The sequence below is a fragment of the Ambystoma mexicanum genome, chromosome 4p (genome assembly GCF_040938575.1).
Source record: "Ambystoma mexicanum isolate Mex_15411 chromosome 4p, UKY_AmexF1_1, whole genome shotgun sequence".
In the NCBI taxonomy this organism is placed as follows: Eukaryota; Metazoa; Chordata; class Amphibia; order Caudata; family Ambystomatidae; genus Ambystoma; species Ambystoma mexicanum.
Window position 1 is genome coordinate 68695254 of NC_090927.1, and position 276512 is coordinate 68971765.

Sequence of the window (276512 nt, forward strand, 5' to 3'; positions counted from 1 at the left end):
GAGAATCATTACTGGGCTCATTATACTCGTACCTGTAAGCGAGCAAGCGACAAAGAGAGAGAGAATCATTACTGGGCTCATCATACTCGTCCCTGTAAGAGAGAAAGTGACCAAGAGAGTGAAAATCATTAGGCTCACCACACTCGTCCCTGTAAAACAGCATGTGACCAAGAGAGTGAGAATCATTACTGGGCTCATCATACTCGTCCCTGTCAAGAGAGTGAGAATCATTACTGGGCTCACCATACTCGTCCCTGTAAGACAGCAAGTGACCAAGAGAGTGAGAATCATTACTGGGATCATCATAATTGTCCCTGTAAGACAGCAAGTGACCAAGAGAGTGAGAATTATTATTGGGCTCACCATACTCATCCCTGTAAGAGAGCAAGTGACCAAGAGAGTGAAAATCATTACTGGGCTCATACTCGACCCTGTAAGAGAGCAAGTGACCAAGAGAGTGAGAATCATTATTGGGCTCATCGTACTCGTCCCTGTTATAGAGCAAGTGACCAAGAGAGTGAGAATCATTACTGGGCTCAACATACTCGTCCCTGTAAGAGAGCAAGTGACCAAGAGAGTGAGAATCATTACTGGGCTCATCGTACTCGTCCCTGTTATGGAGCAAGTGACCAAGAGAGTGAGAATCATTACTGGGCTCACCATACTCGTCCCTGTAAGAGAGTAAGTGACCAAGAGAGTGAGAATCATTACTGGGCTCACCACACTCGTCCCTGTAAGAGAGAAAGTGACCAAGAGAGTGAGAATCATTACTGGGCTCATCATACTTGTCCCTGTTAGAGAGCAAGTGACCAAGAGAGTGAGAATCATTACTGGGCTCATCGTACTCGTCCCTGTTATAGAGCAAGTAACCAAGAGAGTGAGAATCATTACTGGGCTCACAATACTCGTCCCTGAAATAGAACAAGTGACCAAGAGAGTGAGAATCATTACTGGGCTCACCACACTCATCCCTGTAGGAGAGAAAGCGACCAAGAGAATGAGAATCATTACTTAACTCACCATACTCGTTCCTGTAAGAGAGCAAGTGACCAAGAGAGTGAAAATCATTACTGGGCCCATACTCGACCCTGTAAGAGAGCAAGTGACCAAGAGAGTGAGAATCATTACTGGGCTCATCGTACTCATCCCTGTAAGAGAGCAAGTGACCAAGAGAGTGAGAATCATTACTGGTCTCATCATACTCGTCCCTGACAAGAGAGTGAGAATCATTACTGGGCTCACCATACTCGTCCCTGTAAGAGAGAAAGTGACCAAGAGAGTGAGAATCATTACTGGGCTCACCATACTTGTCCCTGTAAGAGAGAAAGTGACCAAGAGAGTGAGAATCATTACTAGGCTCAACATACTCATCCCTGTAAGAGAGAAAGTGACCAAGAGAATGATAATCATTACTGGGCTCATCATACTCGTCCCTGACAAGAGAGTGAGAATCATTACTGGGCTCACCATACTCGTCCCTGTAAGTGGGCAAGTGACCAAGAGAGTGAGAATCATTACTGGGCTCATCATACTCGTTCCTGACAAGAGAGTGAGAATCATTACTGGGCTCACCATACTCGTCCCTGTAAGAGAGAAAGTGACCAAGAGAGTGAGAATCATTACTGGGCTCACCATACTTGTCCCTGTAAGAGAGAAAGTGACCAAGAGAGTGAGAATCATTACTGGGCTCATCATGCTCGTCCCTGTTAGAGAGCAAGTGACCAACAGAGTGAGAAACATTACTGGGCTCATCATACTCGTCCCTGACCAAGAAAGTGAGAATCATTACTGGGATCATCATACTCGTCCCTGACAAGAGAGTGAGAATCATTACTGGGATCATCTTACTCGTCCCTGTAAGAGAGAAAGTGACCAAGAGAGTGAGAATCATTACTGGGCTCATCATACTCATCCCTGTAAGAGCGCAAGTGACCAGGAGAGTGAGAATCATTGCTTATACTTGCCCCAGTGAAAGACCAAACAACCAGAAGAGTGGAAGGCATCTCTGTAACCTTCATAATCTTCCCAGTGGAAAGCAAAGTAACAAGAGAATTGAGGACTTTGATAATAAGAAGATTGGTTATAATTCTCGAGAGATAAATTGGGCATCAGAGAAACAAAGACTTTAAAGGCAAAGTGAAAGAAAGTGAAAGGCAAGAAACGTCAGGAAAGAGGATTTTGCAAACTTAGGAGAAGGAGAAGCCAGAGGGAAAGTCCCCTAAGTGAACTGAACGAACTAATGCAATGGATAGCCAAGAGCTGTCTGACTATTCTATACTAAATTATAGTGCTACGGAAGCCGCCCCGGGAGAAGGGAGTCATTCTCCTGGAATTTAGTTGTTTGTATTAGTGGTATGGCTGGCGTAGCTCAGTTTTGGAGAGAGGACACACTTTACTTTGGACTTCACAAACTGACGACCAGCACCCCAGTTAGTTGTGTTTTAGGGAAACCAAAAGCTTAAGGAAAGTCAGGTCTGTCACCTCCTTCTGACCCTCCACAATGCATCATGAACAAATAGATCAGGCTATCAGCTGAAAGTTAGGAAGTGGCCGGGCAAAGGACCACCCAAGGGCAAACTAGATGGGAAGTAGTTCAGCGGGGCATAGAGTGTACCCAGAAGTGATGAAGGGCGGGGCTCCAGATAACTGGGAGCATTCTTGAGTGTCACATTAAATGCGGATGCATCCGCCTTCATTTGCCAAAACACTGCATCAACTCAAACTGTATTCAATATATGTATTACTGTGTCTCCTTAAGGGTCACGCTCCATGTAACCTAGCACTGCCTTCTGTTTCGCGTAACTAAGACACTTTCTTGAAATAGCGCCTCGATGCCTCCGGGCTGCAGGCGCTTTACAAATGCAAAAATAAATAAAAATAAATAAACTGTGGATGGAAAGGAGTTTACCTGACGTCCAAGCATGCATTTGAGTGAAGCTCTGTTCAGGGCAAAGGGGGACAGGCCAGCGGGCAGCTCACCCCCGAGCAGTTGAACCCCCAATTGGGACGTGGCCTCGGGACCCGGGGGCCTGTGCAGAAATAGCTGGGCCTGACTCCCAGCATGCATATATGTCACAGTAGCTGGGCCTGACTCCCAGCATGCATATATGTCACCATAGCTGGGCCTGACTCCCAGCATGCATATATGTCACCGTAGCTGGGCCTGACTCCCAGCATGCATATATGTCACCGTAGCTGGGCCTGACTCCCAGCATGCATATATGTCACCGTAGCTGGGCCTGACTCCCAGCATGCATATATGTCACCGTAACTGGGCCTGACTCCCAGCATGCATATATGTCACCGTAGCTGGGCCTGACTCCCAGCATGCATATATGTCACCGTAGCTGGGCCTGACTCCCAGCATGCATATATGTCACAGTAGCTGGGCCTGACTCCCAGCATGCATATATGTCACCGTAGCTGGGCCTGACTCCCAGCATGCATATATGTCACCGTAGCTGGGCCTGACTCCCAGCATGCATATATGTCACCGTAGCTGGGCCTGACTCCCAGCATGCATATATGTCACCGTAGCTGGGCCTGACTCCCAGCATGCATATATGTCACCGTAGCTGGGCCTGACTCCCAGCATGCATATATGTCACAGTAGCTGGGCCTGACTCCCAGCATGCATATATGTCACAGTAGCTGGGCCTGACTCCCAGCATGCATATATGTCACAGTAGCTGGGTCTGACTCCCAGCATGCATATATGTCACCGTAGCTGGGCCTGACTCCCAGCATGCATATATGTCACCGTAGCTGGGCCTGACTCCCAGCATGCATATATGTCACCGTAGCTGGGCCTGACTCCCAGCATGCATATATGTCACCGTAGCTGGGCCTGACTCCCAGCATGCATATATGTCATCGTAGCTGGGCCTGACTCCCAGCATGCATATATGTCACCGTAGCTGGGCCTGACTCCCAGCATGCATATATGTCACCGTAGCTGGGCCTGACTCCCAGCATGCATATATGTCACCGTAACTGGGCCTGACTCCCAGCATGCATATATGTCACCGTAGCTGGGCCTGACTCCCAGCATGTATATATGTCACCGTAGCTGGGCCTGACTCCCAGCATGCATATATGTCACAGTAGCTGGGCCTGACTCCCAGCATGCATATATGTCACCATAGCTGGGCCTGACTCCAAGCATGCATATATGTCACCATAGCTGGGCCTGACTCCCAGCATGCATATATGTCACCGTAGCTGGGCCTGACTCCCAGCATGCATATATGTCACCGTAGCTGGGCCTGACTCCCAGCATGCATATATGTCACCGTAGCTGGGCCTGACTCCCAGCATGCATATATGTCACCGTAGCTGGGCCTGACTCCCAGCATGCATATATGTCACAGTAGCTGGGCCTGACTCCCAGCATGCATATATGTCACAGTAGCTGGGCCTGACTCCCAGCATGCATATATGTCACAGTAGCTGGGTCTGACTCCCAGCATGCATATATGTCACCATAGCTGGGCCTGACTCCCAGCATGCATATATGTCACCATAGCTGGGCCTGACTCCCAGCATGCATATATGTCACCGTAGCTGGGCCTGACTCCCAGCATGCATATATGTCACCATAGCTGGGCCTGACTCCCAGCATGCATATATGTCACCGTAGCTGGGCCTGACTCCCAGCATGCATATATGTCACAGTAGCTGGGCCTGACTCCCAGCATGCATATATGTCACAGTAGCTGGGTCTGACTCCCAGCATGCATATATGTCACAGTAGCTGGGTCTGACTCCCAGCATGCATATATGTCACAGTAGCTGGGTCTGACTCCCAGCATGCATATATGTCACCATAGCTGGGCCTGACTCCCAGCATGCATATATGTCACCATAGCTGGGCCTGACTCCCAGCATGCATATATGTCACCATAGCTGGGCCTGACTCCCAGCATGCATATATGTCACCGTAGCTGGGCCTGACTCCCAGCATGCATATATGTCACAGTAGCTGGGCCTGACTCCCAGCATGCATATATGTCACAGTAGCTGGGCCTGACTCCCAGCATGCATATATGTCACCGTAGCTGGGCCTGACTCCCAGCATGCATATATGTCACCGTAGCTGGGCCTGACTCCCAGCATGCATATATGTCACCGTAGCTGGGCCTGACTCCCAGCATGCATATATGTCACAGTAGCTGGGCCTGACTCCCAGCATGCATATATGTCACCATAGCTGGGCCTGACTCCCAGCATGCATATATGTCACCATAGCTGGGCCTGACTCCCAGCATGCATATATGTCACCATAGCTGGGCCTGACTCCCAGCATGCCTATATGTCACAGTAGCTGGGCCTGACTCCCAGCATGCCTATATGTCACAGTAGCTGGGCCTGACTCCCAGCATGCCTATATGTCACCATAGCTGGGCCTGACTCCCAGCATGCATATATGTCACCATAGCTGGGCCTGACTCCCAGCATGCATATATGTCACCGTAGCTGGGCCTGACTCCCAGCATGCATATATGTCACAGTAGCTGGGCCTGACTCCCAGCATGCATATATGTCACCATAGCTGGACCTGACTCCCAGCATGCATATATGTCACCATAGCTGGGCCTGACTCCCAGCATGCATATATGTCACCATAGCTGGGCCTGACTCCCAGCATGCATATATGTCACCGTAGCTGGGCCTGACTCCCAGCATGCATATATGTCACAGTAGCTGGGTCTGACTCCGAGCATGCATATATGTCACCATAGCTGGGCCTGACTCCCAGCATGCATATATGTCACCATAGCTGGGCCTGACTCCCAGCATGCATATATGTCACCATAGCTGGGCCTGACTCCCAGCATGCATATATGTCACCATAGCTGGGCCTGACTCCCAGCATGCATATATGTCACAGTAGCTGGGTCTGACTCCCAGCATGCATATATGTCACAGTAGCTGGGTCTGACTCCCAGCATGCATATATGTCACCATAGCTGGGCCTGACACCCAGCTACTGTGACATGACTCCCAGCATGCATATATGTCACCATAGCTGGGCCTGACTCCCAGCATGCATATATGTCACCATAGCTGGGCCTGACTCCCAGCATGCATATATGTCACCATAGCTGGGCCTGACTCCCAGCATGCATATATGTCACAATAGCTGGGCCTGACTCCCAGCATGCATATATGTCACAGTAGCTGGGCCTGACTCCCAGCATGCATATATGTCACCATAGCTGGGCCTGACTCCCAGCATGCATATATGTCACCGTAGCTGGGCCTGACTCCCAGCATGCATATATGTCACCGTAGCTGGGCCTGACTCCCAGCATGCATATATGTCACAGTAGCTGGGCCTGACTCCCAGCATGCATATATGTCACAGTAGCTGGGTCTGACTCCCAGCATGCATATATGTCACAGTAGCTGGGTCTGACTCCCAGCATGCATATATGTCACCATAGCTGGGCCTGACTCCCAGCATGCATATATGTCACCATAGCTGGGCCTGACTCCCAGCATGCATATATGTCACCATAGCTGGGCCTGACTCCCAGCATGCATATATGTCACCATAGCTGGGTCTGACTCCCAGCATGCATATATGTCACAGTAGCTGGGCCTGACTCCCAGCATGCATATATGTCACCATAGCTGGGCCTGACTCCCAGCATGCATATATGTCACCATAGCTGGGCCTGACTCCCAGCATGCACATATGTCACCATAGCTGGGCCTGACTCCCAGCATGCATATATGTCACAGTAGCTGGGTCTGACTCCCAGCATGCACATATGTCACAGTAGCTGGGTCTGACTCCCAGCATGCATATATGTCACCATAGCTGGGCCTGACTCCCAGCATGCACATATGTCACCATAGCTGGGCCTGACTCCCAGCATGCATATATGTCACCATAGCTGGGCCTGACTCCCAGCATGCATATATGTCACAGTAGCTGGGTCTGACTCCCAACATGCATATATGTCACAGTAGCTGGGCGTGACTCCCAGCATGCATATATGTCACCATAGCTGGGCCTGACTCCCAGCATGCATATATGTCACCATAGCTGGGCCTGACTCCCAGCATGCATATATGTCACCATAGCTGGGCCTGACTCCCAGCATGCATATATGTCACAGTAGCTGGGCCTGACTCCCAGCATGCATATATGTCACAGTAGCTGGGTCTGACTCCCAGCATGCATATATGTCACCATAGCTGGGCCTGACTCCCAGCATGCATATATGTCACAGTAACTGGGTCTGACTCCCAGCATGCATATATGTCACCATAGCTAGGCCTGACTCCCAGCATGCATATATGTCACCATAGCTGGGCCTGACTCCCAGCATGCATATATGTCACAGTAGCTGGGCCTGACTCCCAGCATGCATATATGCCACAGTAGCTGGGTCTGACTCCCAGCATGCATATATGTCACCATAGCTGGGCCTGACTCCCAGCATGCATATATGTCACAGTAGCTGGGTCTGACTCCCAGCATGCATATATGTCACCATAGCTGGGCCTGACTCCCAGCATGCATATATGTCACCGTAGCTGGGCCTGACTCCCAGCATGCATATATGTCACCGTAGCTGGGCCTGACTCCCAGCATGCATATATGTCACCGTAGCTGGGCCTGACTCCCAGCATGCATATATGTCACAGTAGCTGGGCCTGACTCCCAGCATGCATATATGTCACCGTAGCTGGGCCTGACTCCCAGCATGCATATATGTCACAGTAGCTGGGCCTGACTCCCAGCATGCCTATATGTCACAGTAGCTGGGCCTGACTCCCAGCATGCATATATGTCACAGTAGCTGGGTCTGACTCCCAGCATGCATATATGTCACAGTAGCTGGGCCTGACTCCCAGCATGCATATATGTCACAATAGCTGGGCCTGACTCCCAGCATGCATATATGTCACAGTAGCTGGGTCTGACTCCCAGCATGCATATATGTCACAGTAGCTGGGCCTGACTCCCAGCATGCATATATGTCACCATAGCTGGGCCTGACTCCCAGCATGCATATATGTCACCGTAGCTGGGCCTGACTCCCAGCATGCATATATGTCACAGTAGCTGGGCCTGACTCCCAGCATGCATATATGTCACAGTAGCTGGGCCTGACTCCCAGCATGCATATATGTCACAGTAGCTGGGTCTGACTCCCAGCATGCATATATGTCACAGTAGCTGGGCCTGACTCCCAGCATGCATATATGTCACAATAGCTGGGCCTGACTCCCAGCATGCATATATGTCACAGTAGCTGGGTCTGACTCCCAGCATGCATATATGTCACAGTAGCTGGGTCTGTCTTGCAAAACATGTCTAAGACAGCCAGGATGCATGAGAGGATGAAGGTTACCTCAGTCCAGCAGCAATGAGTAGTACAAATACGTGTTGATCCACACCCAGTAGTCAATTAATATAAAAGCAACTTTTTAGGGTATTTGAGGTGTCCAGACACTCTCACGCTGGCATGTTAGATGGGAACAGTTGTCGCAGAATCCAAAGCCCTCGCCTCGCCCCGAGGATAGCTTTGGTGTCGCTCCTAACGTTCATAGTCATAGACAAGAATATCAACATCAGATGAGGCCCTTTGGACTCCACATTTCATCACATTGACACGACATATTCTGTTTACATCCTAGCATGTATCATCAAATAATTAAGATAATAGAGCGCTTTTTCCAGTAACCGAATGTGGGACATTTTCACTTTTCATTCCAATCACATGGTCTGAGCGCGTGCCATTTCCGGTTGGGTTTCCTTTGCACGCACATGTTGCCCGGACCGGGCCTTCACATTCAAAGAAAGGACGCGGAAAACACAACCTTCTTTAGTAAACCTACAACAGGAACTGGCGTGTGTACGCCAACACTCCTCCCTCTCAGGCCTCCTCATAGAACAGGCCCCCTTGCCTAGCAGCCGCGTGTCCTAAAGGCACAGGCTCGGTAGCAGCAGACAGCTTTAGAATACACTGCACGGTCTAGGCATATTTCGATAATGTTATTTGTCACTTGTAAGGCGCTCATCTGGCCCGTGTGTGGCCTCTTAGCGCTGTGGGACAGTTTACAGCAGTGTGTAGTTCAGCTTTTATGGCAGACTATATGATCTGTTCACTGCATAGCAAATAACAGGGAGTTTGGGGTTTAGGTCTTGTTGTGGGACAATAACCCCTGTCAACACACATAGCGGCCATGGCCAAGATAGCCTCCAAGAGGGGACATAGAGGGGGGATATAGAGATGTACTGGTAGACCTCGGGAATCCCACTGGAACATAAGGAGCTGTATCCCGGCAAAATGGTACCTGGTAGCAGGTCCGCCAGAGGAAGACTGGGAGAAGGCATATCGGGGCGACCGTGACAAATTCAATCACTGCGGCGGATGGAGTAACGTATATTGCGAGGCTCGTTGTTTTTATGTAGGATGCTTATTGTTTAAAATAATACAAACATTTATTTAAAAAAATATATATATATACCATTTGAAACAGACATTCTGACAGACACATGCCTTTGTGAAACACGAACATTGCATGTAAAGTGACCAGGTACCGAGACGGCACCATGTTTATTTATTTATTTATTTATTTATTTTTGCATTTATTTCGGCACGCAAAGCCCTCAGTCATCTAGGCGCTAGTTACAGAAAGTGCACGGTACATTGGTGTAGTGCAAGCAAAAGCATATGGTTAGAGGCATAAAAAGGTGTGTGTTGTCACAGGGGGCTACATCAGGCGACATATGAGTCAAACTGGCAAATCCTCGCCTCATGCAGGCGTCATACAGACTGGCCAAGCCGTGCCTTGTGTCACAGGGGGTTACATCAGGCAGCATATGAGTCAAATAGGTACAATTGCACAGACTGGCAGAGCCTCGCCTCATGTTACAGGGGGCTACATCAGGCAGCATATGTGAGTCAAATAGGTACGATTGCACAGACTGGCCAAGCCGCGCCTCATGTCACGGGGGCTACATCAGGCAGCATATGAGTCAAATAGGTACGATTGCACAGACTGGCAGAGCCTCGCCTCATGTTACAGGGGGCTACATCAGGCAGCATATGTGAGTCAAATAGGTACGATTGCACAGACTGGCCAAGCCGCGCCTCATGTCACGGGGGCTACATCAGGCAGCATATGAGTCAAATAGGTACGATTGCACAGACTGGCAGAGCCTCGCCTCATGTTACAGGGGGCTACATCAGGTGGCATATGAGTCAAATAGGTACGATTGCACAGACTGGCAGAGCCACGCCTCATGTCACAGGGGGCTACATCAGGTGGCATATGAGTCAAATAGGTACGATTGCATAGACTGGCAGAGCCTTGCCTCATGTTACAGGGGGCTACATCACTCGGCACATGAGTCAAACATGTACGATTGCACAGACTGGCGAAGTCTCGCCTCATGTTACAGGGGGTTACATCAGGTGGCATATGAGTCAAATAGGTACGATTGCACAGACTGGCAGAGCCTCGCCTCATGTTACTGGGGGATATATCGGGCAGCATATGAGTCAAATAGGTACGATTGCACAGACTGGCAGAGCCTCGCCTCATGTCACAGGGGGCTACATCAGGCAGCATCTGAGTCAAATAGGTACGATTGCAGAGACTGGCAAGGTCTTGCCTCGTGTCACAGGGGGCTACATCAGGTGGCGTATGAGTCAAATAGGTACGATTGCACAGACTGGCAAAGCCTCGCCTCGTGTCACAGGGGGCTACATCAGGCAGCTTATGAGTCAAATTGGTACGATTGAACAGACTGGCAGAGCCTCGCCTCATGTTACAGGGGGCTACATCACTCGGCACATGAGTCAAATAGGTACGATTGCACAGACTGGCAAAGCCGCGCCACATGTTACTGGGGGATATATCGGGCAGCATATGAGTCAAATAGGTGTGATTGCACAGACTGGCAGAGCCTTTCTTCATGTTATAGGGGGCTACATCAGGTAGCATATGAATCAAATAGGTAAGATTGCACAGACTGGCAAGGCCTTGCCTCGTGTCACAGGGGGCTACATCAGGCAGCATATGAGTCAAATAGGTACGATTGCACAGACTGGCAAGGCCTTGCCTCGTGTCACAGGGGGCTACATAAGGCAGCATATGAGTCAAATAGGTACGATTGAACAGACTGGCAAAGTCTCGCCTCATGGTACAGGGGGTTACATCACTCGGCATATGAGTCAAATTGGTATGATCGCACCGACGGGCAAAGCCGCGCCACATGTTACAGGGGGCTACATCAGGCGGCATACGAGTCAAATAGACTTGCAAGGCCTCACCTCATGGAGTTAGGGACAACATCAATCAGGCTGCACACAGTAAGTAAAGGATAAACTGTGAGCATAGAAGGGAGGTCTCACACGTATGTGGGGCACTCCAAGGCACTCCAAGCACACAAATGAAAATGGTTGCACAGATGTAAGAACGTTCGAGTTTTTTCAAAGGCACTTTAAGGTATTCATAGCACGGTAGCGAAGCTGTTAGCGGTGGATAGGAGATTCACGGGGAAACTAATATAATGAACTGTTCATTGAAATGAACACACAAAACAGGGGTGACATTATTTTACACTGTACATGATGAAACATGACATTGTCTGAAGCCTTTACAAGCTCACACCTGGATTGAAGACATTAATCTGGCCAGGAAAGGCCAGGCACTGGTTAGCTGAACTGCCTCCAGGCACAGTGTGGTGTTTCCATCCTGGGGGACTGGAGCCATTTCTCAAGCTGATGATATTCCAGAGATGTATAGGTGGGTAATACCTAAGGTTCCTTACCATCAGTGGGGCATGGAACCGTATGGGGAGAAGGCGAATTATTTGTAAACATGTGTCCATGCAAATGTAAAAAGTAACCACACGGTTCACATTGTACGGTGGTTATCGGTGCAGATCTGAATGTTACAATGGGAGAAAATGCAAGATCATTTAGTGACGCCTCTCCATATTCCAGTAAAAAAAAGCAGCACCTCGTGCAGTAACCAGGCACTTGATTTTTGTTTATTTATTTATTGTATTTGTTGGTAGCGGCTAGACCCGGAGGTATCACGTTGCTAAGATGACAGTATATCATGGATTACAAGAACGTTAGGAACAGTAAGGTTTCCTTCCATCAAAGATAGTCAAATTCAAGCATAGAAAGTAGGCTGCAAGACAGGGGCCTGCAACCTTTGGCTCGCCAGATCAGCCCTAGCCAACATAGCGAATGGTGAGGGATCACGGGAGCAGGGCCATCTTAAGCACTTTGGGGGCCAAGATACGGACACCCCTGGGGGCCCCCCTCCAACAGATCAAAGGAATTAAGGGATATAGGGCCTCATTACGGGTCTGGCGGTAGCCGTGCCTGTAACAAAGACACGGCGGCCGCCGGACCTGTGATTTTACCAGCACCCGCGAATGGGCAATTACCGGGTCATGCCGAGGTCAGTGGACCCGGTAATTGCCCATTCGCGGGTGCTTGCAATAAGGGACTCCCCATCCCCATTCGGCCCCATAGGGCTGAATGGGAATGGGGAAGGTGGTAGCACCGGTACCGTTAATAACGGTACTGGTGCTACAGTCCTGTTCTGCTCGCGGGTGCCCGTGAGCAGAACTCGTAGTATGGCGGTACGGTAGCAATGGAGCCGGTAGCGCTACCGGCACCATTGTTGCCTTACCGCCATACTTGTAATGAGGCCCATAGAATATCTAGTGCGCCGCACCCCGGCCGCACCCCATATCACGATAACAACCCATAGCTTGATATGCTGCCTCACAGAGATCAAAATAAAAAATGGTAAACTCCCTTTCAGATACCCTACACTGTTCATTCATGTTGCAATCAGAGTGATTAACAAGTAGCATTTCAAGGGCAACATTAGCAGTCTACGTGAGGGTACTTGTGTTCAAGCATAGGTACAGCAAACATTTCATCAATAGCAGCCACGTGGAAGGTATACTGGACATAGTATACCTGCAGGGCACAGATTTTATGACAAAGGTACACATAATCCAGAATAGTCTGAGATTAGCTGACTCAGAGACAGCAAAAGTGCTCAAGCATGGATACAGATGACCAATGGGAAGCAAGGATAAAACTCCACATACCATACCATAGCATAGAGAGTGGATGACGATGTGAAGATACCAGGAAGGTGTCTGTATCCAGATAGACTGAGATTAGAAGTGGGAATGGTTTTCAAGCAGTGTTGCCATTCGAGAGCAAAGAAACAGGTGGCTGTGGTGTGTAATATATCAATGCTCACTATCATTATAGTGGAAGCAACACTATATACAGCCAGTGAAACCATGGGTGAGTCTTTTTTAAAGATCATACCCTGAGAACGAAATCACTCTGAAGGGCTGACAATTTTGAAAGGTTTAGCGACTTGCAATTTTCACAGGTGAGAAAATACAAGATTAAATGAGATACCCAGGATCACACATTGATTAAGAGGTGAAGCTGGGATTCGTACCCACAATTTCTGCTCTTTACCAATTTATTTTCTAGTTTTTACCTTGAACTAAAATAATCCCATTTTACAGAACTGACTTGGAAAACATAACTGTTATCACTCAGAAGAAGAAATACGGGGGCACGTAGTTAATAGTGGAAAAACATCAATGCAAAATCACTCTGGTTCAATTTATGTCTGCTTTTTTTTCCAAAATGAAACTTTTCTAATATGAAAATTGCTTATATGCGTATATGCCTTCTTCTTTTGTTTTTAAATTTTGTAACGGAAATTCTATCGATAAATTGGATGATGAAAATTTGTTTGTATTCATTTTGCATGAAATATTTGAAAGGTTGAATTTCAGCCAAACAAATAAAAAAAAAATTAAAAAATCACATAACCCAATATAAACATTTTAAAAAACAAAACGTTATAGAAACATATTGTGCAGAATGGGAATGATTCTAGCTTAATTGGGCCTCATTATAAGTTTGCCGGTCCGGGAACTACGGTACCAGTAAGCTTGCCGATACCGTAGATCCCGGACCGGCAAACAACGAGTTGTGTTCGTGGGGGCCTTTCTGCCCGCCAGGTCTAACCTGGCGGGCAGAAAGGCACCCGCGAGCACAGCATCTTATAAACGGTGCCGGTGCATCCGACCTCCCCATTCCCATTCGACCCTATGGGGCCAAATGGGAATGGGGAGCATCTTTTTCCTGGCACCCGCAAATGGGCAATTACCAGGTCCGGCCGCTGGTGTTACAATGAGGCCCATTGTCTCCATCATCAAGGAAAGTATATAAACACCAGCATACTAATGGATGTGATCTTAAAATATTTCAGATAGGTTTCTCTTTTTGTATTGTAAAGCTTTAAATACACCCCAAACCTGCAGAAAAACCTTTGAATTGTATGAAAAAGCAAACTGTTTTGTTGTCACATAAGCAGACATTAAAATATGCTGGTAAGAAGCCTGCATAATCTGGTCTGCTCTCTTCTGTCTAGAACTCCTTCCACTCAAATGGCCTACATGATAGGAAAGATCAGGTAATTTACCAAACAATGCCACCAGTATGTGAGAAGAAAACCTTTTCATAGAAGGCAGTACAGTACTCTCAGTGATATAAGATTTGTCCTGGATCACTGTATCGTCTGCTGGCAAAGCCAGGATCCAAGCATGAACGCTTTGGTTCCACAGTCTGGAATTCGGATACTTAAACACCTCTAACACTTTATTGTCATCATTGGAGGTGCCTGCCTAGGTTTTACAACTCCCCATCTAAACAAACCAATTTCTAAACCATCACCATACTGACGCTATGTTAGTTTCTATAGCAACCGCTATCTAATGCAGGTACATTGGTGATGATAACACCTGGAGTGCTATAGAACAAAGTACATGTACATGCAGGCTTAACAACTTCATACATTTGAAATGCTGAGTCGGCCTTGCTGGAATTTGGTATTATAATCTTGCATGTGAACGCATATCTCTGCAATGAGTGCTTAACACACTGAGCTATCCTCTGAACAATCGGGACACTCAAATGTATCAATATGTATTTCAACTTTGGCTATTGCACATGATCAATATAATCCCCACAGAAAGGTGAGAATGCGACAGGTGTTGTGCCACGCAAACTATGCATACCACAGTGAACATAGCATTACAGAATGAAAAGATCAGAAGAAAATGTACTTGTCAACAACAGACGGGAAATAGGTTTAGCCATAGCAGCACACCATAGAAAATCCTGAAGTGTGATACTTAATTTTGTTGACTTTGGGAAATGGACTTTATTTTTTATAATAAGGCTCTTTCTTGGGGCCTAAAGACTATTTGTCAGCCTTTTAGCGGCTACTGTTGCCCAATGTTGTGAGAGTTGTTAGTAATTAGCTAAAAATGGCAGCTTTAAATCAAAATACAGATGCCCTCAGGCTGACCAGGGTATGAAATTGATTAAAACTTAACAAATTCTGTATTCTTTGAAATGGCGCCTTTATTTATGTATTTGCGCTATTTTATTCCTTGCAGTAATAGTCTTGCATGGATTGGTGGTATCGTGGATCGAATCCAGTGGTGTCTAGTTCCACATTTTCCATGTATTGAGTTCCTTGGTTCCTCGACACGTGTTTCCCCATCTATAGATCTGAGGGTTCTTCAGGAGGTTCCTTTTTTGCCTGGGATTCTGTTGCAGGTCATAGAATTCACTTTATTCTGGATTCTGTTGTTGGTCACAGTTCCAATTAAAGCTTTCTTGTTTTTTTTCTGGATTCTGTTAATAATCACAGTTCCAAATACACAGTTCCTCTTTGAGAGTTCTTTTTACTTATTTGTGAATGATCTCCTTTGTTAGGTTCTGTTATTAAGCACAGTTCCTCTTAAAAGGTTTATATTTGATTCCTATATTTTCTTGATGCTCACAGTTCCACGTTTTCTTTTTCTTATTTGGTGTAGTTAGCAAATCGCAAAAGTGTCTTTTTTTATCCCCAAAGATTTTTTGTTCTGTTATAGTCACAGAGATATTGTTTCTGGAAAGGAAACCCACATTATACATCTTACAATTGTTGTTCACAGAAACTCTTACACGTTTTTGACAGTTACCTTGTTGATTTTTACGATTGAATTGAAAATGGTTGAACATAGCTTTTTCCATAAAAGTACGAGAGAAAACCTCTATTGACTGTTTGGCTCAATATTATAATTGTACAGCTCAGCTGCTTGTTAACCGTTAGATCATCATTATTGCAATAATTTCTTCATTATGTTAAGGTTGAAAAGTACCTTTTTATCCTTTGCTTTGTGTGTGTAACAGGAAATTTGAATTATTCAGCTATGCCATGAGAGAATGCTTCCCAGATGAAAGCCCCTGTGTGTTATTCAGGGCACCCGTGTGTCGTGAGGTGTAGTGTTTAGGGAGCCGAGTGCCTCTTTGGCTACTAGTAGAAACGCTTTCCTTTCAGTTTAATAAATACCATTTATTTTGTAAATGAAGGTTGAATGGTTGTCATTTTTTCACTCCAATGTATTTGTGCAAGGGACACACTTTAGCTTTTCTTGTGAATTTGAATATCAGTGTGCACATTCTGGTGCACTGAGGGAAAGCACTAGGAGAAGAGACCTGGTGTGAGTAGCAAACACATCTGCAGGAGAAGAAGAAAGAGAATTGGTATGTGTTTTTAAAAACAGTTACACATATGCACGCACGGATACATGCATGGATGCATGCATGAAATTAGAACTATGCTGTTACCCTGGTCTGGCAGGACGTGCCTGAGACTACACCCCGTGCCCTGGGCCCCCTAAACCCTCGGCAGTGCCCAGTCTCCAGTCACTGGCTGCCAGTGTTAGTCTCTCAGCTCTGGTCTCCAGTTCTCCTGAGGGCAGCTACTGGCAGGTGTGTTCATGAGCCACAGGGAGATTATCAATAACGCCTTCCATTAATCCATTGTACAAGAGCGCCTCCTGGCGGCCATTCCTTTTCCTTTCCACGTATTTGCTGGCCATGTGGCCTTTTTACTCCTCTTTAAGGCGCCCACCTTGCAAAATGCATATGTTGGTTTAATTGAAAAAAAGCATGTGGCTTTATGCTTCATACTGCAAAATCTGAAAACGTATGTAGGGGGACATGACGTCAATTTCAATAGTGGCCCCGCCTTCTTCTCCTGCAGCTGGAATGTGGAAATGCAGTTTTCTCATAGGTTACCTGAAGGGCGTTTAGTAATCGTGCATGTTTCCGCGCAGGGCCACCTTAAGCACTTTTGGGGCCCTGGGCACGGACACCTTTGGGGGTCCCTCTCCATCAAACCAAAGAATTAAGGGATCAAGAATGCTGCTCGTGCCCCTCGCCCACACCCATCGCGCTCACAACCTATAGGTTGATATGCTGTCTCGCAGCATAATAAACACGTTTAATCCCTTGAAGTCTACTTGCCCTCTTCATTCTTGCTCTAATCAGAATGATAAACAAGTAGCATTTGAAGACCAACACATTACCAAACATGACCATTTTTAAACAAAATATTATAGAAGGGTGTTATGCAAAATGGGAATGATTCTTGCTTCATTCTCTCCATCATCAAGGGAGGCATGTAAGTATCAGCATACCAAGCGATGTGATTTAACACATTTCATCTGGGTTTGCCTTTTGTATTTTAAAGCTTTAAATACTTCCAAAAACAATGGCTTGTGAAATTTTCATCTTTAAACGTGCATAAAACCTTTGACTTTTACAAAAAAGCAAACCTTTCCTTGTGTCAAACAAGCAGACCTTACGATATGCTTGCCTGAGGCCTGCAGCATCTGGTCTGCTCTCTTCTGTCTACCAACCATTCCACCCAAATGGCCTACCTAAGAAGAAAGATCAAGTAACGGGCTAAACGATACCAGCAGCATGCAAGACAGCAAACCTCACAGAAGACCGCACAGAAATGTAAGATATATTCGGTCATTTGACCAGGATCACTGTATCGTCTGCTGGCAAATCCAGGATAGAAGCATGAACGCTTTTGTTCCATAGTCTTGAATTTGGTTAACAGTTAATGCCATCGCTGGAGGCGATTGCCTGGGTTTTACAACACCCCATCTGAACAAACCAATTTCTAGACCTTCACCATACGGATGATATGTTAGTTTTTCTAGCAACCCCTATCTGGTGCAGGTACATTGCTGATAATAGCAGAAGTTGTTTTGCAAAACCAAGTACATATGCAGGCATGTTTATAAACCTCAGACATAGGAAAGGCTCAGCCAGCCTTGCTGGAATTTGATATTCTAATTTTGCATATGAACACATATCTCTGCAATGGGTGATTCACAAACTGAGCTAACTTCTGAACCATTGTGGCACTCAATTTATCAATATGCATTTAACCGTTGCATATTGCACATGGTCAACATAATTCCCACAGGAAGGAAAGAATGCTACAGAGTTGTGCCGTAAGGAAACACACAAACTATGTATACCACAGTGAACACAGAGAGCAATACATGATGAATTGATGAAGGCAGAATGTACTTGCCAAAACAGAAAGGCAATGGGTTTAGAGCCTCAGCAGCACCCCCATAAAATATCCTGACGTGTGCTATTTAAGACTGGTGAACAATGTGGCAATAAGACCCGAGGCGGCGGGCCAATACCGCCCCAGGTAATGCCCCTGGGGCCGTAGTTACAGGCCCGAGCGTAGCGAGGGCCTTAAGGAAGCCCCGCGCCGAGTCTCCACACGGCTGGAGGTTTCCATCGTCCCCCGCAGGAGACCGTGGGACAGAAGGTAAGTGGGGTGGGGTGGGAGGAGGGAGGAAAGGGAAAGAAAAAAAAATGTCTTACCTGAGTCCCCACGGGGGACGAAGGGAGCCTCCAACCATGGGAGGTTCGAGCGTGGATTGCCCGTTTCGAGCCTCCTCATTAGCTGAGGGGCTGCCACGCCGCTCGCCGGGAACAGAGTACCCGGCATGCACGGTGTACAAGGGAATACTGTGTGGCATGGCTCGCAAATGAGCCAATCACCACGCTGAATTCCCGTTGCGCCACGCGTGCCGGGTACTAATGGAATCTAACTTCTTCAGATCAGCTAGCCTTGTGGGGCCTCCTCCAAGGTGGCAGCCCTGAGCCAGTGCACCTTTTGCCCTCCCATAAAAACGTCTCTGTTTCCACGCCCATGTGAAGGATTCTGGAATTCTATTGTTCTATTGGTTTGTAGAGTGCATTTTGGTGCACAGCAGCCGGATCTCCCAGGCATTGAGCTTCCCCTTCTGTGGGACTGTGCTGGGAGTTGAGAGCAGGTGTCGCGCCTCCATCAGCCTCGTCCCTTTCAGTCACCCTATGGTTCATCCCGAGTGTGGGGTTTCTGAAGGTGCATTGGCGCTGTCACTGTAGTGGAAGACTTGTGCCGTTCACATACATTCACATGTGTAGCTTCTTTCAAGATATAATTTCTGATGTATCCATGCTTTAGGTATTTCTTGATGGTGCAATTCCTGGCCCACAGAAGAAACCCCCCCCGGACCTCCCGCCCCCGTCTTCGTATTCCTTTATAGGTTTGCGTTTTTGATATTGTTTTCATGAGCTGTTAGGAATGTAGCATCAGCAGACATTTCTCCATCATGTGGAACTATTGTACCCTTCTTAATAATGACACCCTGCACACATTCAGTACAATGTGAGCTCCCTGAGGCCTTAGGGCGAGTTGGCGCTATATAACATTTCTTTTAGATAAATAGATAATCCCCAGCATGGATTTGGGATCTGCTGGAGTTGGCACTATTTGCTGAAATCCACATTTCATTTAGAAGACTAGAGCATTTTTTGCACTGCCGCATTCATTGGACGCAATGCGTTCCTTGCGACTGTGGGTTATCAAGAGGCAAAACCAACAGCTGCTTTTGCTGAAAGCCTGTGCATTTGCACGACTGCATGGAGTCTCTGGCGTGTGCTTAGAGTACAGTGAGCAGTGAGCGCTTTGTCACATGCCGCACGTCTATAGGGCTTTCCCCTGGTGTGGGTTCTTCGATGGACGCAGAGATTTGACTTCATAATGAAAGCCTTGTCACATTCAGTGCAGGCACATGGCATGGCTGTCCCCAGTGTGGGTTCTCTGATGGGGTGGATTCTTCGATGGGCGCAGACTTGGTAACGAAAGCCTTGTTGCATTCAGTGCATGCATATGGCTTTTTCCCGGTGTGGGTTCTCTGATGCTATAGGTTCTTCAATGGGCGCAGACATTTGACTTGGTAACGAAAGTCTTGCCACATCCAGTGCCGTCACATGGCTTTCCCCTGGTGTGGTTCTTCGATGGGCGCAGCGATTTGCCGTGGTAACCAAAGCCTTGTCACATTCAGTGCAGGCACATGGCATGGCTTTACCCCAGTGTGGGTTCTCTGATGGTGTGGGTTCTTCGATGGGTGCAGACATTTGACTTGGTAAAGAAAGCCTTGTCACATTTAGTGCATGCACATGGCATAGCTTTTCCCCAGTGTGGGTTCTCTGACGGTGTGGGTTCTTCGATGGGCACAGACAGTAACATTTGGTAACTCTATCTTGACTTTGCCGCAGCAGATAACCACTTCAGAACCAGTCCCGTCTGATTCGCCTAAACTGTAATCAGACCTCCTCCATTTGTGGAGCCCTCACACCAAGTAGCACCCCAAAGAAGTGAGAGCCATGGCCCGGCCCGGGCTATTTTAAAATCGATAGACAAGCACAGACTTTCACAGACTTGCGACCAGAAACCCAGTGCCCACTAGCGAGCATCAGTGGGGCTGCCTGCAACAAACCAACTGAGCTGCACCATAAACGCCTTATGCACAGATGAGCAACAGTGACAGCCAGGTCCCTAACACCCCCTGGGCCCAGATCATGAGAATTGGATACAATTGAATACGTGGGGCCAGGCTTGACAGAATATGGAGGGTCAGGAAGGGTCAGGAAGATAAAGGTAAAAGGGGAATGGGAACTTGGAGCAGGTCGACGCTTCAATTAGTAGAATGAAAGACTGCACAATGATACTATTTCCGAAAACTTCACAGCAACAAGGATACCTAGGCCCTGCATGTGACACCAGGACAGGACCTTTCACCTTTCCATGCACCCGGTCTGTCCAAGGAAGCTCTTCCATGTGGGCCGAGTCCACACTACTTTAAGCGTGTTGTTCTGGCATTCATTCAAATTGGCAATCCTGTATGCACACATTTATGTGCACACAAATGGGTTGTTTTAGGATTCAGTGTTACCCTCTCCCATGGTGCACTTTTGTAAGGACTAGGACTACTACAAAGGCGGGCCCTCATGGCTGTCTAGCCCACACTGAGCCAGGTGTTGCAAGCAAGGACCCACGCACACCACGACACGGCTCCCTTCCGCACCAGCTCCGGATACAGCATCGAGTTTAAGTCATCTCATGCTCCCACCACCATATGCCATGGATGGGAGGGATGCTGCTGCCTGCAACAGGTGTAGGAGAAACCTGATCTTCATTCAAAAGACACTCATTTAGTCTGATTGGAAATGTGATTTTTTTCTCCATATTTGTTTTTGTCTGTGCTCAAACATCCCCTTGTGGTTTGAGTTGCATGTGTTGTTAGTCATGCTGACACGATAATTGCACGGCCGTGACACACATTGGCTGTGTAGCATTGTTCTGGCCCTTTCTCAGCTAACAGAGATAGCAACAATTCATTACAAACACTTCACTTGACTGTTCTCGCTCAGAGTGACTGCCTCTTCTCCGACTCCCGACTCCCGACCCCTGACCCCCGATGGCCCATGCAATTTTATGTTTTTATTACTTATTGTGTGTTACCCACATGCACAAATTGCAATTTACGGCTGCGCCAGGCAGCTCGAATAGGCCTCTCGTCGTTGTCGGGTGTGATTTGCATGAGGCCTGCTCCCTCCTCTGTCATCAACACTTCCTTTCGAATATCTGCGCATTGTGCTTGGTGCGGCACCCAGCAACACACCAATGCACATTACGCCCATGCGTCTTGAGCCTGATTGGCTAATACTGCCAGCGTGCTACATTTCAACAGGCCCCCTGAACCTGCCATGAGATGGTGAGGCTCAAGGGTTATCCCCGGGTCACCCCACCCTGCCCCCCACTCAAAGCAAGCAAAAGCAAACTTGATGTAGAGCCCACCCCCCACGCCAGGAATTGTGGGTGTTCTCGAAGAGAACATGAAGCTGCCTGCCTGGCGCCACGCCAGTGGATGGCTGGGGCACTGACAGCCCTACAAACTACTAAGTGGCATCTTTTCTTTGATGATGTTCTCCGGCTGACACTGTGTGCATTCTAACCACAAATACATCCGTTTGCCGCTGTGCAGCCAGCTGGCGGCAGGCTGTGCGGGGCAACTTAACAAGTACAACTTCAGTTACAAATATCCAGCCTAGCTCCATAGATCTTAATGTGGCTCATAAAATTGGCCCCATAGTAGCCTATAAAATCGGCCCCAGTGCCATCCAAGTCCATTTTGAGTCGGCCAGTGGGTGAATGGCAGATAGGCCAGTCCGCCCATGCTTCAAAGCTGCCTTGTACGCGCAGGACGGCAAATCCACGAGATGAAGTGCTCTCCCTGACACAAGCCCCTGGCATCCACGGCTCCCCTCCTCAAAAACCCTCTGGTGTCCCCCTCCCCGATGAACTGATACATGGAGCTAGTACCTAGAAGAGATCCTCCATCCTGAGAGAGTCAAATGCCCAAGTGACAACCGCAAAAGATCAAGATAAATATCTTGAGGCGTCCCGCGACTGTCCTGGAATGTCTAACGAGGCACGTAATGAGGCTGACCTGACACCCGTTGGATCTACCAACTGGCCTCAATCTCCCTGTTCCTCTTCCAAATTCCTCGAGACCAATCATCAAAAACTGCGAGAAGAGCCTTCCAAAGGGGGGAAAAGTCCATATGGAGTTGGAAAAGGTTACATGTGGAGGGGCTACAAGCCGGCATAGCTTCCGGGTGGCAGTAGAAACACCTAGAGATCCAGTAAATATCCCCCGACCTCCCATGTCCAACTCCAACCCAGACTGAACTGGGAAAGGTAGGGACCCAGAGTTCCTAGACCATGCTGTAACCAGATGAAAAACCCTACAGTGGCGTGACATGTCCGAATATGACCTGGACCCGGCATATTTGGAAGAGGTATACATGTCCCAAGTCCCCGGATTACACAACATCAAAGCCCCATGATGAAAGCATCCCTCAACGGGATCTGCCACCAAAGGGTGCTGAGATGAATGGTCTGGAGCTCCAATATTCAGCTATAGCCGCAAAACATGCGTGTGACGGGTCAGCTATAGAAAGTACAATGGATGGCCAGAGAAGGCTTAGTGATATTCTCAATCAACTGCCCTTGAAACCAGCCCCAACCAAAACCAGCTTGGATGGGGAATGCGTGGTTGGAAATGGGAGTGAAATGTGGTGGTACAAAAACAAATCACTCTAGATACGGGTAGAACCAACTGTAACCCCAGTAAGGAGTACTGAGGTGGGTGATTGAATACTGGAGATACCCACCGATGTTCTGAATCCTATGACGACCCTTACTGGGAAAGTACTAAGCCTGTTCAGACCTACCTCGTCATCTTCTTCTGACTGGGGATGACTGGATAGCTCTTTCCACAGCCAAAATATGACTTTCCGGAGCCATCACTTCGTGACTCCCTCCTTGAAAAATATTCAGTCCATAATAACGTCATGTCTGACGGTGTCTCTAAACCCCTTTGTCGAGCTCTACGAGACTCTCAGTGACACTATGAAAGATCAAGCCTCCCTATTGGCAACAGCTAATAAAAAGACAACTACTCCTCGAATCATTCTTCGAAGCGGTAAAAAGTCGTTTGGACAGGGAGGCCGAAACCTCATCACAATGGCAGGAGAGATTGTTCGATCTTGCAAAGGGGGACGCAAATTAAAAAAAACCTCCTAATGTCTGGGATCCTGGAAACCCTGAAATGGGCTAGAAAACCCCAAGATTTGTCCGATAGCTCTAAAGTTCTCCATCCCACCTATCCAACACCAGCTAATTCAGTGGATTCACCCACCACCCAATCCAAGAGCAACGTGGTAAATTTCCTCTCAGAGAAATGTACGTCACACCACTTGAAATAAATGAAGCGTCAGAGGAACGGATAGGGTGTGATTCAGATACAGGGCTAAAATCTAAGGGTCAAGGCTCTAAACCCTATGTAATCTTTGAGAAATCTAAAAACAAAGAAAGGGCGAAAAAAGGCTAAGATGCTGCATCGAATGAAGTCTAAAAACCTACCTAATGCGAGCAAACTCAAATCAAATGGATCCTTCATGAGCAAATTGACAACACCCCTGCCGACAAAAATCAGGCAAGTAAGGTCCTTCAAAGTAAATAATCCATCGAAAACTGAAAAAGGAATGGCAATAAAGGGCTCCAACTACTGAGCTTGTCAAAGATGATGTTCTTATGGATGAAGAGATGCTTCGCTGCCTAGACCTTTCCACCTACTCCGATGATCCACTCAATGTGGAAGCCACGCCGGAGGAAAAAAATACAAGGCGATGAATGTTCAAATCAATCTCTGTCACCCAATGGAGATGATGCTTCTCCCCGTCACTATAACGTTAAATGACTCTCCTGAATCAAAACCGGAGGGCAATCAGTTTTCCCCTGGCTCTGTGACCTTGGAGGAAAGAAGAAAGAGAGTGACAACCCGTTCCAAAGTAGCTGCGACATAAGCGGTAGGAAAACACCCTCCTCATAATCCGAGAGAGGAACCGACGGAGAAAGTAACCAAGTTAATGGCCCCAGATAACACCCTCAAGCTGACGGTGACAAATGAAAGACTTATTCCTGCCAAGGATGGCTTGCTCCTAAATCGTGAAAACGCATTGAGACTCTTGCATCATGTCCTGAAATTGAGGAACATTAAATCAGAAGACCTCAAAATAGTGCAATGTGCAAACGAGCCCCGTATGCACTGGATCATACTGCACTTACACTCCAGATTGGTGCGAAGCATCCTGCTGGAATCCACCAGAGACCGGGGTCAGCTCCTTCTGGATCATGGGGACGCAGCACATCTGGGTCTCCTCAGCATGGAAGGCCCAAAAGGAGTGTGGAAAAGGAAAAAACTAGGCAAAGAATTAGCTACAGGACTTCAGAGCTTATCCCGAGAGGTATCCTCAGAGACGTACCTATCCCTCGGCAAGCCAGAGAGTTTCCATCACTACAGATCACTACTGACTGTTCTGCGTGGGGAAAAAGACAGATAAAGATGGTTCAGGAGCTCAAGTGGCAAGGGAAAAATGGCCAGGAGTGGTCTTGGTTGGCAGGCACTCGATCTCGAAAGAAAGAAGGGCCACCCATATGCTGGTGTTCCTGGAATACTAGGGGCCACAAACATCTATTTCAAAAGGATGGATTGACACTTGGAAAGTATCATGTCATCTGCCTACAAGAGACCTGGATTTTTGTTCCACCAATCTGTGATGGGTTTGAGGTCAAGTGCAACCCGGCCAAAAAAACAAAAACAATGGGCCGTCCATCGTCTGGTCTGCTTACTATAATAAAGCTGGGTAGAGGCACGACTGTAATAGGAACTATAAATCCAAACCCATATGTATAAGTGACCACCCTAACCTGGGAGGAAATGGGGGGCTCAACGAACATCACTCTAGTAATCTTCAATGTACACTGGAACCCTATGTGACCACCCTAACCTGGGAGGAAATGGGGGGTTCAACGAACCTCACTCTAGTAATCTTCAATGTATACTGGAACCCTATGTTCATGGCCAAGTGACCACTCTAACCTGGGAGGAAATGGGGGGCTAAATGAACCTCACTCTAGTAATCTTCAATGTACACTTGAACCCTATGTTCATGGCAGACAGTTCATTTGTAAACATGATTATGATTTTGATTGATAATATTTATATGAATGATAATAATGCCCCTATCATTGTTTGCGGGGATCTTAACATAAGATGCTTTGATGACACGGGCAAATTGCTTTCTTCGCCCTGGCTTGAGCAAAAGGCTCTGCTGTGGGTAACTGAACTCAAAGAGCGTGACATCCTTATGTTGAACGGCCAAACCCGTGAAGATATACTGGCAAACTATACATGGGCCCGGGATTGCCAGCACTCTTGTCTAGACTACTTTGTGTCCAACAATATTCATGACTGCGTATATGAATTAGTGGTTGTGCCAATGGAGCAGAGTGATCATAACCTTTTGGAGTTGAAATGGACTTGGATGGGTACCCTTAAGCCCACTAGGGTCATTGCCGCTCTTCAGGTAAATCAGGCCAGCTCTAGACTGAGAATGCGGCACAAGGAAGCCCCCTCGTTAGTAGCCTGAGACATGGGGTAACTCAACCCTATTTCTATACTATGGAAGTTGTACCGTGTTGACCTGAGAAAGCTTTGCCGGTTGCAGACGGAGGAGAGATGAGAAGCGACAAAAAAAGAGAAACAATATGGCAACTGGTTACCCTTCACAAGGTCCTTGCACCTCCAGCAAGATGTGGAAGAAATGCTTAAAGCAATTGCCAAAAGAAATACTAGAGCTCTTTTTGTCCTCTTAAACAATAATAAGGTCTTCCAATTGGCCAGCATGTTCCCTCAGTGTCGTAAACCGACTGGTCTGAGCATTTTTCCCAGCTCTTTGCCGGAAGGCTTTCAAGGGCCGTTGACTCTATCTGGTATTGTCCCTCTGTTTAAGTGGAGGTAAAAGAGGAGGATAAATATTCTGAGAAAAACACGGAGAGTCCTTCCAAATGGGCCATTGACTTTGATAAACACCTCATTGTGACCCTAAAAAAAATTGAACAGTTCTAGGGCAGCTGTACTCGATGCTCTAAATAATTAAATATTAAAACAAAACCCGTTGCTGTGGGCTGACTTCTGCCTTTTATTGTTCAACCAAGTCCTAGAATATAGGGAGGTCGCTGAATCCTGGAAATCTGCCCTGATAGTCCCAGTATACAAGGAGGGCAGTAGGGATGACCCAAAAAACTCCAGGCCGATTGCCCTCTTAGACACGTTGGGAAAACTATTCTCTTCCATCTTGCTTCAGCACCTACTTAAATGGGCAAAAGAGGCCAGGCACCTCCATCCGAGGCAGACGGGATTTCTCAAGGGAGTGGGGACCACCCTTAACTTGTTCCTGCTTAACATCCTAAATGCTAAAACATTTGGGACAAACTCTCGGCTGTGTGTGGCCTTTAGTGACCTCGAGCGGGCCTTTGATAGTATCTGCAGAGAAAGGTTATGGGAGAAGCTCATGGCCTGGGGTTGCCCGCGAGACTTGGTTGAAGCAATTATGGCTCTATACTCTAATACGAACGTACGAGTTAGACTTTCTACCCAAGGCCGAAATTCTGAGGGAATCTATACTTCTAGAGGATTGAAGCAGGGTTGCTCCCCCTGCCTTATTCAATCTCTACTTGGCTGAAATTGCGGAGGGGCAGGGCATGAGTAAGACCTTCCCCCAATATAAACAATGAATCTGTTCCACTGATGGTTTATCTAGATGACATTGTCATTTTAGACCAGACCCAAATTGGACTCCAGCGTCAACTCTATGAATTGGTCAAATACCTGGAGCTGAATGGTCTAAAGATGAATGCCAAAAAAACGAAATGATGATTCTGGAGCATGAAAGGAGGAAAGAGCAACGAGATTTAGATGGTGTGTGGGCAAGGATATCTTAAAGCAGGTTGACTCACTGCCCTACCTGGGGGTTTTGGTAAACCATAGCACCTATGAGAAGCAATGGATGCAGAATGTTAAACTTAAATGTAAGCTTCTCAATACCTGAGAGGTTCAGACAGCCAGCCTAGTTTCCTGGAACAGGGTAATCTTCTGGACAAGCCAGACCAATCAAAGTAGCATTGGCGGCGGTCAAGACTAGGTCTCAGGAGGGGTGAGGGTGACTGAAAGCCCACAATGAGCACACACACAGTAAAGGACACTACAAATCAATCCTAGGCAGGTGTATATATATATATATATTAAAAATACAAAAGCATTTATTCAAGGCCTTTGAGTTTCAACAAACCATAAGCAAATCACAGTAATACTTCTTAGCCAACACAATCCTATCTAAATACATATATACAATACCAAGTGGCCTAAAGGGTTAATGCACAAAATGGGTCTACAACCTAAAAGAGAAGGAAACAGGCAGTGCAAATAGTCTTTAAGCAATTCTTCTGAAATCACAGTCCTAACGGAAAAACGGAAAGGCAGTCCAATCCCTACGATGAGAGGAGCCTATTGCTCAAATGTACTTGCAATGCTGGTGCACGCAGTAGTGCAGATTGGCGAAAACGGGGTCTCTTGTAGGGTCTGAAGCAGCTCAGGAAGGTAGGTGAGGTGATGCAGAATAAGTTCTCACTATTCGTGCAGGGTCTCGCCAAAAGGGCAGAACAGGTTCCAGGAGTTGGGAATGGTTCGATAGCACAGACTATCTGGGAAAAGGAGAGTGGCTCTCAGGGGACACTCGTGCGTAAAAATGGATGGATGTGCTACGGGCCACTGGTAAGGGTTGCTAGTACTGACCGACCGCCCGGCGCACTCCGGACCAAACCTCAGCAATCGAGTCCACTTCAGTTGCAGGTTCAAATGCGGCAATTGTGCAGCTCTGCGTCTTTCAGCAGCGAAGTTACAGCATTGATTCCCAAAAAGGACAGTGGCGATTTCTCTGCTCCTGGTGGATGGATCAGGCCAGTTTCACTGTAGCAGGCTTCAGGGCACAGGAGGGCACGGCAGCAAGGCACCTGCGAAGTTCGTCACCACGACTGGGCGCCACAGTAACCATGTGTACTCCAGTTCGGGCGCTCTCTCTTTACGCCGGACCTGGGAATGCCAAGTGTATAAAATCTTGTGTCAGAGTGCCATGAACAAAGAGCTTGTGATGTACCAAGTTTCAAGAGTCTCCTCGAAATGATGGCCGTGTCAGAGCAAAGGTCCAGCGCAAGCTGGCCAGCCCACTGGTTGGCCCAGAGACACTTCCGAGAAGGCTTACTTGCAGGGTTTGATGAAGGTTCTGAGAATAGTTGGTCCCACTATTCCAATGGGTCGAAGCATCTTCGCAGACCTTCTAATTTGATCAGATGCAGAGGGGTCCAGGGGGACGACAATGGGCGCAGGGTGCCAAACTTTCCAGCGGGTCACCAGTGCTTCCTCGACTCAGCTTCTTAGTTTTAGGATACTTGGATCCTATCCTTTATTTAGTGAGAACTCAATAGATCGACCTGGTATGGGTGTTTGGAGCCTTCTCTTATCCAGAAACTATTTGCGCCAAAATGAAGAGGACCCAATGGGAGATTTGCTCACATACAGGCATACCAGACGTGGATCAATTACGGACCACTGTGGTCACAGGCATTCACATCACACCAGAGTCTCTGGCACCCAGGATGTGGATTGCAACTAGACAGTCCAGCCCACATCCTCGGGGCACACACACAAGGCATGCAGAAGCTTGCGATTGCTTGGTGCTTCGCTGGAAAATGCATGCCCAAATAAGGACTGAGGGTTGGGTCGGCCCAACCTAGGAAAGGTGAAGGGGCAAGATGGCCACAGGACAGGACAAAGAACCTTGTGACATTGCCATTTTGGAACCAGGCCACCTTTCTGTGCCAACCACGGTAAACGTGGTTTGCATGGAAAGAAAGGGTTAAAAATGCATGAAAACCAGCCTCATCCAAAGCACATCTGCACTTATCCTAAAAAATCCTTTGAGGGTTTCTAGGGCCTTTAGAAATGACAGGAAAACCCAAGCACACTGTACTGTAAGGTACATTGTGCACTTGTAAAATGTTGCATAAAGGTTGCAATAGTGACTAGGACTAAGGGAAACAAATTCTCCCAGCACTGACTGTCTTAAGGGCATTTAAGTATCCCCATAACAAAGTGAGCAAAAAGCCCATTGGAGTGCAGCAAAGGGCTGTGCTCCACTGGCAAAGTCAGACTATGGTGTTTAACAGCAGCAATAAGTAGGGGGGGTACACAACTGGAGGGTAAACTTCCAGCCTTTCTTTTAGCAAAAGATGGTCCCTATTCTGATCTATGGTGCCGAAATCATACAAATCTGGCCAATATACCTCTGGGAGTATATAGAGGGCTACTTCTGGAAAAAAGTGCTGCGACTCCCTAACTCGCTACCGAATGGAAGGATCAGGTTTGAATTGGGGCTCCAATCTACGCATTCAGTAATCAAGGGGAGGCCCTTGGCATTGTATGCTAAATGCATAGATAGGGGCGCTCCCTTACCTTTTCATATTCTGAAACTCGAGGCTAACGGGAAGGGGGATGCTTGTCTAGCGGTTTGGGCTCTTGGATGGGAGATACAGATCGCTCCAATGAGACCTTGCTGAGAAATCCCGGGAAAATCAAATACCACATTTCGTGCCAAGACTGGATTGACATGGTGACCCAGAGATTGACTTATAAGTTACTGTTAAATATGGAACTTGAAGGTAGAGGTTTCAATCATCGGCCGAGGTACTTGATAAAATGTCCCTGTCCACAGTATCGCAACCTCTTATTAAGCTTTAGATTGAATACTCTACCTACAAGAGAGGTACTGGGACACAGAAGGATGTTGACAGCAGATTCTGTGCCCAGACATCAAGGATGGAGTCACTTGAACACCTGATCATAGACTGTAAAACCCTAACAGGGCTGAGGTCAAAGCACATGGAGGAGATAGTCAAAGATTGCAAGTCCTTATCCCCAAAGGAATGGTGGTCTACGTGTCTGATAGGTGATAATCAACAGGGGGGGCAGCTGCAAGCTAATTGGAGAGCATGAATTTTAAACTATCATGTTATGGATGTGTTCTTAATGCTTGTTTTGTGAATTGAGAATGGAAACTGTTGGATGACATTGTAATTACCTCTGTTTTTGTATTGTGGATGGAAATGTTCTGAAAGGTTTGAAATAAACAAAAGATGATACATTTAAAAAGAAACTTGTGAACGAAAGCCTTGTCACATTCAGTGCATGCATTTGGCTTTTCCCCCGGTGTGGGTATTCTGATGGGGTGGGCTCGTCGATGGGTGCAGAGATTTGACTTGGTCATGAAAGCCTTGTCACATTCAGTGCATGCATTTGGCTTTTCCCCCGGTGTGGGTATTCTGATGGGGTGGGCTCGTCGATGGGTGCAGAGATTTGACTTGGTCATGAAAGCCTTGTCACATTCAGTGCATGCATTTGGCTTTTCCCCCGGTGTGGGTATTCTGATGGGGTGGGCTCGTCGATGGGTGCAGAGATTTGACTTGGTCATGAAAGCCTTGTCACATTCAGTGCATGCATTTGGCTTTTCCCCCGGTGTGGGTATTCTGATGGGGTGGGCTCGTCGATGGGTGCAGAGATTTGACTTGGTCATGAAAGCCTTGTCACATTCAGTGCATGCATTTGGCTTTTCCCCCGGTGTGGGTATTCTGATGGGGTGGGCTCGTCGATGGGTGCAGAGATTTGACTTGGTCATGAAAGCCTTGTCACATTCAGTGCATGCATTTGGCTTTTCCCCCGGTGTGGGTATTCTGATGGGGTGGGCTCGTCGATGGGTGCAGAGATTTGACTTGGTCATGAAAGCCTTGTCACATTCAGTGCATGCATTTGGCTTTTCCCCCGGTGTGGGTATTCTGATGGGGTGGGCTCGTCGATGGGTGCAGAGATTTGACTTGGTCATGAAAGCCTTGTCACATTCAGTGCATGCATATGTTTTCCCCGGTGTGGGTATTCTGATGGGGTGGGCTCGTCGATGGGTGCAGAGATTTGACTTGGTCATGAAAGCCTTGTCACATTCAGTTCATGCATTTGGCTTTTCCCCCGGTGTGGGTATTCTGATGGGGTGGGCTCGTCGATGGGTGCAGAGATTTGACTTGGTCATGAAAGCCTTGTCACATTCAGTGCATGCATTTGGCTTTTCCCCCGGTGTGGGTATTCTGATGGGGTGGGCTCGTCGATGGGTGCAGAGATTTGACTTGGTCATGAAAGCCTTGTCACATTCAGTGCATGCATTTGGCTTTTCCCCCGGTGTGGGTATTCTGATGGGGTGGGCTCGTCGATGGGTGCAGAGATTTGACTTGGTCATGAAAGCCTTGTCACATTCAGTGCATGCATTTGGCTTTTCCCCCGGTGTTGGTATTCTGATGGGGTGGGCTCGTCGATGGGTGCAGAGATTTGACTTGGTCATGAAAGCCTTGTCACATTCAGTGCATGCATATGTTTTCCCCGTGTGGGATCTCTGATAGTTCAACAGATCCGCCTTCCTAACTAAAGCCCAGTCTCATTCAGCGCAGTTATATGGTTTAGCGCCAGTATGGGTTCTCTGCTGTCCTCTGAGAGTTCCTTTTGAAGTGAAAGGTTTATTACATTCATCGCATGTAAATGGCTTCTCGCCAGTATGGATGCTATGGTGTACTGGTGAGCTGACCTTTTCAATGGAACGACTGGTCACATTCAGCACATGTGTGTAGTTTCTCTGCAGCGTGGACTCTCCAGGGCACAACTAGATGGCCCTTCCTGATGAAAGCCTTGTCACATTCAGTGCATTTAAGTGGCTTTTCCCCAGTGTGGATCTTTTGATGCAACATTAACTGTTGCACTGTAATGAATGCTTTGTCACAATGAGGACATAAAAATGGCTTGTCACCCGTATGGCTTCTATGACGCAGATGAAGTTCTACCTTTATTGCAAAAGCCATGCCACATGTGCCACACGCGCCACACATGCCACACATGCCACAATCACATGGTTTCTCTCCTGTGTGGGTTCTCAAATGTAGCCTCAGTGTAGTCTTGGCTGTAAAACCCTTGCAACATTGAGAACATGTATACGGTTTGCTTCCGGTGTGCACGTGCAGGGAACATCTTAGCTGCCCTTTTGCACACTCAGTGCATTCATACGGTTTTCTTCCGGTGTGCATTCGCAGGTGCACATTTCGCTCGACCTTTGTGATAAATGTTTTGTCACATTCACTGTATTATGGAGGCTGTATCCCTGCATGGGAAGCCATATGCTCCTTTAAAATATAATTGATTTTACAGGTCTTGTTACAGTTAATACGTTTATACGGGCTTCCCATTGTTGTTGGCGTCCTGACGTTTGATCCGATACTTCTTCGTACAGGGTTTCTAGGTAATAATATGTGTATTTTCTTTGGTATAGGTTCACTGATTAGTCTTGGTCCCTTTCCAATGAAAGGCTTGAAAGGCATGCCACACTGGTACATTCACACCATTTCAAGATGGCCTCCACTCTTTCACGCATCAAGACATCTGCCTTCCTAACGAAGGCCTGGCCACATCCAGTTCATGAAGAGCTTCTCTGGGGCTCTATTACCTGCCTCGTTCACTCTAAATGCTTTTCCCCATTAGGTATATTCTTAACCCTAGTGTCTAGAGTTAGTCATGTTTTTCCAGGCATCCATTCTCAACAACGAACCTCAAGCCAAAGCCGGTCCTGCTGTGACATATTGGGATCGCGTTTCCGGTTTAACATTGTCATAGGTGGCCTGTGTGTGTGGCCTTCCTATATGTGACTTTCTGGGAAGTGGCTGCTTTCAGGAAACCTTTCCCAGCAGTTCAAACCTTTCCCAGCAGTTCTTTCCATTATTATTTCTTAACAGATTTAAAAACCAGACGTCCTTTGTCTTTCAAGCTGCATTTCAACCACCTGTTCAATAAAAAATAAAAAAAACATAACAATAAGAGTTATTCAGGTGGATACAAAAATAGCAATCATAGTGTAATATTCTAGAGAATATGCAATCCAAACAGAAACCTATTCCTGCCAGGCAATTATGCAGGTCTATGCATACTCGTCCTCGGCACTTAAAGGGTTAAGGGCAAAGGAACCAACACCTTCACACTGGGCCTCATTACGAGTTTGGAGGCAAACTCAGGTCCGGGTTCCCTGAATGGGGAAATACCGGGCCATTCCGACCTTGGAGGGCCTGGTATTTCCCCTTTCGGGGAACCCGGACCATCCCATTCCCATTCGAGCCCCCATAGTGCTCAATGGAAATGGGGAACATGCTAACAACGGGCCCGTTAATGACGGGCCCGTTGTTAGCATGCTGGCCCCCTCGTGGGACCCGCTAAGGACGTCTGGTAAAACCAGAGATCCAGAGCAAGCCCTGCAAGGGGACCTCGTAATAGGGCGGTATGGGGTTAACGGCTCCGGCGCCTTTACCGGTGCTGTTAACCCCTTACCGCCAACTTCATAATGAGGCCCACTTTTTTCTATATGTATAAAAGACCAAGGCGTTGCGTCTGTATGGCCCATGCACACGTGCATCCCAGCATTCTTCCATAACAGGCTTTTACTGAGCAAACAGATCATTTTGATTCATAGCCTGTGCCTGGAGTGTTGTCACGTGGTTGTGCGCGTGCAATCCATGCTGGTGAGCACGCCCATCAAGTTACATTGGCCGCAAGCTGTGGTGGAAAACACTAGCCACCAGAATACTATTTTACACACATCTCTTTTCGAGGACATCCCCGACCAAGCCCGGATGCCTCGATCCACCCCCTCCATCATCCTAATCTACAGTGACTGCAGTGTCCCCCCTAGTCCCCAGCACTAAAAAAGGAAGCCTCTCCCTCTGTCATGTGGCCCTCTTATGAGCTCCCATCAAAACCTGACCTATGCAGTATAACGTACCCCGGGTCCTCCCCGCTCCTTTCCCCCTGGAGCTTGCCTGTAAAGGGGCACCCTACAAACAGCTGATGAATTAAAACTATTAAAGAAATCATATGTTCTATCCTAACCACTTTTGTACATAAATACCTACACAGAACTTCAGCATTGTTTACTTTGTAAACCGGATTGTTACATCTCATAATAGCTTGATAGCAGATAACAAACCTCCAAATATACTGTGGTAGCCTTAATGAAGACAGGACGCCGTGTGTGACAACTGTGGTATTTATTGGATACTGGAGGTAACGTGATTAACTTTGGAGTATAGTGTCCAGGGCAGGGGGCATAACTGTACTCACAGTCTGATGTTCCTTATCCCAGTAGCTGCTTCTCTGCTACTTACAAGTCCCTTGGGATGAGGCACACCATTCACACCAGCGCCCCCAGGAGGCTGTCCTCAGCCATGGCGTTATGCTCCCGTGTGTGTGTGCTGGATGTACAGGCCTGAGAGCCTGCTGGCTCTGTGCTTCATGAGGAGCGCGGAGGCAGTCCTCTCGCTGCGCTCTGCTACCCGCTTCTGCCGCAAAGCCGCTCCTTCGTGCTTCCTGCGCGGGAGTTCTCGCAAGATCGCCTACACACGATCTCGCGATAGCAAGTCCCCACAATATCATACCAGCTACTCAGGTTTAATGAAGTTTATCTGTTATTCTTTTCGATAGAAAGAACTGTGACGAATTGGAGGATGTTGTGCACTTGTTCCCTAGGTAGAGACCTTTCCCACAGGGCCAGGGCGGTGCATCCACAGTACAATAGTCCCCCTAGGAGTGGTGCACCAAGGGAGGAAAGCCCCCTATGGGATTTAGGATAACTATTCTCAGGGAACGCAGTATACCCCCCTTAACACAGCCAACCCCTTCTCAAATACCAAATCCTCCCCCCACCATCTCTAGGTAGAAATAATGTCCTCTGTTGCCAGGACGGTCACTTTAATATACTTGACAAACCTCAAATATAACAGAATACTAAATCTTGCATCTGAGTTCAAAGTGAGTACTGTGAAGAAGAACGCAGAGTCTGAGGATCACTCGGGAGAAGAAGAGTGAGCGCTCTAGCTTCTCACAAGTTTTACTTTGCCCAAACAAATACAGCAAGGCAGCACAGGATTTAAAAAGGAACTCAGCCAGGAGACAGAGAGAACGATCCCCTGAGGAAGAACAGCAGAAGCCGTGCACAGGCAGGCAGAGAAAAGCCACAAAGGGCGCCGGGAACCGAGGGAAAGAAGAGATTGAACTTGGTCCAAGCTGGAAGCACCACACAGGCTGCTGCCAAGATGTACCTCTGGGCTTCCCAGGCTGCAACGAGCCACCGGCGCGGAAGGATGTGCCGCCGGACAGTGAGAGACGCCTGCAGAATCGCTGCAGACCCGGCCATTCACCAGAGAGCTGCCGGAGCCTCGAGGAAAAACGCAGTGGCTGGAGAAATGTTGGTACCTACCCAGAAGCAGGAAACAGGTACACAGGTTTTCCAGGAGGCGTTGGAGGTCTGGGGAAGAAAGCGGTTAATACAAACATTGGGAAAGCGGGTATGCAACCCTGAAGGGGCATTGCAAGTCTTGGACCTGCACCTATATAGAATAAGAGGGTCTTTGACCACGAGAATCGCTAACAAAGCGGAGTCATATGTTTGGCAGGAGACTGAACCGAACCGATATGATAACGAATTGCGAGTCGGGGACCCGCACCCATATGAGAAGCCGAGAGTACCAAGATAACGGAATTGGGTGTTTGGCAGCAGATTGAACCAAACACATACGATACTACAAGAACAAGCAAGACAGAGGAGTCATATGTGTGGCAGGAGAGTGCACCAAACATATATGATAATGAACTGTGAGTCCCGGACCTACACCCATGTGAAAGGCAAGCACCTAATATATATGGAAGAATTTGAAGGTCTGGGACCCACGTGAAAGAGAGACAGTCTGTGAGAGGAAACTAGCTTGGCAGGAGTGAACCAAGCTACATTGCGAGTCTGGGACCCACACCCATGTGAGAGGCAAGCGCCTAATATAAGGAAGAATAAGAGGGTCTGGGAGCCACGTGAAAGAGAGACAGTCTGTGAGAGGAAACTAGCTTGGCAGGAGTGAACCAAGCTACATTGCGAGACTGGGACCCGCACCCATGTGAGAGATTGAAAGCGTCAAAGACCCTGGAGTTGGTAAGAAGGAATCCTACATTTGATAACAAACTGCATCAAGTTGATAAGATAAAGAATTGTAAATCCAAGAAACATATCCCTGTGAATTGTCCACTGGAATTTGCCCAAGAGGATAAAGGTTCTCACGAGCCAAATAGAAGAAAACTGAGAAGAGGTCTCGGGGAACGGAGCATAACCATGCACTGGGAATCCTGCATTTATGAACACTGTTTATTTCATCACTTTTTATTACGAGCGAGACTGGGAACTTTTCTGTTGATTGAAAACACAAAGAACACGTGTTACTTTAAGAAGAGATTATCCTTGCACTGTTTCTTTAGATTATCAGTGTTAGGGATAGAAGCAGGTTCTTGGACACAACAGCACCAGAGTTTTTATTTTCGGGCTTCCGGACAGTTTAACTATTTTCTTTGAGGCAGGGAAACCCCTCTTAGCTTTAGGGATAGAGAGGCAGCCATTTTCGGACCTGTTCTCAATAAAAGTTTATACCCAGATTAGCAAATAGAGAGCAAAGACTTCAAGAGGGATGGTCGAATCCGACCCCCCTATCCCATAAAATACATGACCCGGAAGAAGAACCGAAAATGCCATGAACGGCCATACCATTTCGGACCGATTCCTAGTGCTCCTATACATTGAGAGGTACCCACTCAGCCATCCATACAGCCCAGGAGCAGTGCAAAAACTACCCACAGTAGATGAGGAGCCTCAGAATGCAACTAAGGAGACCTCAATTGACACTCTCGACTAAAGCGCCAAGAAGCCATGCATGATGTCATTAGAGACACCACGACATAGCAGCGTTAGACATGAAGCACACATGCCATCCACACTTCGGGACATAAACACACACTTGAATACACGAAGAACATGAACGTACAGTTCTGTAGATAGAGGACAGATACATATTCATACTAGCATTGCTTTGTTATTTTGTCATTAGCTCAACCGTATCAACACAGACACCGCAAGAAGCAAGAGATCTTGAGCAAGCTTGCAGATGCTTAAATGCAAATAAACTATGGAACTGCAGGAGCACCTATGGGACCTGACAGGACCAATGTGTCACTAACATATGGAGAACTATAGAATAATAAGGACATGTAGAAGCCAAGCCATGGCTTAGGAAACTCACAGTAAGCCACAACCGTCTCAGCAAGAGCTGAGCTGAATTCAGACTGAACAGAAGAGCAACCATGTGGGACAGGGCAGGCTGCCAAGGCCACCAAGATACGAGTGACATTCCATTCCCTGAACGGCAGTAACACCAGCTGCAATAATATGAATAAACCCACATAAATCAGAGTAATTCTGAGCTCCAGAAGCCCAAAACATGGTCTCTGAACATGTGATTTGGCGGCTTGGATGATGAATCGAAACCGGCGCTGGGAAAGAGGAAGGATCTCACGACGCCAAACAGAAGCTTTCAACAAAGTCATTACAGCAAGAGACAAGGTTTGCATGATGTGAACGGGCACTCGCATAAACTTTGGTGGCACACACACGTTACAACGCCGACACATAGTTGTTCTTATTACCTTGAAGAGGTACACCTCAAGCTGAGAATCATTTTGGATCCCAAGCCTTGGGATATCAGCTCTAGCCAATCACAGTCCAGGACCCTAGGGGTGGGTAGCAACGCACAAGAACCAATGATCAGACCCTCATACTGAAACACTGTTTAGTAATAACAATATTGGGATGGGCCAGGCATGACATCGGACATGAGAGAGCCAGTAAACTAACATGTATAACGTCCACCACAGGTGGACTACCACTCAACACCCAATCCCGAAGGACGATAGGTTTTCTGGAGAGGGGCCCAGGTTGTGACATTCTCATGACCCAATATTCTATCAAAACTGGCCTGCGAGCCAGAGGTCACTGAGACGTTCCAAGATTCCTGCCTATCCTGGCATTGATCCCTGTTGGTTTTGGCTCTAATAAACCGCAGTTTGAACTTGCTGTCTGGCTGGGTTTATGTTCCTTTTGGGGGAAGGTGTTGGGCCTTTGCGGAGTTCGCAAACTCCTAGTAGCCCTCAAACCTGCCTCGGAGTTCATTCCCCAACAAGTTGGTAGGCAGAGGATGGTTCCCTGCGCCAGCCCGGCACTAAGCCGACCTCTTTGCCTCTGACCGTGAGAGGCTGTGGGACCCTTGCATGCATTTCGAGAAGAATGGGAAATGTGTACCCATTTTAAAGGGCATCAGGAGATGTTTAGAAATCATCCCGCCCGGAATCTGCGAGTGTACAGGCAGACCAGGACGGGGAGGCGAGCGCCTTGACAGGGGAGCCGGCAGCCGAGCAGCGCCAGTGCAACACGGAATGTAAGTATTGATCCAGGCCGACAGCAATTGTGGGTGTGAGGGAGAGTGTTGAGTACTGGGAGGTACTGTGTACTGTTATTGTGTATTATCAGGGTACTGTCTAGTATTTTAGTAGGGACTGGAGCGGAGGTAGCAGTACCCTTTTCGATGTTTAGGTCATATTCAGTCTTAGAGGGCTTGGATGACGAGAGTTTATGAATAAAGTATTCCTGTGGGTTGGGCGTTGTAGCTCAGGTCAATGGCAGCAGAGACCACAGAGCAGCATGAAACCCGACTTCAAAAAGAGAGGGAACGAGCCAGAACAACGACGGTGGCAGAGACCACAGAGCAGCATGAGACCCGACTTCAAGAGAAGAGAGAAGAAGCCAGAACATCAAGGGTGGCAGAGACCACAGAGCAGCATGAGACCCGACTTCAAAAAGAGAGGGAAAGTATCAGTACATCAAGGGCAGCAGATACCACAGAACAGTATGAGACCCGGCTTCAAGAGAAGAGAGAAGGAGCCAGAACATCAAGGGCGGAAGAGATCACAGAGCAGCATGAGACCTGACTTTAAAAAGAGAGGGAAAGAGCGAGTACATCAACTCCGGCAGGGACCACAGAGGAGCACATGACTCGACTTCAAAAAGAGAGGGAAGAAGCCAGAACATCAAGGGTGACAAAGACCACAGAGCAGAATGAGACCTGACTTCAAAAAGAGATGGAAAGAGCCACTACATCAAGGGTGGCAGAGACCACAAAACAGCATGAGAAGACTTCAAAAAGAGAGGGAACGAGCCAGAACATCAAGGGCGGCTGAGACCACAGAGCAGCATGAGACCAGACTTCAAGAGAAGAGAGAAGAAGCCAGAACATCAAGGGTGGCAGAGACCACAGAGCAGAATGAGACGCGACTTCAAAAAGAGAGGGAAAGAGCCACTACATCAAGGGTGGCAGAGACCAAAAAGCAGCATGAGAAGACTTCAAAAAGAGAGGGAACGAGCCAGAACATCAAGGGCGGCAGGAACCACAGAGCAGCATGAGAAGACTTCAAAAAGAGAGGGAACGAGCCAGAACATCAAGGGCAGCAGAGACCACAGAGCAGAATGAGACTCAACTTCAAAAAGAGAGGGAAAGAGCGTGAACATCAAGGGCGGCAAGACATTCCAATTTGTTGCTAGCAGGTTTTCAGTATGATCCTCACTCTACCTTAAGGTATTTCTAACAAATATTACCTATGAGAGAATAAAATCCCAGGCAACGTCGTGTATATAAACTAGACTCGTATGAACGTTTTCTACTGCTGCTTCACACACTTTCCCAAATGTGCAAAGTTAATGTCAGATAGGTATGGTTGGATGGCTCCAATTGGCCTGCTGAATTTCATTTGTGTGTGGGCTAAATCAGATATGTTGGAAGCAGCCACATTTGTTTGTATGCAAACTAACATGTCAAGTCGCACCTCCTCCTCCTTCTCAAGTGATAGAGTGTTCCTTTCCTCTGATTGACTGTGGTGTGCGGCAAGGGGAGCAGTGAGCCAGTAGCTGCAGCCACAGTCCTGCGGCTCAGTTGCTGGCTGGAGTGAACTTTTCCCGTGGCACTGGGAAGCTGGTAACTTAGCAGGGCATTTTACTCAGCAGTTTTCTGCTCGGCGACCCACACATGGCTGAGGTCTGGGGAAAAGGAATCAGTGAATCCTGCTTTGCGGCAGCTTTAATAAGACATTTACAGCATGCCAGGCAAGGAAATAAAGAAGCCTAGTACTTATGACTTGCGATCAAATGGGGTGATAGATGGACATCCGCCCACTGACGCTATAAGCCTGGAAGTGCTTTAGTGTGGGGGTTTGGGGGGCATGCAGGGTGACACAAGTGACAGAGATGACAGTAATGACAGTAATGACGGTAATGACAATGTCGCAAAACAATAGCTATGGTGCAAAAGAAAACCAACCATAAAACATCATAAGAAAACGAACACAAATATTTTGTGGAACAGGCGATCAGATGAGTGGGTACCCTACTCAGACATAGGGCCAACTCGAGGCTAATCCCTGCCGCCCTTCATACAGAAGCTTGTGACGTTGGGTGGACCCAGCGTGTGATCTGTGTCTGGTGTATCTGGTAGACCCAGCGTGTGAGCTGTGCCTGGTGTATCTGGTGGACCCAGCGTGTGAGCTGTGTCTGGTGTATCTGGTGGACCCAGCGTGTGAGCTGTGTCTGGTGTATCTAGTGGACCCTGCGTGTGAGCTGTGTCTGGTGTATCTGGTGAACCCAGCGTGTGAGCTGTGTCTGGTGTATCTGGTAGACCCAGCGTGTGAGCTGTGCCTGGTGTATCTGGTAGACCCACCGTGTGAGCTGTGCCTGGTGTATCTGGTGGACCCTGCGTGTGAGCTGTGTCTGGTGTATTTGGTGGACCCAGCGTGTGAGCTGTGCCTGGTGTATCTGGTAGACCCAGCGTGTGAGCTGTGTCTGGTGTATCTTCTTTGACTTTGCATTTGACCTTCCTCTGCATTCTTCGTGTTTTTTCCATGCAAACTGGAGAGGTCTATGCCTTTCATCCACTGGTGTGCGCCTTTCCACGCTTTGAGGCATGTGTAGACCTTCTTATCGCTCTTATGACCCACTTGTGATGATTGCCCCCAGTGGGGCGTTATTAAGTTGTTATCCTCAGTGTTGGATTCTGGAGCATTGGCTTGCCTTCCACTTGTCTTCAGTTTTTGGGCATTGTCCTTCCCTTGTACCCACTGTGTTTAGGCATCCATTTAGCTCACTGATCCACTTGTGATATGGGCTCTAGTGAGGCGCTATTAATTTTCATCGTCAGAGGTGAGTTCTTGAGCTTCCACTTGCATTCAACATAACCCGGTTTTGGGTATTGCTTTTGCCATGTCCTTTTGGGGAGGCATTTGCCCTTCCCCACTGTTGTGGTCCTTTTTCCTCACTTTGATGCATATGTCGGCATTCCTTTAGCTCTTCTGACCCTCTTGTGATATGGACTTTGAGAGGCGCTACTCATTTTTTATCCTCGGAGGTGGGGTCTGGAGCTTAGGCTTGCCTTCAACAGGCTTTCAGTTTTGGGGATTGCCCTTTCCTGGCACCCCTAGTGGTGGGGGTGGGGCGTTTTGCCTTTTTCCACTGTATGTAGGCATTTCTTTTGCTCTCTGATCCACTTGGGATATGGCCCCTTGTGAGGCTCTACTCATTTTTATCCTCAGAGGTGGGTTCTCGAGCTTCGGCTTTCATCCAAATTGATTCGAGTTTTTTGGGATTGCCCTTCCCATGCGCCCTGGAGAGGCATTTTGCCTTTCTCTCCTATCGTGCGCCTTTATTCCTCGTTCTGAAGCATGTGTCGGCCTTCTTTATGCTCCATGATCCCCTTGGGATTTGGCCCTATGTGAGGCGTTATTGGTTCTTATACTCAGTGGTGGATTCTTGAGCTCCGCCTTTCATCAACTTACTTCAAGTTTGTGGAACACATCACGGAAAAATGGAACAAATTCTCTGAATTAAACACGGGCTCGGTAGAGGACCCAGTAATATTATGGGAGGCACACAAGGCGGTACTTAGAGGGGAAATGACTGCCTGGACGTGCAATAAAAGGAGAGAACACCATAGGAAAGTTACAGAGGCGGAGGATGAGGTAGAGAAATGGGAAACCAGATACATCTCCGACGCTACCCCTGAAACACACCGCTCCCTCTTGAAGGCTAGAGCAGCCCCCCATAATACGGCGCTAGATAATGCAAGACAGGTGCACAGGGAGTCAAAGACTAGAATTTATGAGCAGGGTGACAAAGCGGGCAAACAATTGGCGTGGTTTGAATCCTCCCATTTGAAACTGGACTGGATTCAGGTTCTCATGCACCCACGCGAAATTGCAATAGACTCCAGAATAAGACTGATACAGCTCAAGATACTCCATAGGGTATACTACCCCCGTGTGGCCCTTTTTGTTTGGGGAAGGGCAACGGATTCCAACTGCTTGAAATGCCAGGGGGAGGAAGGCACCTTCATCCATCTCCTCTGGGAATGCCCCAAAATCAAGACCTTCTGGACACAATGCTTGCAAATAATAGCAAGAACTCTGGGTCGCACGATAGCACTACAACCTGCAATAATGTTACTGGGGGCCCCAGATGAAAACACCTCAAACAAATGGGAGGGTATTTTTCTCTCCACAGCAATGGACCTGATAAAGCGTGATATAGCACAGAAATGGGGAGCCCCGGAGTGCCCGACAGTGGCCCAATGGTCTAACGAAATGGACATCTGCGCGGCGAAAGAACACAGAATATACACAGCACGGGGGTGCCCGGCAAAGGCTACAAGAATTTGAGGAAAGTGGGAAGAACGTGTGACCTGAGAACTGCCAGCAAAAAGGGTTGGGGGGACGCAGGAGCGCAACACAGAACATGGCAAGTAATATATTACTGGAATGTGATGCATAGAGGAGCAAGACACGAGCAGATCGATGAACCAACCCGTTGATGGGGGGATGGAGGGCGGGGGGAAAACTGTTGGTATGTTGTATTAATGTTTAAAATTCAACCAATAAAATATGTTATTAAAAAAAAAAAGATTTGGCAGCCTGTCCTTTGTTTTTTGGTTATTTACTGTTTACCTTTTAGGTTATCTGCTGCCTTTTCTTCCTTGGTGGGTGATTCCCGGGCTTTGGCATTCATCAAACTTCACCAAGTTTGGCAACCTGATTTAGATATTTATTTAGATTATTGAATTCTATGTGACCCTATGACTTTTAATTTGGTGCCTGTTCTATCTTGAGGGTTTTTCTATTTTACCATTAGTGCCTGTCCAATTTGATCCCTGGCTTTACGTCAATATTACCACTATTTAGCAGGAGGGAGGAGGATTTTTAATCGCTGTCCTGCAGCTCCAGTCGCTGCCAGGACACGCGAACAGATGAATGGGAGCTACCTTGCTGCCTTAGTTATAGGCAAAAACTGGCCTGGATGGGAGGAGGGGGCTTTGATGTGGGGTGTCAGGGGCAGGGACTACCTGTTGTCACCCACCACTTGCACCTCCCTACCGTCGTGGGTGCCCAGATGTCTGGGTCCCCATTGTAGTGGGGCCTGGAGGCCCGCCCTGTCAATGCCTGGGTCCCCATTGTAGTGGGGCCTGGAGGCCGCCCTGTCACCGGCATGCTAATGGGGCAAGCACCTGGAAGGTGCTGTCCCGGCCGGACCCACAACAACCCCTCCTCCCAGCTTATGCCCCTGGGCCTTCCATTCCGGAGGACCCATATCTATTGTGTCAGTTACAGAGGAGACAAGGGGGTTCATTACGAGTCGGGCGGTAGGGGATACCGGGCACCGGTAAGGAGACCGGTGCCGGTAATCCCCTACCGCCCGATTCCGAGGTCCCCTAACGGGAACCGCAAGGGACGTGTGGTCGGACCACACGTCCCTTACGTGTCCTGTTAGGGGACCACAACGCTAATTTGGGCCTGCCATTAGCAGGCCCGTAAATAGCACCTTCCCCATTCCCATTGAGCCCTATGGGGGCTCGAATGGGAATGGGGAATGGTTGGTGTAATATGGATTTACCGGTCCCGCCAGGGTCGGACTAGACCGGTAAATCCCCATTGCACCACACCGGACACGGTCACGGTATGGGAGGCAGCCATGGAGCTAATTGCTCCATGGCTACCTCCATACTTGTAATGACCCCCGTGGTCTCATTCCTCTGTACACGGGCTGCCGGGGGATATCGACCAGCCGTGTGGCGAACAGTCAGTAAAAATGACAGACTTTTTTGGCCCGGCCAGTAGTGAACTGCACCGGAGAGAGGAGCAGTCTCCAACTGCAGTGTGTTGCAGTACACTATACAATTGTAGATAATAATTGTCTATTTAACCTCTGCTACTGCCCGAAAAATGAAATTGCTAACATTGATTCCCAGGTAGGGAGTACAGAGGTAAATGCACATGAGCCGGACGAAGAGCAAATCCATTGTCTATCGAACCCTTGACCGTCCGTGTCACCAGAATTACTTGCAGTAGGCGTAGTGAGCATGAAGAAGGGTTGCTATCGACAAGCTTAATATCCACTACCACCTCCCTCAATACCTTGCAGTTTGCAGTAAAAGTGCTTTTAAAGTTATGTCATAAAATACATTTTGATCTCTGTACCCACGAAGCAGTGCTCCAGCATCTCGAAAGTGTCTTGGAAAAGGATTAACCTCATACCCAGAAGGGCAGTAGCGCTGAGGGGGGAACAAGGAGCAGTGTGCCCCTCTAATGAAGGCATAGCGCATAGGTTGGACGATCCTTACCCGACAGTCATAACAGCTACCAATGACGAGCAGCCAAGAATTAATACGAAGGCACGGCTGGGTGGTATGTGTCTCATAAAGAGAGAAGGCACCTAAAATGGCTAAATGGCGGCTACCCTGGCACCGCTGAAATGTGTCCCGCATGCTGCATCAAGCCTCACTAAAGGACTGCCCAAATTCAACCACAACACCTCGACCCTTACCAAACTGCACTGGCTCCCACTGCAAGCCCACATCATCTTCAAATCCTGTTGCATCAGCTGCAAGGCTGTCATTCTGAAGTCCCCACGCTACCTCACCGAGGAATTCAGCATCTCAGGAGGCCTGCGATCCACCAGAAGTAAGGAAATGTGCAGACCTGAATTACAACAGTGCAGGGAGGAAAGAGCCAGAAGACAGGCCTTCTGCCTCTGCACTCCAAGACTCTGGGACCTCCTGCCCGTCAACATCAGTCTTGCCCCATCACTTCTACAGTTCAGGAAGGAGCTCAAGACCTTCCTCTTCAAGGAATGGCTCCTACTTAACACGTAGATGATGCATTAGTATTAGGGATGATGAAACTAAAACCTGCAAGCGCTATGCTGCACTCTCATAGCAATGCACAAGGACAGAAGTGGTTACATTTCATGAGTAATGCTCAATGGCCACTTGGAAGGGGATATCCCAGGTAAATACACCTTACAAGGATCCCCAGGAAGGCCGCCCTTGACTATTTCTCCTGTAATGTGTCTATGATGGTGGCCCTTCTTAAGATGGAGGTTACCGGCAACTATTTGAGTGACCATGCGTTTGTTAGGCTGTAAGTTGGCCTGGTATGTAATCATGACCGTCCACAGAAAACATGAGATGTGGACATTAATAAATGGGGCTAATGGAGTTATCTGGACTGCGCGAAATCTGGCAAAAATGAATGATTGCATAATTACCATTGATAATGCACTATTGTGGAAAATTGGCTTCTATGAAGGCTTACGATATTGTGGGTTGGTATACAGCCATTACACATGACATTATGCTCATAAGTGGCACGTATTGCATTAATGTAGGAAAGCCGGCCAAGGCTTGTCATGATAAGGCAATCCGTGACTCCAAGCGCATTCCGAGGAAAGGAATAAGGAGTGTCAGGAACATTAGTTAAGATCCTCAAGAGGTGCGTAGGGGTGTGAGGAATTTAAAGAACGAGTATAATCCATTGGTTAAAAGATGGAAACACTGTTTGCTGAATGCTCAGTGGCAGACTTTGGCGTCCTCCTCATCAGTGGTAACCCAGGCCGAATGTGTATCGATCGTAAGGATTTGCAGGTGATCCATCCAATTAGTGATATGCCTGGATTGAGTATATTAAATTAACTCACTGTGAGATGGGTGAAGTGGCTCAGCATGGTAGGAAGAGAAGTAAGGGGTGTTTCCATTTTGACATTGACAGGGACGCCATTGCAGTAGCTATTGGCAAGTCTAAAGAATCTAGGACCCCTGGACATGATGGGTTAGCCAATACGGTCATTAAAAAAGACCCAGAGAGGTGGCTACCATCCTAACGTTGCTCAGAAAGCTATGTTTGGAAGGTTTGAAACCCGAGTTTTGGACACATGGGGCCTCATTAGGACCTCGGCGGTAGCCATGCCGCTATTGGCGGCATGGCTGCTGCCGAAATCGCGTCCGGGTCCAGGTTAACAGAAAGGGGAATTACTGGGCCATTCCGAGTTTGGAGGGCCTGGTAATTCCTCCCTCCAGGAACCCTGGCCCGGACCTTCCCCATTCCCATTTCAGCCCCCATAGGGCTGAATGGGAATGGGAGAGGGAGCAAACAACGTGCCGATTACGAGTGGCCTGTTGTTTGCTCCCTCTTCCCCTCGCGGGACCCGGTAAGGACGCCTGGTTTTACCAGGCGTCCTTACCGGGTCCCGCGAGGGGACCTCGTAATGTGGCGGAACGGGTTTAACGGGTCCGCCTCCTTTTGAGGAGCACGTTAACCCATTCTGCCAGGGTCGTAATGAGGCCCATGCAGTCTTAATCCTGGTATAAAAAAAAACAGTCTGGAATGGAGCCGAGTAACTATGCATTACTATCTATGCTAGATGTCCCGGGTAGGATTTTTACCTCAATACTCCCGAACAAACTAAATAAATGGGTAGAAAATGCCAACATACTGAACCCATTTCAAACTGGATTTAGAAGTGGCTGTTCCACGGTGCATAACATTATGGCTCGTAACCTGTTGATTAGAGCGGCCCGGAGAAGGAGAAGCCCCCCTTGTGGATTTCAAAGCTGCCTTTGACTCTGTGAACAGACAGTTGTTGTGGGAGAAGTTAGATATTATTCTACACCAATAATGTGGCTACACGTCAATGTGTAAGGCTGAGTAGCAGGGGCAACGGCACGGCTTACGTCTCAAGCTGGGATGCGTCCTTGCCTTTTACTATTCAACTTATACTTAGTAGACCTGCCAGCACGTCTCAGTAATATCAGAATTTGCCCCCCTAGATTGGACCACAAACACCTCAATCGGATGTTCTACGTAGACGACATTGTATTGGCCGACCATAAATATATAGGGCTGCAGAGGTCTATGGAAGAGCTGAGCTCATATGCCCATGAGAATTGTCTGCAGCTAAATATAGACAAAACTAAGTATATGTATTTTGGCTGGAAAAAACCTCCAGTGAATGCAATGCCTATCTCAGCTGGACATATTAAGCTGGTTAAGATGTAGAATTAGCTTGTTATCCCCATCCACAGGTCCGACTCCATGAAAGATTTGAAAACCCCAAACAAGAGGAAAGCTGTGCTGCAATATAATATAATAGGATTAAGAAGGCGGCTGGAGCAACGGCGGGCTACAGCATAAAGGGTGTTGTTATGCTGTATAAGCAGTGTTATTGATCTGCTGTACAGTATGTGTTGGAAGCTACAGTGATGACAGCAGATTCACAGAGTTGGCGGAAGGGTACTTTTTTGAGGATTACAGGCAGCATACCCATGGGGGAACTGAGGCTAGAACTTGGGCTGACCTCGATGGTTACCCAGGTTATCAGTAAAAGTGTGGTACCTTATCTTAAAATGGTGAAAGATCTGCTTTGCCCACTCTTAAATCTGTTAGGGAGCTTCAGGAGCACACGAGCAGGGGGTGGGGGATCTGCAAAAGAATTCCAGGTCATTAACGAGAGTGTATTAACAGCATAGGCTGCGCCCCGGATTGGACCGAGGAGTTTTAGACCATGAAGCGAAGCCTAGTTAAGAAACTCAGTACTAGTGATTGGACTAGTAATTATGACTACTTGGCGATGCAGAAGACATATTAGCGTTTTGGTAGTCTTGGCCACACATTTGTAAAAATGCAGACTTATTTGGTATTAAGCCCAGCCCCCGAGTTTAGAAGATTCATACTTTTGCCGAGACTGGGCCATTTACCGACTTTGTCTATTAACGGTCCCCAAATGGGCCTTCGGGTTGAGAAAATAATTTGAAGGGTGTGCAATGGTGTGGGCATAATTGAAACCAACAGACAGGTGGTGACTGTATGTGGGGTCATGAGACGTATACATCTCTGTCACTTGAGGCGGCCATGAGCCGTATACATCCCCGTCACTTGAGGCGGTCATGAGATGTATACATCTACGTCACTTGAGGTGGCCATGAGTAGTATACATCTCCGTCACTTGAGGAGGTCATGAGACGCATACATCTCTGTCACTTGAGGCGGTAATGAGACGTATACATCTCCGTCACTTGAGGCGGTCATGAGACGCATCCATCTCTGTCACTTGAGGCGGTCATGAGACGTATACATCTCCGTCACTCGAGGCGGTCATGAGATGTATACATCTCCGTCACTTGAGGAGGTCATGAGACGCATACATCTCTATCACTTGAAGCGGTCATGAGACGTATACATCTCTGTCACTTGAGGAGGTCATGAGACGTATACATCGCCGTCACTTGAGGCAGTCATGAGACGTATACATCTCCGTCACTTGAGGCTGTATGTTTATAATCTTGCAGGTATCTCCTCCAGAGATTTTTGGATGTACTGTATATATTCCAAAATTATGGCTATAAAATTCACCTTCTTCAGAGTTTGGAAGTGGTTTGTTAAACGAATTAAGGGAGGTGATAAATAAGTGTGCTGGCGCGACGCGTGTTGTGCTGTAATATTTTTGTGATAACGTATTAGTTGGAGGTAAATGTACAAATATGTAATATGGTAGTAGTGAGCTTAACCTTAACAATTCTTAGATCTGATCAGGTTTTAATTGCTGTTTTTTAGGATGCTATGTAATCATTGTAAATTATTATGTGAAAAGTTAATTGAACTGAATCACATTAAATGTAAATAAAAATTAAACTATTTGCCGTGGGGCCTAATGTATTCCAGGGTCAGAGGTTAATGGAGTGGGTAAACATCTATTCGAAAATGCTTTCAAGGGTCAATAGGTCACTGTAATTGCTGACTTTTAGAATAGCATAGAAAAATAAGACAATTTTCCCGCCTGATTTTCTATATAAAACTTGCATTTAGATGTGTATCTTATAGTGTAGAATCAGAGCCTTTATTCTAATTGCACACACGTGGGTCATTATATCCTCTATGAATTGATCAAAATGGTGGGTGCTGGGGTTTGGACATACTGGGCGGTTGTTGGGGGCTGCTCCGGGTCACCGAAGCACCCGACAGTGCACACAATGGTGCAGCGATTACGCCTCTGACTCGGGGGTGGGTGTTCATCCCACCCGCTCCGGATCACCGGAGCTCCACACACGTGGCCAGGGCCACCCAGCTCACCGCGGCCCCGGCTCTGGGGGCACCCAGGCCGGGGTCGCCTCCCCAACCCGCCTCACAGTGTTAGGGGAACCTACAGGGACGGCGTTGCCCGGCAGGGGCACCGTCCGGACAGCGTTGCCCGGCAGGGGCACCGTCCTCCAGCTGGGCCCCGTCCATGGGCCCAGCACATGCAGCGCAGCACCAGCATGGTGCTTTAAAGACGACGCTGGAGCCTCGTGATGGAGTGACTGGCGAGCCGGAAGTGGCTCGCTTCTTTTATTATGTTGGTCACGTGGCTACTGCCACGTGACCCATTACAACATCCTGGGAGCTACCATGCCTCCATCACGATTAATGAAAAGTGAGACATACACGTTATGCCAGGCTATTAATAATGATAATGATCACAATGTGCTGATGGAATAACAGAAATAGCATCATTGTGGTGCGATTTAAATGCTCTGAGTTTCATTTCCATGTAATATATTCTCCTTATGGCGCATGGCAGCATAAAAACAAAAGCTCTTTGCATTACAGCTTTCATTGCTGTGTCCAATTTCTAAATTGTATCATCAACATGTCGGGTCCTGCTTTAACTCTGAAAATAATAGAATCTGAAAATGTGTATGGGGCTCAGGTTTGGGGGTGCTGGAACCCACCTAGATGGCAGTTTATTGCCGCCACGAGTAGATTATTTGCTTTACTCTCTTTCAACTTGAGCAGAGGCTCCCCTTTCCACACCTGGGTCTGTGTGGAAGGCCTGTGGAAGGAATGGCTCCGTCGCGCCCTCCCCAATGTGTAGCATCGTTTGCTGTGAATGTGAGTCTGTGTTCCTCTGGCTGGGGGGCGGTGTCTCCCCTGTCCTGATGTTACCATGTGTGCGTGGGATAGATGTGTCATAACCTGGCCTGTAGGCAGGGAGAGTGTAGGAGGTGGTGCATCCTGTGAAGGAGCGAGGACATCATGAGTGATGCCAATGGGAAACAGTTGAAGGGTTTTATTTTTGATTCATCAGACTGCAGGGGGGTCCAACTACAGGAGGGCCCACACTCGTCCCTAACCCTCCCCCGGGCTCGCTCCGACCAATCCCCTGTCTGGGCTATCTTACTGCAGCCTTATCTACCTTATTCCTTCCTGGACCTTGTAAGGATTCTATCATCTCATGGAGGGAAACTATGTGATTAATCATGCTCAGGAGATGGTCTGCGCCGCACACACTCTTTCTCTCGCTCCTGTCCCTCCTCATGTCTCTCCCGTGCTCTCTGCCTACTTCCTCCTCCTTTCCAAACTCTGGTCTTCCCAGTCCCTCTCTCTATCCCGTCACTACATTCTCCCCTACTCTCCCTCTTGCCCTATTCTCTCCTCTCTCACACGTCTCTCCTACTCTGGCCTTCTCACACTCCTGCTCTCTACACTCCCTCATCTCCTACTACACCTGTCTATTCTCTCTTCCACTCACGCTTCCACTCCACCAATCTCACCTCTCACCGCCTACACTCACTCCCACTATCTGCCACCCATCAGTCTAACATACACTCACACAACCGTGCCTGCACTCATATGCAACAGTGTCACAGACGTCCTAACACTCTGCTACACCATCTGGCTTCCTCCTGGTCGCTCGGTTCACCACCATACCTCCTAACCTCAACCTAACACCTTTCACTCCGTCTTATGAATGCAGGCCTTGAATACCTGTGACCTCCTGTTTCTTAAGTTCTTTCCTTGCCTTCACATTGATTTGCTGCTTCATCTGACCATTCAGGCCAATCTAGTCCTAGGCTTTTCCCGGGGCCTGGTCATGACGGTACAACGTTTCCACCCCTTTAGAGCCTGCCCCCTTTCTGTTCATGCATGTTCATACAGTCTTAGCAGGCCGGGGAGTCCGGCCAGTCATCTCTACTTCCCTCTGCTTCAGGAGGCTACAGTTCGGGCCAGTAAATCCTAAGTTGATGTTAACGGGAGCTTCTTGGTGGGTGTTTTTCCTCCATCTGATCCTTAATTTGGTGGCCACTGTGTTTGGATTCTGGGTCTTGCGTTCCTGAAAACGATCAAAGAAAATGTTGCCCAGAAAAGAGGCTGGTGGGTATTGTGTGATTGGCAGTGGTAGAAACCATGGCAAACCAGGCGTACTCGGGCAGGGTCCGGGGCTCCTGCAGGGACTGGGAAGCACCCAGACCCAACTCCCTCATCCCGTCCCTGAGGCAGGATCGGCTCCGGCATACCCTCTAGTGGGCCGCCTACCCCAGTTGGGGTGCGGCCCTCATTCCCCCTCTGACAGCGTCAAGGCCCTGGACCAGCCACTGTGACATGGATAAAGGATGCATGGTTGAATGTTTCTTTACAGTATATGGTGCTCGTGAGCTTTATGGGACGGTGCCCAGTTGGGTTTCTGTTTCCATGTTTCTGCAACATGTCACAGTTCAACCTGAGGACTAAAGCAGCTTGGAATCTACAGGTGACATGCCTTTTATTTTTGTTGAAACTTTTATTTACAGAACATCAAATCACAAACATTAAAATATACTCCATGAAAGAGTAAAAATTCCCGAAACAATTAAAACATTTTACAAAACAACTATGTACATTGCGAGTTATAAATCATATCATAGCCCCCAACTGAATCCATAACATCTCCCAATTACCCACCCTCCAAACTCCCCACTTACACACGTACTACACCAAGTCTAGTATAACTGAAGAAATTTACCCCAGATTTTCTCAAATAAACCCATTTTCCCTTCTCGTCTGTAAAGTATCCTCTCCATTTCTGCCAAGTCTCGCATTTCAGTCAACCATGTCGCAATATTCAAAATCAATACAGATTTCCAATTTTGCAAAACAATTTTCTTACCGATCATTACCCCTCGGAACAACCACTTCTTCTGATTTTGAGTAAGATCATCCAAAGACTCATCACTCCCCAATATCACCACTTTGAAGTCCAGAACAGGCAACTCATCAATCACCTCATCACACACCCGACCAATCTCACCCTAGAACAACCTCACCAACCTGCAGTCCCACAACATGTGCTCCAACGTACCTGACACATGCATACATCTCCAACAATCCGAGCTCTCCGACATCCCCCTTCTCCACATTTTCTCAGGCATCCAAAAAATCCGATTAAGAATCTTTATCTGTCTCGACCTCTCAGTAAGCCCCAAAGAGCTCATCTTAACATTCTCACACATCCGTCAACACAAGCCTTCAGAAATGTCCGACCCAATTCTTCTACTCCACTCCTCTCTTAGCAGGTCAACCATTATAATGTGACACAATCCCGTTATACACTCGACTGGCCATGCCTCCTTCTCTCCCAATCGCCTTTCTTGTAAACAGACACAAATCAATTCTCCACTCAAAGTCTACATTCCCAATCGCCCGTTTAAGATTCAGGTAATCAGAGGTTTTAAAGTTCTCTATGTTAAAGCGCTGTTGCAATTCCCTCGCAGTCATCCAAATGTCATTTTTAAACAGATCAGCCACCCAACGCACTCCACCCAAAAACCAATCCGCCCAAAAAACCACATGACCATTTATCCTAATAGCAGGGTTCAACCATATCGATGCACCATGTTCCTTAAATGCGTCCGCACCCAAATATACGCATATATTTTTCCATGAACTCCTCAAGTTCTCAATCAATGGATCTTTCCCACAACTCCGTTTCGAAACAGAAGTCAAGATAGCTTGCGGTGTCAACGGCCCAATGAAACTAGTTTCAGCCTCCACCCACGCATCATGCAAGTCTTCCATGAAGGGTACCAAGAAATCCGACAGGTGACATGCCTGTGTGTGTCTAGAAAGTCAATATTCTAAACATGTGCGATGGGGGCCTTTTAAATAATTACAATGGGCAACAGATTCAGTGTTCATTAAATGACGTATGCTTTCATTTTACAGGCTAAATATTAGAAACCTGTATGTTGAACTTCCTTTTATAAGGTGGCCATTTTCAAAGATATTTGAGCATCTAGTAAAAGGAATATTGTCTGTTCAGACACTCTTCCACTCTTGCCCCTGCATCCCCCGACACATCGCTGTTTGCTCTGCACTGCACCCTCATTCTAAGCGCACTCATCCCACCGCAACACTTCTCACTAATGAACATAGGGAAGCAAGCCCAAAAAGAGCGCATGTGCTAGGATAACAGCGAAGTGGGAGTCGCAGCAAGACCCGATAAAATGGGCCGTTTCCCTAAAGTCCCAAAAAAGCTTGAACAGAAAAAGAGCAGTCGGGTCTCTGGAGTGCTTTCCCCTTCTAAAGAGAATGTATCCACATTTCCGGTTTAATAAAAATAATGCAACGCTTCTGAGTCATTCACATATCTAACTTTGTTTAATGTGCCCAAAAATTGCCATCGCGTTTTACGAGCCTAGCTCTTCTCCAGGGTTCAATATTGATGTGAAAATCCATTTTGTGTGCTTCAATATATTGAAAAAAGATTTCCAAATTTCACTGTGTAATTTTACATAATTCGGGAAAAATGAATAGCATAATGAATATTAATAAATGCATAGCACACAGTGCCAAATGATGGTGATTTGAATGCAAATTAAACAATAGTAAAAAAAGAAAAAAACAAACACGGAGGGAAAATAATAAACAAAGAGAAACATAAGGAAAACCAAAGAAAAAATGGAGAGAAAACTTGTTAAAAGAAAACCAAGCACTCGAGCCAAGGACTGTGTAAGTACTGCTTTGCTGCTCGAACGCTCTGCTTGTCTCCGCCTGTCTGCCAGATCCAGCGACAGCGTTTTGTGAACCACGGCTACGGCTCCTTTAATAAGGTGAAGCCAACAGACATTGCTGTGGACCCAGTCTATTGTGGCAAAAATTGTGGACTTTGTTGTGGACTTGTGGACTTGTTGTGAGTTCGCTGTGCTGACTCCCATTTTGTCCTCTTTTTTGTTAGAGTCCCTGCCTTCTGTGACATCATATAAAAGCAGCTGCGCACGCGCACCCGGACTCGAACCAAGTACTGTGTAAGTACTGCTTTGCTGCTTAGCTGCGCAGCAAGCGGCAAGTGCCGACGGTGCCTTTTTCATTCCCAATTCCTTTTTTCCTTTCTTTCTCTTTTCTCCTTTTTAACTTTTTTTCGACCTTTTTCAACTTTCTTCAATTCCTGCACAAGCTCTTAACCTGGAAGCTCTTAGGAGCCCTTGAAAGTTTGGGACTTTTGCGAAAAGAATAGAGAGAGAGCTGGGCTTGCCAAGAAGTTTGTTTTTTGTTTGCTTTGCTTGTTTTGCTGTTGTACCGGAATTGAGTTGTGTTGTCATTATTAACCCCCTTATTTTCCTTATAGGTTGATACACGTGGTTTGCAACTACATGCTTATGGCGTATTTATTAACAACAGGTATGCCCTCAAATTTACATCAGAAGGGGCTGACTATACCATTTGCACGACTTTCATGATTATCTCGCAAGAACACTCATCTCTCTCCTGCAAATATGTTGGCTAGAACCAAAAGTACAAAGGTACTAACCGTGCCTGGAACTAATATTGAAGCTCCTGCGTTTGCCCGAATCTCGCCCCCTCATGAGTTAGTAGCGCAGGAACTACCAAAGTTTGATGCCAATGTGGCTGTGCTCCCCCTATCCGATAATACTATGCTGCACACGCCCTTACCGCGCTTCTTTACTAAAAGGAAAGGTGCCCGATATTTAGCGAGGCCATTAACCTCTTCCCCGTGCTCTGACCCTGATCTCTCAATATATGCCAGCCATTCTGGGTCTCAAAATTCCATGCTTCTTGATCCCATGGTGTAATAGATTTCACCGCAGGTATTTCGGGCACAGAGTTCTCGCCAAGTTCCCCATCTATCTACTTTGTCTATCCTACTCCTCGAAGAGTGCAGGCTAAAGTTACACAAGAGTGCTCCTTTCAGAGCCCAGTGAAAAACTGTATCTCCCCAAACATACCCATTTTTCCCTCTCCCCACACAGTGGATAAGTCTGGTGCGCCGCTTGCGGCTGTCCCTCCTGTACTAATGATACGTCCAGCCCGAAGTGTGCTCACTGTGCCCCCGCCGTCCATATTGGACGCTGCACAATCGGTGGCCGCTGCCCCCTCCTCAGTGCTTGATGTCACCTTAGCTGCCATGCAGCTAAATTTGCAAAGTCTGTTCAAATTATTTGAAGGACTAGATGCAAAAGTAACCGAACAATCATTTCAAGCCCATGAAATCTTGGCATTATTAAAAACCTTGGCTGGTAACTTTCAATCAAATCCACATGGTAATCGGACAACAGATAATGCTCCCGGCAATGAGGTCTCGATCCTTACCATTGGCTCGCCAGGTTCCCCACCCTCCATCCTTCTATCCGCTCCAACGGTTCCAGCATTTGCTGATATCATTACTTCAGAGTGGCGAATGGCTGTTTCCATTGACCCTGCTCCTTTGAATAAATCACGGTTTAATCCTCCACCATCCCCACCTGCCCTTGAGCCCCTTCCTACTCCAGTTTCTGTGACTCTCATGACTCCCACCAAGGGAGGGAATAATATACCCTCCTTATCAATTCGGAGAAACAGAAAAAGGGCCTTGAAGATGCCTCGCAATGCAGCTAAAAAAAAGAACCCCAAACTTTTTACATTGAGAGTTCCGAAGCAAACCATGAAAACCTTTTTCCAAACCTTGAAGCCAGTGTCTGAGACAATGGTCGCTGTACAAGCCACCCAGTGCTCAATGCCTTTGTTGGTACCTGCATGGCCCATACCAATATCTGCCCCTGCCCTGCCCTCTACTGTTGACACCGAGAAACATAGCCTACCGGCTCAAGTTCCAACTGCATCCTCGGCTGCTGATTTAGTGGTGCCACCAAAACAGAACCCGCCTGCCTTACCGTTGAGACAGAGCCTCTTGGAGACCCTTCCTAGGCCAGACGCCTCCGTGATGCAGCCAGCGCCCAGTACCATCGTGGCGCCCATCTACCCTCCCTTGGATGCTCTGATTCGCGAACTAGACCTGGCTTCTGTGCGCCAGCAACCGAACCCTGATAAAGCTCAAGAAGTTTGGTTCCGTGCGACAACATCATGATCCCTGCCACCAAGTGGAGCTCCGAACCTGCTTCTGACTTCCCAACTAATCAAATACGTGAGGCGGTGGATGGATACTTGGCATCCTGCACCCATACCATCCTTTCCAATCCGCCCCAAAAGCCACGTGGAATAAATTCGAACTTGAACCAATGGCTCCTTCCAGGCTCTCTGCCAACGCTAGCGGACATCCCACAGCCTTCCATGCCTTCTTGTAGTTTGCCTCAGTCTGTTCCAGCCCAGTGCATGGAATTGTCAAGACCTCAACTTAACGATGCATCCAAACTTGTAATCCTCAGTCACAAAATGCCGTTCCGCTGGCAACTAACCTCCATCCTGTGGCATATTGGAAATGTCACTCATTGATTCTAAAATGTCGGGGAGGGAATTTTGGCACCTACGATCTTAATCGTCGTAGCGTGCTAAATATTTTCTCCGAACTGGTGGAACTTGAGGATATCTGTTCAAGTGACATCGAACAAATTGAATTTATTTCCGAGAGCACTTGTTCGGTGGTGCGATTGTGGATACCTTTGGGTATCGCCTTAAATACTATCTGGAAATCCAAAATACAACTGTTTAACATGGGTTTTTTACTAGCACAAGATCCAGCACGTATGAATGTGGGCACTAATGTAAAACAAATGACTACTTACCCTAATGCGAGTGATTCATTGGTAAATAACATCGATGGTGCCCAGTCTTACATGTCTTAACCATCAGTAATATCGAAAGAACGTCTCATCAGTGTTGCTAGTTGGAACACCAGAGGCCATGTACATTTACAAACTTCTATTGTTGGTTTCCCGACTGTCTTAGACATAATAGCACTACAAGAAACTTGGCTCTTACAAACCCCTGCATGGAACAACTATGAGATTGTTTTACTTCCAGCCATTGCTGGCCAAAAAGGTCGACCATCATCAGGCCTACTAGTGGGAGTAAAAATGTCCAGAGGATTTGCTGTTCAGGCCTGGGCCTCGGTATCTGCTTTTATTCAGCTTGTATAAATCACATGCCCATTGCATACTATTGCTCTGATCAACATCTATCGTAACCCTCTTGGGTTGACTGATGATACCTTCTATGCGGGCCTGACTAGACTCTTGGACTTGGTGTTCCTTACTCCTGACATCACGGATACCCTTATTGTGGGTGACCTCAACTTAGATTGCATCTATCCTAAGGGAAAAACCACCATTGACAAGGTCAAGCGGTGGTCATCCTTTATGATGAATCGCAATTTCCATATGACCAATGGTGCAATACAGGGCGATATTCCAGCCCAGCCAACATGGCACAGGGGATCCGTACACACCACAATAGATTATATGTATAGTCATACCAACTTAACTGGACAGATAAGCTCCTTTCAAATAATCCCTCAGGTGCATAGTGATCATCACTTGCTAGTCCTTACAATCAACTGGGACTATGTAGCTCCTCATAAATCCTACTATGCGAATGAGCTGGTGATCAACAATGCCAAAACGGGCTTTCGCTGGACAGACAACAACTTATCAGCCCTAGCTCGCTTGATCACTTCTAATAATAACTCTGTCAATCCAAAACCGTACACCAACCTTCTAATTACATTCCAGCATTCAGTGAAATTTAGTAATAGAACAGAGATCCACAAACACAAACACGTTTTCAATCTTCTAGTCAAGGCTAGAAAGACTGAATATCACCGCGAAAAAAGGTTAATCAGTAAGTTAAATCAGTCCAATTGCATTCAGCAATTGAGAGTGGCTAAATGCAGATACCGTAATTGGATGCATCAACATCGAGCACATATCCTGCAAGCGGATAGCGAGCACATGCTCAGATTAATAGCAAATAAAAACACAGCCGAAACCTGGGCAATCTTCAATCAATGTGCCCATAAAAGCCAGAGTACTCTGCAGGTTCTTAGTGTAACTGAGACTCAGTGGATTGAGCATTACACCAACTTGTATGCGGATCCCTCCTTTGTGCCCCTGGCCCAGCTACCGGATTGTTCTGAGAGTTGGTCTCTTGCCTGTTGGCCGCTTATGCTCGAATGTTACATCAAACATATTAGTTCTTCTCGAGCCAAAGGCCCGGACGGCCTTAGCAATTATATGTTCAAATCGAATCCTTCAATGTGGGCAAAAATATTGAACAATCTTTTTCAAAACATCATTACTTCTCGCAATATTCCAAACCCATGGAAAACTTCCATCATTGTACCAATTCACAAGAAGGGCGATCGCACACTTCCGCGCAACTATAGGCCCATTGCCCTTCTAGATGCCCCGGGAAAGCTGTTTTCCAAACTTATCCTGCGGGACTTCAATATTTGGACAAAAGCCTCTCACACAAGAGATCCTTTCCAGACGGGTTTTCTCGCGGGCCTAGGCACAAACATCAATTTGCTCTGTCTCAACGCTATTAAATCCCAAGCACAAAACTCTAAGCAAGCACTTTATTTTGCTTTCGTGGATCTTCATACGGCTTTTGATGCCATTTCCTGCCCCATTCTTTTTGCGAAACTCACTAGAGACAAGTGCCCTCCAACATTACAGCAAATTATTCAACTGCTTCACGGTGAGACAGCTGTGCGTATTAGATTAAACTTAGAAGGCCTTCTATCTAGAGCCATTCCCACTGCTCGTGGCCTAAAGCAAGGCTGCCTCCTGGCGTCCGCAATTTTTAATTACTTCATGTATGACGTTCGCCAGGTTTTCGAGGCAATATCATCAGACTCACCCAAGATAAACAACTGTAAAATTCAGACCCTTATGTATGCCGACGATTTGGTGCTAATTTCGAAAACCCCATGTGGACTCCAAAAACTTCTTGATGGTTTCAACAACTATATAGTGGCCAACGACTTACGGGTAAATACGGCTAAAACCCAAGTTGTTATCTATAGACCACGTAATACGTCGAGATCTACCCCATGTTGGTCCATCAACCACATAGATTTGGCTACAGTGTCAAGTTATGTTTATCTGGGTATGGTCTTTGATTGTAGTGCCTCAGTAAATGCCCATTTGGATGTTGTGAAGTGCAAACTTGATTCGGCCGTCTCACAGACAAAAATAATAATGCACCGTTATGGTGCTTTCACGATGAAACCGGCAGTTCTCTACTGGAAGCAAAAATCGATCCCATGTATTTTATATGGGCTTGAGTCGCAATCACCTTGGCAGCCTGGAGTTTTTCACAGGCTAGAAGGCAAATTTTGGAAAACAATTCTTCAGCTTCCACAATGCATCCCGATAGTATGGGTGCGTTATGAATTAGGCCTCACCTCCCTGAATGCTCAATACCAGTGGAGAACGTGTGCCCTTCTTCGGAAATGTCTGATGCCTCTCTGAGAATATAATGTCCTGCAATTTCTGTCGAATTACATTTTTCATACTACACATCATTTGGTCAAGCAGTGGTTACGTGCCATCTATCTCACCCTAGTGGAAGTGGATGCGTCGCTTAATATGCTTTTGACAAATCCAAACAAAGTAAAACAGCTAATCTATCGCAATGATTGGATCAAGACTCGAACCAAATGTCTCCAATACAAATCTGCAATGCCCGAAAAATTTAGACACAAGAGGTTGGGATATATAGAACCATATCTCCTAAAGTTCCCCTGTAAATAAATACGGTCAGGCATTTTGAGAATGCGTTTGAACTTATGGCATACCCGCGAACTTCTGGCCCAACGCAAGTGTTGCGAGGGGATTGCAACTTTCTGTAGATTTTGTGTTGACATCAAGGCCACAGAAACTTTAGAACACATCCTATTGTTATGCCCAGCTCGAGTTCAAGAGCGCCTGACATTTTTCTCATGGCATTGCAGTTACTTGGGGAATTTGGACCCAGCAGAAAGATGGTGCACATTATTGTGCACGACAAAAGTCTCCCTTCAAATTGCAATTGTTAACTTTCTCTATGCAGTGAATTTGACTTGCTAAAGAATTGTTGTTACTTATTGGTGTTCTTTTTGTCTATCTTGTGTGTGTGGAGCGTTAAATCTTCTAATTTGTTGTTTGATGCTTTATATTAACTGAACAATTCCATTTACTTTGTCTTTTAATGATTGCTAAGTGCGTAGCATACATTCGATAATTCAATAATCATGATGAGTCTTCTGAATATTTTATTTATGACCAATTGAATGTAAAGTTTTATATTGTTTTATTTCAACAATATCAATAAAAAAAAATTAAAAAAGAAAACCAATACATCATTGGAAAGCAACATGTTCAATACTTGTTATAATGACAAGATTAAGTGACCTCTATCAAACCAGGCATGTAGTCAACCCACTTACTAGTCTGAGCAGGGCAACCACCCTGCCATTGTTCGCTGAGATTTCAATCTGTGGGCAAACGTCCCACATGACAACCTGGCGATCTCACTGCTTGCAGCCTTCATGCTATTGCCTTCTCTCAGAAGCTGCACGCCCCTGCCCACAGAGAAGGACGCACACTTGATGGGGTGCTTACCTATCAATTGGCTACCAGTAACATAAATGTTGTGCCCTGTCTGTGGTCGGATAATCTTTTAGTGTATATCCCTCCCCCTCGGGTTCTCATTCTTAACATTCTGTTATTTCAAGAAACTTAAAGAAGGTCGCCCCTGCTGCTCTAGCCTCGCATCTTTTGGCTAAGCTATCTCCTATTGGTACTTTCTCCGGCACAGATAGTCTTGTAATTCATATTACCAATGCCATTAATGACATCATAGATATGTTAGCCGCCAAAGGGTTCAGAGACTTTTATTGCTCTGCGCCAGGCCAAGCGCAAAGCTGAGGGAGCCTAGAGGAAGAATACCTCCCCTTCCCAACTGGATCTATATAGAAATGCAGTTCAAACCTTGAAATCAACTGTTGTTGCAGCCAAATCTCAAAGTTATAATGATAGGATGGCTTCAGCCTGCTCACACTCACGTGAGTTATTTACTATCCTCAAAGAGTTTGAGGGGAATACGCCTAAGGTGACATCTGCCCCTACAGACACGGCATGGTGCCAATCCATTGATGGTGAATTTAATATGAAGACAATGGCTCATCAGAAGTCCATTCATGGTCAGCAGCTCAATGCCAGGGAAATAAGCACTCATTCCCTGTGCTCTGTTCAGTCTTCTGTCTCTCGTACACTCATCAGTCCTCATATTTTTCAGTTTCAGCCCTGCACTGAGCCTGAGATATGTAAGATAGTGAAAGGGATGAAAGCTACATCCTGTTTAGGCGACAGTTATCCATCGACTATCTTTAAAGCATGCATTGACACACTCGCCCCGTGGGTAACTACATTAGTCAATCTGTCTTTTGCCGAATCCACTGGTCCCTGGATTCTGAAGAAGTCATGGATCACTCCTCACCTCAAGAAAAACAACCTGTACCCTAATGTTCCAAAACACTATCATCCAATTGCAAAGGTGCCTTTTTTTAAAATCCTGGATCATGTTGCCTAAACACATCTTCAGGACTTTATTGAAAACAACACTAGTCTGAATCAGCAACAATCAGGTTTTAGCCATAGGCACGGGACAGAAACGGCTCTGACTAATCTCAAATCTAATATTGCTAGCATCATAGACAACGGCGAGCCTGCTTTCCTTCTGCTGCTAGATCTTTCCATAGCTTTTGACCTGGTTAACCACTCACTGTTGGTCACCAGGTTAAGTGAATAGGCGTACTGCTCTGATATGGGTCCTCAGTGGATTCTATCGTTACCTGGTTCCAGGAGTGCCAGGGTTGTCATACAGAATGCTAGTTCAGCACCTATGCTGACTACCTGCGGTGTCCCCCAGGGGTCATGTATTTCCTGCTGCTGTCACTGCTCATCCTACTGAATAATTTGAGTGTTCAGTCGGCGAACTCTGCAGATGATACACAAATTATTGTTGAGCTGATTGGCTGTTGCAGCATTGATTCCAATAATATTAATCGCATTTATAATGCTATTCAGGACTGGATGTGCACAAACTCGCTCACACTTAACCCTGAAAAAACAGAATTGCTGATCTTAGCATCTGGACAAAGACTAAAAAAGATGCTGCCAGAAAATAAGAGCTTCACCATCGCTGGTAATCAAATTCAAGTGTCTAGCAAGGTGAAAACCTTGGGCGTGATATTGAACGCACAAATCTCCATGAAGCCTCATGTTGCTAACGTCCGGGCTGCATGTGGATATATATCTAAACTCTTGAACTACATTTGGCCCTACATTTAATTAAAAAGCAGATCTACTCTAGCCACCGCGCTAGTTAACTCACGCCTAGACTATTGTAATGGTCTGCTAGCAGGGACATCCAAGGCTGATTTATTTACAGGCCTTGCAGGTTGCGCAGAATGGAGCCGTTAGAGCTGCCCTTGGGTTGTCTCATAGGGAACACATCATGATGCCATACGGAGACTTCACTGGCTACCAGTCAAACATCTGGTCATGCATAAGTTACTTTCCTTGACTTATAAATGTGACCACAAGGAAGCCCCTCAATACCTCATTAACCGTCTCACCATTCCCCCAGCATGCCAAAATGTGCAGTCCGATGACCCGTTAAAACTCTCTCAGCCAAGGTATAATTTTAAAACCTTCGGCAGCACTACTTTTGAAGTACAGGCCCTCCTATCCTGGAATAAACTACCGTTCGATCTTAGACAACTCATGTATTGAGTTTAAGAAATGTCTTAAAACCCATTTGTTCAACATAGACCCAGATTAGGCTCTGGACCTTAGTCATCCATTTTATCCCACAGCGCCTTCAAGCGCCTTCAAGCTATGGAGCGCCTTCAAGCTATGGAGGGGAGTGGGCTCAGCACTATATAAGCTTATCAAATCCCAGCATTCTCCCCCTCCAGGATTTTTCAGGACAAGATAGGATGAAGCATTGAATACACCCCCATCAGAGGCCCAATGGCGGGCGATCTGTGGGATGACCCAGAAGATATCTTTAAATTCTAGGTTCCGCTTAACACATTTCAAATGTATACATCAGTCCTATTATTCCCCTGCCCGACTATACAACTACTACCCCAAGAGAGAATCTACCTGCCCTTCATGTCAAGTTGACCCTGCAGACTAAATATACATGATGTGGGAATGTCATCATATACAGTCCTTCTGGGAGGGGGTGTACGGCACCATGGGTACGATGATCCCAGGCAGCCGACATGACCCAACAATGGCTTGGTTTTTAGCCTTTTTTGACATCCGTGGGAAGGCGGATAGCTAAAACATGGAAAAGGACAATACCACCCTCTGTGCGGGAGTGGATCCACATGTTGAAAATCTGCGAATGCCGAGAAACATCACATAGGAACTCTCTCCCCCCCAGAACCAGATTCTTCGACTATTGGGCCCCGTTTCTGACAGATCTCCACAACGTGGCTGGCACCTCATCACCCAATGCACCCAAGGAACACGTGCATGAATGGACAAGTATGAAGTAATGCGATGTACCCCTATCCACTCAAGAAAGAACAGCTTGGCTGTAGGGCCCCACCCCAATGTCATACAGTCTACAAGAGCAACTACCTGCTCAATGGTATAAGATCCATTTTCCTATACCCACTTTTAGCATGAATCTGTGTAACTACTGTAGTTATATATGCGCCAGTTAGGGAGATTGGGGGTAGAGGGGTGTTTGGGAAAGTGAAGCTCTTATTGCAATGTAATGTTATGAATAATTTGAATAAAAAGTCATTTTTAAAAAAAGAAGGGGGATTACCAAAGCATGTTTAGATTGTTTAGAATGACGCCTGACAAAGCCGAGTCATTGACTGCCCTGACCAGCCACGGGGCAATGACACAGATTTTAACCCTTTAATAGCAGACACTATGGGCCTCATTATGCCGGTACTGTTGTTTCCGGACCAGCAAAATATGAGTTATGCGAGCGGGTGCATTTCTAGACAGATGCACCAGCATTCTTAAATGGTGCCGGTGCATCCGTCCTCCCCATTCCCATTGAGTCCAATGGGACTCAATGGGAATGGGGAGTAATATTTTGCGGCACCCGGCAATGGGCAATTACCGGGTCTGCCGGGGCTGTAATGCCCCGGTAATTACCCATTGCCGGGTGCCGCAGAATTCATGACTCCGGCGGCAGCTGTGCCGGTAATTATTGCCAGGACTACCGCCAGAGTCATAATGAGGCCCAATGCCTTGAGCAGTGAAGGTTGGAAAAGTAGACCAATCAGCACTGGGTCTGATGACGGCAAGAGAAGAGTCAGATGAAGTAGAGTGAAAGCAGGTCAGAACAATTTTGTTGCGAACAACAACCTTTTCTTGAAAGAATTTGGACACAGAGTTGCAATGCTCCTGTGAAGGAGTGAAATTGGAGTAGGACTTGGATTGCGAGGCCAATGAATGGATTACCTCAAATAGAGCTTTGGGTTGATTAATAGCACGCTCAACTTATTCCCTGAAGAACAGTTGTTTTGCGGACAGTATAGCTTTTTGGTACGTAATAGTGGCAAGGCGAAAGAGGGCTATATCGGCTAGTTGAAAGCCAGTTCTCCATTTCCTTTCTGCCTGTCTGCGTAGAAGCTTAAGAGCTTTAAGTTCATCCGTATACTAGGGTGCCGACCAGTTGTTATTCAAACAACGCTTAGAGGGAGCAAGAGTATCAGCCGCAGAGTTAAATGCATGGGACAAAGTAGTCAAATAGCAATCATTGGTCGCCATACAATGATTGACAATCTGAGAACTAAGGTCATGATGGGGGATAGAAGGCCAGCAGTGTTTCCAAATAAACTGTTTAAGGACAGATGGGAGAGAAACAAAGGCATCACCGCATGGACAGACCAAATAACAGGGAATGCAGAGGTAAGGGCTTTCAGGGCAAAAATAAAATCAAGGGTATTGCTCAGTTGATGTGCTGGATAGGTAACCTGCTGAGGAAGGCCAAGATCCCGCATGATAAAAAGTGGGATGCTAATTATCCATTGGGCCTATTCTTCGGAAGATTAAAGTCACCGGCAATGATCAGATTAGAATATTTCAGCCGGAGATCAGCTACGAATGCAGGAAGCTCATTACAAAACACATGAACAAAGCCTTGGGGGGCAGTAGACAAAAAGAACATATAAGGTAGGTGTGGTAGAGACTGGGACACGAGTTAGGAGACTTTCCATTTTCAAGGAATGCTTCATTTGAATGGAGGTCACTTTAAAAGTGTTATTAAAAATCACAGCAATCACCCTCCTCCAGGGTGGAGCGAAGCGCGAACCAGGCGTAAAATCTAGTAATTAGACGGCAAGGTTTGAATTACTGATGGGTCAGAGTGTTCCCAAACCATTTTTCTGAGATAAACACAAGATGAGGTTGGTGATCCTCAATAAGCTCTTTGCAGTCTTGAGCATAAGCGTAATGGTATAATCGCAATAGCACATTCACTAAAACTGTGATGCATCTTATCTGAAGAAAAAAAGATACCGATCCCGTCGGGGAGAATAATTAGTCTATGCCATGAGATGCCTTTGCTAAAATACTCTCAGGCAACGTAAATGGCATACGGGTCAGGTGATAAAAGAGAACAGACTCGAAATCTGTGATTGCTTGAACAAGTTTCCAAATGCCATCTCAGAACCAAACAGTGGTCCAAAACATACTGACAAAAGAATAAAGCGCTCCGATTCCAATATCAAGTAGACTGGCTGTTCATGCCATTATTCTTGCAAATTCAGTGCGTTGTGAAGGCATCATGAAGTAAGACACAGGTAACAAACTTAAAGTTCAAAATAAAATACTTTAGTAAATCAAATGTCAGGAAGGTTGAAGGCCTAACCGGCCCTATGCTAAGGTGGGATTTCCCTACCTGAATGAAAATAAGGTAAGTCTGAGTCAAAGATTTCAACTTAAAGGTCTGTCTGTGTCAAAAACCTATACTTGCCCTGAAAACTAAAGCTAAACAATGTGTAGGGATGTCAATACGAAAAGAAATAGTGTTTAACTCAAGGTTCTGAGCTTCATCCAGCTCCCAGCTCTCTTTCAGCTCCCCTTCCCCAAGTGTAAGAAAGTTCTACAAAAAGTCTCAAGATTACATTTCTCCAGTTCAAGGCAGCACAGTCCAAACAATCCGCAGGGTTCCCTTCCCCAGGTTCCAAGCAACACAGTTAAAAATCAAAAGATCTTGAGGCTCTGTTCTCAAGACAACACTTGCGGTTCCTCAAGTCTCAGGGTTCCCTTCCCCCAGAACTTTATCTTCACCCACCACTTATACTTACTTCAGTCTTTTCAAAAGGTTGCACACAACTCAAGGTCCACTTCACCCTTCTTCTGGTTTTCCTCACCAGTTCACTTACAGTGCTTCCATTGGTTTGTTTCACAATGTCTTTGGTTTTCAGCATTCAGGGCTCACTGGTCTAGGCGCAGTTGTCAGACCACACGGTTCACCCATCACAGGCCGTGCAATCAGAATCCTTGTGCTCTTCAGCCCACACATGTTCTTTGGCACTGGCTCCTGTGCACCAAATCACCTCCGGTTAGTTCCCTTTATCAGCCTCTTGGCTTCATATGCTATATTACACTCCTCTGGCTTCTCTTTGTCAGCCTCCTGGCTCTGCCATCACATGTCACACACTCTCTTGCCAGTCTTTGGCCTTGCCGCACTGCATTCATTCATAAAAGTTCACTTTGGGGGTGTTTTGTTCCTACCCCACCTTTTATTGTGTTCTCTCACACTTGCACCCTTTTCTGTCATTCACTTTCACATGGGCACTTGGGTGGTTCTCAGTTGTCTGCTTTTCCCATAAGGTTTTATTCCATTTAATATTCAATGTATTTAGTTTCAATTAATCCATTGTCCAATATATCCAGTATTCAATATGCACTCATGTTGCTTACTTTTAAGTTTCCATTCAGTTCGGTATTCAATGTGTATTTGTTTTGCTTAATTTAAAGTTTCCATTCATTTTGGTATTCAATTTGCATTTGTTTTGCTTAATTTAAAGTTTCCATTCGTTTCGGTATTCAATATGCATTTATTCAGTTTAATTTCGCAGACTGTTACTTAATTTTGGTCCGATAGGAGCGCCCCAATGTTATAGTGTCCTCCCCGACACTCACCGGTTTCAGCTGTCTCCTCTCAGCGTCTCCCACTGCTTCCCATGTACTTCCGAAGCTGGGAAGTCCACCACTACGAGCCAAGCTCATCTGCTGGGTGCTTCCCTTTGCACACCGTGAATGCTGCTTAACGGACACAGGCTGTGTCCTTCCTTTTCCTGGCTTTCCCGCATCTCCTGCTGCTCACTCAGTATCACAGAGGCTACCAGATGTGTGGCAATGACACGGCTTGCCTTTTCTGGGTCCCAAAAGCTCTGGGATATATGCCAGCATCCTGGTTCCTTCTACAGTCTCACCACAGCTGCCTCCTTTTTCCAAAGGTCCCCTGCTGGTCTCTCCCCAACAGGCATCCCTGTTGCTCTTTTTGGTGTACTCCGTCTCCCATTTTATACACCTGTAACCACTTAACAGGTTGCAAGTTTGTTCTCTCAATTGAGTCTGCCTGACTTTAAGGGGACATGCCTGACTTTTGAAACACTTAGCAGGCATCTTCTTCGTCCCCGTACTAGAATGGTGAATTGGTTAGTCGCCTCCTCAACGTCCCAGTATTGTCAAGTGTCACATGTGGGGAAATGAGGGGAACAGCATTATAGTAACCCATAAAGGTTGGGGGAGGATTAGGTTGGTCCTCAACAGGAAAAGGGGGATACCATGCCTCGCCTGTGTCTACCCCACTCCCAATTCCCAAGGACCCTCCACCCAGGTGATCCTCCCTCGTATCTCCAACCCCAGGGTTGGGATCCAAGAGTGATGGCCTTTCCCTGGCCACCTGAGAAGAGTATCCAGTGGGTTTAGAAGTGAGGATACCTCCAGGTTTCTCACAGCGGGCTGTTGGTAAAGTGCAAAGTCACGTATAAATAATTGCATGTCATGCGATTATATTGCCAAAAGAAAGTGGAACCAAGGCCAAATATCAGTATCCCGTTAAAATACCATCAAGTACAAAGTAATCAAGTTACAGATAAATATACAAATGGAGGCCGAGACTAGTGAAAAGGTCACAGGCACTGGTCTGGGTAAGAGATTTATGACTAATAAATACACACTCATAAAACATTGTATTTGCCCACAAATATGGAAGAAATTAATATGTGAAATAAAATGATTAACTGATGTCACAAATACTGATTCATGTTATGCTTCATAATAAGAAATTACCCGCCCTGAGAGCATCACATTTGCCCAAAATGATGTACAAAATGAATGTGTGAGGGGTACCAAAATGAAAATTGAAATGGCCAACCCACCTCTTGATTCATACTACGCATGATAAATATAGAATAATACCAATAATCCTGCATAAGATTATACACTGGTAATTCACATATCTACATAGAAACCCTATTAAAGGCTAAGATTAACAAGGAATACATGTCTGATTCACAAATGTTTATCAAATGTTGATGTATTTCAAACAATGACAAACACAATTGCTAATTTGTGCTAAAAATGATGAGTAGAGAATAATAATAATCTTGTACATCCTGTGACACTGAGGATTCACCTGGCTATATAGGACCACAAATTGAGGTCAACGTTAACAAAGGTTTACATGTTTGATTCACCATTGTTCGCTTAATGTGTTCTGAATATTTGTGGAACTACATGGGACCCCCAATTAAAGTCAACGTTAACAGAGATTGCATGTATGCATTGCCAAAATTACCTAACACTGCAGTGGCATATTACGAACATTCGTAAAAAAACATATCTAGGTCAAACATTCATGTAATTCATCGTCTTTGTTTAAACCATTGCAAGTAACTTTCAATTAAAATTTAAGACGTGCTTCATGTCTCCTCGTCAATGACTCCCTATTGGCGCCTCTAGGGTCACACACACATTTCCTCAGTCCAGCAAAACATCTATTGGCCACATCATCCTCACCATGCACTGGAGCCAATGTTGTGCCCGAGGATATTGGATGTTCGAAGTTCTTTTGGCGTAAAGGTGGTCACGTATCCGCAGTCAAAATTTGTGCAATCTATGTAAAACCTCTTACATGAACACAAACATAGATTTACAACTGATGAAAGCATGAATGCTTATTTTTCTATTGGTGTAAGTTAATACAGAATTCACCTTATTCAAATCGTAATCGCAAAACTTTCATCAGCCACTCTTGAAAAAGCTTCTGGTTTAACTAACCAATTAGTCTGTTTCTGCTGGTAGATTACCCATGAAACATGGACTGATATGTTGCCTTAGTGTGTTTACCCTGGTAAATACAACATCTGGCTTGTCTTTGATGTAGAGCTTGAGTTCCTTGTCTAGCCTAAGAATATTCCAATGGTATCCCTACATATTATCCCCACCAAAAATATTGCCGTACATATGGTCGTTTGTCTCGCCATAGGTGATATATTTGTGGGGGATAATTTGTGGGAGCGGGAGTTGCAAGGGTGTCACCCGCACATTTAGAAATAATGCGGGTGTGGCAGGGGTGTCCCCTGGCAGGGTCCATGGCTCAATATCGCTGCAATAATATAGCGATATTTTTGTATCGCAATATTTTTGCGGGGATATTAACACATGGAACCTATTCCAATGTGTATTCAGTATTCTATACACCTTGTGATTATGTGCTGAGAATTGAGTTATAAACCTCACAACTTCACTGCTGACTGTACCAGTTCTGTATTTAGGGGTCAGCAAAGTGTTTCTGTCTCTAACTGTTGCCATGGTGATGGCTTCTTTGATGTTGTCATCTCTGTAGCCAGGTTCTTTGAACCTCTGAGCCATGCGGTTGTTCTCTTCCTCATATGTCTCTTTCCTGCTACAGTTCCTTTTCACTCTCAACATCTCCCCTTTTGGGATTCTTTTTAATGGCACTTGTGTCCACTTCTTGCATGTAAGATGGAATTAACCTCTGTGGGTTTACGATATGTGTGGGTAACTATATCATCATCCTCAATCGTGATCCTGAGGTCGAGAAAGGTTATTTCTGTAGTACTGCTTGTGCACGTTAGTTCAATGTGAAAGGGATTATTGTTCAATTTAGTAGTAAATGCCTCCAATTCATTCAAATTGCCATCCCATATAACAAAAACGGCATCAATGTAGCTTTTCCATAGAACTACATGGTTCTAGGGATCTGTGCTAACGCATATGTAATTTTAGACTGACCCATGAACAAATTGGCCTGTGCAGAGGCATACTTAGCTCCCATGGCTAGTCTCCCCCACCCCCCAAACATGATTTTAATGTTGGGTGTCAAAAAAGAACCTATTGTGAGTTAAAGTAAATTCCAACATTTCCATTAGCATCACACAGAAATGAGGCTGATTTTGGTTTCAACCAATATTTCAGTTTCCAGCGCCATCTCTAATGGAGGTATACAGTGCTTTAACATCGTAAGTAACCAGTTTATAATCACTCTGCCATTGTACTGAGTTCCGTGTCTCCAGAATGTCCATGGAGTCCCTGGTGTATGATTCCAGTTTATAAACAACATCTCTAATTTGAGTGTCAATGTATTTAGATATTGGTTCTGTAACCCATCATATCCCTGACATTATGGGTCTCATTTCAGGAATATCAACACAACACTTGTGATCTTTGGCTAGCAGCTATGGTGTGAGGACGCCCTCCTTGGTAGCTCCTGCATGATCTTGCAGAAAGCGGCAATCCTGGTGCCGTGGGAAGTACTCCGCCCAGCAAAATAAAACCACTGACACCGGAGCACAGCGGGAGTCGGCGGGGGCCGAAGCGCAAGAATTGGAGGCACATTGGCGGTGGGCGCCGGCCTTGCTGGTTGAAGGAGAATGCTCCAAGATGGCAGCTACATCACTGAGCACGCAGAGGGAGAGAAGACCACGAGCAGTGGCTGGCGCATATACAATGGCGGGACCCAAACTGGAGACGCCTGGGAAGGTGAGACGGCAGCGGACCCCCTACCCCCGCCTGCTCACTCTGTCTTCCTCACAGCGTTGCTGCGGCGACCGGGCACACGAACAAGGAGAGGGAGAGCGAGAGACAATTGAGGGACACAGAGCAAGGATAGGCGGCCTGACTGACACCTGGTCGGACTGCGGTTTATAAGCCCCGGGCAGATACCAACGAGACAGCAGGACATACGCCAGGGAGTGACCTGGTCGGACCTGGGAGCCAACCCCTGCCCAGACGTATAGAGCCTACTCCTAGAGTGTGGAGTGTAATAGGCGGCCGCTGACCTAAGGGGGAGTGCAAATCAAGACCCTCACGAGAAGAGCGCAGAGACCCACGATAGCCAATGAGTTGGACATGACAACTGCGCTACAATGGCAGAGAAAGGCCGGAAAGGAGAAGGTTGACAAACCGTTATGGAGGCCTATGCACAGAAAGAGGATGGCAGCCAGAAACAACAAGGGGAACAAGCCGGTCCTATTCTGGTGGCCATAGCAGCGTTGAAAACAGCACTGGAAGAACAACAAAAAATTGATGCAGTCATAGTGGATGTGGGCCTACTCCGACAGGATGTCAGGGCAATGACAGACCGCCTGGGAACAGCGGAACAACAGGTGGAAGACAACACAGCAAACATAGCTAGCACCCAGACCGAAGTGGCGTACCTGATAGAAAAGGTGAAGGTTCGGGAACACTGTGTGGAAGATGCAGAAGGGAGAGCCTGCCGAAATAATGTTAGGATACTAGGACTCCCTGAAAGGGAAGAGAAGGAAGAGACTGTACGGAATACGTAGAGAATATGTTACTGCAGGAAGTGGGCCCAGGCGCGCAAACGCAGGGATTCACGGTCCAAAGGGTGCATAGATCATTGACGAAGAGGCCACCTCCAGGCGCTCCCCCAAGACCAATTATAGCCGATCCTGAACTATAATGACAAAGAATCAGTGCTTGCCTTCTCTAGAAAAGGGGGAACCGTCACGAGAGGATCCTCAAAACTAGCATATATCCTGACTACACTGCTCTGGTCCAGAAGAGGAGGGCACTGTTTGGTCCAACCAAAGAACGGCTGAGGAGAGAAAACCTTTGTTACATGTTGATATACCCGGCCAAATTGAAGATATTACACAACAGAAGATCGCATTTTTCTCAACAGTACGGAGGTGGCGCAATCTTGAATGGATGCACAGGGGATACTGCAACTTCCACACAGAAATAACAATGCACCATAACGAAAGGACACCTAGCGCAATATAGAACCAACTCTGGGTGCTGCCGCACAGCAATAGGTCGGAATAGGAGGGCAGAAGCCCATAGTGCGAAGGCATGCAGGGGCACAAGAAACTGGCACATCACAAAACCAATAAGGTGCCCACAAGTAGGCTGCCCTGGATGCGGCTGCATGCCCCAGTTGAAACTTTAGACGTCAGTTTCAAGACGTCAAGCTGCCGCATGTTGCCCGATGGAGGAGAGGCCGGAGCGAGAGAAGCAGTGGGGCCTGAGCGGGAACATTACTGCTGGGTCATTGTTTGGTTTGGTAAAGTTTATTTGGGTTACTGTTGAAGCAATAAGGGAAAGGGGGGGGAGAGAGAGGGGGAGGAGGGATAAACAGTGGTAAATGTCGGGGGAACCGGTATGTTAGCAGACAAGTGGAACCATGAGCTTCAGACATTAGGTGAGGAATGCATAACAGTGAGATACCATTGTGAATTGAAACACCAGGGTGTGATGACGGGACATGAAGGGTGACTAGGCAGGCCAATGGGGCAGTGGGACTCAAGAGGTCCGAATGCTAACAGCGGTCACAAGACCTAAGGGCATGAATATAATCACCTGGAATGTAAGTCGCCTTAATAATTATGTCAAGAGACTACTAATACGTGCCTACCTGTCTAGGAAGGGTGTACAGGTAGTGATATTGCAGGAAATGCACCTAACAGCAGACTGCCAGGCCACACTAACGAGGAAATGGGGGGTTAAATTATATGGCTCGCTTTTCTCGGCGTGTGCACGAGGGGTCCTCGTTTGGATCACCCCAACAGCCCCCTTTGAGCTGTTGGAGTTCAAAAAAGATGACGAAAGGAGAATGGTTGTTGAACATGGATTGTGGGAAGGCAGGGAGGTCTGCTTTGTAAAAACCTATGCCCCAAATCACAATGCCACAGGGTTCTATAGATCACTGTATTCCAGATTGTGCCTGTACAGGCAGGGGACAAGGGTGTGGGGAGGAGACTTTAGCTATGCCCTTAACCCAGTGCTAGATAGATCGGACACTAAACACAAGAAGCCAGAAGTGCCGGGCAAAACCATCAGTGGCATGATGCGAGATTTCAGATTGGTGGACATATGGAGGGAAAGAAAAAGGGAAGAACGAGGCTACCGGCACTTCTCAGCCCCCCACGCGGTGCACACGCGGATAGACTACATGTTCACAGGAGAAGAAACACTTAGTGACTTTGAGTACATAGTTTATGAAGCCAGGATACTCTCAGCATGGCCCGAGACCCAGAATGCCCACCTGGCGCCTGAGGGCGGAAGCCCTTCAGGACGAGCTGTTCCATGGCTACTTGAGAACCCAGATAGAGGAGTACTGTAGCATTAACACGGGCAGTGTAGCACAGATGAGTACTGCATGGGTTGTATTCAAAGTGGTGGTGCGAGGGAAGGCAATAGGAAAAATGGGAGGCCTAAGGACCGAAATACAGAAGGCCCTGAAAGACATTGAAAATGAGATAGCAGATCTGGAAAGCGCTGAGGGGGAGAACTCGTGGAATCAGGAGGGATGGTAGAATTGAGGCAAACATTTATGGGGGCATGGGAAAAGCTAGGGCTCCTTGGCTTTGCAAAACATTCCCAAAACATGCACGTACAGGGGGACAAGCCGGGGCGGCTGCTGTCGTGGCTGCGCAAGTGCAAAGAACTGAAAGATGGGATTAACGCCATCATGGACGCTAAAGGGGATTTAGTTAGAACCCGACATGAGATCAATGAGGTGTTCACTAGGTTCTACGAATCCCTGTATGCAGACAAAGGGGTAGGGAGAGACAGGGACGTAGAGGAAGCACTGGGACAAATAGCCCTGTCAAAACTCAGAGAAGACCAGGTAGAAGCACTGGACGCACCACTGACATTAGAGAAAATACACAAAGTAATAAGAGATCTCCCGACCTCCAACACCCGGGACCACACGCACTCCCCGGGGAGTTCTATAAAGCATATGCAGACATACCGGCGCCCAGATTGCTCTGTGTCTTCAGAGGCATACGAACTGGGAGTGTTACCCAGCAGCCTGAGCGAGGCAACTATCATACCAATCCTCAAATGGCTGCAGCACTGCAGATCATATAGGCCCCTTTCAATGGTGAACCAGGATTGTAAAAACCTGACCGCAACCCTGGCCAACAGGTTAAAATGAGTAATAGGGGCCTCGTACACGCAGACCAAACTGTATATGTTCCAGAGCGGAATACCACATGGAATCTGCAAATGCTACACCATGTCATTGACAGCATGAACCAGCAGTCGGAGGACAGTGTTGTGGCCTCACTAGACACAGTCAAGGCCTTTGACTCAGTTCGGTGGGACTGGATGATGGCCACTCTGGCGCACGTCAGAATCGGCAAAGTCTTCCTCTGATTGTTGAAATTGATTTACACTGTGCCCAGGGCCTGTGTGAAGACGGGTAGACTGATTTCTGAAGCATGGGAAGTGCAAAAAGGCACCAAACAGGGCTGTCAGTTATCACTAATGCTATACATCCTAGCATTGAACCCACTGGCTGTGATCCTCAGGAAGGAGTATGCTGATGCAGGAATAACCTTAGATGGGGTGGTACACCTGGTCTCCCTGTATGCGGACGACATACTGTTGTACGTAAACAGATCAGACGACAACTTGCCACTCTTGTGTGTTGTCATAGGCCAGGTTTGTTTGTTTATTTACTTATATAGTGCACCAGACCCAGCGGTATTAGGGCGCGAAGGCATAAAGAGGGTTGTTAAGCTTATGTTGCATAGACAGGAATAGGTCCAGCTAAGGTTACAATGCTGTATGCATGGAAAATGGGCAAGTATATACAATAAATACAAAAATAAGACATCGATAGGAAAGGTACAGCTAAGGATACAGTGCTGTATGCATGAAAAACAGGCAGGTATATACAATAAATACAGAAAATAAATGTGAGATACGTATCTATAACAAAGCAATAAAGTCGCATGTATGCAGTAGGGACTGGGAGTTTGTAGGTGAGGTAAGGTCAGACGTCATGTTCCTTTAGCCAGTGAATGAGGCTAGATCTAAATTGTAGGTAGGGTAAGTCCTCCTTAAGGCAGGGGAGAGGGAGTTCCAGTATTGTGCTGCTTTAATGGGGAAGCTGTTCCCACCGGATTTAGTACGCTTAAATCTGGGTACTAGTAGGAGGTTGGAGTTGACTGTTCTTAAAGGGCGGGAGGCTGTTTGTCTAGTGACTCTGGCTGTGAGGTATTGAGGGGCTGATTGGTTAAGACATTTATGAGTCAGGGAAGCAGTTTTGAGGAGGATTTTGTCTTTCGTAGATAGCCAATTGACGGATCTCCTAAGGTCAGATATATGGACATTTTTAGGGAAGCTTAAAGCTGCTCTCAATGCATTGTTTTGGAGGGTCTGGATTTTGGACATAATGTATTTGTTGCTGCCTAAATAGAGGGCATTGCAATAGTCCAGTTTAGATAAGATTAGGGCTCTCGCTAAGCTAATGCAATTGTTGGGTGATAGAGAGGGCTTGGCTGCTCTGATTAGTTTGCAGGTGTAGGAAGTGGCTGAGGCCATAAATAGGCATTTACTTGTTTACCAAAGGTAAGCGTAGAGTCTATATAGAAACCAAGGGTTTTGACTGCCGTAGCCACCATAATGTGGTTGTTGTCAATTATGAAAGATGTGTAGTTAGGGCCTAGTTTTTTTTTTATGTTAGATGGGGTACCTAGAATGAGGAGTTCTGTTTTCAGGGATCAGAATAAACCGGGAGAAATCCTGTCTGTTCCAGCTCACATGATTTAGAGACTTCGACATGGAACGCCTGCCCCAGTTGGGCCTCCGATGGGAGACAAAAACCTTCCACTACCTAGGCATTAAAATGTGGCACGACCCAGAGGCCTTGCAAAGGAACAACACACAAAAAGCCATGGAGGGCATTGTCAGCTCTATGAGGATCTGGAAGAGGCTCCCCCTTGGAGTGCCGGGAAGAGCGGCTCTCCTGAAGATGGTAGTGCTCCCCGTCTGGTAGTGCTCCCCGTTGCCATATAGCAAACCGGTGGCTTTGTTCCGAAAGCTGGATGTGCTGACAAGGCAATACCTGTGGAAGGAGGGTGGGGGGGGAGAAACAAGATAGCCCTGAGCACTCTGCAAAGAGACTATGATGTAGGCGGGATAAAAGTACCCCACTTTGAGGGCTACTACCTAGCGGGCATGTGCACTGATTAGCAGATTAAGTTGCACAGGACACCTTGTTGCTACAGCCATTGATGAGGCAATATTTTCTGAAGGAAATACTGTGGGTGAAGGAGCTGGCCTTAGAGAGACCTTCCCAACTATCGCAGCTGGGTAAAGACACATGGCGCAGAACTTGGAAATTCCTGGGAAGCCCAGACCCCTATCTGATCCCTTGGCAGGGATCATTGGTGAACAGCGAGGTGCACTAGGACAGTAAGAAAACATTGGGAAGAAAAAAGGAGTAGCCACTGTAGACAATTTGTAAAAGATGGTGAAATAGTACCCTTTCAGTCCCTGGTTGGTGAACCTGACAGCCAGAAGGCCAGTTTCTAATGTATTTAGGCATGGTCAAGAGAATTGAGAGACCATAGTTGGATCGGCAGAATGAGGAGGGAACCAATGAGAAATTAGATACCACGTATGACCTGGCAGAAGGGGGACATATGGTATCCAGAACATATGACCTGCTTCTGTGTAGCCTCGGAACAGAGCTGAAGGTGCATGGCAAATGGGTGAGAGACATAAGGAGAACCTTTTCAGGCGCAGAATGGGAGAGAGTACTCATTTACACCAAAGAATAATCAAGGAACGCCAGATTTAAACTCACTCAATTGTACAAAACACATAGCGCATACATGACTCTACATAGGTTGTCTCTCATGGTGGGAAAGGGGGACCAGACTTGCCCAAGATGCAAACGGGAAGAAGCGGACTTGATGCACATGTTTTGGGGGTGCCCTGCAATCCAGAAATTCTGGGGAGACATATCGGAAAGGGTAAAGCGAGGAGGCATGCAAACGCAGATGTGGCCACCGGAATACTGTTTACTAGGCCTGTTCCCCAGTGGTGGGAGGCAGGATGCACACCTCACCAAAATGAAGGATCTCGTCTGTGTATTTTTTATTTATTTAATTGTTATAGTTGTAATTACACCTTTACAAATATAGGCATACTTGCCGTGACAAATTATAAGGTTTCAAATGATATAAGATGTGCGTTTCCGCATGTAATAAAATATGTAAATTTGCACATAAAATTGCATTTAGTTTTGTGGCTTTCAATTGGAATATTCTGGCACATACATAATTCTTTTTCATTCTGATATTACCAATGGTTGCGACCAAGTTCGAGTGAAGCAGGATAATTTCAGGTCTCTTGTTTTTCATTTGCCGATTTAGTTGACCTTGTATTTATCATAGCTGCAGTTTTAAAAGAAAGTTGATAGTGGCTATGCTTAGGGACACGTGTTGTGCACCTAAAATCATTGCGCACGTAGTGCCTGTGGTTAAGGTGCGTAGCATGAAAAAACGTATGGAAATGTTCTTTCCTTATCTCCGAGAGTGCTAAGCATTGTACTATTAGATGTTCCAGAGTTTCTGCCTCGTTTTTATGCCACAGAATCTGCATGCAGCTGTATTGGTCCTTTCTTTGCTTCTCGACCCTGTTACAGTTCTAGTTGGCCATAAATTGAATCGTAGCCTCATTATTAGCGATCGATATGCGGCATTAGGAAATCTTTGTATCTTTTGGTATCTGATTGATCATTTTAGGTGTAAAAATTCCATGTTTGCATATTTTGTATTTTTTGCCTGTCTGTTCAGTTTCTGCTTTATCCTTATACCGCAGTTTGCACTTGGCTCATTGAGGATTCGATATGAATATGTAATCATCTATATCGGCTTTCTCCATGCAAACATTTTTCCAGATGTTTATCTTGCTCTTTGAGCTATTTTCGAGGGCTTGTGACAAAAATAGTGTAATAGTTGATTTATATTCTTCTAGGAGTAGGTCTTACAAATGACATTGCAGCTGATACAGTTGAGTTTAGTGCCTGATTGGAGGAGGCTGGGTGCATTATCAGGGATTGGAATAAGTTGAAGGCTCTATTGCCATTTGGTGCGAATTGCGTTTCCATCACTATGTTTAATTGAGGTTGGTACAGTGTTTCCTTTTCAAATAATTCATTGATAGTGATGTGATTAGGCATTTTGTTTAGATTTGTCTTGTCAGATTTATACATTGATGTTTCAGTTGTGGGTGCCTTGCCATTGTTTTTTACTGTCTCCAAGTATAATTTTACAGTGTTTGTAGAATGTTCCTGCATTGGATCATGGCGTCAATCTTTACCGATTGCGCAGATGTCGCTAGGTCAGTTGGATTGGAGCGATTCACTTTGAGAGGCTCGATATCGACTGGAGAGTTTTGTGTCCGACACATCAGCAGCTCCTCATCTGATATCTTTGTTGTTGGCACATTTCTGATAATGGTATTATCAGATGTTGAGGCATGAGTCGAAAGTTGTTGAGGTTCACTTTAATGGGCATTAGAATTGCTTTTAAGAGCTGCGGTTGTCTGCAGCCTTCCCATAAATTGATGTTGGTCTTTGTTCATCAAGGGACAAATGTTTCTGATGTCAGCACACATTGACTTGGATCGTGGGATCTTAGATGCTTTCTTGCCAGGGTTACGGCATGTCTCCTCTTTTTCAGTTTGAGTTGCACACTTTTTCAGAAGGATTGTTCTTATTCATAGGCATTGCAGATTTCAATGTGTAGGTGGACATTGTCCAAGGAGTTAGGGAGTAATGTATAACGAGGCTAGTCACGAGATTGTTTTTATTAAGGCCCGGCGAGTGCTGTCAGCTGCTCAGCTAAACAGGAGAACAGCACTCTCCCAGAAGCGTGCGTGCCCGTGTTTTTATTGGACCGCTGGTAAAGGGAATGAGCGTCACGCTGTAAGTAATCAGATCAGCATTTTAGTGTTTGATAAATGCTTTAGAGTCACAAATGGTCATTAGCGGAGACATCAGTGTGGCACAGAGCGCTACAGAGTGGAATGCATGAAAGGATTGAGGAAATCACAGCAAAGAACACTCTGACGCAGAGAATGTTTGCCCCAGTAGCAGACGAGTCTCATCGAAGGTCCATGTTTATGTTGGGCAGGGACTTCCATGACAACTCTGCATTATGTATTGTATATAAAATCAAGAGATATTTTGCAAAGAGAAACGTGTTTATCCCTAACAGTTCTACAAGTGCCCCATCTGAAGGCTAGAGGTGATATAGGGAATGTTGACACCCTTGGGAGATGATTGAATTGGCATGCGCTGACAATGATGAAATGCCATGGTGAAACTTGCCTTGTATTTGTTTGTTCACAAATAAAAACACGTTAAATAAAAAAAACACTTGTGATCTTTGGGTAAGAAGTATAAAGTAGGAATTCTGTTTGGGGAACTTAAAAGGAAGTCCCTTTCAGCATCATATAGTAACGACAAATCATGCCATTTCTGAATCAGTAGCTGTGCCTGATGCAAAGTGTCTTTCATTGGATCCGCAAGAAGCTTGCGATAACAGCCTTGACTTGCAAGATGATTTAGCGTCGCTTTGATATAGTCATTCCTATTCATACTGACTATGTGCCCTCCCTTATTGGCTTTCTTAGTAAGGATTGATATCTTATTATTAATGCAGGCTAAATCTTTCCGCTCTTCTTTACTAAGATTGTCTCGGTATGGCCTCTTAATGCCAGTCCACTGTAATTGTTCAGAATCTTTAGTCGCTTGGGCAAAAAAGATGTCAATCACATTGTTATCTGCGGCAGGTGGAACAAAACTGGACTTGGTAAGTCCCATTTAATATTTAAGTTGTTCTTCCAATGAAACTAAGTCTTGCAAGGTAACAGTAGAGGGTATACGGATGTCTTCTTCTGGGTCAAGCCTATCTTTATAGTGAACATTTATTTTAAGTTTTAATTTCCTAGTAAATTTGTATAAATCAATCTGTGTAAGTGATATTGATGGCTTCTCTAGGAGAATCGTTTAATCCTGTGTTTAGTAGCGATTTCTCAGAGAAAGTTAAAATGTAACTTGATAAATCCATAATAAGATTTACAGTATCCTCATTCAAATTCAACGTTTGTGATTCTTGGACCGGGTAGTCATACATACTCTTTCTCTGGCAATTCTTGTCTTAATCTTGACTCTCTTGCTCTGTTATGCCTGTTTGTGTATTTGGGTTTGTGGAAAGGGGTTCTGAAAAAGTCACCATTTTATTTGTGGAATTCCTGTTCTCTAAAAAATGTGTTTTTTGTGTCTTTTAATTTCCTGTTGTAAATTAGTTTGTTTAAATCTTTGACCTTCAGTACTGGTATGAGCTACTGGTAAAGCTCCCTAATCAACGTCATCATTACTGTCTGTATCAGAAGTAACTGTGGTGGTGCTGTGATGAATCTATTGGAGTCATCCAATTCCCTGGCGGTAACCTCCTCCCATGTGGCCACAGGAAGACAGCCACTACCTGATCCTGGGGGCGGTTTCATGAGGGAGGACTATCTCATGATGAAGACCCCCTTATATACAAGGCCCTTTTCTATGAAGAAGACCCTCTAATGCCCCAGACCCTCATCGCATACTGTCAGATACGTGCTCCTACTGGTGCGAGCAATGAACATTCTTCCTCCTATTTTATGGCCAAACACACAACCATGGCACTAACTCAGACTGCTGCAACATAACACGTTTTTCTTCTAAGGTTCCTTGTTATAAAACCAGCAACCAGAACTACTCTAAATCCATGTGTTTAACAACATCTAGGAACTTCAACTCCCAGAAATCTCCAAGTACTGGTACGAGGAAGATGTAGAAGTTGGAACCATGTACCAAGAACATAAACTACAATGAGCAGTGTGGGACATTTAAACTGAACAAGCGCACTGTTCAGAGAGGCAGGGAAGGAGAAGACCTTGGCTCCTGTTTGACGAACAGTACCTACCGGCGTGGCGGAGCAGAGGACCCCACCACAGCAGGCGAGACACTGCAGCAGAGATTACAGTGCCGTGGAGATGCTGGGAGCCACAGAGAAGGTCCTTGTCGCTCAACGAGTCGAGAAGCTGGTGTTCCCCACTTCGGATCCAGATGGGAAGCAGATGTACAATCGTGGAGCCACAAGGGAGTCCGGAAGAACATTTACAGCCTCCAGACTGGAAAGCGAGTGACAGCAGCATGCTGCAGAAGTGCAAACCCGACCGGAGACGTAGGAGAAAGCCAGTGAGTCTACCCAAAGCTAGTGGGGAACTAGGGGTGTTCCAGCGACAGCGCCAACAATTTGAACATTGTCATTTTGAAAACAATGGTGAAAGGCTTATTTGAATCCCAGAAAGCAGAAAGAGAACCCCCAATGAACTGTGAATATCTGCCTGGAATTTAACATGATTAGTGTAGAATCCGCACTAGATAAAAGAATATTAGTATTTAGCCGTAAGTTATTGTTTGAAGGAAAAGGAACGCTACAGGGTAGGATAGCTCTTGAATATTCCACTTCATCCCTGTGCATCAAAGGTGGTTGCATAGAAGGGACACAATTAGTTATACATCACTGTTCACATTCTTTTGATCTTACTCACAATGCCTTCAAGGGGTTGGTGAAAAAACTGTTAAACGGTTATGACATGGAGCAGGCCACTGCTTGTTTATCCACTAAGGCTAATAGGGGGATATTGTGGGATTATTATATTGGAAGATACAATCGTCCCAAATACAGTCTTATAGCATTGTTATATTATAGGAAGCTATACTCGTATCAAATTTAACACAGTGGAAAACCTTTAAATGATAGGTGCACAAAGGGGCTTGCGTAGGTCTTCCAGCGGCTGCAGATTATGTGGTGATTGTGTGCTTGAGACCATCAAGAATTTGTTGATGTACTGTAACAGCTTGGAAGCTATACGCCACCAGTTTATGAGGAAATATTCTTGGGCACGGAGGGATAAAAGAACAGATGACCTACGGGTGGATTTTATAGCTGGAAATGAATGTAATTTCATATTTTATATGGTTAATTTGTATGACTTCATAAGGGGTATTTTAAATGAATTTAACTGTTCTTAGCATTTTGCATTTTTCTACTCTTCATTTCTTAATGATTGTTTGACATGTGTAAATACGATGACATTGTGTTATTGATGTTTTTAATTGTCTATAAGGTCATTTATATGACTATATGTATGCAATAAAATTAAACATAAAAAAGAAAGACCCTCAGATTGCACGGCTACTCAAGACCTAAGGAGAAAACAATAGAAGTGTGAGGATTCAGAATACACACCCTCAACCTCCCAGTCCCTTTAGCATTCAGCTTACCCTCGGCCCAGGATCCTGATGCTCACAAGAAAGAGGTCCTTTCCTCTCTCTGGCAGATCGGTGACTGGACTCAAATGTTCTCTTCTTCCATGTAGGAGGCATACGTAAGGTAAGGTAGCTCAGCGAGTTACGTTTATGCCAGATCTCTGGCAACCTACAGTCACAGATGACCTCTACTGGAAGCCAGTCAAGGTTCAAAGGGTTCATTCATGATATCTTGTTTAACATTTTCTTAGAGAGACTCATAATAGTCTAGCTTAGTTTTAATACAGGCTCCTAACCATACATCACTTTCTGCACTCGTAACAAGGTGACACAGTTAAGCAGAAAATATAAATCAATGCACAGACTAGGGCCTCATCACAACCTTGGCGGTATCCTAAGCGGTAAATCCGCCGGGATACCGCTAATGCAACTAGCCTTACCGCAACTCGGCCAGTGCTATTAGCGTGGATTCCAGTGTTGTGGTAAGGCTGTTACTCCCCATTTTTTGTAGACTCCATAGAACTCTATGGGGCAGTTACAGCACTATTACCGCCAGCGATAGTAGCACTGTGGTAATAGTGCCACAAATGGGCTGGAAAGTGGAGAGTTTTACCTCCAGCAAAACGCGGACGATAAACCTCCAACTTTCCGCACAAACTAGAATTGGGCAGTGCAGTAATGCAGCAGCAATAGCGTTACTGCCGCATTTATGACGCTCCGCCCAACCCCTGATGAGGCCCTAAATGTCTTCTTCATAATAGTTGCCTCATCATAAGTTTTATATAACCCATTTTCCATGTTTAAATGAATGTTTCTCCCATTTCAAAGGCAGACTCTTCTTGGTGGTAATGGAGTCTCTGAACTTGTCAGAGTCATTGGAAGCTGGAGTACCTATAGCGCTAGCTAAGTGGTACTGATGTTTCTCTGCAGTATCCTTTGGGCATTGTTCACAGGATGACCACAGAAGGATTTATTTATTAAATAGATATCATGCAACGAGGTGCACCAGCAAGCTGTACAGGTTTTCAAAGGGTGATACAATTAAAAAAGTACATAGAAGAATATGAAAAATCAGCTCAAAAATAAAACAATAGTTCAGTACATTCAGAGAAAACCTAATCATGTAAAATAAGATTAAGCTTAGGCATACACAATTCTAGCTGCATTTAGCAAATTGACAATCTTTTAACAGCCTTACATACGATCAATGTTTTGCTCCCCTACCATCATCAGAATCAAGTACAAAGCTAACTACGTTTCAGCAAGCGTTTAGAAAATAAATTTTCTTGTGTAGTACCCATGTGTATGAGCGGATCAAGTAAGTATCAGATAGTCAATCAGCCCGCAGGAATGCGAACAGCAGGCTATAATGCATAATCAGCTTGCGTAGAAGACCTGTGTACCGGAGGTTTGGGCGAGAATTGGATAGTCGGTCAGGTTGTGAGCAGCAGGTTATAATGCTCCCCCTGCGGTGCGCTATAAAAGAACAACTTTTAGGACCTGTTGACTATACTGGAAAATACTGATGAGATGCCCAACTACAAACTAGGTTAAATTGGGAGTACCGATTGTGGATCAGGAGTACAATGAATTGGAAGAAAATAGTTGTTGTCTTGCCGAGATGGTTATATCATTGTAGAGGAGGGTTTAAGCAGGTAGACTTTGGGCGGTGGTCTACAAATCTAGAATCAGAGCTATTAATGGCAGGTCAAAACTGTATGCCCTAGCATCATACACATTTTTGCAGCTAGCAGCCGAGTCACTTATGACTGCACGTCTTTATTTTGAGTCATGGTTTAGAATGTTTGACTTCAAGGTAGCCATCTGGGTGAAACTTGGCCATGAGCTCTTAGTCTGCCTCCTTAACTTTAGGGATTTACCGTGTACTCTGTAGTCCAATGGGGAAAAACAGAGATCTAGGCCCTCTTGAGGTTACGGGGAACCAAAGAAATGTCCAGTGAACTAGACAGATTTTAGAGGGGATGTTTACATTTTGGGGTGGAGGAAGTAACCCTGACCTTGGTAAATCTTAAGAATGGAAAGCTCCAGAACCAGTTTGAATACCCTCTAATCTAATAAAATCTTAACCACTGGTTTTGGGTATAGTCTTGATAAAGTTATTTAATGCCTTCACCACTAACTCGGATATTCCACCAACTTCCCAGAGAGACAAAACTATACTCACTTTCAGAAAAGGGTCTGAGAGCTGATCTGAAGTGTTATTCTACCATACTGTTCGTTGGCACACATGCTATATTTAGTGTGAGGGTGTTATTGGTCATTTCTTGGATTGTGACAATGAATATAAGATCATTTTGCTATGCCAGCTAGGATTTCAAAAGGGAATGAACACAGTCAACCAGTGCCTAACACTTCATCTTGTAAAGGATAATTCTTGCTACTTCAGAAAGGAAAACCGGTTTCTCGATTCCCTTGGTTTAAATACAGCTTTCGACCTAGTACTTAAGAGTGAACATATTGGCAGTTCTCTGGAATCTAGGAGTTACAATTGGTCTCTTAATTGTATAATGTGTTAGACCATAATAATTCAGCATATGCTAAGTTTGGATGGTCTGGTATAGGGACCATATCATTCCCCCCATTACTCAGGGAGGTTAAAGGGGCTGTGTGCTGGTGCCTCCACTTCTCATTCTGTTCCTCAATTGACCTAAAATGTATCTGATAGATTCTACAGCTGATGTCAATACAATTAAGGTAGGCATTTCACTCTCCTGTAATTTGTGGACAATCCCTCTTACTGGCTAACATTCTTACGCAACTTCTCTGGTTTTTGAGAAATCCAAGAGAAACTTGTAAAGTCTAAAATATCCAATATAATGGTGGTTGTCCGAAGCCAGTTCCTCAATCTAAGATTCTTAATTAGCAAGCCCCTGGAACTGGTGACCACTTTCTTTACTTAGGTGTACGCTTTGCTGCTTATCTTTTGAGGGCATCACAGATTACATATTTTAAATGTTAAATAAAACAATCCAGGGTAGTGATTTTATCCCTACATTGAAGGTTGAGCAGTGTCTCCTTCACGGCAGTTGAAACAATCTCATAAGCTTTTTATGGCACAGATGTTATGGGGTTGGGGGCTGCAAGTGGGTCACTGTTTTGAACCTATCTAAAATACCTTTTTAAAATCGTTCCTGATTGTCAGTAATTCGACTGACAATATAATGGTTCATAATCAGGTGAACTTAGAATGGATAAGTGTCAAATAGTATTGTTGGGCTAGAGCCTGGGTCAAAATTTGGCTTAATGAAGGGCATGCCCTTTACAGGGACATCAAAGTATTGACATCCTTCCAGAAAACCAATTAAAAAGAGAGGGTTGGTTTCCTGATCTAGCTAGTATACCACCTTGGGCCAAAGCAAACTTGAAGTCAAGGGTCATTCAAGTCCGAGTGGAAACACGGTGGACTTTGTCGAGGCCTAAGCCATATGCATCCTGATATCTGAAAATTACAGAAATGGAAATGCCTTTTCTGTATCTGCACCCGTTTGTGAATTAAATGCATAGGAGATTGATAACCGAGCCGAGACTAGATCATTTACAGATCCTGGACAATATGTGGCCGACAGACACATCTCAAATAGATGCCTCTGTGGGACGACTATGGTAGCGAAAACCATCCCTTACACCTCTTTTACCCTTGGTACAAGTCACTAAGGCAAAGGTGGCTGTTGCCCACCTTTTCTTACTCCAGAATCTGGAAACCGAGTAATACTTATTTCGCCTGCCAATGTTTATCAGGCAGGCACAGAAATGTAGGAGCCACATGGGGACGCTCCAATCATCCTATAGGGGATTCGCCATGGTTGCACACTTGCTAAGAAACAATATCCCTTTGCCAGACTCTGGAAGGGGATCCATGACTTATAAACCCAAACTGGGGTGTAGTATGATACAGATACGCCCGCTTGGGGTGATTTCAGACCCAAGATCCATAAATATCTGATGATGTTAGTAGCCAATGTGTGTCGATGTCGCATTCATTGACTGAGTTGCATATTGATTACCTTTAAAAGTGGCCATATCGCCTCGCCCAATTAACAGAGATAGTAGTTGCTGTGAATTTTGCATTTTTTGGTTTGATGCTTTATATGACATGAATGTTTGATGCTTTTCATGTTCTATGATTGTTTGATTAACTACATGCAAAACATTTCATGGATCACTTGTTATCCAAATATGCTTATATTTGATTTGATACCCTTGGCCAGGCTTCTGTTGCCTGGGCATTGTATTTGTCATCGAATTGCCCCTCATTTCATATATTAAAGTAATGTACCCACAACAAAGTGAATTTGTGACAATTATTGCTGCTCATGACCAGGTACCTATTTCACAATATTGTTTAAATTATTATTGTTTAATGATTTGTAGTTAGGAATCTGTGATGATAACTGAAAATGTAATTCAATATTTATGGTTTCATGTGTTAATATCCCCGCAAAAATATTGCGATACAAAAATGTTGCCATATTTTTGTGGCGATATTGAGCCATGGGCCTTGCGGGGGACACCCCCGCAACCTCTGCATTATTTTTGAATGTGCGGGGGACACCCCTGCATGCCCCGCTCCCACAAATTACCCCCCCCCAAAAATATTGCCTATGGCGAGACAGACGACCATATGTACGGCGATATTTTTGGTGGGGATAATATGTAGGGATACCATATTTATCACATGTAAGACTTTTTATGGTTGTCATCCTGTGTGGGCGGCCTAATGTCTTTGTAGATTGCTATTACTGATTTTACAAGCCTTCTCCCATTCCATACTTATACAGCGTTTTTGCCAAAAAGCAATCTTTCCTATACTTGAAGAGAAATAGGCATGAAAGTTATGCCACATTCAGTACGGTTTTATGGTTTTTCCCCAGTATAGATTCTATGATGTTCTTTTAACTGACCTTTTAAAATGAAAGCTGCATTGCATTCAGTACACTTAAATAGTTTTTCTCCTGTGTGGATACTCTGATGCGTCTTAAGATATGCCTTTCTCGTGAAAGTCTTGTCACATTCAGTACATGTATGTGGTTTTAGCCCAGTGTGGACTGAACTATGCCCCTTTAGAGAGCCATTTGTACTAAAAGATTTGCCACATTCATCACATTTATATGGTTTCTCGCCAGTATGGATTCGCTGGTGTATCATTAGCTGAACATTTATAATGAAAGCCTTGTTGCATTCAGTGCATTTAAATGGTTTTTCCCCAGTGTGGTTTCTATGATGAAGGGTCAGCTTTTTCTTTGTGATGAACCCTTTGTCACACTCTGAACACCTGTATGGCTTCTCCCCACTGTGGCTTCTCTGATGTAGCTTTAGGTTACTTTTTTGCTTGAATGTTTTGTCACATTCAGTGCATTTAAATGGGTTGTCGCCAGTATGGGTTCTCTCATGTAGCTTAAGTTGTGCCTTTGTTCTGAAAGCCTTGTCGCATTCAGTGCATTCCCATGGTTTTTCTCCTGTGTGGGTTCTTTGATGCATCTTTAGATCGGTGGTTGTGCAAAAAGATTTATCGCACTCGGAGCATTTATATGGTTTGTCGCCGGTGTGATTTCTCTGGTGTAGTATTAGCTGCCCCTTTGTTCTAAACCCTTTATCACATTCAGTGCATTCGAATGGTTTTTCACCGGTGTGGACTCTCTGATGCACAATCAGTTCTATCTTTGAGATGAAAGCTTTGTCACATTCAGAACATTTATATGGTTTTTTTCCAGTGTGTATTCTCTGGTGTATTGTGAGCTGTCCCATTGTTCTGAACAGTTTGTGGCATTCGGTGCATTCATAAGGTTTTTCCCCAGTGTGGGTTCTCTCGTGTACGGTTAGCTCTGTCTTTGTGATAAAAGCCTTGGCACATTCAGAACATTTATATGGTTTATCCCCAGTGTGGGTTTTTTGATGATACAAAAGCTCTCCCTTTGTTAAGTAAGACTTGACACACTCTGTACATTGATTTGGTTTCGGTCCTGTGTGGCTAGCCTTATGTCTCTTTAGAGAATCCTTGCTTTTAAAAGCCTTGTCACATTCATCACATGCATGAGGTCTTTCCATTGCAGGCACTTCAATTTATGCAAATGTATAATTCTTTAAAAGAAATATTTTGCCATCTTCAGTATTATTGTATGTTCTCTTTCTCCAATGTTATGGTATTCGTTCATTAATGAAAACCATGTCAGATTCAGAACATGTGCATTATTTTTCACCTTGGTGTCGGTAGAGCTGCTTTTCCAATGGGCGCTGGGTCATGTTTATCAAATGTAGATCATAGTAATGATTTCTCCGACATACCATTGGTTGTCTCTTCGATCTACAATGGTTGTCATATGATTTACATTTTTATGGATAGCATATGCACACAGTTACCTATGTTGGCATACATGCAATGATGGGGATGGGCCCCATACGCCTGGCCATCATAGTGTCTCTAGGATGCTCTCAGATTTGCTACTGTAACAAAAGCTGTGTTGCACTCTGAACAGGCAAGTGATTTGTTCCCGGATGTCCTTACTCTGATGTGCCAGAAAAATGTAGATTTGCACTAAATACTTTGTCACATTCAGTACATATGTGCTAAGTCAAGAAGGCCCATCTGTTAAACATTCTAATTAGTACAAATATATTCCTTTAACATTCAATGTGTCCTCCCAACGTGCAGATTGCTTCTAACTCAAGGTTTTTTGATGGCGTCTTCCAAGGTCAGTGTTTACTGTCTGGATTTTCAAACAAGAATGTGAGTAGCCTTCAAAGCTAGGCTTTGTCGTATTCAATAACGCTGAGAAGACTTTTGCAGGGTTAGTGCCCTAAATTGATGGCTTGTTGTCTTGGCATGATTGAACCTTGGCTGTATGTCCTCTCTCCTAGATGACTCATTCTGATGTATGAAAGTTTGCTTCAGAGGAGAAGCATAGTAATGTTCAATAGATACATGATGAATCTTTGATTTGGGAACATGAAGAAATTGATTACAATAGAGAGTCTTGATATCCACAAAACCAGTAGGAAGTTGGAAGGGTTAAAATGTCATATTTTCCTTTAATGTCATTACACTCATGTTGGGTTTGGATTGGCTTGAATAAGGTTTATTTCGGTAGAGCCTTCTTAGCTGTTGTTTCTTACAAAGGCCTTTAGAAAAACTCCTTCGGCTTTCTAACCACTGCGAGGCCAAACCTGTTAGATTGGTGGAAAAAACAAGCACAAGAGTGATTTATGACCATAGAAATATGCAATTCGTAGGAATAGCAAACAGGATAATGTTCTTTATTTGAATAGCAGTCCAAAAGAAAACTGACAAAACGTTTCAAGTAAAGGACACTGTGCTATTAGGGCTTCATGGGTTGTCCAGAAGTGCTCCATCTCCACCAATCAGTATTTACATAGAAACTATGCTACCACACAAATTACTCACCACAGCAACTCGTTCACTCTTGCACAATTGTTCACGTTCTTTATATAATTGGGATTCCTATGTTCACTTTTTTATAGGAAAGAATTAAAGCAGAACCTGTGTGGTCATGTTTACGCCAAAGCACCCGCTTACATGCCTGCTTTGTGTTCATCCCCTCCTTTTTCCATCCAACATACTAGGTGGCTTGCAAAAGTAGAATTTGGGGGAAGAGGACATGTCTTCTATATACAGTAAAGGCAGTGTAGAAAATAAGAGTACAAAGTTACTATGATAAGCAACTCGTACATCTTGAACTTCCCTTCTTTTAAAAACCTCAGATAATTCTAGAGCATATAAATAAGCAAAGGGCAGACTGAACAGTGGTAATGCACCCTCCACGTCCATCCAAGGATATTTTTAAAATGGCATGTTTAAAAGGAGTACTGGCTTTGAAAAGGCTTAGCTGTAAGGGTATGAATGTGTTCTTTGCAAAAAAGTCACTGTACAGAATAAAACCAAAGTATAGGATACTTACTGTATGGGCCCAGGCCTCTTGATATATTAAGGGTTAACGAGCAGTGAATGCTTGTGTACTCTTGGCTCAACTAAAGGTAGATATGTTTGTTGTGCACGCTTCCCATGCAAAGATGGGCCAAAAATTGTTGTTCATGCAGGTGTTTTGATTTTATGATCCAGTTTGTAAGGGGAAGACTGATAAAGCCATGGGAGCCATAATGTATTAGTGGTGAATTTTAACATTGCAGAATGTTTGTGTTAACTGCCAGGTTCTAGTATCTTTGATCATGTAGACAGCAGAAGAAGATTATCGAAATGTTACATATCGACTGTTGTCAACTAAAGGTGCTAAAAAGTGTACCTTGGACATGTCCAGGGATGAAACTGTCAGCAGGAGCTGTTTGTATTGAAGAGGGAGACCTAAACATGACCCTCATTACCCCCATCCTGATCTCAGCCTGGCGCCAACAGAACAAGAGATGTGCCTCGCTCGCTACTGCGCCCTTCCTCCCCAACATCAATGTATCGCTGGTGTGAGAAGTGCTACTCTCTCAGACAACCGTTCAGACCATATCTGGATGACGATGACATGGTTGACGAAATACTGATGCCAGCAATCGAACAAGTTGACTAACTGCAACCTTGGAGGAATGAACTCGAGCACACAGAGAAAAGCTGACAAGCTGTTCCTGCTGACGCATGCAGACCAGGCTGCAGCTACCATGCGCAGCCTTGCCAAGGACACCAAGAGAAGGAAGGTTTCAAGTTAACAGAAGAGATTGGGCACCTCGCAGGGAACATAAGCAGAAATTATGCATAATTGCAAGTAGGAGAAGTCCATTTTGTGGTCCCTACACACGTGATCTTACCTGCAAGACAGAGCTTATTAATTCGTGCCAGACTAAGATGGATGTTCCCATCGAACTGAAGACAGCAGGATACAAAAGTAACACAGGGTCAAAGCTGAATGTTCTATCTCATAGCCAAAGGGATCGGAGATGGTAACTTATTGGGCACATGCATCACCTTTGGGGTCGTTCTCATTACCTCAGGTATTTGCACTTGGCTTGGTACCTGTCCAAAGCTCCAAGGCTGAGAAGACCCTTTCTGTCCAATCCCTATCCACTTTCCACAACACTAACCTGTAACTTTGTACCCGCCACACATACAGGTGGTTTCAGGAGGAGCCACCAGATATGTTTCACCCAATAATCAAATTAACCCCTTATAGAATGTGAATATAGTTTGCCCCACTAACCAATCCCTACCCCAGTTAGGTTTTCTGGGATGTTTATGTTTATGTGTTTATGTTTATTGGGTTTATATAGCGCTTTACTCCAAAGCGCTTTACAGTATAACAACAGTACAAAAGAAAGAAGCATATTTACAAACTTGAAACAAACCAGTGGTACAATACATAGAACAATTTACTCAAGAGGAGGGGGGAATCGGGGGGGGGGTGTTCCCAGATGGTCTTAACACCCTTGGGTGGTTACAGCATCCAATATAAGGGCATCGGGAGGAGGGGGAGGGAGGGAGGAAGGGGGAGGGGTTATGGGGGGAGAGGTAGGGAAGGAGAGTAAGGGGGGAGTGGAGAAGAAGGGCTTTCAGGGAGGAGTGGAAAGATGGGTAGGTGGGGGTGGAGCAGATAGGGAGAGGTAGGAAGTTCCAGAGGAGGGGGGCCAAGAGTTGGAAGGAGCGGAAGCGTGAGGAGGCACAAGAGGCTGGGCGTACAGTGAGAAGGTATAGGTCAGCTGAGCAGAGAGAGCGGGAGGGAGAGTAGAATGAGAGGAGGGAGGAAAGATAGGGGAGGCGAGGTCATGGAGAGATTTGTAGACAAGGCAGAGGAATTGAAATTTCAATTGTGAGAGGAAAGGGAGCCAGCCGAGTTGGGAGAGTGAGGTAGAGATAGAGTCTCGAGGGCTGAGGAGACATAGGGCCTCATTACGAATATGGAGGTAGCCATGGTGCTATTAGCGCCATGGCTGCCTCCATATCGGGCTCCAATACCGGGTTCCTGCAATGAGGAATAACCGGGTCATTCCGACATAGGAGGACCCGGTAATTCCTCCTTGCAGGAACCCATCCCCATTCCCATTTGAGCCCCCATAGGGCTCAATAGGAATGGGGCGGGAGGTAATAACGGGCACATTACAACTGGCCCGTTATTACCTCCCTCTTCCCCTCGCGGGACCCGGAAAGGACGCCTGGTTTTACCAGGCGTCCTTACAGGGTCCCGCAAAGGGAACCTCGTAATTGCACATCCCGTAATGAAGGGTGCCGGTCCCGTAGGGCTCAATAGGAATGGGGCGGGAGGTAATAACGGGCACATTACAACTGGCCCGTTATTACCTCCCTCTTCCCCTCGCGGGACCCGGAAAGGACGCCTGGTTTTACCAGGCGTCCTTACAGGGTCCCGCAAAGGGAACCTCGTAATTGCACATCCCGTAATGAAGGGTGCCGGTCCCGTACTGGCACCCTTCATTACGGGAGCGCAAGCCTCGTAATGAGGCCCATAGAGTACGGATAGAGGAGTGGTAGATGGATTTTAGGGGAGTCAGGTGAGAGATACGGAGGCCAAAGAGAAGAGAGGAGCAGTAGAAGAGATGGGAGAAAATAAGGGAGGAGATTAGGAGTTTAGAAGCGTGAAAGGTGAGGAAGGGACGGATCTTGCGGATTTTGAAGAGGTGGTGCCGACAGGTACGAGAGGTTAGAGATATGTGGGTGGAGAAGGAGAGAGAGGAGTCAATATGGAGGCCAAGGTTGCGGGCATGGGTCGAGACTGGGAGATTGGAAGGGAGGAAAAGGATGAAAGGAAGAGGGGAAGGTGAGAGAGTGTTAGGAGGGAAGAAAAGCACTTCAGTCTTGTCAGAATAGAGGGAAAGAAAGTGGGATGACATCCAGTTTTTTATGGCCGTGAGGCAGGAAGAGAGAGTGTGGTGGAGGTCGGAGTTGAAGGAGGAGAAGGAGAGAAAGAGTTGGGTATTGTCCGCGTAGAAGTGGTGGGAGAAGCCAAAGGAAGAGATGACGGGAGCGAGAAGGGAGGTATAGAGAGAGAAGAGGAAAGGTCCGAGTACAGATCCCTGGGGAACGCCATAGTTCGGGGGGGGTTGGAGGAGGTGCGGCCGCCCCAGGAGACAATAAAGGATCGGTTGGAGAGGTAAGAGGAAAGCCAGGAGAGGAAAGAGCCTTTGAAACCAAGGGAGGACACAGTGCTGAGAAGTAAGGGGTGATTTACGGTATCAAAGGCTGCAGAGAGGTCAAGGAGGATGAGAATTGAGGATTACTTAGCGTGGCGAGCTGTGAAGAGAGAGTTGAGTACATATGTGAGAGCAGTCTCAGTGGAGTGTTTAGGGCGGAAACCAGATTGAGAGGAGGGGAGGAAGGATTGAGAGGAGATGAAAGCAGAGAGTTGAGAGTAGGCTAAGCGTTCAGGGAGCTTTGAGATGAAGGGGAGAAGAGAGATTGGTCTGAAGTTGGAGGTAAGAAGAGGGATAGCAGAAGGTTTCTTCAGGATAGGGATGATGGTGGCGTGTTTGAAAGCTGAAGGAAAGGTAGCAGAGGAGAGACAAGTGTTAAAGAAAGTGGTTAGGTAGGGGATGAGGAGAGGGTAGAATTTGGGGATGAGGGAGGTGGGGATGGGATCAGAGGGGGCGGCGGTAGGGTGAGTTTTGGACAGGAGACGGGGGACACAGGCTGGGGTGATAGGAGAGAAGGTGGACATGTTAGCAGAGGTGGAAGAGGAAGGGGGAAGGAGGGGAGAGAGAAGGAGAGGAGAGGATGTTTTGGCGAAGAGAGAGAATTTTGGATGAGAAAAAGTTGGTGAAATCGGAGGGAGAAAGGAGAGAGTTCGTGGAAGGATCAGGAGTGGGAGGGGAAAGAAGGGAGAGAGGGTTTGGAAGATACGGCCGTGGCGAGAAGCTTGTAACCTCATTTTATGACATCATATGCTTACAAAACTGGACGACAGACGGCTGGAAACCGAGCGCGTTTGGAGAATGTTGCATTGTTCATACTGCAATCCCTGCCATTGAATTTGTAATAAAGACAGTAGAACGTTGTTCTATGGCTGGGTCTTCTGTTTCTGGTACAGGGGATTTCCAGGGACCAGTGCCTCTTGCAAGTAGACGGGGAGGGTGATAATAATTCCCCTGCCCCATTACAGGTGGTAGCAGAGGATGGTCGCTAAGACCCCTTGGCAATTAAGACTGTGTTTTTTCCACTGCGTGCCCAAAGGGCTGCATCGCGACTGGCGAGGACAAGATCGAAAACCACACGTGGACATTGAGAGGTCGTCAGGAGCCGCCTTGGAGAAATTCCTGCCTGCTCCCTGTGGGAGGTCAAGCAGATCAGACGCCAGAGTCGAAGACTGTGGGAGAGGCGGTACCCGAGGACTTCAGCGGATCCACTGAGTGTAAGTATAGACTCAGCCATACTACAAATATTGGGGAGGGAAAGTTGTTGTCTGTCATTTGTTTTACATCATTGAGAAGGATCACTGTTTCCAGGCGTTTTAGCAAGGTTACAGATGAAAAAATACAAAATTCAAAAAGTACACCCGTTTTCTAGGTGCTAGCTTAGTTTGCATATGAAAAAAACAAGATACCTAGCATAGTTTGCATAGGTAGCGGAAGGTGGTTTCTTAGTTTATCTCTTGGTGATGTATTCCTATGCTGTGGTATAGAAGAAAGACCACCTATTTGTTGCAATCCCCTGTGATTTGAAAGCAGGAAGACGGCCGTATGTGGCCAGCGTTGGTTGGATTATGGGCCACAGCCTATTGAGTCCCACATGGGATATGGTTAATGGGACTTGTTGTTTCCTCCCATGTGATCTCATGCCTCTCTCCATGTGCCCCTCTGTTCTGCATCATCATCATCAGATGTCATACTTACCCAAGAGCCAGGTTTGCTGTTCTTTGTCTGTTTCCATATATGCAGGGAGGGTGCTCTTCCTCAGGGCATGGAATTGTGTGGAACCTGAGAATCGTGCACAGCAGTGGCTGATGGTCAGATCCGCATCACAGGGCATCTGGATGTTCATGGAATGGTACGGTTTACGATTCCTGTATACAGGCTCCACTGCCTGGGGGCCACCAATGCCACGTGTGCAATTAAGTGCTGCTATGACATTAGGGAAACGGGCGATGGCACAAAATCTTATCTTTGCTGCATGCACCTGGGCCTGAGTGGTGTGCAACGAGATGTGCTGATGGGCATGCCTCATGAGCGCTTCCAACACTTGAGCAAGCACTATTGAGAATGTTGGCTAGGACATGCCATGCAGTATCCCCACAGTCTGCTGCAATGCATTTTGTGGCACAGAAGTGGAGGACAGGCAGCAGATTTTGCAGTGGTGGGATTGCAGCTCGCATGCGTATGGTGTTCTGGATATCTGCCTCTATCAGGGTCAGCAGGGCTGCTAAAGTGTTCCTGTCCACGCGATACAGCAAGACCAATTGGTCATTAGTCAGAGCCGGCGGGGACTGACGGATGTGTGGTATGGGCGGCCTCTGCAACACACTTTCAAAAGCATTAGTAATAGTTAAACAATAGTTTTCAAATTAGATAGATAATAAAGATAAACATTCAATGATTTCGTAAAGGCACCAAAAGGTGGTTTTAATTATAGTCACAATTAGTTAACCATAAAGCCTTAGTGTACAAAAAGCCAAAATGACTGTCTAAAAAATCCCATGAAAACAATAAGCAATGATAGTCCATGTATACAATTTATGGCTGACGTGTTTCGGGATACACATCCCTTCTTCTTGAGCCTAGTTGATTTGGACTGCGGAACCTAAATAAACATAAAGAGCTGTTTCAATACACAACATGTTCATATATTAGAAATTAAACAAAGTAATTATTATTGATCTCACATAGACATTACATGTATTGGTCTATCCAATTGGGTGCAGTTCAAAGACATCTATAAAGGATGTTAATCCGAGTCATCCCAGTTAGAGGGGTCCCACCCGGGATCAGTGCGCCAGAGAGTGTACATTAATTACTACAGAAGTAATCAAGAACAGTTGCTAACGGTTGCCTATCAGTGACAACGGCCTACATTACATATATCAAAGCCATTCAAATAATGCAAATAATGGCATGTCCATCAGTTACATCAGCCTCCATTAATTATATTCAAGGAATTCAAATAGTGGCGTACCTTAAGTTTAAATCAAGGTCAAGTGTAAATTTCCACTCAAAGCATGGTAAAACCGTTTGTTCCAATTCTTTCCGCCGGTCAGTGAAGGAGAACTGCTCTTTTCAAAAGTGCATAGTGCCTACGGGTCAAACAAGAACAAAGCGATTCTAAAGATAAAATATTAACTTCCCACATAAGAGGTCAACACAATAGTATGGTTTTTATATAGTTAGCGCTAAAAAGCAGGGCCAATTATAAAGTCACGGCTTACCTCTAAAGTCGTAAAATCTGACGGGAGAAAACGAGTGTGTACTCCGCTAGCACGGTGATCTTAAAGTGTCCCAGGTTATTTCGCAAACAGGACAGATTGTTCTGTATGGAGAAATAGAGAGATAAGAGAGCTCAATCAGTTCCAAAAGGCGGAACTGCGGGGTCTGTGTCTGCACTGGGTTGACAATCTGTAAACACATATTATATTCACCTCTGTAATGGAATCCAAAGGGATACTTGGACACGTGTAGAAAAACAGCCGCAACAGCGGATGAACGCTTCCCGAATGCGAGCACCTCCGTGCAGGAGGATGCGTCCCCCGTGCTGGCTGAGGTGGGTCTACTGGTAACCCTGACAACCCTTGACACAGACAGTAGCCCATCTAGGACTAAGCCTGTGCGTGGTAAACATAGAAGACGTCCTAAGTGAGCACACAATACAAAAAGTGGCTCTTAGACTGGTGCAAATGGGAGCGCCATTTTGGAATGTACTTTGTAGAATGGAAAAAGTGACTGCTGCAGCATATAGACAATGTCTGCTCATTAATGTAGAACAATTTAAGGACCCGTAAAACACAATGTTGTGTAAAGTAAGGAATGTAAAATGTTAAGTCCTTCATATTGGTCTAAACCAAAGAAAAGGGTTAGTTATGTGAATTGACTATGGTAAATAAGCGTGCGCACTACACACTGTGGCCACAGTAAGGATCCCCCTGATGGAACAACATTTCAATTTCCATGGTTTGGTTCAGATTGAATGTGTATGTCTGGAAAGCGAACTCGCACCCAAGTGGAAAGCACCTCAGAAAGGAAACGGATGCCAATATGCTGTAGATAGAACCCACACCATACTTCAGAGCTTGAGCTTATGAACAGTGGGCCGGTCAACATGTCCCGGACTGATTAGACTTTAACAGTTATTCCACTGTTGGTAACGGCTAATGACATTTGATATGTCTATTCAGGTAGAAATTTTAACTATTACATAAGTACAATTAATTAACTAGAGGAAGAAATGCGGGGGAATTGTGGTGAAAAAAATCCAGTAAATAGTTTTGAATAGGAAGAGAATTAATTAAGATGTCCTCTACCCCAAGTAGTATAAACCAGCGGGGGCAGATGAAAAAAGAAAAAGAAAAAGGTATCTTTTTACACTACATAGTGGGGACACCATTTCTCTACGAGAGAGCCAGGGGTCTATTAAGTTCAGATAAAGCACCTCAAGGAAAATTCCTCATTGAGCCCTTGTGGGTTAAGTGTGTCCAGCTGGTGTATCCAAAATTTCTCCCTATGGGAGAGGATGGATTGGTAGTCTTGGATACACCAGCTGGACACACTTAACCCACAAGGGCTCAATGAGGAATTTTCCCTGAGGTGCTTTATCTGAACTTAATAGACCCCTGGCTCTCTCGTAGAGAAATGGTGTCCCCACTATGTAGTGTAAAAAGATACCTTTTTCTTTTTCTTTTTTCATCTGCCCCCGCTGGTTTATACTACTTGGGGTAGAGGACATCTTAATTAATTCTCTTCCTATTCAAAACTATTTACTGGATTTTTTTCACCACAATTCCCCCGCATTTCTTCCTCTAGTTAATTAATTGTACTTATGTAATAGTTAAAATTTCTACCTGAATAGACATATCAAATGTCATTAGCCGTTACCAACAGTGGAATAACTGTTAAAGTCTAATCAGTCCGGGACATGTTGACCGGCCCACTGTTCATAAGCTCAAGCTCTGAAGTATGGTGTGGGTTCTATCTACAGCATATTGGCATCCGTTTCCTTTCTGAGGTGCTTTCCACTTGGGTGCGAGTTCGCTTTCCAGACATACACATTCAATCTGAACCAAACCATGGAAATTGAAATGTTGTTCCATCAGGGGGATCCTTACTGTGGCCACAGTGTGTAGTGCGCACGCTTATTTACCATAGTCAATTCACATAACTAACCCTTTTCTTTGGTTTAGACCAATATGAAGGACATAACATTTTACATTCCTTACTTTACACAACATTGTGTTTTACGGGTCCTTAAATTGTTCTACATTAATGAGCAGACATTGTCTATATGCTGCAGCAGTCACTTTTTCCATTCTACAAAGTACATTCCAAAATGGCGCTCCCATTTGCACCAGTCTAAGAGCCACTTTTTGTATTGTGTGCTCACTTAGGACGTCTTCTATGTTTACCACGCACAGGCTTAGTCCTAGATGGGCTACTGTCTGTGTCAAGGGTTGTCAGGGTTACCAGTAGACCCACCTCAGCCAGCACGGGGGACGCATCCTCCTGCAAGGTGGCGCTCGCATTCGGGAAGCGTTCATCCGCTGTTGCGGCTGTTTTTCTACACGTGTCCAAGTATCCCTTTGGATTCCATTACAGAGGTGAATATAATATGTGTTTACAGATTGTCAACCCAGTGCAGACACAGACCCCGCAGTTCCGCCTTGTGGAACTGATTGAGCTCTCTTATCTCTCTATTTCTCCATACAGAACAATCTGTCCTGTTTGCGAAATAACCTGGGACACTTTAAGATCACCGTGCTAGCGGAGTACACACTCGTTTTCTCCCGTCAGATTTTACGACTTTAGAGGTAAGCCGTGACTTTATAATTGGCCCTGCTTTTTAGCGCTAACTATATAAAAACCATACTATTGTGTTGACCTCTTATGTGGGAAGGTAATATTTTATCTTTAGAATCGCTTTGTTCTTGTTTGACCCGTAGGCACTATGCACTTTTGAAAAGAGCAGTTCTCCTTCACTGACCGGCGGAAAGAATTGGAACAAACGGTTTTACCATGCTTTGAGTGGAAATTTACACTTGACCTTGATTTAAACTTAAGGTACGCCACTATTTGAATTCCTTGAATATAATTAATGGAGGCTGATGTAACTGATGGACATGCCATTATTTGCATTATTTGAATGGCTTTGATATATGTAATGTGGGCCGTTGTCACTGATAGGCAACCGTTAGCAACTGTTCTTGATTACTTCTGTAGTAATTAATGTACACTCTCTGGCGCACTGATCCCGGGTGGGACCCCTCTAACTGGGATGACTCGGATTAACATCCTTTATAGATGTCTTTGAACTGCACCCAATTGGATAGACCAATACATGTAATGTCTATGTGAGATCAATAATAATTACTTTGTTTAATTTCTAATATATGAACATGTTGTGTATTGAAACAGCTCTTTATGTTTATTTAGGTTCCGCAGTCCAAATCAACTAGGCTCAAGAAGAAGGGATGTGTATCCCGAAACACGTCAGCCATAAATTGTATACATGGACTATCATTGCTTATTGTTTTCATGGGATTTTTTAGACAGTCATTTTGGCTTTTTGTACACTAAGGCTTTATGGTTAACTAATTGTGACTATAATTAAAACCACCTTTTGGTGCCTTTACGAAATCATTGAATGTTTATCTTTATTATCTATCTAATTTGAAAACTATTGTTTCACTATTACTAACGCTATTGAAAGTTTGTTGAACCATCTTTTGATGGATGTATGATAGAGTGCAGGGGACGGGAGGGGTCCTACTTTTGGATCCTCGTTTTTCCTCTACATGAACTGTTGCAGTGATCCTGTGCCAGGTTCCCGTTTCCTCCCCCGCACCTCAAAAAAAGTATTGATATTACTTTACACCATTGATTACACTAATATCTAAATATACAATATTAGGGATCCACCCTTTTTCACGGCCTCTGCAACACACGTCTCCTCTGTCTTTGTGCAGCCTGTATCCTTTCATGTGGTTTACAGCACTATAAATAGCATCAGGCTGTCATGACAACAGAGATCTCTCGGACTAAGAGGACACGCGTTAAAATGCAACTATTCCAGGAATAAGGACTGGAACATCTGAAAGTTTGGACATTGCACACGCTCGCAACGAGAGCTGCCACGCCGACACAGTAATACCATTGGAGCACATCAGAAACAGTGCAGCTTTCAAATTTGTTGCAGTGACACGGCAAACATTTACGCACAACTTGTGCAGCGCATATTGAAATGGAAGAATTGAGCACAAGGATCCCCATTCATAACAAAATAATCAGAAACCACTAATTGGGACATCAGGCTGACTCTAGAAGACCAGGTGCCCCCTACTGTGAAGACCCTGCAATTTTAGAATACCCACCCAGCCCTGTCAGAGGCACAGGGGTCGCTCTCCCTGCGCTGAGGAAGGCGCTAATGGATGCCACACTATTGGCGTGCCAAAACGTGTCCATATGCCCATAAGATAGGAAGGGGCATTGTGAAATTTGAGATTTTTGACACACACGTAGGCAGATCAAATGCATGAATATCTATTTATCATGCAAAATCGAGGGTATCATTAGAAATACCCAGTAGTGACCAATAATTTGGATTACAAAGAATATATTACGTACACATCTTTGATCTTTTTTCTTTGTCATTATTTGTCTTTGTTTTTACCTTGAACTTTGTTCACCTCTCTTTATATGCGAATGTTATTTGTCTTCATTTTGTTTGTACTATTCTGACGCATGTATTTTTTACTGCATTTAAACTTTAGTTTTGAATATGAGAGATATTTGAGATACTCTTTGTGACTTTTTGCACGATATGATCTTTTTAAAAATAATTGAAATTTGTACAACGAATTGTGTTGTTTGCAGCGTGGACCACTTTTTTTTCATGACATTATATTGACCCCAACCATGCATGCCCACACGGGGCGCACCATTGGATGTATTATCCTTTCATGTGGTTGCCCTGCATGATGCGGTAGTTCAGTGAACAGCAGTAGGTTGTGGATGCCGTAGTTCACTTCTGGTTGTGGCTGCATGTTGTTTGGAAGTGTGTTTGGGGAGCGTGTGGGCCTTAAATACACTTTTGAAGGCTATTATTGGAACCTGTGCTCGATTCCCATCACCTGGATGCTTTTACAACCAACTTTCAGCTCGAGGTAACTATACTACATTTTTGGCGGAATAATTAGCAATTTATGGTGGTATTTCAGTGATATTTTCACTTGTAATATGGAAGAATTAGCATTTCTGTTTCTGCGGGTTATTCCACCAGGACTAATTCTGCCTGGGCTAATTCCGCCGGCGGAATTAGCGCAGATTTTCTTTGTCCTGTAATTCGGCAGAGTGGTAAAATAGGCAGTAACGCATTTACTGCCACTTTTCCCACCGAACTCATACTGAGGGCCTAAGAGTCCCATTAATGTTGGCAGTACTGCCCTAACTCAATTAGTATTAAATGCTGTAAAAGCAATATTCCGCCTAATTTAGAGTGCAAGTAATTCTCCAATTTGGAGTAATACAACCCATGTCAATACCACCACCTCTACTGTATTTCTGTGGAGGGATAACCGCCACGCAATCACAGGTGTTTTTTTTTCTGGGTTTTGGTGCCAAAACAAATAATCAGGCAGAGCGATATTTGCAAACATTGCCTGTTTTAGCACTACCGACACACTCATTATGAGCCGTTAAAGAGCAGACACTGCTCATGAGGGACCAGCTGGAACAATTTTGGCAATGAGGATGTCTCCTGGGAATATCCTGTGGCTATGCAGGCGTCAACTGTATGGGAGTCAGATGTGCTTCTTGAACCACTTGTAGGTCCATGTTTGGCCTCACTGGAAAATTGGTATCAGTAGCAGTGGGGATGCAGTGGGGATGCAGGACTTGGGGAGCCGCCTGAGGCAGAAGATTCTGTTGGTGTTGCAGGAACTGCAGCAGATCCGTATCTACAAATGGAATATCAGAGGTGCCCATACTTACGATAGATTGACTATAGTAGCCCATGGCAGCAGTGGAGTATTTATTACAAAAAACATTGATAACTTCTACGCACACTTAAGCAATAAACCTGAGCTGGGGGGAGGGCATATGTTAACGATAGCCCTGGGGCATTACCTGAACAGTTAATGCTCCCTTACCCCCAGCAAGGGGTCTATTGCTTTTAGCAGCCCAGCATGTCGTTCCAAGATGCTATTTGTTTTTTTTAAGTGTTTTTTTTTTAAGTGGACACCCCGCGTGTTTGCCGTTTCTCAACTTGAAAAAAACTACAATCCAAGATGGCCACCATGGAAGAGGGAGAAGAGAACTGCACGTAGTCTCTTCTCCCTTTCCGGGGCTAACACTGCTGTGACAGAGATGCGCCGGGAACACTACTGTTCCCGGCGCCCGCAAGGGTTAAGGGAGCACCAGATAAGTGGAAAAGAGGGGTGAGAGGAGGAGACACAGAGGAGTAAGTGGGTCCTTACCTGAGTCGCCGCAGGGAAGATGTCAGCCTCCTTCTCCATGTGGTAAAGTCCCTGTCCTTAGTCTCTTATTTGGCTTTGGCCGGGAGGCTGCTGCGCCCCCCTCGTTGGGTGCTAATCGCAAATGTTGCATCTTTCTCTGACGAACAACATCTTTACCTTCACCAGTGCCATATTATTAATCAATCAATCTTTACAAATACTTTTGTCAGAAATGCTAGAAGGGCAACTGTAGAACTACAATGACGTAATTTGAGGTTTGGATGTGTAGCAAAGCGGATTCTAAAAGACAACATAATATTCACTCTCCACAAGAAGGCGCTTTAGAGAGTGAGCCTGCTCACAGATAATTCGCCAAAGACCCATTTTGGTGCAATTTCTGGGATATTTGTTCTGAGGAATTTAAAATCAGGATCAACTTTTCCTGAAGCACTGAAAGTTATCGCAAGATTACTCTATCCAGATTCACTAAGAAAATGAAACCACTCAGGATCGTGGCAGTATGGTGGTTAAATTTGCCTGCAAAATGGCCGTGGACATGGACGTCAAAACAAGGTTTCATTTCAGCCGGTTTAAAAAAGTCACTGAAAACCAGGCGGCTCAATCCCCTGTCGAGGGAGGCCACACAGATTCCTCGGGACATTAAAGCAGCAATTTCACTCAATTGCAAGCCGCTCAGAAACACTGCTATAACATGCAACAATACCATGCCATATTTAACATTCAGATTTCCCACCATGTGTAGGCTTTGTCTAACTGATTTTTTTTTCGTGCTGATTGCAGAGGGAGATTCTGTACAGGACGAAATTAAAGGAAGTAAGATGCACTCATTCTCACCTTACGTTCCTCGGTTCACCTTTCACTTTGACAACCATGGAACAAATGTCTTGGAAGAACATTGATGAAGGCTGGTGCCACATAACAGGACTTCAGTCCGGTGCAGGAAGTTGCTCACAGAGGGGTCCCTGATGCACGCGTGGTAACAGGCTGACCTTCAGACCCCTCCAAACTGATCTCCACGCTGGAGCAGGCCCGCTGCTGGAACAAAGGAAACATACACAGTTGCAAAGCCGTACCGGGCGTTCGCCATGAAAGGCATCAGAAGATGGGTTTTTATTTTTGACCTCTTTACAATTTATAATCAAAGTATCTACCCGCCCTGGAAACAGGAGAGTATCCTCAAATTTCAGGGAGTTCTCTTTTTTCTAATTCATCTGAATGAGTAATTGACAAATTTCGAAGAAACCTTGGTCACCCTAAACAGTTTTATTGTATACGTATCCTGTAAGATTAGATACAATATGTACATAATGATGGACGATAGGGTGCTTAGCCTATCCAATTGTTAGCCGCAGTAAATAAGTTAGATCACAGCCAGCCATCTCACCTGAACCCTTTCCCTTCCACTGAGAACAGTTCTATATGCAACTTAAACTGATAGAACAGTGCAATAAAATTGTAACACATCTGAGATGCTTGAGGAGGACAGGTTCACGGCTGCTGCAACTTGAACACTGAGGGGGTGAGCATCCTGGTCAACAAAAACTTCCAGGCTCAGTTAATGTCCCCCACGGCAGATCCACAAAGGAGACGGTTGTTTGCTAAGGTAAAGACAAAGAAGAGCAGAGCAACATTGGCCTGCGCATGCTTAAATCCAGAACTAGCAGGAACTATGTTGCTAAGAAGTTGTAAAGACCTGATTTCAGGAGGAGACACTTGCGTGTACTTGGTGCCACACTACGAGCTGTAATGGCCCAATGAAAGGCATTCGGAATATTATTTCTTTTTTAAATTTGTAAAGCGCACTACAGCCCAAGGACATCGAGGCACTGACATCCTTTGCATGACTCCATCAACAAGTTGGATGAGACATGTTGAGACTTGCAAAGCCTATCACGGAAGAATACCTGCCTGTCCTATCAGTTACTTCCACACAGAAGCCACTTCAGAATAGAAGGTACACTGACTGATGGAACTGTCCAACATGCACTGCTCCAAGTCTCAAAGGTTGTGCACTTAACTGGCCACTGCCTACTGGATGGCTCTTTTTCCTACTCTAATCACAGGTGTGTTGAAAGAATCTGAAACTTAAAAACGAAATCCTTGTCCACAACCTTGAGAACTATCCAACTTTCATTCAATCAATAGAGTCAGCGTGAGGCAGAAAAGCAATGCATGAGGGAATCCCAAGTCCCCCCCCCCTTTCTGCCCACTCCCCAAGGGGCTCCTACAGCTGCAACCCAAACAGACACTAAAAGATACAGGAAAGCTTAGAATAAGACAGATGGAAGAATAAAGGGGTGGAACCAAGAGTAAAAAGGGAAAAGAATTGAGGAAAAGTAATTGAGTCCCTCAGGTGTGAAATGCTCCAAAGACATGGCCAATATTAGCCCCTCTGGTTTGCTCAGCATGTGGATGGCTTGCCGCAGCCGCCACTATTTTAGGTAAGGCATTTCAAAGGGCGGTATTGGCCATAGCTCATTCGTAGCCTGATCTGCAACTCTGCTCAATCCATCGCAATCTTCCGAACCAAGAGGAAATCGTTTCTAGGGAAAAATGGACATAGAAAACCTGCAGACTTTCCGAAATACTATTGCAAATTTGACCACACTTCGAGCAGCAGAGCCCTCCTGGTGCAGCGACCTTGAGATTTTGCACACACAGGAACAGAAATCAGTGTAAACAGAAATTAGGACATCAAGCATGTGACCATCATAATCCCGGGGTCACTGTCCATAAACCTGCCAGGGTGCCAATAACATAGTTCATGCCAGGGAGAGGCGCAAAGGCCACAGTGGCACAGAGCCAAGAAGAACACTTCATGCGTTCCTTTCACCCGCCACCACCCACTCATCCAAAAAGCCACAAAGTATGGAGTTTCCAAAGGCAATCCAGATGGCTCGAGCAATCTCAGCTAACTCCCCTCTCAGGACACGACCCTGCCTGATAGACATGGACCACCGACCACATGAGGGGCACAATCCAATGGCACTCACTGAAAGCTGGGAGCCTTGTGTTGCTCAGTGCTTTAAGTGGGATAGAAAATGGAGTGGGCGGTTCTAACGTACACAAAGTAACATTTGGGGGTGGGACCTATAAAAGGTTTCTGGCACTGCATTTAATTCCAAGTAGCTATGGCACCTTTAAGAGACATTGGGACAATGACATCAAATGATTGGCTTCACAGACCTAATTGACCTTTCAAGCCTGCAATGGAAGGCGTAAAATCAATTTTCACAGATATGTAAAAATATAATTAAGGTGTAGAAAAAAAACATTGCTAAAGATATTCAAATATAAAAAAAAAATCAAAATAAGTCAAGTACCATGTAATCCCAGTTATTTTGAAAGAAATCCATGATTTTTATGTACTAATTTAACAAAAGCATTGACAACACTCCAATGTATTACAAAAATCAAACAATGTATTCTGTATATTACATATGCCTCTGATTACTTACCGGTAATCTTAATTACTCCTAGTCCTACTCTTCCTTGTCACAGTACTTACTTTACAAGGAACCCTGCCTCCGACACAGGGCTTTCTTCTATTTCTTTTCTTTTGTATTACCCCTCCCCTTAATCGTCAACTCTCAGTTTTAACATAACCTAGCTGAGCATGCATGGGACCCCCGCTCCCCTGCAGGGATGGAGCGGAGGGTCGTCAGTACGGTGACGAGGAAGAGTGGACGTGGAGGCAATGCCTTACGTCTCATAACACTACTTATTTGAATCAGTAGGTCACATTTCAGCACAAGCAATTTTGCCACACCACTGTGGCCAGAGAGCCCCTTTTGGCGAAGCTAGAGTGGCACCGGAACCAACTCGGCACCGGTCATTTGATGCAAGGGTCATTTAGGCACGGCTGCTAAGTGTCAGCATTTAGCAGCCCATTTCGAAATGACCGTCGCAACTGATGAGCAACAGCGATTTGGGCCGTATTATCTCTTGCAAATGTCACACGTTCGCAGGTACTGTGCTGCACAAAGCCTCTGAACGTGTGACATTGATAATTCGTCACTCAGAGGGTGATTCACAAATGGCGGGAATCCACGCAATGGTGTTGGAATCCGTGTCCTTCATGCCCTGACGTCAGGGCCGGCTGTAGTGGACGCAGCGCCCTGGGCGGCACATCAAAGATGTGGCGCCCGCCTCCCCTGAAGTGCGCCCCTGCAACATATTTTTCAATAGGTGCTCATCAGCTCCCTATTGTTATTAAATGCGCTCCACTCCCGAGAGCAGAGGGGCACCTGCCACAACTTCTCCCAGCGCGCCAGCTCGAGGCGGACCTTGAAAGACTCCCCGAGCTGGCATAGTGGGGGCTAATGGCATGGTGCCCCGGGCGGTCGCCTAGGCGGCCCACCCTTAAGGCCGGCTCTGCCAGATGTACAGTATGTGTGAGTAGTCCTTAACATTATGGAGGAGGTATAGCGGACGGTAAAAGTCTATTATATTTTAACAGGTTAAAAGTCATTAAAATCAGCACATACGTTTATTAGCATTTGGTCTGCCCTTTCAAATAATATACTTTTCACTCTGCTCAGTGCCACAGGAGGAGGAGGGATTTATCATCCAACGTTTAACCGATTAACTGTGCAAATGAACACACAAAAAAGAAAGGAATGTACCTACATTGGTCTGTAACATTGTAATGCGCCCTTCAGATGGGAGCAATCTCCCTCCCTGATTGGACCGGAACACTGAGGGTAGCCGGGTCTGAAACAATGACTGTTTATTGGTAGCAATAGCCCTGCAGTAGTCAGGGTACTCCTTTGGCATCTGCCAATCCCCACAGTTGGTACTGGGACGCTGCCTTTGCCTGTATTATGTGTACTGTGTCTACCAGTTCTTGGAGTGATATTCTGCCCCCCAGTATTACCTGCACACCTTCATAAGTCATTGGCTCTTCGGTTATAGGAACCATGTTTTACACAACACATGCAGTGTGCATTCTTCCCTAGTTCTGCTAAAAGCAGAAGCACATACCAAGAATACACATTTCATACTTCCTTCAAGCCGTGAGTGTAATTGGTGATTTATAACGTGCTTAATATACAGAGGTTTCTAAGTGCGGACCCGGGGATCGAACCTGTGCTGTTCCGTCTTGCTTCCAAGGAGAGTGTGTTGCCCCTGGGCCATCCTAACCCCTGAGCTATCCTCCCAGGATGAAAAATGGATTACGCCATTCAACTAACAGAATTACGTTCAGTAAAGACTACAAAATATCTGAAGAAAAAACATTTCACCCTCAATTATTTAGCTTGTCGATCTGACGGACTGTGCATTCCCTGCACTTGTTGGATGTTCAAATATACACACACTGGGCAGTGTCCAGACTCGTGTCCACGAGTGTCTCCCCATTTATGGCACACACAACACATTAGGTAAATGAGGTATGTTCTCCCTGGAAAACCCGCACTCACTGCCTGGGATAAGAACCCAAAGGGGCTGACCTCTGTCCAGAGGACAGCAGTCCCTAGTACATGGAAAAATAGTGTACTTATCCATCATTCAAAAGTTCAATTAAAAAACCAAAAACTATCTCTTTCCGTGCCAAACCATGCCAACGATGTTACGCGACTCTGTCCCTTTAAGGAGAGAGACAGAGACCACATGGGCATGACGTGGGAGCGGGGAGGAGGAAAGGAAAGTTAGTACACAGTTCATGTTTGAATAATGAAGACGTAAGAATCCCCTCCGGTGTCGTATCCTCATTTAACTAAGCCACCCGGCATAACAACTGGCGACAAGGTGGTTTCCCACGACCCGGAGTCCTCCTTCCAAGCCGACAGGTGATCCCACCGCGCCGATTGCTGCTCCAGCATCCTACTCCAGTGCACCTCCTCCGCACGTTACATCCCATGCGCATGAAATCCTGCAGCGCTCTGAGATACCCGATCCCGGGTTTCCACAGAGGGAGCACTGCAAACGCTCCACGCTGGGTGTGTGCAGCACACCAGCTCCAGAACCACACTGCACGCCAGTCCGCCAGCGGCCGACCTTCTTTCCATGTGCAGGAGCACATAGTCCCACGCGGAACCGTCAGGTGGGTGCCTTCTCGTCCCCTACCACTGGTGTTCCCACCAACATCATACAGCGCCTCCTCCATAAGCAGAGCAGACACAAGCTTCCTGAAACCTCCACCAGACGCCCGCGCCGGCCTATATTGTTAAGAAAGCCCTCTCCAGCACAAGCCATAAATGACACTGCCATTATCACGGCGCACCTCCTTCATCAAAGAAATCTTTTTTTTTTAAAGACACCTAGTGCTGCACAACGGACTCCAGAGGAGCACAAGTACAAGTCAGTGGAGCACAAATACAAGGGGAAAGAAGCCTTACGCCACGGGCATAGTGTCACCCACAACTCACCAGGGGCAACGCTGTCACGAACATTTGCGCGCAGACTACACATACGCCACCTAGTCCATCAATACTAAGGGACTTGTGCCAAGCTGCTTAAGAATACCTCAATGAGTGACCCGACGCCACCACCCCCCCTACCAGTTCCACAGCTACTGCAATGTGCACGCTGCCCGCGTTCTCCATGACCCCCCAAGCAGACAAAGGTATGAGGTGGGTTGAATGGTTAGACGACGTCAACAATTTTATAAAAGCGGCCGGAGAAGAGAAGTCGCTGAATCTACAGAACATGTTTATTAACACCGTCGGCAGTGAAGCCAAGACGCTACATAAGAGCCGTGGAAGAGCACTACCCTGAAGACTACTCCCAATACTTTGAACCATATGGTCATGGGCTGCATCTCGTAGATGAATATGATGGTCCACCTCAACCATATCAGGGCCAAAACCCACTACAACAACTTGGACCCCGTTAGGGAGGGGATGACTACGACCAATACTTTCAGGACGAATATGTAAACCTCATCCTAGATGACAGGGAAGCGAGAGAAGCACCCACTATAGCAGTCAACATTGGCGAAAGACAATTTGGTTTCCTGGATGAATCTGGCGCCACCGTCAACATTATGGGGGAACAAGAGTTCCTGCAAATCCCTGAAAGGCCGACGCTAGCCAAGACAAAGTCGAAGATCTTCCAGTGGGGCGCAAACCTTCCCCTCCACTCCATAGGTCACTTCAAGCGCCAACTCATACACAATGGACTCACCACTGCCACAGTCATTCATGTCATCCCACGCCCAACCAAAGGGCGATGCTTGTTGAGCTACCATACCGGTCCTGCTTAGGACTCATCGACATCCATTTCCACGAAGGGGACGTAATACAAACAGTCGCACCACCAGGCGACATGAAAGAGAACATTTGCATGTTGACAGACAAATCCATGCCAAAAACCCTCATTACAAAGGAAATGATCCTGACGAAATTCCCGCTCCTCTGCAAAGGATTGGAGAAATTGAAAGGACCCCCCATCAAACTACATATCGACAATACAGTCCGACCCGTCCCTCAACATCCCAGAAGGGCAGGGTTCCACCTACAAGAGGCAGTCTCGAAAAAGCTCAGTCAGCTACTCAACAACGGAATAATTGAAAAGGCAACAGGGCGGACCCCCTGGGTTTCAACCCTAGTGATCGCGCCAATAGAAAGGGGATGCTTGAGACTATGCGTAGACATGAGGATGGCCAAATCGCCATCCAGAGAGAACTGCACCCCGGACCCCGAATAGAAGACATGATTGTCCAGCTAAATAAGTCTGTGCTATTCTATGAACTGGACCTCAATCAGGGTTACCACAAGATGGAGCTACACCCGACTCGAGGGGCATAACCACCTTTGCCACCCATGACGGCCTATTTCGGTACAGACGCCTCAACTTTGGCATTTCATCAGCTGCCGAAATCTTTCAAGAGGCCATCAGACAGATCATCAGACCAGTACGAGGGGCCCTGAACTATAGTGACGATATCCTTGTTTTCGGCAAAACTCAAGAATTTGACAGCGCATTTCTGGCGACATTCACCGCCATCCAAGACGTGGGTTTGACCCTTTAAAGTGCCATTTCAGCAAGACTAAATTAAAATTCTTCAGGCACATCTTTTCCGCGGATGGCATGATGCCAGACCCTGACAAGGTCAATACCATCGCCAGCCTCCGAGAACCGACGCAAGTAACAGACATTCGCTCATTTCTGGGGATGGCAGGCTACTGTGCTCGCTATATCCCCCACTACGCATCCATCACAGAACCGATGCGACGTCTACTGCAGAAGGACACCGTGTTCGACTGGTCGGCTGAGTGTCAGGAGACATTCAACACCGTAAAAACAGCTCTGGCGGAAGCCTGTCGTTTGGCATACTTCGACCCCGGCTGGCACATGGAAATCATCGTGGATGCAAGCCCAGTAAGGTTAGGTGCAATACTTGGCCAGACAAATGGGGTCGATACGCACCCCAGGCACATCATTGCCTATGCAAGCAGAGCTCTAGCCAGTGAGAGCTTGGCGGCAGTGTGGGCCTGCAAACATTTTCACAACTTCATAATAGGAAAAAAATTCAAACCCATCAAAGACCATCAGGCCCTACTGTCCCTATTTGGAAATCCTTGCACGAAGATGCCCCCCAGGATAGAACGCTGGGGCACCAGACTGCAAGAGTATGATTTTGACATCATCCACAGATCTTGGGTGAAAACATCCCTGCGGACTACTTGTCACGCCACCAGACAGGCAAGCCTGTCTCCAGAGCTGGCGACACGGAATACATAAACTACGTGACTTTCAATGCGCTCCCACCAGCAATTTCACTACCGATGGTCGCAGCAGCATCGGCTGCGGACCCCTCCATGGCACTAGCGATCAGCCTCACTGACAACAAGTGGAAAGATTATAGATGTACTGTTCTAAACCACCCAGGGGTGTGCAGAGACAAGATGGACAGGCTGGCCAAGATGCACACAGAACTGGTCGTGAAAGACCATGCAACGCTGCTGAGAGGTTACCGGCTAGTCATCCTCGCGACGTTCAGAGCAGAAGTAATAAAGACGTCACACGAGGGTCACAGAGGTGCCGACAACATGAAGCGCCAGCTCCGGTGTCACGTGTGGTTTCCCTTCCTAGACTTGATGGTTGATAGATGGGTGAAGAACTGCATAGCATGCCAATGCACAGCCAGGGCAGAGGCACTAGTCCAACTCCAACCAACATACATCCCAGAGAAACCATGGGAAAGAGTGGCGGTTGGCTTTTATGGACCCATGGAATCAGGAGAATACCTCCTACTGTTCATAGACAAACACTCAAGGTTCCCAATAGTCAAGAAGTTAGCAACCACTGCATTCGCCCACGTAGTAGCAAGGTTCGATGAAGTTTTGAGCGAATGGAGCATCCCTGAAACGATCAAGTCCGACAATTGGCCTCTATTCAGTGGCCAAGAGTTCACGTCCTTCTCAAAACACATGGGGTTCATCCATCAGAAGATTACACCCAGATGGCCACAAGCCAATGGAATGGCTGAACGGTTTATGTCCTCCATTAAGAAAACGATGCAGAGAGCTTGCATCAAGGGCGCTGACCCTCATCAAGCGGTTACTCAGAGACTACCGAAACACTCCCCATGAAGCCACCAACAAGGCATCTGCTGAGCTAATGATGCGATACGAAGTTTGCACCCGCATCGTTCGACAGCCGATGACCCAGAAGGAGCGAGATCCAGAGGTCATAAGAAGGGACACTGAGAGAAAAGAGAAGGCTCGGGCGGAAACGGGCATGAGAAGAGGGACAAGGCCCAAGGAATTTCATGTTGGGGATGAAGCATTGCTGCAGCAAGCGACCTCCAAGAAGACTGACGCCCGGTTCGCACCGAAGCCGCTCAACATTACAGTCATCAAGGGCACTATGGTGACGGCCGAGAACGCGGACACAAAGATCACGAGAAACAGTTCCCAGTTTAAGCATTTCGTTAAGCGAGAGGAAGAAAGACCTCCACTGCCTGATCCCGACCTGATCCCAACCCTGAACCTCAAGAGCCCAGAGACGACCTGTGGAGTCCCCCAGCGGAAACCCGTCACTGAGTGACAGAGCCAGCGGAGACAACGGGGTTGCCCATGGGTGACGAGAGGAGTGAAAGACCTCACCGTGCCATCAGAAGACCACTTCGCCTAGTCAAAGAATGCTAAACGGATATCAGAACATTCACCGGGGGTGATGTTACGCAACTCTGTCCCTTGGAGGAGAGAGACAGAGACCATGCGGGGAGGAGGAAAGGAAAGTTAGTACGCAGTTCATGTTTGAATAAAGAAGATGTAAGAATCCTCTCCTGTGTCGTGTTCTCATTTAAATAGGCCATCCGGCCTAACAAACACCAATCACCCTACTCCCTTCTTAAACCCCTGGTGAGACTCTGCAGGGTAATGATGAGGCACACCCTCCCCATTTAAGAGAGCCTCAAGCTCCAGTGTAGATGTGCTTCCCCTAAATGTAAGGTGACCAGACATCCCGGTTTTGCTGGGACTGTCCCGGAATTGCGCCCTCTGTCCACCCATCCCGAGAGTTTTTTAAATTAAAAACCACCTTCCGGTTTAGGGAAAGGGAAGGGGACAGTCTGGTTTTGGGGAAACAAAGAGTGACAACTTCATCTGCAACAATTATTAAAATGAATTAAAGGAATGGTTCGCCCAAAAATGTTTATTTAAAAAATAGGTAGGCAACATAAAAAAAACGATTGGCGTTTTTTTTTTTCGAAGTCCCTATGTAAAACTTTGAGCAATTCAAGCTCAAAAATTGAAAAAGCAAGCACATGGGCGCATCCATTTTGTGAAATGGCTGCCCGCCTGTGCTGGCTTTTGCGGCACTAATGAAGGAAAAGCCAGCCAGCTGTAGTAAACAAAAGCTACCACTGGGTGGCTTTTCCTTCATTGGTGCCGGGACTCGGAAGACGCGGAGCGGAGACTACAGGCAGAAAAGCTGCAGCTGCATCTCGGTAAGTGCTATTTATTTTTATTTATTAAATAAGCACTAGCTGCGGTTTTTTTTCTAGGTTTTCCGGGCTGGAGGAGCCCGGAAAACTTAGAAATAAAACCGCAGCTTTAAAAACGTTGTATTTATGTTTGCGGTGGCTTTTGAAGCAACCGCAAACATAAATACAACGTTATTGTGTTTGAAAACGCTGTGGTTTTTCTTTCTAAGTTTCTCAGGCTCCTCTAAGCCTGAGAAACTTAGAAAGAAAAACTGCAGCATTTTCAAACACAACCGCGTTGTGTTTCTGCCTAAATCTGCTTTCCCATTTGGGGCTTTAGGGCTCCCCCCGTGGGGAGCCTGAGAGCCCCAAATGGGAAATCAGATTAAGGCAGAAACACTGCGGCATGTAAACACAACCGCGTTGTATTTCTGCCTGCCTTGGCTTTCACTTTGGGTCTCCGGTGCTCCCATGAGGGAGCACCGGAGACCCAAAGTGTAGCCACGGCAGGGAGAAACACAACGCGGTTGTGTTTAAAACACTACGGTTTTTCTTTCTGAATTTCTCAGGCTCCTCCGAGCCGGAGGAGCCTGAGAAACTTAGAAAGAAAAAACGCAGCGTTTTCAAACACAATAACTTTGTATTTATGTTTGTGGTCACTTCAAAAGCTACGGCAAACATAACTACAACGTTTTTAAAGCTGCGGTTTTATTTCTAAGTTTTTCGGGCTCCTCCAGCCCGGAAAACTTAGAAAAAAAAACGCAGCTAGTGTTTATTTTTATTTTAAAAAATAGCACTTACCGAGATGCCGCTGCAGCTTTTCTGCCTGTAGTCTCCGGTCCCCGTCCTCCGCGTACAGCACCAATGAAGGAAAAGCCACCCAGTGGTAGCTTTTGTTTACTACAGCTGGCTGGATTTTCCTTCATTAGTGCCGCGAAAGCCAAAGCGAGCACAGCGGCTGGCATCCATTTCACAAAATGGATGCCCCATGTGCTATCTTTGCGCTTGAATTGCTCAAAATGTTACATAGGGACTTTGAGAAAAAAAATGCCAATCGTTTTTTTTTATATTGTCTATCTATTTTTGAAATAAACATTTTTGGGCGAACCATTCCTTTAACACCGTAACACTTTCATTATTTTGCCATCGCCACCACAGCAGTTTCATAATGTTGCTATCGCTATATAGACTTGAACCCCCAACCTTTCAGGTACCAGCCACATGCATTAACTGATTGCGCCACAGAGACCTGCACAGAAACTAATGAACAGCAACACCTGCTATATCATTCAGAGCAAAATGTAATTTTAAATATGCTATGTGACGAATCTAACAAAGCCGTCACTAACTTTCCGGGGAAAATCTTCCCTCATGTAGCCAGGGAAAGGCAGAAGCTACCTGGCTATGACCCTGGCGGTGGCTGTCTGTGGGAGGACCACATAAGGGAGGAAAACCCTCTGGGAAGCGAAGTGAACTCACTGGACCAAAGCAGACATGTACCTGTTTTTTTCTGGGTAACACCCTCTTGCCTTTTCCCCATTCTTATATGGCATTTTGTAAGGTGCATCCTCCTCTGTTTGAAAACACTAAGACGAGGAAGAGGGCTGGAGTAATGAAGATCACTAGAAGCTGAAAAAAAAAGCTGCGTTCTAGTCATCAGAGAAGGTTAGCAGGTGCCGGGAGATTCAAATGCAGCACACCTGAACAGAGCAGGAGACTCGCCTCTCCTGACGCTGGTTGGGATCCCGGAGGAGAGCAAACAGCAGACCGGAGTGGAGAAGCTGTCGAGAAGCTGATGCGTGTTGTCCAACGAAGTCAGGCAGTGAAAGGTTTACCGCGCTGGTGGCGCAGGCAGCAGGAGCTGGCAAGGCGAAGGAGGAGACTAGACGGGAACCGAAGAGCCGACAGGACGCACTGCCAGCCAGTGAGCAGGCTGCGATGAGAACGGTGAGACATGAGGGACGCCAAAGCTGCCAATGGAGACTGGTAAACTCACAGAAGGAGACTGGGGACACCAGTAGGAGACTGGGGACACCAGTGCGCGTCAGGGCAGACGCTGTGTACTGTTATCACATCAAGGGAACCAAACAAGGGAGCTGGGACATTAAGAATAGCTGAGAAAGGGTTGATGACCCAGTTTATGAAAATGATATGTAACTGGATACAAGAAAAAGTGATTAATGGTGAGAAGTGTAAATCTACAACCAAATACTGAACTGAATGTAAAAAGCCCTGGCAGGAGAGTAAACCAGGCATTGGAGAAAAGGGGAAGAGTCCCTGTATGTGAAGTGCTGGTCTGAAGGTGAGCTGTAGAATTGCTACCTTGACTTGTGGAATTGTGAAAGTCTCAAAGGGAAGAGCCATAGCCTTTTGCAGTGTATTAAAGAACTGATTAACTGGAGGAAACTCTGGGGAATAATCGTCCCCCTTGAGAGTACGCAGTATACTAAAGTGACATTGAAAAAAGACATCCCCATTTTCACGTTATATTGAGTTTAGTGTGCAAGGGTCAGCTTAGGATTTTGGACAGAGGACAGAGAGCTCATTTGATTTGGACAATCTGACACAGACGTTCCTTAGTTTTGTTGAGGCAGGCAAACCCGTCCTAGAGTTAGGGATAGGTAAGATTTCCCCAAACCCCTCTTTCATTTTTAAAGATGAAAGTCTTTAAAAAACACCGAAAATGCCACTGTCTGAGTCCTACACTTGATCCTTTACGGCCACCATTCCCAGCCAAAAATGCACTATTTAGTTTATATGTTATTTATATAGGGGAGCAGTGCTGTCCATAGTGTGGGATGCAGAGGTTGTGAGAGCAGGGGAAGGGGAGTGTTGATGGCTGGTAGTGGGGATGGGAGAGGGACTGTGAGGTGTAGTCCTTCTTTTCTGTTCTTATCCGTCTCCCGTTTGTCATCTTGAAAACCTGGTCACCCTACTTAAAGGGAAACTAGTAGTGTTGTGAAACTTATTCTGGATCTTCAAGGCTAGTCATCACTCTGCCATCCACACCTTAACCCTGCCTTTCATCGTCTCTCAAGATTAGGGAACTCAGGTGTTTCTCGTTAGGTAGCTGATGTGGGGATTGGCTGGTAAACCACACCCCTGAGGATGGTTTCCAATTTTGCTGTGGGACTTGGGGCGGGCTAGTCCCTCCTTTTGGGCAGTCCGCTCTATGGTTGTCATGTCCCAACCCTTTCCATGGGGTGGACTCCACGGGTCGACGGTTGAATCTCCTTTACTATTTCAGGCCCCTCTCTTACTCTGTATAGGTTTAGATGGGACTCTGGCAATCACAAGGAGATTACAGCTGCTGCCTGTGCTGTGGCACCGTCATTCCTCGCTGCCTTTAAAGGGGGAAGTAGCTAGAGTCCACAGTTGCAGTGGAATAGAAACAACTGTGTGTTGGCCAAAGGCAGATTTTTCATCTGAGATGGTCTATGTCTCCCACATGTATGCCTATGTGGCCGTTCACCTGAGTAAGGGCAATAGGGACCATGTGGGCAGAGGGACCACTAACTTCCCGGATCATATGAATTTCCCCTTTAACGCGCCAGCATTTCCCAAAGGGAGGGTGATCTATCAGGCCCATTGTCACTGACCCCTCTTGCGATGGGGGGGTCCAGTGAGGGTGAGCATGGCATTCCCTGGAACCATCATCCACTAGATTGGCGAGGTGGCCAGCAACCTCAGTCTTCTCTAGAGACAACCAGGTATTCGCGGGGGACTTTGTCACAGAAGGCAACAGGGGTGTGGGCTCAAACCCCTATTTCAGACATGTTCTCAGATCGATCTAGGTGCACTCCTAATAAGTCATAGGTACATTACTGTTTCCGCAGCCGTCTCGCTACATGTTTTTGAAGCTGTATTTAATTGAGGCTACACCCCTACCTGTACTATTCCCCCTCCCTCACTCTTGGCTCCAGGCAGACACACATGGATACAGAGCCATGCTGCCAGTCATTACTTCTCGCTCTCTCTTCCTCTCTCAATTTAAGTTTCAATTCCTCTGTCTGGCTTTCAAATCTCTCCATGACCTTGCTCCCCCCTACCTCTCCTCGCTCCTCTCATTCTACACTCCCACCTGCTCTCTCCGCTCCGCTGATCTCTTCTTACTCACTGTACCCCCTTCACCATCACCATGTGCCTCTTCACGCTTCCGTTCCTTTCAGCTCTTGGCCCCCCTACACTGGAACTACATACCTCTCTCTATCCGCTCCATCCCCACCTACTCCTCCTTTCGCACCGCCTTGAAAGCCCTCCTTTTTCACTCCCCCCTTGACTCTCCTTCTTTCCTCTCTCCTGCCTTCTCCCCTGTGCCCCCTATTCCCTTCATACCTCCCTCTTCCACCCCTTTTCACACCCTCTGGAATTTAAATCAGACAACTGAATTTTTGTTCCCCCTCCCTGGCTACCGCCCCTCCCTTCATCCTCACCCTTCCCAGGCCTCCTCCATCTAAGGAAACTGTTCTACGTATTGTTACACTGTTTTTTATCATGATTGTAAATATGCTTCTCCCATTATTGTACCTTGTTGTTATATTGTAAAGCGTTTTGGATCAAAGCGCTATATAAACCTAATAAGCATTAACAAACAAACATTACATGGACCACTATGCCACCAGAGAAGCTGGAAGTGGTCGACACCTATATTTACCTGGGATTCCAATCAAGTACCGCCCGGCCACATCATACTATGGCAAGGTACTTCCCCCAGAAGACTATTAACAAATGACAGGTAGTTAGGAACTTTCTGGCAAGGAAAGGGGGCAATTCCATTGAAGGTTTCCTGGAGATCTACAAGCTTTGTGTGATCCCAGGAATACTTTACGGCTGAGTCACTGCCAGAACGTCGTGTCCTATGGATTGAAGTTGTCGAGGGAAAGCTTCTTCGCTCCTTGTTGGGCCTGCCGAAAGGAATCCCTGTAGAGGCCACAAGATGTGGGATAGGGCTCGTCTCATTGTTGTGCCTTTGGAGAATATTAAGATGGAAGTTATTTCCCAAAATGCACCGGGCAGAGGGAATAGGGGATTCCTTACTTGGGCTAATAGCTGACAATACCCACCGCAATCACCACAAGCAGGCATATAGTAATTTAGGGGCTGAATCCCTTGGGCACTTGACCTCTATCAACATTGATTTGCCAGCTGAGGAACTTAGCTATGAATTTCACTCTAAGTTGAAATATAAAATCTCAGGCTGGGATTGTTCGCGAAACCTATTGAAACTGTTGATGAAGAGGAGATATGTGCAATATTCTCTGCTGGGCTACATGCCTGGTATGCCGCGTTGATATTTGATCAAGATTTGCAACATATATCTTAGACATTTCATGTTCTATCTACGGCTGGGTATATTACTGGTACAAGCATAGACGGGTGGTCTGGCAAAACGTTCTCCCAGAAGCCAGACTATGCAAGGAACCAATTGAAACCGCTCGGCACATTCTAACATTCTAAAGACATTCTAGTCTTGTGGAGTTAAATCGCAAAGGATATGGGACATCTGTGTGCTCCTGATCTGGTTTGCTTTCTGATCAATTTTGGTTGACCATATATTCTGCAGAATCATTGGTCATTACTGCTGCATCCTTCCATGTGTGGGAGGTTGCATTAACCCCTATAAATGGAGCAGATATTGCCAAGGACATTGTTTATTTATACATTTGTATCATGCACTAGGCCCAACATTGGAACAGCATAGGCGCACTACTTGGGAAGCAACAGTAGACACAGTTAGAATCAAATTTCTTGATATGTTCACTGTATTATGTCATCGATTGGTTGAGACGCAGGGACAAGTTACATTTGGGAAATTGGGGAACAGTGGAACTTATAATTGTTTTATACTGAGTTGAATGATGAGTTTTATCATATTTGTGGTTTTATGGGAGTGTAAAAGGTTTCAGTGTTGAACCATATACGCTTAATACATTTTTTTTTTAAACTATGTCACTGCAATACAGCAGGCATAGAGAGAGGCTGCGCTCCATGTATAGGTGTATCCCACCCCAGGGTCATGCTCTCAGTGTTCACCATTGCTGGGATTTATGTAGCTCCTGCTTCTAGCCCAGGAGAGCCTGGTCAGCTTGAAACCAACAGCTCCCAGGTGCTACATTTCTGTGTCTAAATCACCATGGACTATTGTCACCCGGAATAACCCCAGGAAATTGCCTTCAGCTATAAGTCCACACTCTGAATGTTGCATCTCACACCCTCAACCTCCTCCACACTTCATCCAACTCTCCTTACCAGCCGCATACAGGGCGGCTCTCCATCCACAACTGCTCCATCTACATATTTTGGCTTCTGGTATGTAAATCTATTCCTGGGGGAGCACCCCCCAACGGCTGCTTTTATTACCTGCTACTCCACAAGTCACACACTCCGCTAATGCACCATTCCACCTCTCACCAAACTATGCATTCATTCACCTTTGCCCCCCCTCTTCAATGGAAATTCCTACACCTGAAATCACAAGCACCACCATCATCCATGAATGTAAAACAGCCATCAAGCTGCATCTCCTCTGCATTGAAATGGCCTACACAGCATCCCAGCCCACGGCCCCCCGAATCCCCAAATCCCTGCCCAGCTCTGTACTTAAACCAAGAAGCCGCAAGACTGCAAACATGACAGAGGTGCACTATACAAAGCCACTTTCCATTGCAAGCCCTGATTGTTTGCATTGAAGGTTAGGCTGTAATGAGGACCTGAAATGGCATACAGTGGAAAGAGTACAGGCGACAGAGACATGCCAGGACGCGGCGCCTTTACAATATACTGATGGCATCTGGGGGTAGGCCGCCCAGTTCGAGAGAAGGCGGGGACATGGACACTGAAACTGACATAGCAGGTAGTACATTTAATATTGGCCTAGTGTCAAGATTAATTCTGTAAACACACATTCACACATCTGCAGCTGGGCATAAGGATGGGGTAGAAGGGAGGAGATGGTGGGCGGAGATAATAAAGACTGTAAATAGTTCTTGCGTGTCCCTAGTTCATGTTCCCCCTCACCCCCATCACCATCACCTGGGTCTTTACCATTGTGCAGGTTCTAATGTAAGGCACTCACTCGTGGGACTGCCCTGTTCTTTTATGGACATTTGTAAGGCTTCAATGTTCTCAGTAAATACAGAAAAAGGCAAGTGAAACGCAAAGGCACGTGCAAAGCTCAGCTCACAGAAGAAACGAAAGGAAAGAAGAAGAGGACAGAGGCGGAAGCCAAGAGAAGCACACACGTCTTACGGTGTGATAGAGTGTAACTCCTTGCATGTCCAACTCCCAGGTGGCAGTGGTCACACTGGGAATAAGAATTGCATCAGGGTCCATGCAAGACACAACGGACATAGAGAATAAAACTTGGGCAAGAGCGGGTAGTGCTGCTGGGGCTAATTCCATGTTATCATATGTGACTCTTTTAGGCTGAGCCTTGAGGGGGCCAGATGGCATCACCCAGTACGTGAGCTAGGGCTCGGAGTAGGTAAAAGGATGCCCTTCTCTTCAGCAGCCAGGAATGTATTATAGTGCTGTAAAAGCCTCAGACGCCTCAAGCCCAGAGGAGGGGGAACCCGAAGAGGGAGAACATTTGCACTGAAAGGAATGCAGGCAAGCAGTAGCGGGTCAAAGATCATTGCAATTGGTTATTTATAACGCGCTTAATACCCAGCGGTTTCTAAGCGCGGACCCGGGGATCGAACCTGCGTTGCTCCACGTCGTCTTGCTTCCAAGGAGAGCGCGTTGCCCCCGAGCTATCCTCCCGATACATGGAAGAGCCATTGTGGAACAGCAGGACTGATATCAACCCTGCATCACCACTTGTCCTCACTGAAGCGGGCTAGAACCCAGAGTCTCCCAGAAAAAAAAGCAGGGATTCTTACTGAGCAGTCCCCAGTTCATGTTCCTCCTAACCCTTATGGTAAATCCATTTGGTGGTATTCAGGTGGATTTACGCTGGAATAGCGCATATTTGTAATGAGGCCTTTGGACTTGTAACAGCAGGGCCCACAGAGACACCCGCAGACAGAGGTCTATGCTATGCATAGCCACCGAGTACTATCCAATGAGAGGAAGACGTCAAGTGACTTCCCTGAAACTGCAGACGAGGGGTCTGTATGACTGTATGACTGTATGCGGAGCTGTGTGGCCAGCAGGGCATGGGCAATAGTGCACCGCAGCAGCTACCAGGGCTTTGTGAAGGGCAAGATGGCGGACGTAGTCGTTCTTCATGGTTTTGCCCTGAGCCACATTAACAATGACAGCTGAGCAAGATTCAGCTGTGAACAGAGCTAATTATTATTATTATTTTGGTATGTATTGAGCGCGGACCTAGCTTCGAGAAGCAACAGAGCTTGAATTTGGCGAGCCAATAATGACAAGAAGTGGACCCTGCACCACGGGCACAGATGATTTCTACTTATGGGACCTTGTGACAAGTCAATGACCCCATAACAGGAGCCCAGAGAGCAGTGCAGGATGGTGGTAGGGAGGGCTGTTGCGAGGCAGTCAGCAGTGGCAGGTCGAGGCCAGGAAAGCAAGCTCGAGGGAACAGAGGAGACAGGGAGAGAGTGGAGACGGGGAGAGTACACGGGGGGACGGGGCATGGAGACAGCAGGAGAGAACAGCAGAAATGGGAAGAGCAGGAAAAGCTGAGTCAAAGGGAAAGAATAGCAGAGGCAAGAAGAGTGTGCATACTAGAGTATAAGGGGGGAGAGGAAGCACACAGATAGTGCTGGAAAGGCCCTGGAATAACCTGGCTCAGATGAAGGAAGACCTGAAACAAGTACAGACCCCATAAGGCCAGCAGGTGGGGAGGACCACCTAAAGAAAGCTCAGAGTCCTCAACACAGATGGCCTAAATCACCCAGGGAAAAAGAGAAGGGGACTCTTAAGACCCCATTAACAGCCCCTCATAAATGGGTCTAACCTGGCCCCATGAATAAACATCATATTTTCTCTGCTCCATCCTCCCAGACCAGCCCGCAAACTACCTCAGTGCTGAGGAATCCAGCAGGCCTTTCCCCAACAAGTAGTGACCGTTTCATGACCATTGGACCTGTTCTCCAATACTTTTTCTGATTAATGGAACAATAATGTGAATGTTTAATAGACGTGATACAGTTTGACCTCTGTTTCTGACTATCCACACAATGTTTAATGACATATTCCAGAAAAGTAAGAAATTAAATTCGGTACATGACTGAGACACCATTATTATTCGAGACTGCCTCACTCACCCCCAGGATTTGCGTACACTGGAGGTACAGGTCACCTAACCGACCAAGTCTCCAGCAATTTGTAGGAGTTCAATAGTTAATCTTTTAGAGTTGCTCTGGGTTGTCTTGCTTCAAAGATAAACGCAGACTCCCATGTTCACTTTTCCATACTCAGAAGATTTGAGTGAAGGTGCTGTGACAAGTTTGGGATACCAATTGGGTCACATATCCTCATCCATTCATCCCAATTTGGGATCCCTCTCTCCTGCACGCCCACTGGCCCCCAGCACCACCCTGCTGTTATTCTCAGTTCATAGTTTAACAGAGGCATGACTGCATTGGCAGGAGCAGCACCAGAAGTACACATAGGCCCTGATTGTGAGGTGCATGCAATGAAAGGAAGGTGTTCTTCCATTTCCTTAAAAGCATCATATTCTGTTAAAAGTGATAATGTGGTGGGCTGGCATCAAAGCCACCACTTTTTCGTGTGCCTGATTTACCACTTGGCAACAGCCTTAGCAACTATGAGGAATGCAGGGGAGGCACTGCAAGGGGGCAGTGTCTGTGTATGAAAGTAGATTCACACTCCCACTAACATCCTCACACTGGCAGTCATAACCAAAGTTTTGCGGCAGCTTGAGAAACTCCCAAAAGTTGGGATTAATGAAGCCTGCTTGACCGAGGAACATGAGCTTATACAGGGGAATGCCAACGGGAACGGTGATGCACAAAGAGCCTGGTAAGGGATAGCTGATTTGGGAAGGTGCATGCACGTTAGTGCTTTGGCCAGACATTTAAACATGACTGCCACTCCAATTACCTCAACATAAAAGAATGAAAGCTGAATTAAATCAACGTGCCTAGTTTGTATACTCCATTATTTTTTTTAATTCGGCCCATCCCACATTCCCTTCACAAAATTTGAATATTTGAGAAATGTACCTAGGCCCCGCCCCTCACCCTAAAAAGCCATATTCTGGCTCCCCACACATATCATAAACACGTCCACATAAGCAGTGTATTCCACTCGACCCACTGAATCAGCAAAACTGCATCAATACACACTGATTTTTGACTCGTCACGAGCTTGCTATACCCAGGAAGCAGCTTTACTAGACAACAGCATTTACTTGATGCTGTTAGTGCCTCGCCTGCCTTGACACCCCTGCGGCCTCGCAACGTAAACTTAAAATTGCGGGTTGGTTGGCAGCACTAGGAAGAATTTGCAGTAAAGGTATCCACGTAAAGGAATGAGGGCAGAATTATACTAAAAGAAATTCATACACAAATACACAGCTATGTTGCATAATTGCAAATATTAATTGACGAGAATCGCACATTCCATGCTAGGGAGTGAGCAAGGATTATAATGTAAATGTAGCCTAAATTAGAATTCTTAGTAGTACAAACATACCATCACATTAAAAAGCCAACATGGCTTTATTTGGAGGGGTGGGCTATCATAGGAGGGAAGGGGTCGTTGGCTTTTAGTGGGAGGCAAAAGCAGCAACAATATCGAGTCTAAACCGAGGCATCTTCAAACTACGGGCTTGTAGGGGGGAGTGGGGGCGCAGAAACAATATGTGTACTGACGTGGAGGTTCAGTATAAACACAGACAGGCGTGCTGACCTTCTCTGGTCAATGCTGCTCTGGGTCTTTGTGGGGGGCTGGTATAACGAGACCGCCACGCCTCTGCTCACCCCCGGGCATTACATGAATCAGGCTTCCTTCTGCGGGGCACGCGGAGACCAGCACTTCCTGTAATACCGGAAGCAGGATCTCTGCTTGGAGCCTGCGCAGACCTGCCCTTTCCGCACCACGTGACCGGCGCTTCTACTCCGGCGCTTGCGCAGGTCTGCACTGCCTATATTACAGGGAAGGCGTCCCTGCGCAAATGGGCCCTTCCTGTACTATATGAAGGTGTCTCTACCATGTCGTGCGCAAACGTGCAATTCCTGAAACAATCTTCTTAAGCAGTTCTGCGCCTCAAGAGCTTGCGCAAATGTGCACTTCCTCTACTTTATGAAAACGTGTCTCTCCTCAGGAACTTGTACAGCTTTGCTCTTCCTGAAAAGAGTCTATCCATTGGTGCTTGCGAAAGGCTGTACTCCCTGTATTATATGAAAGGCATCACTCCTTAGGAATTTGCAAACATCTGTAATTGTTGTGTCACTTCACATCCCTGGGAGAGAATTCAAAGATTGCACTGAAAGGCAGAGGGGAACACTGTACAAACCTGCGGGTGGGGCTAACTTGAAGGCTACGCCCCTCTGTTCTACCCCTAAGGGTCATCTGGTGTGGGGACCAAGTAACAAATGGTAAATTTTGAAGCACAATATGCCAGTAAGAATTAAAACGTTATTGGATTTATAACTTGCACATTTAGTTGGTTTGATAATTTTTATATGCAGCTTTTGAAAAATATTCGTGAGATAAAAATTGTACACCATAATACTTGTACATATAAGGTCATGCCACAGTGATAAATGACTAGACTGGCTGCTGCACCAAACTGGTATTCTAGCCACGTAACACATATGCCGGAGAAAAAGAAAGTGCGCACATAAGCCCCCTACCCTTGGATGTCAAAGTACACATAAGGTTGGCTCGCATCCATAGGGAGGCGGCTGATGGGAGCATTTGATTTTGCTGAGGCAGCTGGGCGATGGAAGTCTTGAAAGTAGCAGCTTTAGAGTTTCGCTGCTAGTGTGCAACTACAATTTTGTGATTCTGCACAAACACAGTAAAACTTTAATGCCACCAGTTTCAGGAAAGGATTCCCTCCTCACCACTCTGCCAACAGCAAGTGCGCACATCAGCCTCTTCCAGGGGTGTGTCTAGGTTAAGATTTTGGGGGTGGAGGGGCAAACCCTTCAAATGTTGGGGTAGGTGCTAGCTTCAGAGAATATGGGGAGGGCAAACTTACTTGGGTGGGGGCAACTAACATCTCTACACATTCCAATTATACTATTCTGGTGAAGCTTCAGTGTTAAAAGCAGCAAACCCTGCCCTTTACCTCTGAAAGCACCCACTTAAGGACTGCTGTGAGAATGAGTGGTCTCCCGTCCCCTCTCTACTCTTCCAATCACTCCTCTGGCATATGAATGTAGGTGCTGACAGTGAAATGATTTATGTAAGTAACTGCTGTGGGGTGCATTTAAAGGCCCCAAAGAGAAGTCCCTTTCACATGAATGGTAGGATTTTAAACACTGAAACAAAAATGGCCTGGCCTTTGTTTTTGTTTCCTACCTGTCGTTACCAATGGATAAGCAGCATTTTACAAAAGGAGGAGAAATGAAAGATCCCGTTCAGATCCAGGGTGAAGCTATCATCCAAAACTTCATGTGAGAAAATAACTGAAATATATAATCGAGGAAAATGATACATGAAGGGTCAGTGCCCAGAAGAGGGGGACCCAGGGGTGAAGCCATCACCCTACATGGACCATCTGCGCAAGTTGGCGAGGATATTTGAGAGGCTGCAGTCACTGGGCCTCACACTCCACAAGGAAAAATGTGAGTTCTTGCGCCCGTCCATCGAATTCTTTGGATTTGTTTTCAAAGAAGGAAGTGTGTCGCCGGATCCGAGGAAAGTGCAGGACATTAAGAAGGCCCAGCCACCGGAGTGTGTCTCAGACGTGAGAAGTTTTCTCAGAATGGTAACGTACTCCAGGTGTTTCATACAGCATACAGAACCTACCATCCCAATTGGAGCCCCTGTGGGCCTTCACCAAGTAGGAAACATGGCACTGGGGTCCTCTCGAGCAAGCAGCGTTCGAGGAAATCAAGAGCGTCCTCGCCGCTGAGGACACAATGGCGTTCTTTGACCCCACGCTCGCATCGGAAATCATCATGGACGCCAGCCTGTTCAGCCTAGGGGCGGTACTGACGCAAAAAGATCGGAATGGTGGGGTTCGCCCCGTGGGCTACGCCAGCCAGGCGCTGTCTGACACCGAGCAGCGGTACTCTCAGATTGAGCGTGAGGCCCTGGCAGTGCTGTGGGGGTGCAGGCACTTTAGACTTTACATCCTGGGTCGTCCGGTGACGGTCGTGACGGACCAGAAACCCCTGTTACCCATACTAGCAGGGTCCTCATCCAAGCCACCGGCGAGGATTGAACGATGGATGCTTACCCTCCTCGAGTATGGTGTCACCCTGGTGTACAGGCCTGTGGCGAACAATGCGGCGGATTATCTGTCCAGGCATCCTGGCGTGGACCCTGGGGAGGAGCAGGACATGTGTGCTGAAGAAGCGGATGATCACGTTTGCATGGTGGTTGAAGCGGCCACCCCCAATGCCATGCCCCTTGAAGACCTGGAGGCAGTGGCGGCTCAGGATGAGTGTTTTCAAATTCTCAAGCATGCGATGCAGCAGGGTTTGTGGAAGACGGTACTAAAGTCACACGCAAGAAGCCAAGGTGGGGCTGGAACAACTGTGGAAGGTGAGGGAAGAACTGTCATTCTCAGACTCTGGCCTCCTGTTAAGGGGTGACCGGATAGTCATGCCCCAAGTGAAGATGCAAGAGGTGATCAATCTGGCCCACCATGGACACCAGGGAGCCGCCAAGACCAAGGCTCGGCTACGCCTCAAAGTGTGGTTCCCTGAGTTGGAACGGAGGGTCGACGACTTTGCTGCTGCGTGCGTATGGTGCCAGGCAGCGTCCCCGCTGCAAAGAGAGCCGGCGATCAAGGCGATGCCTCGGGGGACTCGACCATGGGAGGTGGTGCATGCGGATTTTGGATCCACCACACTAGGCACACACTTCCTAGTGGTGGTCGATGAATACTCCCGCTATCCGGAGGTCTTCAGATATCTCATGTTTTTTGGTTATTATAGTAATAATCCTTTATTATAGCCATCAATTCGTGGACTTGAAAGTCTACCCTCTGGAAATGAACTTAGAAGTGATGTTGCTCGCCGGTGCACCTGTAAGCTAATGGCAGGGTTCACTGCCTAATTAGTGATATTGAAATTAGAACGGGAGCCGAAATGGAGCAAATAGCAACAGATGAATGGCTGCAAACAGTGCTTGATCAAACAAACCTAAATCTGACCTTATTGCCATAGCGCTGTCTGATTTGTCCTGTGCTTCGAGATGACGGTAGACACAGTGGAGTACAGCGCAGAGGGCAGAGAGGGGGGGTCGGTGGAGGAGCATGAGGTGGGGGGCGCACCTTTCCCCCAGTGCCCCTTTTCAGAGGCAGACCGGGACATTGGCAGGACAGTGAGGGTGCCGAGCAGAAGTTCCTACTCAGCACCTTTGTTGCCCTGGCAACACAACACTCCCCGTTGGGCACCCTCATTGTTAGAGGTGCAGGCAACACAGCGGCTCCCTGGAGCCTGACACGTTGCTCTGTGTCAACAGAGGATTACAATGAGAGCCATTAGGCACTGATGGGCGGGAAGGGGTACTATTAGCAGGGACTTTTATACCTCTAGAAATGTGAATGTGGTGATCAGATGTGAGAAGGGTGCATTATGGTGCATGCTTTATGAAATAATGGCTATTGCTTTAAAGCCCAGGGGGGCTCTGTTAGGCTCACATTTATCTGCATGATGCTATTGTGACTTTGCATGCAGGATGGGGAGAATAAAACTAAAGCCATACTCTTATTGCTCAACATATTTCTCTGTTGGTGTATATTTATTTATTAATTTATTTATTGGATATTTGTAAGCCGCCTATACAACAAATAGTGTTTTGAGGTGCCACAAGGCAAAGGGGGGGGGGGCAAGGAAGAAAGATAACAAACGGTCCTACTAGGTCTTGTGACATTAGGATCGTGCAAGCGCAGTGTGAGAAACCTGAAGGGGTCCCCACGCTAGTCCCCAGGGTTCTGTCATCCAGGTGGCCAGGACACGGCCTTCGCTATTGGATCCAGTTCCTGGGGTGGACCAGTGTGGGAGGATCACCTGGATGAGTGGTCTTCGGGGAGTGGAAGTGGGACACCGAAGGGAGAGATGCGGTATCCCCTTCCCTTTAACACCTTTTCCCCATCCTACCAGTTAGGATACCTAGAAGCTCAACCCCGCCTCCTTTCCCGATCCGAACACTTTCTCACGGACAGTTCATCGTGAGCAACAACTGAATAACACCAGAACCGTATACCTGACATGCCCCAAAACGAGAGTCAGGCAATTACTGTTAATTACACACACCTGATTTCCATCACACTCCCCCACATGGATAGAAGGCGGGCACGAAAACACACTCTGAGCAAAGCAGAACACATGAGGAAGCAGCAATTCCGAGATGGCAGTTTAAACCGAGGAGAAAGGCAGCGAGACAGACCAGAGAGGGTGGCAAGAAGGAAACTACCCTTGACCTTTTCGGAGAAGACCGCAACTTTCAAGAGGCTTCGAGGAAAAGAAGAATGGTGCAGTGTGTGTCGAAGGCTCATGGGGACTCCTGCATTGATAGCCAAGGTGCAGAGAGGCGTTTGCCGCTGTGGTACTGTCCTTGGCTCTGGCAACAAAGCAATGCCAGTGAATTCAGCATAGCCGGTGAGTCGAAGAGACTGATAGCAGACCGGACTGTGTTGCGCTCAAGGTTGCAATCGGCAACATTGTATGAGGAAAGATGACTCGTATGTGATTGAACTTTATGAAACCGAAATAGGTACCCGATACAGAGTGGTCCAGCGCCACGTGGGTGCTCACACAAAGGTATGTGTTTGGCATCCAACTGAGCGTGTGAGAATTATTGAACTGTGAAATAAATCGAAGTGGTCCTGTGGTGGGTCAAACTAAATCCTGTGCACATTCGAAAGTCTTTGATAGCCTACTAACTGAAATTTGTCTGAGCCCGGCTAAGGGAGACTAATTGTATAAAAGGGGATCTGAGCCTGGAAGAGGGGGATCCGGTGTGAACCATGAGTAACCCCAGAAGGTATCGATGTGGCAAACATGATCCCGACTGAGGGATGCCTATGAACTGAAATTGGGCAAAGCCCATCTGAGAGAGGCTATTTTTTTTAAACGGATCTGAGTCTGGCTGAGGGTGATCCAGTGTGAAGAGTGGCTCGCCCGACTTGAATATTTGGAAAGGAACATTTTTGGTTGTTTTTGGTACTTCAGGCCCTCTGAATCAAGAGACTTTGAACTTAAGAAGCTTGAGCACAGCAGGCCCTGATGTTGGTAAAAGGAACTGCGTCCTCGTGCCGAAGAAGCCCAAGATTGCGCTATGCTACAGTGAACCGCCTTGTCCCATGCTAAAAACGTGGGGAAGTGAGGCCAAAGGTAATCCAAGCAGGGTCATAATTCAGAGGTCTCTTTCTTTGGGACAACAAAAGAGTGAGGCCCCAGTGGGGGACTTGGAAGATCTTATAAGGCTTTTTTTTAGATTGACATCCAGGTAATCCTTTAGGTCAGCTTTCTCACGAGAGGATAGGATGAACATTCTCCCGAATGGGATTATGGCTTCAGGAGGGGCATTAATGGCACAGTCCTCAGGGCGATGAGGAGGAAGAGACTTTTCCAACAATTCCGAAAAAACACATCAGAGAAGTCCTGGTATTCCACTGGTACATGCGTAAACATGAAAGACAGCAACGGAAGTACTGGTTTCAGGGCTAGTTGAAGTCTTGATTATCACCTCTGCAATTCTGTAGGCAGTGCAACACACAATATTCTGAGCCCAGGAAGATTGTTTGGGTGGTCCAGTTTATGAATGGATTGTGCCTTTGTAACCAAGGCATCCTAAGGACAAGGGGATAATGGGCCGCCTTTATGATGTTGAATTGAAGGAACTCACGATGATTGTTGATTTGCAACATAACGGAAACTGACATTTCAGTAATCGGCCCGGACGATAAAGGTCTTCCGTCAATACGCTTAACAGTCTGATGGGAAGCCCTTTGTCCCATGGTATCCGATTAAGTTCTGCCCAAGAGTCGTCCATGGACAGGCCCATTGCTCCTGAATGTACCAGCGCCAGAACACTGATGGGGTCTTTATCCTGGAATAGAACCTGAACTTGAAGAATGATCAAAAAAATGCATGTAGTCCTTTCCACTGTGAAGGTTGTTAAGGACTCTTGTCAGCCTCCTGAGTCATGGCTCCAGTTAGGACCGAGAGCTGGCGTTTTCCGCCATCCAGGGCTGAATGATCGGACAATTGCTAACAGCAGGAGCAGGCGATGCACAGTAAAGGCATAGGCCTAGATCAATCCTGCAAGCTCTTTCTTCTCGGCTCAAGGGACCCTGTAGGTAACCTAATTGCATGGGCTCTCGTTCTAGATGAAGCCGAAACTGGAGCTTTGGATGGAGAAGAAGGAAAAGAAGACCTGGAAGTAGGTAAGCTGAGTCTTCTCTTCTCAGCCTTTCTCTCTTGGAGACGGTAGTCAATCTGCATGGCAAGGTCAAATAGTGCTTGTAGAGAATCGGTCTGTCTATCCTGAGCAGCTCGTCTTTGATGTCTTCATTAAGTCTGCGGTGAAAGATTGTGAAACAGGCATTTGCAGACCAATCGGCATCTTTGGCCAGTTGTTTGAATCTTTAAACATACGTTAGCATGACCCGAGTACCTTGGTGAAAGTCAAGTAACTTCTCTTGGGCAGTGAACACCCCATCGGGTCTATCGAACATTAACTTGAAGGCATCCAAAAATGTGGCATAATCATCTATCCGTGCATCCTCTGATGAGACCGAAGGTGTCGCCCAGGAAAGGGCATTGCCAGTCAGATGGGAGATTATAAACCCAACCTTAGCCCTGTCGGCTGAGCATATGACTGGCTTAAAAGTAAAATGTACTAGGCAAGAATCCAAAAAAGGATGTAGTTTCTTTGGTGATCAATCATATTTTTCAAGAATGGTCCCCAGTGATGGGTTCTCCTGAGCCATAACTTAACGGGTTAACACCAGCTGGGGAAGTGCAGAATTTATCGCATTCAGAGACTGCTTCTCCGTGCTCAACTCTTGCATTCCTCTTAACAAGTCTTGCAACTGATCCATATTCTTGGATTTGGTTATTTGGTGATCACCGGGTCAAGCAGAAGTCAAGCTGGCACTCACCTGTGCCTTCACTTTGGTGGTCTTATCGGGAGACTTCTTATCCTTCTTCTTCTGAGAACGTGAGTCGTGGAGATAGGGGTGAGATTCTTCTGACGCCACGATGCCTGAATAGCGTGAGCCCACGCAGGGTGACCCTTGGAGGATAAGGCCAAAGGTAAATATTGAAGAAAAACCCATACCCCGAAGGGTAGGGAAAAACCTGTATCGAACTCCTCTGCAAGGTGTAGTTACAACAGAAGATATCGCCACACATGGAAGTCCAAGATGAAGAGTAGGAACCACAGCAAGATTGAAAGAGCCAAGCACAATGGAACAGGAAGGTGGAATTCAGCAGGGTTGAAGAGCACGGGAGCCAAGGAAAGAGGAAGGAAAAAACAGGAGAGTGAGGGTAACAATAGCAAGGAAGGAGGAACCAGGAATGAGAGCAGAGGGAATTTAGAGCCAGGGGCGCTCAGCAGGGATGAAAGCATTACCTGCGTTGAGACGTGTTGATCTGGGTGCCCCTGCCACTGAAATGTAGTGAAACCGGAAGAACCGGCACTGTTGCTGGATGCGGTCTGAACACTAGACCACTAGAAGTGCAATTGCACATGATCGCTGGTGCCATATTGGGAGGAAAAATGGCACCCGCAATACGAGGGACGTGATGGTTTGAGACATTAGGTTTAGGTTTTTTACACCCTTCATAAAGTTCAATAAACACCCTTGAACTGTGGTCACTTGTGTCTGTCTTACTTTGATACCATGCCTTCCTTACAGCAGTAACAAGAAGTGTGAGGGGGGGAGGGGCAGTCTGCGTGAATGCAGAAGTGCTAGGGTGGGAAGAGGAAAGCAGGGCAAAGAGCAGAGAATGCAAGTGAAAGGGGGAAGGAGATTGAGGGGGGAGAGGGCCACAGGGGCTAGGCGAGTGCTAAGGGGAGGCTATTAGGGCTAGTGCCAGGGAATGCATGGGATGAGGGTCTACATGCTAAGTGAGAGGAAGGGGAAGGACTGGGCGGCGGAGCTGGTGCCCTGTAGAACTCAGAGGGAACCAGGAAGACAGTCACTGCAGCAGACAGGGGCATTAGCATGGGAGGGGGAGAGGGAAGGAAGAAGCAAAAAGCAGGGTCTTGAGGAGCTTCCGGAACTTAAGGAGATCCGGATCAAGCCTGAGAGGGGCAGGGAGTCCATTCCAGAGGGTGGCTCCTGTGGAGGATCGAGATCTACCCCCACTCTCTGCTTAGCAAAGCATCTGATCTGCAGAGATTTGGAGCTAGAAGACCGAAGGGCTCAAGCAGAGAGGTATTTAGGGAGAGAAAGTTGGGTGTAGCGGGTCCCATACCACAGAAAGCCTTTTGAATGATGCAGAGGGTCTTGAACTTGAACCTAGCAGCAACCGGGAGCCAGTGGAGAGATTTTAGGGATGGAGAGATGCAGTCCCTGCGCTTGAGGCCAAGGATAAGTCTTGCAGTCTTATTCTGGATTAGTTGAAGGGGCAAAGGGAGGATGAAGAAAGATTTAGGAAGAGGCTGTTGCAGTAGTCCAGCCTAGAGAGGACCAGAGCTCTGAAACAGTGAGTTTCTGGGGGAAGGTGAGGAAAGTGAGGATGCCTGTGAGGAGGTGCAGCGGATAGTGGGCCTTCTTGGCAAGTTCCGCGATGTTAGGGGAGAAGGAGCGAGAGGAATCAAAGATGACACCAAGGTTTTTTGACCTCACAAGAGGGTGAGGGGAGGGGACCCATACAAGGTGGCCAGAGGATGGGAGGGAAGGAGGGAGCTGAGGTCCCAGTGACAAGGATCTCAGTCTTACTGGCATTAAGGCAGAAATCATTGGCAGCACACCATGCCTGAATAGCAGTCAGACCGTCAGGGATGAGAGAGAAGGAAGAGGAGGCAGTAGAGGGAAGCTTTAAGGAGAGCTGCTTGTCATCTGCATAACACTGGAGAAGGAGGAGATCAGGTGGGCCAGAGGGGCAAGGTAGATGTTGAAGAGCCATGGCAAGAGGATAGAGTCTTTAGGGACGCTGCAGGTGGAGAGTGTGATAGGGGAGAGAAAAGGGCCCAGTTGAACCTGGGAAGGTCGGCCGGAGAGGAATGAGGTCAACCAGTCCAGTGCCAGTCTTGTGATGCCAAGGGTGTCACAGAGCCGATTTGTCAGGGTGGCATGATTGACAGTGTTGAAGGCAGATGAAAAATCCAGAAGGATAAGAACGGGTGGAGGGTTGGAATCGAGATTTCAGAGCAAGTGTAAAGTTAGTTTATATGAGACGCAAGTTTATTATGTAATGTGGTTTACTTCCAAGGCATTGCTATAAATAAAGTATTATTTAAGCAAATGAAATGTAAAGCAAACCCCTAATAAATATGTATGTCAACTAGACCTGGGAAGATGTGTACAGTTGCTTAAACTGTCCACATCCTGGTTTCACCATTTAACCAAAGTGTATGATCCTGGGAAAATCATTTAATCACACTGTGTCTTATCTGCAGCTCCGAAAGTGATCCTCATTCACTTCATAGGTTATGTTAATATTTAGCTATTCTTAAAAAAAGCCTAATGGCTATAGAGTTGCTCTATATATAATAATGGTGCAATTCAGGTATTTTGCACCACAAAGTTATTTGCCACTTGGCTTACTTATGGCAACTTATTCTAAAGTCACTTCCGTGGTGCCTCCAAGTATCAAAGACTGACAATGCTCTTTGCAATGCCCTTTTCTGGGAAGTCACTTCTCTTGGTGCAATCCATATGCAAATTAGGAGATTTGCATGTGTTTTTCCCCACAGTGCCTGGATAGAGCTCTAATGGATGAGTGGCCCGCATCTTTAATGGCCCTACAGTTTTATTATGTGTTGTCATGTGTATGTGTTAAAATGTCACTGCCACTAATGTTAAAGGTTATTGGGGGCGGGGTGAATGATACCGGATAGAATCGCGCGCACTGCAGGGCGCTCTGATGCGCTACCATGTACAAAGTGTCCTGCAAAACCATTTTGTAAAGTTGGTCACCCTAACAATAAGAGTGCTGCCATTCGAGCAGAAGCACGCGGCAGACAGGTGTCCATGTCCCACCCCGCTCTGGGCCGCTACAGCCGCTGCAGCCAGGAGCAGTGCAGGACAGGGACAGCAGGCAGTGCTGTGTGCTCTGCCTTCAGCTCCAGTCCTGTGTTCACTAGTCTCACTGCAGCAGAAAGAAATGACCTGACTTCTTTCTGCAGTTGGACTAGGAATGCGCTCAGAGACTTAAGAAAGTAACGTTCTAGTTGCAGTGTACGCACCACCACCCTGCATCATATAGGGGGCAGGAATGATTGCATGTCAGTTTAGCACTAGTGTTCCAAGGTGTATTAGGAGATAAAGTAGCATGGCCTTCTTCGTGGCTCGCCTCCCTTGCAATGCTGGATACTGAAGGCAATTGGCTGGTTGGGGGGAGGGAAGAGTTGGCGCCTGGCAGGCACCCCACCCCTATTGTAACAAGTGCTACCATTTCACAGCACCCCTTTAAAGGGGATAGTGTGGAAATGCTAAAGAAGGGGGATGCTGCAAATCTCTTTGATCATGCTCCCCGGCGCCAGAGAGGGACTCTGCCTCGGGCCAATTTTGTCCCATAAAGAGCAGGGGCTGAGGCCCCACAACCAGATTCTACCCCAGCGTGCTCTGCACGGAGCACGCTTAGGAATTGCTTTACCACCTTACCCACCCTGCAGACTTTTCTGAAGAATTTGCTGTTTTGTGGGTGTTTCCGTTAATGTATGCAGTTCTCGTGACTTGTTACTCATCCGTTTCCTTTAAAATAAATTATGCAGTTTAAAAGGGGTGAATTTCACCAAAAGTGTCCTGCTCGGCAGAGGCATCCAGACCCTTCCTGGAAGTCGAAGCAATCCCCTCCCCTCCTCACATCACCTTTACACCGCCAGGCCCCCACCTTCCTCCTCACATACCGATCAGTGGCGTTGCTAGGAGGGCTGCGGGGGCCCAGGCACCTCCTCTGAAATCCTGGATCCCCACTTGTGTTAGTTTGTTTGTTTGTTTTATTTATTTAAAAGCGCTCCAGACCCAGAGGTAAAAGGTAAGGTGTGTCCCCCTACTTCAGCCTGGCTACTTTCTCTGCACTGTCTGCAGTGCTGTGTCCGCCAGCACAGCACACACACGTAGGTCCACAATCAATGCTGCCACTCAACAATGAAGAGCTGTTAAGTTCCCCCTGCAGCCAAGGGCAGCCCCTCCAATTAGAATGTAACACACAGAACCGGTAATGATGGGTCATTAGTGACTTAATAGTTTAGTGCCTACATTGTGATGGGAGGGCAAGTGCACAAAACGGGTGTAGTAGTTGGTGTGCACAAAAGATTACCTGCAGGAGTGTTTCTGACATCACTCATTGCCCTTTTATAGGCCCCCCCACTACTTTTGTCTGTGGCCCCTCTATTTTTATCAGTGGCCCTCTCTGTGCCCCTCCTAAATTTGATTCCTGGTGACGCCACTGATCCCGAGGTCACCGTTACACCACCATGATAGCAATATTGATTTGTTTAGTGTTCTCGGATACTTTTGTTTCAAGATTTTGGCTGTGCCCGAGGACCCCCAGACTCTTATCCCGAGATTCCAGGACAGGAAAACTGTCACATACATTGACATGTAGGCAGACCCGTTCCTCGGCCCGGGCAAAGTGGGCAGCAGACTCTTCGAATAGTACCCAAAATTAGAGCAATTTAAAGAATATTTATTCAGCAACAATGGTCAAAACTACTACCTGCCTGAAGTAACCCATCAAGCTAGAAGAGTGGGGGCATTTTCCTCCCACCCACCCCACATAGGAGAAACTTCCGGCAAAGACAAGGATAGGACAAGTATACAACAACCGTCGCAGTCGCAGGGTGGTGTCTAAGCGACCAGTGGGACTGTAAAGAATATGATAATCAGGATCGGTTTTCTTAGCTCCTCCCAGGATCAGGGGTTTTCTTCACTCCTCCTAGGATCAGGGGTTTTCTTCACTCCTCCTAGGATCAGGGGTTTTCTTCACTCCTCCTAGGATCAGGGGTTTTCTTCACTCCTCCCAGGATCAGGGGTTTTCTTCACTCCTCCCAGGATCAGGGGTTTTCTTCGCTCGTCCCAGGATATATGGGGTTTCTTCGCTCCTCACAAGATCAGGGGTTTTCTTCGCTCGTCCCAGGATATATGGGGTTTCTTCGCTCCTCACAAGATCAGGGGTTTTCTTCGCTACTCCCAGGATCAGGGGTTTTCGCTACTCCCGGGATCAGGGGTTTTCTTCGCTCCTCCCAGGATCAGGGGTTTTCTTCGCTCCTCCCAGGATCAGGGGTTTTCTTTGTTCCTCCCACGATCGGTTTTCTTCGCTCCTCCCAGGATCAGGGGTTTTCTTCGCTCATCCCAGGATATGGGGTTTTCTTCACTCCTCCCAGGACCAGGGGTTTTCTTCACTCCTCCCAGGATCAGGGGTTTTCTTCACTCCTCCTAGGATCAGGGGTTTTCTTCGCTCGTCCCAGGATATATGGGGTTTCTTCGCTCCTCACAAGATCAGGGGTTTTCTTCGCTCCTCCCAGGATCAGGGGTTTTCTTCGCTCATCCCAGGATATGGGGTTTTCTTCACTCCTCCCAGGACCAGGGGTTTTCTTCACTCCTCCCAGGATCAGGGGTTTTCTTCACTCCTCCTAGGATCAGGGGTTTTCTTCGCTCGTCCCAGGATATATGGGGTTTCTTCGCTCCTCACAAGATCAGGGGTTTTCTTCGCTACTCCCAGGATCAGGGGTTTTTACTACTCCCGGGATCAGGGGTTTTCTTCGCTCGCCCCAGGATACATGGGGTTTTCTTCGCTCCTCACAGGATCAGGGATTTTCGATCCTCCCAGGATCAGGGGTTTTCTTCGCTCCTCCCAGGATCAGGGGTTTTCTTCGCTCCTCCCAGGATCAGGGGTTTTCTTTGTTCCTCCCAGGATCGGGTTTGTTTCTTTCGCTCCTCCCAGGATCGGGTTTGTTTCTTTCGCTCGCTCCTCCCAGGTTCAGTTTCTTCGCTCCTCACAGGATCAGGGGTTTTCTTCGCTCCTCCCAGGATCAGGGGTTTTCTTCGCTCCTCCCAGGGTCACGGGTTTTCGCTACTCCCAGGATCAGGGGTTTTCTTCGCTCCTCCCAGGATCAGGGGTTTTCTTCGCTCATCCCAGGATATATGGGGTTTTCTTCGCTCCTTACAGGATCAGGGGTTTTCGATCCTCCCAGGATCAGGGGTTTTCACTCCTCCCAGGATCAGGTGTTTTCTTTGCTTCTTTGCTCCTCCCAGGATCAAGGGTTTTCTTCGATCCTCCCAGGATCAGGTGTTTTCTTTGCTCCTCCCAGGATCAGGGGTTTTCTTTGTTCCTCCCAGGATCGGGTTTGTTTCTTTCGCTCCTCCCAGGTTCGGTTTTCTTCGCTCCTCCCAGGATCAGGGGTTTTCTTTGCTCCTCCCAGGATCAGGGGTTTTCTTTGCTCCTCCCAGGATCAGGGGTTTTCGCTCGCTGTAGTTGGCTGGCACTTCTGTCAATCACTGTAACTGCCTCTGGTGAACCCTTGGCGAACCTGGGGACTCCTCGACATATTTCGAGGTTTATAAAAGATGGCTTGAAAAGAGCACAATTCAAGCCATCTTTTATAAAGCTTTGCCGATGGTCAAAGATGCCTTGGGCTTTGTCCGTCGGGAAGCTTTATAAAGGATGGATTGAATTGTGCACTTTTCAAGCCGTCTTTTATAAACATAGAAATATGTTATATATTTCTCTGCTTATAAAATATGGCTTGCATACTACACAAACCATAGTAAGGTACGCACATAAATACATAAAATGTTTGCGTACCTTACTATGGTTTGTGTACGTTTTTAAGGCCACGCCCATCCCACAAGCCACACCCCCAAATGAGGGCACCCTCTCGACTTTTTACTCCACTTAAAGCCCTGTCGAGGACAGTTGTGGTTGGGGGAGCTTTGGCCTAACAAATAAAGTGGAGTTGGTTGGAGCTAAGGGGGGAGCAAGGAAGTGATGATTTAGTCGGCTGGTTGTCACACATGAGGAACAATTTGCCAAACGTGTGTTTTTGCTGTGATGACAATCATGTGCTATTGCTGTGGATTATAATTAACCTGCTGAGTTTTATGCCACAAAGAACCAACTGCCTCTGGCATTTATGTATTTCGTTATGAAGAAGGTAGACATGGAGGCAGGTAAAATATGTGTTATGGTCTAGTCAGGGGGCCAGGATCTAGTAAGGGGCAATGGTCTAGTAAGGGGGCAATGGTCTAGTCAGGAGGAGGCAATGGTCTAGTCAGGGGGGCAATGGTCTAGTAAGGGGGCAATGGTCTAGTCAGGCCAGGGGGCAATGGTCTAGTAAGGGGCAATTGTCTAGTAAGGGGGGCAATGGTCTAGTCAGGCCAGGGGGCAGTGGTCTAGTAAGGGGGCAATGGTCTAGTAAGGGGGCAATGGTCTAGTCAGGCCAGGGGCAATGGTCTAGTAAGGGGCAATGGTCTAGTAAGGGGGCAATGGTCTAGTCAGGGGGGCAATGGTCTAGTCAGGGGGGGCAATGGTCTAGTAAGGGGGCAATGGTCTAGCCAGGGGGCAACGGTCTAGTAAGGGGGCAAGTGCGCAGGTTATTTGTATGGCAGTGATGTGGTGATGTTGGGTAGTAGTTTCTTAACCGTGGAGTGTAGTCGGGGAGCGGTTCGGGGGTCGCATTCTAATGTTTCGCGCTGGCCACCCAATGGATTAGAAACTTCCTTGATGGTGCACTGTCCTGTGCTCGGGAGCTGTGCACCGGGCACTGAAGCTAGATTAAATGATAGCGACCCCCACCCCCAGCTACCGTAAGTTTAGTGAACATGAGACGAGGGCATGCCTGGCCTCCTGGTTTAGTTTGTGTGGGGGGGGCAGGCCTATCCAGCCCCCCCTTGCTGTTGATATTCGCATCTGGAGATTCCGCACATCTGGTCGCCCAAATCAAAATAAACCGCCGTCCCGAAAATGAGGCGTAAAGCGTCATCTGAAGTAAATGTGCAGCACAGAAGAGGGGGGGGAGACCTCTCACGGGAGGAATTCTGGGGCCCTGGGCGGCTTCTAAACTAAAAAAAACCCGCCGCCCATATACAAGTTCGCCTCTCGGGACTAGAACACATTGGCACCGTGCATAGAGGGGCGGCGCTGAAAGAAGGGAAATGCCCCCCGAAAGTGATGTTACACATAATAAGTGCTGCTCATTCTTAAAAGTGAGAGACCGTCACTTGCCTGAAGTAATTCCCGGCGGTCGTTTCCTCCCGTTTCAGCCCGGTCCGGGTGAGCAGGAGATCGGCGCATGCGCGAAGAGAAGACACGATCTCCAGGGCGTGGGAGGAACGCAGCACTAAGTGCAGCGTGCACTAAGCAACAGCCACCCGGGCGTGTTCTCAGGAACACTACCTTATGTGCAACATGCACTAACCACCAGGCGTGTGCCAGGAACCCTACACTGTATGCAACATGTGCACTAACCACCAGGCGTGTGTCAGGAACCCTACACTGTATGCAGCATGTGCACTAACCACCAGGCGTGTGTCAGGAACCCTTCACTGTATGCAACATGTGCACTAACCACCAGGCGTGTGTCAGGAACCCTTCACTGTATGCAGCATGTGCACTAACTACCAGGGTGTGTCAGGAACCCTTCACTGTATGCAACATGTGCACTAACCACCAGGCGTGTCAGGAACCCTTCACTGTATGCAACACGTGCACTAACCACCAGGGTGTGTCAGGAACCCTTCACTGTATGCAACATGTGCACTAACCACCAGGCGTGTGTCAGGAACCCTTCACTGTATGCAGCATGTGCACTAACTACCAGGGTGTGTCAGGAACCCTTCACTGTATGCAGCATGCACTAACCACCAGGGTGTGTCAGGAACCCTTCACTGTATGCAGCATGCACTAACAACCATGCGTGTGTCAGGAACCCTACACTGTATGCAACATGTGCACTAACCACCAGGCGTGTGTCAGGAACCCTTCACTGTATGCAACATGTGCACTAACCACCAGGCGTGTGTCAGGAACCCTTCACTGTATGCAGCATGTGCACTAACTACCAGGGTGTGTCAGGAACCCTTCACTGTATGCAGCATGCACTAACCACCAGGGTGTGTCAGGAACCCTTCACTGTATGCAGCATGCACTAACCACCATGCGTGTGTCAGGAACCCTACACTGTATGCAGCATGCACTAACCACCAGGGTGTGTCAGGAACCCTACACTGTATGCAGCATGCACTAACCACCAGGGTGTGTCAGGAACCCTTCACTGTATGCAGCATGCACTAACCACCAGGGTGTGTCAGGAACCCTACACTGTATGCAGCATGCACTAACCACCAGGCGTGTGTCAGGAACCCTACACTGTATGCAGCATGCACTAACCACCAGGGTGTGTCAGGAACCCTGCACTGTATGCAGCATGTGCACTAACCACCAGGCATGTGTCAGGAACCCTTCACTGTATGCAACATGTGCACTAACCACCAGGGTGTGTCAGGAACCCTGCACTGTATGCAACATGTGCACTAACCACCAGGCGTGTGTCAGGAACCCTTCACTGTATGCAACATGTGCACTAACCACCAGGCGTGTCAGGAACCCTTCACTGTATGCAACACGTGTACTAACCACCAGGGTGTGTCAGGAACCCTTCACTGTATGCAACATGAGCACTAACCACCAGGCGTGTGTCAGGAACCCTTCACTGTATGCAGCATGTGCACTAACTACCAGGGTGTGTCAGGAACCCTTCACTGTATGCAGCATGCACTAACCACCAGGGTGTGTCAGGAACCCTTCACTGTATGCAGCATGCACTAACAACCATGCGTGTGTCAGGAACCCTACACTGTATGCAACATGTGCACTAACCACCAGGCGTGTGTCAGGAACCCTTCACTGTATGCAACATGTGCACTAACCACCAGGCGTGTGTCAGGAACCCTTCACTGTATGCAGCATGTGCACTAACTACCAGGGTGTGTCAGGAACCCTTCACTGTATGCAGCATGCACTAACCACCAGGGTGTGTCAGGAACCCTTCGCTGTATGCAGCATGCACTAACAACCATGCGTGTGTCAGGAACCCTACACTGTATGCAGCATGCACTAACCACCAGGGTGTGTCAGGAACCCTACACTGTATGCAGCATGCACTAACCACCAGGGTGTGTCAGGAACCCTTCACTGTATGCAGCATGCACTTACCACCAGGGTGTGTCAGGAACCCTACACTGTATGCAGCATGCACTAACCACCAGGCGTGTGTCAGGAACCCTACACTGTATGCAGCATGCACTAACCACCAGGGTGTGTCAGGAACCCTACACTGTATGCAGCATGCACTAACCACCAGGGTGTGTCAGGAACCCTTCACTGTATGCAGCATGTGCACTAACCACCAGGGTGTGTCAGGAACCCTACACTGTATGCAGCATGCACTAACCACCAGGGTGTGTCAGGACCCCTACACTGTATGCAGCATGCACTAACCACCAGGGTGTGTCAGGAACCCTTCACTGTATGCAGCATGCACTAACCACCAGGGTGTGTCAGGATCCCTACACTGTATGCAGCATGCACTAACCACCAGGCGTGTGTCAGGAACCCTACACTGTATGCAGCATGCACTATCCACCAGGGTGTGTCAGGAACCCTTCACTGTATGCAGCATGTGCACTAACCACCAGGGTGTGTCAGGAACCCTACACTGTATGCAGCATGCACTAACCAACAGGGTGTGTCAGGACCCCTACACTGTATGCAGCATGCACTAACCACCAGGGTGTGTCAGGAACCCTTCACTGTATGCAGCATGCACTAACCACCAGGGTGTGTCAGGAACCCTACACTGTATGCAGCATGCACTAACCACCAGGGTGTGTCAGGAACCCTTCACTGTATGCAGCATGTGCACTAACCACCAGGGTGTGTCAGGAACCCTTCACTGTATGCAGCATGCACTAACCAACAGGGTGTGTCAGGAAACCTTCACTGTATGCAACATGTGCACTAACCACCAGGCGTGTGTCAGGAGCCCTACACTGTATGCAGCATGCACTAACCACCAGGGTGTGTCAGGAACCCTACACTGTATGCAGCATGCACTAACCACCAGGGTGTGTCAGGAACCCTACACTGTATGCAGCATGCACTAACCACCAGGGTGTGTCAGGAACCCTACACTGTATGCAGCATGCACTAACCACCAGGGTGTGTCAGGAAACCTTCACTGTATGCAGCATGCACTAACCACCAGGGTGTGTCAGGAACCCTACACTGTATGCAGCATGCACTAACCACCAGGGTGTGTCAGGAACCCTTCACTGTATGCAGCATGCACTAACCACCAGGGTGTGTCAGGAACCCTTCACTGTATGCAGCATGCACTAACAACCATGCGTGTGTCAGGAACCCTACACTGTATGCAACATGTGCACTAACCACCAGGCGTGTGTCAGGAACCCTTCACTGTATGCAACATGTGCACTAACCACCAGGCGTGTGTCAGGAACCCTTCACTGTATGCAGCATGTGCACTAACTACCAGGGTGTGTCAGGAACCCGTCACTGTATGCAGCATGCACTAACCACCAGGGTGTGTCAGGAACCCTTCACTGTATGCAGCATGCACTAACAACCATGCGTGTGTCAGGAACCCTACACTGTATGCAGCATGCACTAACCACCAGGGTGTGTCAGGAACCCTACACTGTATGCAGCATGCACTAACCACCAGGGTGTGTCAGGAACCCTTCACTGTATGCAGCATGCACTAACCACCAGGGTGTGTCAGGAACCCTACACTGTATGCAGCATGCACTAACCACCAGGGTGTGTCAGGAACCCTTCACTGTATGCAGCATGTGCACTAACCACCAGGGTGTGTCAGGAACCCTTCACTGTATGCAGCATGCACTAACCAACAGGGTGTGTCAGGAAACCTTCACTGTATGCAACATGTGCACTAACCACCAGGCGTGTGTCAGGAACCCTACACTGTATGCAGCATGCACTAACCACCAGGGTGTGTCAGGAACCCTACACTGTATGCAGCATGCACTAACCACCAGGGTGTGTCAGGAACCCTTCACTGTATGCAGCATGTGCACTAACCACCAGGGTGTGTCAGGAACCCTACACTGTATGCAGCATGCACTAACCACCAGGGTGTGTCAGGAACCCTACACTGTATGCAGCATGCACTAACCATCAGGGTGTGTCAGGAACCCTTCACTGTATGCAGCATGCACTAACCACCAGGGTGTGTCAGGAACCCTACACTGTATGCAGCATGCACTAACCACCAGGGTGTGTCAGGAACCCTTCACTGTATGCAGCATGTGCACTAACCACCAGGGTGTGTCAGGAACCCTTCACTGTATGCAGCATGCACTAACCAACAGGGTGTGTCAGGAAACCTTCACTGTATGCAACATGTGCACTAACCACCAGGCGTGTGTCAGGAACCCTACACTGTATGCAGCATGCACTAACCACCAGGGTGTGTCAGGAACCCTACACTGTATGCAGCATGCACTAACCACCAGGGTGTGTCAGGAACCCTACACTGTATGCAGCATGCACTAACCACCAGGGTGTGTCAGGAAACCTTCACTGTATGCAGCATGCACTAACCACCAGGGTGTGTCAGGAACCCTACACTGTATGCAGCATGCACTAACCACCAGGGTGTGTCAGGAACCCTTCACTGTATGCAGCATGCTCCAACCACCAGGGTGTGTCAGGAACCCTTCACTGTATGCAGCATGCACCAACCACCAGGGTGTGTCAGGAACCCTTCACTGTATGCAGCATGCACCAACCACCAGGGTGTGTCAGGAACCCTTCACTGTATGCAGCATGTGCACTAACCACCAGGGTGTGTCAGGAACCATTCACTGTATGCAGCATGCACTAACCACCAGGTTGTGTCAGGAACCCTTCACTGTATGCAGCATGCACTAACCACCAGGGTGTGTCAGGAACCCTTCACTAAATGCAGCATGCACTAACCACCAGGGTGTGTCAGGAACCCTTCACTAAATGCAGCATGCGCACTAACCACCAGGGTGTGTCAGGAACCCTTCACTGTATGCAGCATGCACACTAACTACCAGGGTGTGTCAGGAACCCTTCACTGTATGCAGCATGCACTAACCACCAGGGTGTGTCAGGAACCCTTCACTGTATGCATCATGCACTAACCACCAGGGTGTGTCAGGAACCCTTCACTGTATGCAGCATGTGCACTAACCACCAGGGTGTGTCAGGAACCCTTCACTGTATGCAGCATGTGCACTAACCACCAGGGTGTGTCAGGAACCCTTCACTGTATGCAGCATGCACTAACCACCAGGGTGTGTCAGGAACCCTTCACTTACGCAGCATGAACTAACCACCAGGGTGTGTCAGGAACCCTTTACTGTATGCAGCATGTGCACTAACCACCAGGGTGTGTCAGGAACCCTTCACTGTATGCAGCATGCACTAACCACCAGGGTGTGTCAGGAACACTTCACTGTATGCAGCATGCATAGCACCAGGGCGTGTCAGGAATGCTACACGGTATGCAGCATGTGCACTAACCACCAGAGGATGTCAGGAATGCTACACTGTATGCAGCATGTGCACTAACCACCAGAGGATGTCAGGAATGCTACACTGTATGCAGAATGTGCACTAACCACCAGAGGATGTCAGGAATGCTACACTGTATGCAGAATGCACTAAGCACCAGAGGATGTCAGGAATGCTACACTGTATGCAGAATGCACTAAGCACCAGCCACCCTGGCGTGTTCTCAGGAATGCTACCTTATGTGCAGCATGTGCAATAAGCACTGGGGGGGGGTGTCAGGAACCCTTCACTCTATGCAGCATGTGTACTAACCAACAGGCGTGTGTCAGGAACCCTACAGTGCATGATGCAGCATGCACTAAGCATCAGCCACCAGGCGTGTGTCAGGAACCCTACAGTGCATGAGGCAGCATGCACTAAGCATAAGCCACCAGGAGTGTGTCAGGAACCCTACACTGTATGCAGCATGCACTACCCACCAGGGTGTGTCAGGAACCCTACACTGTATGCAGCATGTGCACTAACTACCAGAGCATGTCAGGATGCTACACTGCATGCAGCAAGCATGAAGCACTAGCCACCTTGGAGTGTTCTCAGGAACGTTACCTTATGTGCAGCATGTGCACTAAGCACTAGGGCGTGTGTCAGGAACCCTTCACTGTATGAGGCATGCACTAAGCATCAGCCACCAGGCGTGTGTCAGGAACCCTACAGTGCATGAGGCAGCATGCACTAAGCATCAGCCACCAGACGTGTGTCAGGAACCCTACAGTGCATGAGGCAGCATGCACTAAGCATAAGCCACCAGGAGTGTGTCAGGAAACCTACACTGTATGCAGCATGCACTACCCACCAGGGTGTGTCAGGAACCCTACACTGTATGCAGCATGTGCACTAACTACCAGAGCATGTCAGGATGCTACACTGCATGCAGCAAGCATGAAGCACTAACTACCTTGGTTTGTTCTCAGGAACGTTACCTTATGTGCAGCATGTGCACTAAGCACTAGGGCGTGTGTCAGGAACCCTTCACTGTATGCAACATGCACTAAGCATCAGCCACCAGGCGTGTGTCAGGAACCCTACAGTGCATGAGGCAGCATGCACTAAGCATCAGCCACCAGGCGTGTGTCAGGAACCCTACACTGTATGCAGCATGCACTACCCACCAGGGTGTGTCAGGAACCCTACACTGTATGCAGCATGCACTACCCACCAGGGTGTGTCAGGAACCCTACACTGTATGCAGCATGCACTAACCACCAGGGCGTGTCAGGAATGCTACACTGCATGCAGCAAGCATGAAGCACTAGCCACCTTGTTGTGTTCTCAGGAACGTTACCTTATGTGCAGCATGTGCTCTAAGCACTAGGACGTGTGTCAGGGACCTTTCATTGTATGCAGCATGTGCACTAACCACCAGGCGTGTGTGTGTCAGAAACCCTACACTGTATGCAGCATGCACAAAGCATCAGCCACCAGGCGTGTGTCAGGAACGCTACACTGTATGCAGCATGCACTAACCAGCAAGGTGTGTCAGGAACCCTACACTGTATGCAGCATGCACTAACCACCAGGGCGTGTCAGGAATGCTACACTTTATGCAGCATGCACTAACCAACAGAGCATGTCAGGAATGTAACACTGCATGCAGCATGCACTAAGCAACAGCCACCCGGGCGTGTTCACAGGACCACTACACTGTATGCAGCATGCACTAAACAGCAAGGTGTGTCAGGAACCCTACACTGTATGCATCATGCACTAACCACCAGGGTGTGTTAGGAACCCTACACTGTATGCAGCATGCACTAACCACCAGGGCGTGTCAGGAATACTACACTGTATGCAGCATGCACTAACCACCAGGGCGTGTCAGGAATGCTACACTGCAGCCAGCATGCACTAAGCACTAGCCACCTTGGTGTGTTCTAAGGAACGTTAACTTATGTGCAGCATGTGCACTAAGCACTAGGGCGTGTGTCAGGGACCCTTCATTGTATACAGCATGTGCACTAACCACCAGGCGTGCGTCAGAAATCCTACACTGTATGCAGCATGCACAAAGCATCAGCCACCAGGCGTGTGTCAGGAACGCTACACTGTATGCAGCATGCACTAACCAGCAAGGTGTGTCGGGAACCCTACACTGTATGCAGCATGCACTAACCACCAGGGTGTGTCAGGAATGCTACACTGTATGCAGCATGACCTAACCACCAGAGCATGTCAGGAATGCTACATTGCATGCAGCATGCACCAAGCAACAGCTACCCGGGCGTGTTCTCACGAACACTACCTCATGTGCACTAGCACCAGCGCGTGTCAGGAACCCTTCACTGTATGCAGCATGTGCACTAACCACCAGGCGTGTGTCAGGAACCCTAAACTGTAGGCAGCATGCACTAAGCACCAGCCACCCGGCCATGTCGCAGAAGCACTACATTGTATGCAGCATGCACTAAACAGCAAGGTGTGTCAGGAACGCTACACTGTATGCAGCATGCACTAACCACCAGGGTGTGTCAGGAACCCTACAATGAATACAGCATGCACTAACCACCAGGGCGTGTCAGGAATGCTACACTGCATGCAGCATGCACTAAGCACTAGCCACCTTGGTGTGTTCTCAGGAACGTTACCTTATGTGCAGCATGCGCACTTAGTACTAGGGCGTGTGTCAGGGACCCTTCATTGTATGCAGCATGTGCACTAACCACCAGGCGTGTGTCAGAAATCCTACACTGTATGCAGCATGCACAAAGCATCAGCCACCAGGCGTGTGTCAGGAAAGCTACACTGTATGCAGCATGCACTAACCAGCATGGTGTTTTGGGAACCCTACACTGTATGCAGCATGCACTAACCACCAGGGTGTGTCAGGAATGCTACACTGTATGCAGCATGCACAAAGCATCAGCCACCAGGCGTGTGTCAGGAAAGCTACACTGTATGCAGCATGCACTAACCAGCAAGGTGTGTCAGGAACCCTACACTGTATGCAGCATGCACTAACCACCAGGGCGTGTCAGGAATGCTACACTGTATGCAGCATGCACTAACCACCAGGCGTGTCAGAAACCCTACACTGTATGCAGCATGCAATAAGCACCAGGGTGTGTCAGGAACCCTAGACTGTGTGCAGCATGCACTAAGCATTATCCACCAGGGCGTGTGTCAGGAACGCTACACTGTATGCAGCATGTGCACTAACCACCAGAGCATGTCAGGATGCTACACTACATGCAGCATGCACTAAGCACCAGCCACCTCGGCGTGTTTTTAGGAACGTTACCTTATGTGCAGCATGTGCACTAAGCACTAGGGCGTGTGTCAGGAACCCTTCACTGTATGCAGCATGCACTAAGCACCAGCCACCAGGTCGTGTGTCAGGAACCCTACACTGTATGCAGCATGCACTAAGCACCAGCCACCAGGGCGTGTGTCAGGAACGCTACACTGTATGCAGCATGCACTAACCACCAGAGCATGTCAGGATGCTACACTGCATGCAGCATGCACTAAGCACCAGCCACCTCGGCTTGTTCTCAGGAACGTTACCTTATGTGCAGCATTTGCACTAAGCACTTGGGCGTGTGTCAGAAACCCTTCACTGTATGCAGCATGTGCACTAACCACCAGGCGTGTGTCAGAAACCCTACACTGTATGCAGCATGCACTAAGAACTAGCCACCAGGGCGTGTGTAACGCTACTGTATGCAGCATACACTATCCACCAGGGTGTGTCAGGAACCCTACACTGTATGCACCATGCACTAAGCACCAGCCACCAGGGCGTGTGTAAGGAATGCTACTGTATGCAGCATGTACTAACCACCAGGGTGTGTCAGGAACCCTACACTGTATGCAGCATGTGCACTAACCACCAGGCATGTGTCAGGAACCCTACACTGTATGCAGCATGCACTAAGCACCAGCCACCAGGGCGTGTGTCAGGAACGCTACACTGTAGGCAGCATGCAGTAAGCACAAGCCACCAGGGTGTGTGTCAAGAATGCTGCACTGTATGCAGCATGCACTACCCACCTGGGCGTGTCAGGAATGCTACACTGTATGCAGCATGTTCACTAACCACCAGAGCATGTTAGGATGCTACACTGCATGCAGCATGCACTAAGCACGAGCCACCTCGGCGTGTTCTCAGGAACGTTACCTTATGTGCAGCATGTGCACTAAGCACTTGGGCGTGTGTCAGGAACCCTTCACTGTATGCAGCATGCACTAACCACCATGGTGTGTCAGGAATGCTCCACTGTATGCAGCATGTGCACTAACCACCAGAGCATGTCAGGATGCTACACTGCATGCATCATGCACTAAGCACCAGCCACCTTGGCGCGTTCTCAGAAATGTAACCTTATGTGCAGCATGTGCACTAAGCACTAGGGCGTGTGTCAGGAACCCTTCACTGTATGCAGCATGCACTAAGCACCAGCCACCAGGGCGTGTCTAAGGAACGCTACTGTATGCAGCATGCACTAACTACCAGGGTGTGTCAGGAACCCTACACTGTATGCACCATGCACTAAGCTCCAGCCACCAGGGCGTGTGTAAGGAACGCTACTGTATGCAGCATGCACTAACTACCAGGGTGTGTCAGGAACCCTACACTGTGAAAGGGGCCCCTAGCGGTCCCTCGCGTTATGGAAACAAGGCAAGTCACCACGCACGATAGATACGCCAGACACGAGGTTGTATTTCCAAAGCTAGAGTTTATTGCAAAGCAAATAGTCTCAGTTAGCCAACTCTGTCTCACGCCCCGTGACGTGTATCTCTAGACCTCGAGGGACGCAAGAGAGCGAATTACGTACATCAGTTACATACATACAAAATGCATATCATACAATCAGCTGTGACATGTTTAACACCGCCCTTTATTGGGTTTCTTTGAACTCGGTTTGATGATGGACAATTTCGACGAATATGACACCTTCAAATGGCTATTCTAGTAACAATATGCAACCTTGCAAGTGTAGAGACATCTTTTCTTTGTTGAACAGAACACAGTGCTTCTGTTCTTGTAAGCGAGCTACAAACGGGGGAAGAGTCACATTCCAGACCTTGCTATCTTTGAGGTGCTATTCGTGGCCTGGGAGCCGACACGCTCTACAGGGCTCGGAAAAGGGGGGTCATAAGAAGAGCATAATTCAAGCCTTTAGCTGCTTTATTCTAACATATTCTACCATATAACGAGACTGGCTGGCAGCTGTGAAATGATTAAATGCCCTGCGGCTCTCCTTCAAGGCTACATTCGGGAGGGAGCCGGGCATTCCTCTCTGGAGCTGCCTACGTTGTGTTTCAACGAACTCCTTATTAGCCTCGCGGTCTTGTCCTTTCACGTTCAGACAACAATGTTAACAGTCGAGCAGAGTAAGCAAAAATGTGCTGCGAAGCATTTTGAACAGAAAGCAATGAGCAATTGTTAGAGAACAACATGGCGATCCTTGTTACATCAAAATGGCCGCTCATTGGTCAAACTCGGAAACCTGTATTTCTATCGTTATGTACATGAGACGGTTGGCCTCCGGCCACCAAAATACGTTTGCCGTGAGAGGTGTCCATTTTTTTAGACCAACAAACCCTCCCTTTGGCCGTATGCCAAGCGTCTCATTCATTCATTGTATCCTCTTCTGATGACGATAAGTCTGAAGTACCTATGTCTCAATTTTGCATGTTATTATAAGCATTGTCATTAATATCTATAGTCATTAATTCTTTCACTGTTTTCATTTCATTTGTGTCTCTGTCATCCCGGCCATAAGTTTGTTTTCTTTTTGTTATCATATGCATATATCCCTCAGTTATCTCAGTGCAAACTATCGGTAGGCAGTGTATGCAACAACAGCACGTTATGAATATTCCAAACACTACTACTAATATTGCAATCAACTTCCATCCCCAAGAACGCAGTATTCCCCAAAACCAGGACCCTATTCCCCAGCCCCCTTCTCCAGTAGGGAGTTCGGAGCTTAGGACATGCATTTTTTTTATTGCTTCAAAAATCGTAGGGGAGTAGTCATCTACGAATACGCAGCACGCTGATCCCACAATCTTGCAAATTCCCCCACGATCAACCAGGATTACATCGAGAGCCATTCTATTTTGCAGCATCATTAACTTAATTCCCTTTTCTTCCAACGTCATGTTAAATAGTATATCTGTCGTCGTGTTTATCGTATCTTTTAGTATTCTGGACAGCTGCCTTATGTTATAGGAGTTCACTATCTGGGACAAGAATGGTACAAGAATGGTATGAATGATTTTGCTACGTCCTTCGCTATCAAAACACCTTCGCTACTCCTTCGGTTTCTAGATCTGGATAGCCTGGCCATGTCTGCTGTTTCTAAGAGGAACACTCCCAGGAACAGGAGACCTAGGTAACATGTACCTCCCCAGTTTCTGGGCAACCAAGGATATGCTTTTTCTCCACATATAAAATAGACAGGATCGCCCACATATACTGGTTCTATTTCCCATTTTAGTACCGCTGTATTCATGCATCCAGTAAATGGTAAATGATCCTACTGAATAGGAGCCTTTTTTTTTTTTAGACAAAAAGGGACAGTTCTCGGGTTGTAATTCACCGTGTAAGAAGGGGGGATTGTTCCCGTCTGTCCTTACACGAAATGTCATCACAGATGTTTTAACTGGCGGGGACAAGCTATCTTGTCTATTTTGTCGTGTTATGTTTCGTGTACTTTTAGGCGCAGGTTCTGGGATCATCACTTGCGCTTTATGGAATATGCAACAACCCACAGGCCTCATAATTATTTCCTCAAACTCATTCATGTTTGTTCTATCTAATTGACCCGTACTACTCTTATTCCACTTCCCATAAAACATTGCACTTAAAGATGCACTGCATGCAGAACTTAATGGTAATGGTTGTACATACCAGCCTATTCCTTTCCCCGCATGCTGCGTTAAATGGACACACACCCAACACTTATTTTTCTTTAGAATTGCATGCGTCATGTTCACGATGAGTAATAGCGTATTGTTCCCATACCCTTCTCTGTGTCTCTCTTCCATTGGGGACAAGGTATAAGTAATCACCTGAACCGAGCTTTTAGTAGTGGACATATTAACTATTGGTAAGAACATTCCCAATGGGTGCATAGACTCCACATAACATAAACGCTGTCGTTATTGGTGCTACCACACTCATGAAGCACATGATTATTGTCAAAGCCAGCATAAAAAATGTTTTACCATGCGTTTTCCCTAAGTTTACAGTCTTTATAACCAACTCATTCTCAGCAGTGGTGCAGGAAGAGTCCGAAACCGGTCCCGACATTTTTCTCACCGTCCTTCTTTTTCCTGACAAAGTTTGTCGTGGATATCTCTCTTCGTCGCACTTGTCCGGATGTCAATAAGTTCAAAGGAATTGGCAACAGTTTAGTCTGCCAGCCCTTTGCAGGCTGGATTGCTTATTCGATCTAGGCAAGATCACTTGTCCTCTCTCACACTGCTCAGAGGACTTCTGAACAGTTCTCTATTGCCTTTGTACCATGTGTGCCCAGCTTGTCCGCTCTGGTTCAGGACACATGTACTTTTTATGATCGCACCGAGGAGCCGCGAGTCTTGAATTGTCCGACTTGCACAACTCGCACGCTTCTCTCCTCTACACCTCTAGTTCCTTCTCCGTCCATGAGCGGAACCAGAGGTTAGCATAAACACCAAAGAACTGTGGATCACTCTGTCTTTCGAGGCCGCAAATCATATCGCCTCACTCCTGGTATTGTGTGATCCGTGAACAGTGCCGGTGCACTTCCAGAGTCAGCCTGTGGCGCAATGGCAGATGCTGGTGTGCGCCGCGACAGTGATGCAGGTTCGGTCTTTGGCTCTGGCGCAATGGCAAGTGCTGGTGGGCGCCAAAGGGGTACACGTTTAGTGTCTGCCGTTATTTGCAATGCAGATTTCGTGTCGGCCAACAGTGATGTAAGTTCTGCTAGGCAACATTGGAGCACTCTTTGCCCTTCCCCCTTTTTGGCAATCTTTTCAGGCTTTGTTTCGCTCGGAGAGATTTAGCGGCAGTGCACTGGCAGCAGTTTCTTTCGTTTCTGGGACCGCTGTCTCTTTCCGGTCATCCGGATTGGGCAACTCTTTCAGTGAAGATGGGATCTTTTTGGCATGGGTGGCATGGATCCACGCCTTCCTTCCATCCACCCGTATCGCCGTCTGCGTTGCTAGAAGCACTTGATACGGGCCGCGCCACCTGGGTGCTAACAATGATTTTCTCTCAAAGTTCTTAAGCAGCACCCAGTCTCCTGGCTCCGGCGCGTGCCCCGGACCAGTATATCTTACGGGTAGAGCCTCCTGTACCTGCTGATGAATCAAACACAATTTCTGCATTAAAAGGCCACAATAAGTGCCAAGTACAGGATGCTTCACTCAGTCGCTTTGGCTGAGGTGCGCACCACACATTCGCCGGCCTCCCCATCACAATCTCATAAGGGGAGAGCCCAGTTCTAGCCTGTACAGACCTACGCATGCACAATAGCGCTATCGGTAATGCATCCACCCAACTCAACTTGCTCCCTGCACATATCTTGCTTATTTTTGACTTGAGGATTCCGTTGTGCCTCTCAACAAGACCGGCCGAACTCAGATGCCTCGAACTGTGAAATCTCTTATCAATCTGAAGACCTGCACATATCTGTGATACCACTGCGCCCACAAAATGTGGACCGTTATCTGACCCTATGACACGGGGCAAGCCAAAACGGGAAAAGTATTCTTTAAGCATTACTTTTGCCGTACTCATTGCTGTGCAGTCTTTTAAGGGATATGCCTCCACCCACTTGCTAAATACACAGATCACCACTAAGACATATTTCAGGTTTGGCACCTCTCCATCTCTATGAAATCAAAATGGATTACCTCAAAAGGCATAGAGGGCGGGCCAAAACTGCCTGTTGGAGTCGCTGTTCCCTTTCCTACATTGTGTTGTAAACACATAATGCAGTTCTGCACCAACCTCTCTGCATTCTTCTTTATATTTACATTCTTCCATTTCGTAGATAGGTGCTGTATTATTTTCTTGGCACAGATGTGGGTAGGGCTGTGAGCCATTGTGGCCATTGCAGTTACATAGGAATTTGGCAACATCCAGTTTTTAGTTCCCTTGTCCACCCAACAACCCTCTAAATCTAACTCAGCAGAGCCCTCTGCCCACCCTTGTATCTCATCGACCGTGGCTTCGGCCTGCATCTCTTTGACAGTGGCAATTCCATCTTCTATCATACAGGGTACTACCTCAGTCTGGACTATCATCATTTTATTATTCAAATCAGTGGCAGTTTGTTTCGCAATTCTGCCTGCAAATGCGTTTCCCTCTCCCATTTTGCATGTTACCTTTTTATGTGCCTCGCATTTCACTATTGCTAGGCGCTTTGGAAACGTGAGTGCAGACAGCAATCGTACAATCAAAGGGCCATGTTGAATTCTAACCCCATGCGATGTCAAGAAACCCCTCTCAGCCCAGAGTCGACCAAAGTTATGAACCACCCCAAAAGCATACTGACTATCAGTATATATATATTCACATTCAAATTTTCAGAAATCTCGCAGGCTCTGGTCAATGCTATTATTTCTGCGGCTTGTGCCGAGTTGTAGGGGATTCTTTTGCTTTCTACAACGCTCTCTAGGGTAGTGATAGCGTACGCGGCAGTTGACATGCCATCAGGTAGTTTAAAACAAGAGCCGTCACAAAATAACTCTCCATCTGGCTCCTTTTGTGGGGTGTCACTTAAATCAACTCTTCCCTTCGTTTCTTCCTCAGTGACCATTAAGCAATCATGGGGTGGTGATTCGTTGTCACCAATTTCTTCTGTGGGCAGTGGCCATTAATTCTGCAGGATTCAAAGCGCTACACCTCATAATTTGGATATGGGGCGCGAATAAGATAATTTCATATCTTGTCAGTCTAGCAGAGGTGAGGTGTTGCGTCTGTGTCCTATTTAATAGGACATCTATGGCATGTGGCACCATCAGAATTAAAGTATGCCCCAATACCATCCCTTCCGATTGTTTCACCGACGCAGCAGCCGACGCGACAGATCGCAAACATTGTGGTAGTGCGCGCGCTACAGGGTCCAGCGCAGAAGAAAAATAGCCGCACGGCCTATTTCTTCCACCTTGTTCCTGTGTCAAAACAGCCAATGCACATCCTTCATTCTCGCATACAATCTAAAAACTTTCATAATTTGGTGTGCCCAAAACTGGAGCAGAACATAATGCAGTTTTCAATTGATCAAACGCTCTCCGACATTCTTCATTTCACTGCAAAGGCATCACCGCATCCTTCTTAGTTAATAGCACCATCGGCTTCACAATCAACGCAAAATTACCGATCCACTGCCGGCAATAAGAAGCCATGCCTATTATGGCTCTCACTCCTTTCTGTGTCTTTGGAATAGGCATACAAGAAATACTTTCTATGCGTTCTGGCGTTAGCCTTCTCCCTTCTTTCGAAAGTAGGTAGCCCAAATAAGCCACCTCCAATCGATTATATTGAAACTTCTTCAAACTAGCTTTATGGCCATGTGCCGCTAGGTGTGACAGTAGTAATACGGTGCTCTTTTTACAAATCTCTTCTGTATCAGCAGCGATCAACAGATCATCTATGTAGTGCAATAGTACACACCCCACTGGTAATTCTAGCATGTCTAGCTGCTCTTTTAACGCTCTACTGTAAATACTCGGACTTTCCATATATCCTTGTGGAATGCGCGTGAATGTAAATGATCGTCCCCCTAATGTGAACGCGAACAAATATCTACTGTCCTTGTCCACCGGAATGCTAAAGAAAGCATTTTTTAGATCAATTACACTCTAGTATTCTGCTGAGGCAGGTATCATTGTCAATATTGTAGTGACGTCCGAGACCAAAGGAAATTGTGGATCTACTACTTTGTTTAGCGCGCGCAAATCAATTATGAAACGATATGGTACTTCATTGCCTCCTTTCTTATACACTTCGGGCTGTTACATGTACTGCCTGTAATTTCTTCAATTACCCCTAATTTCACCAAATCTGAAACAATACTTTTCAATCCTCTCTCTCCGTTAGCCGAAATTTTATACTGGGGAATTCGCAGCAGTGTAACTCCTTCTTTCAGAATGATTCTCACTGGATCTATCTTCAAGCATCCTACATCGTTGTCATGCATCGCCCATATACAGGTTGGCACTTTTCTTAACTCTCATGGCAAAGTTTCAGACATGAATTCTGACACAGGGGCATCTTGTGGCCAAATTGTCAGAAACACCCCGTCGGACGTGCAATGTATAATCGCACCTAGCTTTTTCAACAAGCTTAATCCCAACAGGTTCTCCCCACAATTTTCTGTTAGGAGAAAGGGACAATGTTCAGTGCATGGTCCTATGGTAACTGAGACTGATTGGGACACTGGGTTTATGACTGGTGTACCTGCGAACCCTACGGAAATATTCTTTTGCCCTGACATTGGTATATTCGGAACCAAGTGATGGTCTATTCAACACTTGTGCGCTCCTTTATCTACAAGGAAGCGGTGCTCCTCATTCCCGACTCTCATTTCTACATAGGGTCCTCTCTGATTCACGGGAATAGACACTGGTTCCGACCCCTGCCCTGGGCTGTCCTATTGGGAAAAATAACACATCATCCGATGTGTAGTCACCACTATTACTGTAATACGTATTTGGCTGTGTATTGAAAATGTTCCCATTCTTTCCTCTATTTCCCCCACTATGATTCCCATACTGTTGGTTTTGCTGGCCCTGACTCTGGTTAGGAGCACTTTGGTTTTGGGCTTGGTTTTGATTACCTTCATTATTGTGGTGCTGCTGCATACTATTCCTATTTGGTCCATTCGCTCCTTGGTGCCCTCTGTGCTGTCTTCTCTGGCCAGTTCCATTTCTATTCTGTAAATGTGGACATTGCGCTCGCCGGTGTCCTTCCTCCTTACAGTATGCACACTGATTTGGTCCCAATGGCCCTCCATGCATATTCGAATTACTCCTCCCTTATGCGTTCCCTCTTCCTCTATTATGTCCTGCTACTTGCTGCAGTAACACCCTTGTTTTCAGTATGCATGCTTTCAAGTCTTCCCCCACCTGTTTTAACAACAATAATGCGTCCACCATCGCCTTTCGCCCCGGCGATGGTAACTGTTGCCGTCGATTATGTGGCCCTAGCACTTCCTTCCTATCTCTCCTGATATCTTTAAACCTGTTCCCAGGTACAGTAAACATTTCAGCATAATCATTATCCAATTTATTTTTAAACTCAAAAAGTCCATATACATGTTCCCTTACTTCTTCATCTCTATCTCTACAGCGTGCTAATGCATTCAAATCTAACAATCGCTGCAGTGGTAATTTCCCAATTAACTGTTTCCATCTCTCCACCAAATATTCACCCATGCATTTCAACACTACCTGTCTTTCGTTGCTTCTTCGGAAGTCATACATCGAAGTCAATGCTGCCGTCTCATCATTCCCGTCTGTATACATCTCTGCCTGTTGCTGCAATTCCACCTTCCTTTCTTTGCTGATCGCACTGCGAGTTACCCTTGTACATCCACTTTGTTCAGTCCCGCCTCTCGCCCCCGTGGTTTCAACTTCAACCCCTGGAGGGACAGACGGTACCGAGTTTGTATCTAAGGCGGGAGGTGCGGATGGGACAATAGGAACGGGGAGTGTCTGCTGTGGGCCTGGTTGGCTAATAGGAAGTGCTACGTGCACGGTCTGTGGCTGTGGGAGGGCTTGAGCTACGGGAGGGAGAGTTTGAGCTATGGGAGGGGCTTGAGAAATAGTTACTGGCGTGTTTGGCCTCGCTTCTGATCTTGGGCCTTGTTTTGTATGGATCAATATGTTTTCCATCACTTCATCTGCTACGTGCAATTCCCGTTGTAGGTATATTTTTTCTATGTTCAACTGGTCCCGTCTGCCTGACCTCCTTAGACTCTCCGTCCACTCCTCCTCCTCCTTTTCTTCCGCTACTTCACCTTTCGATTTATGCCTGCGCGCATGTTTCTCTCTACTTCTAAATCGGAGCATTGCTTCCCTTCTCCAGTCCTTAACGATATCAAGTGCTGCGGGACGCGCTTTCTTTCTTATCAACACACTTTCCAGGTTATCTATTCTCGCTATCTCAAAACTACCATTTATCGGCCACTGATGGTCTTGTTGCTTTCTGGTTTGCCTATGCCAAGTCTCACAGAATATTATCGCTCCAACACCATACTTCACATACATCTCATGCACCGGCATTCCCCCAGGTGGTGCAATTTGGCCATCTTCCAAAGATTGTCTACCGCAGCGGAAAAACCCTGCTAGGGTGGACAATACCCCAGGCATGTTTCAACCTCCCCTTGGTTAATCAACCTTACCCAGAGCATTTGATTTTGCAAAGTCAACTCTCAACCAATATCAGGGTTATTTTGAATCGGGGTATGACTCACCTGATAAATCAAATTGTCCTCCAGGACACAATTCGTCTGTATACTGACGCAGCCAATGATGTCGTGTCTGCGTTTCTTGGTTTCTGCCTCGTTTTGGCACCCTCGCCTCCTTGTTCTCTGGCCAGATACGTCGATCAGGGATCAGATGTGTGCAGATCTGCAAAGGAATCTCTCATCACTCCTACAGGGCGCCCCGAACACCTCTTGATCCCGGCTCGATCGTCCCGTCCTCGTCGTTCTCCACCTTTACTCTATTACAACGTACACGATGGAACAAGTGGGGGAGGGTCCCTATTCGGGCGCCATCTTGAAAGGGGCCCCTAGGGGTCCCTTGCGTTATGGAAACAAGGCAAGTCACCACACACAATAGATACGCCAGACACGAGGTTGTATTCCCAAACCTAGGGTTTATTGCAAAGCAAATAGTCTCAGTTGGCCAACTCTGTCTCATGCCCCACGACGTGTATCTCTAGACCTCGAGGGACGCAAGAGAGCGAATTGCATACATCAGCTACATATATACAAAATGCATATCATACAATCTGCTGTGACATGTTTAACACCACCCTTTATTGGGTTTCTTTGAACTTGGTTTGATGATGGACAATTTCGACGAATATTTCACTTTCAAATGGCTATTCTAGTAACAATATGCAACCTTTCAAGTGTAGATACATCTTTTCTTTGTTGAACAGAACACAGTGCTTCTGTTCTTGTAAGCGAGCTACATACGGGGGAAGAGTCACATTCCAGACCTTGCTATCTTTGAGGTGCTATTCGTGGCCTGGGAGCCGACACGCTCTACAGGGCTCGGAAAAGGGGGCCCATAAGAAGAGCATAATTCAAGCCTTTAGCTGCTTTATTCTAACATATTCTACCATATTACGAGATTGGCTGGCAGCTGTGAAATGATTAAATGCCCTGCGGCTCTCCTTCAAGGCTACATTCAGGAGGGAGCTGGGCATTCCTCTCCGGAGCTGCCTATGTTGTGTTTCAACAAACTCCTTATTAGCCTCGCGGCCTTGTCCTTTCATGTTCAGACAACAATGTTAACAGTCGAGCAGAGTAAGCAAAAATGTGCTGCGAAGCAGTTTGAACAGAAAGCAATGAGCAATCGTTAGAGAACAACATGGCGATCCTTGTTACATCAAAATGGCCGCTCACTGGTCAAACTCGGAAACCTGTATTTCTATCGTTATGTACATGAGACGGTTGGCCTTCGGCCACCAAAATACGTTTGCCGTCAATCGTGAGAGGTGTCCATTTTTCTAGACTGACAACTGTATGCAGCATGTGCACTAAGCAACAGCCACCCTGGCGTGTTCTCAGCACCACTACCCTATATGCAGTCCCTTAACACGAGGGTGTGTGTCAGGAACCCTTCACTGTATGCAGCATGTGCACTAACCACCAGGCGTGTGTCAGGAACCATACACTGTATGCAGCATGCACTAAGCACCAGGGCGTGTCAGGAACCCTAGACTGTATGCAGCATGCACTAAGCACCAGCCACCAGGGGGTGGGTCAGGAACGCTACACTGTATGCAGCATGCACTAACCACCAGGGTGTTTCAGGATCCCTACACTGAATGCAGCATGCACTAAGCACCAGGGCATGTCATAAACACTACACTCTATGCAGCATGCAAAGCACCAGGGCATGTCAGGAATGCTACACTGTATGCAGCATGCACTAACCACCAAGGCGTGTCAGGAATGCTACACTGTATGCAGAATGCACTAACCACCAGAGGATGTGAGGAATGCTTCACTGTATGCAGAATGCACTAAGCACCAGCCACCCTGGCGTGTTCTCAGGAATGCTACCTTATGTGCAGCATGTGCACAAAGCACTGGGGCGTGTTCCAGAAAACCTTCACTGTATGCAGCATGTGTACTAACCACCTGGCGTGTCAGAAACCCTACACTGTATGCAACATGCACTAAGCACCAGGGCATGTCAGGAACCTCAGACTATATGCAGCATGCACTAAGCACCAGCCACCAGGTCGTGTGTCAGGAACGCTACACTGTATGCAGCATGCACTAACCACCAGGGTGTTTCAGGAACCCTACACTGTATGCAGCAGGCACTAAGCACCAGGGCGTGTCAGGAACCTCAGACTATATGCAGCATGCACTAAGCACCAGCCACCAGGGCATGTGTCAGGAACGCTACACTGTATGCAGCATGCACTAACCACCAGGGTGTTTCAGGAACCCTACACTGTGTGCAGCATGCACTAAGCACCAGGGTGTGTCAGAAACCCTACACTCTATGCAGCATGCAAAGCACCAGGGCATTTTTCAGGAACCCTTCACTGTATGCAGCATGTGCACTAACCACCAGGCATGTTCCAGGAACCTTACACCATAAGCACCAAGCACTAAGCATCAGATACCAGGGCGTGTGCCAGGGATGCTACACTGTATGCAGCAGGCACTAACCACCAGAGAATGTCAGGAATGCTACACTGCATGCAGCATGCTCTAAGCGCCTGCCACCTCAGCGTGTTTTCTGGAACGCTACCTTATATGCAGCATGTGCACTAAGCACTAGGGTGTGTGTCAGGAACCCTTCACTGTATGCAGCATGCACTAAGCACCAGCCACCAGGGCGTGTGTAAGTAACGCTACTCTATGCAGCATGCACTAAGCACCAGGGCTACAGGAAATAAAGAGCAAGAAAGGACTGCATAACAGAGAGTCCAGCTGGCGTGAACCTGGGAACACGAAGTTGCCCGAATGCTGATCCCCGGTGGAAGGGACATCCAAGGACGGTCAATGGAGCACTGTGGTGGAAGCCAGGCTCCTGACCATTGGAAGCACAAAAAAGTCAGTGTGATCTCGGGGAGGTGGACCGTGTGGTCCTGCAACTGTGCCGGAGCCGTGTGGCCCAAGTCTCTGCAGAGACGCAAGGATGAAGTGGGCAACGGAGTAAGCTTATTGCCCCGGGAAGAACCGCTGGCACAGTCCACACACGTTACAGGTAATGTTACAGGTAACAGGAACAGTGGGAGACCCGGTAGGGGCTTGGGGCATCTTAAGTCAGGAAAGCCTCAGGAGTAACCTCCCTCGTCACAGTAGTGCTACCCAGAGAAGCAAGAGTTAAGAAAGCATCGGGAGTAATCTCCCTCGTCACAGTTGTGCTACCCAGAGAAGCAAGAGTCAAGAAAGCATCTGGAGTAATCTCCCTCGGTACAGTGGTGATACTCGGAGAACCAAGAATCAAGAGTGCATTGGGAGGAATCTCCCTCATCACAGTGATAATCCAAGCAGGATTAAAGAGGCTATTAGACACCGAGAGCTGTCTGGAGGTAATCTCCATAATGTTACAATACAGGGAAGTTTTCAGAAACCCGTGGGAAGAAGTGAAGAGACTTTTGAGGACTATTGCCAAAGAATATCCAAGACAGCCCTCAAGGCTGAGCAAGGTGGGTCAGGAGAAGGGAGTAAATCTCCTGACCAGACTTTCACTGGTGAATCAGAAGCTAGAGAAAAGGATTGTAGAAATAGAGGTAAAGACTGAGCCAGTTCACCAGGAGAATGGAGTCAATCGCCTGGGATTAATTTCATTTGGATACTGAACCCTTTTTGTAGATAGTGATATGCTTAGAGTAGGTTTTTGGACAGAGGACGGACACTTTTCAATTGGACAAATATCCTGATGACGAGCACCTGAATTGATATTTGTTAAGGTAGGAATAACCCCTTAGAAATTCGGAGAGGTAGCTATTTTCTTTATTTCTAAAATAAAGTGCTGTTGAAACATGCCACCCCTTTGTCCGACTGCTTACTCCACACACCCCTGAAAGATGTCCAGTATTGCTGTGACCTTGACGGTGAAGAACATGACCGTGCCAACTAGAGCTGGGAAGATATGTGGTCAAGTGCCAACTAGAGCTGGGAAGATATGTGGTCAAGTGCCAGCTTGAGCTGGGAAGATAGTTGGTCAAGTGCCAACTGAAGCTGGGAAGATATGTGGTCAAGTGCTGACTGGAGCTGGGAAAATATGTGGTCAAGTGGCAACTAGAGCTGGGAAGATAGGTGGTCAAGTGCCAACTGGAGCTGGGAGGATATGTGGTCAAGTGCCAACTAGAGCGGGGAAGATATGTGGTCAAGTGCCAAATAGAGCTGGGAAGATATGTGGTCAAGTGCCAAAAGGAGCTGGGAAAATATGTGGTCAAGTGCCAACTGGAGCTGGGAAGATATGTGGTCAAGAGCCGAAGTTGCAGGCTTGTCTGAAATGCTGGTTTCACCACTCAAAGCATACTTGTCAACCCTGCCGATTTAGGCAGTAGGCTACTGCTTTTTAGGCCATCCTACCACCTACAGATTTAGGTGTTTGATCATATAGCCATTTTTAGATCATCAAGTTGATTCATGGCTCCACAGGCTGCTGCCTCAGAGCCCGGCCTCAGGACGCAGAACAGCAGCTCCTGTAAGAGGATTCAATTCAACACTACAGCTAAGTCAATGCCTAGTCTGGGATACTGAATGGAAACCCTTATTGATATATCTTTACGTCCAGTTCATGCGTTCTGGATGACTACCCCTATATAACACCCCTCTCTTGGAATCCCCCTGACCCCACTGAGCCAAGAAGTAGTTCTGTTTTGCAAGTTTAAAGGGTTTATTTGATAATTTAAACAATAGATATATATATCACACTTTATAATAAATTAATAATTGAATATCACACTTAATCTGAGCAGTAATCAATAATGGATAGTCCGGCACTAGCACACTTCTTTATAATCAATGATGAGTGGTTATAGGATGGATAAGATAGCAACAATACTTTTATGGTTTCAAATGGATGCAGGGTGGAATGAAATTGCAGTACAGAAATACTCAATATGATTTCAACAAAACAATGTAATCACTTTTCTCTGGCAATCCACTCCCCCCTTTATGCAATGCAAGGAAATGGAAGGAAAGCACACAGTTCTCAGAAATGCAATCAAATGTAATTCAGTTCACCCCAGCAAGCTTAGACTACAGAAGTTTGAAACACAGGCCCAAAATGCTTTTATAGGTGCTGGCAATGAAGTGAAAAATATGCTAAAATGCTTTTAATTCCCTCTAGAGGTTCAGGGTAAGTGGTATCTAGTTAATATTAGTCCAGGCTCACTCTAGCAATGATTCAGGGATGGTTCTTAAGAGGCAAACAAATTTTTAGCAAAGAAAGCAAGGAAGCTGCTGTTTTCACACGTGGCTGGATTTTTAACCAAATCGCAAAGCGCGGTAAAATTCGCGAGTGCGAGAATCGTGATTACGGCAAAAGTATGAGGAGTAGGAAGTCGGTTCTAGGCTTGTTGAAAAGGTGAGATTCTAAGCTTTCAGAGGAAAGTTAAACCAGGTTCCTAGCCCAACGGTTCCAGAGATACGGACGATTAAATAAAGGTAGTTTTTCGGATTTGAAATTTTTAAAAGTTCAAAGCGACAGGTTACAGCTTGCAGCTAGAAAATGACAGGTGACAACTTCTAGGAGGCAGTTCTGGTTAGATTAAAATAGATTGAATTATATTATTTTAACTAAGAGATTGGTTCTGCACAGTTCTGCTAGGTACTCACAATATATTTAGAAATAGGCCTCGCCACGGATCTGGTCAGGTTTTCGGACTGGACTCCGGTCTGGTCTCGGCACTTCACAGTGATCTGGGACAGCTCTCTGGTTCTGCTAACAGCGGTCTGGGTCACTCTGGATCTCTGCTGGTCTAGCCTCTCTGGATTCTGGATACTGCTCTGCTTTCTAGGTACTGCTACAGGTTCTGGAGATTGATGGATTTGAAGTCTGGATCTCTGGATGTTGTATGGTCCGGCAGCATGCTCCGCAGCAAATGAAATTGAAATGTCTCTATCTGTCCTGACTGTCTGCTTTTATGTGTTTTGAAAGTGGGTGTGTGTGCAGCATCACTAGCCAGCCCCTCTTTCAACTTGTCATTGGCCCAATTCTCCCCTCCCCCATGATTGGGGAAGGAACTGTGAGTCAGAGTGATGCTGTAGGTTTTATGGGTCAGAGGATCCTCCCCTGGTCAGTTTGCCCACAAATCTATATTTGATTCAAAATGCACATTTCTCAAATACATAGTGGTTTGTCATTGCATGTACATATTACCTATCACATGAGGTAGTCTCTGTCCCAAATCTGCTCTTCCTAGGAGCTTGGGTTAAAAAATGGCAACATATTTCACTTTTTAGTCGGGTTACCAATATTGGATTTTTCCCCGCATTTACACAGATGTGCCCATGGTGTGTGGGCATTAGGTGGTGGAGTGTCAGATTTTTTAACATACATACATTTAGAGTAATATCCTCTTTTCCGCTAAAACCCCCTGAACATACCACCGGGTCCTACCACGTCTTCAAATGTGCACAGAAAAATCACAAGAATAATGATATCACTTATAGAATTTTGACAAGTCCGCTCTATGAATGATCCATCTTTTTAGATTTATGTTCTGGCCCCAAAGGGGTGTGGTTTCCCCCAGCACAACGTTGAATTTCTGGTTTTTCCAGTTCTGCCAAGCCAGCTTGCTCTCACAGGCAGTGCTCCTCCCCTTTCCTTCCAGGAGGAAGCCACTTTTACGACCCCCATAATAAAACATTTGCCTGAGTCAGGACAGGGCTTTGTTCAATTTCCTGCAGAGCCCAGGTAATTCAATCAGAGAAGTGTCATATCCCTTTTGGTGGGAACAGCAAAAGGCAGCTAGGCCTGGGAACACAGCTGTTGTGCAAGTCTCAACTCCTGTCGGGGGTAGCTGGTGGGCAGAATTCAGTTTCATTAAGCCAGGTTTCAGATAAAATGTCACTTTTTGTTCCCCAGTTTAAGTCAAGACAATTTTTACATATGCAGCTAGAATGCTAATTCTAAGTTCAAAACTATGACATTTTAACAGTGACAAACTATGTGGCAGTCACAAGTCTGTCCCTCAGTTTATTTACACATTTCGATTTTTGGTAATTTTAAATACAGTTTCAGTTTAAGCCGCTGCAGACCTGCAGAGCTCAGCCAGTCTTGTTATAAACCTTCAAGTCACTTCAGAATATAACTTTACATTGTATCCACCTCTTAGTAAGTCTTTCTTTGGCCTGCTTTGGGTTCATTTATTCAGTTTTACACAAATGTCTGGTGTTGTTTTAAAACGCCGGCTTTCTGATAGTGGTGAGTACTGGTAATGCAACCATTTTTGGGATTTAAGAAATTAATTCCCCACAGTTCTAGGTTGCTTTTGGCAATCAGCATTGCCATTCCCAATGATTTCAGGCTACTGTGTGGGTAGTCCAATGGTGGTTTTAGGCAGTGCCCTTCTGTGCCCATAACATCGGCAAAAATGGGTGGCAGCCTATTCTTCATGCATTTCCCTGGGCATTTTCTGGGAAGCTCTGGCTATCATGATGTTTTCAATGCCAGTACTGCACAGTTTTTGTGGTAGGGCTCGGATGCATGAGTAAAAATATCCCACACTCTAGAGCTGCAGAATAAAAGAATTGCTTGTTTATTTTAATTGTTGACAGCCAGTGCCTTAGTGTCCTGTGTTCACTATCACTTATCATTTATAAAATTGTTGCCTGGCAGTGAGACCTGATCCTAAAATAAACCGAATAATCAATTTCCAAATATTTCAACTACAACATAGATTTTGTGAATTCACAGAACTAAATACCTGTGGCTGTTCTGTAAAAACACAGATGATTTAGCAGGACTCAATAAAAAAAACACATGCAAATTAGAAAACACTTTGAATGTGCACACCTGACATTTGAAACAGCCAGGGAATCCCTCACTTTCCTATGCAGCTGGCAGCATTTGCAGCCAAACACACCATGCTCTGTGTCATCACAAATCTTAAAATCAAAGGGGAACATGGCGCAGTCAGTGTTTTCTAGTGTATATGTCTTTTTTAAAACTGAATCCTGCTAAATTATCTGTTTTGTTTTTTAAAGAACAGCCACTGGTATTTAGTTCTGTGAATTTTCAAAAATTTCTTGTAGCTGAAAAAAATGTTCATGCTGATTTTTTATGATTAACTTTAATGATCATTATCACTTGTAAGGTACAGATATTCCCCTTCTGTGTTCTCCCACCCTCCCAGTCACCAGCACCCATCACGTTTCACCAATTCCCCCTCACATACTGCCTAACTGCTCGCTCTCCACGTCATGTGCATACACTATATGCCTGTCAACTACCAACCTCATCTTGCATTTCTTGTCACTCACAACCGCGCTCCTAATTTACCCGTTGCCCTCTCCATTTCCTTTTGAAGTTTCTAGTGCGTCTTTTGGGCTTACCGCACAAAACACCCAAACTCACTTGTAGTGGAAAAGGTTGCTTTAATGTGACGGGCCAAAGCTCACAAATAACGCTAACCTGGCCCCTGGCCTTACAGACTAACATATATGCTTTTAACAATTTTCCAAACAAATGAATAATTAAACATTTTCAATTCCCCAACAATTAAATAAATAAGTCAGTTTAAATTCCTCCCTACTTATCCTTTGCTCCCTACCGTCTCCTTACCATCTTCTCCAGCCTTCCTTCCTGCTTTCTCCCATCTTCTTCCCGGGGCCATGCCCCTCCATCTTCATTACCTGTTCCCCCTCTTTGCACCCCGGGGTAGACCGTTTGTGCCAAACAGCACCACCCCCCATCCTTTCCCACGCTATTCCCCCATTGTGCTTCCCTCCCCCCCTCATCCAAAGGGGGCCATGCCTCCAGCATCAGAAAAACCCTCCCCCGAGGTGTTCTTTCTGCCCCACCCCTACCATTCTACCATCTAACCGCCGACTCTTTATCATTTCCTACACTTGCACCTGCATATCCAAGAGGTAGTAACTGTTCCCATAAACCGAAAGGTGAACGCCATCCTCCCGAAAAAAACGGAAACATCCTCATACACTATCTCTCTTTGCACTAGAACTTGCACCGTGCCAAACTGTAAAATGTTGTCATCTCCCTATTAATTGTCTTCCTAGCCTGCTCTACTGCTCCCTCACTTACCGGGCCCCTCCATACTCTCCTTGGCAGCAGCTTAGACCACACCAAACTTACCTTTGGCCATATCTCCATAATCCATGCCAAATCCCTATTCATTTTCCTCAACAGAGCCACACCTTTGTATCTGACAAGATCATTCTCTCCTGCATGTCTTATCAGCCCTTCCGGGACCCCATAACGCTCCTTCAGCCCGCCAACATGGGCAGCAGCTGATCCCAATGAAGCCCCCCTAAACCCGACCATCTCAGTAGCACCACATTTTAACTACACACCAATTGAGTACCAAAGATTATTTTCTCCGCCTCCTTCCGCGCCCATTTCACAATTGAATGACCAACAATCCAAATCTGCGGCATCTCCCCCATCCTCCGAGCCGCATCTGCAAAAGAAATTACATTGTCACTTTCCAGTCTCCAACCTCCAACCTCCCCACTCACCCCCACCCCCGACCCTCCCCTTTTCCCTCCATTATTCCCCTTTCAGCCAGGTCCTTTCCCAGGTCCCTAATATACCCTTTATATTTCCCTGACCCCCACCGGCCCAAACCTTTAACCTTGTCCTCCGATAACTCCAACCAGCTCCCCTCAGATGCAGCCCTCATCCTAAATGAATGAGTTCCAAACTCCTCTGCATTTTCCCCCACCGCCCACAAGCCTTTCTCAATACACCCAACACCTGAGCCGCGGACACTGCCGCTCCATCCTCATGCTTGAAAACCAACCCCGAACTCCCCCCACATAACTCCTTCCAAGCCAAACCTGACCTAACTGGGCACAGCTTCTTGCTACCCCACCCCAGCAACACCCTGCATCCCCTCCTCTGGGAAATTAATGTCCTCCCAATGTAGGCCACCTTTCCCCCCTACCAGCTCAGACACCCTGAACGCCCCAAAAACAACCAAGTAAAACATGCCACAAACATGACCCCTCCTGAGCCGACCAGCAAACCCTATCCAGAACCTGGCATAAACTCGCCAACAGGGCCGCCGATATAGGCCTCCTGCTGTCCTTCTCCCTCCTATTCTACCTTGCCCAGCCCGCTAACATCCTGCTCGCCATTTCCACGTCGTTGGGCTGAAAACCCCGAAACCACTTCCCATAAAAAGCAATGCCTGCCAACTTCCCCGCTATTGTCGCTTTTGACCATCCTTTGTCTATGCACCCTAATGGAAAATTGACCACATCATCCCTTCTAAGCTCCTCGGCATCCACCCTACCCTTGCAGTTACACGCTACTCCTTTTATAAATTCCGCCCATGCCCTCCTGAATGCTGCCCTGGACGCCGGCATCAGCGAACCCTCCACTAAAGACAGCGCTCTCAACTTCCTATCTTCCACAGCTCTTCCAGGATCCGCTGTCCCCTCTGCTCCGCTCCTGGTGCCAGTCAATTGAATCTCTGCCATTGAAAACGAGATAATGCATCAGTGATGCCATTATCCTTCCCCGGCACGTGTGTTACCTTAAACACCACATTCAATTCCATACAGCGCAACACAAATTCCCTCATTAACCTTGCCACCCTCTGGTTCCTTGCCGGCTGCCTGTTCACTACATGAACCACACATTCATTGTCAATATTGAAGTTCACGTTCCTGTTCTGCAATTCTTTTCCCCACAATTCCATTGCAACCACCAAATGAAAAAATTCCAGAAATGCTATGCTTCTCCCTTCCTTCAGCCAACGCGCTGGCCACTTCTCGGCGCACCATTTGCCCCCCCCAAAAAACTCCAACCCCCTCACGCCTGTCGCATCTGAGAATATCTGCACTTCCCATGACACAGGATCCTCCTGGAGCCACATGGACACCCCGTTAAAACTCTCCAGAAAACGCAACCAAATCCTACAGTCTTCCCAGACTGCCCCAGACACCCTTCGCCAATGATGTGGGCATTTTGCTCCTGCCATAGACCGCGCCATGTTCCTACAAAAAGTATGCCCTGGGACCCCCACCTTGCATGCAAAATTCAAATACCCCGCTAGCCTCTGCATCTCCCCTAGTGTCATCTTCCGAGCACCTACCGCTTTTTCCAATAAACCTACCAGCCTGCTCACCTTGTCGTGCGGCAAGCGTGAGGTCATGGCCAACAAGTCCAATTCGATCCCTAAAAAGGTCAACACCACAGCCGGTCCCTCCGTTTTGTCCTCTGCCAATAACACCCCCAACTCCCGCATCAGCGCCTGAAACATCCCTAGCATCTCCCCGCACTCGGTTTCTTTGCCCGCCCCACTAATGAACAGAAAATCATCTAAGTAATGCAATACACTTCCCGAACCCGAGCTATACACTGCAAAAATGAACTGAAACGCTCGAACAAGGCGCAGGAAATTGCGCAACCCATCGGCAAGGCCTTGTCTATGTAAATGTGGTGCTCAAATTGCATTTCCAGCAACCAAAAATCCTCCGGGTGCACTGGCAGCAACCTGAAAGCCGCCTAATGTCGCACTTGCCCATGAAGGCCCTGCGCCCAGCCTTCCTCACCAATCCCACCACCTGATCCACACTCGCGTATGCAACCCCATACTCCTTCGGGGGTAATACAATCGTTTACCGACAATCCCTCTGGCCATGACAAATGGTGTATTAACCTGAATTCCCCCGGAACCTTCTTGGGCACGACACCCAGTGGGGATACCACTAAATCCCCAGGCAGATCAGCAAATGGCCCTACCACCCTACCCGCTGCTATCTCCTTGCCCAATTTCTCCTTTACCACTTCCACATTTTCCCTAGCTGACTTCAAATTCTCCGCCCAACGACGCACCCTTGGACCCTGATAAACCAACCTAAAGCCATAACGAAAACCGTCTCTGAAGATCTCCGACCCCTCCCTGTCAGAGTAAAATTCAAGCCATTTCTCCAGCACCTCCACCTTAATTGGAGTAAAAGCCCCCCCCAGCCTGCTCCTCACCCTCTCCCTCTGTCCCCCTGCTGGAAACACTGAGTGATCGGGTGCCTCCCTGCACACCTGCTGCATTTGTGTCTAAACCTACATACCGTCCTTGTGCAGCCGTCCTTGTTAAAGGCCCAGCATGCCGCTGAGGGCTGACCTCTGCCTCCTTCCCCCTCCCCCTCATGGGGGGGGCGACCAAGAAAGGGCCGGAAAGGCACAGTCAAACCACTCGCTGTGTGCAACGTTGGAACTGGCCTCGTCGGCGCCATCCACTCCAGCCAGAGAGCATATCTATCTCACTCCAAACCGCCTGGCTGTCCTCTGCCATCGTTGCCCTGAATTCCTTGTCATAACGCACCCACGTGAAAACCCCCAAAACTCGTGAATCTCTTTCTGATCACATCCATGTACTTCAACAGTGCCACACATCTCTCTGGGAATTTCTCACAATAGACACTCGCATAGATAATAAAAGCTGACATCCAATTCTCGATCGTCACCGGACACGAGGCCAGCTCCCTCTCCTCCTCCTTAGAAGCCTCCTTGGCTCTCACCTCCCTATGTAGAAGCTTGAACATGTCCACAAATTCCCCTGCCCATATCTTATCCTTTGTTGTTGTCATCAAATGTGCTCCCAAAGGTTTCATAATGCCCATGTACGGCAACTTCTTCTCCTTTCCCTTTGCATCCTTCTCTTTTGGAACCTGTACCTCAGGTGCCACGTGCTCAATCGCCCTGTCTGTCTACACCTCCACCAAAGAAACCTCCTTCTCCACAACCAAGGCCCCAATGGCCTGCGAGCCAATCTCTCTCCTCGCCCCTTGCACCCATGCCCCTTCCCTTCTTGCCCTCAATCCTGTATCCCCCCTATGCCATGCCGCTGACCATTCCCCTTCCCGCTCATCTCTTTCTGCCCTACCGTCGCCCGACTGCAGCTTCTCATCTCCTTACTTACTGGGCTCCTGCTGCAGGGACAAAACATGTCAACAGTCTCACCCAGTCAGTTTCCCCCCGACCTCGTGCCCCCAGCCCCCTTGCTCCTGGCTTTCCCCTTCTATCCCTAAACCCCTTCTATCCCTATCCCTCCTCCTTACAACACTGTACCCTTCATCCTCCCACTGCCCCACGTATTCTTCCACCCCTTCATCATCCCCCATGTAATACCATGGCTGTTGCGAGCACATGTTCGGGCCAGGCAGATCCTCCTCTTATGAGCCTGGAGCGTGCGCCCCGCCACTCCTTCAGCGTCTTCTCGGCAGGGCTGTGGAAACCCCTTCTTGGTCCTCTTCTCTCAGGCGAGGGGTCCTCTCCTCCACCCTTCGGTCCTCCGTGCTAGGGGCCGTACTGCGCCCTCTAGTCTGTCCTCGTGAAAACCTGCGGAGGGGCCGTTCTTAAACCCTCTCCCAACTCAGCCTCTGGAACAGCGGGGGCCGTACTATGCCCTCCACCCAAAATCCTCCTAGCCGGGGAGGCCGTTCCACGCCTCTCCCTTTCCTCTCTAATCGAGGGGGACGGCTCTCTCCTCCACCCGCCTGCACTCTTCTGCAGGTATTACCCTCCCTTACCCTTCCGCCCTTCTCTGCACCCCGGCACCCCCTTCTTCCCCACCTTCCTGCTCAGCACCTATCTGTAATCTCCTATCGTCCACTTCTTCCACTGGCTCTTTGTCCCCCAAGCCCCTGCTGGGCACCTCTCCTCCCTCACCAACCCTTTTTGATGCTCTCCTGGGCATTTCCCTCCTGCTCCTCCTGGCCCCACTATCCCAAAACTCCCTACTCCCAGCCGCAGGGCTGCAGGCCACCACTGCCCAAGGGCCCCACCCGCCGCCGCTCATCCTTATTCTCCCCCGTGATCTCATCTACCGCCCCCTCGACCTGGGCCTTGATGCCCTGCTAATAATGTCCAATGCCTCCCTCAGCGCCTTGGCATCCACCATAACTCTTCTTCGCCCCCTGACTTACCATGGCGCACCACTAATACTCCAAGTAAGTGCTGTGAAATAACCCCTGCTGCCCTGCCCCTAAATAACTAGCCCCTGAGCCAAAAACCTACCCGGGGGAACCAACTGCTGAGTGGGAGGGGTACTAAACTTAACTGACACCCCACTAAATCCCCACAAACAACCACTAAATTAAAAAGGGGCATCACCAAAACCCTGCTTCCCAACCGAAAACTAAAGTCTTTTTATTGTAATAATTCTCTTCATTTATTATTATTATTTTTTTATTATTTCGCCCTACCCGTGCTAAAACCCCCCACAGCCAAACCCACCCACCGACCGTTCGCCAGGCACCTGTCCTAATATAACTGGCCCGCACCCTGCTGGCGGGGAGGTGGCACCGCACTGCAGCACTCTGCAACAAATTGGCTGCCCGGCTAGAACGACAGGTGCAGCCCCTTTAAGGGGTTAGCACTGCCTCTCCAGCCTGCGCAGCAGCTGCACGCGTGATAGCAGACCCACGACCGGAGAAGCCGAGGAAAATATCCTGGCTCCCGCTGCGTCTTACTCAAGGGGTGGCACCCAGCCTGCTGAGACCTGCGGCGCAGCTGTCCACACGCCAGCGGTAAGCCCCACAGCCACACTCACCCCTACACCGCCTGAACCAACGACGGGCACTGCAGCCGTTAGCCGCAAGATACACCCTCCGCTCCCAAGCACACGCCAAGCAGACGCCGCAACTTGTCCCCGCTACCTCGCTGACCACACCACCTGACAACAGGAACCCGCACCCCCAAAGGTAAATTGGGCGTACCTTATCTACGGTATGCTCAGCTATAAAGACAATGCAATTACTTAAACAGCACCTAACTATGCCTACCTGCCACCTAGAGATACCAATAACTGATAACTCTCCTTACCTAACCACCGCCAACACTATATGCCCCACGCAGGGAAGGCTCAGGAGAAGGCGACCAGGACAAACGCTCGTCCTCAACTGTCGCCTGCTCCAGAACCTTCCCTGCCCCCTTAAATACCCCGGGAGATGCGCTGCCTTCCCCCCGAACCCCCCCTTCTCTATTTGCCCCTGATTCCCCGTTTGGCCCAATGTGTTGCTGCTTATGCTTCTCACGTCTTTTCTCCTAATCTCTCATGCTCTTCCTCCCTCTCTCAAAACCTCTGCAATTTATTTCACATTGTTCACCATGCTTAGATGCTTGTGGTTCAGGGCCATCGAGAGAGGCGGGGGCCCATTTTGACATCTGCGCCGGTCTTTGCATAAGGCAGCCCAGGCGGCTGCCTGACGTCAATCAGCCTCCAGGGGGCGCTGCATCAGCAGTCCACAGTGCCATTGCTAGAATACACATGTAACACGTTTGTTTCCTAACATTATAAAAATGAATGTGCCTGTTCATTTTTATAATGTTAGGAAACGAATGTGTTAAACGTGTATTCTACCACTGGCACTGCTGCAGGCTGTGGCCTCGGCCAGGGCAGTTTCTAGTCCATTTGGTGCCCAGAGCGAAACCCTAGGAATGCGCCCCCCCGCCCCTCATCCCATGCGCCACTCCCACCGCACCCCGCACTCCACTCCTGCCGCACTCCGCGCACTACTACCACTGCACCCTGCATGCCATTCCCAAACTACACCATTAAGGAACTCCTACCCAAAGTCAAACAGTCCATCACAAAAGGAATGAATTGCCATTTGCAATGGTTGGCCACTTTTTCACTGGTGCCCAAGACAATTTTATGCCCCAGTCCCACTTAGGCTGCAGATAATGAGAATGGGCACACCAAGAGACCATGAACATGGCATAGGATGCAGTATACACAACCAACAAAGAACACAAGATGCTGAAGGGGGTTTGGAGGCAACCTAAGCCAAAAGGGCAATGACAAGGAGACACCTGAACCCAATAAACAATCACTTTAACATTATTTGAATGGAAATCAAGTGTATGCTTTGATAAAGTAAAGTCTTGACTGTTGTAAGGATACATGGACAAGGATTATTTATTTATTTATGCAATATTTGTCGGGTACCTGCATATTTATTTATTTATGCAATGTGTGTCGGATACAGGTATCCGACAAACATTGCATAAATAAATAAATTATCCATCTCCATGTACCCGGCAAACATTGCATAAATAAATAAATAAACCGGTTCATGGCATAAAGAATATTTACTCAGCAACACTGGTCAAAACTATTATCCGCATAGTGAAGTAACTCATCACCAGTGCCATGGAAGTGGTTTAAAGTGTAATTGATATATAGTTTGGAAAAGAAGCGGCATTAAAGAAATAGCGCTGCTTTAAACTATTATTTTGGCCATTTTCAGGGCTTGCAGGGACGCACCATGGGCCCAAACAGATCTCTGTTTGTACCGTGTCGGAACCCACGGTGCGTCCCTGCAAGGCACGCCCACTCCCCACAGCCCAGTGCATCTCCCCTCCCATCTCAATGCCAGCACGAAACCATTTAGTGACTAATGGGCCACCATTAGCAGTTTCCTGCCGGCACTGTGATGGAAGAGGCTGGTCTTAGCTGCAGGGGGACCGAAGGTGTTTTTATTGGTGTGCTTATGCGCCCCACCCCAAGTGGCACGAAAGTGGTGAGAGGGAGCCTCTGGCTTCTGTAATTTCACGTAGTACTTTTGTACTACGTGACATTACAGTCGGAAGGGGCAGCGCCAGCACCTGACCTGCAGAACTTTCCCCACGTCAATGCGCCGCTCCACAAACTGGGGAATTCCATCCTCTCCAGAGGCTCCAGGGACCGGGGCAATTGCACCCCCCGGGGTATTGTGCCCCGGGCAGTTGCCCACCTCGCCCGGGCCAGGAGACGGGCCTGGCCTCGGCCCTCAGGCAGGGCAGGGCAATTGGCAAATAAATTATCAACATTTGTTGCTTTATTACCTTCCCCCGGACGACGGGTCGCGCCAGCGCCGCTGGCTCCAGCCAGGCCCATGGGCGCACATGCGGTGTGCCCTCCTCCAGGCTATGGGCGCGCACTGACACTGAAGTGTGGATCGATTGGGGCTGGCTGGTGTTGTCGGCCCCGGCCATTACAGAAAAGAGGAGCGATTGGGTCACTAAATCCTGAAGTTGTTCACAAGCACACACTGCCAAGCAGCAGCAGAATCAGCAAATGCAAACAGTTGCCACATCCTGCCCTCGCTCATTGGACCTTGTTTTGGGAAGTCCGGCAGTAACTCCAGCCTGCCGAGGCAAGCACACTTCTTTCCTCCTGCTCCCATCCTCGCAGGTGAGGCCTATTGCTGCATAGGTGTTTTATTTATTTTAAAATGGTATTGCGGAGATGACTGGGCCAACCAAGAACGGCCTCTGGAGGCCACAAAGCTAGACACTTTTGTCAAGGCTCAAATAGTCATGAAAAAGGAAGCGAGCACTGGTGAGGGACTCTCCTCAGGAGATCAAAAGGTCGGGTCTCAGAAAACCTGGGCAGAGTGTCACCGTCAGCAGATCTTAGACAGTTGCAAGTTCCAGCGGGGTTGGATTGGTCTGCCTGTTAGCCATTCGGCCCATGGCCAGGCCAAAATCATTTTGAGGGCGAGTCGCTGGGGGCCAGTACCACGCGTGAGCCGGTTTGGAGGTTACTATGCCCCCCTAGTTCCCACTCCGGAGCATATTGTTCGTCGTTCTCTCTTTCCTGGGCATGCACTGCTGACTTTATTTTAGTGCAAGAGTTTCATACATTTCACTGTTCCCTCAGACTTGTCTTATACTCTTCTTTGTCGTTGTGCTTCTTTTGTTTGGAATAGCAATCACGCTAGTCTAACGAGATAAACAAACACCTACACAAACGCGCCTTGTGAATGATGGTGTGAAGGATGGATGCAGGCGCTGGACCAAAAGCTGAGCAAAGTCTGCACAGCAGCTGGCTTGGGGAAGCGATTCAGCAACTACAGTAAAAACGTCTCTGTGGACGGTTGGCCCGTCTTCCGTATAATGCAAATACCCAGACTTGCAGGATGCATGCTTCACTTTCTTTGTTCTATTGGGGCGACATGCTGTAGCATCAAATCATGGCCTTTAAAATGCCCCACACGGTGCAGCTTCCGATCTCCTTTAACACAAACGCTGGGAAATGGCCATGACTAGATAATGCTACATTAATCAAAGCCAGGTCTCTAAATAATGGTTCAAGTGTTGGGGAATCACCTGCTCACACTTTCTGTCGTGTGACCAACCAGTGCGCAAAAGGTGTTTCAGAGCGTGGGGCTCCGAGTCTTGATGCCACCCATTTCTGCATTTGATACACCAGCAGCTAAACACACTCTGGGGAGGCAGCTGCTTCTGCATAGTCCTTTTCTCTCCCAAGCTCGGAACAATGTTCTTTACCATAATGGAGAATGTGAAAAAGCGCAGGGCTGCAAGGCTTTGGGCTGAGGGTGGAGGGCAAAGCGCACTACGCTTGGGGAACACTGGAGATGCTTCCCCTGATATCCGCAGTACACCAAGTCCCTTGAAATGAAATTAGTCTATACACTGCACAATGTGCAAGGGCCGCTGTTATTCAAGCAGCACGCGACTAGCAATTTTCAAAAAGTAAACTTAACCAGTCCCAAGAAAAGGTTGCCTTCCACCCTTTAAGAATTTGATTGTTTTTGTTTTTATGTTGGGATGGTAGACATCGTTTTTCTTTGCGATCTTACAGTTTCATGGTGCTGCCGGGAGCTAAAATGAGTGATCACAAAGGAAACATTTAAGAATTGTGAGAGTTCACGAGCATGAGCGAAACAAACCCCAATACTCGAACTGCCATTTCTCCTCCTCGATAATGCACTGCAGTGTGTTTCAATCTAAACTCCACATTGTAATGTCATAATTTTAAACGCTGCATCTCCAACATTTACATTAGGAGCTATGTTGAATTCTACATGCATGTCAACTCTCTGCATATGTTTAAAGTTGACTTTCCCACTCACATGGAGTAGTGATATTGTTTACGAGTGTCCCTCCTAAATATATTTAACTTCCCGTGAAATATTTGATGCAATACATATTGCATAAATGCATGTATTTTAATGGTGAGATAGACGGGCTTGCACAGCTACCGGTGGGTTTGTTGCTGGTGCTTGTTCTTGGAGGTTCGAGTAACACTGTTCAAGACCAGTTCATCACCTCTTAAGAGTGGCTAAATGTTTGAGGTCATACGAATGACATTAGTGTAGATCTGACATTGTCGATTCTCTGACCTGAGTCACAGCAGCAAACTGGTCATTGGTACTAAAAATGAAGAGCAAAAGCAGACTAACATAATCAGGCCTGTTCAGGTGTGACCCTCTTATTGCTGTTTTCTGAGGTTCATGAAATTCAGCAGATGCCAGCATTGACAATTTTGTTAACTCATGGTCCCCACTCCCGCTGCTCAGCCCATGACACATGCATGAGATCACAGGTCGAGTGAGGAGGGGGGGCACCAACGATGCTTCCCGCCTGGGGTGCCATCTGTTGTAAGACCGGCCCTGTGACATAATTGTTAGGGACCCCCTTGCTTAGAGTGGAGAACAGTCAGAGGCACCCTTGCGGTCCATACATTATAATGGAGTCAAAGAAATGCAGCCAGGAAGTTAATAGCCATTAGCCACCGGTTATCATGAAACAGACAGCCAGCAGGGCGTTCAAACACTAAGGGCCTGATTCACAGAGCCTTTCCATATGGGATTGTGCCATTATAAAACAATTCTGTGAATCAGGCCCCTAAATGTCACCGTAAATGTATTGATCTTTCTTTGTCAGCAAGGGGCCAATGTACAGCAACCGGAGTAGAAAGGTAACAGAGTCCAGAGGGAGGCGCTGCCCTCAAGGGCTCTAGTAAATATAATGTGTGCGCTGCAAAATGCACAATTGGCGTCCTGAATGAATGGTGTATATTGCCATGTCATAAGACTGCTGTCTGCCAACATGGGGCCAGTTGCTGGGACCCTTTCATTTGAAAAAATGGAAACGCCCCGGCGCCGTCCCTGTTCAGTGCCATATGGCATGTGACGTTATTTCCTGTGATGTTATGATATGCCAATTATTATGTTTGAAGCTTGAAGAATCCAGATTTTAAGTCGCACAATTTTGGCAAGCGTGTGATCCTCGGCAAACGTGTACTGCATATTAAACGTAAAAACAAACGTGTAAAACAAAGTAGTGTCTCAGTTGAAGAGCTCTCCAACATATTCTTACTTTACAGCTCTGTGTGATTTATAAAATAATTCCAAGAGCTACACGTTCGTCCACGTTTACCTCCCATCCTACAGATAGGTAAGACCCCCCCCCCCCCAAAGCTGAATAACCCACACCACTCCCCCCTCCCCAGGGGTACCCCGCCCCGCCGTGGGATGGCTGCCTCTGAGCAGGATCCAGGGTGGAGGCTGCCCGGCTCCTGCAGAGGCTGTAGGGTGAGAGGCGGGATATCAGAGGAGAAATACTGAAGGGGGTGTGAGAGGGCTGGGGAGGGGCCCTTACCGCCTGTGCGATCACTCCTTCTTTAGAAGCTGTGACTGAGCACTGAGCGTGTCCCTTTGATTAGCGCCTCGAAGTCTGTCCCGGGGAGGGGTGTCTTTGTACTGCGCATGCCCAGATGTGATTCTCTCCCGCGTTCTCATCACTTGCATGAAGGCCAAAACTAAGACCCGGCCTGCAGTCACGGCTCGCCAGGCAATCCCAGCGTGCACTGCGGGATTGGCTAGCACCCCTTTCCCCGTGTCAGGGGGTTTTCTTGGTCTGCAGATTGAAGGCCGCGAGTACTTCTTTATTATCTGTGGGGGTCGCGCTGGTAAGTGGGGTCATATTTCCTGATATAATTTCTCCCGGGCTCCACGTGTCACAGATGTTACATAATTTAATTGATTAGAATGTTTTACCAAATGTTCATGCGAGGAAATGAGCCGGAACGGAACTGAACTACGCTCCCGCAAAGTCTGTCGCCAGGCAGCCTGCAAAGCTGTCCTGATGCCGAGTTCCCCACACAGGAGCACGGAGACTGAATACAGAAAACAGCCAAAGCATCACGTACTGTGTTGCAAGCAGCTGTGAAAACTGGTGTATATCCCCTGCAAGATATAGACATGTTTTTGTTAGGATGAGTATTTTAACCAATGAAAATAGCAAAGTCCAGCTTAGAAAGGTTTCTTGCTGCATCACTATAAGACATGCTTCAAATTTAAAAATTGCGGGCATTCCTATGTTCCCACAATGCTTTTAGTTGTTATGCAAATTGCCAGGATTTGATACTAGCAAGAGATGCTGTGGTGCATGCATGTCCTGGTCTGGGACCATGCCCATTGGCCTGTCCCCTGTCCCCACAGCCCAGCCCCTCCAAGGATGAGAGGGTTCCGACAGTACGTTGTTTCCATTTCCAGCACTGCAAATGTTAATACTTGATGTTAAGAAATTGTCTCACCCTCAGTAGTAAGCGAAGCTCAGGGTTGTATTGTGCGTGTTGCGTAAGTGTAGCTGCCGAATGCTCCCAGAACTGATGACGGCACAGGGACTTAATTTGCGAACCGTACCCAGCGCCAAAGTACCCAACTAGAGTCGAGTGCTCCAAGGGCAGAGAAAGGCACTAGTAGCACTGTTCCACCAGGAGCAGGGAGTGTCACATACGTGTGCACAGGCCGTGATTCCCAAGGCTGAAGATTGCTATATGCCATTATAAGTGCACAGGCTTGGATTTCCAAGATTCCTATGTGGTATTCTGGGTGTACAGGATGTGATTTCCAAGATTGTTCAACATTATACTGAGCAAATATGGAATGATTTACAAGATTGCTCTGTGTTATCCTTGGTGCACAGACTGAGAGTTCCTACATTGTTCTCCGTTACCGAGGATGCACAGGCAGTCTTTCCGAAGATTTCTCTTTGTTATCCTGGATGCAGAGGCAGTGATTTCCAAGATTGTTCTGTGTTATCCTGTATGCAGAGGCAGTGATTTCCATGTTTGCCCTGTGTTATCCTGGGTGCACAGGCAGTCATTTCCAAGATTGTTATTCTGGGTGCACAGGCTGTGGTTTCCTAGATTGCTGTCTATTATCCTGGACACTCAGGCTGTGATTTCGAAGATTGCTCTCTGTGTCCCCGGTGCTCAGGCTGTGATTTCCAAGATTGCTCTCTATCATCATGTGTGGACAGGCTGTGATTTCCATGCGTGCTATATTGTATCCCGAGTGCACAGTCTGTGATTTCCAAGATTGTTTTCTATTCAACTGAATGCACAGGCAGCGATTTGCCAGATTGCCTTGTTATCCTGTGCATGCAGGAAGTAGTTTCCAAGATTACTCTGTATTATACTTGGTGAAAAGGCTGTGGTTTCCAAGATTGATCTTTCTTATCCTGGACGCCCAGGATGTAATTTCCATGATTGCTCTCTGTTGTCCCCAGTGCACTGGCTGTGATTTCCAAGATTACCTGGATGCTCAGCCTGTGATTTTCAAGATTGCTCTTTCTTGTCCTGTGTGCACAGGCAGTGATTCCGAATATTGGTCTGTGTTATCCTGGGTGCAGAGGCTCTATTTTTCAAGATCATTATGTTTAATCCGCAATCCACATGGAGTATTTCCAAGATTATTCTCCATTCTGCTGGGTGTACAGGCAGCGGGTTCCAAGAGTGCTGTGTTGTCATGAGTTCACAAGCAGCTGTTTTCAAGACTGCTCTGTGTTATGCTGTGTCCAGAGGCTGTGATTTCAAAGATTGCTCTGTGTTATGCGGAGTCCACAGGCAGTGATTTCACAGATTGCTCTGTGTTATGCGGAGTCCACAGGCAGTGATTTCAAAGATTGCTCTGTGTTATGCGGAGTCCACAGGCAGTGATTTCAAAGATTGCTCTGTGTTATGCGGAGTCCACAGGCAGAGATTTCAAAGATTGCTCTGTGTTATGCTGAGTCCACAGGCAGTGATTTCCAGGACTGATCTGTTATTCTGAGTGCACATGCAGTGGTTTCCAGGGTTGTGATGTATTGTGCAGAGTGGCCAGGCAGTGATTTCCAAAATTGGCTCTGGGTTACTTTGAGCTGCGATTTACCAGAACAACTGAGAATGTTGGATTTTGTGTTAATGAGGATAATGTCATTAAAGACAGAAAATGAGTGGCTCTTCGTCACTGACAGAGGGGAAACAGTGGCAGTAATCAAACAAAGGTCATGTCAAGCGCAACAACATTGAAATCTAATACATGAGTATTAACCAGATAGATAGATACATAAGAAAAAAGCACAGAGCGAAACCAAAAAGACAATTTTATGTCATTTTGTAAAAAAAAAAAATACATAGTAATTTTATTATTATATCACAAATGCAATAGAATTCATGTTCAGACCATATAGACCTATACCAAATATAGGATCGCATTGAGGTAGAAGTACATTTATTACATCAAAGAGGTGGGCCCACTAAAGGGTCCACACCACATGCTAACGTGCGCGGCACCGGAAACCCAAGGTGAGTGAAGGGGATCGCTCAAAGAGGGAAAACGGTGTCCACACAGAGTTGTCTGCGGAGTATCTAACAAACCATCTGTAAATGATACAGTCACAAACATTGGTAATATAAGTTTAGGTGAAAACGAAAGGTGCAAACAATTGAATGGAGGTGCCATCAGCACCATCTTCCACAACAGTCAAACGAGGGTGGTGTGCATGCGTAGTGAACAATCTGTGTTGGCATGGGTGAGTGTGTGTGTAGGGGGGCAGTGTTGAAGTTAACTTTGTCGGTCATCTTTCAAGTATAATAAATAGAACTGAGAGTACTTACTTCACTCATCTGACCACCATCTCCTTACCTTTTCTATTACTCCTGCTTCCTCGTGTCCCGCTCCCCCCAAATAACTCTTTTGGCTGTCGCGATCGTGTGCACTAATCCTTTAAATTGGTCCAATTTAATATCCAAATTGTGCACCCAATACAAGAACTCTCTTCGCTCTTACAGGACTCAACGACAGCAACTAGCGGACATTTTTTTAAATACTGCACTTGCCAAATCAAGCTCTGCAACGTGGAGGCTGTTAAAAACCAGCCCTTTGGATGCCTCTGCTACAACCATTTTAAACACCATTAGTGAACCAACATGGACAGCTCACTTCTTGAAAACATTTGCAGATTCGGAAGACTCTTCACTACTGTTATCGAGAAAGGATGTCTTTGATCATCAAAACATAGTAAACACAATGAAATGCTTAAGTTCATCCAAGGCCCCTAGTCTGGGCAGGCTAATTCTGTCCTACAGTCTGAGCCCGATAAATGGGCAAGGATTCCCTCCCAAATTTTGCAAAAAATGGTTCCGACGGGTGTTATACCGCCCTCATGGTGAACTTTGATTATTATTCTGATATTCAAGATGGGCAATAGGAATGATCCTGCCAACTATCATCCTATTGCCTTTCTTGATATACCTGGAAAGATGTTTGAACCTATCATCTTGTCAGAATTAGCACTTTGGCTCAAAACCAGTGGAACGATAGATTTCTGCCAATCTAGCATTGTATTGGGCTTAGGGACACCAGTACATTTTATAATTTTGACAGCCCTAAAACATCTAGCCCTTCAAAAAAATCTGAACATCTATCTAGCATTTGTAGACTTTGGCCATGCAATCGACACGATCTCCAGGAATATACTATGACAAAAACTGAAAGATGCAAATTGCCCCCCTGTACTCCTATACCTAGTTCAACAACTACATACTGGAACAACAATCAGAGTTAAACTCAAACAACAGGGTACTTTATCAGAAGAAATACCAACGCAAAGAGGATTGAAACAAGGCTGTGCCCTTGCAGCATTCTTGTTTAACTTTTATATTCACAATATATGCAAGTCGCTGGAAATTACACGATAATTCCCACCGAAAATAGGGACCAAGAAAATATCTCGGCTTATTTTCGTAGATGATCTGATAATCATTGACCAGACAGCAATATGTCTACAGAGGCAGCTCAAAGCCTTGGGAATTTATGCATTAGAAAGTAATCTCTTAATCAATGTAGATAAATGAAATATTTAGATATTTCTGAAAGTAAAAAACAAACAACAAATAGTAAAAGAAATATTTATAAGGAGTGAGGTTGAGTGTCTGGTGTGCTGCGGACTCTCTCCTGACTACTTTCTACTGCATTATCGTTTAGCCGGAGCACCCAGCTGTCAGCATTTCGATATTTGCTGGTTACATTGGAAACTTCAACGTGGTCACGGACTTTCCGACACGTCACAGACTTGCAGCCCTGTGAAGTCTGTTTACCAGTTCTGCAGTGAGACACTCCCCCTCCTGCCTGGAGGAGCGGAGCATGGCAGAGTGAGGTTGAGTGTCTGTCTGGTGGTCGATGGATGAGGCCATGCATCTCAGAAGTTTAAAAAAATCGACCTCTGTGTACTTCTAAGTCCAGCTCCTTAACACAGCTGTCTTTGAGTGGATCTTCACTCAACTCCTGGAAAAGGCGGTGAGTAAAGCTACTAACTCTTCACAAAGTAACACTAACTCAACCCTTGAACTTTGCCCTCCTCTTATTGTGGCACACACGAAAAGTCCCGGCAGAATACAAACCCAAATCCATTGCGAACATCCATGTCCCGTGATGCCCTCTGGGACACGGGATCTTCAGTCCGAATCGCTAAACCTCCACTTGCCCCGCCCAAGGTTCTTAATGATTCTGAACCTACGTCAGTTTCGTGGGCCGGAGAAATTCATGCGAATGACCGGATTACGCCCGAGCCTCTTGGTAACGTGACTGTAAGCACAGTATGTGTCACTTCAGGTTTGTCTGCTTACCGGGATGAAGAAACTGCAATGGTTATATCAGGTACTTTAGAAGCTGATTCCGGTACAGAAAGCCGGGTTGGCTTTGCTGTGATACCTGTGCTCTCCGAACCTTTCATGATTAAAGCCCAGGTTCACACTCCCTTGGACGCCTGCAGTTATCATTCTCCAATCCTCCAGTCACCGATGGCTAACCTCGTCCATATAGGGGGGTCCCCCGGCATCAGGAGATAAAAATGTTCCTGCTCTCTCCCCCTCTCAGAGGGTGGGCTCTTTGGGTGGAGACTTTGAGGTTCCCGCGGCTACACCAGGTTCGCTGGATGGTGCCGTCTCGGAAGCCGCGCCTCCCCCAATAAAAGACGACACCATTGATGTCTCTAAAACTCTGCACACAAACCCTCGTAAGGGAACGAAGGCGCAAATTCTTTGTTTAAACCTGCAAAACTGTTTCATAAACCCTGCATCTTTCACAGCCTTTACAAGCGGGCCCCCACGGCAAACCCTACAGTTCCATCCATGTTTTAAAAAAAAAAAAAACCTGCTCCCGCGCCCGGTATCCTGATGGGGGATGTATCTGATGCAGATATACTTGAAGGTGTTGAATCATGGGGTTGCCCCCCAAAGGAGTTGCCGCCTCCTGAGGGGGAACTGCAGTAGTGCCCACCCTGATGGTTCCTTTCAACTTCAAGGCTGTATACCAGTGGCCTAACCCTAGACAAGTGCCCCCCCCTGGTGCTTCAAAGAGAAAACCCAAAGCGTTTGGGCCTGGAGAAACTTTTCACCCCTGGCATTGACCCCTTGTCTCTGACACAGGTATACTTGGGACAAGATCTTCAAACAGGCATTGCAATGGAACCAGCACCCTTGCTTCCTGGGGAAACACCTACTGGGCTCGGTGTCCCAGAATTGATTCCTCGATGGCTCCATGGGAGGGTGTTTGTGTTGAGAAACAAAGGCGTCGGGGGTGGACAAGGCTCACACGCAAGCCTTTTCTGATCTGGAAGGGGAGATACCTCTGGGGACTGTGGAAGGCGCTGGACGTGCGTTGTGTTCTGCTTCATCTGACCAACTTAATCCTCGTCCTTTGACATCCGATCAGCCTCTGGAGCCTTCTCAGACCACTCCGTCCAACCGAAGGATAAACTGGACCTCTTTTCAATTATGTCCACACTTACTATAGCCCATGCCCTGTTCACCAAACTATATGAACAAGTGAACGATACCCTAAAGGACCACACCACTCTTTTAGCAATGACCCACTCTAAGCTAATTTTCCTGGAGGGCTTCATCACGGGCAAGGAGGCCCAGGGCACGAACCGAAGTAGTTCAGGGACCGCTTCAAACGCTGCTTCTCAAACCCCCCATGAGGTTGGCCACACTTTCACTCAATCTACACAGGCAAGAAGTCTATCTCCTGCTGTCGACCTGACAAAGGAAACTCTAGATCTTTCAGGCACCCCACAAAACAAGCCTGCTGGTCTACCTGACGCTCAACACCCAGTGAACGGCCCCTGTATTTCATCTGACGTGACTCTACAAACCATCTCAACAGAGGGGGAAGGGGCTGGGGAGAATCAGGCTTTTCCAATCTTCTCCCTTACAAAACAGGGGACTCTCAAGAAGACCGATAAAAGTAACAGTAATGAACATCCATTAGTCTTTCTTGGACTGGTCAAGGAAGGGAGGCAAGCCCCCAAACCTGCGCCAAGAAGGGTCCCGATGCCTCCGTGAAGAAGCGTGCCGGGAGGGACCTGGACAAGAGGGTGGACTTACAGGGGCCTGCGTCCAGCTCCCGCTCTGATGGGTTGCTATTGAGCCCTACACCGCAAGTACTGTTGGATCTATCAACTTACTTGAGCAAGGAAACATCTGTCAATGTCGCTAACTACGGGATCCTTGTTCCTCTACGTTCCCTTAACAGAGCTAGCGAGGTGCCCATGGCAGCCAACATTGAATCTCTGGTCTCTCCTCTGTTTGAGTCGATGGACGAAAAATGGAAACGATTAAGATCACAAGCTCCAGTGGCTGTAAGAGATTGGACAATGATAAATCATCCAGATCCTCACCATCAAAGATTCAATTCAAGCAATGAATGACAAAACAGGGTGGAATATGAGAGCCGTAACGACCCCAGAGGCACTCGCCAGGACAATACAAGAATAAGAGCAAAGCATGTTAACCCTTTCAATCGATCTTTGAAACTGGAGAGAGTTCTGGACCACAATAATAGTCTTGTTCTAAATCAGCGAGTGGTCCTGGAATTATTCCAGTCGATACCAAATCTTCGCTTATTATGTTCAGCCGACCTTCAACTGATTGAATTTTATGATGATAAACGCTTAGATTCAGTGTTTCTTCACATCTTGTCTCCAGTGGTGAAAAACATGCTGTTAGACTCAACAGAAAGCTTGTTACTACTGTGTTTCGATCTGTCACGTTGTACTTCGTTCCTGCCATCACAATGTGCTGCTGCCATCAAGGCTGTAAGGCCTAATGTTCTAAACCAACCTTGGAAGGGCCTTTGGTCTTTTGACTCTAACCCCTTTCCATTATTTCAGGACCCTTTGAAGGTGGGTAGTGTCCCTTCAGGCCCTGAATTGAAAATTAATGTGACCATCCAAGCAAATTCTTCGACTTGACATATGGGAAATGTTCCCTCACAAGAACCAACAAAGAGACCCAACTTGCCTACAGTTGATTGGTCTTGGTTGGCAAACACCCCGGCCCTCCAGCTTTCATCATAGCAACCCAGCCTCACAATTTCAAACCAAAGACGAGAACTTCAAGCAGTTTTTTCTTCAGCCAACTCTGTCAGATTGAAAATGATATCCTGGAACACTAGGGGGTTTGCCCACTTATCATGGCCTAGCAACTTAAACCTGGGTGAGTTTGATCTGATCAATCTCCAGGAGACCTGGCTGAGGAAGCTGCCAACGGCGGGTTTACTTACAGCGGCAAAACTAAAATCAGTCTCACCAAACTTTCTTATACAAGAGACCGTGATCAAATCGGCCCACGACCTTCTTCTGGTTGGAAGTGGTACATCTTGAAAGATTTCAATCATAAACGTATATTGGAATCCAGCATTGATTCCTAATGATTTATTCATAGCCCATATTGCTACCTACCTGGACGACTTCTACATCAACCAGGAGACGACCTACTTTATCATCTGTGGTGACCTTAACATTCCTGATCTTGTGCAACTGAAACAGGCACAGTCATGTAACTACGACGACTGACGAGATTTGTGGAATACACTCATGGACTCAAGAGCAATGCACCTCCTTAATGGAAACACTATGGTAGATGTTCATGCACAGCTGACATGGCAAAATATGGGGTTGTCATCTATATTGGATTACATCTACGTGTCTGCTATCTTCCTTCCCTTAGTGCATAGCTTCCAGGTCATTAAAACACCTAAGAGCGACAACCTCCTCCTCTTGGAATGGCGATAATCTGGTCCCACCATTCAAAAATAAACACCTATTATGGTTGAGTCATGCAATAAGGGGTTACGTCTTAGGATGTCATCAAAAAGTATTAACTTCAAACTTTGAGAAAATCGTTTCTATGGTGGAATACTCACCTTTGCTGGAGGAGTTCAGCTACAATCTGAAAACCAAATGTCTTTTGCCCAAGAACGGAAACTACGCTTTCAATCCAGTTTTGGTGGCAAAGAGAAGTCTGGTTCGAAGACTGAGGCGAATCGCAAAAAAAAACAACTCAACCAAGGACTTCAGCGAAGCTAGGTTGGCTCAACTTAATCATAAAAATGGGCTCAGTTCGTCTAAATATCAAAGATATCAGAACGACGCTGAGTCTATGCTAAAAACCTTGGCGGGGAAAGATCTGCATGCTTTTTGGTCTCTAATCAAAATGGACGATTTCTCTGCAAAGGCAGATCAATCCAACTCCATAAGTGAGGATTCCTGGACTACGCCAGGCTTTACACTTCAATTACGGATACAGGGGCCACTGAGGAACATACGACGAACCCGGGTCCATGGGCTACGAATACAAATACCAACAACATCATCAAACTAATCAAAGTTAAAGAGTTCTTGTGCCCCAGGACCGGATGGTCTAACGAACATTATGCTCAGGGACTATCCAGAGGACTGGGCTAACTCTATAGCCATCTTATTTGGACAAATTGCTAAAGTGCCCAGTTCATTGAGGAGAGCGATAGTGGTGCCGATCCACAAAAAAGGGGATCGGAAGGACCCAAAGAACTACCGCCCTATCGCTCTCCTCAACGTTATCAGCAAATTGTATGGCACATTCCTTCTGGACCACTTTCACAGTTGGTGCAGGTCCATTGATGGCTTCGACCGCTCCCAGTGTGGATTCGTGAAGGGCCTGGGTACGGTGGTTAACATTTTCCTACTGCAGATCCTGAAAGAATTCTCACAGAGAAGAAAAGTCAAAATCTACATGGTATTTATAGACCTGGTTCAGGTTTTCGACCAGGTAGACAGAGGTCTGCTCTGGTCGAAAATGGAGAAGAACAACTGCCCAAAATCCATCTTGGGATCCATCCAGGCTATGCATTCAGACACATCCTTGAAAGTCAGACTAAACCAAGCGGGTCTCCTGTCTAAGGAAATCATGACCGGGAGAGGCGTGAAACAGGGATCTGGAAGACATGCTGGACGCGTTCCAAACCATAAGATCATTCCCCCCCAAAGTGGGTGGTGTCCACCTCTCCAGTTTGCTGTATGCCGATGATGTAGTACTCATCGATCAGACCCCGGTGGGTCTACAGAGGCAACTCGATGCCCTTCAAAATTACATCACTCAAAACGGGCTCGAGATCAACAAAGGGAAGACAAAAACCAAGTGCTTCCGCCTTTCTGCTAAATCAAAGAATCGTCCCACATGGCAAATTGGCAGCGAAAAGACCGAACATGTGTCATCTTTTAAATACCTGGGGGTCTGGCACAATTTTGGAGAGCAGATTTTCCATGAGGCACTGTGCAGAGCAGGAAAGAAGAAAGCAAATAGCACCTTAGATCAAAGGGCGCAACCACCCAAGTAGAGCGTTATTTTGTGAGGTGGACGGAGAAAGAGCATACACAAACATAAATTTGAAGGCAGAAAATATTGTTTAACGAGAGCTGGGTGGGATTTTGACATCCTGCCAGTTTCACCAGACACACAGTTGAGGCATGACGAACATCCCATCCCTGACGCCAATATCACAGCGTTGAAACCAATGCTGCTCAACAAATGTGTTGAGTGCCATGCCGCGTCTGGTACACAATCCAGGCCTGAGCCCTGCAGAGGGTGCAGGAGTTAGAAGATGGTGTTTTGGGGATGAGAAGACAAGTCCAGCAGGCCTCTCTGCATGCCTATTCATAGAACGAGAGTGGGCAGGGGAAAAGTAAAAAAACACAAAAAAAGCAAATGTTTTTACAGAAAGACTAGAGGAAGGCAGACCGCTTTCACAAGGGTAAGTAATGGAATGAGGAAGAGGGGTCACAAAGTAATGACATTGCTAATCTTCATGCAGGGGGTTAGGTGAGGTGCAGCTCTTTCCTTTCCAGTCCACATGATGAAGTAGGAGGAAACAGAGTGATGTAAAGCAAGGGGAAGTGAGTGAAACGTGCACGAAGGGACTGTGTTAGCCGGTAAATAAATTGTCAGATGATAAATATCGCTTTGACAAATCTAGCTCCACACGTCGTCTATAAATTAAGAAAATATACAACAAATGAAAAGGTAGGCAAATGTACTGTCAATGCCTGTAAATAGAATGCTGGTCTGTGCATATTCTCGGGGAGAAATACCATTCATAAGAGATGAGAAAAAAACATGAACTGTTTCCTTAATTTGAGTACAAAGGGCGTCATTTTATATATAGTGTTGGTTTCATGGCGGGGGCTGGCAACATGATCACTTACATGCTGTTGGGTAAGCTCTTGGTTTTTCACTCCGTTTCCCCAAATAGGTATTTGCCCATGGCAGGCAGCAGTTAAAATGGATTACTACTGAATCTTTATCAGGTGCTAACAAGAAGTAGCCAAAATAGGCAGATTACACGGGAATCCATTGCTTTTTAGTCAGCAAAAAAAGAATCATGCTGGCGTAAACCCTAAGGTATTTGAAAATGGCGGAGGACTGCACTGTGGAATTGTTAGTTCAGTTTCGTGCCCGCCCCCCCCTCATATTGCTTCACCTTACTTTTACACTTGAGAAAATTACCCCCAGACGGTATCCACAAATGGATGGTATCGGAAGTGCAGAGATACGCAACCCCTGAACAGACACTCTTTTTATACATCCTAAACACGTTTGGAGAAACAGTCCATGCATTAGAAATACATATTTGCTCACGCTCTGAAGATGAAACGCTTTTCCTCCAGGTAACAAGAAATACAGATTTGTGGGTTGTGTGAGAAACCAAAAGATGTCTCATCCGCTAGTCCCCGGGGATCTGTCATGTAGGTGGCCAGGACACGGCCATCGCTTTTGGATCCAGTTCCTGGGCGGGGGGACCCAGTGCGGGAGGATCACCTGGTTGAGGGGTCATCGGGGAGTGGGACGCAAGATGGCAAGATGCGGTATACCTCCCCATGCAACACCTTTACCCCAGCCTACCAGGTAGGATATGTGGAAACCTTACCCCCTTTCCCTTCTCCAACACTTTCGCACTGACAGCCCGCTCTGGGAGAAAACGGACTCGCACCCGAGCAGTGTACCTGACCTGTCCTGCTACTATGGTCAGGCAAAGTCAGGCAATTACTGACAATCACTCACACCTGATTTCCATTGAAACTTTCACACACGGATCAAAGACAGAGCACGAGAGCACACTCTGAGCGAGGCAAAGCACATGAAGGAACAGAAGTTTCGAGTCGGCAGCTGAACAAGGGGAGAATGACGGCAAACCCAGAAGGGTTCGTAAGAAGGGAAATACCCTTGACCTTTTCGGCAAGATGCTGTGAGTTTCAATAAACAAACAAACAAACTTACTACATTATTTACACATTCTAATGAGACTACTCTAGTGCAGCTTCAATGTTGCAAGCAGTTACCTCTCTCCTTCAAGTCTGAAACCACATGCTTAAGAACTGCTGTGAGAATGAGCCCCCCCCCCAGGTGTGGCTGGGCCATGGGTGCAGGCCATTGTGGGACTGCACTGAAATGGGCTGAGGGGAGCTCTCTAATGAGCCATCCCTACTGTACATGCGCAGTACAGGCGATCCCTAGGATGCACTAAAAAGATGATAAACTTGGCTGAAAAGGATGCATGGGGGCGTTAAGAAAGAAACGCCCCAAAGCATACTTTTTTTAACACACCGCCCTCTGTCCTGTCCCTCATACAGGCTACAGCGGGGTCAGACTTTGCAGACCCCACCTCAGTCTGTGCAAGAGATAGGACAGGGGGCGGGGGTCTGAGGGATGGTCAGGTCTCTGTTCCAGCCTCTGGGCAGTGACCCTCCCCAAGAAGGAGGGTCAATGCCCAGAGGCTGGGGAGGTCGACCCAGTGATGTCACTGGGACCCCACCCACATGCAGAAACCTGGAAAAGGCAAACAAAACCCAACCTCTGTTTGGTTCAGTTTCCCTTTCCCAACAAAGTACTATAGCAGAGGCATGAGCACCAGGAAGAAGGACGCAGCCCTCCAACTATAGCTCTGTGCCACTTGGTAAGTTATTTTTGGTTTTGGTGCATTTTTGTGGCACAAGTCACACATTTGCCAAAACCAATGTTGCAAAAGAGAGCGAGAAGGAAAAGGGGGTCTGAACTGAGAACATCCGGTTGGCATAGCAACCAGCAATGCCATGGAATGAAATGGCCAACTCACTAACATTTCTTTTTCCAAACTCCTCCATCATACTACCCAATGAGGAGCTCCCTAACAAGATCTTCTCCAATCAGCAGCTTTGTAAGAAGCAAGTCAGCCAGGCTTTCCATTTTACAGCTGTGTAGTGATTTTGTCACGCTTTCACCTCGTCCCATCTCTCATACATCTAGGCCAGGCAACATTCATACTGCATCCGTCACTTTGCCCCCAACCTCATTACCCTTTACCCACGTTCGGGGAGTGGCACGTGAGTGGGTTTACCCCAGGGGCCGAGTGCTCCGCTCACACAGGCACGGGGATTCCCCATTCGTCCGCTGGCAGCTTCCGTGGCGTCTGCGGGATGCTGCGTGAGGGCGGTCGCTACGGCAATCACTGGGACGAACCCAGCGGTCAAGTGGCACAACCCCGGGTCACGTGACGCGCTATTCCACTTCACTCGCTGGTCATGTGACGCGGGGGCAGTGACTATTTATGCAGTGAACTCCCGCGGCACCGTGCTTCACAGCTGTTCACTTCAGAGGACTCTGTACGGTGCTTTGGATACTTTGTTTCACGGCTTTTGATCACAGACTTTTTCACGGACTTCTTGGATCATGCTCTCTGCCTAAACTGCCTGAATTGTTTACTTGACCTCGGATTGTTATTTGGACTGCCTCGGACTGCCCTATTTTGGATTTGTCTTTCCTGCCTTCAAGCTCCATCAGCCTTTGTGATTCCAGCTCGCTTTCAGTCACTACAGGCGGGTAGGTTGGGGTTCACGCCCAACCTGCTGTTCCTCCTTTCCCCTCTACCATCGGGGAGAGCCTGCTCACGTGTCATCCTCCACGGAACTACACGAAGCACAGGATATAGGGTCACAACAACCCCTTGTTTAGGTAAGCCCCTGTATACTTATTAAGTCTCTCTTGTGTACTGTGCTCATTTGATTGCTAACCTAAGCTTTCCTTTGCAGCGGTCTTGGGATTATCAACATTCTGTGGATCCGGGCTTTGAGGACTACCCACCTGTGGCCCCAATGATCGCATAGGGAGTGATCTTGTATTCTCTCTTTGTGGTACTTGGGGACGGAGGTTCCATACTCTTCACGACAATCAAGATACCTGACAGACTGTGAAGCCTTCTTGGCGTGCAGAGTATGGACGGCTTCCGCGGATGACCCCATGGCGGCTATGGTTCAAGCGATCACAGTACTAAGAGCAGACATGGCCGCAGCAACATCAGCCCTTCACCAACACCTGGATGCTATTCAGAGCGTCCGCCATCCTTTACCCGCAGACTCAGAATTCGGAGACCCCATACCACCAGCCCCAGTGCCCCAGGCCACGAGACCAGCATCTCCCGCCCCTGTGATTCTTCCTTCTCCTTTTCCCCTGGCTGCACCTGAAAGATTTCAGGGAGATCCCAACAAATTCTGCACCTTTATCAACCAGTGCAAGTTACACTTTCTGTGTCGTCCCACTTCCTTCCCCGACTCTACTTTCAAAGGCGGCCTTTTTGTTGTCCCACTTGTCTGGTACGGCTGCAGCCTGGGCCAATCCCCTTCTTGAGAACGACAGCCCTACATTGTATGACTTTGACCTTTTAGTGGTCGAAATGTCACACGTCTTTGATACCCGCCATAAGGTACAATCCTGGGATCTGGAACTGATGGAATTACACCAGGGTAGAGGAACACTCATTGAATACCTCACGCGATTTAACCAATTGTCTGCTGAGACCTCCTGGCCAGAGAATAAGAAGGCTGTTGTTTTCGATAGCGGGTTAAATAATACCATGAAAGATTCTCTCTCAGTAGTGCCCTCCTTGCCCACGTTGATCCCAGACTTAGTGGATCTGGCTCTTCAAATCGACGCCAGACGTTCAGAACGAAGATCCGAAACTGGCTTTTCTGGTCTCGCCTCCTCCATGGCATCCTCTCCCTCTGAGGCTGTTACAGAACCCATGCAAGTCGGAGGACTCCGTAGCCCATTAACATCCACCGAAAGGGAGCGCAGGAGGGTGGACAATGCATGCTATTACTGTGGGTTGGTTGGTCACTTTGTAAAGGAATGTCCCCGTCGCCCGAAACCCAAGGCCCAGGGTTTTCGGGAGGCTCGATCATAGTTCCGGGGACGGGATCGAGCAGCCCTGTCCAGCCCCGGATCCCACACCTGGTTTTGGTACCATCAGACCCATTACAGTACAGGCGCTGCTACAACCCACCACTGATGTCACACATCCAGTCACCATTATCATTGACTCCGGTGTTACTAATAACTATATGGATATCACTCTGGCTCTCTCATTGAACCTTCCACTCATTACCAAGACACGACCCGAACCAGTACAATCCATAGACGGGAGCTCCTTGGTCTCCGGCCCTGTCAAACAAGAGACAGCCCCTCTTACACTGATCATACAACCCACACATAAGGAGACCATCAGTTTCGACTTAATAACCATGCCACAATATGGTGTCATCCTGGGCATTCCTTGGTTGTGGTTACACAACCCGTTAATCAATTGGAAGACGGGTACCATGCACTTTGAATCTGATGTCTGTCAAGACTTTTGCCTCTCGACATCACCTAGTGGGAGTGATCCAGCCCAGGTTCTTAGCTCTGTTGCACAACTGTCCTTAGAGACGCCTCCGTTCTCTGCGACTGAGGCACACTTAGTGGGCCTGGTAGCGGGGGCAGTTCCAGAAGCCTATCAGGATTTCCAAGACGTTTTTGATAAGGGATCATCAGAGGTCCTTCCACCCCATATGGAATACGACTGTCCCATAGAGCTGTTACCAGAGTTTGTGATTCCCTCAGGGCGTATATATTCCTTATCTCCTGTGGAAGAACAGACGCTGAAGTCCTACATACAAGAATCCTTATGCAAGGGCCATATCCGTCCATCTTCGTCCCCCGCTGCCAGTCCCATCTTCTTTGTACCGAAGAAAGAGGGTGACCTCCGCCCATGTGTCGATTATCGACGCCTGAATGCTATTACCAAAAAGGATCGTTATCCAATACCAGTTATCACACCTTTGGTGGATCGCCTCACACATGCATCAGTGTACACCAAGCTTGACCTTCGGGGTGCGTACAATCTGGTACGCATGAGAAAAGGGGATGAGTGGAAAACTGCCTTTTGCACTCGTTACGGTCTTTATGAATACCTCGTTATGCCGTTCGGCCTTTGTAACGCACCTGCCACATTTCAACGGTTTATGAATGAGATATTTAACGACATTCTGGACGTTTACATGGTGGTTTATTTAGACGATATCCTCATCTTTTCACGCTCTCAGGAGTCTTTTCACGCTCTCAGAACATGTCTTGCATGTGCGGGAGGTGTTGAGGCGATTACGCACCTTCTCCCTTTTTGAAAAACCCGAAAAAGGACAATTTCACACTGACAACATTGAGTTGTTAGGGTTCCATATCTCCCCTGATGGCCTCGCTATGAATCACGCCAAAGTCAAGGCGGTTTTGGAGTGGCCGGTCCCTACGACCTGTAAAGCATTGCAGTCTTTTCTGGGGTTCGCAAATTTCTATAGAAGGTTCAGTTCTGGGTTTTGCTCCATTGCAGCCCCTCTCACTCTCCTCACCAGTCCTCTTGTCCCGTACAAATGGTCTGACAAACAGCAGCTTGCATTTGACGCCCTCAAAGCAGCATTCACCACGGCCCCTGTCCTCCAGCATCCGGATCCTGAATTGCCCTTTGTAGTTGAGGCTGACGCATCCTTGTTCGCTCTAGGGGCGATCGTGTCCCAGAAATGCCCTGCTACCGGACAGCTACATCCAGTCGCTTTTCATTCTCGGAAATTCACTCCCACGGTATGCCACTATAGCATGACCGAGAAGGAGCTCATGGCTGTTAAGGAGGCTTTCCAGGTTTGGCGCCACCATCTCTTAGGGGCGAAACACCGGGTGACGGTTTTCTCGGATCATCAGAATCTACGCGACCTGCCATCACTCAAGTGCTTGAATAGCCGTCAAGTCAGGTGGCATTTATTCTTTCCCGCATGTGACTTCCAGATCACGCATCGTCCTGGTTCGGCCCATGGTAAGGCGCATGCTTTGTCCCGTTCTCCTGGTGGGGTTTCATTGCCCTCCTACACCGAGACTCTACTCGACAAGAAACATGTCATTTGTCTTTGTACACAGTCTTTACCCCTCCTGGATAGGGTTCGCACATGGACTACTGCCCACTCGTCTTTTCTCTCGGACTGGGACTTAGTGGTGCGGGACAGTCTGCCTTTCTTTCAAAACAAGTTATTCCTAACTACCACTGACGTCCGCAATCTGGCCCTTGAATAGTCTCATGACCTTCCTGTTCATGCATCCCGGTCAACGAAGAACTCTCTCTCTACTACAACGCTGGTGTTGGTGGCCTTCTATAAAACGGGATGTGGAATGCTACGTCAACACCTGCGCTGTTTGTGTCCAATGCAAACATCGGAAAGGACATCCGTTGGGTCTTTTGCAACCCTTGCCCATTCCCCCCAGGCCTTGGCATACCTTAACAATGGATTTTGTGACGGCCCTTCCAAAGGTGCAGGGTTATGACTCTGTTTGGGTGGTGGTGGACTCGCTCACCAAGATGGCCCGGTTTATTCCGTGCTCTGGCATTCCTTCAGCTCTGGCCCTGGCGGGGCTGTTCTTTAGATCCATCGTCTGCCTTTTTGGTTTACCCTCGATTTTGGTCTCTGACAGGGGTCCCCAATTTACTTCCCATTTCTGGCGCACTTTGACTAAATTGGTGGGGATTGATTTGCGTTATTCTTCGGCCTATCACCCTGAGACAGACGGGCAGACCGAAAGGGTCAACCAAACCATGGAGCAGTACCTGCGCTGTTTGATGCTTCAGCACCAGCGATCCTGGTTTCATATCTTGCACTTGGTGGAATTCACATATAACAACGCGGTCCATTCTTCCACTGGTTTCTCCTCCTTCTATGCCATGTACGGTCAGCATCTGAAAGTCCTGCCCATTCCCGATTACTCTCTATCTGGTAATCCGGCCGCCGCTGCCTGCATCCATGATATTGCTGCCATCCATGCGCAGACCCTGCTGAATCTTAGCGAAGCCCAGGCTTCGATGAAAGCCGCTGCAGATCGTAGGCGTTCCGCTGCTCCTTCATTTTCAGTGGGGGATAGGGTTTGGCTCTCTTCCCGTCATCTGCATTTGCAGGGCTGCCGTAAGTTGCTGCCTCGATTTGTTGGGCCCTTTGTGGTCTCCCGATTGATCAACCCTGTGGCTTACCGCCTTTGGGTTCCGGCTTCGTGGCGGCTTCACCCTGTCTTTCATGTGTCCCTTCTCAAGCCCTGTCCTGGTCCTACCCGCCTTCGCACTCCGGCTGCCCCGGTTTCCCCCACCTCTCCGGATGTGTTTGAGGTATATGCTATCGCGGTGTCCCGGGTGTTTTGGGGTGGTTTGCAGTACTTGGTGGATTAGGTGGGTTATGGGCCCGAGGAGCGCTCATGGGTCCCTGCTAAGGATGCTGATGCCCCTCGTTTGGTTTCTCGTTTTCATAGGGATTTTCCCCTGTGCCCACGGGGTCGTGGGCCCTTGGGGGGGGCTCTGTCACGCTTTCACCTCGTCCCATCTCTCATACATCTAGGCCAAGCAACATTCATACTGCATCAGTCACTTTGCCCCCAACCTCATTACCCCTTACCCACGTTCGGGGAGTGGCACGTGAGCGGGTTTACCCCAAGGGCCGAGCGCTCCGCTCACACAGGCACGGGTATTCCCCATTCGTCCGCTGGCAGCTTCCGTGGCGTCTGCGGGATGCTGCGCGAGGGCGGTCGCTACAGCAATCACTGGGACGAATCCAGCGGTCACGTGGCACAACCCCGGGTCACGCGACGCGCTATTCCACTTCACTCACGGGTCATGTGACACGGGGGCAGTGGCTATTTATGCAGTGAACTCCCGCGGCACCGCGCTTCACAGCTGTTCACTTCGGAGGACTCTGTACGGTGCTTTGGATACTTTGTTTCACGGCTTTTGATCACGGAGTGTTTCACAGACTTCTTGGATTACGCTCTCTGCCTAAACTGCCTGAATTGTTTACTTCACCTCGGATTGTTATTTGGACTGCCTCGGACTGCCCTATTTTGGATTTGTCTTTCCTGCCTTCAAGCTCCATCAGCCTTTGTGATTCCAACTCGCTTTCATTCACTACAGGCGGGTAGGTTGGGGTTCACGCCCAACCTGCTGTTCCTCCTTTCCCCTCTACCATCGGGGAGAGCCTGCTCTCCTGCTCACGTGTCATCCTCCACGGAACTACACCAAGCACAGGATATAGGGTCACAACAAGCTCTTGTTTAGGTAAGCCCCTGTATACTTATTAAGTCTCTCTTGTGTACTGCGCTCATTTGATTGCTAACCAAAGCTTTCCTTTGCAGCGGTCTTGGGGTTATCCACATTCCGTGGATCCAGGCTTTGAGGACTACCCACCTGTGGCCCCAATGATCACATAGGGAGTGATCTTGTATTCTCTCTTTGTGGTACTTGGGGACGGAGGTTCCATACTCTTCACGACAATCAAGATACCTGACTGATTTGCCTAATTGGGCTATTTTTGTTTAGCACATTTGGGCTATTTTGGGGCTACCTTTGGCTGTGATTTTTATTTTGTATTCATCCCGAGGCTACCTCTCTACTACCAGCCACCCCATGCCCACTGCCTTTACCCCCACCTGCTCTATCGTCACCCACCCGACTCTCTCCACACTCTCTCCACCCCCAATCCATTGCATGCAACCACTGGGCGCCGCATGCGCACTCATTGTTTACTGGTGCTGCTCACTGGTTAGTGCCTTTTGTTTGAAAGTAAAGCAGTAATGTGACACTGCAAGCAAGGGCAGTTGCAACGATATGCCCCTGTGAAAAGAAAACAGTTTTGGAAAGGATTGTCTCTAGGTTCAATCCTCAGCATCAATCTTGACCAGTTTGCTGTGCCCAATGTTTACTCCTGCCTGCTCCTCCCGTGGGAGAGTGGACAAGACCAAGATGGACCAGGGAGGTAAACGCTCACTTGTAAAAATATGTATTCTTTGGGTGGACTGGATTAGCTGTTCCCCCAAACTCTGCCACCCGAGCAGCAAGCACAGTAGCAGAAGCAGCAGGCGCTCAAGGGTTAAGTGCAGGGCCCTTGATGCCGATGATCGGCCTGGAGAGAGATCGCTGGGCTTATTTTCAAGAGACCACAGCCAGCTTGTGGGCAGAAATGGACAGTCTGTGTGAGGTGTTGAGTTTAAGCTCACGCGGCTTGCATTAGATAGACAGAGCTTTGCCTTCCATATGTGAAGTTATGTGCTGTCGCTGCAAGTTTCACATATGCTCTTCAGTAGGAGAAGGGTGTGCCTGGTGTTGTAGTCGCATGAACCTGGGATATAATGCTAGATGTGGTGCAATAAGGTGACTGAAAAGGTCATGACGGGAAGCGTCATGACGGCGTAACACGCAAAAGGAATAAATACGGGTGAAAAGGGAGGGAATGCGCTCAGTGACTTCCACTGTCGTAACTGTGTGTACTTCTGTTATTTGCCTCCAGCGCACAGCGAGGCCCACTGCGTACCCCATCACACTGACGATGAGGTGGTCATGAGCTCCACGGCCAAGCCACTGTGGCTGTGCACTGCAGGGTAACTGAGCAACACGAACACTGTCCAGTGGTGAAGGAACATCCGCTCCTGCATCAGCAAACACCTCAGAGCGAGGCACACAAGTGGAGCAGTGCCGGTTTATAGTCATAATATCGAAAACATAATACCGAAATACAAAAATGTCGAAAAACAAATGTTGAAAACAAATATGTCGAAAATGTATACATATAATAGAAAAAGACAATTAGTCGAAACAAAAATGTCAAAAAAAAAAGTCGACCAACAGTACTAACATACCAATGTGAAGTATTGGTAATAGTCCCGTTTTTATGGGGGGGGGTTACCCCCCCCCAACCTCCCCTTACCTGTACGCCCGCAGTCACCCACCCCCCTCTCGCCCACCAACACATAACCATTTGCCTATCTGTAAATAAAATACATTATGACTAACGAAAACCCCATAGAATGAAGAGTAGTAAGGGTTAAGCCAATAGGTGACACCCACGAGTAAAGAACCTTGCCTAAACACCAAGGAAAAGATGACGGTTTTCACTTGCAAACACAGAGTTAAAAAAGAAAAAATTCAGAGACTATGAGCAGTGACTTGACAAGATGACAAAGAGAACTACCTAGATTCAATAGCGTATAATTAAAAATGTTAACAATACTCACGTTTTTGAAGAATCACCGATCCACCATGAGAAATCCAAGCAGTAACCATAAAAAAAACCCAACAGCAAAATCCAAGGAACCCAAAATCCAGAAGGCAATCCATGGAAAAATAACATCCAAAAGAAATCCACATCTGCGATCCATAACAGTGAAATCCAGCAAAGAAAAAAAGTTGAAAATCCAAGAAAGCCCAAGAAAAAAAATCCACAATCCAACCCGAAAAAAAATCCATAGTTCAGAAAAACCAATACGTCCATCGAATCCAGCAAAAAAAAACCATTGCATCCATGAAATCCAGTGAAAGTCCATGAAAAACAAAAAAAAAAACAAACGAAAACACGGAGACCCGAACGCGATGGAAACGCTGCAAGAATGAACTTTAAAAATGGCGCCTACGCATACGTAGAGTTACGCAGCCTTACGTAGACATCAATAACATATATCAACAAAATGAACAATCTCATTTCTTATACAATAGCGCCATCTATTGGACAAAAGTATACTAAATGTTCAATGTTAAAACTACTATTACCAGTTTGTAATTTATTATTTATTTATTAACATTTCATATATAAAGTAAATATATATTAAACATATATATATATATATATATATATATATATATATATTAAATATACCTATTACTTGGTAAATACTATTAATGTTCAAAAATACTTAATAAAACATATATACATACATACATGGAAGTGAAATTATTCGAAAAAAAAAAAATCGAAAAATATTCGAATTTTTGGTATTTCGACATTATTATTTTCGAATTAATATTTTCGACATTTTGACTTTCTAAAATATTGCATTTGAAAATATGACTGGACACCGCAGTGCCCTTTAAGGACCAGCATCCCGCCCCATCCAGGGAGTGCCGCCAGCGTTGAGCAGGCACCAGAATACACCTACCTGTGCCAGCAACAGGACCACATCCTCCCCCACGCCAAGTTCCGATGTGCACAGGGATCTGGAGCCAGAGCGGGTGAAGGGACAAACGGCTAATCTTCATGTCCCTACCGGCAAACGGATGACACATGCCTGAGGCCCCCAAAAAAAAAAGTGCAGCGCACCACAGGAGAAGAGACGGCAGTGAACTGGTGCTGAACCAGCTGTTGAGCAGAATGGACCTTGCACCATAGCTTGTACACTTTCAGGAGGGAGACAGATGTGCAGCTCACAATGCACACGATACAGTCAGCACTAAACAAGGAGTCTCCCAGTACAACCACCATCTTCTGCAGCAGCCAATAACAGCGTGTGCAAGAATACACCAACTGCAAATACTATAATGAATCCTGCAGACTGCTCGCAGAAACACTACCTAAAGTCTCCTCCTAGGTGGCCAGTGGAAGGCAGCCGCTACCTAACCTAACCCTGGGGGTGATATTACACAGGGGGATCACCTGGAAGGAGAAGGGCCCCAGGGGAATAGGAGGACTCCATTGGGTGAAATGCAATATTTGTCTTCCTCCGAGGACGAGATGTCCATAATGCCAGAAAATGTAATGGCTTTTTGTCAGTGAGATTCTTATTACAAAGCTAATTATCCTGGGGGTTGCAAAAAAAACTGTCCTAATCAGGCGTAAAACTCCCCCTTATAAAGTTGCCTACATCCATAATAGTAAGAACTGTAAGGAAGGCATGGTATCAACAGTAAGACAGACACAAGTGACCACAGTTCAAGGCTGTTTATTGAACTTCAAAAAGGGTTTGAGAAATGCCTATCTAATCCTAAATCTACGGATGGGAGTAAGCTATGACCATCAAATAATAATAACACAGTTCTCGTAGTGTCTTGCCAAAATAAAAGGGGCCTGTACTAATAAACCTATTGCCAATCCCTACCTCTAAATACAAATAGTGTGTGAAACAAAGTTACGAAAAAGAAAAGTGTTCACAAAATTATGTCAGGATTTTCAGGCCATTGGCCTCCCTTCCCCAAGTTTTCAGCACAGGATAAGGCGGTTCACTCGAGCTTAGCAGTCTCTGGCTTCTCCAGCACAAGGATACAGTTCAATCATTAACATCAGGACCTTCCGTGTCCAAGTCTCTTTGCCTTGCAAAGTCTCTTCATTCGGAGGGCCTGATGCGAAAAACAAACAATAAAGTTCTTTTCCTTTTTCAGTTTTTCACAGGTATTCAATTCCTTAGGCGATTCACTATTCACCTTGGATCCCCCTCAGCCGTTTTCGGATCCCTTCAACAAAATGTTCGTACTTTATCCATACATTGGATTTCTCACAAAGTATTCTTGTTCGGGTGACACTCAGTTCACCCTGGATTCCCCCTCATTTGGGCTCAGACCTCGGATCCCCCTTGGTCGGGCTCAGATTCCTTTTAACACAATGTTCATTACTTTACACTAACTGGCTTAAACTTGCTTTAACCAAAAGGTTTTTAGCTGGTCTTCCTCCGCTGGGCTCGGACCAACTTCCTACACAATTTCATCAACTATCGAAGACCTCTGAATGTGCACAGGATTTTGCTTGACACATTGCAGGACCACTTTGATTTCACAATTCTTTGTCACATTTGCCACCTTTCAGGTGGATACCTAACAGAGATTTTTGAATGAGCACCCACGTGGTGCTGGACCCCTCTGTCTACGGTATCGTATCTTGGCTTCAAAGTTCAATAACTCATCTGCTGGTTTAATTGTGCTCATGTTGCTTGCCACATACATTTCATATGCTATTCTTTGTAGTTGTCACTATACAATGTTGACGGCAACCTTGGCTTCAACACAGACCGGTTTGGTATCTGTCTCCCCAACTCACCGGCTGTGCTGACTTCACTAGTGCTGCTTTGTTGTAGGAGCCAAGGACAGTACCACAGTGGTAAATGATGCACACCACCTTGCCTAACGATGCGGGAGAGCAACGGGTACCTCCAACACATAATGCAGGATTCTTCAGTCTCGATTCCTGGTTTTTGATTTCTTATCCTTGAAGTTTTGCGAAAGCAACGATCTTTCATTGAAAATATCAAGGGCACTTGACTCCTGGCAATCCTCTTTGGTCTTGCCGTCTTTCTGGTTGTGTTAAACTGCCATCTTGGAACTGCTGCTTCTTTGTGTGCTTTGCCTTGCTCAGAGTGTGCTTTCGTGTTGTGCCTTTTATCCGTGTGGGAGAAGTGTGATGGAAGTCAGGTGTGTGTAATGATCCATAATTGCCTGACCCTGCCTGACCATTGCATTGGGACATGTCAGGTATACGACTCAGGGTATTAGTCAGTTTTCCCTCACAGTGAGCTGTCTGTGAGAATGTGTTTGTGTTTCGAAAGGTGGGGTTGAATTCCTAAGTATCCTACCTGGTGTAGGATGGGGGTAAAGGTGTGACAGGGAAGGGGATACCGCGCCTCACCATCCGGTGTCCCTTCCACTTTCCGAGGACCCCTCACCCAGATGGTCCTCCCCCACTTGTCTACCCCCAGAAACTGGATCCAAAGGCAATGGGCGTGTCCTGGCCACCTGGATGACTGATCACTGGGGACAAACGGATGAGACACCCTCACAGTACTCTTGTAGTCAACAAGAGAATGGTAAATGTGGACATCAGAACATAGCCATCTTAAGTTCTGATAAAACAAACTTTCCTTTGATTCTGAACCAGTCATTGGCCCCTTTTTAAATTTCCTTCCGAAAATGTAGTCCAGGATAGAATTGAAGTAAGTACATGTAAAAACAATGTTCAACAAGAATTGGGTAATTTGAACTTTGGAGACTTATAATGCCCAAAGTACTCGGACGAGGGAGAGGGATTTGGAGGCACTAGACTGCAACTGCTGTCCAGTGATTCTAATAATCTACACCTGAGAGGGACTGATGAATATAAAGGGCACCCTCAGGTGCAGGCCATTAGGAGAAGCAAAAGGTGGAGTAATGGTCGAAACTCCACGTTGCAGTGGCAGCAGAATTTGCAGGAAAGCCGAGACGCCAGAGCCACCACTGTGTGTGAAGGGGATACCGGCTTCTTGATGGTCTCTGCCCTTTATGACCTTGAATGCAGAGGTTACGCTGTGGGATGCATTCATTTTCAAAGCTTTTCCCCAAAGAACATGTGCTCGGTGGCAGACGAGCACCGTAGTGCTCGTGGAGCGAGGAACGCTCTTCTTCCGATCGGCGTGGGCCACGGGAACCAGAAAGAAGTATCTTACCTTGTAGCGGGAAGCGGAGGAAGCAGAGGACACCAAGGCAGCAGAGCAGTGAGTTCACTAATCTTATGTGATCCCAGAATGCTCTGTGATCGCCCGCTAGCCTTTGTTAAGAACTTTGAATACCGGACTAATGTACAGAAGTTGTAGCGGCAGACTGAGAATATTTTTGCATACTAATCTGATATACAACAAATAAAGTGGCAAAATAAGAACCTTGGGTCCAAACAAGGCTATAATTGTAATTAAAAAGGCAACAAAATCGACCATTACCAAAGTCAAGAGGGCAATATTAAAAGACATTAAGAACAACCAATATTGCCAAAACCAAAAGTGCGCAATTAAGAAACAGACCAATTGTAACCTCTATTGTCACAGAAAGGAAGAGGCAGTAGTTGATAAAGACCCAAACACGCATTGTCTATAGCAAAGAGGAGCAAGTGTGATAAAAAGCCATTATAAGCATTGGATTGATGTAAGAGTGGGAAAATAAGTGTGGCAGCCAGCATTCAGGAGGAGAGGGAAGAGAGGCAATCACAAGAGTGGAACAAACAGCATTAATGTGTTTTATGTTTTCCCAGAAGAAGTAGCCTATATTGAAGTTGTTAAGGATATTAGGGGGAGAGGACATTAATCCGCGTTTCATGTGGAATAAACAGCACCAATGCGTTTCATGTCTTCCTAGAAGAAGTGTTCGTTACTCAAGTGGTTGAACGTCAAACAACTTTACAAAGTTGCTGGTAGTGAACATGACCACAGAAGTACTTGTAGTAGAGTTTGTAGCTTTTAGTCCTGGCAGGCAAGTATACCACGCCAAGGGACTTTGTAGTAGTAGACCTGGCAGGTGAGTGGACCAAGAAGAAGTAATTGAAGCACTGTGGTGTTGTTAAAGACAGTGAAGAAGAGGAAGTGGGCAACCACTACTGTATCTTGTGAATCATTGTGAAATTACCCTGACAACACATTGCTGCTGCTACTTCAGATGAACTGTGTAAGTGTTTTTGGTTTCCTAAGAAGACATTTTGGTGAACTCTTTGCTACAAGTGGAAAGACAAGGAGTTATTATTTCTATTGAACTGTTGGAAAGTCCAAGTGAAAGACTTTTGGAGTAAGAAGAATCTTATCACCAGAACTTTGTTGTAAACAGAACTTTCCTATTTTGAACTGTTAACAGAAATGCCTGCTTTGAATCTGGGGAAGGGAACATTACCCAGGATACATGGAGAAACCGTTTTTAAGTTTATGCTGGACATAACTGCAATTTTGTTTGAATTGCCATACATTTCCTTCATATGTTTGTTGTATGTATAAGCGTGAGCGACAGATTCCTTTTGTTAGAGTGTTTCCTATTGTGTATTTTTATAGTCGGGGAAATCCTCTTTAGGGTAGGCATAGTGAGGCGTTTATCAAACCCTTTTAATTTAATATAATGGCATTTTATGAAAAACCCTCAAAGTTTTCTGCCTCTCATTTCTGACCCCTCACAGTATAGAGAGTCACCCCTTTTGGTGCGAAGTATCTCACAACAGGAAAAGGAAGGGAACAACCAATCCAACATAGCGGATGACCCTCTAGCATCACTGGCGAGGGCAGGTGCCTAAGCACCAGCTCCTGGAGGTACCACATGGTTAGACTCCACCCAGGGGGCATTCATGAAAACATTTGACACCTATGGGCCAGGAGCAGCACTCAAGTGAGAACTACAGCTCCAACAATTCAAGCTACACATAAAATAGCAAAACGTTACAGACCGATAAGATAAAAGGACGTTCATTATGCTTAACTTGGGAACACTTGCGCTTAGATTGTTCAATGCGCTACCCAAAGAGGAACGGAAGACAACTTTGAGTCAGCAAAACCACCTAAACCAACAAATTTAAACGACGATTGAGTCAGATGAGTCAAGCACACCAGTGTCCCAATAATGAGTGATGATTTTCATGGCCAACTGTGAGAGATGGTCATAAGTTGCGACTTTCCCAATGAGAAATTTGGTCATGGAGACATCCAACAGATTCATTGTGTAGAGTACGTTGGGAGATGGGCAGCTTTTACAAGAGTTTGCCCAGGAAAGGGGGTGGTGGAGATTGGGTGATAGATTGCCGGGCAGGTAGAATCGGAAGACGGCTTCTTGAGGAGGAGGTGCACATAGGAGTGCTAAAGGGGAGAGGGTAAAGTTCCGGTGGTGAGAGAGTTCTAACAGAAATCGGCCAAGGCTGGAGCAAGGGTGTCAATATGGTCTTTGATGGTTCTGGAGTAGCAGGCAAGCACCTGTTTGGACGACACTTTCATAGATAGGACTTGTCGAGAAACCTTGTCAGGTGTTGCCAGAGCGAAGGAGGAGAGGGAAGAGATGACCAAATAGGGGGAGCAGAGAGAGGAAGAGGTGATAGAGGACAGGATGTCCTGAGTTTTAGCAGAGAAGTGAGAGGCCAGAGCTGTACAGAGGGCATGGGAGGGAACAGGAGATGTAGAGACTGCAACAGGATTGGCCAGTCCCTTGCATGAAATGATCAAGGGTTTCTGAGTGAGCAGTGTCTGCAGCTGCTAGATGAGCAGCACCAGCCTTTTTGACTGGTGGTTCATTAGGAGTGAATTTTGGTTCTGTACCAGCACCTCTTATTTCCTCAAGAAGGATGTCTCTGAGTCGCAAAGCTCTTGGCTATGTGGAATGGCTGCAGCTGTTTTTCCTCAAGAAGGATGTCTCTGAGTCGCAAAGCTCTTGGCTATATGGAATGGCTGCAGCTGTGCATCCTCAAGAAGGATGGCTCTGAGTCGCAAAGCTCTTGGCTATGTGGAATGGCTGCAGGAGGTAAGAATATCAAATGTTGATGCAGAGCCTTAAAATATGTTTTGAAGGGGAGTCTAGGTATTCAATAGCTGTGACATATCATATATGACTTGGCTAATAAAAACGTTGATTATATAAATACAAATTTGAAATTATAAGACTATTTTGTTTAACATAAAATACATATACATATTTTCAAGGTATATTATTTTTTGCTGCAATTATAAGTTACATTTTTTTCAGCTGTAATTTCTTTAAATGTACTGTATAGTCTACAGTTTGAGATATGGACAAAACTGAATATACAAAAAAATAGGATAGTATAGAAAGATTCTTGAGGTTATCTGTTTTAGTTTAATATTATATTATAATTGTCATGGCAGCAGGCCCCAGAACACAAAAGCCACACCATCTAGTGATGGGTGCAATGGGTCACTTGACTCACTTATGTCCCTTTGGGACCTATAAACACAGGGGCCCTGGCTGGACTCAGTCCTGGCGCCTTTGGCGCCAGGCTCATATAGACATGTGAGCAGGAACACTTTATTTCAGTGCAGGAGTGCTTTTACTTTATTTCAGTGCAGGAGTGCTTTTACTTTATTTCAGTGCAGGAGTGCTTTTATACTACACAAACTTTCCAGGAGATGAAAGCCTTTATTCCAGAGAACATACTCATGTGCTGACTCATCGGGAGTGGCTCCCTAGGCCTGGTCTTCATGTGCTGACTCATCAGGTGTGGCAGGCAGGCTGCACCTGGTGGGCGTGGCTTCAGAAGCTCAGCTATATAAGCTGCTCCATCCTTAAGGCCGGTGCTTCGCGTTACTGTGCACTCGCGTGCAACGTGACCCTCACTGCCACTTGGACCAGTTTACTTACCTTTGGAAACCTGGCGTTCTCCTGCATACTCACCTCCAGGAAACCGGTGGTTCATCGCTTCATCTGCAGACTCATCTTCTGACATCCAGTGATCTTGAGCCCGACGCCGGAGCACCGCACTCCGCATCCACGAACGCAGACCCTGTGAAGAAGAAGAAAGACAAGGTTAGAACATCCGTCCTAGGGCTGCGCCGCATTTGAACCCCAGGCGCCCCCTAGTTAACAATTTACCAGCTACTGTACCGCTGCAGCTTCGTTCCTCATTCCCTTCTGCTGTCGCCTTGAGCTCCGCAGCTTCTGCCGGGCCGGCAACATCACCTGCAAGGGAAGAAAGCAAAAGAGCAAACATCAAAAGTTAAACGGACAGCAATACAAGACAACGAACTTTACAATATAACAAAAACAGACGAGGAAAGACAAACGCAAACAGGAACACTTACCAGAAGTATAGTGGCTTAGTCGTAGCAGGACTGGACTACCACGTGCAAGGGACCAGTGAAGGAACTCGGTCCAGATCACTCAAGCACCTCTGCCAGAAGCAGCAGGACGGAGTGCTCGCCAAAACTAATCAACAGGAGCAGTCCCGAGTAGCATCACCTATTACCACCAGTCACCACATAAGCACAGAGGGCGAAGTCGTACACGAGCGACATCACCCCGAGGAGGGCTGCAACCGTGCCCCAACGCCTCCGCAGAGACCAGGTGAGCGTAACAATAATTTAGAGAAGAAATAACTTAAAGTAATATAAATCTAATTGCATGATTACAAGAAAATAATGGATTTCTAAACTTCATTTCATATATCTATCTATATATCTATATAAAAGAGGAAGTCAACCAAGAAAACTGAAAGAATCATACGAATTGCTAGTCACCCTGACAACATGGACTCAACATATGCAACCGAACGCATGCAAGCAATTAACCCATCTAGCGATAATAAACAGTTACTGGAATCCTCAACGCACGTCAACAAAAGCTTTTTGCTCGAAAGATACAAATCATTTTATGCGGTGACTTCAATGCAAATTGCAACGTAGCGTTCGGGGATGCCTTACAGAACAGAGTGAAAGAAGCGACAGTGGAGCGAGGAAAAGCAATGAATGAGGTTATCAAAACGAGAAACATCTATAACATTGCCTCACTGTTCCCGGATCAAAATCTCATCCCGACATGGGAACGAATGAACTCAAAAGCCACATTAGATTACATCTTCATCAGTGAAGGTCTTATACCGAGTGTCCAGAGCTTCAATGTTCAAAGAACTCTACATAGCGACCATAATCTATTGTATTGTACATGGCAAGGAAGGAGATCAGAAAAACAGATCTATAATGCGGCTATTGAAGTAAATATTCAACAATCACGGCTCCGTTTGACTGAAGCAGACGTTCGGAAAATCAAAGCCTCTTGGGATCAGAGTGCTGCAATCAATACATGTAGGAAGAACGAAGAAAGACCAAATTATCTTCCATTACTACTGGCATATTGAACTTCAGTGACAGGAAAAAAAAGAAGGTTGATCAATGCAAGCATGCCTACGACAAAGCAGTGGTAGAGAAAAGGAAAGTGGGGTGGAGACTGAGAAGAATAGCCAGGAAAACGAACGCCAAAGAAGACTGGGAGAAATGGCAGTCAGAAGTTAAAACTTACAAAAGCTGGCGCAAGCAGCATAGAGCAGCCCAATATCAAAATGATGCTGAATTGATGATGAGAAAGCTGTCGACAAAAAAATCAAGCGAATTCTGGGCGCTTATAAAAACGATGAACAACAATCCCACGCTGGTGCCCTCCAATGCAGTGTCAGAAAATAATTGGATATCATACTTAACAACACAATTTGATGGTCCAAAGTCTGTCGGACCAGTGATGAAGCAGGCGCCTAGTACAACCTGGGTTGATGTATCTAACCCTGAGGACATAGAAATAGCAATCAGGAAGCTGAAAACATCAAGAGCACCAGGTCCGGATGGACTGACAAATCTGGACCTGAAACAGTCCCCTAAAGAGTGGGCAGAAGTAATCAGCAAGATCTTCGCAGAGTGTAGTAAAAGAAAACTGATTCCAGAAACTTGGCTGAAAGCAACAATCGTTCCGGTATACAAAAAAGGAAGCAGAGAAGACCCGGGGAGCTACAGGGCGATCGCGTTACTTGATATCATAGGTAAAATCTACGCACCACGCCTGCTCGAACATTTCAGGTCTTGGGAAAAGAACGCCCCATCCAAAGACAACCCACAAACAGGTTTTCAGAAAAACGGCAGTACGGCAGTTAACATCATGCTGATAAATATCCATAGCTCTCAACCATTTGTGTTTCAAGGGCGGGTGAAATCACCCGATTTTGTTTTTGGCGGGTGAGACGCCCATTGGAATATATGGGCGTGCAGGAGGCTTGGCGGGTGAGTCAGCTCTTTACAAGGCGGGTGACACCCGCCAAAAGCGTGTGAGTTGAGAGCTATGAATATCCTGAAAGCTAAAGTGAAGGAAGGAGCCCCGAAGATCTACCTGGCATTCATGGACCTCTCGAAACCATTCGACAAGATTGATCGAGAAAAACTGTGGTCGAAATTACATGGCTGGAATTGTCCAACATCGGTTCTCGATCCAATAAATGCGCTTCACTCTGAAACCAAGATAAGAGTCAAGTTAAACCACCAAGACACACTATCGGAAGAGATCTCAGTAAATAGAGGTGTTAAACAGGGTTGCCCCTTGGCCCCGGCACTCTTTGTTTCTTTCCTAGGAGATTACCAGCATGCAGAAGCAAAAATCTGGGTGTTCCCTCCCAGAATAGTAAAAACCACTATCCCAAGACTTCTGTATGCAGACGATGTCATTATAATAGATCAAACGCAAATTGGTCTGCAACGAAAACTAACTAATATGGAAAGATACATCGACGACAACAATCTGGAAACAAACAAAACGAAGACAAAAATTCTGATTTTCGAGAAAGTAACCAGAAAAACAACTAAACAGCGGAATTGGTTTCTGGACAATACTAAAACTGAAACGGTAAAGTTTTCAAATATCTAGGAGTCAATATCGACAGCTCAGGAACCGACAAGAAAATGCAAGACTTGCTGTGGGACAAAGTGAAACAATTAATGTCGCAAACTAGATCAGTCGACAACAAGTTTGGAAAATGTTCACTACTACCATCGATACATTTCTACAAGACAAAGGTTGTCCCGTCTCTTGTGCATGGAATGGAAGCATCATTGAATATACCACGTTCCCTCTGGAATAAACTGGAGGGTTACGTATGGAAATCAGTGTTAGGCTTACCTAAGTTGACTTCGATGCAACGGGAATTGGGATTGGTATCACTAGCATCTATGGTTGACCAAAGCACCATGAGACTGTACAGAAAAATCATCATGGCAGATACATTACCCACATATAACATCATCCTGGAAAAAATTGAAAGTGGATCATGTGAAGCTTTAAAAAAATGGGAAGGAAGACAAAAAGAGATGCTGACTTCAATAGTCTGCACAGAAAACGACCTGAAGGAAAACCCAGACAGAGTGAAACAAAAAATGGAGGAGATGGATTGGATTCTCACTGTTGAGAAAGCAGCCACAAATAAATTATTAACACATCTCCCCCCAACCTTTAACAAGCTAAAAAGCCCTCAAAATTACTGTGCAAAATTCGCAGACAAAGGGAAGAAAACTTGTTTTTAAAAGCCAGATTAAATGTGCTCTTAACACACGAAATCATGACCATTCGGGCACCGACGATAGCACAGGGCTGTCGTCTCTGTAAAAACCATGGTCTGGCAGAAACTTTGAAGCATCTGGTTATACACTGTCCAAAAACCAAACAAAACAGAAGTGTATACCTCCTACCACTGATAGCAAACCCCTGGATGGCACTGGAAGAACAACTCTGGAACAGACTTATTTCAGGAGAAACGACTAGATGGACCATCGCAATGGTCAAACTAATAGAACTAGAATTCCAGCAGATTAGACAGACAACGACTGCATAGACTGTTTAGCTGATCCTAGCCCCCCGAACTGACCATGGTCAAGGTGTGTTTTCAGGAATTGTATAGAAAAACAGAGGCTAAATGATAAAGAATACACTTCAAACTCGATATAAGTGAAGTGATCAAGTCAGATAAAAATCATGTTTTGCCTGATTAAATGCAAGTAAATAAAAAAAATATATAAATCTAATTTCATGATTACAAGAAAATGATGGATTTCTAAACTTCATTTCATATATCTATCTATATAAAAGAAGAAGTCCTGACTGACTGACTCATCAATGCCCAGCTCAAACCATTTAACCTAGAAATGTGAAATTTGTAAAGGTACATTGGTTTCATGGCATAAGCATCACTAAGGCAGGAATTTTGGAAATTCCGTCGCTAAGGGGGTAAGGGGGGGTGCATTTTTTTGAGGATACCTATATCTGAAAAACCAAAGATGTTACAGACGTAGAAATTGGTATTTAGATTCTTCTTCAAAAATAGAGAAACATGTGTTTACCATTTTCTGAAAATCCAGTTATGGGAGGTAGAAAAGGGGGTGAATTCTTTTTTAAGGATACCAATATCTCACAAACCGAAGATGTTAGCTAAAGTAATAATTGACATTTTAAATCTTCATTACAGAGTATGTTCCCGAGCTGCTTCTTAAAAATTGGCAAAGGAGAGTGTCCCGTATTTTAGAGCAAAGTTCTCATCCCTTCTGACCTAGGCACAGTCGTCAATTACCTAGCAGACCTCATATCTAAAATGTACCCTGACATAAACAACCGAATGGAGAAATCTACAGAAAGGTTATGTGAGCGTGCCATTTTAACGCCAAAGAAAGCCTGCCGAAATCAATAAGATATGTATTCTTTCTGAGGATTCCAAATGGAGTACAAATCTGTAAAACTCAATGGTCCAAACTGATGACACAGTCCACAACCCCATTGAGTTCTTGAACACGTTAAATCCTCCTGGTCTATGCAAACACAAACTTCTTCTCAAAGTGGGAGCACCTGTCATATTATTGCAGAACCTCAGCCCACGTAAGCTCTGTAATGGCACCAGATTGCGAGTGAAAGCTCTCCACAGAAATTGTAATTGGTTATTTATATCGTGCTTAATACCCAGAGGTTACTAAGCGCGGACCCTGGGATCGAACCTGTGTTCCTCCGCGTCGTCTTGCTTCCAAGGTGAGTGCGTTGCCCCTGAGCTATCCTCCTAAAATGTGATTAAAGCTACAGTGCTAACCGGTTCTGGCCAGGGGAGTCAGTGTTCATACCACAAATACCTCTTATACCTTCAGAATATACGTTTTAATTCAAAAGACTTCAGTTCCCCTTAAAGGTTTGTTTCGCCATGACCATCAACAAATCTCAGGGGTGCAATTTAAGGGTAGCAGGGATTGACCTAAGGGAACACTGGTTCTCACATGGGCAGTTTTACGTGGCCTGTTCCAGAGTGAGCTCCCCCAACTCTCTGGCAATCCTAGCACCTGAAGGGAGAACGACTAATGTAGTGTACAAAGAAGTACTCTGTAGGTTGCAGATGCCAAATAAGTAATTTTTTTTTTGTCTGTCTCATTGTCTGTTTGTAATTACAACATGAAAATATTTCTGGACACACATCAATGGAACAACTATCTTTGTTTTGTAGCCAATATGCCCTGACTATCGTCTGCAATAAACATTGCTTATTACGTTAAGACATCAACCTGTAAATTATATTTCGTACAGTTTGAACAAGAAACTCATGTGTATTTGTTTTGAAAACAATTGTACCAAATCCCAAAATCCATGTGAGCAAAGCCACGCTCGGCAACAGCTATAATAAACCACAAACGCACATGTATGACCAGAAAGGGCATCTTACCACTAGGCTGTTGGAGCACAACCAATAAAAACTAAGAAAAAGGCAAAGGTTAGAGCCAGACCTAAGGAACCGCAAAATGTCAGGAAATTGTTAGGGGGAAGCGAGTTACACAAATTGTGGCACAAAACTGAGATGGATCTCTCGTCCGTTGACCCTGTAAAAAAAGGGAACTTTCAGCCACAAGGAGAACTGAGCACATGGTTGAGAGAGGGAGGGAGCGAGTGAGATTGATGAGGGGAGAGAAAGATGGGTCCTATTGCTAGAAACAGCAGTGAACCTGCCAGAGGACATTACACTGGATATGTTGCCTGATGGGGAGCCACTTTAATGAAATAAGAGAGAGACATGATTTGTCATTGATGGCATGTTTTGGTAATTAAACCTGCTGCTGCAGTTGTCTAGAGTCTGGCAGACGCATATAAAATGAGTTACCATAGTCCAAGAATAACTGAACGTTGGCAGTGGTTGTGAATACTTGAAGGAAGTTGGACAAAAAAGTAACACTCTGCCAACCCAGTGACTGTGTGGTGTTGTTCAGGCTCTCTCTGGACCTTTCCTTCCATATGTATCCGTCTCTACTCTCCCTTCCCCTCTCTGTCTTCTACCTCCAATGCCAACGTTTCCCTTGTAGCGCTGTTCCTCAGGCTCTCGGACTGTGGTTGAGTTTCTCACCTTCCTCCAAATTTTCTCTGACGTTCTGCCTTTCACCCTATTTCTTCTTCTTCTTTATTCACTTTTCTTTACATCTTCCCCCTTCCGAATCCAACTTTTCCCCGATGTTCGGCTTATTCTCCTCGCTCTGCCACTCTCCTCCTCCTTCCTCTCTCAACTTGTTCTCCTGTCTGAGTGCTTTCCAAACTCCCTCACCATGTGGTGCTCTGAGCCTTCTCTTATATTGAATGGGAAAATGCAGTGGAATATTAATTCTGGTCAATGACTCCCTGGACTGGTTGCACCCATTTGAAGTTTTGGAGTACATGTAGGATTGGCCCTTCTTTCCAAAGCCTGTCTGCTCACTAGCTGACCCCCCCCTAAGTTAAGGATTTCAGGTGTGTCTCATTACACCCTAATAGTAGGCTCTCATTTGCATAAACGTATGCAGCTTCACATCCGTGGCCACCATCATGGTTCCCGCACCCCAGAACTTCATGCACCCTCTCCCCTGCCCACTCACATGTTACTATATCACAGGGGTTTTGTGAGTTTCTCATGTTTTATATGTAGCACTAGTAAGTGTTGGGAACCTCTCCAGAGGACAGGATATTGATGTCTAGCGAGAAGCAGACAGTGCCTACAATAAGCAGGTTATTGAATGTTAGAACACCTGGGACAAGAGTGTGAAGGAGGAAGGGGTTATACATGAATACTTTCAAGTGCCTTAGGGCACAGTAGCACAATACAATTATGTAGCAGGTGGAAATGTTTGTGTTGTTATGTTATTAGTAGCGGAGTATGATATACATCCTATTTGCTTGGTCTCCAGATGTTCTGGATTATCTGACAGTGAGGTGAGTGGGTTAGAGTAGTGTGGTGAAAGGGGAAGTGGTGCTGTGTTGACTTATACAGATTGGGTGTACCCTGTGGTCTGCATGCAGGTAAGCTCCTAAGTGTGTGCTCCCTCCTCCCTGCCCCATCCCCTCTCTCTGCCTCAATTCAGGATCTCCAGTATGTGCAGGTAAGGAGGATAGCAATGCTCTGTAAAGCCTGACTCTGTGTGAGTCAAGATTGTTGCAGAGCTGTGGCCCTTGCTGTATTCATGGCGTGTAAGGAAAGTTTGCCCTGCGGGGACCTAAACTGCCGAAGAACCCTGTGCAACTAGATACCCTACTTCAAATGGGGTCGCAAAACCTGGGTACCGTGCCCCACATGTGGTATTGAATGGCAATTAATTCAAAGCGGGGATGTTACAAAGATAATTGCTCGTTACTTGGAGACATGATTTGCACACCATTGCCCATCCTGTCCATTTGCCTGTTGGCATGCTGCAATGCCTAGACTAGAAGAATGAGGTGGGCAAGTACAGATGCAGATTACTAAAGAACTCGGCTTTTAGTGATCTTAAGGAAAAGCAGATTGTGATCCACTACCAAATAGGTTGAGGTCTGAAGATCGGCAGAAACCTGAGGTGATTCTCCCATGCTATTCCCAGGGATCCCTGACTCAGGTGGCCAGGGAAGGGGCCATCGCTCTTGCATCCCAACCCTGGGGGGGGGGGGTTAACGAGGGAGGATCCCCTGGGAAAAGTACCCTTGAAGACTGTGCGAGGAACACTCCCGGGTGAGACACGGTATTCCCCCCATTCCAGTACATCGTTACTCGACATCCCCTCTGTCATTATGGGATATTATTGCCAAAAACCCATTTGTCCACAATACTACACTTACCCCTTTCACCCTGACAAAAACTCACATGGTTTTTCCATAATCCCTCCGGAAAACTACAACTCCCATAATCCCTCCACACTGCTTTTTCCTAAGATCACTGGGACGAGGAAGAGGCAAACCAGAGCCACGAAGATTACCTGTAGGAACCAATGTACCATGAGTTCCTATGGGCAGTTTCCATGTTGTCCCGTTAATGAGGCCTGGCAAGGTCAGGCCTCCCTTTACAATCATCCCCACCTGAAATCTGTTAAACTTCCCAGTCAGTATAAAAGGCCGAGCACACAGGTACACTCTGAGCAAGCTGGGGATGCTGCATGGTGTACAGATGCCAAGAGGAGAGAATTCCAGCTGGAGAGAGCCTGGAAGGTCTGAAGGAAGGAGGACTGCCTAATTGCTGGGCCTGTGAGTACAGGGAAGAGCTGCAGTATGTAGAGGAAGCTGTGTCTCCAGGCAGCCAACCCAGAGGCAGCTGGAGACTACCTGGCAGCACCCACGCCAGAGCTCCCCCCGTGGGCACAGAACTAAAGCCCAGGCCTTTGAGAGGTAGTTGGTGAGACCCTGACCTCATGGCCATCTTATTAAGGCCCACAGCAACTCCCAAAATCGCCCGAGTGGTAAAAAGGGGAACTAGCGAAGTGGGAGCGAAAAAGACTGTTGCATTCTGGGACTTGAAGTCAGAGACATTTCTTTTTGATAAAAACAGAATAGAGTGGTGCACGAGAAGGAGCAGGTCTTCCTGGGCAGTGGCAAGTCAAGCAAAGGAGAGCAACAGACTAGCGGGCTAGGGCCAAGAATCTACGTGAGAGAGATCCCTTTTGCGAGAAATCATTGTGTCACAGAAGCCGCGGGGGCTACACATGCCAACCCAGCTGGAGAGAAAGAAGAGCGTCTGAAGTGCTACAGAGTTGTAAACAACGCTCACGGGTGAACAGCAGAGTTGGGGAGGCACGGATGCAACGAGACTGATAGCCTTGATTTCCACATCAAAAGACACGAAGGCAAGGAGCCACCTGACAAGACCGGTGGGTCAAGAGAGCACAATGAAAGTCCAGTCTGTGTGTGGAGTGCTTGCAACAGCTACCCAGAAGTGAAGGTTACGCGCAAGATAATACGATGTGAGAGAAAGAAAGCCCATTGTTGTGCACTGTAAGTCACGAATGCTCAGAATCACAGTGGTCCCGTAGAGGACGTATGCCAAATCGAAAGCTCTAGCTCTAGGCTATCGAGCTCGAGGCTTGACTCTAAACTTCTGCTAGGTTCTTTTCTCTAACCTCTTGCATCGGCTGCGCACCGAGCATTGTTGGTGGCTATTGCTCGTCTACCCGCAGTGAAGCTAGTGGGCGCACTTTTCAAAGCGGTCCCCCTCTTTCTACCTCACACCCCAGGCACTCCAGACAGTTGTGTGTTCCGGCTATCTTGTGGATTATCTAGGAGGAGTGCGGAACATCTTTGCAGGGGTGTTGGCTGTAACCTGCTGGAGCCGCTCGGCGTGGCTCCTTCTAGTGTGGTAAGAGTCATGCTACTTGTATAAACTGGGTGACAGTTCTCCCTTTGTGAGGGGAGCCCTAGTTCGGTGCTGTTCTGGTTCTGTCTAATTTCACTGGCTATAATTGTTACGGTCTCAGTCTAATATGAGCATCAAGATGGCTGCACATACGAAGGTAGGGGTCAACCCAGTCTCTAAAGTGGCTTTAGCAGACTCGACATCCTCATCTCCTGCTTCTAACAGGGATCATATGTCGGAGGTCGTAGCCCTTAGCGAGCGCAGGAGATTGAGAGTGCATAACAAACAGAGCAAACTCTCTGCTATAAAGATGTCCCCTTCTGAAGACCTTGCTACCTTGCATAAAGCATCAAGTTCATCGCAGGATCTAGATCGCCCCTCTGTGAAATTTGGTTCCATAGCACAAGTTCCTCCAGCCAGCTTACAAAAAGCTGGCCCTATGGACCTCATGAAGCCACTACTGACCATAGATGCCCCTCTCTCGGTAAGGCCTGAGTTACCTACAATTCCGCTATCCCCTGCCGGTCAAGGGAGAGTTATGCTTAACCTAGCTCAAGTGGAGCTCATTGGTCCTCCCCAGTGGTCCGAGTTTATGGCCAATATTGCCAAAGAATTACTTGCATGTAAAGATCCATTTGGTCTTGGCTTGCTAGCTGAGGCCCTGAATGACTGGGCATCGAGTCTACGGCCATCTAAGGTGAATAATGCGTCCCAGACTCATGGGTTTATCTTGCCTGGCATCCTGCCACAGGCTTCTAGAGTGAATGCGGCTTATCAAGTCCTCATACAAAGGGAAATGATAGACCATGGGATTCAAACTGATTGCTGTAGTAAGGACTTACTGGTGCCCATTGGGGCAGTCCGGGACTGTAAGGAAAAGGGTTTCATCCATAACATAGTTGGTCCACAGGAAACCTCTCCATTGGCATTGCCATGTGAGTCGAGCTCTGTACACAAAGAGGTCAATCAGCCTACAATGTTGAATACTAAATTGAAGAGAGCATTCTCACGGAATTTACAGTTTGAAAAATCGCAAATGCCCAAAATAAAGGACACAAAAGCACATGATTTTGTAATGGATCAGAGAAATTTCATCATAACCAACATTCAGAAAATCGAAGGAAAAGAGTCCAAAGAAGCCATGCACAATAAGGTTTTAGCCTGGCTGCATCAGAAAACAGGTCCAGGAGTGGTTAGATGCATTCATTCTCAGAATAGATCTGAGCGACTGGTGTTCGCAACCCAACAGTGACTGCATTTTAGTGGGCTGTAGGGTTAGCTACCTGCCTACTTTTCTTAGACGCTGCATAATATCTGCCTAAAGGTGCTTTGAACTGTAATCTGATTCTTTAAATGCTATAGCCGTTCAACGGAATCTCTCCTTTTGCTCTCTTCCATCATAACTCTCGTGCTGCTGATTAATGTCTGTTAGCTGCCCTGTTCGGAGAGATTGTTGTCACTTCTATAGTTGATTTGTTGTTTTTCTTATGTTTTCTAACTCAATTTTTACTCCCGATATGCTTTGTTTATGTATTTCTGTTTGTTCGTTTCTGTCTGCGCCATCACACCTTTGGGTTTATTGTGCGCTTTATAAATGTAATAAAGTAAAGTAAAGTTAAAGAAAGTCTCTGGGAAAGGTTATGAACCCGCAACGCAGCGGGAAGCTTGAGAGGTCCGAACCCAAGAGAGGGAGACCTGTGAATTAAGGTGATTTGAAACTTGGGGAAGGGAACCCCTACAAGTGCTGCAATTGCAGGGTCTGAGCCCGGCTGAGGGAGACCTATGTTGAATCGGGTACGTTTGTTGAAAGAGGCCCGAGCCCGATTGAGGGAGACCTATGTGAACTTGTGATACCCTGAGAGGTCCGAGCCCAGCTGAGGGAGACCTATGTTGAATCAGGTACTTTTGTTGAAAGAGGTCCGAGCTTGACAGAGTGAGTCCTATGTGAACTGTTAATGATTTCCGAGGTCTGAGCCCAACAGAGGGAGACCTAGGTGAACGATTTGTTGAACTGTGATTTATTGAGAGGTCCGAGCCTGATGGAGGGAGACCTACTGTGTTTAAAGGGGGTCCGAGGTGGCTGGGGAAGACCCATGGTGAACAGTGGACCCGAAAAACGTATGAATGTGAAACCCCTAAAGAGAAGGGAACTTTGTTTTGTGTCCACGGCATTCAACGAGAGGCTTTTGAATGGAAAAGAGACTTTATCGCAGAAGGCCCTGGCTTATGTCCCAAACTGCATCCTTGTGCCAGAAAAGCCAGAGCGTTTTCCAAGACTGAGTGTGCCACCTTGTCCCGTGCTGAGAACGTGGGGAAGGGAACCTCACTGTTCAGTCATCCTGATACATTACTTTTGAACACTATTTTCCTTTGAATACACAATTTTCCCTACATGTATTTGTTATAGCCTAAGGGCAGGCAATAGGTTTTGTTAGTGTAGGCCATTTTGATTTTAACAGACACTACTAGGACTGTGTCATTTATTATCTGGTGGTCAAGCTTGCTCCCATCCTTAGATATAGGGCTAGATAGGCGTTCTTCCAACCTTCATGTCGTTCAATAAAAAACCTTGAACTGTGCATCACTTGTATCTGTCTTCACTAATGATACCATGTCTTCCTTACAATATTGACAGATCTAATGTTGAGGCGGAAAGGGACACATTGGGGAGATTGTGAGTTTTTTAGGTGTCTTCTGCTGTTGAGGGGGACATGTAGTGCTGATCCCTCTAAGAACACCCAGAAGAGGCCACTGGTTGAGATGTGGTGCTTTGCCACTTGCTGGTACAGCTGAGGCAAAGATGGAGACATTAATGGTTTGATTGTGGGGTAGAGTAGGTGTGACATCTTTATCTACCCTTTCAGCAGTCATGTTTTAATAAATGATTGGCTTTTTCCACTTGCTTAAACCCAATCTACACACAAATCAACACAGATTGTGAGTCCCTTTATCACTTCTCAAAATTACCACAAGTCAAAATACATGTGCTGAGTTACATTTAGAAAGCTAACATGTCCTTTTGCTTTTACAGCTGACTAAAGCGTACACAAAGAAGCAAGATGGCGGCCAGTTAATGTGCCTCAAAACACCAACAAAATGAAAAGGTTCACTAGGAAAGAAGACTAAGATATCCAGGAGCTCCAACAATGGCATGGTTTGCAGAAGCAGAGGATGCCCAGAAACCTCAAGAACAAGGAGTGGGGATAACTACTGCTGAAGGGGATTTATGTTGTCACATCTCCACAATCCTATGTCGAGAGTCAGGTGAATCAGGCTAGAGAATGGCTTCTTAAAGTAAACAAAGTAAATGGGTCAACAGGATACCTGATGTAAATCATAAAGCATTCATTTATAAGGCACACGCTATTTACAAAGGGATATGAATGAAGAATACATGGCCTAGCACTGCTTTCTACAACACATCACTTACCTCATTTGAACACGGTGACCATAAGATAAAATAATTGGAATGTGCTTGGTGCAAGAAAATACAGGACCATACAATTAACCTGATTCAGCATGAACAGAAAATCACTGGAGAAGATTTCTTACGTGAAACCTGGAATGATCAAGGAACATACGCAACCTTAATTTAAATTGCTGTTAGAGGTGGCAACACTTCACTAAAAGCAATTATAAAGAAAGTTATTTCATGACAATAATATTGAACATTATGCATTTTCTGACTCTGGACCAGGGTTAGGTTTTCAATTACATTATTGATTAAGAAAACATAATTTGGAGAAATGAACCCCCCAAAAAAACCTTATCAGTGCACCAAATGCCAGAAATGTTTCAGTCGGAAACATCATCTAATACAACATCAGAGAACCCACATAGGAGAAAAACCTTACAAGTGCACTGAATGTCAGAAAAGCTTCAGTGATAAAAGCAATCTAATTCGACATGAGAAAACCCGTACAGGAGAAAAACCTTACCAGTGCACTGAATGTCAGAAAGGTTTCAGTCAGAAAAGCAGTCTAACTCTACATGAGAGAACCCACACAGGATCAAAACCATACCAGTGCACAGAATGTCAGAAGAGCTTCAGTCAGAAACATCATCTAATTCAACATGAGAAAACCCACACAGGAGAGAAACCTTACCAGTGCACTGAGTGTCAGAAAAGCTTCAGTCACAAAAGAAGTTTAACTGAGCATGGGAAAACCCATACTGGCGAAAAACCTTACCACTGCACTGAATGTCAGAAAAGCTTCAGTCAGAAACATCATCTAATTCAACATGAGAAAACCCACACAGGAGAGAAACCTTACCAGTGCACTGAATGTCAGAAATGTTTCAGTCAGAAAAGCAGTCTAACTCTACATGAGAAAACCCATACAGGAGCAAAACCTTATCAGTGCACTGAATGTCAGAAATATTTCAGTCAGAAACCCTATCTAATTCAACATGAGAAAACCCATACAGGATCGAAACCTTACCAGTGCATTGAATGTCACAAAAGCTTCTTTTACAAGAGCAGTTTAACTCTCCATGAGCGAACCCACACTGGAGAAAAACCTTACCAGTGCACTGAATGTCAGAAAAGCTTCAATCAGAAATGCACTCTAAAACAACATGAGAAAATCCATACAGGAGAAAAGCCTTACCAGTGCACCGAATGTCAAAAAACGTTCAATAAGAAAAATAATCTAATTCAACATGAAAGAATCCACACAGGAGAAAAACCGTATCAGTGCACTGAATGTCCGAAAAGCTTCAGTGTAAAAATAAATTTAAATCAACATTTGAGAATCCACACAGGAGAAAAACCCTTTCAATGCACAGAGTGTCAGAAAAGTTTCAGAGATAAAAAATGTTTAATTCAACATGTAAGAACCCACACAGGATAAAAACCCTATGAGTGCACTGACTGCCAGAAAAGCTTCCGTGATAAAAAAAAGTTTAATTCAACATGTGAGAACCCACACAGGAGAAAAACCCTATCAATGCACGGACTGTCAGAAGAAGTTCAGGTGCAAAACCCATCTAAATCGACATGAAAAAACCCACACAGGAGAAAAAACCTAATCACTGCAGTAGATGTCAGAAAAGCTTCATTTACAAAACCAATTTGACTAAGTATGAGAAAACCCACACAGGAGAAAAGCCTTATCAGTGCAGTGAATGTCAGAAATGTTTCTTTCATAAATGCCATCTAAATCAACATGAGAGAATCCACATTGGTGGAAAAAGAACTTCAGTCGGGAAATCAATCCATCACAACATGAAAAAAAACACAATGGAGAAAAGTCTTAATAGTGCACAGACTGTCAGAAAAGCTCCAGTGAGAAAAAGGACCCAATTCTACAGGAAAGAGCCCGTGTCTGTGAAAAGCCTTAATGGTGCACAGACTGTCAGTAAAGCTCCAGTGAGAAAAAGGACCCAATTCTACCGGAAAGAGCCCACGCATGTGAAAAGCCTTAATGGTGCACAGACTGTCAGAAAAGCTCCAGTGAGAAAAAGGACCCAATTCTACAGGAAAGAGCCCACGCATGTGAAAAGCCTTTATAGTGCACAGACTGTGCACAGACTGTCAGAAAAGCTCCACTCACAAACTCACAATATAATTCAACACGAGAGAACCCACAATGGAGAATAAAACCTTATCAGAGCTAAAAACCCACAAAGCAGAAAAGCCTTACCTGTGCCTCAAATATCAGGAAAGGTTCAGTTATAAAAATGAATCGAGCTCAACATGAAAGAACCTGCACAGGATAAAATCATGATGCGTGTACAGCATGTCAGAAAAACTCTGTTTGCTTCAGAATGTGAGAACGCACATGGGACAAAAGACAGAAATCCTCAGTAGTGTAATGAATGCAAGACTGATTTTCTGAATATTTACCCAACTCCTTCATCTGAGAATCGACAGAGGAGACCATCCTTCTGAATGCTTTCAGTGACAGAAAAGCATGAGAGAATCCACACAGGAGACCATCCTTCTGAATGCTTTCAGCGACAGAAAAGCATGAGAGAATCCACACAGGAGACCATCCTTCTGAATGCTTTCAGCGACAGAAAAGCATGAGAGAATCCACACAGGAGACCATCCTTCTGAATGCTTTCAGCGACAGAAAAGCATGAGAGAATCCACACAGGAGACCATCCTTCTGAATGCTTTCAGCGACAGAAAAGCATGAGAGAATCCACACAGGAGACCATCCTTCTGAATGCTTTCAGCGACAGAAAAGCATGAGAGAATCCACACAGGAGACCATCCTTCTGAATGCTTTCAGCGACAGAAAAGCATGAGAGAATCCACACAGGAGACCATCCTTCTGAATGCTTTCAGCGACAGAAAAGCATGAGAGAATCCACACAGGAGACCATCCTATGAGAGAATCCACACAGGAGACCATCCTTCTGAGTGCAGTGAATGCCAGAAGAGCATCACAACAAAAAGCACCGGACTCTCCAGGAGAGAATCCACACGAGAGTGTAAACCCGTCAATGTTTGCAATGCCTAAAAAGCTTCATTCATAGAACAGATCTAACGCTGCACCCGACCACCCGCACAGTGGAGAAACAAATCCAAGCTCTGAATGTCCCATGATCTTCAGCCGGAAAAAGTCATCTGATTTGAAATGAGCGAGCCCACACTGAACATACATGAGCAAACAATGCATGAAGAGACATGCGATCATCCATGATCAAGCGATGCGCGCAGTCAAAATGCAGAACATGCTTGAAAGGAAATGGCAGCTCTGACATCCAGCACCTCCCCAAAGGCTCAACAGCTGGGCAGTAATCAATGGTAATCTGCAACATGTTCAACTTACTACCACAGGGGTGAATTCTGAGGCAGATAATCAATTTTCATGTTAAAAAGTGTACAAATTGGGGCATCCTTACTCCAAAGGAAGCTCAGCCTGCAGTTCATCCTGTTGAACTTTAAAACTCAGACGTCTTTGAGCAGTAACAGCATACTGTAGATGAGAACTGTGTGGAAACCGCTTATATATGTAAGGCACATGTAATTGAAAACAACATTTCGAACAGTCTAGATGTCAGACACATCAGCTGCGATGAAAAAGGTCTAAAATGCAGCTAGCAAGCATTTAATGAGGCTAATATGGATATATTCAAACCTCTGTAAAAAGAAAGACATGCTTCTGCAATACAAGACTAGATCAAACAGCCTCAAGCTGAGAACAGCGGCAGAAAATAATGAACAATAATTCTGGGACCCTTACAAAGGCCTCCCTCTTCATGACAAATGTAATGCCAAAACAAACTCGAGAAGAAGATGGTGATTGAAACATTTACAGTGGGATGCTGAAACTGGACTTGAACTTCCGAAGACGGATTTAAGTTATTTATTTGAGATAATCAGAACTATGAAGTCCTGCTTAAATCTATAAAGTGTGTGGTTGTCTGCTGGCATTGTCCTTAAGTGAAGTTTTATCAAGAATTTCCAGATGAAAAGTAGGTTGGGGTCATATCTTTCTTTCCTCCCTTTTGTTTGGTCATTTCAGGCTGCAGTCTCGTGGCACGCCCCCCGCTCTCCCGGCCACTGTTTGAAGACCTCTGCTGTAATGTGACATTGACATCACATATTGCAGTTGAACCTATTGTTGAAGGGAGGCGACCTATGCACACCCTTTTTAGGATTATGGATGCACAGGGATGTTTGCGAGCCATATAGGTTGGACAAAGCTCTAATGTACAGGCGAAGAGAGTCGGCAGCAATGCAGAGCCATAAGGGCCCATGACTGGTCCACCGGACTTTAGAATGACACCCACCCTTTATGCCCTTGCCTCATGGCCTCAGAGTAAATCAAGTAACGGAGTTTTTACACATTGGGCCTCATTACACGGATGGCCGTAAGGGTTTACTGGTACTGGTATTTTACCGGTACCGGTAAATCCTTACCGCCTTACTACGAGGTCCCTTTGCGGGTTGGGGAATTTAACGCCTGCTTTTTGCAGGTGTTAAAAACCAACCCGCAAAGGGACCAGGGAGCTAATTACGGTACCGCAATTTGCGGTACCGTAATTAGCGCCTTCCCCATTCCCATAGAGCCCTATGGGGCAAAAATGGGAATGGGGAAGGGGGAATTACCGCCCCGCCAACCTTGGAATAGGGCGGTAATTCCCCTTTCCACCAAGGCGGTGCCGGTATTTTACCGGCATGAACCATGGCGCTAATAGCGCCATGGTTCACCGCCATCCGTGTAATGAGGCCCATTGTCTTTAAATGTATTGGTCTAACGCTTATATGCAAAATATGTTTGAAGATCTCACAGAATGCAGTGTGCAAATATGAGAATGTTGCCTTTGCTGAAATTTCCTATCACTAATAATCTTTTGATCGCTGATTTTACATGCGGGCCCATGAGTGATGACAGCGTATGACTTCACAAATTACAGAATTCATGGTATCAGTGACATCATTGACAATTTGCAAGGTCATCTTTTGCATCTTGTGAGGTCATGATCTGTGCACGCCTGGGATCATGTGGTATTGTTGCATATCTAACCATAACTGCCCAATTTCAGTAGTTTCAGGCTTTGCATATTGACCAAAACAACATTTTAAAAAAACAGATATCTCAATGAAACTCAAATTTAAAAAAATCTATTTCTGACAATAGATTAATTGTAACTTATTGTGTTTTCTTACACTTTGTTTTTTTAATAATGTTCTATAATTAAATTGTTTGTAGACACTGTGGGCCTCATCACGAGTTTGGCGGTAACCCTTAAATGCGGCGGTAACGCTATTACTGCCGCATTTAAGGGTCTGCCAAATCATAGCCTTGGCAGATTTCCCCCCAGCTCTGAGCTGGAGGGAAATTCAATGCAAATTTGCCGATTTTTGGTGTTATTACCGCCGGTGGGAATTCCGCCGGTGGTAATAGTGCAAATTTTCCCAATTGGGCCCAATGGGGAATGAGGAATTCCCGAATGGGCCCAATGGGGAATGGGCACTAACCGTTCCACCAAACCTGTGATCCGGCGCGAATAGCGCCGGGGGGTTTGGCGGTAGGGCTAATAGCACCAGCTGTAATAACACTGGCGTTACCGCCCAATTCGTGATGAGGCCCTGTGTCCATGGGCCGTATAATGTATATGTATCAACATGACTTATCTAGACACGGATAGTTTTTTCTAAGAATTAGAAATCCTTAAAACCTTTCATGGACTTGTATACCAAGTAGAAAGTGAGATTGTGTAATAGTAATGGCCAGTGGGTCCGATTCACTAAGCTTTTTTCCGGCATAAGTGTGAGTTGCCAGATAAAACGCTGCAACCTCCACCCGCATAAGTTACAGGAATTCATTCTACAATAGGCGTAGCCTGATTCACTAACAGGCATGCAAGATTTTAGCTGCGTACACCTTGGTGTAAATCCTGCCAAGTTGAGAAACATGGCGAAATCTACTCCAATATAGGTGTGGCGTAACTCACCTGTTATGTATTCGCCGGAGTATTATCTGCCAACAGATATTCCACTTACAGTTCTCAGGCGCAAGTGTACTTTCTTAATGAAAAACGTACCCCAGATCGTCCGTTGGGCATAAGTTTCATTCAGATTCACTCAGTGGGTTAGGGAATTCCATTTGTAGCGTTAGTTTCACCACACTTAGGCCCTCATTCCGAGTTTGGCATTAAGCAGTAACATTGCCAGTAAATCCGTTACTGCCCCTATTACCACTCTGCCAAATTACAAGACAACAAAAATGGGCGTTAAGTCTGCCTGTGGTTTTAGCCCCAGCGGTAAATCCGTCAGAAACACAAATGCTAATTCTGCCAAATTACAGGTGAAATTACCGGCAAAATACAGCTGAAAATTTCACTGCAAAAGGTGAAGGCAAAAGCATCCAGGTGATGGGAATCAAGCCCAGGTGCCAATAGTAGCCTCCTAAAGTTCATTTAATGCCCACAGCCACCCCAAACACACTTCTAAGCAACATGCAGCCACTGCATTGCACTCAATGAAGTCTACACAGTCATCCAGGCTTGGATGGCACATCATGGGCTCTGCCTTAATGATGAAAAAACAGAGTTACTTGTCCTCGTCTCCCACATCAAACTTACTAAACTAGACCCTGCCTACAAATCATTTACCATTGATGGGAACATCATTAAAGTGTCCAACGACACAAAAACACTTGGTATTTACTTAGACTCGACACTATCGCTCACGAGACAAACGAATGCGGTTGTATCTGCGTCGGCTTACACCTGCAAACTTATTACAGCCTGCAGACCTTTCCTGACGACCGTTAACTGCATTATCCTCGCCAGAACTCTAATCATGGCAAAAATTGACTATTGTAACGCCCTCTATTTAGGGACTAGCCAAAGAAACATTGACAAGTTACAAGTTACCCGGAATAATGCCATCAGGGCTGCCCTTAACTTCCTTAGGAGATCACACATCTCTGATACAAGACGCAACTTACATTGGCTCCCTGTTGTTCACCGAATATCGCTCAAAACTCTTAATTTAACATACAAGGCCCAGAACAATCTGGCACCCGCCTACCTGGCCAATCGCTTCACGCAGCACACAGCCAACAGACCCCTGAGGTCAGCCCATGTCCACACACTGACTATACCTAGCTTCAAGCTTCCCAGTCCTTGTGACCAAACTCTGGAACACAATACCTACCACACTCAGAACAGAACCGTCCGTCCATTCCTTTAAGAACAAAATCAAACTCTGGCTCTCTGAGCTTGACGCATCTACCTCATCCACCTAACATACATAAACTATTATGGCTTTTTGTTTTATCAGATGTCTTGCCTTCCTTTGCACTTGTAACGTCTATACATCCTCTGCATTCTAGTTTACTCTGCAGTATGCCCTAGCAATACTACCAGAAATGCTTATAGTAACCAATGTAACGATGTACTTGTCTGTAACATGTATTTTGCCTTAAGTCAACTTTTTCATTGTTAAGATTTGTTTTCCCCCTGGGAAATAATCTGCTTTCCTATATGTAACCATTACCTTTGCAAATTATGCGCCCAGATGCCCCAGGGCAAGGTGCGCAATATAAATAAATAAATGCAAAATACTACCAGTAATGAATTACGGCGTCCACAACCTGCCGCTGTTTATTGATCTCCAGCAGCATGCAGGGCAACCACATGGAAGGATACAGGCTGCACAAAGATTGAGGAGACGTGTGTTGCCGAGGCCGCCCATACCACGTGTCCGTCCGTCCACTTGGGCTCTGGCTGATGGCCAATTGGTCTTGCTGTATTGTTGGACAGCAACACCTTAGGTAAGCTGCTGACCCTCATAGAGGCAGATATGCTGAGCACCATACACATCAGAACTGCAATACCATCACTGCATAAACTGGTTTCTGTGCTCTACTTCTGAGCCACAGGTGCATTCCAACAGACTGTGGGGATACTGCATGGCATGTCCCAACCAACATTCTCAATAGTGCTTGAGCAAGTGTTCGGCGTGCTCATAAGGCATGCCCATCGACACATCTTGCCCACCACCCAGGCTGAAGTGCATGCAGCAAAGGTAAGAGCCTGCATACAGGAGTCGTAAACCGTACTAGTCAGTGAACATCCAGATGACCTGTGATTTGGATCGGACCATCAGCCACTGCTGCGCACGATTCCCAGGTTCCACATGTGATTCCATGGTCCTGAGGAACAGCACCCTCCCTGCATATATGGACACACACTGAGAACAGCGAAGCTGGCTCTTGGGTAAGTATGACATCTGATGATGATGCAGAACAGAGGCACACATGTATGAGATCACATGTGAGGAAACTACATGTCTCATATCCAATGTGGCACTCAGTAGCCCATGGCCCTAAAACCAACTATACTCCTGCATTTGCTCACACACCCACTAGCCCAATGCTATACAGGGATCAGCCCTAAACGCATTTCTGCACAAAAAGGCCACCAGGACAATAGTGGATTACATTTTCATACAGAAGCAACATTGTAATGCTAAACACTCTTCTCCCTACCTGCTGTAATTGACTCAGGGTATCTGCTGCTACTGTGGTTGTGGTTGTTGACACTGGTGAGGAACCCTGCTAAAAGCAGCCTCTGGGTATCCGGCCTCACTCAGTAAGTAAGAGCTAACTTTGGGGGAAATGGAGCTAGTACATAGTGGGTTGGAAATAGAATTTGCACATATGTGGCCAATGATAACCTTACGTCCATTATATATGGTCCATTATAGTTTGGATTTCTTCTAGATGTGTTCTAATGCTCCTTCAGACAAATTCCCAAACACTAAGATTTAGAATCACATAGGTATGTTTCTATAGGACTAGTTGACTTGGGGGGTCAAAACTAGCTCCTGGTAGCTGTTGGCATCAAGCTACCCATGCTCTAATAGGATTCAAGATGGAGCTAAATAGAGCCCAGCTCTTGGCAATTTCGAACCCTATTCCTCACAACCTCTTCCCCAACACCGTCCCCCTCCCCACACCCTCATTCCCAACAAAACCCCCCTCCCCACATCCTCATACCCAATGCCATCCCCCTCACCATACCCTTATTCCCAACACCAGCCCCTCCCCACACCCTAATCCCCAACACCATCCCCCTCCCCACGCCACCAACACCACCCTCCTCCCCTGTGGTCTCCAGTCTGTCCCATTAAAGTGTGCACTACCACCTCCTCTTGTCCCCTTTCCCTGTAGGTGTGGTTGCATGACCTGTTTGGTGCTAGGAGCACCTTAGTGGCGTGCTTGTAACTGATCCCTCACTGGGGGTGGTTGGCACAGTCTTGAAGTTTCACTACCCCGGAGGTGCTGCATCATAGGTTGAGGGCCCTGGCCATTGTCTCATGTGAGGCATACATTTGCTTAGCCAGCTCCCTTACCCTTTGACTCGTTGGGGTGTTGCTGGTAGTGTATTCTGCTGCACGCCGGCACAGACAGTCCAGACAAGTGGTCACCCGCCTAGATTCACCCAGCACTGCATTGACTGATAGTGTCCCAGCTGCTCAATCTGGGTAATTCTCTCCCAGATGGCATTTAGGGTCATTCCTGCACTGGCCCTAGAGATGGAAGGGGGCGCCTTCCCTCAATACCAGGTGGCCGACCTGCTTGCTACTTGTCATTGTGACTTTGGGAATCTGTGTCCTAGACACAGTAATAACTGAGGACCCCGCAAGATGACAAGGGGGAACACCACATGGGTGATATGCAGGCAGGGGGGTGATCGGAGAACATCTGCCTCAGGGGAAGCTGCAGAGGTTGAGGCAGTGGTGGAAGACTCCGGTGCCGCAGTGTCAGCATGTGCAGGGGCCTGGTCCTGTGCCTGAATCTTTTTGACACTTGGGTGGGTGTGTTGGTCCTCGGACTCCACAGCAGTGGTGGGCGGTGGCTCCATGGTGGGAGGTCTTGCAGACTCTGTCAAGGCCGGAGTTGGTGGCATGATTGTGGCAGGTGTATCAGAGGTGGCAGCAGCAGTGTCCTTGGACAAGGGTGTTTTTGGGGTCTTCTGGGCACTGTACGGAAGGCATGGTATCAAACAGTGAAGACAGACACAAGAGATCAGAGTTCAAGGGTGTTTATTGAACTTCAATTGGGTTTGAAAAATGCCCATCTAATCCTAAATCTAAAGATGGGAGCGAGCTACGACCATCAAATAATAACACAGTCCTAGTTGAGTCTGACGAAAATAAAAGGGCCTATACTAATAAACCTATTGCCAATGCTTACTTCTAAATACGAATTTAGCACATTCTCTGGCTTTTCTAGCACGAGGATGCAGTTCAAAATCTCAGGATCAGGACCTTGTGTGCCAAAGTCTCTTTGCCATTCAAAGTCCCTTATTTCAGAGGGCCTGATATGACAAACAAACATTCAAAGTTCCTTTCTCTTCGGGATTCTCAGGATTCCCACTATGCACAACTTCTCTGGTGATTCATTGTTCACCCCGGGTCCACCAGGCTCAGACCCACTTTAACACAAAACCTCCAATTGGTATCCCTCCACTGGGCTCGGACCAAATTTATCTCAATTTCCAAACTTTCTATACTATATCAAAATCAAAGACTTTCAACTGCACGCAGGTTTTGCTTGACCTGTCGTAGGACCACTTTGATTCACAATTCTTTGTTCTCTTCTTAATTTAACTCTTCTGCGTTCACTTCTGCCACTTCTCAGCTGGATACCTTACAGAGACCTTTGATTGAGCACCCATGCTTGCCGGACCACTCGGTCAAAGGTATTGTATCAAAGTCGTTTAAAGTTCAAACACTCATCAGCAGTTCAATTTTACTTGCGTCTTTTATCACTCACGTTCTAACAATGTTCGTTCCAGCGCTCGCCATATAATGTTGCTGCTTGCAACCTTGGCTTCAACACAGACCGGTCTTGTATCGGTCTCCCCAACTCACCGTCTGTGTTGATTTCACTGACGCTGCTTTGTTCTTGGAGCCAAGGATGGTACAACGGCGGCTGCTGCTTCTCCCCGCCTTGATTAGTGATGCGGGGGGCCCTGGGTATCTCCGACACATAATGCAGGATTCTTCAGCCTGGTTTCCTGACCTTACGCTTTCTAATCTTGAGGGCTCTTGAAAGTAAAGGTCTCCTGTCAGAAAGGCCAAGAGAACTTCAACTCCTTGCGACCCTCTCCTGTTTTGCTTTTTTTTCTCACGTTCTGCTGCCATCTCAAAACTGCTGTTTCCTCGTGTGCTTTGCCTCGCTCAGAGTGTGCTTTTGTGCTCTGCCTTTTATCCGTGTTGGGATGCTTAATGGAAGTCAGGTGAGAGTGATGGTCAGTAATTGCCTGACCTCACCTGACCATTGTATTGGGACACTTCAGGTATACTGCTCGGGTGTTAGTCTGTTTTCTCCCAAAGCGTGCTGTCCCTGTGAAAGTGGTCGTGTAGGAATAGGGGTGTGGGGTAGAGTTCCTATGTATCCTATCTGATAGGATGGGGTAAAGTTGTTGCAGGGAAGTGGATACCGCATCTCGCCATCCAGTGTCCCACTCCCCGAAGACCCCTCACCTAGGTGATCCTCCCACGCTGGCCTACCCCAGGAAGTGGATCCAAAAGCGATGGCCGTGTCCTTGCCACCTGCATGACAGATCCCAGAGGACTAGTGGGTGACACATTTTATGGTTTCTCACAGCAATCACCTTCTTGGGTGTGGCTTGTCCTTTGCCCTTTTGCCACTTCCTGTGGCAGGTATGCCAGAGATGCTGCTGCCTTCAATGGGGCCCTGGGTGTCTTGTGTACCTGTTAGGAGACATGAAATAGTACGTCAACACCTTGATGGAGTTTAGTAGGGTGTGTTCTCAGGTAGTGTTCTATGTACTATGGGTTCACCGGGTCGTACGGCCCCATGGGGACCTCCTTAATGTGGCAGACAGTATGCTGGTTTACTGGCTTGATGGTTGTGTGTGCATGCATATGGACTGCTGGAAATGTGTGCCTTGCTTGAACTGTGGTGTCAAGGGCTTCACAGTTGTGCAAGGTCACGTGTGCCCATGTAGGGCAGGCCCAATGATGCTTGCGAATCATGTTGTACTGTCAACTGAGGGCTGGCCTGCTAGCTATGGCGGTGTGAATGCGACATTAGGTGGGACACAATCTTCATGGAGGTCTTGCAGCTACTACTCTGTTGCACTAGTTGTAAGTTTGTGCCAAAGGTCTAGTGGTGTTGATTAATTGCCATACTTTGTGTAGGCCAGAGAATTTGGCTGATGTGTCTGTAAATGGGTGTTTGGCATGTTGGCAAGGGGTTAGTAGCAAGCTAGGGGTACTCCCAGGTGCAGCAGGGAGGAAGGCAAAAGCAAAGGCTCATAGATGAAAATGCAAAGAAGCTTGTCAATGGATGGCCTCTGCCCTTTACTGTTCCTTCTTAACTTGCACGCCCTGGGCTGGATGCCACAAGAAGGTTCAGCTGTGACATCACTAGTCACCTGATCTCACAATCAGTGGTTGGTCGCTCTGAGTTTGTCCCTGGATTTGCTGAGATGAAGCCTCGTCTTCCTGATTGGTGTTCCTAGGGGAGTCTCTTGTGGCCTTTAGCTGGAGATTGGGCCGACTTAAGATGGTGGCAGGAAGTGGCTTTATCACAGGAGCACAGGTTTTGATTACCCAATACCCTTTATGTGCACAACTGGTGATTTATTTTAATCAGTATCCAGCCACCCTCCATCTCTCAATTTTCTTTCTCATTCCATCCCTCTCCACTTTTCACCAGTTCACACTTTCCTCTGCCCAGTTCTCATTTCGGTCTCTTTCCTTCTATTCCACCAAATCTTGCTGTTGCCTTCACTCCATAGCTCTGTCACTTTTTATGTGTCCATTGTCAATCTCTCTTTCCCAGTCTCTCACTTTACATGCTCCATTTCAATCTTCCCACAGAACAAAAGCCCCCTCCTCAAACTATTGGAGGGTTATCTTAGAGCTGCTGAGTGATTAGTCGATTGCATCAAGGCTCCACCCTTTCTTCCAATTGTTTTTGCTGCCTCTTTATTACATCAGGGATCTTTCCCCTGCACTAATATCCTGTGAGATGCTACACTCCTCTTGTGTGTTCCATAATCTGTATGAAACGGCATTACCCCAACTTTAACGTCATTGCTCCGTACATTATATTCCCACCATTTGGCCTCCCAGACCCTGTACATTCTGATCATCTCTTTTCTGACTGGCAGCATCCCTGTAATACCTTCTGCTCCTCCCCTCCTCCACCTGCCCTTGGTCCCCTAACCTGGGCTCAGGTTATGTTATTGGGTCTTCTATAGCATGGCCTCTAGCACTGATGTCAGGGAATTCTGGAACTAGTAGGAGGAGGGGGTGGGCTGGTTAGTGGGGCAGCAGGGGAGCTAAGTTGCTGTTGCTAAACTAGTGGTGTGAGGCAGACTGGAGAAACTGCTGTGCTATGCAGCGGGTAAGAGTCTACATATTCAGAAATATGTTGTGATCTTTATACTTGCAGGATGAGTGCCAACATTGGCTAAGGTGCTTCATACTGGATGGCATCCTGTGGTAACACCCTGTGATGCAGCAGCAGAATTGTGGAGTGGTAGCTGGATTATAAGTCAATGTGGTGGTTGCTCAGCCGATAAGGAACTATTTAGACTTCTTGCATCCCACACCAGCAAATACTGAGGTTTGATGATAAATAAACCAGGAGCATGATCCAAAACATGGACATGGTGCCTAAAGTCCACTTTTAAAACGCTGTCTTCATCCATTTTGGGGACTACTCAGAGTCTCCCCTCCCCCACACCAGAAAAGAAAGCTGTTTTATAGATTAGAATGCAACAATGTGCTTCAGTCCACAAGGACAGCTCGTTTAAAAACCACTTAGCAAAACCTTTAGATGTGTACATTAAACTGTTGAATCCTCATAGCATATATTATTCTAATTTCCACACACATTTCTTTTCTTTATATATAGCATGTATTGTTAAAAAGCTTTTACACTGCACCCATCACCATTACGAGTACTCCTACTCTGCCGAGGCTTGTCCGGTTAGATGCGTACTTTGCCCCAGCCTGGGGTTAACCAGACCATGGTCTGTGTTGGAAACCAAATGGGGAAAGGATACAAAATATGAATAACATGATTTGAAAACAGTGGGCCTGAACACTAACTACACTGTTTTTGGGTTTAGGTTACGCGTGGAGTAAAGTTTGATTTAGGCCCTCATTACAAGATCTGCAGTATGGGAATTGCCGTTACTGCCAAGTAGCCCGTCGGAATGTCTGCCGAAACATAAGTAGACAGGGGCGAGCGCCACCCATCACCGGTACAGCCGAAACAAATTAACACCAACAGTAATTCAAAACTTTTCAGCAAAATTACCTTTAGCACTGTATATTGACGGAATTACTGAACAGTATTTCCGCTGAAGGAATTACCACAGAACAGGAAGTAGTCCTGATGCAAACGGAAAGTACTCTGGCGGCCATCTTTAACTACTCAATGAACTCGAAATTCCCATTAAGTTAGTGCCATCCACCCCCAATAAAACACACAAAAATGACTTGGGGCAGAAATGCACAGAGGAGTGGGACTGGCTCAGACGGCTGGATTATGCAAAGTGCATCAAAAGGCTACATGTAGAGGGAGACAAGCACGCGAAACTGTTAGCATGGTTGAGCAGGCGCGAAGAACCTAGTGATATGATCAGTGCTATAACTGATTCAAATGGAGGGCTGATTAGGACCCATCGCAGGATCAATGCGGTGTTGTCAAGCTTTTATGAATCTCTATACTCTGCAGACATTGCTGTGGGAAACAACGATGCGGCAGACGTCATATACCAAATTGACCTACCTAAACTGACAGCGGAGCAGTCGGACATGCTTGATGTGCCGCTGTTGCCGGAGGAGATAGAGGAAGTGATAAAGGAACTACCGACTGCCTAAGCACCAGGACCAGATGGGCTCCCAGGAGAATTCTACAAAACCTAATCTGACATACAAGTGCCCACACTGTTGCCGGTCTTCGAGCAGGCATATGAACGGGGGAAATTGCCCGATAGTCATAGTACCCATCCTTAAAGCGGGTAAACTCCCACTGGACTGCAGGTCATAAGGACCCCTCTTAATGGTAAATCAAGACTGAAAAATATTGACAGCAGTGCTGGGGGGCAGGCTCAAGAGGGTGATTGGAGATCTAGTCCACGGGGATATCAGGGCTGCAACACTGCCTGGAACCTAAGGAGACTGCATCATGTTATAAATAGCACAAACTCGCTAGAAGCAGACTGCGGGGTGGCCTCACTGGACACAATGAAGGCCTTCAACTTGGTCATATGGGACTGGCTACTGACGACCTTAGTGCACTTCGGTTTGGCAAGAGTTTCTTGAAGTGGGTGAAATTAATATACATGGCAAGGGTTAAGACTGGAAGACAGATCTCTGCGGCATGGAGGGTGGACAGAGGCACCAGGCAGGGTTGCCTGCGGTCACCAATGCTGTACATACTTTCATTGGAACCGCTGGATGTGTTCCTAAGGAGAGAATATGCTGAAGCCGGTATCCGGATAGATGGGGTAACACATCTAGTCTCTCTATACGCGGATGACATGTTGCTGTACATAAGCAAACCATAAGCCAACCTGCCGCTCCTGTTAGACGTCATAGATCAGTTCAGCACTTTTTGAGGCCTCAGGGTGAATAGAGAGAAATCTCGCCTGTTCCCGCTCGCAGGGCTTAGAAGCCACAGCGCTGAGCAGCTACTGTGCCTGGGCCTCAAATGGGTAACCAACACTGTTCGATACTTAGGTATCAACGTGTGGCATGACCCGGTGAACGCACATGTAGACAACACACAGAGGGCCTTGAAGGGGGTGAGCAACTCCATGGGATTCTGGAAAAAGCTGCAACTGGGGGTACCAGGTAGAGAAGCCCCCCTAAAGATGGTCGTACTCCCACGACTTTTGTATTACTTAGTCAATATACCCTAGAGCATACCAATGACCTTTTTCCGTCAGCTGAATACGATGATGAGAGAACTTCTGTGGAGAAATGGGAGAAACAGGATCGCACTGAACACATTGCAGACGGATTATTTTGATGGCGGGATGAGAGTGCCTGATTTTGAATGCTACTATTTAGCAGGGCAACTACAATTTATAGTGAACGGGCTGGGAGACAATGCCACACAGGAAACCCTATTATTGCAGCCTAGTTTAAGGCAACACTTTTTAAAGGAGGTCCTATGGTTAAGAGAACCCGACCTAGAGAGTTCTTCCACACTGCTAAAACATGGTAAGGAAATATGGAACAGGGCCTGTAAGTGTGGGAGTGCCTGACCCCTGCTCTGATCATTTTCCCTTAACTGGAGTCATAGGAGAATAACAGGGAGCAGTGGGACAATTCAGGAGGCACTGGGAAAGCAAAGGGATAGCCACCATTGGAGACCTGCTACAGGAAGGTAAAATATTGAGTTTCCAGACTCTAGTAGATGAATATGACATATATGAAGGCCAGTTTTTAGTATATCTGGGCATGGCCAGGAGGATCAAAGAGTGATGGGCGGGGACCGAGCAAGTAGTGGAGACCAACGCAATGTTGGACACCATGTATGATGTGGCAGAAGGGGGGCATATGATCTCTAGAATATATGACTCGTTCCTGAATGGCTGCACTAGACCGTAGCTAAGGGTGAGAGAGCAATGGGAGATGGACGTAGGAAGATCCTTTACGGATGGAGAATGGAAGAGAACGCAAGCTCAAGAAATGCCAGGTTCAGGCTAACCCAACTATGTGTCACACACAGGGTGTACATGACCCCACATAGACTGTGCCTTATGGCTGGAAGACAGAACCACACTTGCCCGAGATGCGCTCAAGAGGGGGCAGACATGATACACATGTTTTGGATATGCCCAATAATTGGGAGGTTCTGGGGGAGTATCACGCAGAGAGTGGAGAGAAGGGGCATCCAGATGCAAGCCTGGCCTCCAGAGGTCTGCTTTCTGGGGCTGTACCCGAGGAGTAAGAGGGGCGAAACACACCTTACCAAAATGAAAGACCTGATCTGCATACTAGTGAAATGCAGGATAGCCATGGCATGGAAAAATCTCGGGGCCTGGTCGAGTGACCTGAAGAGATGGTCACTAGCGGAGACCGCCGCGTGGATGGGAGCACTGCGCAGAGGGTTGCATGAGGCCGGCGAGGGTGTGATAGTCTGGATGAGTCAGACCATGTTTACTGAGGAAAGCAAAGAGTTAGGCCCACAAACATATATTGGCAATGGTGCTGGGGAAGGAGTGTAAGGCCACAGATGTGATGGGTACACAGATGTGTACGCCTACGTCACAAAACAAGAGGAGACCTGGAGAGGGGGTGGAAGTGAAAATTGATATGGACGCAAGTGAAACCCACAAGATTGTGAACATACGTTTGTTATGCCATGGTAAAACCGGTCTTCGTGTTTGGTTGGTAGTATGTTGTACGAAACGAAATAAAAATAAACCAAAGTTTTAAAAAGAATACATACATCGGGTTAGTGTTAGTGACGCTATGGACTATGCTGAGGTAAGAGAAGTTAAAATAAGGAAAGCCAAACAATTAACTAACTTGGTAAATAATTTCGCCTGCCAATCAGCGGGTTTTACTATTGAAGGGAGTCTGATCTTTTACAGACGGTGCTTTTGCCCTGCATTTTTCTATGGCCTCGAGGCGCTCCTTATGAAAGACCTCGAGTGGTTGGACTGCCTTAAAGGCTTCTTTTGGAGGTCAATATTAAAGCTGTCTTCTGCCACTTCAATAGAATATATAAGATTGGAATTGGGACTGATCTCCTTGCGGGGTCAGGATCTGATGAAGAGGCAAGTTGTGTTTGAAATCAAATGCAGATCCGAAATGCCCTATGCCGACTAGGATGGGTGAAAATGTTAGCTCAGAGCCCCGAAACAAAGGAAAGCATTGTGTAGATCTAAATGAAGAAGTGTTTTAAGTCATTGATTTGACTGTGCCTAAGCAGCTGGTGAGTGATTATTAAAGTGTGAAAGGTATTATTAAGAAAAAGGGTGCTGGGATTGGATTAAAAATGACACGCACCTGTCCACACTAAGGAACGATGCCTGTGTATCTAATGAGACACACACAGGGTAATTCATAGAATCCAGCGCACAAGTAGCGCACGCGGCTGGCGCACAGCGTGCGCCTGCGATAGTCTGCGCCGGGCACGTGCGCTAAAACTGATTTCCGCGCACAGCGTATTCATGGATTTCATGCTCCCAAACCAGCCGTGGCGCAGAGAATCGCAGCGAGCCTGCAGCAGCGCCAGTAACGCCCCCAAGAACGCCCTCGCGCAAGGAAAAGCCATCAAAATCGCTAAATCATCGCTAAGGGCTGCGCTAACCCTGGACCACTTCACAGGGCAGGCAAACAAGGAAAGCAAAGCGGGCAATCTTCAAATCAGGAGTACGCGGGAAGTTCTACACGCGACTAGGCAGGGAACGTGAATTACAGGGGTACGCGGGAATTATCACACGCGAACAGCCAGGGAACGCGTATTACAGGGGTACGCGTGAAGTAGAACACGCGATAGGCCAGGGAACGTGTATTACAGGGGTACGCGTGAAGTAGAACACGCGATAGGCCAGGGAACGTGTATTACAGGGGTACGCAGGAATTATCACACGCGAACAGCCAGGGTGCGTGTATTACAGGGGTAGCGGGAAGTTCAACACGCGATTGGCCAGGGAACGTGTATTACAGGGGTACGCGTGAAGTAGAACACGCGATAGGCCAGGGAACGTGTATTACAGGGGTACGCGGGAATTATCACACGCGAACAGCCAGGGTGCGTGTATTACAGGGGTAGCGGGAAGTTCAACACGCGATTGGCCAGGGTACGTGTATTACAGGGGTGCGTGGGAATTATCACACGCGAATAGGCTGGGTGGGCCCTCACAGGTGTACCCTGTACACCCTCCACGGCCCCTGCAGGCAGCCCACAAAACAGGGGACTACCCTGCACACCTGATCATGTCCCCCTGCACCCCCATCCACCAGGGGCACCCTCCACCAGGCCCCCACCCATGTCTCCCACCACCCCCACCCCCCAGCAGTGCAGGGGCACCTGCCAGCAGGCCCCCACCCATGTCTCCCACCACCCCCACCCCCCATCCACCAGGGGCACCCTCCACCAGGCCCCCACCCATGTCTCCCACCACCCCCACCCACCAGCACTGTGGGGCACGTGGCCAGCAGGCAGTCAGGCAGCAGCAGATGGCAGGTGGGAGCGTGCTCAGGGCTCTGGGGGACTGTAATTTGGCCTCCTGGCCAGGAGCGTGGTCTTTCGTGTTTGAACGCGTGGACAGCCTGATAGGGAGTGATTTTGCACGTGAAAATCCCACACTCAGCGAATCGCGCGAAAACCCGTCACCAGCATATGTGCGTCTATAGTTACCTGCACGTGCAGTGTCAAAGCGTGTGATTGGTGAAAATGGATCTACACGCAGGAGTGACAAAGCGTGTGATTGGTGAAAATGGATCTACACGCAGGAGTGACAAAGCGTGTGATTGGTGAAAATGGATCTACACGCAGGAGTGACAAAGCGTGTGATTGGTGAAAAGTGAGCTACACGCAGGAGTGTCAAAGCGTGTGATTGGTGAAAAAGGATCCACACGCAGAAGTGACAAAGCGTGTGATTGGTGAACATGGGCCAAGCACGTACACGCCGTAAGTGACGCTGTACGTGTGGGCCTGTATATAAGGTAGTGTAGAACACCATTTCCTTGTACGTGCTTTTCGTGGAGAGCGAGTGGGTGAATTCTGTACTTCTTGTCGTTTCACACGCGATTTACTTCACAGCGTTTCCAGTTCGTACTCCCTGTTACCTCTGACAGCTTTTTCTCTTTTTCCTCTTGTACTGGTTTACCTGGGCCTGTTCCCTCAAACAGTGTCCCCTTCTACTGTTGTCCTGTCTCCTCAGACAGCGTACACATCTTCTTTTGGGGGGGGTGTTGCCAACCAAACGCGCTCATTTTTCACGCTCTTTTACCTGGCAGACGGTGAGTCACGCACGTATCTAACTTCTGTGCTTGCCCCGTGTGTAGCCTACCCCTTCAGAGGTCATTCTAGGCTGCGTGCGACACGCATACGTTCATTTTTGTGTTACTGGATGCCACAGCGTAGTGCAGGGTTTTCCATCAGCACACGTGGTCTAGGAGGGGTATTGTGCACGTTCCTTAACTTTTTTGGGGTGCCTGTGCGTTGCGTGACCCGTCATCTTTCCCCAGGGGTGTCATATAGCCTTGCCACTGCACTAGGGTACGAATACCATCTGGTACCCAACCCCTTTGACACCCAATTGCCCAGGACAATTGTGCACACCGACTCCCATACGCACAATAACATCAGTGCCATGGTTGGGAGGCGTGCAAGCCGTAAGGGTGGCAAAGGTGGCCGAGCCACACGTGGTGGCCGTGGAGGATCCACTAGGGGACGTGGTTGTGACTTGCAGGGTGCCCCTGTCCCCCCCAGTCTGGAGGACCAGTCAGGGACACCCATGCCCCCCCCCCCCAGTTGAGGGTCATGTGGCTGATACCAACCCTGATCAGCCCTTGTCGGACCAGCCCATTGTGGCACCAGACCTGTCCGAGGGTGATCCCATCGCTGACATCCAGGTCAGCAGGTCCACTGCACGTGCACCGGTGCACATTGGTGTCATCAGGGCACGCGCATCTATGCCAGATAGGTCATCTGCTGGCCCCCGTAGCCAGGGTGTGGCTCCATCCACCCCACCTCTCATACACCCTGCCAAGACTGTGTCGGTCCTAGTTCATGCACCTCAGATCAGGCCTGACCCCATCCCTCTACCCCCAATGCCTGCACCTACTCCCATGCTGAGTGTGCAATCCCACACACCCAGTACTGAGTCCACCACGGCTCCTGCCCCTAGTGTCCACAGCGGCGTAGGACACTCTGGATCCCCACCCCCTTCCAAGCGCAAGAGGAAGAGTGCACGTCCGGCACAGGCTGATGCCCCAGGCACGGCTGCACAGTCCGGCCCATCAAGGAAGCCAAGCTTCACAGACGCCGAACTGAATGCACTTGTTCAGTATGTGTCAGATCATGATAGGGAAATGGTCATCGTTGCAGGGTCCAAGACCACACATGCCAGACGCCAGGCACACTGGCAGACCATTGCTGACAGAATAAGTGCCCTTGGAGTAGTGAGGCGCACAGCTAGTGATTGCCAGAAGCGCTGGAATGACCTTAAGCGCAGGGCAAAGGATAAGCTGGCCTCAAGTCATGCCGCAACCTTGGTGACTGGAGGTGGGTCCCCAGCACAGGAAATAGAACTCACACCACACGAGTCCGTAGCTGGATCCTACGTCACCGAGGGACAACTCCAAGGTGTGGGAGATCTCCCTGATTACGAGGCATCATCCGGTGAGTGCACATGCATGTGTGTATTATCCATGTGCATGGTGTGTGTGTGAAGCATTCATGTTGGGTGCCTGTCAAGGGGGTGTGTGGCAGAGTTGATAGTGGCACCCATGTGCCTCATCCAGTATGTTCAGTGCAACACCATCTGCCCACAGCACTATCCCTACTGGCAACAGTGCACATATGGCCCTACACCATGGAAGTTGCCCTTGAATTGTCATTTTGTCACTACATTGTTGCTCATACTCCCCTGTCTATTCATCTGATGTCTTACATACCATTCCTATACTTTCCCCCAGCCAATCAAGTTTCATCTTCACATGCCTGACATGCAATGATACCACATGCTAATGCGTCCTCTGTATATAAATGCCAACCAACATGCTGTCATACTGTGGATGTTGCCTTGACATCCACCTCCTACCTGTGTGCTTTGGTACCGTCTGGTTTCGAGCCCCATTCCCTCACACTCCATGCTGCTCTTCATGGTCTATCTTCCCTGACTTCTACAGTTCAGACCATCGTGCCCTACTCACGACACCTGCTTGCTAACAGTCAAATGAGGGCACCCTGCCCTCCAATGCGACCCACCCTATTGCTGACAAGTGCATCTGAGCCTACTCAAAGCTAACTCTCACTGACATCTGCTCATACATGCCTTTGCCTGTCCCATAGACCCTTCACATGGTCCCTGTCCTCTCTCCTTGCTCCTCTTCCACCATCAATGGTGGGACCCGTTGGGGTGTACTCCTGGCCTCCTTCCAATCCTCAGAGGCCACAATTGATGTGCATGGTAATGGGAGCATCTCAGTCCAAGGCCCTTAGGCCAACCTCATTCTCCTTGAGAAATGCTACCCACATCTCATCAACTTCCTTTCCTCTCCTGCTGTCCCCCCTCCTCTCTCCTCATCAATCCTGCACTGCCTCCCTGCACCCTCCCATGATCCTTCTCCGCCTCCCACTCCAACTCCTACACATGCTGCACCTCTGATCTCTAGCACTCCCCGTAAGTCCTACAAGGCTGTCAACCTCCTCCACAATTACACTCCTTTCACTGCGGCTGCATCAGGCATTCCTCCGATATCTGTCACTTACATGAGGTTATGCACCTTGACATCCTTGGTCTCATGGAAACATGTCTGACGGCCAGCTCTGTCTGCATCCTTCACACACTCCTACCTGATGTTCAGGAGATCCTCTCCTTGGCCCGCCACTACTGTGCAGGGGGTGTGTGCCCTTGGCTTCCCTGAGGGTATTCCTGCCACTGTCACTCCTACTTAGACCTACTCCACTCTGGAATGGCTTGTGTGACGTCTCTCTCTACCACACCTTGACATTCACAAACTGTGCGTACTGTGTCTGGGAAAATTGGTCAAATGTACTACTTCCTTTCTGAGTGTCCTCACCTCTCCTCCTCACTCATGTCCCCAGACACAGAAATCCTCTTCCTTGGTGCTGTACGCATCCACCTGCATGCTTGTTGACCCCCCCACGTGACCTTTCTGTGACCTCAGCAACTCCCTCTCACCCTCTAGACTCCCGTCTGTCCCTACTCATTCTGCAGGGCACACTCTTGATGCTCTGATCTCATCTGACTTTCCCCTCTCCGTCCATCTCTGCACTCCTCTCTCCTGGAGTGATCACATTCTCCTCTCCTCCCAGCTCACCCTCACCACCCCACAGGCAAAGCCACCCTCACCACTGTCACACACCTTCTTGGTATTCCAACCCATGAAGTGTGTGTCAGTCGAGGCTTATGCTGCCAAAATCTCCCCCCCATCCAGCTCCCCCTTAGGCTCACTCCCATCCTGACAGGGCCCACTCCATGCTCCACTCTATGTCAGGTACACTGGATGTCTTTGCCACGGTCATGACCACCTGTCTGAAGCCCCATGCCAATGCAGAGTCCTGGCATGACTCGGATCTTGTGAACCCAAACCACAGGTGCCGGGTGGCAGAGAGGGAATGTCCTGCATCATGCTCATCCTCTGGCAAACTGGCCTGCCACATGCTCCAAAGGCAATAGCGCCTCACCCTTTTCACCAAGATGAGATCCCCAATCCAAGGGCACATATCTGCGGCATGTGACAACTCTGCAGGACACATAGAAATCTGCAAGGACCTTGCCGAGCCAGATGCAGTGTGTACCTCCCCTGTCCCCTCCGAGCCCACAGCACTGCATGATTGTCTCTGTACCCCTATAGGCCACCCCCCCAGCACTTGTCTGCGCCTAACACCATCTGCCCTTGACGTTAAGTCCTACTTACCTTGTACAGCACTTCCAGCCGCCACTTCCCCTTGCACTTCATTGTGCCACCCACCCCTGCACTTGCGTGACATGAATGACACCAGCACCAGTAGGATTGTTGACTGGCATCCCCTTCTGCCCCACCACCCCTCAGTGCTCCGCTGTACCTTCATACATTTCTGGACCGGTGCTTCACGAATGCTATATGATTCCTTTACAGGTGATGGGGAGGTGGAATCTCATTGTTTACTGCATTTTGTTGATGTAGACAAGGCACTGTGCATCGTGGCCAATTGGGACTAGCAGATCCATGTACAACAAGTTAACTTATTGATGTGATGATGCAATGTCAGGACCAGAGTGGTTGAAATCCAAATAAGTTGCCCTCCTCTCCCTCTTCACTTGGTGGCTATGTCACATGCCATGTGTGTGATGGCATGTGCCTTTGACATGGCAATCACCGGCCAATGTGTGATGGCAGTGCTAGGCAGCATGGTGAGCAGGCGTTGCTCTCTAATCTGTACATTGTATGCCCTGAGCCTCCCCTACAGACCCAGTGATGGTGAATGCATAGGAGGTCTCCCAGTCATGTGGGACATGTGTCGTAGAACTACTGCCTCTGTTGTTCATCAGCCCTTGTTGTATGCCATGGTGCTAATGCCTGTTTCCATTTTTCTCTTTCATGTCTTTGCAGGGGACGAAGCACTTGTTGATGCTGGGGATGTGGTGGTTGAGCCGTCCCAGGAGGGCAACCCGGGCCGACCTTCCACAAGTGAGGGACGTGGTGTGTTTGTGGGTGAAAACCCACAAGTGCTGCAGGTCGTGCTGTCGAGGGGTGTCTCTGGGGGTTCCTCCCCCGAGCAGTATTCAGGTGTAGACTCGGAGGATGACACCTATGTGCAGTCGCAGGTGAGTGTTCTTGGGAGAGAATCTCCTCTGTCCGACCCACCTGCAGCCGGGCCATTGCCCTCAATGGGGATGTCAGTGTCGGCAGCTCAGCCTCCGGTGGTTACGGATGCAGGGCCACACCACACAATCTCTGATCCTGTTCCTGGGGCTGCAGATCAGAGAGGGAATGCAGTCCTGCAGCCTGAGGCCTTGCCGGCACAGCAAGGCGCAGTCCGCCTTGCCCCAGGCAGGTGTGGTGCCCGTCAACGTGGTGGCCGTATGCCACCTGGCAATACCGCTTGGGAGCAATCCATCTACGGTATGGCCACCCAACAGGCAGCATCATCCGAGATGATTGCACAGGCCATGGATAGGGTGGCCACTTCCATTGTCCCCCCAGAAAGGCTGATGGAGCGACTGGAGCAGGCTACAGAGTCCATCTGCCAGGCACACAGGGAGGACATGTTGGCGTCCAACATGGACAGGCGGGCGGCACTGGCGACTCTGCGGGAATCACTTTCCATGGAGTCCCAGCGCCACAGGGAAGGCCTGAGGGAAGAATTCCATCACCTCAGGTCGACCCTGTTAGAGCTTGAGGCTTCATCCCATAGAAGGACAGAGGAGCAGCTGGAGCGTCTGACACGGACGCTCTCGGCCGAGATGCAGGCAACTCGTGCGGAGGTCAGGTCATCCCGGAAGTTACTGCATGGGGACCTCCGCATGATTATAACCCAGAACCAGAACTACCAGACCCGCCTGCTTGCAGCCATGGAGGAGCAAACTCGTGCTTTGCGTGGGCTGCCTCCCATTGTCACACCATCTTCTGAGGCAGCTCCTCCACCTCCTGAGTCAGCTGCAGGGTCTGGCCAGAGCGATAGCGACTCATCTCCCACAACAGAGTAGCCGTGTGGGCCACGAGCCTATGGGGTGTTTTAGTTTCCCATGATCCACACAGGTGGATTGTGGCGTGCATCCTGTCCTCGGACCTCATAGGTGGCCCCCCCCCCGCCGGCCCTTTCATGGCCATTTTTTCTCAATTTTTTTTTCTTTTTCAAGAGTGTTGCCTTGTGTGGGTACCTGGGCATACACTGTATTGTGGCTGGGCACATGCAGGCTTGTCCTGAGTTTGGTTTCGATGCTTGGGTACCAGACATCCACACCCCTCCTGCTTCCGTTTCCATGGGCTTGCAAAGGGTGTGCCCAAGTGACAGCAAATTACACGGTGACATTGGACTCCCATGAGCTGTTGGCCAGTCCATAGTCAATACTGTGTAGACATTCATAGTGTACATTGTTGTTGCACCTAACTATGCATGATGGTTTGATATGTGCCTCTACTTACATATGTTGCTCATGTTTTGCAGGTATTTCACACAGTTCTTCACACGGGCATACTCTCTGGAGTCAGACTACATGTCGGTAGATGTGCACTGACACTTTTGCGTGGCGCCATCACTGTACATCTGGACGGTGAGGACATACCAGCAGAATCAGGTAATGAGACTACCATTGATTACATGCATTGTGTCTTGTTTGGGTGGGCTTCAGGGTGGGTTGGTGTGTAATTTGATTGAAATTACTCTTACACAGGTGTGTAGTAGTGGCTCCAGCGCGGTTAGCTGTTCAAGTGCGGCTATGTTCCATTTGGGGCACTGCTATTTGTGACACCGGTGTCATGTTGTGATGGCCAGTTTGTTTGCTCTCACATACCATGACATGGTGTCCTCAGTGGCGGGACTGTGAAGGGAATGGGTGACATGGCAATGTTGTCATGTAGTGAATCGCCTGTGGCAATGCATATTTGATTGATGGAGTTGTGTCTTTTCGTTGTGATGCATTGCTGGTGTATGTGTAGGTAGGGGTGCACACATAGTGACACTTCCATGTTAACAATCTCAGGCTGATGTGTATCTGACAGTTTATTGTCAAGTAATTTTGTGACATTGTCAGGTAGTGTCATCATTGATTGTCAGATGGTATGTGCCAGAGCAGTGTGCACTAGCCAGCACTGTGATTCCTAGGTGAAGAAGTTGGCCACCAGTTGCGTATGGGCTGCCTCCCCCCGTGCCCTTTCCCCTCCCATGCGCAGCGGGCGTGCATGTGGTTGTGGATGTGGGGGCACCACCATGTCCACGGGCAGGCCCCGGCGTGTTGCAACGTGGTGCAGGACACATGCTGCCACTATGATCCTGCACACTATTCGGGGAGCATATAACAGCTGCCCGCCAGAACGGTCAAGGGAGCGAAAGCGTGACTTCAGCACTCCGAATGTGCGCTCCACTATGCCCCGTGTTGCAATGTGGGCTGTGTTGTACCTTACCTCGGGTGGCGTGGTGGGGTTCCGGATTGGGGTCATCATGTGGGGGCTGATAGGGTAGGCACTGTCCCCTGCGGAGGTGGTGATGGGTATCATTAGTGGTGTTGTGTCATGACCCAGTATCTGACATGCATGCATGTGCAGTGGCATTCATGCTCACCAAGCAGCCATGTATCTCCATGCTGGCCAGCCTCTAGGTCCCGGCATAGGGTAGACATTCTGAAGATGAAGCTGTCGTGGGTGGACCCGGGATAGTTGGCATATACTGATGTGATTATTCCCTTGGCATTGCATACAACTTGCACGTTGATGGAATGCCAGTGCTTGCGGTTTCTATAGATGTGCTCTGTTGCCCTGGGTGGACGTAGAGCCACATGTGTGCAGTCAATTGCACCAAGCACTTTGGGGAATTGAGCCACACCATAGAATTCCTGGATGCACGTCCGCCTTTCTGCATGAGTCCTGGGGAGATATATGTGCCTGCGGACTGATGGCCGTGCAGTGATGATGTTCAAGACCTGGTGTAGGCAGCGTGACTGCGTGGCCTGTGACACACCACCCACTATGGCACTTGTCCGCTGAAAGGATCCAGTGGCCAAGAAGTGCAGTACATTCAGGACCTTCTGCAGGGGGCTGAGTGCTTGGGAGCACAGGGTGGGTGATGTGAGGTCATCCTCCCACTCACTGACCAGGTCCAGTATGATGTGTGCTGGAAACCTGTACCTCCCATACACCTGGTCATCAGGCATCCCGAATAGGCTGGTTCTGGGTGTGAATATTCTGGCCCTGACTCTCCTCCTCCTCCTCCTTTGGTAGCCCACTGCCACTGCTGCTAGGAACGGTATGTTCATCCTGGCATCTGGCTTGTTTATTGAAAAGTGCGCAAATTAATGCCTTGCGCGTGTTCTAGGCGAGCGTGTGACCCTCGCACCCCTGGAATCTAGTTCCCACTCCAATAGCGTGTGGAAATTCCCACGCAGCAGGCATACAGGTGCGCTGACGTACTTGCGTGTGTAAGTGCCCGCGCACCCCTGAAATACACGTACATAGGCCAATGGCGTGTACGCGCACTTTTGGCCAATTACACGCGATGAAATACACGTACATAGGCCAATCGCGTGTACGCGCACTTTTGACCAATTACACGCGATGAAATACACGTACATAGGCCAATCGCGTGTACGCGCACTTTTGACCAATTACACGCGATGACACTCTGACGTGCAGTATTTCCACGTGTGCTCCGTCATCACGTGCTGAGTGGGGAACGCCCGTGCGGATCACGTCAGACGCGCTTACGCGGTGAGGGACTCTGGTCCAATAGAATCGCGTATGCGTGCTGACGCACTTACGCGCTAAGGGCCTTTCCTCGGATTTCACGCTGACGTGCAGGAATTTCACGTGCCAAATCACTCCGTATCAAGCTGGCCACCCGAAAACACACGGAACACCACGCTCCTGCCCAGAAGGCCGAGTTACTGCCCCCCCAGTGCCCTGAGCAGCCTCCCACGTGCTATCTGCTGCTGCCTGCCTGCCTGCCTGCCTGCTGCCACCGTGCCCTGCCATTTGGTGCCTGCACATCAGCCATCTGCAGGGGTCCAGTTGCTGTGTCCACCCCTGCTGGAACTGAAGACTCCCAACTGGGATTACATCGCTCCACAGCCCAGCCCCAGGACCCAGTTGCCCACCCACACCTGCCTCTGGGGTTGCCATGTCGGGCACTTCCACATCTGGCACCAGTGGCAACCCCAGGCCAGAGGGGCAGAGGGGCACCAGCTTCACTGCCACCGAAGTTGGTGTCCTGGTGGAGCATGTCCTGGGGCAGTATGATGCCCTCTTTGGATCGTCCCGCGCCAGCAAGGAAGGACGGGAGAGGATCTGGGCCGACTGTGTGGTTGCCATCAACGCGGAGGGGGTGGCAACCCGCAACGTCCAGAAGATCAAGAAGCGCTGGGAGGACTTGAGGTCCAGGACCCTTGTGAAGGCCCGGCGCCTCGTGGAGGGGGGCCGGGGCCGCATGAGTTCCATCCAGAAGAGGGTCCTGGAACGCGTACGCCCAGCGCTCCACGCCCAGGTCCTTGAGAGGGAGGCCCGTCTGGAGTTGAGCGGTAAGTGTGCAAGCATTACTGTGTGAGACAGGGCATGTTGCGGTGTGCTGGTTCTATGATACTTGCCTGTATGTGTGCCATGGGCCATGTATGCATGTATGTGTGCAGGGACATCATGGTAATGCATGTGCGACCAGTGATGTGTGACCCACATGGTTGTTGCATGTGTTGAAATGCGGCATGGGGAGCCCTATGCAGATTTAGGACATGAGAGCATGCCAGTCTCTGTACCTGGACATGGATGGGGGTGAAGGATGGGTGCTGATGCCAGGTACATATATGGTAGCCATGTCTGTGTGCCTGACCTGCGTGTCTGTGACTTGTGCATGCCATGGATGCATGACACATGTGTGTGACAATGCACAGATTCAGTGACGCACCCAACTTACCCTTGTTTCGCCTGTGTTCGTTGTGTTTGGGGCCAGATGGATGTGACTGAGGTGAAGTGTGTGCATGTGATATGCATGAGCCATGATGCATGTGAGTTACATATCATTGAATGTTTCAAGAGTCAATTGGACATGCATGGAAATGTGCATGGCATGCACCATGCCTGTTACTGTGTGTGTTTTGCCTGGACTGACCCATGTGTTGTGGAGGGACATGATGGAAGTGTACTTTGACAGTGGTGCTCATCTGCTATTGCTTCCTGTCTAGGGGACCATTGTACAGTAGCCTGATGCTTGTGTCCTTTGTCTCCCTCTACGCAGCGGCTAGTGAAGAAGAGGGCGGAGACGGCGCTGTGGAGCAAGGCGGCGGGGATGCCCCCACGGCTGCAGCGGAAGGGGTGGGTGAGCCCCCACAGGGGCCTGCTACGGCGGGAGACGGTGAGGAGCCATCCAGGTTGGTGGTTTGCACAGAGGAGGAGGAGGCCGACACTGGTGCACACATGGGGCCTGGTGGGAGCATCCCTGCTGGTGCAAGTGGTGCAGTCCAGGGCCAGGGGCAGGAGGCAGCACAGGTCACCGTGTAGGTGCCTGTGCATGTCGCTGTCCCTGACCTGTGAGTGCACCACCATGCACCAGCAGGGATGCCCCGTCCCAGGCCCGTCCGCAGGTAGAGGGGATGTCCATGTCAACTGACTCCCCTCCACCTGCGGCCGTGGGAACCCCTGGCCGCGTGGAGCAGGTCCTGATTGGGGTCGCGATGCGCACGGCTGTGATTCGTGATGACGTGCGTGCTTCCCGGGAGGAGCACGCACGTCATCACGAAGTGCACCGTGCCGACGTGGCCCAATTGGGATCGGCCATGTTCGGGGGGTTCCTGCATGTGTTGGCCAATCTGACGGCCCTCTCCTCCTCTGTGCAGGCTATCCACCGGTCGTTCTCCTTGCCGTCTTCCGGCCCAGATGCCACCATGGCCCCCTGTGGACCTGCCCCGACCAATGCAGCCAGCTCGGTGGGGATCCCATCCCTGCCACAGTTGGGAGTCGGAGGTCCAGCAGGGGTGGACAACACAGCAAGTGGACCCCAGCAGATGGAAGATGTGCCGGCATCATCGGGCAGGGCACGTGCACGACGGCGTCGGTGGTTACCATCAGCCTGGATGCCGTCGTGCTGGCAGAGGCAGTGGCGTCGGAGGCAGCAGCGGGCTCGACGTGGGAGGCATCATGGCTCAGGGCCATCAAGATCAGAGGGGCAGGCATCGGCCGGAGGGCAGGGCAACCCTGGCATGGCGGTGTGTTCCGTGTGGGAGGAGTTTGATCAGCGGATAGGTGCGGAGCGGCAGCGGGCGGAAGAGGAGCGGCTCGCCATGGCCAGGGCGGAGATCTCCATGCGTCGGGCATTGAGGCGGTCTGAGTGCCTCGAGGAGGCTCGCAGGGATTTTGGTGAGCACATGGGGTTGTCCCTGCGAGACCTCGGGGCCAGGACAGAGTCCCGCCTCCAGGACATTGACATGGAGTTCGAGGATGCCCTGGCCAGCATCACCAAGTGAGCCGCAGGACTTGCCCGCTGCCTTTGTATATAGTTTTTTAGTTAGTTAGTGCTAGGTTTCCTTTATTTATTTTTATTATTTTGGACCGCTCGGACAATGGCCACTTTTTTGTACATATTTTTTTTATTAGTTAGTATTAGGTTTCATTTGTGGTGTTGGGCTCATGGACCCTGGAACATTCCTGTATATATTGTTATTTTTTGGGAGATACATTTTTTTATTTTCTTATTGTTTACACCATGACGTAATGGTTTTTCTTTGATTTCCTACTACATGGTTTTGCTTTGGACAAAATCTATTAATTTTTTAATCCTTTGTTTTTTGGTTTATCATTTTTGTTCTCGGACATGGACCTTTTATTTACTTTGCCACATAGTTGTATGTTTTATTAGTTTACTTATTTTTTGTTTTTAATACATTTTTATATTATCTTACACTTGTGTTATTTTCTCTTTGGTTTCTTACATGTAATGATATGGGTTTTGACATTCACTTGCACCCATTGTGTATGTGTGTGTGACGGACATGTGTTCTTTTGCATACTTGCCTTTGGGGTTGTGTCATGTGATTGCATTCACTATGTGGGTGCATGCAATCCTTGCCTGGGTGTTTGTGCTGGGTATGCTGGCCATTACTGCCATGATTGTGTATCGTCAGGACCTGGGGCCAGGGGGACATGGGTGGGGGCCTGCTGGCAGGTTCCCCACAGTGCTGGGGGTGGTGGGAGACATGGGTGGGGGCCTGGTGGAGGGTGTCCCTGGTGGATGGGGGGTGGGGGTGGTGGGAGACATGGGTGGGGGCCTGGTGGAGGGTGTCCCTGGTGGATGGGGGGTGGGGGTGGTGGGAGACATGGGTGGGGGCCTGGTGGAGGGTGTCCCTGGTGGATGGGGGGTGGGGGTGGTGGGAGACATGGGTTGGACATGGGTGGGGGCCTGCTGGCAGGTTCCCCACAGTGCTGGGGGTGGGGGTGGTGGGAGACATGGGTGGGGGCCTGGTGGAGGGTGTCCCTGGTGGATGGGGGGTGGGGGTGGTGGGAGACATGGGTGGGGGCATGGTGGAGGGTGTCCCTGGTGGATGGGGGGTGGGGGTGGTGGGAGACATGGGTGGGGGCCTGGTGGAGGGTGTCCCTGGTGGATGGGGGGTGGGGGTGGTGGGAGACATGGGTTGGACATGGGTGGGGGTCTGCTGGCAGGTTCCCCACAGTGCTGGGGGTGGGGGTGGTGGGAGACATGGGTGGGGGCCTGGTGGAGGGTGTCCCTGGTGGATGGGGGGTGGGGGTGGTGGGAGACATGGGTGGGGGCATGGTGGAGGGTGTCCCTGGTGGATGGGGGGTGGGGGTGGTGGGAGACATGGGTGGGGGCCTGGTGGAGGGTGTCCCTGGTGGATGGGGGGTGGGGGTGGTGGGAGACATGGGTTGGACATGGGTAGGGGCCTGCTGGCAGGTTCCCCACAGTGCTGGGGGTGGGGGTGGTGGGAGACATGGGTGGGGGCCTGGTGGAGGGTGCCCCTGGTGGATGGGGGGTGGGGGTGGTGGGAGACATGGGTTGGACATGGGTGGGGGCCTGCTGGCAGGTTCCCCACAGTGCTGGGGGTGGGGGTGGTGGGAGACATGGGTGGGGGCCTGGTGGAGGGTGTCCCTGGTGGATGGGGGGTGGGGGTGGTGGGAGACATGGGTGGGGGCATGGTGGAGGGTGTCCCTGGTGGATGGGGGGTGGGGGTGGTGGGAGACATGGGTGGGGGCCTGGTGGAGGGTGTCCCTGGTGGATGGGGGGTGGGGGTGGTGGGAGACATGGGTTGGACATGGGTGGGGGCCTGCTGGCAGGTTCCCCACAGTGCTGGGGGTGGGGGTGGTGGGAGACATGGGTGGGGGCCTGGTGGAGGGTGTCCCTGGTGGATGGGGGGTGGGGGTGGTGGGAGACATGGGTGGGGGCCTGCTGGCAGGTTCCCCACAGTGCTGGGGGTGGGGGTGGTGGGAGACATGGGTGGGGGCCTGGTGGAGGGTGTCCCTGGTGGATGGGGGGTGGGGGTGGTGGGAGACATGGGTGGGGGCATGGTGGAGGGTGTCCCTGGTGGATGGGGGGTGGGGGTGGTGGGAGACATGGGTGGGGGCCTGGTGGAGGGTGTCCCTGGTGGATGGGGGGTGGGGGTGGTGGGAGACATGGGTTGGACATGGGTGGGGGCCTGCTGGCAGGTTCCCCACAGTGCTGGGGGTGGGGGTGGTGGGAGACATGGGTGGGGGCCTGGTGGAGGGTGTCCCTGGTGGATGGGGGGTGGGGGTGGTGGGAGACATGGGTGGGGGCATGGTGGAGGGTGCCCCTGGTGGATGGGGGGTGGGGGTGGTGGGAGACATGGGTTGGACATGGGTGGGGGCCTGCTGGCAGGTTCCCCACAGTGCTGGGGGTGGGGGTGGTGGGAGACATGGGTGGGGGCCTGGTGGAGGGTGTCCCTGGTGGATGGGGGGTGGGGGTGGTGGGAGACATGGGTGGGGGCATGGTGGAGGGTGCCCCTGGTGGATGGGGGGTGGGGGTGGTGGGAGACATGGGTTGGACATGGGTGGGGGCCTGCTGGCAGGTTCCCCACAGTGCTGGGGGTGGGGGTGGTGGGAGACATGGGTGGGGGCCTGGTGGAGGGTGTCCCTGGTGGATGGGGGGTGGGGGTGGTGGGAGACATGGGTGGGGGCATGGTGGAGGGTGTCCCTGGTGGATGGGGGGTGGGGGTGGTGGGAGACATGGGTGGGGGCCTGGTGGAGGGTGTCCCTGGTGGATGGGGGGTGGGGGTGGTGGGAGACATGGGTTGGACATGGGTGGGGGCCTGCTGGCAGGTTCCCCACAGTGCTGGGGGTGGGGGTGGTGGGAGACATGGGTGGGGGCCTGGTGGAGGGTGTCCCTGGTGGATGGGGGGTGGGGGTGGTGGGAGACATGGGTGGGGGCCTGGTGGAGGGTGCCCCTGGTGGATGGGGGGTGGGGGTGGTGGGAGACATGGGTTGGACATGGGTGGGGGCCTGCTGGCAGGTTCCCCACAGTGCTGGGGGTGGGGGTGGTGGGAGACATGGGTGGGGGCCTGGTGGAGGGTGCCCCTGGTGGATGGGGGGTGGGGGTGGTGGGAGACATGGGTTGGACATGGGTGGGGGCCTGCTGGCAGGTTCCCCACAGTGCTGGGGGTGGGGGTGGTGGGAGACATGGGTGGGGGCCTGGTGGAGGGTGTCCCTGGTGGATGGGGGGTGGGGGTGGTGGGAGACATGGGTGGGGGCATGGTGGAGGGTGCCCCTGGTGGATGGGGGGTGGGGGTGGTGGGAGACATGGGTTGGACATGGGTGGGGGCCTGCTGGCAGGTTCCCCACAGTGCTGGGGGTGGGGGTGGTGGGAGACATGGGTGGGGGCCTGGTGGAGGGTGTCCCTGGTGGATGGGGGGTGGGGGTGGTGGGAGACATGGGTGGGGGCATGGTGGAGGGTGCCCCTGGTGGATGGGGGGTGGGGGTGGTGGGAGACATGGGTTGGACATGAGTGGGGGCCTGCTGGCAGGTTCCCCACAGTGCTGGGGGTGGGGGTGGTGGGAGACATGGGTGGGGGCCTGGTGGAGGGTGTCCCTGGTGGATGGGGGGTGGGGGTGGTGGGAGACATGGGTGGGGGCCTGGTGGAGGGTGTCCCTGGTGGATGGGGGGTGGGGGTGGTGGGAGACATGAGCAGGTGTGCAGGGTAGTTCCCTGTGGTGTGTGCTGCCTGCAGGGGCCGTGGAGGGTGTACAGGTAATGCCTGGGAGCACACAGCCAATTCGCGTGTGGAACTTCCCGCGCACCCATGAAATCCACGTACCCGGCCATATCGCGTGTGGAACTTCCCGCGCACCCATGAAATCCACGTACCCTGACTAATTGCGTGTGGAACTTCCCGCGCACCCCTGAAATCCACGTACCCGGCCATATCGCGTGTGGAACATCCCGCGCACCCCTGAAATCCACGTAGCCGGCCATATCGCGTGTGGAACTTCCCGCGCACCCCTGCAATCCACGTACCCTGACTAATCGCGTGTGGAACTTCCCGCGCACCCCTGCAATCCACGTACCCTGACTAATCGCGTGTGGAACTTCCCGCGCACCCCTGAAATCCACGTACCCGGCCATATCGCGTGTGGAACTTCCCGCGCACCCCTGCAATCCACGTACCCTGACTAATCGCGTGTGGAACTTCCCGCGCACCCCTGGAATCCACGTACCCGGCCATATCGCGTGTGCAACTTCCCGCGCACCCCTGCAATCCACGTACCCTGACTAATCGCGTGTGGAACTTCCCGCGCACCCCTGAAATCCACGTACCCGGCCATATCGCGTGTGGAACTTCCCGCGCACCCCTGCAATCCACGTACCCTGACTAATCGCGTGTGGAACTTCCCGCGCACCCCTGAAATCCACGTACCCGGCCATATCGCGTGTGCAACTTCCCGCGCACCCCTGCAATCCACGTACCCTGACTAATCGCGTGTGGAACTTCCCACGCACCCCTGAAATCCACGTACCCGGCCATATCGCGTGTGGAACTTCCCGCGCACCCCTGCAATCCACGTACCCTGACTAATCGCGTGTGGAACTTCCCGCGCACCCCTGAAATCCACGTACCCGGCCATATCGCGTGTGCAACTTCCCGCGCACCCCGGTATACACGCACACGTTTATTTTTTCTCTCAGCGCGTGTCTGTGTTTGTGGGTACCCCTTTGTACGTTATTTGTCCTGGAGGGCCACAGTATTGGACATTGATCATGTCTGTATATAGGTGCTATTTGTTGGCGCACCTTTTAGCGCACATTTCTTGCAGGCGCAGAGACGCTACCGCCTGCTTTCTTGTGGCGGTCGTGTTTGTGCCTGTTTGTGCCTGTGCGCTGCTTTGAGCGTGCGCTTTTTTGCCCTATTCTATTCCATGAATACGTGTTGTATGCGAGCGTGTGGGCGTTCCGCGCACTTGCCTCCTAAACTTTCCCCGTGCCGGCCACATTCTTCCCCATTCCGAGTGTTGTGCCCCATTTTATTCCCCATTCCGAGTGTCCCGCCCTGTGTTCCGCCTACTTTAGAGCTGTGCGCTGCGCTCGGAGTGATAGCGCAGTGGCCGTGGCGCACGACGTTGGTTGACCTGTGCGCCGGCCTGCGCCGCGCGCTTTTTCAGCGCACGTCCTCTGCTTTTCTTGCGCACGGACTTCCATGAATCGACGTGCGCTGGTTTCCCTGCGCTTTTCGCTAATTTTCGGCGCAGCGCACGTATTGGCCCCTCTGCGCCGGGATTTTCGGCGCACATTTATTCCATGAATCGGCCTGACAGTTTCCTTACTCCCCAAATGTACCTTTTGAAAAGCCCCAGTCCTATGGTGCGTGATTTGATGCTTCGACTTCAAACCAATCAGCTACCTGTACTAGTGGTAAAGGGCCGACAACTAAAAATTCCACGTGAACTTAGGTTGTGCAGGATCTGTAAGCATGTGTTTACAGAATGCGCGGCTCTCGATTGTGTGTATATGTGCATTTTGGGGGCTTTTTATAAAATTTGTGTTTTGGTTTAAACAACAAGTGTAAAAACCTTTCACTACTTACAAAAGAAAGAGAATATAATTTATCTTTTTTTAAAAAAAAATGTTTATTGATACAACTGAACTAAATCAGCTTTACAATATCTTTTTTTCTAAAAAATGAAAAAAATTGAATCATTGAAATAGAACAATTACAAATACAATGAATGTTACAAATTGTTACTCACCGCCTGCTGGACTACCCGGGACGTTGAGAGAATGGAACACCAACTGGACCGGAAACTTCTGTCACTGCTGAGTATAGTCCGAAAAGGACCCCTCAGAACGGACTGCCTCTCTTGAGGCGGCTCTTTAAGATAATAAACCCCCTTGACTGTGTCAAGTAGAATAGGCAGGTTGGTGTATTACCCAAAAGAGCGGGGAACAACCACACCGCCACACGAAGCTGCAAAATACAAGAAAAGAGGTTAGAGGCAATATTAGAAGGTTAAAGGTTGATGGAGATCTAGGAAGTGGGTAAGTAGCTGAAAGAGGGTTGGCAGCTAGTGGTTTGAGAGTTCTAAATAGAGGAAAGAAAAGCCGGGCTTAGTGTTGGAAGTTCTAGTTAGGAGAGTAATACTGATAGAAAACCAAAGAGAGACTCTTACTCCCTTATGGATTGGAAGATGTCCAAAAGAGAAACACAACGGAGGTATAAAATAACAAACAGGTAAGGTTAGTAGAGGGTAGCTTCCCGAATGGCACGTGGGTTACATCTAGGCTTGGGGTGGTGCAAGGAATCAGCAAGGCGTCCAGCTTGCACAATTGAGCTATCACAAGTCTGTCTTAATACTCCTTTATAGCAGATTTCAATTGGTGAACAAGACAAATCCAAAAGTAGCTAGCAACTGATAATCGTCCAGCCAATAATTAAAGGGAATGTCACAGAAGAACTGGATCAAAGAGTGTAAAAGCGTTCCAAGGTCGGGCTTCAAGTGGGCTGGTCGGGAGGATAATCCGAAGGCAGGTCAGTAAGCGATCCAAAGTCGGGCTTCGAGTGGGCTGGCCGCGAGGATAATCCGAAGGCAGGTCAGTAGGCGTTCCAAAGTTCCAGTCAACAGCCGGTGAATCAACTGACAGACGAGGGGCGCACGAAAGGGAAATCAGGTAACAAGTCCAGAGTCAAGCACAGGAAAATATCCAAATCAGTACACACGAACAACGGCGAGGAAAAGCAACGCTAATTAGAAGCGCTGTATCTTGAGTCACGTGTGTTTTTATGTGATTGAGGAAGCGTCAAGGTCAGCTGATCCTGCGGCGCAGCATACTCCTATGGCGTATTTTCCCTGACAACTGCCAATGCCTCCAGAACGGGGAATCAGGGAATGCCAGCCGTCCTCTTCGGGATCGAGAGCGCCGCGAGCTGAGGAGAGCGCAACGCTGCCCATGTGTAACAGCATCCGCCCCCAAAGAGAGCGGCAACCCCCAGGAAATGTGGAACTCCCGCAAGAGGTCAGATGAGTGGATCTGTGACAAGGGCTCCCAAGTCCTATCCTCTGGCCCATAGCCCTTCCAATCAACCAAATAATACAAAGAACCCCTGGAGAACTTGACATCCAAGATCCGGTCCACCTCAAACTCCTCCTCCCCGTCTACCAGAACGGGCGCGGGACAGACCTGCAGGCGGGTGTCGGGCGGGCAGGGTTTCAATAGGGAAACATGAAACACTGGGTGAACCCTCCAGGAGGCTGGTAAAGACAGGCGCACCGCCACAGGATTGATCACGGCTGATACCCGAAAAGGACTCACAAAACAGGGTAAGAGAGCCCTCTTGCCGGGAATGCATAAATGACGCAAAGACAACCAGAGTGACATACCCGCGGTATAAGTTGGAGCAGAGGTGCGATGGGCATCCGCAAATCTCTTGGCCCGTACCTGGGTCCGTAACAAATGTCCCCGCACATCACGATGCAGCTGATCCATGTCCCGCACACAAATTTGGGCTGTCGGGTTGTCTATGAGTAACTTGGGATCCAGCGGTAGAGCGCGTGGATGAAAGCCATACAAGGCATAGAAAGGAGAAACTGTAGTTGCAGAATGCATAGAATTATTGTAGACAAATTCTGCCTGAGGCAGGGCAGCCAACCATGTACTTTGGTATTGTAGACATAAGCAGCGCAAGTATTGCTCCATAGTTGTATTGGTATGTTCCGTGAGACCATCGGTCTGAGGATGGTAAGAGGAGTAGTACCTGCCATCAACAAGCAAAGAAGCGGTGAGCACCCTCCAGAAGTGTGAAGTAAATTGTGATCCCCTGTCGGAGATCAAGATTGAAGGAAGTCCGAATCTTTTGAAGATGTTGGCCACAAACAATTCCGCCAGCGCAGGGGCCGTTGGAAGACCGGAGCATGGAATGAAAACGGCATACCGGGTGAAATAATCGATAACCACTAAGATGGTATCGAAACCTCTTATGGTAGGCAGTTCAACCACAAAATCCATTGCAACCACCTGCCAGGGTCTGTATGGAACCGGAAGCGGGTGCAACAACCCCATAGGTTTGGACCTGGACAATTTACATGGGGCACAAATAGAACCAGAGGCCAGGTGGTCAATGACATCACGTGTCATGGAAGGCCACTAGGACCATCTACGCAAGGACTCAATGGTTTTTTGTTGACCAGGATGTGCTGCTACCGCTGAGTCATGAGCCCATTGGAGAGCAAGGGTGCGGGCCCGGCCAGGCAGAACATAGATCCGTCCTTTGAAGTAGGGTAAACCATAAAGGATTTCAAGCTTGTAATCTGTGACAGCCGTTGGGTTGGAATTTACCCATTCTTCCAGCATAGCCCGCAAAGAAGGTTGCACAGCGCAACCACATACCACATTGTCCTCTAGCAAAGGAGTTGGTTCAGGACGGAGCCGGGGAGTCCCCAATGGTGGGCGGGACAAAGCATCCGCCGCCTGCAGACATGCTGGACGATAAGAAATAATGAATTGAAATTGTGAAAAGAACAAATGCCACCTAGGCTGTCGAGTAGTCAGGCACTTCATAGATTTGAAGGCCAATAGACTTCTGTGATCTGAGTAAACCGTGACAGAATTTTTGGCCCCCAATAGATGATGTTGCCATTCGACGAAAGCCTCTTTGATAGCCAGAAGTTCCCTTTCGGTAATAGCATAGTTCTGTTCATAGCTTGTAAGCTTCCTCGAGAAGTAAGCTACCGGGTGGCTATCTCCGGTCTGAGGACAAGCTTGAGATAGAACAGCGCCAATAGCAAAACCCGAAGCATCTGCTTCAACAAAGAATGGCAGCTCCGGATTGGGATGTTGAATAACAGGGGCGGTAGTAAAAGCCGCTTTTTAAGACTTTCAAATGCCGCCTGGGCCTTTTCAAACCAGACGAAAGGTACTTTGGAACTTGTTAAAGCAGTCAGTGGTGCCGCCAGGGAAGAGAAGGAGTGGATAAAACGCTGATAAAAGTTTGCAAATCCCAGGAAGGATTGCAGTGTCTTGACTGAAGTTGGGACCGGCCATTTCAATACCGCCTTGCCCTTAGAGGAACTCATTTGAATTCCCTGGATAGTGATATCAAACCCAAGAAATTCAACTTCCTGAGTGTGAAAAACACACTTCTCCAGCTTGACAACGAGCTGGTTTTCACAGAGACGTTGGAGAACAGTGGAGACGTGTTTAACATGTTCAGTGAAAGATGAAGAATAGATGAGGATATCATCTAAATATATGACGACATATTGATCAAGGATGTCACGGAATACATCATTCATGAATGCCTGAAACGTTGCCAGGTCGTTGCAGAGACCAAAAGGCATCACAAGATACTCGAAAAGGCCAAAACGAGTCTTGAAGGCAGTCTTCCATTCATCTCCACTTCTTATGCGCACCAGGTTGTATGCCCCGCGTAGGTCCAGTTTGGAGAAATAATTAGCTTGACCCAATTGATCTAGTAATACCGAAATCAGAGGCAGAGGATACTGATTCCTTACAGTTACAGCGTTGAGAGCCCTGTAATCAATACAAGGCCTAAGGTCCCCTTCTTTTTTAGGTACAAAAAAGAGGGGTGAGGCCGCCGGAGAGGTCGATGGGCGTATAAAACCCATAGTTAAGGCCTTGTCTAGATATTCCTTGAGTACCTGGTCTTCCTTTAGAGACAATGAGTAGACTCTGCCCGAAGGTATCTTAGCGCCCGGAATCAGCTCAATAGGGCAATCATATATACGATGAGGAGGTAGAGACTCAGCCTAGTTCTTGTCAAACACGTCGGCAAAGGAGGAGTACTCCCGAGATGTCAGTGGAATGCTCTCAATTGATAATGCTCCGACAGAAGGTGAAACAGCCACCAACAACCGACTGGTAGAGCTAGAGACAACCTAATGTGTAGTGAAACATTGATTGTTACAGAAGGCGGAAGGGAATTGGATGACACCGAATGCCCAGTCGATATGAGGGTTATGTAACTGTAACCAAGGTATTCCCAAAATGATTCTCTAGGCTGGGGCTTCGATCACATCGAAAGGGATCACCTCAGAATGACCGTCCTCAGTACTCATATTTAATGGTTTGGTTTGCTGGACTACCATTCCAAGGCCATTGCTGAACCATCAACAGCACTAACCGACTCCGGTTGGGGTTTAGCCACTATGACCACCCCAAAAGATTTGGCGTATTCATGGTCAATATATGCCCGTGGCGCCTGAGTCTATGACAACAGAGGCAGAAAAGGACGAGCCCAGAACAGTAGAAAAGGTTGTTGACAAGTGAATCAAGGAAGGAGGACTAGCAATGATTGAGTCTAGGGCAGGTTTTCCCGACAAAGGGACTCGTTCTATTGTCGGGACTTGTTGTTTCCCGCCTTCTTTTTGGGTTTTTTGGTACAATCAGGTAGGAGGTGGTCTGCCGATCCACAATACATGCAGAGATTGTTTTTTCTGCGATGTTCTCGTTGAGCGGGAGTCAACGGACCCCTGATGGTGCCTATTTGCATGGGTTCCGGGGTGGACTGTGTTGAAGGTATTGAATCTGAGACCACAGGAGGCACAATAGGTCTCTTTTCACCCTTTCGTTCCGCTCTTCGAGCGTCAATTTGAAGTACCAAATCCAGTAGATCACTAAAACCCGTAGGGACCACTGGAACAGTAGACACAGTGTCCTTTAGTTCCTCAGAGAGGACATGGTAAAAAACCGCCGATTTCTTCTCCTATGGCCAGTCGGTTTCAGCAACCAACTGATTAAACCGGGCCAAATATGCGAGGAGAGGGGTAGAGCCTTGTCTGAGTTTGAGGAGTTCGAGGTCAGAAGCTTGGGTAGTATAGCGGGTATCAAACACTCTACTCATAGCGTAGAGAAGGGCATCGCAATTATAAATAACATGGCTATTAGATTCCAGAAGCGGATTAGTCCATGCGGCTGCCGTACCCCCCAAATGGGATAACACAAATGCAGCCTTGGTGGTGGATGTAGGGAATGAGGAAGGCCGACAAAGAAAGTGAAGTTTGCATTGGTTAACAAAAGTGCGGTAATGCTTAGGGTCCCCGGTAAAGCGCTCGGGCGGGGCAAGGGGAGATGGAGTAGAGACCACTACTGAAGGCGGTTCTTGGGGAGAACCAGGGAACCCTGAACCGGAAGCAGACGCACCTGTTGCACCTGCCCCCTGTGAGGCAGATGACATTACCAGGCCTTGTAAGTCATCCATCCTCTGACGCAGAGAGTCTTGAGCAGAAAGCATATCTGCCCTTAGGTCAGACATCATCTGCATCAGTTGACCTAGAGTTTCTGAAGGTTCCATTTGGTGTCCTTTTCTTTTTGGCTTCTAATTCTGTTACTCGCCACCTGCAGGACTGCCCGGGGCGTTGAGAGAATGGAACACCAACTGGACCGGAAACTTCTGCCACTGCTGAGTATAGTCCGAAAAGGACCCCTCAGACCGGACTGCCTCTCTTGAGGCGGCTCTTTAAGATAATGAACCCCCTTGATTGTGTCAAGTAGAACAGGCAGGTTGGTGTATTACCCAAAAGAGCGGGGAAAAACCACACCGCCACACCAAGCTGCAAAATACAAGAAAAGAGGTTAGAGGCAATATTAGAACTTTAAAGGTTGATGGAGATCTAGGAAGTGGGTAAGTACCTGAAAGAGGGTTGGCAGCTAGTGGTTTGAGAGTTCTAAATAGAGGAAAGAAAAGCAGGGCTTAGTGTTGGAAGTTCTAGTTAGGAGAGTAATACTGATAGAAAACCAAAGAGAGACTCTTACCCCCTTATGGATTGGAAGATGTCCAAAAGAGAAACAGAACGGAGGTATAAAATAACAAACAGGTAAGGTTAGTAGAGGGTAGCTTCCTGAATGGCACGAGGGTGGCAACTAGGTTCGGGGTGGTGCAAGGAATCAGCAAGGCATCCAGCTTGCACAATTGAGCTATCACAAGTCTGTCTTAATACTCCTTTATAGCAGATTTCAATTGGTGAACAAGACAAATCCAAAAGTAGCTCGCAACTCTTACCGTAGGTAGGCTGAAGATAATAATAAGATAGATGGAGGTAATCGTCCAGCCAATAATTAGAGGGAATGTCACAGAAGAACTGGATCGAAGAGTGTAACGTAATACACTAACAGCAAAGAGGAGAGCAATGGCAGATCAGGACAAGCGATAGGCAGGTCAATAAGCGTTCCAAGGTCGGGATTCAAGTGGGCTGGCCGGGAGGATAATCCGAAGGCAGGTCAGTAACCATCCCAAAGTCGGGCTTCGAGTGGGCTGGCTGGAAGGATAATCCGAAGGCAGGTCAGTAGGCATTCCAAAGTTCCAGTCAACAGGCGGTAAATCAACTGACAGACGAGGGGCGTACAAAAGGGAAATCAGGTAACAAGTCCGGAGTCAAGCACAGTAAAATATCCAAATCAGTACACACGAACAACGGCGAGGGAAATCAACGCTAATTAGAAGTGCCGTATCTTGAGTCACGTGTGTTTTTGTGTGATCGAGGAGGCATCAAGGTCAGCTGATCCTGCGACGCAGCATACTCCTGCAGCGTGGTTTCCCTGACAACAGCCAACGCCTCCAGAACGGGGAAGCAGGGAATGGCAGCCGTCCTCTTCGGGATCAAGAGCGCCGCGAACCGAGCAGAGCGGAACGGTGCCCATATGTAACACAAGTCTTAAAAGTTACGAGAAAAAGGAGAAAAAAAACAGCCATTTTAGAATCCCAGCAATTAAATCATAAAACCTAAACATAAAAAATGCAAACTACCTCCTAAAAATACTCAATACGAAGAGTAAAACCCAAACATACAAGTAAAGATCATCTAAACTTATAGTACTAAAGTCTGCTCATCATATAACTTTAAATCATTTAAAAAAGGAATTACTGAAATTCTTACTGCTGTCATTTGACCACAATAAATCATCCACCACATACTTTTTGTTGTCAAGCTTTTAAAATTCCGAAATATCTCTTAAAAGTGCTGTTCACTTTTCTGTCTCAACATTGGGCACTCTGTTATCATGTGTCTCCGATTGATCAACAACCTCGCAAAACCGACAGAAATTATCTTTCACTAATATACATTTCCGTCTAGCTTGAAGATCTTTGGTAAGTGAATATAATGTATCAATTGTTCAAATATCCTATTAGAAGTTAAACATTTTACATCATTTAAATCAATATTCATCATTAAAATTAAAAATGTTCTTCACTACGATTGTCACTAGAGCGTCCGTTGGATTCAACGAATTTGAACTAGTTCTCAGCACTTCATTTATCATTGAAAGTACAGCCAAGAACCTACACAGTGCAATTATCAAGCTTTGTCGTTGTCCCCCATCAGGTTAATCCACATGGCTTCACTCACACATAATGTCCCAAGATATCTTTTTCTGCCCTCCCCCAATGCTGGACAGTTCGTCACCAGGTGTCACCAGGTGTTTGGTGGTTTCCCTAGCAGACCAGTGTGTGCAAAACCTACATCTCCAATTTTCCGAAACCAATTCCCACTTACTTGTTTTTTCCAGCATAGGGAATTGATTGAGTTGGAAGCGTAGGTACATAGCCCGCATTTAAGTGCATGGGAAAATGATAATGTATTTTGAGATCTCCTCCCTTTTAGTGTGGTATTCTGCGTACTCTCCGTAAAACGAGCATGTACCCAACTGAACGGTATTTTCTGACCAGTCATGTCTGAATAGCTTTTTCTTTACTTTAGCCAAGTTAATGGTAAACTATTCCCTAGAAGAGCCAATGACTAAAAGATATTCAGACATTTGTGTCTTAAAGCCAGTGATGGTAGAACCTGAGCCTCTTGTCTGGTCTGACCCCCAGCTCTGATAGAGGGACGTCGGTGGTGGATTTAGTAATTTAGCAAACTCTGCCAGTCTCCTCCACGTGGCTCTAGTTGCCAGGGAGATGAGAACAAACTTGTGTCTGAGGATTGAGTTTGGTACTGAGTTTGCCAGCCCTAACATTTTTTTCCAGAACATGCCTTGGATGGAGTTAAGGTAAGTCCCCGGGATCACATAGTGATATGTTTAAGCCATACAACACAGGAGGTTCCACACAGTAAATAACACTGCAGCAGGGGTTTTAAAGAGAAGTAATACAACTAGAAGAAAACCTTCATTTGTGCCAGAAAGGGAGCACATTTTTCCCTAGCAGAGTCTTTCCAGCCCTCCCTAGTATTCCTATTGGTGATGTTATAGCCCAAGTATCTCATGGACTGAACCTTCTCCAGGGGGTTTTCCCCCACACGCCATGTCAAGGTCTTAAGCTTCCTCTTACTGGTCAAGATCATCACCTTGGACTTTTGCCCATTCACCTTTACATCGTTTTCTACTGCATCGCTGTAAAAGAGTGTTCGCTTCCTCTGCAGCCCAATTGGTGTCGAGTCAAAAAGAACAATATCGTCTGTGAAGGCGATCCAGTCAAAGGATACAGAGCCCAATTTGACTGAATTGGTGGTTCTCTCTCCTAGACCTTTTTGAGGTCAGCCATGTAGAGATTGAACAGGTTTGGGGCCACGACACAACACTGCCGCAAACTAACGTAAGTATCTACAGTGTCAATCATGGCTCCTTCCCTTCTCAGCCCGACTCTTAACGTGGTGTTGGTGTGTAATAATGCCAAGAGCTTAAAATACTCACAATGTGGGCGTGGCTTGGAGCTGCCGCGATCGGCATGGCTTCCTAGGAGATTTTGCTCGGCACAGTGCACTGCAGCTAATAGCGCTGGATTCGAACCCAGTTTACGCCTGCAATTGAAACATAAACTGGGGGAAAATCTGCTGCAGCCGTCGCTCAAGTTAGACCCGCTCCGTAGCCGAATCACCATGATGCAGCCCGAAACTCCAGCCTGGACCCACGGGCCAAAAGATGGCGGCCGCCACCAAGGACCACGAAGACCAGCCCTGAGGGGGAGGTGCAGGCAAGCTAAAGCAGCCCGGGCCGCCAGACAAGACCAGCTCGCTCGCCCGCACTGCTTCAAGCAATCCAGCACATCGGCTCCCTACCTCTCAGTGTACACACGGATAATCAGAATCGGGAGGAGTGGAGGAGCTGGGCGCCTGTGACGGTGCCGTGGCCCATCCCGACCTGCAGACCCAGCACACCGCACACATACCGGCCTGAATCAACGCAAACCGCCTAGAACTCATCAGGGGCTTGGGAGATCCCGGTCATAAATCGAGCGGCACCCTGGGGCATAGCGTCCTCGCGAAGGACAGCGGGTCCCTGGCTGGGGCTCCTCTCTCCCCCTCTCGCCTCCAGTGTGCATGGCCCCTCCGCCTGCAGTGAGACAACATCAGCCGCCAGCTCCACCTCGCTGCCCTGTCGGAGGAGAGGTCCCGCGCAGCACCCGCGGGACGCTTGGAGCAGGATCAGAGCCAGCCCACCACGATCCGGAACCCTCCGCGCATCACCAACTGCTGGAACGGTCACCCGGGGGACCCTGAGAGTGGTGCTGCATCGGGTGCCTTGGGTTGGCTGCGGGGTTCACCATCAGACGGCGCTTGCTGCGCCCACCCGTGGCTCAGACCCAGCAATTCCGCGACCTGCACCCTGGCGTGCCACCTTTCGCGGCACCAGACCGCCTCCGGCAGAACCCAGCGAGGCACGGCCACCAGCCATACCTACCTTCTGCATGATCATGCCGGCCCGGCCACCTGCAGTTCCGGGCTCCTCGCGCCCCACAGGCATTCCCCCTGCAGCCACCCGGAGGAGCAGCAATAAGTGAACTGTAACGATTGAACCAGGCAAAGTGAGAAGTCGGGGGACAGGGGGGCCCAGTCGAGACCGATATGAAACCCAGGCCTGCCTCTGATGCCTGCCTCTGACACCAGCCTCTAATCCCCTCTTCCTCATACACCAACAGGGGTACCTACCTGAACGATCTCGGCAGGAGCCCGGTTCACTCCTCCCCACAAGCGGTCTTTCTCACGGCCAGCCCACATCCATCAAGGGGATTTGTCAGGGCCCTCATCCAGCAAGGGGACCCAGGACACAGCAGTAGAACTGCAAACTCATCCCCCTCGACTCCTTGAAGCCCCCCTCGGTCTGCTCTAAGCATCATCGGACTCTCCCCGGTCCCTGGTCCTCCCTTGTCATTAGTGGTGCGACATAAACCCCCTCCCCCAGTCTCAAGACTAAAATCACTGGGGCCTCCATCTCTTGCCTCAACGAACTACATCGCTAAGCTCATTGAAGTCCTGCAGTGGGGGCCTGGGGAGTAGCACCAGGAGCATTTTGCACCCCGCACAACTAAAAGCATCAAGCAGAAGCAAAATGGCAAAAAGCAGGAAGACATCCAAGCAAACAGACATTGTCGCCCTAATGAACAGCACCCCCATGGAAAGGTCCAAAAGGGTGGACCCATCGGAGGATCCAGCCACTAACACTACTCACAACTCAGCAACCCACAGCCCATCACAAATTGTCACGAAAGCTGACCTCCAAGACTTGCTATCAGCATTAACGAAAGAAATCCAGAAAAGCACGGAAGAGGTCACGAAAAAGATCAACTCCCTCGATAAGAGAGTGGTAGACGTGGAACACCGAACCGCTGAAATCGAAACTGAGATCTGCGACCAACAGTTCGAGTATGAGCAAGACCGGGACAGAATTGCAGCCCTAGAAGCGAGGTGCCCCTCCTAGAAGCAAAGCAGGAGGATGCAGAGAACCGGTCCCGACGGAACAATATCTGCTTGCGAGGGATTCCATCCTAAATCCCAGACGCAGACCTAACGAGTTATGTATCAGACTTGCTCAGGTTCATAATGGAATTGGACAGAGTCCACAGAACAACTCCTAGGCAGGCATCTGCTCTTCCCCCAGACGTCCTGGTGAGAATACACTTTTTCCAAGTCAAGGAGGAAATCATGCGGGAGGCGAGGCAAATGCACCAAATTACCTTCCAAGGGTCCACAATCTCTCTCTATCAGGACCTAGCGAACTCCACTCTTCAAAAACTTAAAGCTATGAGAGCATTCACGGAATGGCTGCGCGAAAGAAAGATCCCATTCCACTTTTCCCGACCTCTGTAAGATTCACCTGGGAGGGGGCTCAGAAACAAGTTCAATCACGAAAGGAGGTGGACAAATTTATGGGCTTTAGGGGGGGGGGGGGAGTGAGAACCAGAATCTGAGGGGACAGGCCGGGCAGCCCCCAGAACACAATCGGAAGCAACCTGGACAAAAGCCAGCAGACGATGCAGGGCCCGAGGTCCTCCACGGAAAGAGTCCAACCCGGGATGATCAACAGCAATATCAATGGCTAAACCAAACTCAATGGGCTCCACGACACTAATTCCTGATGAGGGAGCCAAGGGAGGGGAGGGGCCAACTACCCTCACAGAGTCAGCAACTTCACAGCAAGCTGGATCCCTAGCAAAAGGAGCCTACTCTTACAGTTACAGTGCGGGAGTAACGTTTGAGCTCCACCGTATTTTGTTTCAGCGGCCCAGTTGGCCACCTTCCGGTGCACTAGTGCCACCAGTTTCCCATTGGCAGTAGGATGAGGTTTTCCCTACTAGACCAAGAAGGGGAGGGGGGAGCAGTGGGAGAGGGATACATAGGGACAAGTTCAAAGCACTGAGAGTCGGGACGCACATGGACCGTCCTCTCAGCCAACATCACAACACGTTACATCGACATCATTGCCTGCGCTATGCCAATACAGCGGCCTTGCCCCGCACTCAAAGAAGCAGGAGTCAGCAGGGGACAAAGAGTTTACCATAGCCAATGTAGAAGAGCAAGGGGGTGGCTGACGCAAGCGTGGTAGTAATCCTCTCATGAAACGTCCAAGGCCTGAATTTACCAAGGAAGCGCAGATCAGTTGAACATAGGCTGGGACAATTAGCCAGAGACATTGTTCTTCTCCAAGAAACTCATTTGCTACAGAAAGATGAACACTGGGTTCGATTCAGCAGATATAAAAAAGCTTACTTCGCCACGTCTGGAGAGAAGAAAAGAGGGGAGGCAATATTGCTGAGTGACAGGGACCCATTATCAAAGATCACGGTAAGAAGAGACCCGGGATGCTGCGTCCTCCTACTTAAGGGACTATTTGAGGAACTCCCTATCACTATTATTACAATTTATGGTCCCAACACGTCCCACAGCACATTTATCTCTGACTTAATTCCGACCATCTTATCTTTTCAGGAGGGGCACCTGATTATGGGCGAAGATTTCAGTACTACGCCAAACCCCCAAGTGGACAAAACTCTGCCTCCCACAAATGCAGACATCGCGCATGCACTATCCCTAGCAAAGCTGCTCAGGGAAACAGAATCTATCGATGCTTGGAGGCTATTTGTCAGATTTCCTCGGCAAATGCTTGACCACGTAGTGTAGCCGAAGATATCTTCCCAACAATGTCACTGATTGGCCGCTAAATATCAGACAGACTGAGACATTCTTTGAAAGATGGAAATCCACGAATAGTCCGGAGGAACCCAGAAGACGCCCCAAGGATCAAACAACAAGGAATGTCAGCCAACTACAGTAACCTATAGAAAACACCCCGATTAATTAACAGCACCATGCAAGGCAACAGTCGTAGAGTACTAAGTATTAGAACCAACCTTTTATGGTAGGAAAACAGGAGCCGGTAAGAAGTACAAGGAAATCTATCCTCCACAATTCTGCGACAAAGTAAGCAAAGACAAATATGATAAGAGGAGGAAATCCTAAACCTTTGAGTGAACAATGTGTATTGTGTATGATGTACCTTACCATGGACCCCAGGAAGTCAGCAAGAGAGGTTAATCAACAGATGCCGTATCCAGGTAGCAACAGCCCAACAGTGCCTGACGACATGAGGACGCCTTCGTAGAGTCACTAGTTCCAGGTTGAGAACCCGACGAAACGAGGACGCACAGAAAATACACCCCAGAGAAGTCTCTAGTCCAAGGTGTATGTCTGGGGGAAAACGGTAAAGGGCTGAAGTAACGCTGGGATACAGGCACCCTGCTTGAAAGGTCGTAGTGAAGAGAAGGTCAAACAGGTCCAGTACACTTGATCCGTAGGAAGCACAGAAAACACTGCACAGTACGAGCAACACATGAAGCAGACACGGAAGTAGCCAGGCAATCCAGGAAAACGTTCCGAGGTCGAGGAGCCAGAGTTCCGACATAATCCAGGCAAACAAGCAGATAAGAACAAGGCAAGGACAAATCCAAAAAACGAAATCCAAGGTCAAGGCAGCAGAAATCCAAATGGTTAACGAAGCAGGAAACAAAGCGCACTTCCGCGTAAATCAGAAGCACTGAATCCAAAGCAAACAGGGACTAAGTATCACCAAGTCACATGACAGGAATGCAAACGTGATGACGAAAACATCACGGGCGCCACAGTGTCCAGGCCAACCGCCAGGAACGCCCGTAACGTCCCATGTGCTGAGCCTTCTGAGAAATGTAGTGTACGTTAGGATTATGTGTAAAACGGCGCAGGTTCTTATGCAGAACGAGGCGTTTGGCAGTTACGTGAGCCCTTGGTGCGAAGAGAGTGTGTTTCCTGCTATATTGCGAGGTATCTTGTAGCTTAGCAGAGCCCCTTAAACCCTGTGTGCGTGAACGGAGCCTAGTGGTAGGTGGATTCCTAACACTATTCAACCGAACATCAAGGGACTACACCCACTACTCATGTGCACATAAAGGGTTCTCAAGAATAGACCTCCTACTAATATCCGGGGTGCTATACCCTTGTGTAAATAAAGCAGAAATCCACACATGCATGATATCCGATCATGCCCCAGTTTCCGCAAACCTTGTCATGTCGGGGCAAAAGCACTCCACTCAGAGACATTGGAAATTGAACAATTCCCTATTGCTAGACGAGTGCATTAGAACGGAAATTGGGGAAACAATAACCAACTATTTCAAGGAGAACACGACTGATGATTCCCCCATCAATGTGATCTGGGATGCTATGAAAGCAGTGGTCAGAGGGTCCCTAATCAGCGCAGGAGCAGAACAGAGAAGGATCTCAACCATTGCTGCAGCCAAACTGGAGGAAAAGGTAAAACAATGGGAGGCAGAGTTGAAATCTCACAGCTCCAGGAAAACAGAAAGAGCCCTGAGGAAAGCCGAAATAGCACTAGAAATGCACTGGGCCGACCGGACAGCCAAATCACTAGTATTCACGAGACAGTTCTATTATAGCAAAGGGAATAAAGCGAACAGAGTGCTGATGCAAAAACTGAAAAAGATCCATAGTAGGAACAATATCCTCAAACTGTCGGCAGCCGACAGTAAAATACACTACTATGAAGCGGATAAAATCAGCGAAATGGTGAGGCATCATAAAGCTATAATGTCAGGGCAACCCACACCGCTAGACAGCTTGCCAGAGTACTTGCGAATTATTCGCCCTCAAAACGAAGCCCAGCTAGAATCCCTAGAATCCCCCATCACTACCGAAGAAATCACCGAAGCCATTAAATCCCTCAAAACCACTGCACCGGGCCCAGATGGTCTATCCGCAAACTTCTATAAAAAATATGCAAGCATATTTGCACCGCAGATGTCGACGCTATTCAACTCCTTCGTGTCATCGAAATCGGTCACCAGGTCAATGGCAGAGTCGCTCACAGTGCTACTACACAAAGCTGGGAAAGACCCAGAGTTGGCTGCCTCCTACCGCCCGATCACACTACTGAACAATGACAGGAACAATTTTGCTAAGATCCTAGCCAGCAGACTAGGGGCGACTCTTCTGAGCTTGATAGACCGTGATCAAACAGGATTTATCCTGGGGAGGGGGACACATGACAATATAAGGCGGACGATAAACATCATTGAAAGCGCTCACAGGCTGGGCGTGGGAATGGCAGTCATATCCTTGGACGCACATAAAGCCTTTGATTTGGTGGACTGGGGGTACATCCGGGCTGTGCTGGAGCACTACTGCTTTGGCCCAAACTTTATCACCTGGGTAATGGCCAATTATCAAACCCCCACTACACAATTACGGGTCAAAAGCACCAGGTCCGAGGCAATACGCATATCCAGGGACACTAGGTAGGGCTGCCCACTCTCACCCCTGATTTTCGCCCTATCCATGGAGCCTTTTGCAGCGAGAATTAGGCAGAATATGAGGATAAAGGGGATCACTGTAGGAGACCACAAATATAAAATCGTTTTTATAAGCGGACGACGTGCTAATAACAGCATCAAACCTGGTGTCGTCTCTGGGGGACCTATGGGAGGAAGTCAAGGAATTCAGAGTGATCTCCGGGTTCAGGGTTAATCTAGACAAATCCTCAGCCCTAGCAATTAATCTCCCCAGGCAAGAAAGAATCAGCCTTAGCCCCTGTTAGGGAGACTTCTCTCTTTAGGCTGAATTTCCTAACCTAGTGAGTCCCCCAGCAGCTTTGCTGGATTTCTGGAGTTTGTTTTTTTCATCCTGCCAAGAGTGAGACTCTTTTTCTCCCACTCTTGGACATGATTTATGGTGTTCCTTTGTTTGTTAATGTGTTTTATGGGCTAAGGGGTCCTTTACTCCATAGAGTCTCATGTGTTTTTACTATGTGTGTTACACAGCACCCTCCGTGCAGTATCACAGGGGGGTCATAGTGACACCCCACCATAGACTCCATACCCTGGGACTGACTACTGTCTCCCAGGGCATGTAAAGTCACCATTGGCTTTACTAGTCCCAAATTATTAACAGAAACCAGTACAAACCATCATATTGTGGACATACTGTTCGGGGCAATTCGATTGCCCTGGGGTCTGTTAGTCTAGGGGGCACGTCTCCGTCCCCCCTGATCGAGTTTTGGCTGGTGACAGTGGATACTACTTTTTATATTCGACTGCAAATATATCCCTATGGGATGTTCCCATTGTTCGAGGCTACCTACTTTAATTATTTAATTCTCATAGCCTCGAACATACCACTGCTTTATTTATTTAATATTAATTCGCCGGTTGGTATTTTTTGCCAGGACTCGATTCTAAAATGGCGTTTGTGTTCTCTTCTGTGACTCCAACCCAAGTCGAGCCCTTTGTTCCACTTTTTGGCGGGCTTCTCCACAGAAGCCTCCGAAAGTGGTGCAGCTCTGACTGGGTATCACAGGGGGTGTGGGAGGGGGTTTAGGCACCCTGGACTGAGTTACCTTGGTAACTCAAGTCGCACTCTTGTGTGATTGGCCCAAGTGGTGAGCCGGCCGGCTCACCACTCAGCATGTTTGATTGGCAGCTAGGCTGAGTGAATGGGGGTGTGCTGCATAAAAGCAGGGCTTTGGGGACTGGAACTTCAGAAGTCGCCACAGGACCTGAGGATCCAATGAAGGAGAAGCTGAGCCGACCTACCACGATGACACTACCGGTGGAGCCCTGCGGAACCGACTCACCACTTCCCGACGACAGAGAAGATCTCCCGGCTGGAGAGGCTTCTTCCCTTGACTGGTGGGCACAACCAGTTTACCTTCTTCTCTTCGCACCCCGGAC

The 276512-nt window shown here is 47.6% G+C and overlaps 2 protein-coding genes across 4 annotated transcripts; one reads left to right on the forward strand and one right to left on the reverse strand.

Annotated features, from left to right (window-relative positions):
• Window positions 1-84689: 84689 nt before the first annotated feature.
• LOC138453001 (zinc finger protein 182-like) lies at window positions 84690-180900 on the reverse strand. 3 transcript variants are annotated; one of them, XM_069605407.1, is made up of 3 exons: window positions 180817-180900; window positions 105157-105357; window positions 84690-90916 (listed from the first exon to the last, which is right to left on the reverse strand). In XM_069605407.1, exon 3 carries the CDS (start codon window positions 89798-89800, stop codon window positions 88610-88612), a length of 1191 nt encoding a protein of 396 aa, XP_069461508.1. In that variant the 5' UTR covers window positions 89801-90916; window positions 105157-105357; window positions 180817-180900; the 3' UTR covers window positions 84690-88609. The 3 variants fall into 3 exon arrangements, with proteins under 3 accessions (XP_069461508.1, XP_069461507.1, XP_069461509.1); XM_069605406.1 differs by lacking the exon at window positions 180817-180900 and adding an exon at window positions 126041-126158; XM_069605408.1 differs by lacking the exons at window positions 105157-105357; window positions 180817-180900 and adding an exon at window positions 126041-126149.
• A 75-nt stretch (window positions 180901-180975) lies between these two features.
• On the forward strand, window positions 180976-227133 carry LOC138453003 (zinc finger protein 84-like). The gene is made up of 2 exons (XM_069605410.1): window positions 180976-181126; window positions 222782-227133. Exon 2 carries the CDS (start codon window positions 223497-223499, stop codon window positions 224601-224603), a length of 1107 nt encoding a protein of 368 aa, XP_069461511.1. The 5' UTR covers window positions 180976-181126; window positions 222782-223496; the 3' UTR covers window positions 224604-227133.
• Window positions 227134-276512: the final 49379 nt, after the last annotated feature.

Excerpts from the sequence above, each read along its gene's own strand:
- LOC138453001 (XM_069605407.1), bottom strand. The coding sequence starts at position 89,800 with ATGGAAAGACCTCATGCATGTGATGAATGTGACAAGGCTTTTAAAAGC.
- LOC138453003 (XM_069605410.1), top strand. The coding sequence starts at position 223,497 with ATGAACCCCCCAAAAAAACCTTATCAGTGCACCAAATGCCAGAAATGT.